Below are 238,496 nucleotides of genomic sequence, written 5' to 3'. Positions count from 1 at the left end.
GGCGCAGCGGCCAGGTGGAGCCCCCTCCCTGCGAGCGCCCGCAGACGGCGCCCGCCTGCGGCGCCCGGGGCTGAGCCTGCGCCCCGCGGCCTCCCCGCAGGTCCTCCGGCTCCTGGCCTCCCGCCGCGCCCGCGAGAGGGTCCGTTAGACCCGGTCCCGCCGGCTCTTCCACGGCGAAATTGCCGCTGTCATTCAGCATTTACTGATGGGCAAGATACTCTACGGAGCATCAAAGAAACTCCTCTCTGCCCTTTCCAAGAGTTTACATTCAAAGAACCCGGTCGTGGGGCACAAAGGATTAAACAGACCTCGAAGAAAAGCCTCTGGAAAATCTCCTCCCTCCCCCCACCCCCACCCCTGGTTCTGATGTGTATTTGGCAGGTTCTACAGCGCTGACTGTATCCTTCATAAATTTTCTCCCAAAGGCCCAACCGGGGAGTGTGATTCACCCCCGAGGAAACGGACGGACTCTAGCTCTTTTCACAGCATCGAGGCCCCCGTGCAGCTCCCAGAGCCGGCTTTGCCGGACCCTCCCGGGACACCAGTTGTTCAGCTCCTCCCAAACATCTGGCTTTCCCAGACCTCGGAAGGGGGGACGACGCCATCATTTCCACCTCGACTCTTTTGCGTAGAAAATGGTGAACTGTGATGAGTGTCCGGGTGTGCAGATGACACGTTTTGACAGGAGCGCAGATTTAATTTTTCAGTTGAAAGGAACTGAGCAATGCAGTGCAGCACAGGCTCTGGCGAGAAAAACACAGCAAGGCAATCAGAGAACTTTCTATTCCCTTAACACCTACCTAATCCCGAAAGATGTCTGTGAATCCTCAGAGCTGTAATGGGGAGCTGTTGTGTTCTTCCAAAAATTGAAGAAACTCTGAAGATGCTATTTAAGTTTTACAAAATGTTCACTGCAGTCCTTTCAAACCATGAACGTAGAAAGTGCAAGTAAAACTTGACATGGGAGGAACATAACAGCAGGGAGCCTCCTCTGTGCAGCCTTTCCTGGTTTCTCTTGGATGTGTTGCACAGCCCTGCACAAACCAGGCGTTTGAGAAATGTTTGCAGAATGAGTAATGCGTCATGGCCCTTTGGGTTCAGAGTTGGAGATTCAAGCTGTATTGTCGCCCCTCTCTGTGAATGTGGTTAGCGTGGAAGGGAGAGAGGGAATCCTATGGGTCAAGTGTCCTTAGAAGGCCCAGCCACGGAAAAAGGGGTTTTTCTCCTTGGTCTCAACCAAGCATCAAAGATTAGTTTACTTTTCCATTGGGATCATTAATTTTGCAAACCAACATGCAAGAGGAGTTTGTAAAGTATTGATTTAGAACTTTCTTTCCTGGAACAGCAAACCTGAGGAAGGGAAATTAGAAGCATTTAAGGAGACCTGAGTGTACTAAGTGGTACAGAGTAACTTTGGGCACATGTTGGGCCCCCTCTCTGCAGTCCCGCCAGGTGGATGAAATGAAGTAGGGTCGGCTATGTGCCCAAGAGTGAGGCAAGATGGAGGCGGAATGGAGGAATGAGGTTTCTCGGAGAATCAACCGACCTTTCAGGTCTGCCTTAGCCTCCTTCTTGCTTCCCAGGCCCATGTACTTTCCACAGGATACCCAACGGCATATTCCTGTGCACGCTACCCAGGCCTGCGAACTTTTATTTTCTTCTCCCTTCTGACTCCCAACCTCACCACAGCCCCTCACCCCAGCTAGTGCCCTGAGCTCCTCTGAGGGAGAGGGGGTGAATGTCGTTGCTGGGTCTGTTCCTGATCCCTTATAGCACACTTTTATTTTCCCAAGGGTCTTCTGGGAACAATATCCTAACCTCCTACTCCATCCCTACTCCCTGCACTTAGGGTGAAGTTAACAGAAAAAGTTGGGGGGAGGGAGAGAGAGGGGAGTTTCTGTTGCTCAAATCACAACATGTAGACATTCCTGATTTACAGCTAGGACCAGCCCTGCCGACTCCCTTCTCCCTGAGTGTTCCAGGGACCCAGCATTTGGGAGCAGCAATAAGAGAACAATTATCTTTCATTTACAGCTCCAAGCCTGTTCTCTAAATAATGACAGCAGCTGGCAGATGGAGGCTTTCACAGTTATAAGACTCAGCCTCATCCTCAGAGCCAGAAAAACGATTTTGCTCCACAACTGTCTCCAGTTGCTTCTCTTCAGGATGCTCTTGTTTGTGAAGTTTCTCTTTCAGTGTCTATATTTTATCAAATACTCATCTACAGGTTATGTTATGAAACACTACTCCTTTTTATAAATAATAGTGCCACTTTATGACATTCTGCCCTTCCTCTAAACTTTAAAGGTGGGACATGCCAGAATAAATTTAAAAGTGATCTAATATGAACATTGGAACTCTCATCATTGCTTGGTAGCCCACCTTTCTGAGAGATCATCATTTCTGAGACACCGCCCATCCATTTCCAACACCTGCTACAAATTCTTCATTCCGGGAACGGGAACATCATGATTGAAAATGGTGGGGAATCCTTCTCTTCAGGGTCCTTAATGGTCTGACTTTTCCTTTCCTTCAAGGTTACTCTAATGGGGTCATAATTTTACCACAGCCTAATATCTCCTAACTGTAACTCAATTTAAAGTCTGAATTTTGATTCTTTATTCTGGAGCATCCATCACTGGCTTTATGTATGTACTCCTTCGAATATAAACAAAAGCTTATATACTTTTTGTGCGTGAGTGAGGAAGATTCGCCCTGAGCTAACATCTGCTGCCAATCCTCCTCTTTTTTTCCTTTTGCTTGAGGAAGATTAGCCCTGAGCTAACATCTGTACCAGTCTTCCTCTATTTTGTATGTGGGATGCCTCCACAACATGGCTGATGAGTGGAGTAGGTCCACACCCAGGATCCGGACCTGCAAACCTGGGCCGCCGAAGCAGAGTGTGCACAACTTTAACCACTTGGCCACGGGGCTGGCCCCCATATACTTTTAACACAATTGTGTTTTCTTTTCTCTTGTGACCTGCTTTGCTGCTTCAGAAGTTGAAAATTTTGCTAATAGTTAAAGCCCCAAATTTTAGCAAAGCAAGTGCTATCTGCTAATTTTCTAATTAATCCATCATAATAAGAGTAATGATGCCCTTGGAATACAGCTTTATGAAAAATTGCAATTGACATGCATCACAATTCTAACCAAGCTTTCCTCTAGAATACTTCATTTAGCTTCACCCCTTTACCTCTGTTCACAAAGCTAGGTGAGACACCAACTTCCAGCGTCCGTGTAACCTTTCTAATTTGAGTCTCTCTTTTGCTTGCGACTTGCCCTACACTGAGAGCAGTGCTTCTCACTTTTGGCTGTTTATTGGAATCATCCAGAGAACTTAAAGAAAAACAAAACCCTGATGAGTGGGTCTCACCTCTAGATTGAATTGTTCTTAGCTGCAGCCTGGGCACCAGGGTTTTCCAAAGCTCTCCGGGTAATTCTAATATGCAGCCAGAGTTAAGAACTACTGAAATGAGTTGTCTTCCAAACAACACTTGTACCAAGTCTTCTCAGAACATTGGGGTGGCTCCAAATTACCTCAAGTAATCAAATTAAAATACCTAATCCTGTGCTTTAAAACGCTTTGCCAATTGACAAGAATAGACCCCTTTCAAAACAGCTTAAATTTATCTCCTTCCTAAAGCTTCTCTCAATTATTCTCACCTGACTGCCTAAAGATTGCTGTTCCCAATTCTCCGAGCATTCCAGCTGGCACTGGTTTACAAGCCCTTGGACCACAGTTGATTGTCTGTTATTGTTTTAATCTTGCTTTCGTAGATATCTGTCAGAGGCTTTTCTTGTCATCTAAATCTCTCTGAAGTCCCACTAGGTCAACAGACAATCTCAAAATAAACAGAAATGGTATTCTTAGCAGAAGTTTCTCTCAGCTATCTGAAAGAATATTCCCTGACACAATGGCAGTTCATTTTTTTATCACCACAATTAAAGCCAACAGTTGTAAGAATTCACGTGTTTGAGGTTGTTTTTTTCTTACAAAAGAAAAACTATATATTTCAGTCTATTTCCCTGCCTCTCCTTGCCACTGTTCATTTACTTCAGGTGTTAGAATTTGGTTTCCACATCCACCTCTCTACTGAAAATACTCTTCATGTCACAACTGACATTTTCACTCATGTGTTTATTCATTCATTCATTCATTCATTAGTGATAAATGCTGAGAATAAAATAATTAACTATCAAATTACCCCTACCTAATGGTGAACGATAATTTGGTTTTTACAACCACCTCTCTACTGAAAATACTTTTCATGTCACAACTGGCATTTTCACTCATGTGTTTATTTATTCATTCATCCATTCATTAGTGATAAATGCTGGGAATAAAATAATTAACAATATCAAATTACCCCTACCTAATGGTGAATGATAAGCAATTAAAATATCATGTGACGAGTGCTATGTCAGGAGTGTTAACCAGACACAGTGGAATCATAGTCTTTGCTTTGTGTTCAAACAATCCAGCTTCTTTGCAATGTTTGGGGAGGTTAACCCCCACACTGGAGACTTTTAAACTTCCTCTTTCCTTCCACTTCCATGATAGGAATTCCTTCTACTCTGATTATTCCTTCTCCGACCTCTTGTTGCATCATCTCCGCCCACTTGCTAAATAAAAATGTTCCACTAAGAATGGAAGAGATTTTTCAGAGAGAAAGTGTAGAATGAGAAGAGACTACTGTTTTTCTCAGGAATCTCACTGACCCCTAGGACTCTATCTCCAATGCTTCCCCACATCTGTATCTACAGTTCTACTCTCCCCTGAGGCTTGTTTTCAACTTCCTGTTGAATATCTCCATCTGGATAAGTCATTCACAGCTCAAATTAACATGTCTAAAATAAAATTCATTGCTTCCGACACCCGGCTGTATCCCCTCTTGCAGGTTTCCCCTGAGCCTCCCTTTCTTTACTCTCTTTGCCCTCTCCCTGAAAGATACAGTCTGCTTCCAGGTCCCTTGAAGTCCACCTTCTCAGTGTCATGGGAGTAGATTCTCTTGTCCATTTCCTCTGGCCCTACATGAAGTCTCCTTGCCCAATCCCATGTGCACCTGAGTGCCAGATGTCAGTCACATCACCCCTGCCTCCTTACTGCCCATGGGACTCCATTTACAAGGTCGTTCATAACGATCTTCAAGGCTCCTCCATGTGTGGATATTACACATCAGTCATATCTGACACCTTTGTATTTCCATCCCTCTGTTTTTGGAGGAATGCCTTCTCCCATGTCTACTGGTCAAAATCCAAGCTTTTATGCCCATCTCATATCCCCCTTTTCCGTTAAACCTTTCCTGCCCATCCCAAACAGAAGCAACTGCTTTTCTTTGAATTTTGTAACACTTTATCTCTTTTAGCCCTTTTCCTATTGTGCTTCATAATAGCATCATTTCTGTTTTTGAACATTTATCTTAACACTCTTCTCACTACCAGTCCCAGCCCCATCGCCTTCTTGCTTACAGATAAGAGTCCAGGGTGCTATGTACAGGAATGCCTGCAGAACTTGACACAATACTGCTCATCGTAGGGATTCCTTTAGTGAAACAGATGAAGTTGTTAGCTGGTGACTTCTAAAAGTAAAGAAAATTAAGTGGAAAAAAATGTCCCTAATTAGAATTGAACTCTTGTTCCCAAATATGCAAGTTACAGCTGAGAAGCTCTTACAAGGACAGTCAGATTTCAGGCAGGGACCCTAATGGAGCTACTTGAGTTTATCCCATCAGCAGCCAGCCTCTAGATCTAATTAACTCTTTGGGATTCTCATTTACAATGGGCTTCTAAATTCCACATCTCCTATTTATAGATGAGCTGAAAAAATACTAGGCCTTCTGCTCAGGTATCAAAAGAAGATTTTGAAAGATCTGAACACAAGAAACATTTTTTAAAAAGTGTGAATATATATGATGTCAGTACGGATCCTGGGCTCACTGGACAGGCAGAGAGGCATGAAGTGCTGGAGGGAGGAGGAGGTCTTTATGAGGAGTTTTATGGCATTATAGTAAAAGAGAGTGTCTGGATTGTGATTACGCACAAAAAGAAAGGGCAAAGCTCTCTGAGCTTGATGGTCCTCCAGAAAATGGAGAGCAGTCATGAGGGTCCAACCATGTCACCAGGGTGCACAGTAGGCACCTAAGACATTTTTGCTATACAAATGAATGAAAGATGTTCAGGATGGGGGGACTGAGAACAAAGATGGAAGTAGGGGTGTGTGTGTGTGTGTATGTCTGTGTCTGTGTAGGGGGTGACCAGGAAAAGCTGTTTTGGCTGTTAAAAAACCCAAGAACTCAATGGCCCATTCTAAAGTGATGCTATCTTCATGCTAGGAACTGATAAATGCTGGGAATAAAATAAAACACTTCATTCCTCCTTAAAGTATCAGCTGTTTATAAATATAAAAGACCAGGTCATTTAAAAATCCTGCTTTGGTAATAATAGTGAATAGTAACTATCTATTGTCTCATGCCTGTGTGGCAGACAGCACTTTACATCCTTTATATCCCAGCTGAGTCATTATTATCATCACCACTTTACAAACGAGGAAACAAGTAAAGAGGGGTTAAGTTAACCTGCCAAGGCTCCAGAACTGTGAAGTATTCAAGTCAGTTCAAGTGCAAAGCTCCTGCTCATTCCCACACTTCATACACAGAGTGCTTTGTAGCTCTCAGATCAATTCAACCAGAATGAATTATAGTACAAGTCACTACAATTAAGGGTTCTCTGTAACATGTTATTTAACTCAGATTCATCACCATGATCTTCAGACTTCTCGTGTGTGTATATTTTAACAATGTAGAATTTGTGGAGGGGCTATCTATTTTTGTTATTGTTACAGTAGAACTATAGAAAAGTACAGTTTTTTTCTGAATTATTCTTCTCAAGAAATAAAAGAGTAATATACAAAATAGTAAATAATAAACAACACATTAAAAACGAGTTTCTTTTACTCAGTTAGCAGTCCATGGCCATTGTTCAGCTGTCAACACATTGCACTGAAGATGGTTTGTAGTACTGGTACTTACCAAGTAAGCAAGAAATGGAGAGCATCAATTCAGTTTCACCACATGTAAATCCATTTCTTTACCAGGAAAGAATAACCTAGGATTAAATAAAATGCTTCTTAAATACCACTTATATAAATTATCTACAGCAGAGCTTTGCAAAAACTATTACTCTAGCTTTTTTTTTCCTTCTTGCCTGTTAACTTTAATTTCCTTAAAGAATGTGGTGGATGCAAAGATACACTCCCCAGATCTGCTTTCAAGGAAAGACTTGCTGCCCAGCTGTAGAAGAGCTGTCGGAAGAAAGCCTCCAGCTGTCAGCCCTTCGGGGATTGCCTCCAATGTAGAAAGCCCACATGCTCCGACTCGTGCCCCAAGCCCTTCCCAGGGTGGTCTGCACGAAATGACTGATGAAGGGGGCATAGAAAAGCCCAGGTGCTTCAGCCCAATGTGGCAAGTCTGAGAGGCCATTTTAGCTCCAGAGTTCCCTGCGAGGTTAGCTGATGCTGTTACTCAGGCCTGCATCCCGCATTGATTTTTCCCTCTTTCCAATCTTGCTTCAATTCATTCCACAGGTGTTCATCCAAGGGCACTTCCTGAACTGCACACTAAGCTGTCTCAGAGTCTCCTCGTGAAGAACCCACCAGGTGACACAGGAAAGGAACACATTTTGATTCATATACTACACACTTTTGTTCCTAGAGAGAAAACGTAATCAAGTCATATACACTAATTCAATTGTTTCAACAGAGGTTCATGGCTGACTCTGAATCTATTTAATTGTTTGTATGTATATATTGTTTGTCCATATTTATGCATTGTTTGAATGCCTTCTATCCACGTGGATAATCACTTTGCTACTTGCTGTGAGGGATACAATTAAGTGAAAGAAACTTTGTTGACTTAGAAGAGCTTACAATTTATGACAGATGTCTGTTATTTTTATCTAACCAATATTCCTTCCCTTATCTTCTGATAATTGCAGCCCCTCTCTTTCTTTGGGGAAATGTTTCTCTCACTACTCATTGCATTAGATTCTGGTGGGGCTGCTAATCATGGTACCTTCCTCATATTCTCAAAGTGTAGGAGTCATGTGGGATCATGTGGGGGCCATTGACCCAAGCCTGGCCAATCAGAGGACCCCATCCCCTCAGCCCCAGTGACTGGTCCAAGAAGTAAGCATATTACCTAAATCAAAAAAAATTTAGATTTTTATATCCTTCAGCAGGGAGAAAAATTTCTTTCTTTTTCTTTCCTCAAATAAACATTTGGAGAAACTTTGGAAAGGAAAATGTAGCTATGCCTGAAGCCAGCCCTGGACTTTTCTGATTATGTAAGTTCACAAGAACCCATTTCAACTTTAGCTAATTTGAATTGGGTTTTTATCACTTGTCACCAACAGACTTCTGACTTTTAGACAATCTATTTGGGGGAGCAGTTTATGTTTATGAGATGTTAACTCACAATACAATCAATATATGATTACATGGTACAGTTAGGTAAACAATTTTGAAGATGCTGACAGTGTGGGTATTTAACACTTGATTAACTCATTCCAATTTTTTTAAAATTAAGATGTAATGATTATAATTCATCTCATTCTAAGTCAAAATATAATTCTTACAAGTTGAATACTTACTTAAAATGTATTAAAGTATATCATTGCAACCTACACCAGTTGCCCAGAGGTATCATTTACATATATTAGAATTAAGTCATTATGGTGTTTATATAATATAGGTAATATGATGCAAAAGAAGAATTTAGGGGCTGCCTGGTGGCGGAGCGGTTAAGTTCGCATGTTCTGCTTTGGTGGCCCGGGGTTTGCTGGTTTGGATCCTGGGTGCAGACATATGCACCACTTGTTAAGCTATGCTGTGGCAGGCATCCCACATATGAAGTAGAGGAGGATGGCCACGGATGTTAGCTCAGGGCCAGTCTTCCTCAGCAAAAAAGAGGAGGATTGGGGGCTGGCCCCGTGGCCGAGTGGTTAAGTTCGCGCGCTCCGCTGCAGGCGGCCCAGTGTTTCGTTGGTTCGAATCCTGGGCGCGGACATGGCACTGCTCATCAACCACGCTGAGGCAGCGTCCCACATGCCACAACTAGAAGAACCCACAACGAAGAATACACAACTATGTACCGGGGGACATTGGGGAGAAAAAGGAAAAAGAGGAGGATTGGTGGTGAATGTTAGCTCAGGGCTAATCTTCCTTAAAAAAAAAAAAAGAGTTTAGAATCAGAGAATTCTAGATTCTGTTTCTAGCATCACCACTAACGAGCTGGGTAACCTTGGATAAGTTGTTCAATATTTAAGAACTTTCCTTTCCTCATCTTCAAAATGAGCATAATAGGCCTATCATGCAGGATGTTTTAGGGTTATAAATTAAACCTATAAAATACTTGCTCAGTAAAGAGAGAAATTATTGACTATTATTATTTTCATAGTAGTCATAGAACAGCAAATGCTTATTTGCTAATTATCTTATTGTCATTATCATAATATGATAATTATTGCTAATTATGAGCTAAATATGAGCTAAATATAAGCTAAGAATGCTCTTAATTAGATAATGTTTCCTCTCAAAGAAGACAAAGTTTGCATTATATCTACTATTGTTAAACATTGATCTGGAAGTTCTAGCCAGTGCAATAATAAAAGAAAGAGAAAAGACACGGTATTAATATTAGAAGAGAGAGACAAAGTTATCATTATTTATAGATGATGAAATTGTCTCTCTAGATGATCAAAGATAATCAACCAAAAGAGCTAATAGAATTAAAAAGATTGGAAAGATAGTCAGATCTGATGAAAACTTATAAAATGCAATTAGTTTTCCATAGACATAATAACAAGATAGAAAACTAAACTGAAAAAGAAAATATCCCATTCACAATAGGAGCAAAAATATGCCATACCAGGAACTGAAATATAAGGCCAAAGTAATTTAAGCATAGAGTATTGAATAAAGAATAGATAAATTAATAAAACAAAATAGCCAAGAAATAGATCCATGTATACATATATGGAAATTTGGGAATGCAAAAATTATTTATAATTGGTGGAGAATGTTTGGATCACTCAAAAAAATAGTGTGAAGATAATTGGCAAAACATTTTTAAAATACCCTCCCAAAACTGTAACTCCCTACAATTATTTGGAGAAAAAGATGGCTTAAACAAAGTTGAAAACCAAATGATAAATTTAGAAATAAAATTGAAAACCATGACAAAGTGTTGAGTTATCACATATGAAGAATATCTGAAAGTCAGTATAAGTATAAATAACCAGATCTAGTTTAAATTAACAAATGACAAGTGTAAGCTTGGTCGAATCAATGTTCTTTAGGATTCACCCTTTACACTTGATAATTTATGAAAGTAGCAATAGAACAGGATCCAGCTGCTCAAATCATCCTTTAAATTTAAAACAAAATATCATGAACTTTGTTTTTTTAAGACAGAATTACTTGAGTGAACTCGATTCCCAAAGCGTAGGGACTGTACTTGTTTTAATTAATGCCTTTTGCATGGTCTCTAGCAGGGCGCCTTACACAGATGGAAGTTTAATGATGATGGTGTAGTCTATAATAATGTCACACAATATGTGAAATATTTTGTAATCATGTGGACTTCTTTATGACAGCAAACATGACTGATTAGATCGATATCATTTGCATATAATTATGGGCTGGATTTTTTTATTCTCTTCTTACATCTTAATTATGTCTTAGTATGCTAAAAGAATATTAGTGGAATTATGGCAATTTTTCCCTATTATATCGCTTATATTCTATGGGTAGAAAAAGTGGTAAGGTCTTATGAGATGCTACTATATAGATAATTTGAGCACATCTTGTTTTGGAAATGTTGTCCTATGATTTTTTATCCCAACTAGAGTATAGGCTACTTTTTGGCAAAAGATAATTTCTGTTTGTTTCCTGGTACAGTTATTTGCACCAGGTAGGTGCTAACTAACCAGCCCTGGTGGTTTAGTGGTTAAGATTTGGTGCTCTCATCACCATGGCTCCAGTTCATTTCCCAGTCAGGGACCACACCACCTGTCTGTTGGTTGTCATACTGTGGTGGCTGTGTATTGCTATGATTCTGAAAGCTATTTCAAATACTAGAAGGGTCACTCATGGTGGACAGGTTTCAGCAGAGCTTCCAGACCAAGACAGACTAGGGAGAAGGACCTGGCCACTCACTTCTGAAAATACTCTGTCACTAGGAGTCGGAATTGACTCGATGGCACTAACAAAAACTGCTGACAAAATTAACCAATTCAACTAGTATTTATTTGAAGCATCTAATATATGTGTCAGATAGTATGCTGGGAACTTGAGAAAAGGTGACTAAGAAGGCATGGTTCTTGTCCTTATGAGCTCACAGTCTACACAGGGAGACAATTACACAAGCAAATGTATTAGATTCAATACAGGTGCTCCAACAGGGCAAGTCCAGCTGCTGTGGGAGCACATAATAGGAGAACCAAGCTCATCTCTTGTCTCAGCACAGGGAAATTGTTTTCAATCCCCAGCAAACTATTTAAATTATTTATTGAATACCAACTATGTTCCAAGTACTATGCTAGGAATTTTCATTTCATGCTCTCTCTCTCTCTGTATATATATCTCTAGTTTATGGATGAGGTAGCTGTGTCAGGTTGTTTAAGGAATTTACTAAAAATGATATGGTATAGTGGTTAAGACATGGCTGCAGAGTCAGATAGCCTGGTGAATCTTGGCTCTGCCATCCATCAACTGAGTGGACAAATTCCTTAACATCTTTGAGCATCAGGATTTTCTATCTGTAAAAAATGGAGATAATGGTGAGAATTAACTGAGTTAATGTATACATAAATAACAGCACAGTGCCAGGTACTCGGCAAAGACTAAATAAACAGTAGCAAAAAAAATAAATAAATATATGTATATATAGAAAGGCCCCATAGTTATTTATTAACCCACCAAAAGTTATTTATATAACACCTAATATGTATCAGCAGAAGCGTTGTGTCAATTATATGTCATAAGAACAGTCCTTATGGCCCACAAGCTTTTCATGGGTATGAAAATATCTGGGATCTGAAAAATTGCATTATTGGTTCCAAAAGAATAAAAAGAAAAACACAACGAAATTTAAAATAGTAAGTACCTTATTAAGTATTTGCAAAATATTATTGTTAATTTAGTATTTCATTATATTTAAAAGTAATTTCTAGACTAGGTTTCCTACTTCAGAGAATTGTGAATCTGCTTAATGCCTGCTTAGAAATCATAGCCATTTGAGAATTAAACCAGTTATTTATAGCTAAATAATTTTAAAAGCCAAGTTATAAAGTACTTTCAAAATATAATAGCAAGAAGTTATATTAATTATGGGATGTGAGTTTATTTTAATATATTCAATATAAAGTGTGATAAAACCTAGAGGAGTTAGAGTTAAAATTGTTCTATTTATTAGGTGGTGGCCATATAAAGCTATCTAGTATGTGATCTCAATCCTTAATGAACTCAGAGTCTGGTAGAGAAATGGATATACAAATAATTATCATACAGCATTGTAATAAAGGGTGTAATCATGTTTTATACAAAGTATAGTAGTGACAAAAGAGCAGGTAAGACCAATTATATAGATGATTTAGAGAAATTTTAGAATTGGAGGTGGTTAAGGTGAGACTTAAGGAATGAACAGCAAGGAATTAGGTGAACAAGGTTGGGGAAAGAGGATATTTGCCACACTGACCAGAATTGGGAAGTCAGGAAGGTATGCAGGTGTGTTCAGAGGAGAGTGCAACTTCAGGAAGCATCTGGAGGGCGAGACACAGAAGATGATCCTCTAAAAGCAGATGGAGGACAGTGAATGGAGCATCTTCTTGAGTGGCTTTGTCCTGTGAGTAAGACACTAATCACTTTTAAAAACATCAGATTTCTCATTTAGAAAAACTGTTCTGGTGGAAGTGTGAATATTCTTTTGGAGACCAGGGGACCTGTTAACAAACATTGATTGAAACTAAAGAACAGAAAAATGAGTAGGGGAAGGAAACCATTTGTTGCAGACCTACTCGGTGGAGCAATATGATGAGTCTCGCATACATGCCATCTCATTAACCCTTACAGCGTGCTTGTGAGATGGAGCTGACTCCCATTTTAAAGAGGAGGAGGCCTCAGAAATTTCAGGTTATTGTTCCAAGCTCAGGTCCTTAGTAAGCAGTCGATGTGAGTCAAGCACAGGTCTCTCTGATGCCCAATTGTCTGTGTGTTTATTTCGGTATGATGCTGCCATTCCATGGGACAGATCATGAGGGCTCAAATTAAGGCAATAGCAACAATGATCAAAAGAATGGACAGGTTTGAGAAATATTGAGATGGCACGGGCTTCCAGATTTGGTGCCTGGATGTGGGGAGTGAGGAAAGGGTCTGGGTGACTCCCAGGTGCAGGACAAACATGGAAGGAGAGCTTATTTGGAGTAGAACAAGGGATCTCAGAAAGCACGGTGGAAATGACTGGGAGGGGGACCAGCCCCAGCAAAGAGGTCTTTGGAGAGGAAGAACAGAGCAGTGCAGACTGAAGATGAAGCCCTCAGGGGCTTGCATTAGACAAGGATGATGGGGATGAGAGGCATAGTGGTATTAAGTGGCCTTGAGGTATGACTTGCCACCATTTCTTAGTTTCAAAACAAATATAAACCTCAGAAGTGGGAATTTCATGCCATTTATCACAGAGGTTATTGACAAAGTAGTTACTGAAGCAGGAAAGAATGGACCCTCTGCCAGTACTCAGTCAGAACCAAACCTGGACCAGCGACCTCGGGTGCGTCTCAGGTGTTTAGGGAGCCATAGAGGCCTACTGGAAATCCAGCATCTGGACACGGTCTTCATCAACTGGCCAGATCTTGAGTGGTCACTGCTGAGTGGGGGCAGGTGTACTATAGAAAATTTGCTTAGACTTTTAAGTTGATCTTAATGTGTTGGATTAGAAAAAGATGAACTAAGTTGATTCAAATTGGTTGCTATATCAAGAAATTCTGGTGTTCTCACCTAGTATGATAGACTAGGGCAGCCTCAAGCCTCACCTTGGAACTTGCTAGGAATGCAAATTCTGGGATGCTCCCCAAGACCACTGGGTGAGAGTCTAGTTGCTTTCTAGGAAGAAAAGGCAGTAACATGCATGCCTCAAAGCATTACCTACCCCTCCTCTGTTTCTCCGACCCTTCCCTCCTTCCAGTTCCTTCTTCTGAAAGTTGAAGGATCATATTACTTCTCTCAAATCTGGGAGATATTCAGAACGTGTCCAACAAATTTTGTGGTGTTATTCTTTGGAGTTAGAGAAAATCAAAAGGTAATAGATGTTGAGGTTGGAGAGGCCTTTCTAAGCTACAAATCGGAGCAGAAGTTATAAAATGATACTATTGATAAATATGACCACATAACACTTAAAAACTCCTCAAGGTCAAAACTCAGTAAATAAATTAAAATGTAAGTTACAAACAGTGAAAAATAGCTGTACCATATGTGGCAGACAGGAAGTCATTATATGCTTTATAAATAGGAGAGAAAAAGAAAACCACTAGAAAGACAGCCAATAGGAAAATGGCCAAAGAATTGACATGAAAAGGCAACTCACAAAAGATGAACTACAGAGGCCAATGAATGCTTGACCTCGTGAGAAATCAAAAAGCATATTAAAACAAGAAAGCAATTTTCACCTACAAATTGGTTTAAAAATTTTAATAATAAAGACAATGTTGAGGGTATGGGAAAACAGACATTATCATAAACTGCTTTTGGAAATATAAGCTGGTATAAGTTTTTCTGGGGAAAAATTTGGTAATGCAACAAAGGTCTTGAAAATATGCACGACCCTTTTTTTTCTTTTAAAAGATTGACCCTGAGCTAACATCAATTGCCAACCTTTTTTTTTTCTTCTTCTCTCCAAAGTCCCCCAATACATAGTTGTATAGTCTAGTTGTAGGTCCTTCTAATTCTGCTATGTGGGAGACCACCTCAGCATGGCTTGCTGAGCAGTGCTAGGTCTGCACCCAGGGTCCAAACCCGTGAAACCCTGGGCCGCTGAAGTGGAGTGTATGACCTTAAACACTCGGCCACAGCGCTTGTCCCCTATGCATTATCTTTGACCAGAAAGAGGATCATGTTGATCTGAAAAAGAATTCATCCAAAGGAAATAATCATAGATATGACCAAAAATTTGTCTATAAAAATATTCATCTTAGTATGTTTATAAGAATGAAAAATCGAAAACAACCTAAACTCTAACAAGTTGGAGGTTTATTAGATAATATAAATCAGACCCTAAAATAGATTACTGTGCAACTTTTAACAAGTATGGTGTAGATCAAAGTGTAATAAAATAAAATCATGTTTATAACATACTATTAAATAAAAAGTCACCTAATAAAAGAATATGCATAGTAGTATCCCAGTCTTATAAAAATGTAGGTGTGTATTTGTATATCTCTATTTCTATCTCTATCATCTTTATCTACAAGAATGAAGAAGTAGAATGTCTTTGAAGGAAATAATTTTGGCTATCTGATTCACAGGGTAGCCCCAAAGTTTAGAATAGTTGCTGGGCACATAGAAGAAATGCAAAAATATTTGTCAAAATGTTAACAGTCCTATTTCCTATTGGTGAGTTTAAGGAACTTAAAAAATTTTTTCTTTATGTTTCTCTAGGTTTTAAAACCTTTCTACAATAAATTTATTTTTCTTTTTCAGTCAGAGAAAGAGAATGTATTCTGATTTTGGAAAAATGTTAATGGATAAAATTAGCTATCTAGAGACAGAACCTAAGAGCTAATTGTCAATTTGGGGTTCATGAAAGTTAAAACACCCAATTCAATCAAGGTGAACCAGGCAGTGTTGTAGGAAGGTTGTCAAATACGTGATTATAATTCAGGAAACTTAGGCCTATTCAGCTGTTCTCTGTCGCCCTTGGACTATGATTTTAAAACTTTTCCACGAAGTACCCTAAAAGAGATCTCAAGACTTTTACTTTGAGGGTGAAATTTCTTCAAGGTTTATCCTTAACATTCATTCAAATTTTGCAGTGTGCTTCATAATATATCCAGTTTATTTTATATAAAAATATTTGAAATTGTTTACCATCAAGTAAAATTGATTCTTCAGAAAATTCATGTTATTCTGTGGCTGGTGTGCCCACTGGTGCTCCTCGGGTAGCATTAGGTGTATTCCTTAGGCAAGGGTGGGAACACAGTGTTAGCCAGCAGGATTAGCAGCGTCTGGTAAAGTGGAGTCAAAGAGATAATCAGGTGGCATATATTCAGAAGGAGGGTAGGTTGACTAATTGACATCTATATGCCATCTGCTTGGCAAGTACATGTCAGCGTGAAAAAATCTCATAGGGTGAGGATTAAATGAAATGTAAATTGTTGAGTACAGTGCCTGACACACAGTAAGCACTCAATCAGTGCTAGCTGTTGTTAATTATTATTACCAGAGTTTTCACACCCAGATGTCACTACCGCTTACATTATCCAACTAATTACTGTTACACTGATTCAATGAACTCCAAACCACATTCTCATGCAACCACCTAGCCAGATTTTTCCTGCAGGGAGGGAATGGTCAAAATAGCTTCATGCAGCCATATTTCTCTTTGGAAATTAGTAAATGAGTCAGTCCTAAGATACTGTCCATCTCTTCACAGGCAGCACAATCAAATTTCTTGACCCATGGAACAGTAAAATAGACCTTGGAACATGGTGACTTTATGAAGGTAAGGCTTCACCCTGAGGCATGTCCAGACCATGTGTCTTCCCTAATCAACAACTGTAGCTCATTTCTCTAACTACCCTTATAAGAGTATAATTTTCTAGTAGATCCCATACTACCTAAAGCAGAAAATTTCAAAATATTTTGGCCATGGCCTATAGTAAAAAATACATTTTGTAATGTGATCCAGCACATGCATTGAAAGTTTCAGGAAACAATACCTACCTTATTATGTTAATTACCTAAAACCAGAATTGTAGGCAAACAGCCATTGTCCTGGGATCTATAGATGTAAGCCAGTTTTGCCTCCCTGCTTAGTCTATGTTTTCTTCCCTCTCTGTTTATTCTGCTGTCCAGTCTGAACTGCACTGGTCCATACCGTACACATATTGTCCTCCTCCATCTATGACCCCTGGCCAGCCTTGAGCTATCAACATCAATTATGAGCCCAGCTATTGCTTATATTTATAGCAATTGTTAGTCTTGCCTGGATTTTTCAGGACAATTTTAATACTTTATTCTATGATCCCTGGCTTTGGTTTAGAATATATGTCCTTTGGCCTAAGTCCTCTTGTTTGCTCTGGCCCCCTAAATTCTGACCTCAAGTTCAGCCAGAGGACTTAGGGTGACTGAGGCCCCTTTTCTCTATATTATGTGTCCTCATTCACTCACTTACTGTGCCAGGCACTTACTGTTCTCCAGGCCACCAACTCCAACTTGCCCACACTTTGTCCATTCCAGTCCGCCTCCATCTTTCAAATAGAGCTGTCTCTGTCCATTCTAAGAGGGAGTAAGCCCTTTTGCTTAGTTCTTAGTATGTTGTGTGAGCTACTTAAGGAACGACTGATGAATGCTTTCTTGGCACTTACAGGCTATCCCCCTGATACGGTTCTTTTTTCATCCTGATGATTGCTTTCTTGTAGACACAGAAAAATAATTTCTGGAGTCAGAGAACTATGGGTTCAAATCCTTGTTCTGCGGCTTATCAGCTGTGTGACATTGAACATCAGTTCCTCATTTGTAACCTCATATAAGTTTTGTAAAGATGAAATAAAAGAAAAAAAATCTTATACTATTTAAATGCTTAGTGAAGCATCTAGCACATAATAGGTGGTGAAAAAAGGTTAATCCATTCCACTCACTTTTTTTCTAGTTAGTAATGCATGAAGATTAGATATAGTGTGGTGGCATGGTGATGCTAGCAGATCTTAAACACTTACACTCTGCTAAATACTTCATGTGCCTTATCTGATCTAATAGTAGAACAGCTCAACAGTATTCCTTATCGTTTCGCAGATGAGAAAAGTTGAAATCCAAGGAGATTAAGGAACATGGCCAAAGTCATAAAATTAGTTACAAGCAAAACTGGATTTGAACTTCCAAACTAGAAGGGTATTCAAACTTCTGACCCCATTTGTGGTATAAGATCCATTGGGCATGAGAATTCTCTATAGGTTAGATTCAGATCGTTCATTGTGTATACCTGTATAATTATGTTTCTTGCCTCAAGATGAGGATTCTAGGCTTCTTCCCATTATCCTCCACCCTCCCTTAGGTTAGGACAATTTGAGAAAATCTTAGGCGTGAAGCAGTTGGAAGAAGCAGCTAAAGTTCATGAAAAAAGACATTCATGAGCCAATTGACCATCTTTTTCACTCACCATTTTGCACAGTTCTGCAGTGCTTAGTACTGAATATTCTGATCAACTGACTCAGCCCGAGGCTAAGCGGGTGGGGGCTCTGTCTGGGCATTTAGCTTATTGCTTAGCTCACAGAGCCACCTGCCTTGATGTTACAGCTTCTCAAACACATTTTTGTCACTTCCAAAGGCCATTAGGTGAGTACATGCCGAACCGCAGTACATCTGTTTATTTTGGACAACAATGAGTGCTTTTCCAGCTGTTCATTTTCTACCTTCCTTCTTTGTTTCCCTACAGCTTGAGCTTTTAGCATTCATGAATTTTTTCAAGCTGTTAGACCAAATCTAGAATTATTGTTCTAGTGTGTCCGAGGACTTGGCTTTGTCCATTTTCAGACTCATGTTAAATGCTGAAAGAATAGCCTCCTATAGAGTACTCTTCAAAATACATATATATATATATTTTATACCTGCTATAGAGTATTCATAAAAAATATGTATCATATATATAAGATTACATATGATACATATATATAGGAATTTATTTAACACCTGGAAAAACATAGTTTTAACTGCCTCCATTTAATATATGCATCTATTCATTTTTCTTCTTTTCGTTGAATTTACTTTTTGAATACGTAAAACATGTACGTGATTCCAAAGTCAAAACTATATAACAAAGTAGATTCAGAAAAGTCTTGCCTTCCTTTCCATCTCCCCTACCCTGCTTCCTCCCTCTTTTCAGAAATAATTATCTGTGTGCTTTAAACTATTTAAAAAGTATAATATACACACAGTGAAGTACTCACTTCATAGGAGTACAGCTTGATGAATTCTCACAAACTGAATCTATCATGTGCCCACCTCCCGGATCTAGAAATGGAATATTTCTTGCACCCCAGAAATTGCCCTAGTGCCTCTCGCTCTCCTGTGTGTCTCTTTCCCCCAGAGACAACTGCTCCCCTGAACTCAGACACCACAGAGCCGTTTTGTCGGATTTAGAATTACGCATAAGTGAAATAAGGCAGTATGTATTCTTTTGTGATATGCTGCTTTCACTCAACAATATATTTATGAGATCCATCCACGCTGTTGTGTGTAGTAGAAGTGTTCACTGTTTTTTATTGCTGTTAGCGTATTCCATTGTATTGCATATATAGTACCATAATTTATCCACTTTGCTGTTGATGGAGATAAGGGTTTCTAGTTTTTGGTTTTAACCAATAGTGCTTCCTAGAACATCCTTGTCTGTGTCTTTTCATGCATATATGTATTTCTGGTGGGTATATTCCCAGGAGTAGAAAAGCTGGGTCATATGGTATATGTGTGTTCAGGCTTTAGTAGATATTGCCAAAGAGTTTCTAAAAGTGGATGTTCCAATTTACACTTCTCCCAGTAGTGTTTAAGAGTTCCATTTGTTCCTCATCTTTGCCAACACTTGATAATTTCTGTCTTTGTGATATTTGTTCTTGTAGGTATCTCACTGTGCTTTTATTTTGCTTTTCCCTGATGACTAATCATTTGTGCTAGTTTTTGGTTTATTCTTCCCCTGTTTATTTTTGCAAAAAAAAATATATGCACACATTCTTTTATCACACAAAGGGTAGCACTCTCTCTGTATACTGTTTTCTGTTTTGTACATTTTTTCACTTAAATTATATATCTTGGAGATCTCTACGTAATACAAAGTATTAAGACAACCTTAGTTCTTTTTACATCTGCATAGTATTTAATAGTGTGGATGTACCTTAGTTTATTCAATGAGTCTCCTGTTGATGGACAGTTGTTTCCAAACATTTCCTATTATAAATATGCTACAATTAATAGGCTTGCGCATATGTCTTTTCATATTTTTGCTACTGTACCTTTGACATAGATTCTTAGAACTGGTATTGCTGTGTCAAAGGTGAATGCATATGTAATTTTGTTAGATTTTGTCAAATTTCCCTCCATCAGAATGATGCCATTTTACATTCCCACAAGTGATCTGTGATAACTGCACCTATATTTTATGACCTTTTACTTTAGAATATTCAGTAGTCAGGGAGTTAAGATACTGGTACATTTTTTTTAAAGTAAAGAATCTTTAAAAGCAAAAGTTTTGATTATCTATACTGCTACAAACTCATAAGCATTTTAATGTTCCTTAAATGTGTATATATTTAAATTGACTTAATAATGTAATGTGTATTGTTACATATTGATATAAAATATGATTTTTAATGATAGCATATTAATCAAGAACCTTTTAGTGGTGAGTTTAAGAAAAAAGTGAGGTGTTTATTGATTCATATATTTGGAAGGTCCAAAGGCAGTTTGGTTAGCTTCAGGTACAGTGGGATCCAGGGACTCAAACAATATTGATAAGATCCATCTCACCTCTGCTTTCCTCAGTGCTGGCTTCTTTATTGGTACGCTTTGTACCAGTTTTTCATTGCTCTTGCAGTTTGCAATCTCACAAGGCAAGAGATCTTATCTTGTCAAGTACTTACATCTGTTCTCCCAAAAAGAGATCTGGCCCTGAATGAGTCTTGAACACTTCCCCTGTGTCAGAGAAGGTGGGTGGGTGGGTGAGCAGGGGGATCCCTTGATTGACAGTACTGTCAGAAACAAACAGAATAAAGGAAGCTGAGGTCCCCAAAGAAAAGGTTGCAGGGCAGTGCCAAAAGAACCGATATCTTCTGTCACTGCAAACTCGCTTGTCTGGATACACTGTAATTAATTTAGCCCCTCACTGATCTCCACCTTCACATTTAGGTTGTTTCTAGGTCTTGTTGGTAGATACTATGTTGTGATCAACATTCTTATATTATACACTTTCATTTCTTTAGACTATATCTCTACAAGTGGGATTACTGGGTGAAGGGATGTGGGTATTTGACATATGGTCAAATGTCTCCAGGGTGTGTGCTGTAGTGTACATTCTCAACGGCAGTTGATGGGACTGCTGTTCTCCCACCCCCAGGACGGATTATGAATTTTAGTTTCATAGGGATTATCACATTGCTCTTGCTTAATTTGCACAAAACAATAAATACCTGTTCTAGTTATAGCGGATGTTCAATATACAGCTCTTCGCTTGATTAATGTTTCGTATTTTCCTATATTCTTTTAAAAAATACCTATTGGCTCTTTTTCCAATTTAAAACTATCAAATAAAAGAAAGAAGCATGTAGGGGGCTGGCCCTGTGGCCAAGTGGTTAAGTTTGCACGCTCCGCTGCAGGCAGCCCAGTGTTTCGTCAGTTCGAATCCTGGGCACGGACATGGCACCGCTCATCAAACCACGCTGAGGCAGCGTCCCACATGCCACAACTAGAAGGACCCACAACGAAGAATATACAACTATGTACCAGGGGGCTTTGGGGAGAAAAAGGAAAAAAATAGAATCTTTAAAAAAAAAAAGAAGAAAGAAAGAAGTTCTTAAATTTTCCTCTTTATACTTAGGATTTATGAGATGACCTGAGCAATTAGCTGGGTACACATGTGTCATCAAGAGGTGGTTCAGGGTGTGGGCAGCTGGTCATCATTTCTTCAGCTCTCCCATTAAAGTTTCTCCAAATAACCATGCAATCTAAAGACAGTGTGCTTGCTATGGAAACAGGAAAGGCAGATCTCATCCTTTTCCCAACCGATTGTTTTCCATAAACCCTTTTTATATAGGAATTTGGGAGCTGTCACTAACTTGGTTCATTGCAGTGGTTCTCAGGATATAGACCCCGAACCAGCAGCATCAGAACCACCTGGGAACTCGTTAGAAATACAAATTCTCAGGCTCTACCTTGGACTTACTACATCAGTAACTCGGTGTAGAGTCTGGCAATTTGGGTATGTGTGTATTTTTAAATTGTGGTAAAGAACATATGACATCAAATTTACCATCTTAATCATTTTTAAGTGTACAGTTCAGTAGTATTTTAAGTGCATTCACATTGTTGTGCAACCAACACCACCATCCATTTCTAGAACTCTTTCCATCTCATAAAACTGAAACTCTATACTCATTAAACAACAACTCTCCATTTCACCTCCCCTCAGCCTCTGGCAACCACTAGTATACTTTCTGTGAATTTGACTAATCCAGATACAGTGGAATCATACAGTATTTGTCTTTTTGTGACTGGCTTATTTCACTTAGCATGATGTCCTCAAGCTTCATCCATGTTGTAGCCTGTGTCAGAATTTGCTTCCTTTTTATGGCTGAATAATATTCCATCATATGTATGTACCACATTTTGCTTATCCATTCATCCATCAACGGAAACTTGGCTTGCGTCCACTTGGCAATCCGTTTTAACAAGCCCTCAGGGTGATTCTCATTCATGCTAAAGTTTGAAAACCACTGGTTAACAGGAAGTAAAAGTATAGTGATTAATGCCATCTTGGCAGATCTAGAATTCTTTTTTAAAATGCTTTAAGCTATATTTGATATAGCAAGTTAATTTGTATGAAGCATATGACTCAGGGCAAAGAAGTATAATGCCTCTTTGCTTGCAGTAATCTCACAAGGATGCAGTATGGAATGCTACAATGCCAAATGAAAAGTATTTAGTAATGTTTGAAATAAAAATGTGTCACGTTAAGCAAGAATATATATGATGACAAAGTGCTAAATTAGGCTAATGTGATCTTTGAAAGGTGGAAACTGGATGGGGATGAAAACTTGCGAAATTAAAAAGGTAAGGTAGATTAAAAAAATAATGATGTCAAAGGGCACATGCCATAAATAACACAAAAGTAAACAGAAGTGTTCTATTTTATGCTGGCCATGGAATTTAGTGAGCTGTTCATGGAGTTACCATTATAGCAATTTTGAATGAGTTGAATTCTTTTGCAGGTACCAGGGAACATCTCTGGTTATGTAAACTACCATAACAAGGGTAGTCAAATCTTGGGAACAGAGTATTAACTGACAGCCCGAGGTGGTCAGCCAGTCAAAGACCTCACGGTTGTGTGAAGCACTGTATAATGGGCTAAATAAGCTTTGGGATGGGGAGCTTCAACTTTCCCACAAGATTCCCAGCTAGAGAATCCTGCTGGAGGCAGACTGTAGTGCTAGACTAATGATGCGACTTGATATAGGAATATTAATTCTTACTCAGGAAATGAACACACGTATTTGATTCTACTACGTTTTCTTTGAAGGAGAAAATGATCCAAATGATGAAATCCCTGATGCCTGGCACAGAGTAGGCATTCAGATTATCTGAATGAATGAATGAGTGAATAAATAAAATAGTGAACAGATTAATTTCAGAAATATTTATTGAGTACCTGTAATGTGCAGGCTAAAGGGAAGCCTTAGTGATGTAGAAAGATAAATAAAGTTAGCAGACTCCCTAGTGGGTGAGCAAATAAATGAATAATATCCTCTTATTTGTGTTGCATCTCTAGTTCTCACTATCAAATTAACTGCATGACCTTGGGCACATTATTTAACGTCCCTGGATCTCAGTTTACTCACTTCTGAAATTAAGTGTGTGGGGGTGCCATGGGATGCCAAGATAGGTGATCTTTAAGGCTTCTTACTGTTTTTAAATTCTGATTCTTATGCTTTATTTTGGGGGGAGGGGCACTCCTATTTATTAATTCATTCAGCAACGTGTGTTGAGTATACGTAAGGCACTGTGCTATTTTTCCATAACTTATTAAAATCGCTTTCCTTTTTCATCATTATAAAACAGTTCTGCTAAATGTCAGGGAGAAAAATCTTTATAGATTGATCATTAGAAAACTCCTACCAGAATAGTAAGCAGTCTTTGGATCCTGGCACAGCCCAGATCAGGAGTTAGTTTCTCCCCTACCTTCCCAGAGTTTCCAGGTTCCAAGAAAGGATCATGGGAAGATCTGTATGGGTGTAGCCTCATTCTGATGCCTTCACAAAACATTCTTTGCAACAGCTTTGTAAGGATCTCCAGGCCTTTCCACCGATCAGTAACACTGTGGGAAAAGTTAAAGAAAAAAAATTGTTTCAGAGGCATTTGGTTATTTAAAGATTTGGATCTTTATAAACACACCCATCCCAAGTGATAGAGAAATGGGACTAGCAGATGTTGCTTGATTTTTCTTTTTACCTAGGGATTTCATAGTGTCTGTTTTTCAATTTCCAACTAAGTATTAAATGCTTGTATAATTTAAGTGTTTCATTTAATTAAGCTTGAAAATGTATTTAAACTTTAGATCAGCCTAGATAACTTGAAAATAGAAACAATTGGAGCAATTCTGCCAGTTTGGGCTTGATCTGGAGTGCATTCCATTTTAAATGATTCGGGTGTTAATAAGCATAGTTCTAGAGGTTTCTGGGCAAATCAACTCTAAATTCTTGAGTCTTCCGGGACTATATTTATGTGAGTAAGTCTATCACATTCCATCTCTGCTTCTCACCATTTTAAAATTATCCAATTTGTTGGGCCTGAAATGGGTGAGGAATAAGTCTTTGCTTAAAATTACAAACTGATGCCAAGTCAGTAACCTGACATACCTAAACAACATTTTTTTTTTTTTAAGATATGCTTTTTGGTGAGGAAGATTGGCCCTGAGCTAACATCTATTGCCAATCTTCCTCTTCTTTTTCCTTTTCTCTCCCCAAAGCCCCAGCACATAGTCGTATATCCTAGTTGTAAGTCATTCTAGATCTTCTATGTGGGATACCACCACAGCATGGCTTATGAGCAGTATGTAGGTCCATACCCAGGATCCGAACTGACGAACCCTGGGCCGCTGAAGCAGAGCACCCTAACTTAACCACTCAGCCATGGGGCTGGCCCTGTAAACAACATTTTTATTATAGCAGAAGAGCATCTTGACATCCACAATAAATGTATTCTCAAAAAGTTGTGTTTACGTACCTAGTCTGAACATCTTGCTGCTTTGTGCATTTATGGGTTATCGCTCTGTCACTCAAAGTATAATGGAATCCAGTGGTTTTTATTCGGCACAAATGTATAAAATAGATTACTTATTGTTTGCTATGCTGAATGATGTCTACAAACCAGACTTAGGAGAGAAGAACAAAGTGTGCTTTACATGCAAATTTACATTGGTGATTTTCCTCAGACATACAAAGGGCAGTATTTGGCAGTCGCAGACAGATTGACTTTGTAAAGTATTATAATTTATTTTTAATGAATGTGTGTTCCAAACAACACCTTTCCTTTGGGGGTAGTGAACTGATATTCTATATCATATAAGTATTTATTTAAGACATTTAGGAATGTGTTCTAATGTGCGTTGCCTCCTGCAGAACCCAAGCAGGCTAGTTCTTTCTGCCTTTCTTCTGTTTCCGAGAGGCAGGCTCTGAGGGCCTTCACAGAGCTGGCCCTGAGGTGGTGAGAACTGGCCTGAATCCTCCGTCCTCTCTCCTCTATCCCCCATGTCTCCATGGGAGCTTTGATGAATGCCTTTGACATGACTAGTGCTTTATTCGCCTGGTGTTCTTCTTGCCTCAGGACTTGTCCAGGTCCAGTCCGTGCTCCACACGGAGGCCAGTTCTTCTGGAAGCGCAAATTCGACCATGTCACAGGCCTGCATGAAATGCAGAGTGGTTCCTACGGCCTTCAGGAGGTAGTTAAAATTTCTTAGCATGTCATTAAAGGCCCATCATCACCTGGCCCCTCTTGCCAGCCAGCCTCCTTTCCTACCACTGGGATACACCTGTTCTCTCCCTCCATCTTACCGGGATCACAGTTCCCAAGTTCACTCATGTCATTCTTTCTGCTTGGGGCACACTTTTCTAGCTTTTTCACTTGATGGATGCAAATGAATCCTTCGCTTCTGACGGGAAGCTTCGCTGATCTCCATGCTGAGTTAGGTGCCTTCTCTTTCTGCTCCCACAATGCCCTGTGCATGACATTATCATAATATCCCCCCTATTTATTCACCTATTCTTCTGTCTCTTCCATTAAACAGGAGCCTATTGTTTCTGTAACCCTAGCCATTAAACCTTTCCCCTTACCTGTTATGTCTCTAGAGATGACAGCAATGCCTGATGTGTAGTAGTTTCTCAGTAAAGACAGGCTGCAAGAATGAATTCATTCACTCATTCATTCACATTTTGGTCAACTTTGTTAAAGAAAAGCTCTGTTACAAGAGGATTTGTTATGTTAGTAGCAGTATATCTAGCCATCTGTTTTAAAATAATTCTGCGTTTAATTGGTGTCACTTATAGGATTTCATATTAGCATTAATAACATCACCCAGGCCACAATGCTTTATGCAGAACGGCAGCTTATGCCAAAATATAATGATGAGAACAGGTTCCGGAACCCCAAGAACATATTTCAGAAAGATCTCCTATATGGTTGCTTAGTTGTTTATAAAGAGTTTCCCAAGGTCTCTCTTTTCATAGATTGTCCCACAGAATAGGAGCCATTTGAACAGGACGTACATCTACACTGTGCTATTTATGGTTGAGTCAAATGCTTCTCCATGCATTGTTAAAAATATAGTTTTCTTTTCCAAACAAGTTGTACCTATAATTTGTTCACATGATCACTTTCTTCATTATCAGCTGGTGAGCAAAGTGAAAAAGCCGTTGGACCCAGGGCTGCAAGCATCAGCTTTGACTGCTAGGGGTGTGTGGTGAGAAAATAGATTTTCTAGTGTGGGAAGTAACTGTGCTCAAGACTCACCCTTCTCTCTTTTTTAAGATTTCCTGTTGGCTACACAGAACTTAGTGCTGCAGTAGCTCTAATACTGCAATAGTATTTCTCAAACAGAGCGATTTTACCCCTCGGGATACGTTTGGCAATTTTCGGTGACATTTTTGGTTGTAACTGGGGGAGAGTGGTGCGTGATAATAGCGCTTAGTTTGTAGATGTCAGAGATGCGGTTACACCTCCTGCAATACACAGGACAGCTCCCCATATGCAAAATGATCCAGCCTGAAATGCCAGTACTACTGAGACTGAGAAATCCTGTGCTCGGATGAAACCAGAAAAGGTGCAATTAGAAGACAGAAGCGAGAATTTGTGATGTCCGTGATGATTTTTCTTTCGTGGTATGCTGCTCCCTCAAGGCATGCTCTCTATAGGTGGTTCACAACATGGCTGTTCGCTTCTCAAGGCCAGCTGGAGAGTCTCTCTCACTCCAGTCTGCTAAGACCAAGTCTTACATGACAACATAATCACAGGTGTGACAGCTGTTACCATCGCTGTATTCTCTTGATTAGGAGCAAGTCACAGGTCCCACCTGTGCTCAGGTAGAGGCTATTATACAAAGGTGTGGACACTCAGAGGCAGGAGTCATGAGGACCACCCCTAGGATCTGTCTGTACCACATGTTGTCATCTTGATGGCAGGTGTGGTGTTTTGTCCTGTGTCAACCTGGTTAAGCTGCATGAGGTTGGAAGGCAGAAGTGATGGAGTGGCCATTTCTCTCTGCTGGTCATCACAGATCAGTGATGGGACAGATGCAGAGGTGCCTGGCCAGTTCCAGCTGGTCTCTGTCCAGCTTCTCTTCCCAACTGCTGACCAACAGCTGCCCCACGCCCACCTCTGGAGGCTGACTGAATCCTGCTGAGGCAGTAGCTGCACCAAGGTAACAGCTTCCGGTCACCCTCCCCCACAGCTTCCCTTCTGGGCCAGGAGCCTGGGTTTCTCAGAGCAACTGGTTAGTGACTCCAACTCTACCACAAGACCTTCATTTCCCCGGCTCCTCACACCTGTGTGAGGTCAATTCTAGAAGAAGTCCCTTCTTCCATAATACTCAAGGAATGGTGCTCCCCTCACCAAACCCTGACTGATACAGATAATGTTCCACATTATAATCAGAAGAAACAAGCATATCCTGTGTGCTTCTCACCGTGCTAGGTGCAGTGGTCAGTGAAATCTACTATAACATAGTACTCCCCCTAGAATATGAAACATAACCTGTTTGTTTACTGCTATTCCCCTGGGGTCGAGAATAGTGCCTGGCATATAGCGGACACTCATAAATATTATCTTCATGAATAAGGAATGAGATTTATATAATTTGGGTGATATATATATATGTGTATATGTGTGTATGTGTACATATACATGCATACATATGTGTGCGATTCTATCTACCTATCTATCTACCTAATCTGCTTTCTTATTGCTTATTAAATATCTTTGGTATCTAACCTAGTCCCAATTATTTTCCTATTCAGAACATATTTTGGGAAAGGCAGAGCACACTACTGTCTAAAGAGTACACTGTAATTTCCAATGCCCAATGAAAGGTCTCCATAGTTCTTACTGTCATCAATGTAATATAATATAATATAATATTAGTATAACATAATATAAATATTTGCCAATTTGCCTAGGAGATTATATCTACCTATCTCTCTCTCTCTCCTAGGCAAATTGGTTGAAGATCATCTTCAGGGTCCTCAGTATATATATTTTCATATTTCCTCTAAACCCCCCATCACACAGGTGCCCATTTTGTTTGCTTTGCTATTTGTCTTCACCACCCCTCATGTCAGATGCTCAGTGCCTCTATCTTTAATAGTTAAACATTATTATTATACTTTATTATAATTTTTTACACTTGAAAAACTGTTTTTATTATACTTTACAGTTTTAAAGGATTTCACATAAATGCGTTTTTCAAAAGTCAATTGATTTATTATAAATTTAAAGTCAAACATGTTTCCCATTTGTATTTAATGTTGTCTCAGTCCTTTATACAGAATTTTCTGGAATTGGTAAACAAGTAAAGGACATCAGGAACTACAGAGGCTATCTCCAGCTGCTAGAAATCACAGGGTACAACTCAGGCAGTAGTCAACCCTGCCTTCCCCAAGGACGTTCTGAATTGGAAAATAGTCAGGGGCCAAGTTAGACACCAAAGGTATTTAAATGCTAAAATGAGCAATAAGGAAGGGAATATAACATTTGTGCTCAAAATAAATACATAAAGTTTGTAGGAAATCTAGAGAAAAATCAGGAGAGAAGGCTAAAGTGTATTTATAGATTTTGACCATATGCATCATACGTAAAGGCACAGCATTAGCATACACCTTGAGATAGACAAAACCCTTTGTGCACAGTGCTTTCTTAGGAAGAGTCTGCCTATTTTGGGGGAGAAATTACCATTTGCCATTAAATGTTTTTGTCAATTAAATTTAATAAAGTAATAATAAGGGAACATTATTAGAAGGGACCTTAGGGATCACCCAGTCCAATCCTCTTATTTTGCAGATGAAATGACTGGGGTCCATGGAAATTAAATACTTGTTCAGGTCATGCTAATGAATAGGGTAGAATCTAGAAGTCAAAAAAGGCTTATTGTGTCTAAAATTCTCATTGAGTTATCATTCCTGAGGAAGTTCCTTCCATCTTTGAACAATTAATTCATGGCCTCTTTTAACATTTGGAAGCTAGTCATTAGAATTCTAGGATCTTATCCAATAATAAGAAAGACTGGTCTTTTGTGGTGGTGATGTCCCTCTCATTGAGTAACGTATTTAGTTTCAGTGGGTTTTATTTTTATTTTTTATGAGGGTATACATTTTTGGACACTAAAAGTTCATATAACATTTTATAAGAACTCTATAACATCATTCCACTCTTGGTTATACATCTCAGTTTTCTCCAATACAATAGTTGAAAGAAAACAAGAAAACCATACCCTTTACAATAGCATTGAAAAGAATAAAATACTTAGGAAAGATTTAACAAAAGAAGTATACAACTTAGATACTGAAAACTACAAAACGTTGTTGAAATAAATTAAAGAAGTCTTAAATAAGTGGAAAGACATTCTATGTTCTTAGAGCAAAAGACAACATTAACATGGCAATATTCCCAAATTGATCTACAGATTCTTTGTAATTCCTCTTGAAATTCAAAATGACCTTTTGCAGAAATTGAAAGCTGATCCTAAAATTCACATGAAACTGCAAGAGACCCAGAATATCCAAAACAATCTCAAAAAAGGAGAATAAAGTTGAAGAGCTCACACTCCCTGATTTCAAAACTTACTACAAAGCTACAGTAATCAAGACACTGTGGTCCTGGCATAAGGATAAACGTATAGATCAATGGAATGGAATTGAATGTACTGAAATAAACCCTCATATTTATGGTCAATTCATCTCCAATAAGGATACCAAGACAGCTCAATGGTGAAAAATAGTCTTTTCAACAAATGGATATCCATTTGGGAAAAGAACACAGTTGTACCCCTGTAACCAGAGAAAACTGGATATCTACATGTAAAAGAACCAAGTTGTATACCTTCCTTACACCATATGCAAAAGTTAACTAAAAATAGATCAAAGACCTAAATGTAAAGCTAAAAATAGAAAATCCTAGAAGAAAACCTAGGAGTAAAACTTTATGACTTTGGGTCAGGCAAAGTTTTTTAAAATATGGCACAAAAAGCACAAGTGACAAAGGAAAAAATAGATAAATTGGATGTTTAAAATTAAAACCTTTTGTGCTTCAATGAACATCATCAAGAAAGTGAAAAGAATGGGAGAAAATACTTGCAAATAATATAGCTGATAAGGGACTTTTGTCTAGAATATAGAAAGAACTCTTACATCTCAATAATGGAAAGACTTCCTAAATGAAAAATAGAAAATGGATCTGAACAGATATTTCTCCAAAAAGATATGCAAATAGCCAATAAACTAAAAGATGCTTAACATCATTAGCCATCAGGGAAAAAAAACAATCAAAACCACAATGAGACACCATTTCATCCTTTCCAGGATGGCTATGATCAAAAAGACAACCACTAACAAGTGTTGGTAAAGATGTGGAAAAATTGGAACCCTCATGCCCCACTGGTGGGAATGTAAAATGGTGTAGCTACTTTGAAAAAGCCTGGCAGTTGCTCAAAAAGTTAGGCATAGAGTTACCATATTACCCAGAATTCCACTCCTAGATGTATATCCAAGAGATACTAAAAACATATCTCTACACAAAAATGTGTACATGAGTGTTTAGAACAGCATTGTTCATCACAGCCAAAAAGTGTAACAATCCAAATGTTTGTAAACTGATGAATGGATAAATGTACTGTGGCATATCCATGCAATGGAATATTATTCAGCTGTAAAAAGAATGAAGTACTGATACATGCTACCACACAGCTGGATCTTGGAACATTGTGCTAAATGAAAGAAACTAGTCACAAAAGACCACATATTGTATGATCCCATCTATACGAAATGTCCAGAATAGGCAAATCATAGAGATAGAAAGTCAATTAATGGTTGCCTAGGGCTGGGGGATCGGAGGCTAGTGGGGAGGGACTGCTAATCTATATGGGGTTTCTTTATAGAGTGACGAAAATTGCTTGTGGTGATGATTGCACAACTCTATGAACATACTAAAAACCTTTGAATTGTATACTTTAAATAGATGAATTGTCTGGTTTGTGAATTATATCTCAACAAAGCTGTTAATTTATTTATATAAGGTATACATATATATACTTTATATATATTTAATTATACAAAGTATATATACTTTTTATATTAAAAAACTGATATACAGTAAAGTACAGTAACAATGTTTCCCAAACACTTACGGTATGCTTCCTGGAGAGTGATAAGGGTATAGAGACCAAAAGTCTCGACCCTTCCTGCCCTGGGAGCACACAGCTTAGTGGGCAGATTTATGGCTTTCTGTGGGAGCTGGGGTAAAGTTGGATCCAACAGGGAGACCTGTGGCTGCTGTGTCGCCAACAGACCTAGTGGTCTTTTGTTAAAAGTGAGTCAGACTCAACATTCACTTTGAGGTGTCTTCCTTCCTTCCTTCTCTCCTTCATCCTTAAAATGAAATATAAATAAATAAAATAAAAGTGCCTAAGTTCATCACAAACTTAAATAAAAACTAAAAAGCAATGCTGAAATCTATGGGTTCTCAGCAGGTAGACAATGGGTAAAATTTTTGAAAAAGGAGGATTTTATTCTTTTATTCTGGCTTGTTTTCTTTGCAGCTGAAAGCCTTTAGTTGCTTTTGGTCAATTGTGGCTTTAAGCATTGAGCCATGGGCAGATGAAAAAGGTTATTTTGTGTGTGTCCATCGTTAAGATCTAGATTAAAAAATTGATATATCATATTTGAACCCTGAGCATTTCTAGTATTTCATCTGCAATGATATTGTCTCATTCATTGTTACAGTACTGTGTGTTGAATGCTGTGCTTGAGTTAAAGATACACTAGTCTCCACTCTCAGAGAACATCCAATTCAGTGAGGAGGACAGACATTATAGAAATAATTGTGAAGGCAAAATGCTACATGCTGTGGGAACAGCTGACCTGTGGAAACAAAGCGTTTTAGGCGAGAAGATGACTTTTATGCTAAAACCTAAAGGTTGAGTAGTCAGACAGGTGAAGGTAAAGGTGGTTGTAGGTGGTGTTGGCTGGAGAGAAGAGTGTTGCAGGCTGGGGAAGAGTATGAGAGAAGGTTCTGGTGGAGGAAAATCTAACAGCAAGAAGTTTATATGGCTGGGTGCGAGGGCTGAGGAGAAAGGGCATAAAATGAGACGGATGAGTTAGATGGGGATGGCACAGGCAAGGCTTTAAAGGCTGGGGTGACAGCATCAGACTTTATTGAAGCGTCAATGGGAAACCATTGAAAAGTTTTAAGCAGTGGAGTTGTGATCAGATTTTTAAAGAGATCCCTGTGGCTGTTGTGTGAAAAACTTTTCAGATCTGCATATCATGACAAAAAATTTTTAAAAATTCAATTACACATCTTCACTTCAAAATTTTCTGAATTTCCAAAACTCAGAGGAAGCTTAAAATTTCTCTATAAGAAATGACAAGTAAAATACCACATTCAACTGATGCTATTTAAACACTGGGTTATTCAGGGACAAACCATAGAAAGTTTGTTTTCAGCAGTGTTTTTCCTCATTCCACACATTCGAATTTTGAAATCCATTAAAAACATGAACAAAGGCACTTTTTAATTTCTAGGACAAATGCCACAAAAGCAAACAAATGGAGTGCCCACAGTGAGTAGGCTGGGCAGTGGATGGCAGAGTTTGTGGGTATTGGTATGCTGAAAATCCCAGCACTCTGTTGGTTGGAAATAAATTGAGCAGGACCTAATGCATAAGTCCTGGTGGATGTGTCACACCACTCCAGAAAATCACCAACTCTAGGCAAGTGCAAAATTAGAGTAGTGTTAGAAGAAGAGAAGATTAACTTCTCTGACTAGCTTAAAGACATTTCTCCTTAATTCTAGTCTTTTAATGAATTCAATAAATGCTTATTGAAAGTCTGTTTTGTGTAAGGAACGGCGCTAAGTACCAAGGGAAAGATGTAGTGATGAGGAACAACAGTCATCTGCCGATGGTCCATCTGTTCAACATAGGCACTTTTTGTTACAGAAGAGTTCCATGGTTTATTTACAGGACTTAATAGAACATATCGAATCCTATCCTCCCAAACAAAGCAATATTTTTTGTAAGTTATTTAGATAACAATTAGTCTGTAACTCCAGTAAGCCATGATTTCAGAAATAAAAGTTGGGACACATGGTATGAAAGGTATGGTCATGGGGCAATAGGACAAAGTATTTGAAATCACAACTATCTGTGGGAATATTAGGATGCATTGTCATTTATCTGTATCACTGTGATATTAGCATTACAAAGGGACTCCATTGTGATTCACTAACGACAGAGTTGACTCTGAGACACACCGCTATGATCCGCATAACACATATTCATCAATCATCCTGATTCTTCCTCCACGCAGGAAACCAAGTGGCACCTGCCATATGTGGAAACTGACTGATTTCCACTTTCTGCTATGATTTACATCATCATTTCCATTCCACTGTAGTCTCATTGGGGAGGGTGGGTTAACACTCATGTTTGCTGCCAATCAAATTTTGCTCCCTCCTTACCCTTTCCTCCCGTCTGAACTACAGTAGAGAACAAGGCAAGAACAGAAGTTTCAACGTGAAAAAAAGGATCACAGAATATATGACCCTTAACCAAAGCTGTGATGAAATGTTTCTCTGTAAAATAAGCTCTATAATTAGAACTGACAAACGCCAATAAAATCCAGTCATTTGTATCTTTTTCTCATAAAAATAAAAGTTGAGAAATTAATTGAAATGGAAAATGATTCTTAAAATTTAATGCAGAATAATTTCTTTAAAGTAATAACTAAGTCTGAACATTTACTCAAGATATTCACTTAATTCAAAGTATCCATTTTGATGAAACCTTATTTAGAAAATATTGGGCCTTAATATCTTTCTGACTTGTAGGCTTTTTTTTTTTATTAAACAGGCATTTATTTTAAAAGAAATTCCAGATTTGTAAACAGATTAGGGTGCTGAGGCTAATTCCTTTTTTCTAGGAGGTTAGACTTTCATATTTAGAAAGGTCATTCCTTTTTTTTTTTAATAGCAAACATTTAGCAGGTGTTTATTAGGCGCCAGCCATGGCTTTAGATTCTGAAATACAAAGACATAAAGTCATAGTTTTCCTACTTTGAAAAGCTTGCCTTTTAGTGAGGGAAGTAGGCATGTTTAAAAAAAAAAAAGGACAGTAAAATGTGGAAAGTCCTAGCAGATAATGAAAGCAGACTAGGACCTCTGAAGACAGCATCTTGAGGAGGTAACGTTGAGGTGGAGCTATTACTGGAAGAAAAGGAGTTTGTGAGATGCAGGAGGAGAAAGCAGGCATTTCAGGTAGAAGACACAGCATGGGCAAGGGTTCATGAAGGGGCCTCGTGTCTTGGGGAATATTGGCCTGAGTACAGGGTTCATGGGGTGAATGCAAATGAGCTCACAGTATAAATAGCACAAGATGATAATGAAAAGTCATAGCACTCCACCGAATTCTTCCAGACATTTGCTATGCGTGTTAAAATGATCAATCCATCTATCATTTATCTATTATCTGTCATCTATCAATCTATCCATCCACCTATCTTTCTCCTCAAGTGATATCACGCTATATATAACTATTCTGCAACCTGCCTTTTCTTAATACATCTTGAGTACAATACAAATCAATAGATAGACATCTATTTCATTATTTGTAGCACCACATCCCTGATATGGATGTATCAAAACTTATTTAATCATTCCTCTGTTGATGAACATTTAGGATGTTGGCAGTTATTTATTATTGCAAATGATGCTGCCTTGAACATCCCTATGCGTCTATTTGTCCAGCTTTAAGGGAATAAATTTATCCCAGCTGCAGGATAAATTGACAGTTATAGGCCGTGGCAAAGATCTGACTGATATTGCCAAATGGCCTTCAAAGAAAATTCACTCCCTCCTCAGTTATATGAGAATGCTTGTTTCCCCAATACCCACCTCACTCTTTGTTTGTTGATCACGGTAATACTTATTTATTTGAAATTTCTTATGCAAGTTATTATGGTTTCTGAGAAAAAACTTAGAAAATGAAAATAAGAAACTGCAAAAAAATATCACCCTAATTCCCATTGCCCAGAGATGTCTTTCATTAACATTTGGTCTGTAGCCTTTATACCTGTCATTGTGCCCTGGTTGGGCCATAGCTGAGATACAGACACAGCTGGTGGATGGAACAAGGAGATTTCCCTCCACTCTGAATTTCCGGTACCTGTTTAGCTCTATCGAGGCAAGGGGACTAGGGAAACTGCTAGGGAAAGAATTCAAAGAATTCAGTGAGTGGCATTCAGATATATCCTAGGGGGTAGACTCTGGGATATCTAAAGCAAGCCAAATCAAAGTGAATGACTGAAGGCTCCCTGAGAGAGCCACCTGATGGAAGAAAGAATATGGCATCAACATCCACACTCCATAGCAGGTTCTAAGTATTAGATGGCAGCCACTTGTCCTGGGGACATAATGGTAGCTGTTACTTGAAACTTTTCTGACCTAAACACTGTGTGGTGGGAGTGTTTCCCAGGGACAGGTGGCTATGTATGCAAACAAAGCAGTCTTAATAGACTCTGGGACATCTTTACCCCGGCCACTGTGCTCTGGAGACAATCGACTTCCCCCTCCCCCCATAAAGCATGATACAGAGAGGAGAACTTCTCCCTCATTTCACAATGGACTGTCCAGCAAAAGAGATGTTATAACGCAGAATGCATCAGAGGTTAGCGTGATCAACAGGGATCTGTGCCCCAAAGTAGATGGTGATATTTACAGATCTTTGGCACAGTAACCAGCAACCATGGGGGAGTCTCAATAGGGCAGAGGCCAGTAATGGTGGCAAAAGCAAGTGATGACCTGTACCCACTTATAAGCCATGTTGCCCTACTCAATGGACTCTGAAAAATACTTGGGTGTCTGGAGGAGAGGAAGCTCTGCCTCTCAGAATCTGTAACTGCGTGGATATATGGATACTGAGTGCTAGCAAAAACCCTTTAACAGTTTCTAATCGCCACAGAAGAAAATCCCAATTCCTCACTGATTTTCAAGCTTTTTTGATCAGGCCCTTATATTCTCAAATGTTTGCTTGCAGTCCCCTGAGTGAGCCTCCTGGCCTTTGTGCCAATAGATCTCTTTCCGGAAAACAAGTTACTACAAGCTACCTGTCTAACTCTTCTCAATCTTCTCGACTCAGTTTACATATTTTCTGCTACAGGAAGACTTTCCTGACCATCCAAGGTGAGGTCAACTGTCTTTCATCTATACTCTTGTAGCACCTTGTTCATATCCCATTATGTAACACATGTTTTACTGTCCTATGCTGCATGATTGTCTATCCCCCTCACGATGCCAGAAGATTCTTGAAGGCAGAGTCCGTATTTTACTGGTTGTTGTTGACCCCCATTGCTTACTACAGTGCCCGTCACATAGTACACACTCAATATATGTTTGTGGAATAGATAAATTAACTAACTGGTGACCTTATTAAACAAGATGGAGAGTAACAAGAAGTACAAATTTGTGGGAAAAGATCATGAACTTTATAGTGGGCCTCTTTGATTTAAATATCTGTGGATATCTGAGAGGCTATGTCCGATTGTGAATATTGGAAGAGTCTGAGGAAAAAGTAAGACAAAAGATACAAACTTGAAGTCATTTAAATTTCTTTATTTTTCTTTTTCCACCCTCTGGTTATATTTGTTAAAATCTAGTACTATTAATTTTTCTGATTTTAAAGATAGGAAAATTTTGAAAATGCAGAAAAGTATATACAGAACAAATTACTAATAATATCATTCTTCCCCCCCCACCCCCAGCAGAGGTTAATCACTGTTAACTTAACTGAATATTTCCTTCTGGTTTTATTCTTTCACTTTCTCTCTCTCTCTCTGTGTTTAACACATTTGGATCATGTGCTTATATAGTCCTTTCTTCATTCAGCGTTATATCACAGGAAATTTTCTTTGTTTCTAAATATTCTTCAAGTACCTGACTTTTAATACCCTCAAAATGTTCTATTGAATGGATGCACCATAATCATTTTAATCACCCTTGCTATTGGTATTTAGGTTGTTTCACTCTTTCACCATTAAGTATGATATTTATCTATAGGTTTTCCGTAGATGTGTTTTATCAGGTTGAAGAAGTTCCCTTTCTACTCCTAATTTGCAGAGAGTTTTATCAGAAACGGGTATTGGATTTTGTCCATATGTTTGTTCCACATCTTTTGAGATAATCAAAACTTTTTTTTTAAGTTGGTTAATATGATGAGTTACCTTTAAATTTTTTGAATGTTAAACCAATCTTGCATGCCTGGGATAAACCCCACTTGGTCATGATGTATTAGCCCTTTTTTTATATACTCTCAGACTCAATTTGCTAAACTTTTGCTTCTATGTAGTTTTCTTTCCTTGTAATGTCTTTGATTTTGGTATTAATGTAACATTTTCTGGAAGAGTTTGTGTAGAATTAGTATTAGTTCTTCCTTAAATTTGTGGTAGATTTCATCAGAGAAGACATCTGGGCCTGAAGTTTTCTTTGTGGGAATGTTTTTTAACTATACATTCAATTTCTTTAACAGATGTAGAGCAATTCAGGTTATCTAGTTCTTCCTGAGTAAATTTTGATAGCTTGTGTCTATCAAGGAATTCGTCTGTTTAAACTAAGTTGTTGAATTTATTGGCATAAAATTGTTTACAATACTCTCCTATTATCTTTAATATTTGTAGTAATGCCAATATTCATTCTGGATTTTGGTAACTGTAACTTTTTCTTTTGCTGATTAATCTGGCTAGAGATTAATTAATTTTATTGATCTCAAAAAGTTAGCTTTTGGTTTTATTGATTTTCTCTAGTGTTTTTCTGCTTTCTATTTCTTCAATTTCTGCTCTAATATTTATTATTTTCTTTCTTCTGCTTACTTTGTGTTTAATTTGCTCTTTTTCTTGTTGCTAAAGGTTGAAGCTGAGGTCACTGATTGAGACATTTCTTCTTTTCTGGTGTAGGCATAAACTTTTCCCTAAACATGGCTATAAACGCTATAAATGCCCTCCTCAGCATGGCTGCCATGGCACCCCATGAATTCTGGTATGTTGTGTTTTTATTTTCTGTCAGTTGAAAATACTTTCAAAGTCTCCTTTTTACTTATTCTTTGATCCATTGGTTGTTTAGGATGTATTTTTGTTTACTAACTTAATTCCCTTGTGGTCAGAGAACATAGTATGACTTGAACCCTGATGAAGTTATTGAAATTTGTTTTATGGCCTAGAAAATGGTCTAATTTGGTAAATATTCCACGTACACTTGAGAAGAATTTGTATTCTCTCTTGTTACTTGGAGTATTGTATAAATGTCAATTAGTCAAGTTGGCTGACAAAGTTGTTCAAATCTTCCATATTCTTACTGATTTTCTTTATCCTATTACAGTCTACCTTCAAGTGATATTATATGACTTCAGATATAGGATAAAAAACAATATCATATTCCACTTCTCCCTTCCAACTTTTGTGCTATTGTTGTTATACATTTTGCTTGTACAAATGGTATAAAGCCCATACTCCATTGTTATCATTCCTGTTTAAACAGCCTATATCTTTTAAAGTGATTTAAGTAACGAAAAAAAAAAATCTTTTACGTTTACCCACATGGCTCCCATTTTTGATCTCCTCATTCCATTGTTTTTCAACCTGGTATCATTTTCCTTCTGTCTGAAGACTTTCTCAACTTTTCTTGTAGTGGAGGCCTGCCGCTGATGAATTCTTCTAGCTTTTGTATCTTTTGCGTGTCTAAAACAGTCTCTAATTTGCCTTTGTTTTTGAAACATTTTCTCTGGGTATAGAATTCTAGGTTCTTAGCATTTTTCTTTCAGTGTTTTGAAGGCGTTCCTCTACTCTCTTCTCACTTGCATTTTTTTCCCAGTCAAGTGTCTGCTGTTGTACTAATTTTTCTTCTTCTGCATGTATCTCATCTTCTTTCTCTGGCTGATATTAAGATATTTTTCTTCATCACTGATTTTGAACAATTTTATTATAATATGCCTCGCAGCTTTCTTTAGATTTTTGTGCTTTGGGTTAGTTGGTATTCTTAGATCTGTGGATTTATAGTTTTCATCACATTGGGAAAAATTCTGGTCATTATTCCAGCAAATATTTTTCTGCTCCTCCCCTCTCCTTAGGGGACTCCAATTTCATGTATATCCAGCCACTTGACGTTGTCCTATAGTTCCCCGATGTTCTGTTTATCTTTCTGATTCTCTTTTTTCTTGTTATTTTTGGGATTTTATCTATTGCCATGTCTTCAAGTTCACTAATGTTTTTCTTCTGCAATGTCTAATTTGCTATTAATCTCTCATCCAGTATATTTTTATTCCCACCAATTGTAGTTTTCATCTCTACAAGTGTGATATGGGTCTTTTGTATGTCTTCTATGTGTCTACGTAACTTTCTAGACATTGTAAATCTTAACTTGCTGGGTGCTGAATATTTTTGTATTTGTATAATGGCCTTGGGCTTTGTTTTAGGGTGCAGGTAAATTACTAAGAAACAGTTTGATCTTTTTGGGTCTTGCTTCTAAGGTTTTTTAGGTGAGACCAGAGCAGTAGTCATTCAAGGACTAATTCCCTACTAGTGAGGCAAGACCCTTCTAAGTTCTCCACCATGACCTGTGAATCTTGAGGTTTTTCCAGTCTGGCTGGTGGGATAGGCCCTGTGTGAGCACCAGGCACCATCTACTTCAATCCTTCTAGGGGGTTCATTGCCTGACCTCTGGTGATTTCCTCACTTGCATGTGCTGATCCATACTCAGCTAAAGACTGGACAGGGACCCTTCCTCTGCAGATTTCTGGGGTTCTCTCTCTGTGCAGCTTTCTCTTTCTCATTACTATCCTGCAAATTTTAGATGCCTTTGTCTCCCTGGACTCTCTGCTCCATCTTTCCAATTCTAGGAGCCTGCTAGGCTCTGTCTGAGTCCTCCTTCCTGTGGCCCCTCCCTGTGCCAGGGCCTGGAAACTCTCTCAAGGCAGAAGCTGGGCAATCATGTGGCTTGCCTCATTTTTCCCTCATCTCTCAGGAATCACTGTCCTCATTGACTGATGTTCACTGTCTTTCAAATCACTATTCCCTATAGTTTGTCCACTGTTCAGTTGTTTCAGGCATGAGGTTAAATCTGGTCATTGTTATTCCGTCTTGGTTGGAAGCAGAAGTCAAGCCCAGAGTGTGCTTTATGTTTTTACCTTTCGGTTCTTCATCGGGTTGAAAAATTTGCCCCCTACGTTTGTTAGTAACTTTAGTTTCTCCTCCTATGAATTGTCTATTATTGTTTATTTTTAATTAGAAATTTAATATTTTTTCTCATCAGTTTGTTAGAGCACTTTATAAATAGTTTCTTGCTCGGCCCACCTTATTCAGTCAAGGCAATGAGAAAATGACTTGCCCTTAGACATTTGTTTTGCTGGGAAAGCCTCAGATGAGGATTATATGAGTCAGTGTTTGGTTCTTACCCTTTTCTTGGCCTTAATACACTTGACAGGCACAGTACACTCTCATCAGTAAGAGTGGTTCCCTAGAGCAGTAGTAATACTCAAGAGAGAAGAGGAGAAACATCCCCACCCCCTGCCTCTACCCAGAGGATGTGCCAGTCTGTCTGCAGGCGTCAGGGAAACGTGCAGCTTGAAAAAGTCCCTGAGGTGATTTCGATAAACCTGATTAAGATGGTTGCCTCCTCTCTGTTAAGATACACTGATATAAACACTAATTATTAGAGTGGTGATTCCTTATTAGAGGCCCTGGAGGGGAGTGATGGAGGGGCCCAAGCTCTTTTCAGTATTTCTAAGACCCTAATGAGTTTTTAGTGTTTCAAAGATTCTAAAGGCGTTTGTAGATGAAAAAGCAGACAGATAAACCTAAAGGTCAATTCTTCGCTTTTACCTGGATTTATATCAACTGACTGTAGTAACACTGGCTACCTCATGCTAATCAGAGATACAATGGAGAAGTATGTATGTATTATATAACTGATAAGCAGAAAATAGAAAATGATTTTATTTAATAAAGGCAGTTTGTTTGATATTGTTTAATAGATACCACCTTTCAAAACATGCAATCCCTGAAGGAAAATAATAAATGTGTTTTTGTTGGTGACAAAGCTGAAAACTTCTGTATAGACCACATCCTTGGATTTCTTAAGCACAGAATTGCATTGGGAGTTCAAAATCTCTAAGAATTCAACTCTTGAGAAGCAAATAGAATTAGACGAGAGAGAATCAAGGACAGCCCTTTTCTTATATAGACCTGGGAAGTGATTGTTTTCTGTTATTACTTAGAGTCACTTTTTCTTACTATCAAAGTCATGTCACACACAACCTGAATTTCATTCCTTTCTCAGATGCTGGGCTCCAAATCTTCTTGCCAGAAAAAATCTCCACAGCATTGCACTGCTGTGCTTCTAGAAAGCATGTCACAAGCAGAGTGAAGCTTCTCACATTTCTAAAATACCAAAGTTGCATAAGGTGGTCAAACTCTTCTAATTCTGGGGAGCACATGTTTTGTGTTAAATTTTTTGTGTGTGGTAAAAGACACATAACATAAAATTCACCACTGTAACAATTTTAAAGTATATGATTCAGTGGCATTGAGTACATTTACAATGTTGTGCAACTATCACCACTATCCAGTTCCAGAACTTTCTCATCACCCCAAATAGAAGCCCTGTGGGTTACATTTTTGAAGTTAAAAGATGCATTACTGGTCACAGTAGAGAGATTTTTAAAGAATCTCTGTAATTCTTCCCTTCTAAGAGGAAGGAGATAATTTTCTGGAATTTTCGACCACAACATTCAGAAGCAGCCCATCCAAAGCTATGTCTTTTCTTTACCAGAAATTGAAATCAGTCAGATGAAATAATTCTAATGAAAATGTGGTTAAAATTTAAAGTATTAAAATACTAATATAAACACTAAATTGAATATAGCCCAATAATACTTCGCACACACACTCATGCTGTTTTCCTTTCTATTGATAGAATGTCGTTTTGAATACTCGTATAGTCGTTTCGAAAGCAGACAGCTGAGTAGTACTGTTAAAGCCCTGTTAGTAGTACAAGCAACTCTGCTCATGTTTTCCTTCTCTCAGGGAATGGAGCCACACACTAGACCAAGCCAGAAACCTGAGCTATGGCCTCCACTAGTCCAATCTCATTCATTTGACACAAATATTTGTTGAGTCTTCTACCACATAGCAGGCACCACTCAGGGTTCATCCAATATATTGGGGAACTACACATGCTAGGCCCTGCCCTTTCCTCTCATTTACAGTTAATTTCCAAGTCCAATCACTCTGAGCACTCAAGACTCAAATCCACACTTTCTTACTACATTCTCAGTTGAGACACAACTCTTAACTGTCTTCATTCATTCATTCAATATATAATGATTAAGTGGTGCACTGAGCCAATATTGTGCTAGGTGATGGGGGTACCACAACTAACAAGAGAGGTGGGAAGGAGAAGTTCAGGCTAGTGGGAAAGACTGGCATTCAATAAACATGTTCAATAAAGTGTAATGAAAGGAAAGGTACAAGGTGTAATGGGAGTGTCCAGTGTGTAGTGGGGCGCTTAATTTAGTCAAGGTGATAAAGCAACATATCCTTGAGAAAGTGAAGGCTAGGCTGAAGTCTGAATGAAGGACATAAATTAACCAGAGACATATGAGTCCAACGTTCTAGGAAGAGAAAACAACCCAATTGGAGTTCCAGAACAAATGGGAACAAGAGCTTGGTCCCTTGGAGGAACTGGAAGAAAACCCACCATGACTGGAATTGAAAGACCTAAGAAAGTAGAAATGGTCTTAAAACTGGATGGGAACCTTGGACCTGATTCAGCAAGGACTTGTGAACTCTATTAAGGATTTTGGTTTTTTTGTAAGGACAATGGGATCACAAACCATTGTTTCAGTGGAGAGTGACTGGTCTGATTTGCACTTTTAGTTGGCTAATGAGAATGGATTAGGAGACTTTTTGTGGGGACTGATGTGGTGGTACCAGAGAGAGATGATGGTGACTTGAGTGTTGTGGTAGGGTAAAGAGATGGTGGAAAGGTTGATTCCATTCCATGCCATCTCCTCAAGTCCATTCTCTGAACTGTGGTCAAAGTGATCTTTCCATACACCAAATTTCCTAGTGTTGCCTTGCTTGAAACTATTGAGTGATTCCTCATTGCTTCTGGATTAAACTACAAGCTCCTTGAAATTTTAGGCTTTTCCTGGGCTGGTACGAGCTAACGTCTCTAGATGTCTTTTTACTTTCCACCATCTACCTCAAGCTTCAACCATATTGAATCAGCTTGTGTGGTTCCCCACTGTATTGCATTTTATGTTCATTGAATGTCCCTTACACTCTCTTGCACCGGGTTCTCTCTTTCTTAGAACACCCTTGCACACATCTCTGTACTTAAAGTCTTGGCTTATTCATAACTTCCCTTCCTGGACTCTTCAAGACTGGGCAGGGGCCCTTATTATGTGTCCCCATAGTGCCCTGTCCTTACTCTAGAGTAGCGTCTTGTCTGTTTTCTCATCTGTCTTTCCCAATTCAGTGTAAGCTCCTTGAGGTCAAGAATTTATCTACGCTTGAGTCACCACCACAGAGCACAAGGCTTGAATATAACGTGAGGTCAATATGGAATGAATGAGTGAATAAAGGAATGAATGACAGCTCTTTCAAAGACCTGGTCTAATAATTAAACATGGATTCCCAGAATATTTGAGTAAGATTGCTTTGCAAATTTTCAGGGACCCCAAAACTCAGGACCTAAGAAAAGACATACTTCTTCAGAATGGATCAGTTGTCAAGCAATTAAGCTACAAATATGATCTGTAACTCTAACCTTGTTCTGCAGAGTGCTGATCTCTACAGTGACTTGGAATATTCAGCATAAAGATTCTGACAGCAGATCAAATAAACAATATTTTAATGCCTAGAAAATTAAAAGTTTTATATAAACATTGCTTTTATCATAAAGCAAAGGAGGATTACTTGAAATTGTGTAGTGGTTAAACATATTCTATTGCTGACAGGTTCTAGGAATGTTTCTGTCAATGTGGAATTAAAACAAAAAATGGAGAGTAATATTTTGTCATCTAAGAACAGCTAGGTAGCGGAGTTGGGGGAGAGAGATTATAATTAGCCTAGCCATAGTTTTGGGAACATCCACAAGTGCCTTAAAGTTTCTTAATGATTTGCAACAATTTTGGCTTTTATATTTCATTTGAAGTGATACCTGGATTGTTTTATGCAAAATGCTGGGATGTTGCACTAGTGCCATTGAGACAGACTTTGGGTAACATTCTGTCAATACCCTGGCAGCTCCTCCTCCTAATTCTGAGTTTCCATGGCAAGGGGTAGGCCTGGTGCCAGGATATAACAGAGGGCAAAATATGCGCAATCAAGTCAAGAGCCTTGGAGTCATCTTTGACTCTTCTTTTTTCACACCCACATTTAATCCATCAGGAATTCTGTTCGTTCTAGCTTCAAAGGATATCTAGAAGAATTTGACCACTTCTCACTACTTTTACCGCTGTCATCTGGGTCCAAGCCATCATAATCTCTCCCTTGAATTACTGAGATTGCCTCCTAACTGCTCTCCCTGCTTCCACCCTTGCTACCCATCTCCTCATAGTCTATTCTCAACACAGCACTCAGAGCAATTCTTTCAAAGCACAAGTCAGACCATATAACTCTTCCGCCCCAAACCTCTAATCACTCTCCATCTCACTCAGAGTAAAAGCTAAAGACCTTATAATGGTGGGCTAGCCAGCCTCCCAGACAGCTGTCATTGATCCTCACATTCTGATCTTCATGCCCTTGTGACGCCCTCCCATCAGAATCAGTGTGTGATGTACAAATTTAGAGCAGAAAAGGCATTGTAGCTTCTGCCTTCTGAAGTCTCTTGGATGGCTGTCTCTGATGGAAGCCAGCCGTGGTGCAGAACTCTCAAACAGCTCCATGGAGAGCCCACATGGAGAGGAACGGAGTGTTCCAGGCGACAGCCAACACCAACGTGCTAGCTGTGTGCTCAGCCATCTTGGAAGCGGATCCTCCAGCCCGCATCGAGTCTTCAGATGATTGCAGCCCCAGCTGACGTCTAACTGAACCTCATGAGGAAATCCAAGTCAGGACTGCCCAGCTGAGCCACTCCCAAATTCCTCATACACAGAAACTGTGAGAGGAAAGAAGTAGTCATTGTCGTTTTAAGCCACCAAGTTTTGGAGTGATTTATTATGCAGCAAAAGATAGCTAGTACAATTTTCCCCTGGTGTGGCCTCCTGCACCCTGCTAGCCTCACTGCAGCCCCTCTCTTTCTCACTCACTCACTGGGCTGCAGCCACACAGGCAGGCTCCCCCTTCAGGATGTTTGTTCACACTTATGTCCCTCTTCCTGGACTGTCTTTTCCCTCAGGTGTCCCGGTGGCTTGCTCCCTCATTTCCTCCAGGTCTCTGCTTGAATAGCCAGCTGCCCTGCATACTTTTCTTCTCCTCTTTGCCCCACCTCCTCTTTTTCAGAGTGCTTACCACCGTCTGACATAATATATATATTTACTTGTTTGTCCACCTCCTCTTTTTCAGAGTGCTTACCACCGTCTGACATAATATATATATTTACTTGTTTGTGTATTATCTGACTTCTAGAAGGTAAACTCCATGAGGACAGGAACTTTTTATATTTTATTCAGTATTGAATCCTCAGTACCTACATTGCCTAGTACTTAGAGGCACTCAATAAATATTTGTTGGAAATATTAAATGCAGGCAAGAACAATGGAATGAATGGGGGAAATATCACGTTTAAGGGCTGTAGAAAATTCTTATGGGTAACAAGGACTTTTTTGCTCCATCCCAGTCCTGCACCTGTGGCTTAGGTATACTGCAGCCACATGCTAATTTCTCTCAGTTGTATATTTAAGTCAAGAAACACTGGTTTATTACCATAATTGTAACAATATTATAAAAATTGTTATCCTCAAAATGCTACTTGCAAAAAAAGTTCTGTGACTAAATAACCCTTAGAAACGCTATGTATGATATCCTCTAGAGCATTTGTGGTGTGCACTGGCATATAAATGGCACCCAGAAGTCCTGTAACAAAGAAACATTTACTTTATTTAATTCAGTATTTCCCAAATTTACTTCCCTAAAGAATGCTTTCTTCTTAACATAGAACTGGAATTCTAATTGGTAACATGGCCAATATTCATTGAGTGCTTCCCACATGTCAGGTCCTCTACCTATCACATCCTTTCAATAACCCTATGAGCTAACTGTTGCTATGATCATCCTCATTTTATAGATGAGGAAACTGAGGCACAGGGAGATGAAATAAATTGCTCAAGGTTACACAGTCAGTTAAGTAGCAGGGTCAGAATTCCCACACAGATGTTGGTGTGACCACCACTGTAAATGAGAATTTTGAGCTCCTTAACTAATAATACTAATAATAAATGAGAAGTTTGAGCTCCTTTGAAAGTTTACCCTTTTATTGGCACTGATAGCAAACATTAACCATGGCGTTCATTTTCAGAAAACAAATCTCATAATAATAAATAAATAAATAAATAAAATAATTTAGTCATACATCCAGTCTATTTTCTTTAAGTGATTTTCTCAGGCGGCAAAATAAAAAGAGATGCTTTGAAATTTCCTTGGCTTTGCTGTAGCAAGGAATTTGTGCCACTCCCCAGTGAAACACATTTTCAAATGCTTTGATTAGTGCTAAGAACTCACTATATTTCTAAAATTACCTGTGCCTTAACAGGAGAAAGTCTCCAGCTAAAGGAATCTGATCTAGTGGTAGAAATTCACACAACACCGGAGCATGGCAGAAGAGTCTCTGGACTTTGGGCTCAGAGTTCATGTAGAATGGTGGTCCTCTGAGTGAGGTCTCCAGAGTAGCAGCATCAGCACCAACTGGGAACTTGATAGAAATTCACACTTTTGGCCCCACCCTGGGCCTATGGAATCAGAAACGGTGTGGGCGGGGCCCAGCACGCAGTGGCTTAACTCCAGGTGAGTCGGATGCAACCTCGAGTTGGAGGTAGTTCTTTTGTGCACCTGTGTGTAATTCAGCCGCGTTCACATGAGTGTTTCAAAGAGGAGGGGTCTGCATTCCCTCGTCCTGTGTGTGTTTGTGCCTGAATATACTAAGTGGTGAATTTAATTGGTCTTCTATTGAATCTTTAAAATAATTTAGTCATACATCCAGTCTATTTTCCTTAAGTGATTTTCTCAGGTGGCAAAATAAAAAGAGATGCTGTGAAATTTCCTTGGCTTTTAAACAGAATCTATTTAAGGTAACAGATAAAGGGCCTTCTTTAGAATCCAAAAGGAATGGATTTAATTCATGGTTCAACTGTATTACAGTTAATAAGCTAGTTGTGTTTCCCGTCTGGCAAAGTGATAATTGCCTTGTAATATCTTGCTTTCCTGTATTGTAAAACACTCAGAAGAATATGCACAATAAGGTTTACAGTGGTCTGCTGGAGCTGGCTGCACTGGCTAGCGAGAGCTACTCCTCTTCCTATCTCCGCCTTCAGTGGTTTCACATTGGTAGCTTGAAATCACCAAGAGTGAGAGTATTTACACCATGGAAATGGACAAATGTTACAAAGCAGGGCTGATTTAAAATTTTTTTTTTAATTTGGAGAGCCAACTGTTAAAACATTTACCAGCATACCACTGAAAATGCGTGAAAGAATGCTTGTTGAATGATTACTTGTGATAGAGGAAAACAGAAGGGATAAATGATTATCTAGAACAGACTGTTGAATTAAAAATAAATACTATGCAGCCATTAAAAAAGAATCAGGTGTATCATTGAAGGACATTATTGTCAAATGAGAAAAATTTGCAGGATACTATGTATAGTATGATGCTATCTTTTGTAAAAGTAAACACACATATATGTATATATGTGTACATACAAATATATTTCGTGTTATCTGTTAACATATTACTCTTATTGAGAATTAGGAAGGAAGAACAGCAGGGATATTTTACTATTTGTTTTACATACTTCTGTATTGTTAGGATTTTTAAAACTATATGCACTGTATGTATATATAACCATTGTGATGGATAATTTTTGTTTTTCTGTGGTTAATTTTTAAAAACCACTGTTTTTGATGGAGTGATTGTTTTCTATAAATGCTCATCTTTGGCTTTCCCACTAGATAGTGAATTGCTCAAGGACAGGACTCTGTTTTCTATTTCTTTCTACTTCCCACAGCATCAGGGTACACAGAAGGAATCCAATAAATGCAAGTTGCTAAGTGGAAAAATAAATCTTTAATATTTGCAATAAAGTTGTTTGGTTAGCCCTGCACAGCTCATTTGCAGAATAAGCAGTCTTTACACAGTGCAGTGCCAGCTTCCGTCTTGGGATGTAAGAATCAGAGAGACAGATCTGACTAGAGAAGGGAGATTGGTGGGACCTCATCAGAGAGGCCCCTGACAACAGCTGCAAGACTTTGGGCTTGCTACTGAGTGTGTTTTTGAGTAGGACATAAAGCAGCAGTAGACAACGTCATTAGGTAAGGAAGTGGTAAGGAGTGGGGAGACTGGAGGCAGGGAGACAGGCAGGGAGAAACACAGCACTTGTAGCAATACAAACATGAGGTGGTGAGGACCTGGACTAAGGTTGGCACAGTATCCACCTCCCTCCTTTTTTTTTTAAAGATTTTATTTTTTCCTTTTTCTCCCCAAAGCCCCCCGGTACATAGTTGTATATTCTTTGTTGTGGGTCCTTCTAGTTGTGGCATGTGGGATGCTGCCTCAGTGTGGTTTGATGAGCAGTGTCATGTCCGCACCCAGGATTTGAACCAACGAAACACTGGGCCACCTGCAGTGGAGCGGGTGAACTTAACCACTCGGCCACGGGGCCAGCCCCCCATCTCCCTCCTTTTATAACTGTAGGGAAAAAGGCACATTTTTGAGAAGTTTTGAAGGGAAGAAAAAGGCTGGTGACTGGATAAAAAGGGAGGAGAGAAAAAAAGCAAAAATGACCCTGAGGTTTTTGGCCTGGGCATCTACACGTTGTCAAAAAAGGGGGCAGTTGGAAAGAGAAACGGTTCTGGAAGATGAAACCATAAATTATGCTTGGATGCACTGAGTTGTAGATGAGGTGGGGGCATCTAGGTAGGCCAGTCCTGGAGGTAGTTGAAAATAAAAGTTGGAGATGCATTTTTAGGAATCAACATAGGTGTGAGATTGGAAACTAAAAATAGATGCATTTCCCCACGAAGCGAGTGACAGGGAGTGGATCAGGCGGTCGGCTTCTTTGGGAGAGAGAGAGGTGAGGAGGAGGAAACAGGCCAGACAGAAGAGGAGGCCAATGAGCAGCAAGAGAGATGGAAGAAAAACTAGGAAGCTGCACTGTCACAAAAATCAATTGGAGGCCAAATTTCAAAGTGGGTGGATTGTAGTGTCAAATGCTGCACACGGTTAAGGAAGATGAAGCACTAGAAAAGACTACACGGTTTGGGAAGAAAGAGGTCATTTTTAACTTCCTTGAGAGTTGTTTCATTGTGTGTGGGGATGTTAGTGGTGGGATGGGGTGGAAGATTTAAAATAAATCAGATATTGAGGGATAAATATAGGAATGGGTAGATAGAGTTTTGCAGCAAAGGTCAGAGGAGAGAACTAATGAGAACTAGAAGTTTCCAGGAGAATCAATCAGTATTTTGTTAGCTTTTTAAGATTCAGGAGAACTGAGAATATTTAAAGGTGTAATGGAAAGGGCCAGATGAACAAGAATTAAAGATGGTAGTAGGTAAAGAGGGGATCATTGCAGGAAGTGGGACGGGGTGGGGTTCAAAGAATAAGTAAGACAGCGTTACAGGGAAGATGGATCTTGACCTCTGAGATTGTCGATGAGGTTGGGAGGAAAGATGTGATGTGCTAAGGTGAAGACATGGATACATAAAGGAGCTGAGGGCAGATGAGCTCAGATTTCTCTGTGAGGTAGAGGCAGGGTCATCTCCCATATTCCATGGATAGGAAACATAGCCATCAGGGTCATGAGGAATGAAGGAAGGGCTCGAATAACAGCTTTGAATGGTGTGATAGGGAGTCAATCAAAGATGACTTAGAAGGACGGTAGAGCACCAGCAAGGGTCAAACCCAAGCTGGGTATCAGGATTCAATTGTAGACGAGGGCAGTGTGATTTTCTATGGTGTAGTGGAAAGCACGCAGGTTGGGAACAGACCAACCAGGGTTTGAATTCCTTCCTAGCAGCACGACTCTGGGCAAGTTATTTAACCTTCCCGGGCCACAGTTTCCTCATTTGTGAAATAAGGATTTTAATACCTTTTCCTTAAGGTTATTATGAGACTTAAATTAGAAAGCATTTTACCCAGTGCTAAGTAAGGTGACAGATAAATGTTGGTTTTTTTCTCTGGGGGTCCAGTAATAGCACCAAAGGAAGCAGGCAAGGGATGTAATCCTGAATTGATGACTTGTGCATAGAACATGACACAAGGCCAGGGGTCAGGGAGAAAGAGACACCCCGTGTGGTTAATTATGGATTGTAGCACTCAGAGGGTGCTAATAAGCTGGGTGAGTCACAGATCCAGGGAGTTTTAGGTGTGGGGTGGGCTACGGGAGGTGCAGGTAAGACCTCATAGAGTGACAGAGCCCAGGGAGCTCACCACGATTTAGGGTCTGGTCTTCAATTCCGCAGGTCCAGGAAGTTAATTTTGTCAAGGTACCCAGAGGCCATGAGATCTGAAGGATGAGTTCAATGGCTGCTGTAACAGTTAGCATAACTTTGGTGTAAATCACTAAAAATACAATTCAAAATAGCTTGAACAGGCAATTTGTTAGCTCATATACCTGAAATGCAGCAGTTGGACTCTGCAGTGGACATTATTGTTGCCTGCCTAACGTCCATTCCATCCCTCCTCATTGTGTAGCAGCAGTGCAAGGTGAGGGGCTGACAGGGCTTTGAGGGTTGGTCTAGATTAATTTAAGCCAATCACGGTAATCCTCCCTTCTTCCCGCCTTCTTGACAATCATTAGTTCATGGTCGGGCAAACCTATGCCAATCTGGACTAATGTGATGTGAAGGAAGCATCATTCTTACTTCTGAGAGACAGAACCATGGAAATTCAATCTCTTCCACTGGATGTGAAGGAGGAAGTGGGTAGCCATGATTGTTATCAATGTTTGCCAGTAAAGTATGAGGGTATCAGATTTGTGATGGGGCGCTATGGATAGCGGAGCAGAGAAAAGGAAAGAACTTGTTTTCTTGACGTCACTGAGCTTCCAAATCACTTCCCACTTCCATCACCCACTTCCCACTTCCATATCACTGAGCTGCTGGATCAACTGACCCTGAAGCTTGTTCTACAACTGGGATTTTGACTTTGTGAGTCATTCATTCCCATATTGTTTAGGACAGTTGGGTTTTCTGTTACTTGCAGCGGAAATCCTCCTGGTTGATACATGTGGGCTTCAGGCTAGATTTTATCCAGGCTCTGGCTTCTGTCCCCTGTAATTGCTCTGCTTTCTTCTGTGTGTCTGCTTTGTTCCCTGATGGTAGATGCGCTAGTTAGGTTCCCATAGAAACAGAACCAATGGGAGATCTCTCTATCTTCCTATCTCTATCTATCTATATAGATATGTCTACCTGTCTATCTATCTATCTACTGAGAGAATTTATTTTAAAAGTTTGGCTCACATGATTGTAGGGGTAGGTAAGTCCCAAATTTGCAGAGTGGGCCAGCAGGCTGGAGACCCAGGGAAGAATCGATGTTGCAGTCTTGCATCCAAAGGCAGTCTGGAGGCAGAATTCCTACCTTTTCGGGGTAGCACAGTCTTTTCTCTTAAGGCCTTCAACTGATTGGATGAGGCCTACCCACATTTGGAGGGTAATCTGCTTTACTCAAAGTCTACTGATTTAAATGCTAATCATATCTAAAAAAAATATCTTCACAGTAACATCTAGACTGGTGCTTGACCAAACAACTGGGCACTATAGCCTTACAATATTGACACATAAAATTAAAGAGCCCAGTAGCAAACTGGCTTCCAGCAGTGTCCAGGAGCTACGTGCTTCCTTCTTCATCCTTAGGAAGGAAACCATCTCTGTCCAATTTTTGTAAGAAAGACTCTTGAATTTTGCTTAGACAGGTTTAGGCCATGTGTCAACACTTAAACCAATCGCTGTGGTCTTGGTTAAATGTGATGATTGACTTAAGACAGTCAGGGTCCATCTGGAGATGGATGTGGGGTCATTTAGCTCAGAGGCCCATGGACTACCTGGTAGGGGGATAGGTAACTACATGGAAAAAAGGTTTATTGATGGGAGGGGGAAAGGGGAGATGGAAGCTGGATAAACAACCCCAAGTGTCAGCTATACTGAACAAACACAAAGGAGATGGATACGTCAATCATAATGCCAGCGTAATCATTTATGGCAAAAAAGGATTGTAAACCAGACTAGAAAGTTTGTGTCAGCTAATCAGGACATTATATGCTCATAGAAAAGACTCACAGGAAGCCAAATCATGATCAGAAAGTTGCTTGGTGAGCATGGAATCCAATTTAATCCAATTCACTGCAAACAGATATTTATTGAATGTCTACTGGGCAGGATGAAATTAACAGCTGGTGTCATCGAGTTACGATGGACTAATATACTTATTTATACCATTGGGCTGCACCTCCAAGTCTGGACGCTAGTGCTGAAGACAGACTGCTAAATGTTCACTCTTTCTGCTTGTGCTGTTTTAGCCCCCAAGTCTGGCATGCCCTTTTAGTAATGCAGCCTTCTTCAGACTGAGTGTGATACAATTGAAAAGATTTCAGCTTTGTGTGTTGCAGTCACCTTCCTTGATTAGGATTTAGAGGGCTGCTCAGTCATCCCTCATGTCTTTCAAAACCTTAACATCAAGTTGCAGGGGCACTTTGCTGCCCCAAGGAAATTCCTCCCTGTGACTGTCATAGCTGTTAACCTCCCAGCTCATTCTAGGCACAGTATCCAGAGTGATTCTTTTTCTTTTTTTTAATAGGTTTTATTTTTTAGAGTTTTATGGTCATAGCAAAATTGAGTGGAAGGTACAGAGATTTCCCATATTCCCTGTTCCCACACATGCATAGCCTTCCCCATTAACAACACCCCCCAACCAGAGTGATACATCAGTTACAGCTGATGAACCTCCATTGACACATTATTATCACCCAAAGTCCTCAGTTTATATTGGGTTCACTCTTTGTGTTGTGTATTCTGTGGGTTTGGACAAATGTATAATGACATGTATCCCCCATTAAAGTAGCACACAGAGTCATTTCATTGCTCTGGAATTCCTCTGTGCGGTCCCTATTCATCCCTCCATACCCCCGACCCATGTCAACTACTCATCTTTTTACTGTCTCTGTAGTTTTGCCTTTTCCAGATGTCACATAATTGTTATCACACAGTATGGAACATTTTCAGATTGGCTTCTTCCACTCAGCAACATGCATTTAAGTTTCTTCCAGGTTTTTTAATGGCTTGATAGCTCGTTTCTATTTAGTGCTGAATAATATTCCATTGTCTGGATGTACCCCAGTTTGTTTATCCATTCATCTACTGGAGGACATCTTGGTTGTTTTCAGGTTTGGCAATTATGAACAAAGCTAAGTGTCCATGTGCAAGTTTTTGTGTGGACATAAGTTTTCAACTCCTTTGGGTAAATACCAAGGAGAGGTACTGCTGGATCATATGGTAAGAGTATGTTTATTAGAGTTTTATAAGAGTTTATAGGAGTTTTATAAGAAACTGCCAAACTGTCTTCTAAGTGGCTGTACCAATTTACATTCCCACCAGCAACGAATAAGAGTTCCTGTTGCTCCATTTCCTTCCCAGCATTTGGTCTTGTCAGTGTTCCAGATTTTGGCCATTCCAATAGGTATGTAGTGGTATCTCATTGTTGTTTTAATTTGCATTTCTCTGATAACATATGATGTGGAGCCAGAGTGATTCTTTAAAAACAAAATCAGATCCTGTCACTCTTTTGCTTAAAGACTTTCATTGGCTTCCTGTTATCCTTGATACAAAATTTAAACATTTGTACATGGCTTTGAGGCCCTTAACTTCCTTGTGCTTGCCCCTTGCAGCCTGAGCGCCCACCTCCTGCTTGTGTTACTGTCTCATCTCTTGGCCTTTGTGCATGCTATTTCCCCCGTCTAGAATACTTCCTCCACTTCATTTGTTTAACTCCTACTCATCCTTCTGGTGTCTGTTTAATTGTCACGTCCTCCAGGAAGCCTTTCTCACCACCTGTCCCCTCTAGTTATTTGCTCCTGCTATGCCTTCCCTTGCCCGTGGCTCCTACACGTCTCCCATCCCAGCACTCAGCACCTGTTCTACGGTTTGAGTCTCCTCTAGACTATAAGCTTCTTGAAGGTAGGGGTGTGTCTATATCGCTTACATTTTACTCCCAGTGTCCAGCTGGAACTCACCACAAAAAGATAGTCAATAAATACCTGTGGAACAGTGAAGGAAGTGAGTGAAGAAAGAGATGATGACTCATCACTCCTGATATATGTATTAAGAGCCTGCTATTCTGGACAAGGCATTTGCTGGACACTGGGGACACAGAAGTATTGGATTAGTTCCTAGGGATAACCTAGTTAGTGAAATGGGATATCACAAACATAAAATTCACAAGAGAAGTGAGCCTATTTTAAACGACTGTATCATGTAGATCAGGATTTTCAACCTTAGAACTATTGACATTTTGGGTTGGAAAATTCTTTGCTGTGGGGACCTGTCCTGTGCATTGTTAGGATGTTCAGCAGCATCCTGGTCTTCACTCACTAGAAGCCAGTAGCACATCCCTGCTCCTGGTTGTGACAACTAGAAAAGTCTCCAGACAATGCCAAATGTCCCCAGGGTGGCATATCACCTCTGGTTGAGAACCACTCATATAGACAATGATGAACTATGGTCTGGAGTGAGTCAGGAGACTTCAGAGTTGGCAGAAGCTTGAGCTCACAAAGTCCAGGGCAGAGCTCTGCTGGTTGGTTCATGTGGAGAAAAGAGTGTAAATGAAGCAAATAAAACTGAAGCATGAAAGGCTGGAGAACATAATAGACAGGGAATGTGGAAGGAGGAGTGGGCCGGGGAGGAAGGAAATAAGCCAATGTTCAAATCCGGGATGGCCGCTCAGTGGCGCTATGATTTCTGGCAAGTTACTTAATTTCCCCAAATCTCAATTTCATCGCCTGTCAAAGTGGGATGGTAATCACACACACTTCCTAGGGGTGAAGTGAGGGTTAGATGAGGTGATGTATTAAAGTGCTTCATACGATTCTGGGCTCAGAGCAAGTGCAATGAACATTAGCTATGATAATTAGGCTTTGAAAAAAATTATAGGAGAGATATAGAGTTAAGTACGAAAACTTTAAAGTTCTAATTAAAAATTGGAACTCAGGTCAAAAATGAAATTAACTTAGTCGAAATACATCTAAATAAGTTTAATGAATCTTAGTGAATCACATAGCTATAAAAACTGACGTATGCAAAAAGGGTTTCCAAAGTGAATGGTGTGTTAGATACTTGACTTTTCCTTTCCCAGTTTTGATCTAGAATGTGCAGGCTCCTGAAATTCCAGGAAATAGGCTGTTTAGACTTGCTTTGATTTTCAAGATCCTTCAATGCCTAGTGAATTTCATAGGATCACTGAGCCAATTAGGAAGAAGGTTGTGCGATGCTGGTGCTGGGGATGCCAGTCTTTTGAGTTCTGAGTGGATGTGCTAACGTCTGAGCATCACTGTGGCTTCCACACCCCTCAGCACACACACCTCCTTGAACAAGGGAGCTCTGTGAATGTTGATGCAATTGAATTGAATTGCCTTCACGAACTTCAAACAAGACTTGAGGTGACTTTGAATTAAACCACACCAGTTCCCCCAACCTCTTGTGGCTCATCGCCCTTGGGAGAGAACACATTTCACACCTGCCCTGAAAGGAAAAAGGCTGCTGGTTCAGACCCAAGTCTTGTTTTGTGCTTCGGTAACAAGTTAAAAATCCATCTCCCAACAGGCCCGTGATTCATTTGCTCCACTGTTTGCTAAACGAATTTTGCAATTGTGATTTGCATTGTTGTCTGTTATTTCATGGTAGAACAAAGAACGCCACTAAATGATTAACTACAGGAGAAAAACCTAGATACGGGATTGCTAAAAGCAAAAAACAAACTCTCGAGTGATGGACTGTGTTTCAGGATTTGTTTTAAAGAGCTGCTGAAACCCTCTCCTCTATAGAAAGGCCAAAAATACCAAGCTGGGATTTTTATCACAGCATTTTCTGAATCAATTCAAGCTCTGTCGATGAGTCAGTAGGTTTCTATTACGGGCTTCATAAAAATTCAATGCAGTCATGTAAACAATGAAGTTTTTTTTATGAAAAGCAAATAAATATACTTTGATTGACTGCTAATTGCCTTGTAGAGGTTGGATAATTTCCTGTTCTAGGATTTCCCAAGGGTCTTTCATCCTTAAGAATGTTATTTTCAAGCAGAATAAATCCATCATATTTTTGAAATTCATAGCTGTAGAGAGAGAGGTTTTCAGAGGTTTCTAATTATGGCACTTGGAATATAGTCATGACAGAACTACCGTATAATTTTCTTTCTCAGGGTTCACCACCTTGACTTTCTCCCTAGTAGTGACTTTTACTTCCCTGTAGCCAAAATCAACATTAAAGTCAGAAGTCAACAGCCATTTACTAATCATATATATATTTCTTTTTAGTGAAAAGCCCTTGAATTATTTCTTAAGGAGTCTGCCTCTCACTAGGAATGTTGATTCCTTTCACTAACGGTGACCATCCCTGCTCATTTCTGTTCCATCTGCTTCCCAACAAGGACAGACAACATAGTTCACCTTTTAGGAAGGCTGATGACAAACAGCCAGAGACAGGTGACAATGAGCACCAGCCTCAGGATGCTTTATCACTGAGATGTTGAAATTATTAAGCTCTGATTTACTCAGGAGGGAAACAAAATCTGTAGAGGGTGATTTGGACTAAGATGAAAGGTCTTTAACTTCCACTGTGCTCTCCTGGAGGAAGCCTGTCATTTGGCTGGGATGCTGCCAAGAAAGAGAATTAAAAGCTAGAAGGCAGAAAACCCAAAGTTTTTAATAAAAATGCTATCATTCAATACACAGAGCATTCTTATTGGGCACAACATGTAAGGAACTCAATTTCTGACAAGCATGCCTCCAGAGGACAAACAGATCCTGACACATGGGAGGCACTCAGTAAATATTTGTTGAATGAATGAATAAATGAATGAATAGCTGAACTGGACTATGGCAAAATTCATCCAGCTCAGCTTATTCTTAACTGTAAAGTCGGGATAGACCAATGTGTTGTGACAAGTTATGAAATCTATAGCAACTAATTGGTTAATAATTATAAAATATTGGGGTTCTGGAATGATTTTTCTTTTCATTTTGTAAAAGAAATTGCAGCTAATTCAGGTTATATCTATAATGATGTTGCTTCACTCTTTTCCCTTCTAATATGATTTCTTTTTTGTTTTTTTTTAAGATTTTATTTTTCCTTTTTCTTTCCAAAGCCCCCTGGTACATAGTTGTGTATTTTGAGTTGTGGGTCCTTCTAGTTGTGGCATGTGGGATGCTGCCTCAGCATGGCTTGATGAGCGGTGCCATGTCCGTGCCCAGGATGTGAACTGGGGAAACCCAGGGCCACCGAAGCAGAGCGCGCGAACTTATCCACTTGGCCACGGGGCCGGTCCCTAATATGATTTCTTTTGATAGTTACTGATCTGCTGTTATAGTTGTGCTTACAAGTGACTGTGCAGCTTGTGATCATAGCTGCTTCTGTTTATTTTTAAATTTTGCCCACAAATAAATTTTTAACTAGCAAGAAGTCAAGGGTAGATGAAGGGCATATGTAAACGACGTCCATATCTGCGTTGCATGAGAGCAAGAATGATGCTGTGAACTTATCTGTTGATAATGACAAAAGACTTATGGTCACTAAGTCAAAGGCAGAGCAATGACGCAAGTAAAATTTGCAGTAACATTATTCATATTAATAACACTAAAATTATATGTTTTATTTTCTATGTTTAACAATAGAAACACAGTGCCTTTATATTTATTCTTTGTGGTATTCACTGACTTTATTAATATTAACATGGGAGGGGAGGTCTAGAGTAAAACTGAGTCTTTAAAAAATCAATTAAATAGTTAGATTAGGCATATTTATTATTGGAAGCCTTTAAACAACTGATTTCATTACTCATTTATAAGTACTTCAATGGATGCCATGTTAAAAACAAGAGCGTGTAGCTCTATGTGATTTCACTGTAAAATTGGGGGTGTGTGTCAGAAATTGGGGACACTCCAAAATGCTGTTTTGTATGCTTATCTCATCACATCTGGCATATCTGCCAGAGTGCAAAAAACAAGATTAAGGGCTCCTGAGAGGCAGCAAAGCCCAGAAGTTAAGAGCACAGGTTTTGGTGCCAGCTCACGTGGGTCTAAATTCTGGCTTTGCCACTTGCTAGCTGGGTGACCTGGGGCAAGTTGCACACCTCTCTGTTCCTCAGTTTCTGTATCTGTAAAGTGGGATTAAGAATATACCACTACGTGCAAAGCACTTAGAACACACATGGCACACTGCAGGCATTCGATAAATACAGACAATTATTGCCTAACTCAAATCTCTATCATTTGACATTCATTGTCATCTTTATTACAGACTTAAAAAAATTCTGAGGGCTTTATTAAAAACATGTAGCAACAAAATCATATTACAACTCAAAATCTTTTTGACTTACACTCTGTTACGTAGGATCTCTATGTCTACTTGGCCCCACAGAAATATTCCCTTTCACTAATTCAGCACTATGGGTGTGTGTTTTTGGTAGAAAGTACAACTTGTACACCTTCTCACTCCATGAATCTTTTTTGCTGTACGTCTGAATTAAGTATTACAATTCTTTAGTGAAAAGAAAATGGAATCGAGTTCTTTCCCCTTCAACTCCTTTTCCCTTAAAACAGCTCTGAATGCCTGACTTTCATCCCTGTGGGAACATCAAATTCCTGGCAAATTAAGAAAAAAGAGTTATGTTCGTGGCTCCTTATTATCTAGCCAAATTGGTTTTAATTTTCTGTTGGCAACAGTAGCGGTCCCAAGAGATTACACAACTTGCCATGTGCAAGCTGAATCCAGAAGAGGGGAATTTGGTTTCCTCTTGCAGTGTTTAGCACTCAGGATATCATTTGGAGAGAAAAATAATTCAGCATTTGTCTTGGCAAAGACAGCATAGCAACGTGAGAGAAATCTTCCACTCAAGACAACCTCAAGCTGAACACGCGGGATCAGCACATCTCACGCAGACAAATCTCCCACAGAGAGGCTGTCCACAGATGTTGATCCTGCCTGAGCCTGCTTCCTGCTAGGCGACAGTGCCTGGGCAGGCAGACATTTCTCCAGCTTTCCTGGGAGCCAGCATTTAGAAGGACAAAGAGGCAGAGCGGTGTGGAAACCCCTACAACATCAGAAGATCCAGTTTTGCTTGAGTCTGTCTCACAGCAATTTGCAAACCGAAACATCTTACCCAGAGAGGATTTTTGTGCTGCTTGGGTTTTTAGTTCCCTGAATGGCTTGGTATTAACTACCAAAAAATCAATACGTTCTGAGCCGAGTTGTGTAAACAGAAAGCCGTGAAGAATGCTGCCAACATTTTCCTTGCTGGAGGTGATGTCGAAGTCCAGCTCCGCCCAGCCCCTCCTCAGCCCCACATCTGTATTCTGTGTTCATCTTGCACAATACAGCCAAGTTGTGCTCTGCAAACTAGCTCCCGCTCACAGGCACATACGAATCCACCCTCCCTGGGGTGGTGCTTTTCAAAAACGTTAACTGCTTCTTATCTTGAGAGCCCTCCCTCAAGTTTGCTGATCTTTTAGCAAAAACAGGACAGGTTTGACCACAGCCACAAAATGTGAATGGAGACGTTCATTGTTAACTAGCTGATCCTTCTTCTTTGACAGAGCTGTCACCAGAGGGTCCATTTAGAGTTCATTCTTTAAAAGCCACGGCAGCCTCGGCAGCCCATCTTTGCTCTATTCTGCCTCTCGAGACTGCAGAAAAGCAATTTGGAGCTTGTCATGCAGTTTCCCCCTGTACCACAGCCCCCGGCAGGCTGTGGAACAGAAATTCTTCATTGAGCCAGGCTGCTTTACAAACATCATGTTATTCTCTGCCTGTGGTCTTGTTCTTATCGGAACTTTTAGGAACCTACATTGTTTGCATCCAGGGCTCCATGCACCTCTATACTAAGATGTCTTAATTTTTTCCTCATTAATATTAAATGTTGTTAATCTATTTCTAAAATAGAATAAGATCTAAGACTGCTCAGATGTGGTTATTTAGTTCTTGGACTCTGAGACACAAACACTGGCAGGAGCTTGACCCCAAAATTTCTCTGTTCAAAGAGGGGCTTGCAGCTGGGAAGTCAGGCTTCTGTGACCTAGGCTGCTTTCCTGGCAGAAATGCAAAGACATCAGCCCAGGCTTCAAAGTGCTGCTCTCGTCATTATACCACAGCATCAGTTTATCTGTCAGCGTACTCTGGCAGTTAAAGGAAGAAGGTATTTCTGGACAAGTTTAGTCCAAAGTCACTAAAATATTTTCATCCGAAAAAAGTATGCCCTTTTGAGACTTGGCATCATGGTTGGTGCCTGTACTTAAGTACTTAATAACACAGAAGACAGGTGCTTTTGGCTTGATCTTTTCGTAAAATTCCCGGACATTTTCCATGTCCTGGATCCCCAATAGGTTTCACAGAAGACTGTAGTTCAGACAATTGGGGCACAGTCTCCGGTGAAGAAGAACTGGTTCACTTCTATATGCACACGTCTATAACTTTCATATGGAGGTTATGTGTCTTTTGTTTTGGTATGAAATGGAATGACTCCCGTACAGTATTATAGATAGAAGCTTAAGAAGTGAATAACCTGTTTCCATACCAGCGTGTCTGAAATGACGAGGCAGGCAAAGGATGAACTTGGACCAACTGTAGACCAGTTTCCAAATAATAAGCGATGTGTTATGAATCGTCCTCCACAAGGAACCCGGCGCAAAGAGAATGTATTCAGAGTCTAGATGAGAAGGTAGGTCTTGAGTTTTGCACATTTTAAGACATAGGAATTTTTAAAGAGCAGATGGTTTTACTGAAAGATGATTTGGATCCTAGCTGGGCTGGAGAGAGAGCTGCAGGGGGAAAGCATCAAACATCCAGTCTTTTAGCACAAAAATATCTTTCAATAATTAAGCCATTTTGAGTTTCACTCAGAGTGTTTAAGAGACTAAGGGAAAAAAAAAAATCAACCAAGCGGCTTGTTGTTTCTTCTTTCCTTTTTCTCCCTTTATAATCTCTCTAAGGCCGAGGACAAGACAGAGACACACAGCAGCAGACAGTGAGAAAGTCACCTGTGTTTGTTCTCTTGCCTCAGGTGCTGTCTAAAGGAACATTATGGGGTTAGCCTGCTGATGCTAAGGTGGGCTCCAGCCTGATTCGGATGTCTTAGGTCGTATGGGCTGCCTGCTGGAAGGCTCGTGTGTAATAGATGCTTTCCTTTGAACAATGCCATTGCTCCCCCTCCCCTTACCCCTAAGCTGCACCCCCCAGGGGATTTCCCTGCAATTTTAAGACTCCTAAGAGATGAAGGACTGCATGAGAGAATAAAGTCCTCAACACAGACAGAGGCAACAGAATCCAGCGAGCCTCCAAATTCAGAATCTTAGATCACAATTCTGGCTCTGACGGTGACTTGCTGTGCAAACTAAGGAAAGGAACTTGATTTCTTTCTGTTACCTCTCTAACCTGAGTGCAAGGGCTAAGTTGGATCAGAGTTCTATCAAATGTTGTGTGACTGCTAATGAATGGCCCTTTGACATTTGGCATTACTTCCACAATATTAATCACAAGCCCAGATTTAATGGTGTGCAAGGGGATGAGATGGAGGTCATGTGCCCAGTGACAGTTTAGGAAAAGGCAATTTGTATGGAAAGCGAATCCAGAGTGTGTCTTCAGAACAGGATTGCCAGATAAAATAAGGGACACCCAGTTAAATTCAAATTTCACAAATGACAAATATTTTCTTAGCATAAGTATGTTCCAAATATTGCATGGAACATACTTATCCTAAAAAAAATTTAATTGTTGTTTTTCTGGAATTCAAATTTAACTGGGCATCTGTGTTTTTATTTGCTAAATCTGGCAAGACTAAGCTAGGACAGGGGTTTGACTGAAAGAGTAGGAGGAGGGAGAGGTTAGAGATCTGAGACTCTCCAAATAGAAGATTATTCTGGGCTGGGAAGTCTGAAGTCAGGGTTGGGGATAAGTTCCTAGAATAATTAGGGCAATTCAGGCCTTGGTATCTGTGTTGTGCTTTCAAAATGATGTCAGAGTCTACTATTCCATCAACCCAGCCCCTGCCCACGGCCTGCTTCCTCCCCACCCGACCCCCGTCCCTTGTAGCCATACCCAGAAAACAGATTAAAACGAATTCCTTCCCGGAGGAACTGTCAACTCATTTATCATTCCACAAATACTCACTGAGTTTCTATCATGTATTAAACACTGTGTTGGTTTCTGAGGAGTAGGAACAGAGAGCCTTCATGGAGTGCCCAGTCGGGGGGACCAAGATCAAGAGTCCCTTTTGCTGTTGGAACTCTAAATCTGTCTCTTGAGTTCAAAATGCCAATCCACCCCTTTTTTCCTTCCCGAAATTTGATCCCTGCTAGGTGCAGATCGGATTCTAAAGGTATAAGAGAAATAAAGATAAACAAAATGTAGTTCTTGAATGTAAGAATCTAAAGGTGAAACAAGACCCTTATGCCAACAACCCTATAAAAGATGGACTATGGTAAGAACAGTAAAAGGGAGAGAGTGGCGGGGAGGCGGGTTAGAGGAGCCGTTACAGCGGTTTAGGGGCGTAGGAAGGCTTCCTACGGGAATCTGAGAAGGGCTCACGGAATGCTGAGGTAGTCCCCCAGAACTCTGGGCTTTGAATCATATAATCACGGAAGCTTAGAATTAGAAGGGCCCTCAGAAGTCTACAGATCCAAAAATTCTTTCTATAGCCTCCTTTGCTGAGGTCACTTGTCTTCCTGAGAAGTCCATTCCATTGTTGGAAAACTAATTGTTGGAAATAACATTTCAAAAAAGCTGAGTTGAAACCTGCTGTTGGTGAGCTTCCCTCATTGATTCCGTATCTGCTGTTTGCCCTACTTACCACTTTAATCAAATAGCTGAATGGAGATGTGGAATATAAGCTTACCAATCTCCCCAGGATGGAAGTACAGGAGGGAAGGCAAACACTGCAAATGACTGAGAGGAAATTCAAAGCTAATGAGGTGAGATGTAATAGCAATACATGTAAAATCCTGCATTTAGATTCAAAAACATCAATTACAGAATAGGAGAGACTGGCTTGGTAGGAGCTCCTGTGAAAAAGACCTACGAGTTTAAATTAACTCTTAACTTAATGTGAGCCAACAGTGTGACGTGATTGCTAAAGAAGCTAATCATCTTGGACTGCACGGTGAGAACAGTGTCAAGATCGTGGGAAGTAATGGCCCCAATTTATTCTGCATTGGTCAGATTATATTTATCTGGTGTGTTCAGTTTTGCATGCTACAGTTTAAGAGGTTTATGCATACAAACACTATCACCATTACACTTGGCAAGAAGGGCCCACATGTCACAAACATCAATACAAAAAGACCCTTTTACCTCTTTACATCTCCTAAGAAAAAGCTTTGAATGTTTGGAATTGATTGGTCAAATGGGAATTTGGGGAAAGGGACACACGTGTGGAACTGGACCCTACCCCTGCCTCACCTGAGGATGGAGGATGCTGGGCTAAGAGCATGATGGGGTAGTGGGTGTGAGAATGGGTATTGGTTAGAAGAAAAGCACAGACTCCTTCTGGAAACCAGAGAAAGAGCTCGGCTGATCCGTTTAACGTGGGCCACTCCAAATCCCTCAAAGCATTGTCGAGGCCACTGGGCTTCCCAGCCGACCCCACCCCTTTAAGGAGTAATTTGGGGTAGTGCTTATAACTGCCTCAGTTGGAAAAGCTAGGCCATGGGATTCGGGAATTAGCCTGCTGGGCTCCCTGCATTGGCAGTGACCAGGGTGACCAGGCCCGTTCCTATCCTAATACCAGCCCCCAGCTCCTGGGCCCCAGGACCAGCTTCCTCCTTGCCCCTACCCCAGCACATCTGTACCACCATTTAAGGGAAAGCACAACTCTTTCAGCCTTTGGATTTCAAGGATGATTCCCCAGGATGGCTGTGGGGCTCTGGGTGGAAACATGGCCTAGGAATGAGTAAAGCTTGACTTATAACTTTTAAATATTAGACATCTGGTAAGTGGTCTCCATTTATATTCATTTACCCAGCCTAAAAGTGTCAGGATACAGACAAGACACTACAATGCCTCTAGTTTAAAGGAAGACAATTCTGTCTGTTAGGGTTACAGTAATTTCCTCAAACAATAGACTTGACCATTTCTATCCCTTTCCACTCTGTCCCCCCCCGCCTTTTTTTTTTTTTTAACAACAAATGAGTCAGTCTATGTAAAATACCCAGTACAGAGGCTGACACACAGGAGGTGCTCAATAAATGCTCATTTTTTTCCCCTTCACATTCACTTTTCCCATCTTCCAAGCACAACTACAAACATCAGCATTTTTCAAAAGCTTCACCTTGATCTGAGCCTTGAAATCCTATTTATGTAGGATCTTTTGCATTTTGGCCTTGATTCTAAGCCCTTTTTCCATTTTTGTACATGTCTTTTAAAAATAAGGACTCTGCCCAAAACTCTTTGATATTCACAAAGTTTTCTGTAGATGCTTCCTCCTTTCTTTCTCTTTTAGATTTCCTGTGTGTGTGTGTGTGTGTGTGTGTGTGTGTGTGAGAGAGAGAGAGAGAGAGAGAGAGAATTCTTTCAGAATTTTCTTTTCTTGAATCCTCACTCTTTGTGAGACCAATTATTCCCTTTTAGAGTCTCTAGTCTTGAGTTTCATTATAAAACTTTAACACCCATCTTTTCTTTAGCCATTTTGAAAATAATTTAAAAGATCAGTGCACTTATTTGAGTACGCTTCAATTTTCCTTTGTATCAGGGTTCTTTGATTTCGGGTTGCAGAAATAGACTCTGAAGCAAGAAGAAAGGGTTTATTGAAAGGATGCTGAGGATGCTCACAGACTTAAGGGAAGACGGGTACCCCCAGATGCTGGGAAGAGTAAGTCAGGCCAGCTCTAGGAGTCTGAGAAATGCTTGGGTTATTGAGTGACTCAGCTTCAACTCCCTGCCTGTGTGTCTCTGCTCTATATGCCGTAACCTAGGAGTGAGGCTGACTGGCCAATGAGAACAAGAGGTGTGAAGACCTGTGACTGGCAGCCCAACAGAACCTCAGCAGCTGGGACAGGGAAGATCCCTTAAGAAAGGAAAGCCAGGGAGAAAAATCCACACATATTCACCCTATTTTCTTAGCAAAGTTTGAGATTCTTATTGAGGTCTCCTTCATTTCCATATTGTCAATTTGTTCAGACTGAGGGCTAGAAAGTTACATTTCTTTCATGACTGGCTGTTATCTGCTCTAAACCCTGCCTGCTTGAATCTTCAAGACTTACTTGTGGAGAAGAAGAGGAAAAATGCGAGGAAGAACAGTCTTATGTGGTGTGGGGTGGGAAAGATGGCGAATTTGATTTTGGCTTTAATGTTTGAAGTGCCGTTGGGGCAGGCAGGTAGCCCTGTCCAAAACCCAGTTGGAAATATGGGTCTTGAGCTCACAATAAACATCAGGACTAAGAAGGTAGACTTGGAAGATATTATTCATTCGATATTTTAGTTAGATATTCAAGAAGCAATTATTAAACACCTACTACATACCAGACACTGTATCAAGGGCTAGAATCAAAAAGTTGAACAAGTTAAGGGGACAGTTCTCAAGAAGCTTACAGTCTTTAGGAGACAACGGATAGGTGAATCAATGATTGTGCTATATCGCCCATTAGGGCAGTGTTTGAGGTTTACCCAAGGTGCCAGGGGAATAGAAAGGAAGGACACCTAAAGTGGTTCCAGATCCTTGCCTGGATGTCGCTTGCATTAATAGGGTATATTCATACTCCTGACTCTGCTCTGATCATTAGAATTTGTCCCTGTGCCCCCTTCCTTAAGAGACCTACTCCTATGCAGTACTTTGGCCAGTCTGTCCCATTCTGTAGCCTCCTATAGTCCTGGCACTGAAAACAAAATACCGTAGGGGTAGAGATTTTGACTCATCATGAACAACTGATGATAACAAAGATATTCCCTTAAAATATATTAAAGATATGCGGATATCACCTCGAAAAACTTTTTAGGCAATGTCTCTTCTTTCTGTTCATTTCTCAATATTCCTGAGTCAACTCCTTTTTTCTGCCCCATTAAGTACTGTAGCAGAGAAGGTATACTTAAAAAACAAAACAAAACAAAACCTCTAGTCATCCAACGAAAATTGCTATTTTGGTTGCAGTGTTTAACTTCATTAGGGCCTTGGAAAAGATGATCTAGAACAGAAATAATTCAGAATCCGTTTACAATTTTCACAGCTACCAAATCTCTGAATGCATATTTGTTCATTAGTTTTAAAGACTTGTTCTGGACATAGACTCCACCAGGATGTTTTCGCAAGGAGTGCTGACACCCTTTTTAGTCCTAATGCTTAATCTGCATTATTTTTTCCTTTTAATTACATTGTAAAAATTTACTACACATCAGTCGTAAAAGATGTTAATGGGTGTTGTATAATAGTCTGCTTTTTCCAATTATATAAAGTACCCTTTTCTTAGCCTTAATACTTTATTATCTTTTAACAGAATGCTTGATGTCTTAAAAAAGTATTTAAGTATCTAAGTATAAAAGCTTTTTTACCAACTTTTGGGAAAAATTTTAGTCTTAAAGCTCATGTACCATCTCCAAGCTGTTAAAATTAAGCCAGCAACTTTAAAGGCAGTTTTTAATTCCCTCTAGTCTACCATTTCCAGGAAGTCTTGACCCTTGTGAGTGACAGCAAGAGGTTGGGAGAAGGATCAAGGTATTATGCTGGCTCAGTAGCCATCAGTCAGTATCAACCTACAAAAGGCCGCAGGAGAATGAGCTATGCCGACCCTCCGTTCAGGCATTGCAATGTCAGGACTGGTAAGGCAATATGGTTCCCAGAACACGTGGCTCATTTACTCTGGTTTCCAAACAGGCCAGTACAGTGTCTTTGGCATCCAAGGTGTTCTGGAGCTCAGAGGCTGCTTGTATGCCCCCTTTTCTCCATAGCTCAGCTGCTTTTCCATGGGCTTCCAATGTCTGTCCCCTTCTTCAACTCCCAAACTCCACTTAAATTTCTTTCTCAGTTTTAAGGTCCTAAGACTATCTTACTTGTATGATTTCTTCCCTTTTATCATGCCTTCTCTTCCAGAATCTTGCTGATCCAGAATCATTCTTTTTCAAAAACATTTTATTTTTATTGGTGGTAAACTATGCATAACATAAAATTTACCTTGTTAACCATTTTTGAGTATACTACAGTTCAGCAGTGTTAAGTACATTCACACTGTTGTTCAACCAATGTCCAGAACTTTTTTATCTTGCAAAATTGAAACTTTACACCCATTAAACAGCAGCTCCCCTTTTCTTCCTCCCCTCAGCCCCTGGCAACCATTTTACCTTCTGTCTCTATGAGTTTGACCCCTCCAGATACCTCATATAAGTGAAAGCATACAGTATTTGTGTACGATTTCTCTTTTTGTGACTGGCTTATTTCACTTAGTATAAGGTCCTCAAGATTCATCCATGTTGTAGCATGTGTCAGAATTTCCTTCTTTTTAAAGACTGAATAATATTCCATTGTATGTGTATACCACATTTTGTTTATCCATTCATCCATAGGTGGACATTTGGATTGCTTCCACCTTTTGGCTATTGTGAATAACGCTGGTATGAACATGGATGTACAAATATCTCTTTGAGAACAGACATTCTTTCTGATGACATATACTTATCTATTTCTTTAAAAAAACTTCTAGTCATGGAAAATTTCAAACAAGAAAAAGTAGATAGAATAGTATAATGAACTTACCCATCACTCAGCTTTAACAGTTATCAACTGTAGCTTGTTGTCATATTTCACCTACATCTCTACCCACAATACCTACTCTGGATTATTTTGAAGCAAACCCACACATCATATAATTTCATCTGTTAATATTTCAGAATATAGCACTAAAAAAAAGACTGTTTTTGAAGGTAAATCAATAATACCATTTTCACTTCAAAAAACTTAACAATAATTCCTCGTTATCATCAGTACCCCAGTTAATGTTCACATTATCCAAATTACCTTAAAAAATTTTAAATGGTTGACTTATTTAAATTAGACTCCAAACAAAGTCCGTACTTTGTGATTGGTTCATATGTCTCTTGGTTCTCCTTTCATCTACAAGTTCCCCCTATACCTCTTTTCTTTTTCTTGAAATTTCCTTGAAGAAACTGAATTTGTTAATTCTGTAGAGTTTTCCAAACTTCATATTTTGCTAATTGTATCCCTGTGGTTCATTTAACATTGTCCTCAGTGTCCTGAATTTCTTATAAATTGGTAGTTGGATTTAGATACTTGATCAGATTTAGATTTAATCTTTTTTTTTCTGGCAAGACTGGCTTATAGATGGTGTTGTGTTTTTCCATTGGGTGGTACTTTGTCTGGTTGTCTCTTTTTTTCCTAATTATTATTGACTGGATCCATCAATTCATTCAAAGTTGTAAAATGGAGATGTTCTATTATTCCTTCTTCATTTTATTAACTAAAATAGTTCCATACTAAGTAATGTCCTCTCATCAATTATTTAGTTTTCCTGTGGTACAGTTATTATTAAAAAGTAAGGATAAATGCTTAATTATTTTCCTATATTTATCAGTTTTCAAAGCAAAGAGTTGGCTCTCTAGTATCCTCTGAACATGACAAATAAGATTTTCCTTCTTTTAGAATAATTTTGAACTCATTGATTTAAAACATACTTGATGAGTTTGAATTCATTGCTATTATTTTCCTTACTGATGTTGGCTCCTGGTACTTTTTGTTATGACCCTGATAGCCGTTGATATATTCTGAGCTATCTGTTATGATAAGATATTCCAGGCTTATTTGTACTTTTCAATCCCAGGCCTGGAATCAGCCATTCCTCCAAAGAACCTTGGTTCCTCTATTGGGAAATGGTATTTAGAGACCATAATCTACTTAGCAGGGGTGCTCATTGCCACTGGATTAGTTGTTTTCAGTGGACAGAGCTAGGAAATATGTTTTTTATTTTAAAGATAAAATATATCATGAGTTTATATTGACTCTTGCAATTCCATTTTAGGACTATAGTGTTTTCATTTAATTTCATGACTGTTGTATCTGTATCCCCTCTTACTTAATGTCAAAAATAATTGGTTCTCAATTCTACCAGTATAATTTCTCACTTTTTTTACTGCATAATATACATACAACAGTCTCAGAATAGGAACACCAACACTACCACCAGTAATAAGACTACTGAAAACAGTTTAAGATTTTTTTCTGAAGTTATTTTTGTTATTAGGGTATATATCACTAGGGATGTGCATAATTACTGTGTTTAAAATCACTTGGTAAATTTCCTGTCTGTGTGGTTATGCCATTAGATTAATTAGATTCACAATTAAATTTCATTTTACTTTTATTTATGGGGATTGCTTTTTAAAATTTGTTTTATAATTTATAATAGGTGAAATATTTACATGGTCCAAAAATCAAATCTACAAAGCAAGATATATTTTGAAAAGTTTAGCTTCTATCCCCATTCTTTCTACCTGAGTGCCTTATAGGCACTTATAAATCTAGTACCTATTTATTTTACTGATTAAACAGATTCTATTTTTACCAAGAAAATATAATATAAAAAACACTCCCAAATGTAAAATATTTGATATTTATATCTTCGGGATTACTAAGTTCTAGGAGACGATTCTAACAGTGGATGTGTGCCAAAGGAGAGAGGCTTAATATGGCGGCAAAAGAGAGAGAAGGGGAGAGAATAGTTTGAGATGAGATTTGTGGGATCGTATGAGAGGAACTTGGTTTTTATGCAGAGTAAGACAGGAGCCATTGGATGTTCTGAACAAAGGAGTGCTGTGATCTGACTTAGATTTTAACAGGAACTCTGGGTGGGTGTGTTGAGAATAGACTGGAGGGAGAAAGGGTGAGTGCAGGGAGTTAGGACGTTAGTGATCTCATGAGAAAAGATGGTGACTTTCACTGGGGTGGTAGCAGTAAGAGTGGTGAGAAGTCAGATTCTGGATACTTTGAATATAGATCCTTTTGGGAGTGAATTTGTCTCAAGGTCAGAAGGCCCCAGGGCCATTTGTATGTGGGGAGGAGGAAGAACAGGGAAAACAAAATGAGTGATCTCACTAAAACCTCTCCAAGACATTGCAGCCCATGCAGCCCTGATTTGGGGCCCCTCTAACCATGTGACACTGAAAGAGGTCCCTGTGACACGGTCTCTGGTGCCTGTTTGCCTGGAGATGGTGGGGGCTGTGGTGTTAGTGAAGCAGGCCAGAACAGAGGGAGAGGAAAGACATGTGTGAGCGCTTTAGACCACCTCAATGACTCCAAATGCTACCTGGTGTAGGGGGACACACTTTGCAGTCTGTCAAAGTAAGTGTGAGAGTAAGTGTAAAATTTGGATCGTTTCCATTAATGGGATCCCATAGGAGTCCACAGACTTGTGAAGGTCGAAGAACTGTGGTCATAGACTGAACCTGCCTGGACTTAAGGAAGAACATTGGTTCTGCCCCCACAACCATAATGAGAATTTAGGCCTATCAGTGTTAAATCAGATTGCCATTGAGTGGATTCATAACTGATTGAAAGATTGGCTCAATGGCTAGATAAGGTCAGCCTTATGGAGCATGTCATGTGTCTGTGTGGCACAAGTGCCTTGAGGAGAGGGTCTCAGATCTAGGAAAGTGTCAGGCTAGGAACAGTGAGCATTGCCACTTCCAGTCACAGGTGGTCTGCTCACACCCTCTCCACCAGTTAGCACAGGATCCCTGCTATGTTCACATGAAGATTGGTGTGAAGACAACCGTACCCACTCCCTTTCCATTCTCCCACATCCCAGAATGCCAGTGCACATACATTTTTCAAAGTGTTCTGGCCCTTGAAGTAGAGATTAATAGTGAGGTTTAACCCAAATGGACATATAACAAATTCTCAACTTATGCCTGAATTATTCAATTAACTTAAACATGAATTGAAAGTTTATTAAATTCTGGACACTATATTAGGCTCTGATGATGTAGAAATGAGTAAGCCATGGCCTCTGTCTTTTTGGAGTTAATAGTTTAGTGACAGGAGGCTGGCACGGAAAATAATCATTTCTGTACAATGTGGTAAGTCCTAGGGTAAGTCATGCGTAAGCTGCTTTGGGGAGTACAGAGGTGGGACCCCAAACCCAGCTCAGGATTAAGGGGAGACTTCCTGAAGGTGATGCCTAAACTGTGTTGGAGGCTGACAGGGGGAGAGAGTGGGTCAATGGAGGGACAGAGGTACAGAAACGGGTCTCCCAGGGAGGAGCAGGATGAGCATAAGAATGAGGAGCAAGCAGTCCCCATAGTGCGAGACAGGAAGTGGCCAAGGCCTGGGCTGGACACATCGGCAGCCGCCCTCCCTAGAAAGCCTTAAATGCCATCCTAATAAGCTTGGATTTATTCTGAGGCTGCCAATAAGCCACTTAAGGGCTTTCAGGGCAGGAGTATTAGGAAGGAAGAGGACATAGTGGAAATGAGAAATATCTGCGTGATATAATTTTGTAACCAGAACCAAACAAAACATTTTCCTTAGGCAAAATTCAAACATTACTGAAACACATAATATGGAAAAGTGAAATTTCACCCCTGAAATCATTAATGGTTTGGTTACAATTCCTCCAATTAGTTTCATTCTATAAATGACTTATTATTAATGTTGGGGTGGGGTGAAAATCAGATAATGCCGTAATATCTTTTTGCAACTAGCTTTTTTCATTTTTCAGTGTATTTTGGATACTTGCATTTTCCCATAGATCTAATTTTTTTTTTTAAAAGACAGCATATATTATTTATACGAATGAAACATTTTCTATTTAACTATCTATTGGTGAATATTTAGATCCTTCCCAACTTTTCTTTCTTTTTTTAAATTTATCTTTGAAATCAAAATAATGTATATATCTAATTTAAGAAAGCAAATGACACTACTGGGCTTATGAGGAAAAACAGGAGTTTCCTGTCCCATTTCTCCCCATTCCTATTCCCACTTTTCTCAGGCAACTCCCATCAACTCTTTAAGTGCTGTTTCTTGATTTTTCAATTTTAGATGCTATATATTCATATTCTAAACTGGAAGATGAGCAATAGGTTCTCTGAGACTCCCTCCCAACACATACACTAAATACTTTCTTTTATTCCATCTTTCTAGTATAGTTATATCCATATTTTCAATTAAATCAATATTCAGTGTTGACAATATTGTGATTATGGAATTACTATTCAGAGTTGGGCCATGTAGGTTTGAATGATTACATTTCCTTTCACACACACACACACACATACACGTATACATACACACAAAAACACATATATTTTTTCTGTGAAGCCATCACTAATTCATCCCCAAACCTTTGCTGAACCATAACCACATCTCCCAGTGTGCTCAAACACATCGTATGTGGTGGCAGTGTCACTTGCTTCTTGGAGGTATCCCTCTCTGAGTCCTCTGTCATCCCACTGCCCCTTGGATGGGTTCTTGCTTGGCCTTGTTGAGCAGCCTTTGCCCTGGAATTTCTCATCCTCATCATCCTGGGAATCCTATTCTTCTCCCTCCCGTCTTGAGTCCCCTGTATCCTGGTCACCGTATCTTCCTTTATTTGGTTTACTCTCTTGTTTTGGTGCAGCATACCCTCCAGCAGCTTCCTGAGAAATATCTTAAGGCGTTTCATGAAATTTTTAGGAAGCCGAATTCACAGACTTGATAATTGATTGGATGGAGAGTGACGAGAAAGAAGAAGGAATAAGAAATGACCCCCAAGCTATTGTGTGAAGCATCTATAAGGCAGAGTATATAAGCATTGGGTGGCTTGAGGGTAGAGTGGAGACACTGGATGCACTGAGTTACTCGAGATGTCTGGGTGCAGCAGCTTGCAGATATCTATCTGAATTTCAGGAAAGACGTCAGGGATAGGCATCCTGAATTTGTAGTTGTCCATCAGGATGAGGTTGCAAAACTATGAGAATAAATGAGATTGGTTGGGAAAAGGATGGAGGACAAGAATGGGGGCAAGAGTGAGCCAAGGATAAAGGCCAGTTACACATGAGTACTTAAAGGCAAGTCAGGGAAAGAGCCCATGAAGATGGCTGAGAAGAAACCATCAGAGAGGTGGGAGAACCAAGAGGAATTAGAGACAATGGACAACAGAGATAGATCATAAGAACCCCCAATATACAATAGAGAATTTTAAGAAGGAGAGTGTCTATTAAAATAATGGCGAAATGGCTCAAAGATAAAAATGTGAACTGCAACATTATTTATGATACTAAAAACTGGAAACAAACTTTAACATTTGCAAACGTGTTATATAAATAATGGTACACATAGTCATCGGAGGACTATGCCCCTATCAAAAATTACACAGATTTATGCTTACTGACATTTATACTTATTGTTCAGGAAAAGCAATGCAAGTTACTGAAAAACGAGTATTATATGTTCCAATTTATGTAAATCTCTATACACACAGCCATCTGCTCGTGCGTGTAGGCATAGACTGGAGAGACGTTTGGGAGAATATTCACCAAAATGTTAATGGTGATTATCTCTGGAAGAGGAGATTTGGGGTAAGTTTTACTTTCTTCTTTGCATTTTAAGTATTGCTTAAATTTTTTATAATAATTATATAATTAAAAAAATAGAGCTGCGTGTGTGGGGACAGGGAGTATACAGAGAATGTCTGTACCTTCTGTCTGTGAACCTAAAATTGCTTTAAAAAATAAAGTTTAATAAAATTTTTTAAAAAATAAAGCTGTTTTTAAAAGACAAAATGTTAATGACGTTAAATACTGCAGAGAGATTGAGTAGTTAAATACTGTGAAGTGAGAACATAAGGTAGGTTAGAATAAGCTGAGGAGTGAATGGGGCTTGAAGGTAATGAGATGCCAAAGATCTTTCTAGAAGCTTGAATGAGATGGGAGGGCGAGAGATAGAGTGATAGGTAGAGTTAGACAATAACTCCTTTTTTCCTCCAACTCCCCCTCTCCCTTCTTTAATTCATTCTGCACGCTGTTGCCAGATAAATTCCCCTAAAACCACATTATCTTGTCTTTTCTGTCCTGGACTTCAGTGTCTCCCACCCAGTGAAGCTGAAATGGCCCTGTTGCCTTTCAGAGGCCTCCATAACATGAATTCAATCACCGTTCCCCATATTAGCCTGCTTTTTCACTCAAACCAATTTTTAAAAAAAATCTTAAATGTGTACATATTGATAGGCCAGGCGCTCTTAAAACCATTGCGTATACAAGGACAAATTCATTTCTATTCATTCATCCCTGCCGTCCTTGTAGTTGTAAACCTGTGAGGATGTCAGAATTCTATATACCTAATGATAGTGCAGAGTAATAGGGGCTGTAACTTATTTATGTACCAGCTGGGTAGCCCCCATAGCAATGGACCATTAATGCCCGAATTTGCATCTGCTGTTGCTTCTGTGGTCCATCTTGTCACCTCTTTATTCTTTTTAAACACCTAAATACTCCCAGCCTTTCATATCATAGATCAAGTCCAACCTTGACATCCGTCTTCTTATGACTTGCATGACACTTACTTTTTTATTATTCCTTTATCTTTTTGATCATATAGTACCTTCTATTCTTAGTTAACTACTTGTGCGGATGAACAACCTCTTCACAGTGGCCATGAACTTTGAGAGCTGTCATAGTATCTAGCACAGGGGTAAACATATAGCGAGCGTGCAATAAATGCCTGCTGAAACTTATCAGGACACCTCCCACCAAAGCTATTTAATACTTAAAAATAAAATAAAATAAATTTTGAAGGTGGCATATTTGGAAGCATCCTAATACAATTTGTACATAACACCAGTTCTGAGGGGTGAAGGGGTAGGGGATGACAGAATAGGGTGGTTGCTAAGACTTCAGATGGAATTTAAAGAGATGAGAAAAAATTAGAGAAAAAATGAAATGGTAGTCAGAACCCAATCAAGACAGCATATGCAATAAATAAACCCAAACTCAATTATTATGCAAGACAGACAATAAAAGCTCAATTATTATTCAAGACTATAAAAGCACAAAAATGCTCTAAGTATGAGGTGGCATTATGAGTCTGTGGTTAAAGAGACAATTGCAATAATGAATATGTAAACAGAAATGTGACATTGCCAGGTCTGGGAAGTCATCTTTATATTGTGTGACACAAATGATGCTCTTACAAGGATAGTACATCTAGCTTTAATCTTAATGTTTAAAAGGAATGTGCAAACATCACAGAGCCCTGTTTCCCAAATTTTATTCCAGTGTATGTTAGGTCAGCAGGATGTTAATGGTGTTCCATTTTTAATGTGGTCTAGTGAAACTGGGAAACATTGTTATAGAAAACCCTGGAATCTTTTGATTAAAATGATGTGAAGGACCTACAAATAGAGTTTAAAAGAGAAGGGATATTTTTCAGGAATAAAACAAAACTCAGGGGAGAACAAGTGGTTGTAAGTAGTAGGAGGGTTATTACAAAGCTGGGGACATCACAGCCGCTTTATCTCCATAAAGTCAGAAATTGACACACTACAGCAAGAGAGAGATGGGTTGGACATGGACTGCCTGGTGAGGAGGTGAGAGGAAAATATTAAATTGTTATTGTGAGAGAGCAGATCCTCTTCAACTTTGGATACATGAGAGGAAAGATAGAAAACCGTCTGAGGATGATTTATGTGTCTTGCTGCCTGGAGCTGCCAGGCAGGTGACCCTTTGAATTTCTTCCTTTCTCCAGAATTCCATGAATATTGTATGGTGGACCCAAGGATGAGGGAATGAGTGTAGGAAGATCTGGTTCCAGCTCCACTTCTGCCCACAACCTACTGAACCATCGATAGAATGACGATCGTAATTTCTCACACTATCCTACAGGGATCTCCCCAGGATTAATTACACAATGCACATAAGGTGCTTTCAGCTGTGTGGAGAAAGACAATGAAAATATTTTTGGTAAGAGATTGAACCATAAGAAATTGCTGGTATTTGACCATTTATAACCTTTAAAAATGGCAATTTCATATGGTTTAAATGAATAAAATTCATCATTTATTGAGTCTGCTGTGTGGCAGCATGGGCTGGTTCTGGGGATTTAAAGATGATTAAGACCTGGTCCCCACCTTCAGGGAGCTCTCAGACCAGGGAGGGAAACAGACACTTGAATAAAACATTGCAATACAGGTGGACAAGTGCTACACTGGAAGTTTACAAGATGCTGTGGATAAGAGAGAGGGAGCCAGAGATTCTGCTGAGCCAGGAGGGGACACTTGGAAAGAAGGCAGCGAATGTGGCTTTGTAGAGGACGTGACGTTAGTTTAGGCTGGATTTTGAAGGTTGAGGAATTCACTAACTGGGAAGGACCACTCTAGGCAGAGGAAACAGCTGTGCAAAAACACAAAGCTATGAAAAAGCCTTTTTGGAGGAAAAAAATCACTTAAATATTAAATAATATTAAGATAAGGGACATTAGTCAAATGCTTTGTAATTAGAATGCCCTCTTGTTGAATAGTAATTAATATTTATCGTATTTTGTTCTTGTTTAATAGGGATCTTGCAAGTTTTTCAGAATGGCTACTGCACAGGATGCCTTTCAGCAGAAAAAGAGATGAAGCTGGGAAGGCGGACAGATTACATGGAGCCCTGTGTACAGCAAGAGGAAGGGGCTTCACTGTGTGGGTGCTGGGGAGGCACTAGAGAATGTCAGGTAGGGTGATGACATGATCAGCTTTGGGAAAAGCGAGCCCACTGTGTGGCTTTATGGAGGAGAGATGAAAAGCAGGTGTTGCAGAAGCAAGGGCAGGAGCTGGGGAACAGTAAAGAGGAAAGAAAGCCAGCAAGGCGCGGCATTTAGGGGGCAAGAGCAGTGTGGGGGCAGAAGGAGAACTGAAGAGGGTGAGTTACCAAAGTCAAGGGAGATAAGGGCTTCGGAAAAGTGAAATAAGTTCAATGAGATAAAAACTAAACAATATACCTCAGATCTAGAGGTTTGTCACTGGTGATCTTGGCAAGAGCAATTCCAGTAGAGTGGACAGAAGCCACACTTCCATGGACCAAAGCTTGAATGGGAGGTAAGGACCTGGAAGCAATGAACATACTAATAATTTTAAAGCAGATGGACTAGAAAGGAAAAGAAGAGAGACAGGCTAACTAGAGGGGGCTGCAGAATTGAAGGAAAGGTGGTGGTGGTTTTGTTGTTGTTTTAAAAGAGTGCAGACTTTTGAGTAGGTGTGAAGTTGAGGGCATGAAACCAGGGGAAAGGGAGGGACAAGCTTGAGACCACTGAGGGGGAAGAAGCAATGGTTTCAAACATGCAGGAAGGTCCCTTCTTCCTTCCAGACCAGGGGGAAGTTGGAGAGGATGAATGCAGATGTAGATAAATTCGATGGTGAGACTGTGATGACAAGGAATTAACATCTTATGACTTCTTGTTCTCCGTGGAGTAGGAGCAAGGTTATCTGTGGACCCTGAAAGGAAGTAGAGCCCCAGATAACTGATGAGCCTGCAACAATGGGTGGATTCAGCATACATACACTGAGGTCTTAGAAGGTGTCAACAGGCAAGTACAGTGAAAGCAAAGAGAGAGGGAGTTAGCCGCATAAGGGATATGGCCAGGGAGTGGCTGATCAGAGTTCAAGGTCTCAGTGGTGGAATAGCTCAGAGTCATAAACAGATCCTGGTGTGGCTGCAAGAGTCACATGCTCAACTGGGGCATAGGTGAAGGTGGATGGAGCTGAGTAGATTAAGAAACTTTCAGGCGAGAGTGAGAGATGGGTACTCCCCAAAGATGTTTCCTTGCTCAGGATATCAGGAAAGTTAGAGAAAGCGAAAATTGTGGATCAGGTTCCAAATTGTTGTTTAGGAAAATACACTCAATAAAGTTCAGTATCTCTTTGAGAATGCTCTTTGGCCAACTGGTTTTGTGTGCCATAATCTCCTACTGTAATACTTGTTTCCTTTTCTTTTCTTGTAATAGGATTGGGAATGATCCCTCTTCTTTGATAAGTGGGATATGGCTTGCTGTCTTCTCTTTCCCAGCCTCCCTCTGATTTCCCCATCATTTGCAGCCATACGAGGCTGGGGGGAGGGGTTCATCAACAATTACCTTCTGTTCTTGCCAGTCATCATTTACCCACCTGAGGAGCTGATGTCAACATTTTAGGGGCCATAGAGATTTACTTTCATATAGGAGCAGACATGTCAAAGCCCAGCTCCTGTTTCTCTTTTCCCAGCATCCTTCTCCTCTCTGGGCTCACAGGTTTCTAAATGGTTCTACCCACACACATGAGGAAGTTGTCTGTCTGCCAACCCATTCTGCTCCTGCCAAAGCTGCTTGACACGTTCAACATGAACAGTTTGAAATAGATTTTTCATCAATATTAAACTCTTAACCCACAGAGGAACAGTGCAGTTACCATATATTTTTTTGTTCTTTTTAGAGAGCATAGTATCCCAAACATTAAACTTTAGGATTTTCCTGTGGACAGATGCTCACTAACTCCACTTAAACTCTGCTATCTGTCCCAGTCCTTCCTGCAGCAGGAACCACAGAGCTGTATCAAGTTAAAAGTTCTGGGGATTCTAGTCTGGGATCATGAAAACCCAGGTTAGCTTCCTTTTGTGTTCCTGACACAGGGCCTCTTTAGGAGTCTTTCTCAGCTGTCCAATGCCCCCTCTGAAGTGAGTCAGCATTTCTGTGTTTGTTTAACTTCTAGGGTTACTGAAGCGCTGAGGGGGACGGAGTTTGTCCAAAGTCACGCTGCAGGCTCGTGGCAGGCTCACATCACACGGAGGACCGTTTCCCACCAGGCAGGACTCCTTGAACCTTTTCGCGTATCCCGGACGCGGTGCTGCTGCTGCCAGTGCTGCCCTTCTGGCTGTACATAGTCCACGGGCAGTCGTGACTGTAAGTCCCTTTGTGGAAGGGGTGAGGCCCTGTGTGAGTCCAGACTGCGGCTTGGAGAGATTCTGACCGTTTCTGCCAAATACAATTCTCAGATCTAGGAGTGAGAACAATGATGCAAGATGGCAGGGATAGCAAGTACAGCCTGCAACGGGGCAGCTCTTCCTCTGCTTTTCAACTGGTGATCAGACCCCACTTTCTTTTTTTCCCTCTGGAAAATTCTTCTAAATCCCAAATCATTTTTCCCTTGAAATAATTAGATTGGATGTTCAGGATGCGAGTATATCCATGTGCACTGTTATTATTAGTCTCTAGAAACACTCTTCACACAGTGTGCCAGGACACAGGGCCAGGGAAGAAAGGCAGTTTCAGATTAATAGCATTCTAAATTTATCATGCATTTTCTTTGCTTCTTTTCCTTGAATGTAATTTTGAAGAGACAGGAATCCAATATAGAGGATGTGGTCTTTCGTTGTTTACAGCTTGTTACTTTCCTCACGTTAAAACCTGCAGCCCTCTTTCACTAATAATTTTTTTATTGAGTTCACAGTAGTTTACATCATTGCGAAATTCCAGTTGTACATTATTCCTTGTCTGTCATGACATACGTGCTCCCCTTCACCCCCTGTTTCCACCCCCTACCCGCTTCCTCTGGTAACCACTGAACTGTTTTCTTTGTCCATGTCTCTTTCACTAATAATTGATGATAAAATTATCAGCAGCCTTCATAAACCACACACACAGAGTGAAGGGCCTTAGGTAGTAAATGAAGATCTTAGACTGAAAGGGGTGTTGGAGATAATCTGGACCAACCAACCACTTGGAGCAAGAATCTGTTCTCCAGCATCCCTGACACCCTCAGTGGCTCCCAAACTTTGCTGCACATTAGAATCACCCGGGGAGTTTTTAAAGACCCCCAAGCCGGGCTCTGCCCCAAATCAATTAAATTAGAATTTTTGGGAATAGGGCCAAGGATCAGCATTTTAAAAATCTTTCCTGAGGACTGTGATATGCAACCAAGTTTTGACCAATGACTGAGCTTCTGCTTAGTTGCCCCGTGACAAAGAGTCCCCGATTTGTGGGGTGGCCCTTCACTGATAGACAGCCTTTTCCTGTTAGAATCAAGGAATTAATGCCTTTCTGGAAGCCACGTAGAATGAGTCAGCTCCCTGCTGCACTCGTTAGCCCTTCAAACATTTGAAGACAGTACAGTTTGCAACATATTAAACTACATTAGTTATAACTTTTTCCTTACTATGGTCCAAAACACCAATTTAAATTAAACTCTTAGATGTACTATTTTGTAATGTGGATTTTGATTCACTATTTGGCTATTCTCCTGTCCCAGTTTCATTATTTTGACTTCTTGATGAGACAATTGGACAACTGTAGAGAAAAAGTTTAGATTTCTCTCCAAGTTACAGCAAACAGCTTTCTGAAGAGCCAATACGGAGCGGGAGTCCTGCCCTGATTCCTTTTTCTACCTGCTCTCTTTGCTTTTGCTCTCCCATCATCAGTGTTTGAGCCTGTTTCACGACCAGGCCTGCAGAAGTGTGGCAGAAGGAAGAAGAAGAGGAGGGGAGGATGTCACTGTCACAGCCCAATCTAGGAACTCAGCTGCTGTGTCCTAGAGGCCTGATCTAGCACCATATGATAAGAGGCCAAATTCTGGAGTCGTATCTTTTGGATTTAAGTCCTGGCTCCCCCAATCACAGCAGGACAGCCTTGGGCAAGGCTCTTAACCTATTTGAGCCTCCGTTTCTTCATCTTTAAACCAGGAGTAATAATAGTAACTAACCTCTATGAAAGAAAAAGATAATCCGTGTAATGTGCTTGGTACAACACCTGGTGTACACCTGGTGCCTAATAAGAATTAGCTGTTATTGTCTGACTACAACCCCTTGCCTCCCAAGCTAGCGCTGGTCCACAGGCCAGTCCCCTACTGTCTTCTAAGCTGAGTTCCAATTTAGGCTGCCCAACAACATTGTCGGCCCTAACTTCTGCCAGCCTCATCTCTGAGCACCGGTCTATTGCCTAGCTTAGACTTTCAAGTCCAGCACCTTGCCTTCAACACTTCACCGGGGTTCCTAATGCCTCCCACAGGCACCGAGAAAAACAAGTTCAAATTTGCTCTTGTTCCACCGGCTCACAGGGGTTGGATGGGAGAGCCAGCAACAAAATTCTTGCTCCCGATCAGAATTTTTCTTTTCTGCCTTCAGTTTTCTTTCTCAAGGGGCCATATGAAATTGAACTTGGAACAATGATCTGCCCTTTCTTTAAAGCCTGCCAGGACAATCATTAAGTTTTGAGTAGGCACTAGAGGATAGACTCTTATTTCCCTTCCATTTAACAAACATTACGTTTTTGACCAGAGTTTCTTGAACTCCTCAGACTAGCATACTTTTATTTTACTGGCTTCTTGATTTCGTTTCATCAGTACTGCCAGCAAAACTCTGGGACTGCGATCTGTTAGGCCACATCTTCAGCCGAGATTTGAAGGGTGCAACAGATTGAAGGTTTTCAAACTATAAACAGTGCTTCCCATATGTGCTCAGTGAGCTCCGAAGTGCTTCCTTGCGGGAGTCCTTGCTCCCTCTGTTGGGTAAATGGATGACTTTCCAGGGATGCTGCCTAAAAGAGTGATTTTTAAAAAATGGCTGTAGGCAGCTGCAAGATGGATTTTTCAGCCCAGTACACACTGCTTGCTGTTTAAAAACAGGTTTAGATTAGGTCCTATAACCATTCAACCACATCCTCTAAAGTGTGTACATTAGTCACTCATTAGTGAAGGAAAGGAGGTTGGTACATGAAGTGCTGCTGAACAGTTCCCAGGTACCTGGCCCCCAAATGTCAGACTAGTTTTATATGGGTCATAGTTAAACCCTCCATTTGATTTTACTATTGGTTTGTCCAGAGTGGTTTCAAAGCAAGCTGCAAAAAAGAAAGCAAATGGGAAAAAAATCCCAAAATGGCACTAGGAGATGAGAAAAAAATGTTTGACTCCAAGAACTCAGAATCACTACAAATAAAACAAACCCCCAAACTGTTCTCACTTCAAGTTACAGTTCCTTGCTTTTTCCACTCTAAAAATCTTTTTTCTTTCTCTCTCTTTTTTTTAAAGATTTTATTTTTTCCTTTTTCTCCCCAAAGCTCCCTGGTACATAGTTGTATATTTTAGTTGGAGGGCCTTCTAGTTGTGGCATGTGGGATGCCACCTCAGCATGGCTTGATGAATGGTTGCGTGTCCGCGCCCAGGATCCATACCCGTGAAACCCTGGGTTGCTGAAGCGGAGTGCGCGAACCCAAACACTCGGCCATGGGGCCAGACCCAGCCCCTCTAATTTTCATTCACTTGACCCTAAGTGGGTAAATCTTTCCTGGTATCAAGGTCCTAAAACATGAATTGACCTTGCCTGCACAGACAGGTAGACACATCCACAAATACACCTGTAGCATGAAGAGGTCTCAGAAGCTAATCCTGGTCTTAATATATAACGAGGATGTACATCCTATACTCACTCTCCAGAAGGTAGAGTGCACTCTCTAACTTCACTCTCTAAGGTAGAGTTCATCTTCCGTGAGTTGAGCTTTTGTTGTTTCCTATAGTGGTGATGGGCTCACCACTGATCTGTTGCTGGGTGGGCAGTAGTTTGGTGTGCAGTATTAGAGCAAGTAGTCTTCAATATTGACTTCATAACACCATTATGGAGCCAGCTATGTCAACCACCTTAAGATAATTAACACACACATTCACTCACAAACATCTTAATGCTGTCCTGGAATAGACATTATGTCATTTCCTTTCACATGATCCATACGTTCATTTATTTGTCAGAGTGTTAATTCATTACTAATACAGACTTGAAAATATGAGCAGCACATTTACTGTTTCTAAAATTCATGTACTGAGTCTCCCTTGTCCTTGAATTATATGGATACCAGAATTTAAAAAATCAATATTTGTTCTACTTATTCTGCATAAATATTTTCCCAGACGACTGGCTATTTACCATATTGAATCAACATACACTGCTGGAATATAAGAAGGTTTCCTGGAATGTTCTCTCCTCCCTTGGGTCTGGTAACATGGCTAGAGGGCTACCCAAAAAGGAGGGGAACAGACATTGATTGTGTGCCTATCATGAGTCAATATCCCGGTCATTTATGTACGTTATAACGTTTCATCCCCGTAAACACCCTAGGAGATAGCGATTCTCATTCACTTCATTTTATAGATGAGAAAACTGGGACTCTGAAAGGTTAAGTAACTTTCTTCTTAAATGTTCTGTTCTTATGTTTCAATGACACATTTTTCTGATTTTTTTCCTTTCTTCTTCTTAGCCTTTTTGCTAACTCTTTCTTCTTCCCACCTTCATCCCTGGCTCAGTCTTGGACGTTTTCTGTCTACATTCCCTGGTGATCTCATCCAGTACAATGGCCGTAAGCACCAGCCATGCCATATGCTCATGGCTCTCTGATGTCTATCTCCAGCCCCAAACTCTCCCCTTATTCCTTGACTTGTATATCTAACTGCCTACTTGACATCTGCACTTAGATGAGGGGCAAGCATCTCCAGATTTGTATGTCCAAATTGGAGACTTTGATTTTTTTTCCTCTCTGGGTCTCTTTCTCCCTGATTTTTAACCACTTAAGTAAATGGTTCCACAATTCACACAATTTCTCATTAAAAACAAAACGAAACAAAACAAAAAACAACTCTTTTCTTTACCACCTCCCCAATCCATAACAAAAATATATATATTTTTTGTTTTCATTTCTTTTTTTCTCTTTTCATTTCTCCATCTCCACTTTTGCCTAAACTTTGCTGATTGCTGGCAACACCTCATCTACCTTTTTCCTTCTCCTGCCTAGAATGTAGATTTGATGGCTGGAGCTGCTGCAGCCATTTGTGAGTATGAGAGAAAAGGCATCAGAATCATAGCAACGTTAGCTCTAATATACTAATTAAAAAGGCCACATCTTCACCCATCATTTTCTGAGAGAAAAATAACTCTTGGTTCTTTAATCCAAAGTAGTCATATTATTTTCCTATAATATGAAAACTTTCCTGATATACCTTCTCTCCCCACCCCCATCAATCCATATCCACACAACATCCAGAAAAATCTTCTTTTTTGTTTTTAAACAGAAGCAAGATTTGTTCAGTAATCAAATATTTACTGAGCACATACTATGCGCTGTGAATGCTTCTAAGTGCTCAGAGATATGATACATACCGGTAAGCAAATCAAGAAAAGTTGGGACACATCAGAAACAAAGCAGACCCTCTCCTTTGTGGAGGGAAGAAAGGTAATCAGCACAATACATAAGTGAATTACATAGTATTTTAGAGGATGATGTGTGCTATATAGGGGAGAAGAATAAATAAAGCAGGGTACGGGTGATCAGAAGTGAGGGATGCAGTTTTAAACAGTGTGATCAGGATAGGCTTCAACGAGAAGGTGACATCCGAGAAAAGATGTGAAGGACCCAGGTGGTAGTGGAGACAGGATGGAGTTGCCATCAGCTGAGATGAGGAAGGCTGCGTGCAGAGCAGATCTGCGGTACGAGATGGACATCTCAGTTTTAGACACGTTGAATTTAAGATATCTAGCAAACGTTTGAGAAGACATGATGTTGAAGAAGCAGCAGAACGTGTGCATCAGGAATTCAGTTGACAGGTCTGCACAGCAGATAACGGTTTGTGAGTCATGGCCTCTAGACGGTATTTAAAGCCATGGGATTGGATGAGATCTCTTATGGGCGTGAGTGCAGTTAGAGAAAAAAGGGGACCAAGGTCCTAGAACTGACCTGTTCCAGCTGTAATAAGTTGGAGAGAAGAGGAATCAGTGCAGGGGATGAGAAGATGTAGCCAATGAGGTAGGAGGGAAACCAAGAGGTTGAGGTGACCTGGAAGCCAACTGAGGAAAGTGTCTTAAGGAGCAGAGAATGAGCGCCGCTACTGATTGACAAATAGGCGAGAACTTAGAACTGGTCATTGGATTTAGCAACAGTGAGGTCACTGGTGACTGGACAAGAACGGTTTTCATGAATTGTTAGGGAAAGAAGCCTGATTGGAGCGAGTTTGGGAGTAGGAAGAGACTAATGGCAGCTCCTTTGAGGATTTTTGTGCAAGAGTGGGAAAACAATTAGAGTGTATCGGGGCGGGGGGGGGGCGGTCTTCTTTTTTAAGGTGGGAAAATAACAATACATTTGTATAATGATGGAGATGGTCAAGTAGAGAAATAAAAGTGGATAATGTAGGAGAAAGGACACAATTGCTGGAATGATGTCCTTGAGTATAAATGGAGGGATTCATTTTATAGTGTGTGCTTTTAGAACACGTCCATAAATATTTTGACACACCTCCCTTAAAAGCAGGAGTCTAATTTTTCCTCCCCTTGAATGTGGGCTGGACTTAATGACTTGCTTTTAACAAAGAGAATGATGGTGCGTGACTTCCGAGACGAGGTCATAAAAGGCATTGTAGCTTCCCTCTTGCTCTCTCTTGGAACACTCCTCCTTGGGGAAACTAGCTGCCATGCTGTAAGGACTCTCAAGCAACCCCATGGAGAGGCCCATGCGGAGAAGAACTGAGGTCTCCAACCAACAGTGGCGTGAGTGAGCCATCTTGGAGGCAGATCCTCCAGGACCAGCCAATCCTCCAAGGACTGCAGCCCAAGCCGACACCTTGACCATGACCTCACGAGCTAGAACTACCTAACTAAGTGGCTCCTTAATTTCTGACCCACAGAAACTGCAAGATAATAAATGCTTATTGTTTTAAGCCATTAAGTTTTAGGGGTAATTTGTTATGCAGCAAGAAATGGCTAATACAGATGGACAGTTCTTTTCTAGCAACAGGCAAGAAGGCAGAGTATATGAGTACAGAGGCTGTGGTAGGTGAGTTGATGTGGAGTAAGAAATTTGTGGAGCTTCTCCTCAAATTGCTTTAATTTTCTCAGTGACACAGGAAGCAGGTGCAACAACCATGTGAGTGAGCAGGCTCGACAACTGAGTAAGGACAGGAGAGGAGGAGGTGTTGGAGGCTTGAGGGGAGAGGAAAAGTTGTGAAATTGTTGTATTGGGCAAGCGAGAGGGCAGATGGAATGGACCAGAGAAATGTGGTAGGATTGTAGGCAGTGTTACGGATGCAGAGGGAGTCCTGCGTGCAGTCATGAAATAAAATGAGACCAGCCAGCATGGTTATGTGTTCTGCTTCAGCCAGATTCAACTGCATTCATGCAGAAACACAGAGCAAGGGGAGAACTGAGTTGAACCAGTGATGCAGTTTTGCCAAGCGAGTACTATGAATAACGCGAAATAGGGTGAGGTGTTTGCAAGGGAGTGATTATAAAAATCAGGCTAGTTGCCTTCTTAAAAATCATTTTCAATCTTCTGCTTCTGGAAAGATGCAATAGATATACTTTGTCCCCTTCCTCTTGCCAAGTTGTTTCATGCTTGGGTCTTAATTTATAAAGGCGACTGAATGACAACATGGAGAGGTCAATGCCATTGAAAACAAAGTTTACTGTTACTCACAGTTTCCCTAGAAACAGGAGAGACAGCTTGTTACACAGGGTCACAGGAAGAATACCAGGTTTTGGTCAGAAAGTAGAAGCAGAAGTGAGGGGAGAGCCTAGGCCAGAAGTCTTTATTGGGGTTTCTGAGGGAAAGGCAAGGTGGGACAGTGTAAACACTTTAGGGCTGGCCAGTTTGAAAAACTGCAGGGGTCTTTGGGCTATAGTGGTGATCTCCAGTTGTCTGGCACTAGTCTGGGATGATTAGGGGAGAGAAATACTGCCTCCTGCGTACCAGGAGAGAGAAGGTATAGCTCTGGATTGGTTAGTTTGCATTTCAAAGGCATGCTCCTGGTTGAGTCCTTTGCTGTGTCTAAGAATTGGCTAGCCCAAGGAAGGACAGTCTCTCTCCAGCCAGAAAGGTGTTTTTAAGATGTCAAAATATTATAATATAAAGGAAATTAAGAAACATGCCTAATACACAAGTACAACTAAAATGCCAGAACATTATATGTAACACAAACACAAAAAGACTCTGAAAAGTGGAGAGAAGAAAGCAGGTGGGCAAGGGATCTCAGGACCCAAGGAATGAACTTGTGGTGAGTTTTCTGGGTTTTCCTTTCACCTCATACATCTCAGACTTGGAGCCAGCATCTGGAAATGCCAAAAACAGGAGCAGACGAAACAAGTCCCAACAAAACCCTGCTCTTTCTAGTAAAAGGATCAGGAAAAAGACAAAAGCCTTTAGACAGTACCTACTCTTCTTTAGCAAAACACCACAGAAACAAAACTGTGACTTCCATCCCACCCACACCAGCAAAGGCCAAGTGGGAGCCTAGACTTCCACCCTCATGAAGCCGTAACAAGGCAGCTCACCATCCCTGCTGGGGTGGGGTCAGAGGAGGCCAAGTAGAGACTTAGGACTTTCATCGCCCCCAGCCAGCAATGAGGCCCACTCTTTTTGCAACATTTGTGGAGACCACTTAGGGGGCCTACACTTCCACCTCTGCCCAGCAGTAATGAGATGGCTCTCCCTGTCCCCACTGGAGTGACCTCAGAGAGGCCTAGTGGAGAGTAAGGACTTTTACCATCATCCAATGGTAGGAACGCTCTCCCCACTGCAGTGTCAGTGGAGACCACATGGGGAACCAGAATTCCCATTCCCACCCAGCAGGAGTAGTAAACACCCCCTCTTCCTTTAGGGTAGCCCACTTAAGCACTCATATATTAATAATTACATTGAATGTAAACAGTCTAAATACACCAATTAAAAGATAGAGATAGGCAAAGTGGATTAAAAAACACAACCCAACAAATGCTGTCTGTAAGAAACTCACTTCAAATATAAAAATATAGGCAAGTAAAAGGATGGAAAAAGACATACCATGCAAACATTAATCAAAGGAAAGCAGGTGTGGCTATATTAATATCAGATAAAGTAGAATCCAGAGTAAAGAAAATTACCAGAGAAAGAGAGTGATATTATATAATGATAAAAGGGTTAATCCTCCAAGAAAACATAGTAATCATAAGTATGTATGCACCAAACAACAGATCTGCAAAATAAATCAAGTAAAAACTCATAGGACTGAAAAGAGAACTAGACAAATCCATAATTATAGTTGGAGGCTTCACTACACCTCTCAACAATTGACAGAATAACTAGATGGAAAATCAGTAAGGATATAGAACTCTGACAATAACATCAAGCAACAGGATTGAAGCAACATTTATAGAACACCCTGCTCAACAATAGCAGTGTCCGTGGGACACATACAAAGATAGAGCACATCTTGGACCATAAAACAAATCTTAACAAATTTAAAATAATTAAAATCACATAGAATGTGTTTATTTGTTGGAATAAAAATAGAAATCAATCAGAAAAATAACAGGAAAATCTCTAAATACTTGAAAACTAAACAAAATACTTCTAAATAATCCATGGATCAAAGAGAAAGTCTCAAGGGAAATTTAAAAAATACATTGAACTGGGGGCTGGCCTGGTGGTATAGTGGTTAAGTTCATGTGCTCTGCTTTGGTGGCCCAGGGTTTGCAGGTTTGAATCCTGGGCAGAGACCCACACATCGCTCATCAAACCATGCTGTGGTAGCATCCTACATACCAAAAAAATTAAAAAATAGAGGAATATTGGCACGGATGTTAGCTCAGGGACAATCCTCCTCAAGCAAGAAGAGGAAGATTGGCAACAGATGTTAGCTCAGGGCCAATCTTCCTCACCAAAAAACCGTGCCCCACCGCCCCACAAAAAAACATTGAACTGAATGAAAATGAAAATACAATACAACATAAAAAAATATGTGGGACACAGCTAAAGCAGTACTGAGAGGGAAATTTATAATACTAAATGCATGCATTTAAAAAAAAAAGAAGTCTAAAATCCATAATCTAAGTCCCACCTCAAGAACCTAGAAAAAGAAGAGCAAAATAAATTCAAACCAGCATAAGGAATAAATGATAAAGATTAGAGTAGAAATTAATGAAATTGAAAATAAAAAATAGTAAAAAATCAATGAAACAACTGGTTCTTTGAAAATATCAATAAAATTGGCAAATCTCTTGCAAAAATTGACCAAAAAAGAGAGAAGACACAATTACCAATATCAGTAAGGAAACAGGGCACATCACTATAGAGCTTGCACACACCGAAAAGATAACAGGGGAATATCACGAACAACTTTACACACATAAATTTTACAACTTAGACAAAATAAACCATTTCTCAAAAACCACAAACTAACACAACTTACCCAATGTGAAGTAGGTAATTTGCATAGCCCCATAAGTATTATGGAAATTGAATTGTAATTTAAAAACTCTCCAAGACAAAATCTCTAGACCCAGATGGTTTTACTGGAGAATTCTACCATAGATTTAAAGAATAATTAACAGCAAATTCTACATAATCTCTTTCCAAAAATAGAGACGGAAAAACTTCCCAATTCATTTTTTGAAGCTAGCATTAATTTGCTATCAAAACCAAAGATAATACAAAAAGGAAAAGTTACAGACCAATATCCCTCATGAATATAGATGTAAAAATCTTTAAACATTAGCAAATAGAATTTAATAACATATAAAAGAATTATACACCATAACCAAGTGAGATTTATTCTAGGGCACAAGACTGATTCGATATTTGAAAATAAATCAGTGTGATCCACCATATTAACAGGCTAAAGAAGAAAAATCACATGATCATATCGCTTAATGTAGAAAATGTATTCAACAAAATTCAACACCATTCGTGATAAAATCTCTCAGAAAAATTGGAATAGAGGAGACTTTCATCAACACGACAAAGAGCACTTCGAAAAAAATCTACAGCCAATATCATACTTAGTGTTAAAAGACTAATTGCTTTCTCCCTATGATCAGGAACTAAGCAAGGATGTTCTCACTCACCACTCTTATTCACCATAGTGCTGGAAGTTCTGGCTGGTGCAAAAGGCAAGAAAAAGAAATAAAATCTTATAAACTGGAAAGAAAAAATAAAACTTTCCCTATTTGCAAAGAACATGATAGTCTACATAGAAAAATCCCAAGGAATCTATTGAATTTCCTAAAACTAATAAGTGAGTTCAGCAATGTTGCAGAATATAAGATAAACACTTAAAAATTCCACTAAATTTCAATATACTACCAATGAATCTGTAGACACTGAAATTAAAACTCCAATACCGTTCACAATTGCTCAAAAGCAAAAATGAAATACTTAGATGTAAATCTAAGATAACATATATAGAACTTTGATGAAAACTACAAAATGCTGATGAAAGAAATAAAAAAAATAAATGGAGAGACATATGTTGTTTATGGATTGAAAAACTCAACATAATAAAGATATCAATTCTCCCCACATTAACATACAGTTAAACCCAATTTCTACCAAAATTCCAGCAAGATTTTTTGAAGATATCAACTAGATTGTTCAAAAATTAAATAAAAAACAAAAGGAAATAGAACAGTTCAAATAATCTTGAAAAAGAATAATGAAGTGGGAGGAACCAATCTATCCAATTTCAAGACTTATTAGATAGCCACATTAATCAAGACTATGTGGTCTGGGTGAAGGGACAGGCACGTAAATCAATGGAACAGATAGGGCACCCAGGAGAAGACAAATACGCCCAATGATTTTTGATAAAAGTACAAAAGCAATTAAATGGAGGAAAGATGCTTTTTTCAACAAATGGAGCAATTGGAGATCCATAAGCAAAACAATATGCCTCACCATAAATCTCACCCCTTACACAAAAAAATTAACTCAAAATGGATAACAGACTTAAATGCACAACTTAAAATTATCATGCTTTAAGAAAATGTAGGAGAAAATCTTCAGGATCTTGGGCTGGACAAAGAGTCGTAAACTTGACACCAACATCACAATCCATGAAAGGAAAAATTGATAATTGAATTTCATAAAAATTAGAAGTTTTACTTTGTGAAAGGCCCTGTTAAGAAATGAAAAGAAAAGCTCCAGAGTGGGGAACATATTTGTGAACCACATATCCGACAAAGGATTAGAATCTAAAATATATAAAGTATTCTCAAAACTCAAGAGTAAAAGAGCCAACAAACCAATTAGAACATGAGCAAAAGACATGAAGAGATATTTCTCTGAAGAGGATGTACAGGTGGCCAATAAGCATATGAAAAAGTGCTTAACATCATTAGCCATTCAGAATTGTAAATTAAAACCATATTGAGATATTACTACATACCTATCAGAATGGCTAACTTAAAAAAATTAGTGACAACGCTAAATCTGGTGAGGATGCAGAGAAATTGAACTGCTCATACATTGCTGGTGGGAAAGTAAAATGGAGCCCCGACTCTGGAAAACAGTGTGACAGTTTCTTGAAAAACTAAAAGTGCATCTACCTTTGACCCATCAATTGTACTCCTGTGTATTTATCCCAGCAAAATAAGGACACACGAAGCCTGTACACGAATGTTTATAGAAGCTTTGTTTGTAATAGACCAAAATTGGAAACAACCCAGATGTCCTTCAATGGGTGATAGGCTAAACTGTGGTACCTCCTACCACGGAATATTGCTCAGCAATAAAAAGGAATAAGCTATCAATACATACAACATACTGGATGACTCTCCAGAGAATTATCCTGAGTGAAAAAAGCCAACCCCAAAAGGCTACATACTATGTGAGTCCATTTATATAACCCCTTGAAATCATAAACTCATAAAAGTCGATTACAGATTAGTAGTTGCCAGGAGTTAAGTATGGAGGGTTGGGGGAGAATGTGAGTGGAGAGTGGGTGTGGCTATAAAAGGGCAACATGAGGAATCCTTGTGGTGATGGAAATGTTCTGGATCTTGACCCTATCCATGACAATATCCTGGTTGTGATATTGCTCAATAGATTTGCAAGATGTCACCATTTGGGAGAAAACTGGGTAAAGTGTGTACATTATCTCTCTATTATTTCTTACAACTGCATGTGAATTTATATTTACCCCTCAAAATAAAACATTTATTAAAACAGTTATTTCTTTACTTCCTGTTGCTTTTAAAATGAAATGCAAATTTATTACTGTGGCCCACAGGGGTCCGTGTGATCCTGTCCTTTGCCTAACTTTCCAACTTTTTGTCACACTACTTTTCTCTTTCTTACTTGAGCCATGTGACTGCTTTACTCTCCTTTACTTACATCAAGCTATTTCCTACCCCTGCTCCTTGAATTTACTATTTCCTCTGCCTGGAAATGCTCTCTCTCCAGCTGTTTGCATGGCTCCTCTTTCTGATCCTGCAGGGCTCAGTTCAAATACCATCTGCTTAAAGCAGCCATCCCTTACCTGCAAAGCACACGCACAGTCAGGGACAGCAGGTAAGCCCTGCAGCCAGGCTGCTTGGGGCTGAATCACAGCACTTACACCCAATAGCTGTTAGACCTTGGACGCCATACTTGACATCTCTGTGTCTGTTTTCCCATCTCTAAAATGGGCACATCCGATTTGTTCCTCCTTCCCAAAGGTGCTCTAAGGATTAAATGGGTCAACATTGGCAAATCATTTAAACTAGTACCTGGAATGTGCTAAAGCCCACACAGGTGTTATTTATTACTATCTAAATGACCCCCCCCTCCCCAGTTACTCTCTATCTCACTGGTTCTTAAAAGGCATCCCTGTACCAGCAGCATCCCCATTGCCTGGGACCTTGTGAGAAATGAGAATTTTCAGGCTGCACCACAGACCCCTGAAACTCTGGGGGCGGCGGCAGCAACCTGTGTTTCCACAAATCCTCCGGGTGGTTCTGATCCACGCTCGCTCGAGTGTGAGTGCCTCTGGCTTATCTCATCTTCCTATTTACTTCCTTCATAGACCGCAGTTAGACATTATCTTGTTTATTTATTTACATAATTAACGCCAGTGTCTCCTGCCACGCAAGCATTCCATGAGGCTGAGCTCGTCAACCTTGTTCACTCCTGCATCCTCAACTGCTAGCATAGTATCTAGCACAAAGTAAGCACTGAGAAAGTAGTAAGGAATAAATGAATGAATGAATAAATGAAACTGGCCATGGTCATGTATTTAAATAACTGAACTGATTGATGCTGACTCCAGGCTGGGCTTGGCCCCCCAGGGACACCCTAATTCCTTGTCTTAACTCAGCAGCCTCAAGTTTCCCATATAGTGCAGCAAGACGGAAGTCCCCAGCATGTGAAAAGCCTGACTTCCAAACCGCACTCTAGATACAAATATGGCCCTGGCAGAACAAAGGATTCTTTGTGCATGGAAGTGGGTGCACCCCCTTCCCATCGTACCGTGTGGGCCACCTCATTAGTTTTCTTGTGATGGTCAGCGGACTGCTTTCCAGAATGACAGCAGCTCACCCTCTCTCTGTGGCTTTTAGTGGCTATGGCTGGTGAAGAGGCCCCTTCTCTCCAGTTTGGAGGGAGCCTTTTTTCACCTTGGGTTGAATGGAGGGAAGATTCAGGGCATTCGTGTGCACACTCCTTCTGGTGATACTAGCCTCCCAGCTTTTCTTCCACCCTTCTGACCAGTCCACCTCTGTCTCCTCTGGGGGCTTCACGTCCTCCGTTTCTCTCTGCCTCAGCGCTAGTGGTTTTCAGGACTGTCACTTCCCTTTACAGGTGCATTCCTTGCATGGCCCTCCTCTCTCCACAGTAGGCTTTCCAATTCAGTTCCCAAAGGAACCTCAGGGCAGCGTGTCCAAGACTAAATGATTTATCTTTCCTTTCCCTCTTCCTTGTCATTCTAAGTCTTATATTGGTTAGTGGCATTACCATCTACCTTGTTACTCAAGGTAGAAATTGTGGGGCCACTCTTTGTTCCTCCCTTTATCTCACTTCCTGTATCTTATCAGTGTCCTAGTCCTTAAATTGTACTCCTTTGTCATGCCACATGTCACCCCCTTTCCTCTCCTCCAGTGCTGCTCGGGGTTGCAGTGTTGCACCACGTAACAGCCCTGCTTCAAAGCTTCAAGCATCTCACCTAGACTGTTTTAGTCCTCTGATATCTTTGTTACTGGCCTTAGATCTCTATACATCCTCCACACAACCACACTACAATTAAATAATTTTTTGGAATGCAAATTTGGCCCCTTTTGCTGTATTGCTTAATATTATTTCAAAGCTCTCGTGTTAGAGAATATGTACAAATCCCTCAGCATGCTATACTAGGTCCTTCATTACCAATACAGATACCTCCACCTCTGTACCTTGCTTCGAAACCTGGACAACCTCCATACCAACCCCTACCATCCTTAGTTTTCCAGTCTTTTTCTGATCATACTCTCTTCTCAGATACCAAGGTAGAAATGAACATGCTCTCCTTTAAGTCCATCAGTATCAGTCACGTTTTGCTGCAGGACCAACTCCAAATCAGAACAACCAACACCCATCTCTTGCTCTTTTACAGGAGTGCCGAGGGTGGGCTGCGGCTCTGCTCCAGGCTCCAGGTTGCCTTCAGGTTTCCTCCACATGACTGTCTTCCTTCAGGACCCAGGCGGAAGGAGCAGCAATCCTGGGACGTGCTCCTCTTGTCGCAGGGGTCAGAAGTGCAAGTGAGAGGCCTCGCAGAACCGGGGTTGGCTTTGAAGCTTCTGCTCACATTTCAGAACATCTACGCAGTAAATGATTCACATTCCATTCTTCATGAAACCCTTGTGACCATGGGATCTGATGGTGGATTCGGCTTTAGAGATAAAGATGCTGGGACAAACTTCAGAACCATTAGATCAACCCATATCGGCTTATTGCATCAATTACAATGGACACATATTTGCATATGCTTCCAGTTACGACTTATTGAAGGGACATGAATTTTATAATCCCCAAAAGAAAAATTATGCTTTCTTGCATGATACAGCTGAAAAACCAAAACTCAGGAACAAGAAGTAGTGGCTGGAGATGTCTGGGTTATGTGGAGTTGTTTTCTCTCCATTCTGCCTGTCTCTGTATGAATTTGGATTCTAGTTTTGGTGGGTTGTCAGCCATGCACATAGATTTCAACCCCTGGAGGAAACGATGTGATTGTTCAGCAGTCAAGAGCCCAGCCAGCTGCAGTGACTGCCCACCTCCATTCCACTGCCTGCTACAGATTTCTTCTGTAACTCTAAGGGGATTGAAATTGTTATAGAAGTTAGATGCATGTGGGTGACTGCCAGGTATTTTGCAGTGCTTCATTCAGCAATGTATGTATTAGAAAACATTGAGAAACAGTCCATGAGCCCTGTACTGTAATTTGTAATGAAATATTTTGAAGACTGAAACAAAGGAAAAACTTGGCTAAAGCAAGTTGTGTGGCCAAGCCAACATCAGTGATGTAGGAAGTTTACTGGTTCTAGAGAAGGACAGATTGAATATCTGGGAAAAATCATACAATTTACCCCACTTCCCAACACCTGGTACATATTTTCATTATAGCCCCCAGACGCCTTTGTTTAGCTATCTTTCTGCTCTAGACTTTACATTTCTGAGAGTAGGGTCTGATTTGTTCTTTTACACCTTGCCAGGCCTTAGTATAGTTGCTGAATGGGTGAATTAAAGAATGAATTAATGAATCAACCCAAGAATTTAAGATGGAAAAGGCAGGAAGAAGATTGAGGTGGTTGAACCAATGAGTTCAGCATCAAGCTCACAGGCTAAATATATCCTCAGTACTGTCCTGGTAATGGAACTGTCATTTTTAATATGGTGACTGAGAGCTAATGTGTTCTGCGTTCTATACCATCAACGTAGAATCACTCTTTTGGAAAAGGGACAGATTTTACTTTTTAGAGCAGTTTTAGGTTCACAGCAAAACTGAGGGGAAGGTACAGAAATTTCCCATTTACTCCCTACCCCTACTCATGCATAGCTTCCCATTATCAACATCCCCCACCAGAGTGGCACATTGATTACAATTGATGAACCTACATGAACACATCCAAAGTCCAAAGTTTACATCAGGGTTTACTCTTGGTGTTGTACAGCCTACGGTTTTGGATAAACGAATAATATGTATCCATCAGTATAATATCATGTGAAATAGTTTCACTGCCCTAAAAGTCCTCTGCACTCCACCTATTCATCTCACTTTCCCCGAACCCCTGGCAACCACTGATCTTTTTTCTTTTAAAGATTGGCACCTGAGCTAACAACTGTTGCCAATCTTTCTTTTTTTCCTTTTTCTTCCCCAAACCCCCCAGTAGATAATAGTTGTATACTTCAGTTGTGAGTCACTGATCTTTTTATTGGCTCCATAGTTTTGCCTTTTCCAGATGTCATATAGTTGGAACCATACAGTATGTAGCCTTTTCAGATTGGCTTCTTTCACTTAATAATATGCATTTAATTTTTTTCCATGTCTTTTCATGCTCATTTCTTTCTAGCACTGAACAATATTCCACTGTCTGGCTGTACCACAGTTTATTTACCCATTCACCTACTGAAGAACATCTTAATTGCTTCCAGGGTTTGGCAATTATGAATAAAGCTGCTATAAACATCCATGTGCAGGTTTATGTGTGGACATAAGTTTTCAGCTCATTTGGGTAAATACCAATGAGTGTGATTGCTGGATCGTATGGTAAGAGTATGTTTACCTTTGTAAGAAACTACCAAACTGTCTTCCACAGTAACTGTACCATCTTGCATTCCCACCAGCAGTGAATGAGCGTTCCTGTTGCTCCACATCCCTGCTAACATTTTGTATTGTCAGTGTCCTGGATTTTGGTCATTTTAATAAATGTGTAGTGGTATCTTTTAGTTGTTTTTTTGCATTTCCCTGATGACATATGATGTGGAGAATCTTTCCATGTGCTTATTTGCCATCTGTATATCTTCTTTGGTAAGGTGTCTGTTAAGGTCTTTGGTCCATTTTTTAACTAGGTTATTTATTTTCTTATTATTAGCCCCATGTAAATTTTTGATTGACTGATTACTTTGATCTTAAATTTTCTCAAATATTAAATATAAATACTGAAAGATTCAGAGTTGGCTTTCTTACTTCCAGAAGCTGTCATTAAGGAAGACTAAGTAGTTGTAAAATATAGATAGCCACAGAACTTAAAAATAACAGGAAGAATGGAAAGATAGATGAGGGCAGAGCTTTTTAGACTCAAAAATGTTCTTGAACCTCTGAAGCTGCAAAATTTTTGTTTTGTTTTTGAGGGAGATTGGCCCTGAGCTAACATCTGTTGCCAATCTTCCTTTTTTTTTTCCTCCCCAAAGCCCCAGTAAATAGCTGTATATCCTAGTTGGAGGTCATTCTAGTTCTTCTATGTGGGATGCGGCCACAGCATGGCTTGATGAGGAGTACACGGGTCTGTGTCCAGGATGCAAACCAGCGAACCCAGGGCCACTGAAGCAGAGTATGCAAACTTAACCACTTGGCCATGGGGCTGGCCCCCTGAAGTTGCAAAATTTTCAGTGTGTATACATGTCTAGAGAAATAGATTATAGTTTTGCATCAGAGTCTTAAAGGAATTTTTTAAATCACAAAAGGTTAAATAACCCATCGTTGCTGAGAGAAGGTAGAAGAAACGCCATTTTTATTTACTCCCAGGTGATAGCATTAACAACAATTCATTGAACACATTTTGTGGTTGGCACTGTTCAAAGCACTTTCAAAGATATTCTCATTTAATTTTCCAAACAACTATGTCATTATCTTTAATTTACAAATTAGGAGACTCAGATTTAGAAAGTCCTATTAACTGTTCCAGGTCATGTGCGTAGGAGGTGCCCGAGAGAGATGCCCAAAGCTGCCCTCTTAACCATTATCCCTTTAGTCCTCAGCTTAATTTTACTTTACTCCTCTCTGTCTTTATTAACAATTTTGGTTAAAAAATAGCTTTTAAATTTAGCTCTCTGGCAGTCACAAACTGGCCAGGTCTCAGATTTCTGGCAGGACAACCCAGTTTGCATGTCATAAATATAACTGAAGACATATCTAGACACTTAGATTCATTTTCATCATTGTGCAATCTTACTAATGGATTGGCCTCAGATTCCAAGTGGAAAAGTTGTGGTGCCTCACCTAATTGGCAGGCTTTTTCCAAGTCCTGCTCAACTATTGAATTCAGCTCATCAGGTTAATGAAAAGCAAATTTGCAGCACCCCTGCTAATGTAAAGCACTCTAGCAGCAATAAATTTGTATGAAATTTATCAGTTCTTATTTACATTGTTGCAAACCTCTAGAAAGGGTCCCCCATATTATGGGAATTCACTTGCTGAGGGTAACACTGACAATCTGTTCCATTTCCAGAGCTCCTCTTTCAGTGAGATATTTCAATGAAGACATTAAATTGATTGTACCAAACGTGATGAGTGACAGGTCATATTGTGTGTGCACTGGAGCGGGTGTTGGGTTTAGGGTCTTCCCGAACCTAACGGTAAATCAGTGTTGGGCACTTTCGCTGGATAATTCAGCTTCTCCACCCACTTTTCACCTCAGAGTGGTCACTGTGCACATTTGGCATTTACATTTGCAAAGTGCCTCTGACCTCCAAATGTCACTGTGGATGCGGGCACATTTTACGATTGCTAGTTCAAAAGTGGAGAGATTGACAGAGCTGTAGAGGGCAGAGTGGCTATCCAGGGGGCGGGGGGCACCTTCAAAGCAGTCATTGTGGTCATTCCTCTGACATTAGTGTCTTCAGATGTCTCTCATTTGTTCCCTTTCCCCTTTTCCTTTTCTGTTTTTCGCCTTTTATGCTTCCCAATAATACCCCACAAATGTGACTTAAATTACAGGAAGCAGCACATGGCATAGTGCTTAAGAGAAGGGGCTCTGGAGTCAGACAGACCCAGCCCTGCTGAAGTGACCTTGGACAAAAAACTCACCTGTAAAATGGGGCTAATAGGGCATCCCTTACAGAACTGGTGTGAGGATTTTAATTTACTTAGATCGTATGTGTATAATGCCTGTTATAGTTTTTGTTACCATCATCAGAAACAAAACTATATAAGGCAGAATACAATTCAGGGGTTACCTCTGTGGTATAGCCCATAGGCCGTGCGATTTTTATTAAAGGAGAAATGAGTGAGGTCTGGAGCAACCTGGGGTGTCTTCAGGGCCTGGGGGAACTTAACCTAGTTGCAAAGGGTGACAGGATTTGGATAAGCAGATAGGAAGGGGAAGGAACTGTGTGACTGTGGTGGTTTTAAACACGTCTGTGAATTGTTGTACTTGTCTTCCATAAAAGTCGGGTTTAATTCCCCTCACCTTGAAAGTGGGCTGGCCTTGATGCCTTGCTTCTAATGAGTAGAATGTGGTGGAAATGAGCCTGTGTGACTTCTGATACTAAATTAGAAAAAGTGATACCATTTGTCTGTTGCCCTATCTATCTATCACCTTTAGAGCACTGAGCTTCCTTGTCAGAAGTCAGGCTACCCTGAAGCTCTCATGTGGGGAGAGCACAGAGAGTGAGAGACGCATGCCCAAGGAGCCCCAGCTGTTCCAGCCTTTCCAGCTCTAGCATCAGATAGGTGAGCGAGCCTTCAGCTAATTCCAGTCCTAGCCTCCATCTGACAGTAACTGTGTGAGAGATCCTGAGCAAGCACTGCCTAGCTGACCCCAGTCAACTGGTAGAACTCTGAGAGATAATAATAAAATGCTATTTGAAGCCACTAAATTTGGGAGTAATTTTTTACTCACCCATAGTAACTGGAACAATAATCAAAGGCGTTAGAACACTTATAAACCAAAGCAAATTTACAAAGTAAACGACAAAACTACAAAGCCAGTGATGGTCGGTTTAAATAGGTTAATTTATTTTGATGTGTTGCAGTAGCCAAATTGTTGCTTACGTCTTTAAAAGGTGAATGCTACAGTGCAAGCTTTTGGCAGACTGATACATGCGCATCATGTGGGGACCACTCTCCCACCACACTGCTCCATGCCAGCTCCCGGGAAACCTTGCTGATATGGAGCACTGTGACATCTGGCCTTCATGCGGTGCTGGCATATCATCGTGTCCTTTTCCTGCCTCTGTTCTTTTCACATCAGCCTAACACAATTAAAGATGGTTCTCCTTGATGCCAATATGATCCTAAGTATAGACAAGAAACCAGGCACCAACACTGAGTGTCAGCACTCAATTATAAGGGGTCATCCAAAGAACCCAGATTTTTAAAAATATTTTTCTTTTTAGATTAACACGAAAATGAAAATACAAAATTTAAGAATTGTTGTAGGGGATTACCCACCACATGGAAGGTTTTAGGGAGCTTGGCTGGACCAGAAGCCAGAAGGGATATATACTCAGGTAGCTTTAAGCAAAATCTTTAGCTGGAGTGGAGTGGAGTTATGGATGGCTCTGGAAACCAGCCTCTAGAATCCAACTATTAATTTGTAGTCATTTTTGGTTCTTGACCCGAGGAGTGACATGATATACGCTCTATTTCAAGATTCATCTCACAGTTGTATGTGTATGATGAATTAGACAAAGGTGAGGCTGGAGTCAGGAAGACTGGCGAACAGTCTCTTATACTATACTAATCCTAGCACTTAAAAAAACCAGTGTTCACCAAGTTCCCACAGAGGATGTGGTACTCTACTGGGCTCTCTGAAAAATACGGTCGAGACTGTGAACTGGATTTAGTTTCAGCGCTCGGGGATTTACAGTGTTCTTCCTTCTGTTCCTGCTTGTCACTGATAAATGATACAACCTTGGTCGAACCAGGCATGTCTCAGCACCTCTGAGTCTTCATCTATCAAACAAGGGGTAATAATATATATGTTCTACCCGTGTTATAAATATTAAATATTATACATCTACGAAATCTTCAAGAAGCTTCAAGCCTTCTCAGGATAGAATGAGTTTATACTTTTTGGAGTACGCTTAAGCATTAGATCAATCTTATAAGAGAGCATTTAAGCTATTATAAAAAAGAGATATTGTTACTTTCTTTATTGTACAACCCATATTGTAACACCAGTAATAGAAATTTTGAAAATGAATAAAAGACCTCATTATTCCACAGCTACCAGATATCAACTTTTTATTTTCCATATTTCTTGCTAGTTCTTATTCTTATACATACATACATTTACAATGTAGAGTGTGGATGTATTGTTACATTTTGCTTTTTTCACACAAACATAGCATATTCATGTTATTCTATACTCTTCATAATTATAATTTTATAATAGTCATAATACTATAATTATACAATTTATAATATATCAGATTGATATACCACAATTTACTTAACTAGCATCTCTCGTTTGAAGCACATCTATTGACGTAACATGCTTTCTTCTTCCTTTCTTTCTTTCCTCCCATCCTTCCTCTCTTCTTTCCTTCTAGCATGGAAGAGGAAAAAAAGGCAGACTATAAAGCACCGGCAATGGAATTATTGAGACAAAAAGAATAATGTTTTTATTTCTTTTAAAATCATTTATTGAGCTCTTTCAAAGTGGGGAGATATTATGTGTTTTAGAAAAGGCAAACTGTGGAGTCTGATTGAAAACCCTGCACAGACAGGATTCAATTAGTAGACCCCATTCACTGAAATTCTTCATTTCTGACGCTTGGTTTTCTTGGTCTTAGAGGCAGGGAAGAAAGCAGGAGATGCTTTCCGAGTCCACTCTGAAGCTCTTTTGAGGAGTACTACTTGGAAATATGAGTTTGTTGACCGAGTTAAGCAAATGGGTGATTGAATCACCGTGACAGAGGTATGATTTAGAGTAAGGGCAGCTTCAGCCCCTCCACGACGTCAAACGGACATCAGTTTGAGAAAATCTTCAATCCTAGTCAGACGAGGTTAAGCTGGTGTATTAATTTTCAGGTAGTTCTCCGATTTAGAAATGACCCGAGGTTTATCTGCCTGCTTGCATTAATCACTTAGGGACAGCTGCTGGCAGCACAGGGCTGGAACCGGGGATGCCAGTCGTCTCAGAGAACAAGTAAACAAGGTTACGGTGCCAGGCAATAAGCTTCAGCAGGAGCAATATTATCCTGCTCACCCAAACTTTTTTTATATATATAGTCACATTATTGAAGATCAGGAGCTATTATCTGGCACTTGCAAAGTCTGAGGCTTTGATAGTCCGAAGTCCCTGAACTCTCTGCCACACAGACTACTGAATGGCCAACAGAGAGTTCCAACATGATCATGATGCAGCAAATTGGCTTCTGCGGGCCGTGGTTCCAGTACTTACGGAACTGTTTCGTAAACAGTATAAATATTAACTTTGTCTATTGCATGCCAAGCCAGGGTTGGGTAATAGTGAAACAATAATGACAGTCGCTGAAAGCTAGATTTACTCAGGTAAATGATAAAAGGATTTCAGTTTTGTTACTTGCTTTTGATGGGCATATGGAAATGTCTGCCTGGAGGAAGCAGCAGACAGGCCCATCAGCTCTCTAAATACATTGATTCTCAACCTTGGCTGACTTCAGAATTCCCCAAATACAGAAAATTAAGCCCTACCCACATCAATTGGGTTTGGAATTTCTGTGTATACATGGGGTGGATATGAGGGGACTTCTGGAATGTGGAATCCCCAACCAGAATCGAGGATCACCATTCTCACACGATAGCAAAAAGTATCTGAGGTGTAGATTTAAATACAATTAATGCTGATTGTTACCTATATATGCACATTGGTTGTTTATTGTCATCAACGTTATTATTGTTCACAGAAATCCTGCCCCTTGCATTCTGAACACTAGCTCATTATCTGTGGCTTCCAATGTTTGTTTTTCCTAGTTTCTCCCGAACCACAATGCAAATTTGGACAGGCACAACCTATCATCTCATCTACAGCACTAGATACAGTATCATTTAGTTACCTCGAAAATTCTGACTCCTCATTGGATAAGGGAAAAGTACAACCTTCGCCGAAGATGGAAGCCACAAGTGGAGCTCCCATAGCTCAGAGAGACTGGAGGGGCTCCAGAAAAAGCTGGTAGGAAGACTTTGAAAATCATAGCTATTAGAATGGAAGGGACCGTGGGATCTCTTCATCTTATGGGTGAGAGAATTAAGAACAGAGAGGCTGGAACTTGTTCAAGATCACACACAGTCAGTGGGATAGTTCAGTCTGGAACTCAGGTCTCCCAGTTCCCCGTACCCACAAGGAGGGGGGCAGGCACTTTAAGGAAAAGCAGGGCGGGCATCCTCTCCCTCTTCCACCAGAGCAGCTTTGCTGAAATCGCTTTTACATAAGAGCCTTTGAGAACCACAGCATAGCAGAGCATACTGACGGTTCTGGTTTCAGTCGCCATATTTTTTGCAGGTTCTGCTAATCCAACAGAATTATTTACAGAGCATTTAGCAGAGAAGTTTCCAGTTTTTTATAAAACACACACACACACACCCCTTTAGAGACTCTAGCAAACCCTGCCTCTAGAGATCAATTGCTCCAATTCACTCTATCCCTTTAACCTGAAAAAGGGCCAAAGATCACTGGGTCTTGGACAATCTGAAATGTAAGAAGTTAACCTTTTTATGCCTCTGTGCAAGGACGTTTTTCTGGGTTTTACAACAAACACTTGCTTTTTCAGTGCACGACCTCTGCAAAACTCTTTTTTCAGATTATGTATAGATATGCAAATTTCTAGCCATAACCTTCCTGAAAACAAAAACAATCATAGCAATTTTCCATGTATTTATGCAGTCTGCAAGGATCATATCATTTAATTCTCACAAGAACCCAGTTATACTGGCTCCGTTTTACAGATGAAGTAACTGAGAGGCTGGATTCTTTGCCTACATCGAATATCTAATGAGAAAGAGACTTGGACCCAGATTGCTCTGATTCCAAAGCTGAGGCCTCAACTACTAAGACCAAAGCATGCCTCATCCCATAAACAAATTATTATAAATTCATTTTTTTTGGCTGAGGCATATAAAAATCACCGTTTTCTTTTTAGGTCATTTTCAAATAGGAGGCATTTCTGCCCCACCTCTTATTTATCTGAAGAAACAAGGACAGAGAACTACTTCAAGAGGAGCTAGAATTGCCATGAGCCAGCAGATGGAAGTCAAACCCAGAGCACAGGAAAGAGGTAAGGCCCCAGAGATATGGATGCGGGGACCACTAGCATCTGCTATATTATTTATTCAATATTATATGCACTGTGTTAGGCAGTATAGCTACAAAGTTAAATAAGAATGGGCTTTCTGTCTTGGAGGAACTCACAGTCTTGTGGGGAAGCCAGATTTATAAATGGAAAATTTCAATATAATATGAGAAATACCCAATTAGCATGATGCACAGGGCACGTTTTGAGCACAGAGATGAGTCAATGAATACAGCCTGGGAGGAAGGGATGGCCAGAGAAGCCTACTTCGAGGGCAGGACCCATACGTTAAGCATGGAAGGAGGGGGAGCTAGCCGGACAGAGAAGATGGCTGAGGAGCAGGTGGGGAAAGGTACTGCAGACAGAAGAAATTGCACAAAGGATTGTGGAAAGTCTAGAACACCACAGAGTGCAAGGGAATTGTGAGCAGATCCCAAGGGAATATGTGAGCAGAGCGTGAGATAGGAGGGAGGATGGTGAGTTCACGCCCAGCCTTATATGTTATGCTGAGTTTGGAATTCTTTGTAGACACTGCGAAGTCATTTAAGAGTCTTAAATTCATGAGTGACATGATCAGATTTGCATTTTAGGTCAATCACCCTGACTGGCTATCAGCTGTTTCCTGCTATTACCAGTGACTCTGAAACATGTGACATTCTCCCATGAGTTTATCCAGTGGTTATGAGCAATTACTGGCCAGGTTTTTTCCTACTCAAGAAAGCACATTAGACAAAGTAAGGGAGAAGACATTGTTACAGGGATGTGTAGATTGAAAAACTGGCCAAAGTCCTCCACCCCTCCCTTAATCCACATTCTTTATAAACTGACTTTGCTGCTTCTCATGGAGTCTTTTCCCCCATGCTTTGAATCTGGATGGACTTTGACCCTTCCTTTGGCCATTAGAATGAAGTAAAATTGACTGTGTGCCAAAGCCACACCTAGACCTCAAGAGGCCATGCACATTTCTGCTCTCTCTCCTGGATCCTGACTCCCATATGTGAACAGACCTCGCTAGCTTCCTGCAGGATGAGAGACCATGTATACCAGTCCTGAGTCAGCCCTGCTGTCCAGCTGGAGCCCCAGATATGAGGAGCCCAGCCTAGGGGTGACTTTAGCTGACTCATGAAGCTGACTCACAAACACATGAAGGAGCCCAGTCAAGAACAGAAGTACCTAGGAACCCAGCCCAAATTTCTGACCCTCCATGAGCTATTTAGCTTATTTATTAACGGTTATTGTTTCAAGCTACGAAGTTTTGGGGTGGTTGGTTATCCTACAAAAACTAATAGGAAGGTGAGATAACTTTGTATCTGCTCTAATCTATCAAAGAGTAAGTCATTTATAAGCCTTGGCATTTTATAAGTAACAAAGTACATTGAACATATTGGGATGTTGCAACACAATGGCAAAGCATGATAAAGAGCTGTATTTCTCCAAGTGTGCCCTTGAAAGGCTTCTGTTTCAGGGAAGATAGAGCAGATATAATTTTCCCCGCTCCTCTGACAAGTACAACTAAAAATCCTGGAAGCTATATATAAAACAAACACAACTTGGAAAGGTGGAGAGAAAAGGCAGACCAGCTAGGGAGTATGGGACCTCAGGAACGACGCAACGGTGAATTTCCTAGAGCTCCTTTTGCCTCGTGTATCTCAGGTTTGCAGCTGAAGAAGCCAGCCATCTGGAAATGCCAACAGACATGGATCAAAAGATCCCAACAAAACTTGCCCTCTCTAGTCAAAGCTCCAGGAAAAGGGCAACCTAGCACAACAGAAAACTTCTAGACAATAACCACTCTCTTCCAGCCAATAGCATAGGAAAAACTGTGGCCCTACTCCCACCCCCACCAGTAAAGGCTGTGGGGGAACCTAGACTTTGATTCTTTAGAGGCTGTAATGAGGCAACTTAACATCCCTTCCGGGGTGGTGTCAGAGAAGGACAAGCAGGGAGCTGGAACTGCCATCTCCACCCAGCAGAAATGAGGAGCTCCCTCCCTGGGTGTCGATGCAAGCTGAGTGGGAAACACAGACTTCTATCTGCACCTGGCAAATGAGGCAGCATCCCCTACTGCCCAAGCTGGACCAGGGCCAGAAAGAGCCTGTAACAGAAGGTTAAATAAGATCCAGAGTCTCATAACATAATACCAAAATATCCAAGTTTCAAAAGAAAATCAGTCATCATATCAAGAATCAGGAAGATTGCAAGTGAAACGAAAAAAGAAACACCAGGATGACAGAAATGGTAGATTCACCAGACAAAGATTTTAAATCAGCCTGAACTAAAGAAGCCTGACTTACAGCTTGTCAAACATACACTGTACATCTGCATTAACCATTAAAGAATGCATTAAACATTATCTCAAAGCAAGAGAATGCACTCTTTGAAGATAAGAATCCCTAAGTCCTCTTCTACGATGCCATGCCGCTCTTGGGTAACGTATCAAGTAACGCCCATATCAGTACTCCCGAAGATAAGTTTCCTTTTCCGGACATCAGGTCACATTGACCTGCTAATTTGCAACAGAATGTCTCTTTGAAACTTTGATGAACATGTATCCTGGGCATGTTTGATGTATGTTCTTTGTTCTAAAAAGGTATAAAACTGTACCAAAAACAATTCTTCTCCAGAACATTCTTCTTTTGTGGAGACTGCCTTCCTGGATTATAGTCCTCATCCTGGCTCAAGTAAAATTCACTTTCTCTCTCTTACATATAGAATGGTTATTTGTTATTTGCTTCAACAAGAGTAAAGGGATATCAGATTGGAAAACAATGAGCAGAACCTCAGGGACCTATAGGGCTATAACAAATGATAAAACATTTGTATCATCACCTGTGCTTCCAACAGACTGGCTATAGATTGAAGATTCCCAAGACCCTCTCCTCAGGTTTGATTAATTTGCTAGAGTGGTCCATAGAAGTCAGAGAAACAGCTTTGTTACAGATCACTGGTTTCATATAAAAGGATATAACTCAGTAACAGCCAGATGGAAGAGATGCATGGGGCAAGGTATGTGGTAAGGGGTGCAGAGCTTCCATGGTTTCTGAGCATGCCACTCTCCTAGCATCTCCACCTGTTCCCTGACCTGGAAGTTCTCTGAACCCTGTCCTTTTGGGTTTTTACAGAGGCTTCATTACATAGGCATGATTGATTAAATCACTGGCCATTGGCAGTTGATTCAACCTCCAGCCCCCTCTCCTCCCTAGGGGTCAGGGAGTGGAGCTGAAAGTTCCAATCCTCTAACGAAATGGGTGGCTCCACTGGCAAGCAGCCCCCATCCTTAGGTGACCAAGGGGCATTCCCAAAGTCACCTCATTAACATAACAAAAGACACCTTTATTGGGTCTCACACTTAGGGTTTCAGGAGCTCTGTGCCAGGAAGGGGAGGAAGACCAAATATATATTTCTTATTATAAATCACAATATCACAGTGAGGCTGAAAAAGTACCCAAAAAATAATGATTGAAAACTTTCCAAATTTCGCAAGAGACATAAACCTATAGACCTGAAAAGCTGAGCAAGCCCTGAAAAAGATAAAACCAAAAGAAATCCATGCCAAAGACACATCATAATTACACTGCTGACAGCTAAATACAAAGATGAAAATCTTGAAATCAGAGGAAAATGACACCTTATCTATAGGGAGAAAACAATTAGAATATAGTGAATTTCTTATCAGAAATCATGGAGGCCAGGAAAAAAGTGGCACTTTGTTTTTCAAATGCTGAAAGAACTGTCATCTGGAATCCTAAACCCAGGGAAAACATCATTGGGAAGTCGGACTTTATCAAAGTTAAAAACTTTTGGTCTATGAAAGACCCTGTTGAAAGTATGAAAAGACAAGAAACAGAGTGGGAGAACATGTCTGAAACCATATATACAACAAAGAACTAGCATCTAGAATAACTAAATAACTTGAGATTTGAGCTTAAAAAATCCAATTAAGATGTGGGCAAAAGACATGGAGAGAGATTTCACTGAAGAAGATATTCAGATGGTACATAAGCACAAGAAAAGACGTTCAGCATCATTAGCCATTGGGAAATGTCAATTAAAACCAAAGTGAAATGCCTGTACACGTCCATCAGAATGTCTAAACCAAAAAATAGTGACAACACCAAATGCTGGGAAGGCTGTGGAGAGCCTAGATCACTCATATGTAGCTAATGAGAAGGGAAAATGTGCAGCCACTTGGGAAAAGTTTGGCTTAAAGAGAGGGTGGGTGGAAGAGAAGTGGGTGTGGCTGTAGAAATTCAGCAGGATGGATTCTTGAGGTGAGGTACATGTATCTTGGCTGTGTCAATGCCCTGTCCTGGATGCCATATTGTCCTATAGTTTTGCAAGAGGTTATCATTGGGGAAAACTGGCTAAAGGACCTGTGGCATCTCTCTGTATTATTTCTTACAACTGCATCTGAATCTGCAATTATCTCAAAACAAAATTCAATTAAAAATAAGTTTGTCCTTGAAATGTCAGTACTGAGTAACGTTAATGAGTTTCTACCTGAAAAATAATTTCTGTGATTAAATAAGTTTGGCAAACGCTGGGATCAATAAAGCTTACCAGGTTCCTTTACGACGGGCCTCCCCAGAGCCTGGCATTTGCATTTTCCATCATGAGTAATCTGCCCTAATGTCAGAAGATTCCTAATAAGGCTGCTGTGAGGATGAAACGAGATGATCCACATAAAAGAGCATATAGTACCTGAAACAAATGGTAAAATTATCATTATTATTATTTTATTCACATTTTACCATAAACTTGCCACATTGGTCTTATTACAGTAACTTTAAAAAATAGTGAGATTGAGGTTTAGAGAAGTTAAATAATTTGAAAGGACACAGCCGGTAAGAGGCAGAGCCAGGATTCGATCTCAGGTCTGACTCCCAAATATCTGCTATTAATTTTGCAATATTCCGTCAAAAAGTATGATTCAAGAATGAAACAAAAGTAAAAATTAAAAAGTAAGGGATAAACTAGGAAAATGTTTACAATGATGTCACTTTCACTTTCAACAGTTTTCATTTATTACTATGTAAAGGGCTTCCTAAATCAATAATAAACTTTCTTAATAGAATAATGGGCAAATTATCAATACACTCACTCATGATTGTGGCCAAAAGACATCTAAAAGTGTTCAGACTCAAACTGTAATAAAAAAAAAAATCCTCTTAAATAGACAAAATGCCATTTCTCTTTATTTTTTTCCAAATTGAGAAAATCTTACAGCCACACTTAACGGCTGTGGTGAAATAGGCAATTTCAAACAGCTGTTGTCATCATTACTAGCATAATTCTGGTGGCAGACAATTTGCCTTAAAATTCTTATTTTTTGACCCGGTTATTTAATTTCTAGGAAAGAATAAAATTAATTACAAATTTAAAAAATGCATCAGATACATATACAAAGATTTATCTTCAAGAATCTTAATATCTGTCAGTATGGGATAGTTAAAAGAATGGGATATTCATATGATTGTAGTCATTCACGACCATGTTTTAGAAAAGTAATGACATGGGGAAATGTATATATTTTTAAGTGAAAAAAGCAGAAAACCAATTTTATAAAAGCAAAATATGCATGTGTGTATATATATGCATATTTGAAGAAAATACATCAAAAGGTGAAGGGTGTCTCTCTCTGGGCTGAGGATATCATGAATGATGCTTATTTTCTTTACTATAATTTCCAAAGTCTCTACAATAATAATTCAGAAAAAAGTAGCAATCAACTACTTCCTAGAGTTGTTGAAATTCAAAACTTTGATGTGAGCGCTATCAAGTCCATGTTTGAATCAATACCTTAGAGCTGGAGCCTGGAATCCTCGAAGGAGAGTTGGGAGAGCTCCTGGTCAGGGTGCTGTACTCCCAGGGTCATGGCGGAGCTAAGGGTGGAAAAAGAAAGCAGGACCTCAGCAGAAATTCCCTCCCATACTCGGATGTTAGTCAGCAGCCAGGATGAAATGTGAGAGGACTTGCATTTGGCTCCCTCCACATATCCCTCCCCAGCTCCGTCTGTTCGCTCTACCACTGACACACTCTGCAATTCCATGGGCACCAGGTTAGAAGTGTGTGTTGAATACCAGATGACTGTCAAAAGTATTTTTTGGCCAATTTGTTGAAAGCACTAATAATAAAATAGAATAGTATTGACGACATTATTTGATAGCCAGAGTGTGCCATTGTCCCGTACTGAACGTTATTTAGATCTTTTAAAGTGTAGGGATGCTATGCTTTCTTATTTTCTGTGTAAATTGCCCAGTTCATTGAGTGTGCAACAGATTATTTAGTGATTGGTGCTGAACAGGCATCTTAAACTTAACTTGTTTACAGATCTCTTGGTTTCTTCTACCAAATCTGTTCTTCTCCCAGTTTTCACCATCTCAGTAAAATACGCCACAATTAGCCATTTGTTTAACTTCCAATCTACAAGTTGTTCTTGCTTCTTTACTTTCCTACACCTCTGACCCCTTGTGGTATCAACTCTGCTCCCGAAATATATTCAGAGACCACCCACTTCTTTCTATCTATATTATAACCGGTTAATCCAAGCAGACCAAGTGTGTCTGAACTGATGCACTTTTCCTTTTGAACAGGTCTCTCTGCTTCCACTCCTGCCCCTTATAACATCTGCCTGGCAACCCAAGTGATGTTTTACAAACGGAAATCGGACCACCTCAGGTCTTTATTTAAAACCTGTCGGTGGCTTTCCAAGACACTTAGAATAAAATCCAAACGTTGGCGTTAGATTCTCTGTCTTTGATTTCATCAGGTGCCACTCTCCCCAGTAAACCCACTTCCACTTCTTACTGGTCCCCATCGATGCCAAACTTGTTCCTACCTGGGACCTTTGTCCTAGCTCATCTCTCTACAACACTTTCCCCCCCAGACCTTTCTGTCATTCACTCCTTAGTTCAAATATCACCTCTTCATTAACTACCCAATTAAAAGTCACTCTCTATCACTTCACCCTGTTCTACTTGCTTCATAGCACCTACCATTCTTCAATAATATTTTCTTTAGTTGCTTAATATGTCTCCTCTAACTACACGTAAGCCCCATGGAGCAGGAATCTAGTCTGTCTTGTATCCTACACACCTGGAATTGTGACTGGCAGGTTAAATATTTATTGAATGAATGAAAATGTATTTAATCATATAAACTATAGATATTCTTTTATTAATCTGTTGGGTAATAAGCATTGTAAATTGTATGTATATTCTACAAAGCATTTTAAACACCACTAGACAGCTTTGGGGATGAGATGTATTAATATCTAAAATGGACTGATGCTTACTTAAGTAAGCGCTCCTGCGTGGTCATGAGAGGATGCCACTAAGTGCAGTGGGGTGACAGAGAGGAGCTAACAGTGTGGGACAGAGCTGGGGGCAGAGGCAAACCCAGTGGTGGGGACTAGGAAGACTCTGGGACAAGGAGGATAATGATCCAGTTTGGCAACTAATGGCCACCAGCAGGAGGGTGTGTCCGTGTGCAAAGCGCAGCCGAAGGTGATGCAGGAATCGGTGATGGCTTCAGGAACGACTGTCCACAAATTGCAGGCTTAAAGCAATTTGATACGTTGCAGTTAGAACTCTGGTTCAGGAAGAAATAACAAGAGAGGTGAAGCCCCAAAGCAGTAGGAATTGGAGTTGAGGCAGGTAATTAAAACAGGAACTCAGCCTCAAGGAACCAGGAGAGTCTCTGTAATTAGATCTGATGCACCCGATGGAGACTGGGCTTGTGGATAAAGGCGGAAGTCCAGCGTTCTGCCCGGGGCCCCTGCTGAGCTAGATGGCAGCCAGCTGTGTGACTTTGTGCGTTTGTGCGTGTGTGGGTATTTCAGCAATTTTAATATATTCAAGAATATTTAATAGAACGAATAAAAAGTACCACGAGTTAGCAGAAGCCTGTGGTGGAGAGAAATAGAAATGTAACCGGCCCTTTTGCAGTAAAGCTTATGTTTGAAGGGAGAAGGCAAAATGACATCTGAAGTCTTCACATCAAGTGCCACTAGACTAAAGGCCCCTCAGAATATCACTTAGATAAATATAGCCGTCTATCGTCATCCCATAACGCCAGCAGTGTTATAAGGATCCTGTTAGAAAAAGCAATCCTCTCACCTGTGGATCCACATGCCAGCGTGGAGCTGGGCCAGGCACCCCTGCACAGCCTGTTGTCAGGGAGGCAGAGGTGGCCCCCCAGACACCCTCTGCCCTGTCACTGACCCAGGGCACAATGCTGGGCGAGGCTTCCTTTCAGCCCATCTTCCTGAGGCCTGCACAGGTCCCGGAGCAGTGTTCTCAGCTGTGGCTGCCGAGTGGAGGCACCTGGAGAGCTGTAAAAACCGAAGCCTGAGTCCTACACGTGCGGTTCTGATGTAACTGGCCTGAGGTGCAGGCAGAGCTTCTGGGATTTTTAAAAACTCCCAGGTGGGTCTAATGTGCAGCCAAGGCTGAGAGCCCAGGCCCTGGAGCCTGGGGCTGGACTGACCACAGAAGGAGGGGTCAGTTGTGTCAGCTCTGGTGTGGGGGGACACTGAGGGGTACCTGAAAACCAGGTAGTGGGGTCAATACTGTCAATTCCCAGCACAAACGGCTGTGAACCTGTTCGATCTATCTGCTGTTCTGGTCCTATCAGATCAATTCCCAGCATAAATAGCTTTCGTGTGTCTTGACATTATCAGTAAATAATTTTTAAAATTTCACCCAGATTTTATTTCGTTATTTAAAAGCTGAATTTTTACTCCTCGTTCTTTCATTTGGTAGAATAAGAGACTCCCAAGTTCAGGGTTATGACTTGCGGCCAGCATGGGGCACCAATTATTTCGCTGGAAGCAGTATTGCTTAGTGATGAATAAAGCAGGCTCTAGAATCAGACAGGCCTAGGTTAGAACCTCAGCTTTGCCGCTTCTGAAATCCGCGAATAGAAGTGAGATTTCCAGGAGCACCGAGCCCATGCAGTCTTTGTGAAGATTAAATGTGCTTCCGTATGTACAGCGTATGGCCTGGTAACTAGCATATAGTAAAATCTCTGTTGTCACCTCCACATCTTAGTACTGATTTTCTTAACAGAAACCTTTCTTTAAAGATTGCAGCTTTCATTTTTTAGACTCACTTGATCATTTCGGCAACTTACTATATACTTTCACAATAGTTACATTCTATACTTTTGTATTAGTTAAGGTTCTTATGGTTGCAAAAGGCAGAAACCAACTCTGGTTTCCTTATGGGGAAAATAAGAGCAAATTGTAGGGGAAGACCCCAGGTACACAATAAAAACGAAGTCACGATGAAGCCAGGAATCATTCAGAGCAGCTCTAAATGGGACAAGTCTAACTTGGACGCAAGCTGTCTGGCCTTACTGTCTCTCGTCCAAATTTCCCATTTCTGAGGAAGTCCCCTGTAACTTGATTCATCTGGAGGCCAATTTACAGGGAACAAGGCCACTGAGATGATGCATTAATTTCTATTGCATATAAAAAATTACCTCAAATGTAGCATCTTAAAACAATTCACATTGATTAACTCAGTTTATGTGTGTGTGGAGTCTGGGTATGGCTTGACTGGGTTCCCTGCTCAGGGTCTCACCAGGCTGAAATCGAGGTGTCAGCCAGTCTGAGTTCCTGTCTGCAGGCTCTCAGGGAAAATCCATTTCCAGCTCATTCAGGTTGTTGGCAGAGTTCAGCTCCTTGTGGTTGTAGGACTGAGGTCCCATTTTCTTGCTGGCCATCAGCTGGGGGTTGCTCTCATCTCCTTAAGACCTCCCTCAGGCACTTGCTCAAAGCCAGCAGGAGAATCTCTCTCCAGTCTGCTGCGATGGAGTCTTCTATAACATAACGTAATCACAGGCATGACTCTCTCATCGCATTTGCGGGTGCTGCCCAAGCTCAAGGGGAGGGCTTTATTCTGAGCATGTACACCAGGAGGTGGAGCTCCTGGGAGCTCTGAGCTGAAGAGTGTCACCCTAAATTCATGGCCACCTGGAATCTGTGAATGTGAACCTACGTGGAAATAGGGTCTTTGCAGACGTCCTCAAGTTGAGATGAGGTCATAATGAATGAGTGGGCCCTAAATCCAGTGACTGGTATCCTTATAGGAAGAGGGAAATTTGGACCCAGAAGCATAGGAGGCACAGGGAAGAAGATGTGAAGATGGAGGCAGAGATTGGAGGTGTACTGACATAAGCCAAGGAATGCCAAGGATGCTGCCAAGGAAGCAAGGAAGAGCCTTCAGAGGGAGTATGGCCCTGCTGACACCTTGATTTTGGATTTCTAGCTTCCAGAACTATGAGAGAATAAATTTCTGTCCCAATTTTAAGCCTCCCAATTTGTGATACTTTGTTATGGGAGCCCTAGGAGACTAACAGAGGGACCACTTAGAATTCTACCTGTCGCAGGCGATTGTGAGAGTGAAGTTCGGGAAGGGGAGGAGCAGTTCCTAGAAAACGGATGCCAGGCGGACAGTCTCTTGGTGAGCACTGCAGATCATAAATTAGATTCCCTCCACTTTCCAAATTTTGGTTTTGTGTAATTTTTATTTAAGAAAAATTTATACTTACATAAGAATCGTAAAACAGTACAATGAATTTCCACATACCCTTCAGCTAGATTTGTCAATTGCTATTATTTTGCTGCTTTTAGGGGGCATGGTTTTCTCTCAGAAACCATGGAAAGGATAAAGGTTTTGAGCGAGAAAGATGTGAATTGAAGTTAAAGTTTTCACCATTACTTGCTTTGTGATTTTAGAAACATTATTTTAAAATACCTTGAGTTTTGTTTAATCCTGTGCAAAATGGGACTAGCAATGTCCATTCACAGGGCTGGTTGATACTGGGGGAAAAGTGTTCCAGAGGGATGAGCTAGGACCAAGGCCCCAGGTGGTTGAGACTGGGTATGGTAGCCCTGGCAAGCCCCCAGCAGAGAGACTGGCATACTTGGGTGTCTAATAAGTGTGTGTTTTTCAATTCTTTACATTGGTTTTCCTAATTTTTTAGACAAAATTTTCCTTGACCTACTTCATTTGATAAGCACATCTCCTTCACGATCCCTTTTTCTCTGTCTCAAGTGTCTCTTGGCCTCAGACGCCTCTGGGGGACAAATGAGGCCATATTCATACCTATACCTACATTTTGCTGGCCTAGTGCCTCCACCTGCTTCTGTGGCACCTCTAATCCCTTGAGAAGCCATTCTCCCACTCTCCACTACAATTAGGTGTCCCCAGAAGGTGTCCTTCATGTGCACTATGGCCCTGGTGACCATGGGACTCTGCTGGACCTCACCACTCCTCCTCCCATCCACAGGAGCAGCCACCCTCTCTGCCTGCGGCCACTGCACTTGGCTCGTCACTCCGCACTCTCCCCTAGGCTGACGTGCCACTGCTCTGGGCTGCTTGCTGGATCCAAGTGTCCACTCTTACAGTGGTCAAATGCCAGGGTCACACCATGATTTATAGGAAGGTGGGGAGACTGGGACCCTCCTTGTTAGAGCATCCTAAAGCAGTACGGCCTGTGCCCAGTTGCCCTTCACAGTTTAGAGAAACAACTCTTCATGTTTTCACTCACAGCTTTTTTATCCCAGACTCAGACATAGATCCGAAAGTGAGGCTGGGTATGGATTCAAGCCACAGTTAGGAGTCCACATCTGTCTTAGTCTGTCACGCTGCTGTATAAAAATACCATAGACTTGGTGGCTTATAAACAACAGAAATTTACTTTTCAGTTTTGGAGATTCTGGCATTCCGGAGAGGGCCCTCTTTCTGGTTCGTAAGCAGCAGTGGAGCCCTATGAGGCCTCTTTTACAAGGGCAAATCTCAACCATGAGAGGCTCTGTTCTCAGGACCAAATCACCTCCCAAAGGCCCCACCTCCTAATACCATAATCTTGGGCTTAGGATCTCAATATACAAATTTTTATACAAGGGGGACACACACATTCAGACCATAGCACCATTCCACTTAAAGGTCTGTTCCCTTAGGGTAAGCTCTCTCTAAATGAGCTCTTCAAACCTCCCCTCCCCCTGGGATTCCATGATCCCCCTCAACTGGTAAGTATCTCATGTCTCTGAATCCTAGCAATGGACAGAACTAGCACTGTTTCTCAGGAGGCTTCTTAACAACCATGTCAAAGGCCTCAGTGAGGCCTACATGTCACGTTAGTTCAAGAGATGTGCCCAGAAGGGTCTGGACCCTACAGTGAACAGTAGAAGGCTCCAGATCAAGATCTCCCCTATGTCTATATCAAAGCATCTTTTACTTCCTCTCCTTCGCTTCATTTTCTATTTCTCTCCTTTTCTTTCTTGTCATATGTCTTTATCAAAATTTTAATTCAAAGGGTACATCCTTTTGAGTTTTTCTCCTTTTAACAACAGAAGAATTTCAGAATGGTCATAAGAAAAATAAAGGCAGAAACACACACAAAAAAACAACTGAGTAATTTATTTACTTCAGTTGAATTTATTGTCTCAGCACAGATAAAAAAATATTATAGCTCAACAGAAATGAGTAAGAGGAACAAATTTTTCTTTCACATAGTTTAGAATTTTCAGTGGCATAGGAGTTCCATCTACCATTTGAAATGTCCCACATGGGGCATATTCAAAGTCTAAAACTCCAACAGCAATGTAATTTAGTACTTAAAAAAAAAGAACTGTGTCAGAATACAGTAGTATTGCCAGAGGAACATTCCAAAGAGATAAAAGTCAGGCTGAAGATAAAACAGACATTTCAATCCAACAAACATTCGAAGATTTTAGTTCAATAGATGTGTGTTGAGTGGCCAGCTCTGTACTAGCTACCAGGTTCTTGAACTCAATAGTCAGAGAACCGTAAAAATAAAGTCAGTCTTGCTATCCTTGCTGGGCTTCTAAATTTTTCTTTTTTTAATTTTAACACTGAGCAATTGCAATGCTTCCAATTCATTAGTGAAATATTTTGTGCCAATTACAGCATAATCAGAAAACAGAGTTTCTTCTCCAATAAGGAACTTGTGAGTTATGTACATGGAAGAAAGGTTCTCATCTGGCACTATTTTAAAAATAGAATCTTATTGTATTTTGTAGTATTATCAACACCAGACTAGCCACATCTGTCACGTTTAGTCTGTAAATCAAGGAGATAGTAGAATCTCATTACTGTTCAGTGAAGCCCACTGTTTTGTCTTTTAAATCCAGTCTAAAATCTAAAGTAGCTTGCTTTCTGGCATACGGCATTTGACAGCGTTAACAGGGAGCATGTGCGTGGTCTGGTGCGCATGCTCAGTGGAAGGCCCGTGGGAGCCTGATTAAAGCTGGGAAGAGAGCGGAAACAATGATTTACTTTCACAGACGGAGAATTAATTATCTCTATCCGACACACTCAGTATGAAAGCGAGAGGATCTCGCTCGGTGTCAGACACTGCGGAGCTGGAAAACAGATCATGGTTCCATGGCAAACATCCTTTTGCTGAATATTCTGTGTATGGTTAGTGAAATGATTGAAAGATGAGTTCCAGTACTGAGGCATTTATAGCTTCCAGCTGTTGTGGCTCCTCTGATTCTTTTTGGGCTCAGCAGACACCTCTGCTTTCAAAAAAAATCCCTTTTAACATTGTACAACAGACAAATGTAATCTGAAATTCTACTGAACCACCTTCCTACCTGGCCCCAAACGCCATCCAACTAACACACAGCACCTTGAAAACGCCCCAGTTGTGACTTTTTAATTATCTAGCAACGTGTTGTTTGGTAGCAGATGAAAAACCAAAAAGCATTGGAAGGAGAAATGTTTCAGGACTATGAAGCTAAGTTGGGAACGCAAATTTGTTATGAGTATAATAAGTATCACTGCTGGGACTTTTTTTTTTTTTTAAATCAACCTCACCTTTCCTCTGTCAAATAGTCTCTCTCTTTATCCAGGTATCTATTTATTTATTTAGTGAGAAATAAAGCTAAGCATCACTTACCAATTACTTATTTTTCCATTTTAAATAACCACATTCATTCCAGCTTGTACACAATGTTAGGCTGAAACCCGTAGATTCATAATCTTCTGATCCATCTTGCTTGGCATCTATGCAAGAGAATGAACAACATAACAGCAAAAATACTATGACATTGAAATTTTATATCTACCGTGAGGATGTTTGTGGGGGTTGCCTAATTTTCGTAGTCACCTCTGAATTCCTGGAGTATTAGGGGAGGCAAAGAGAGATCTTCTTTGCAGGAGTCTCCAAAGAATCTTCTATGAGGAAAAAGGAACAAGATGCTGGAGCTACCCTGTAGCCTCAGGACTGAGATTTGTGAAGGAGGAGCAGAGGGAGAAAGACATCTCTTGCCCTTCTTGCAGTCTCCAGTATGGGCAGGGAATTTGTACTTGGGGGCAGAGTGGAGATATCAGAACTCAGTCCTGGGGAGGTGGAACATTGAGTGAGGCACTATGATGTCATTTTTGTGTTTCATCTATCCATCCTCAGTGCCTAGTACAATATCTCTCAAATGGTAGGCATTTTGAGTTAGTTTATATTTTCTTTCCACCCAAATTCTAGGGAACTTGCTCAGCTTTAAAGATGCAAAGGATCTGTGAGAAACAATGAAGCAAATTGTAGCTATTATGCTATGAGCAGTTTAAGAGACAAAAAAAACAGGAGTACAAAATTTGGGAGTCGTATTGGTCAAGATATGTTAGGCTGTACTGTGGTAACAAATAATCCCCCAAATCTTAGAGACTTAACAAAATAAAACTTTATTTCTAACTCATGCAAAGTCCAATGCAGATGTTCCTGGTCAGGTCATTCTCTTAGGTGGCTCTCTTCCAGATGGTGACACAGGGATCTAGGCTCTTTCCGTCTAGTATTTTTGTCATCCCGTATGCCACCATTGTTCTCTGAGCTGTCCTTTCCAACCAGCTAACCACAGAGTGAAAAGAGAGCATGGAGAAGGTGCACTCACTTATAATGGTTTCATCTTGGAAGTTATACATCAGTTCTGCAAAAAATTTCCATTATTGAGAACTCGTCACATGGCCCCAATAGATATAAGGGACTGGAAAATGTAGATTGACTATATACACGGAGAGAGAAAGGGGTTTGGTATCTAGCCAGTCTTTGCCAGGAGAACCTGATAAACGTACTGTGAAAGAGAGTAACAGCATAGAGCTAACGGCTGGAGAAGCCAAGCCACAGTGATGATGTCAACATGTCAGCAGTTATGAAGACCAGAGGAGGCGCAATCAAACAATAGCCATAAACCAGGGAGGCAGACGGAGGTCTGTACAGTCTCACTGGACCGTAGCAGGAGCCCAACAGAAGTGACTGCCAGGGGCTGGGGAGTGAAGGTCTGGTCTCTAAGGAGAACTAACTAGGAGAAGAAAGTTACTTAGAGGGGCTGGGGTTTAGGCAGCCCTCCTTGTGAGGGCCAGATACACAGAGCACTCTCATAGTTAGCCATTCATTACCTGTAACCTGTGGGCTCCGGGAAGGGGACACTTACTAGTTACAAGTCACATAACATCAAACATATACATATATGTACTACCAACCTGCGTCTGTTGAGCGCCTATTTTCCAGGCACTTTATCTATATCATCTTGAATCCTTACAATAGCCCTTCAATGTGCTAATTCTCCTTAGTTTCCACGAGGAAACTGAAGTTTAGAGGTATTATTTCATCACACATTTTGTGAGTGATAAAAGCTGGGGCTTGAACAAGGTGAAACTGACACTAAATTCCAAACTACAACGTAGCAGCACCTGCATCTGTGTTCACATTCTCTGTGATATATGTGCACATATCCTAAAAGGCCTGTTTTATGAGGAAGTGTGTCAAATAGCTATTGCTGCACAACAAACCACCCCAAAATATAGTGGCTTAAGAAGAACTCTTCATTATTTTTCACGAGTCTATGGGCTGGCTGGGCAGTTCTGCTGATGTGGGCTGGGCTTGGCTGGCGTCTCTCATGCAACTATGGCCAGCTGGCAGGTTAGCTGGGGGCTGCCTGATCTGGAATGGCCTCAGCTGGGGTGACTTGGTTCCGTTCCATGTGTTCTCTCGTCCTTCCGCGACCTAGCCCAGCCTTGCTCTTGGGCAGCGGCAAGGTTCCCAGAGAGAATGGAAGCACGAGGCTTCTTGAGCGCTAGGCTTGGAGCTGGCATGCGGCCACTTCTGCCACATTGGCCAAAGAGAGTCACGAGACTAGCCAGGTTCCAGAGGGGGGAAACAGAATCTACTCCTTGATGGGTAGAGCTAAAGAGTCGATTTGCAAAGAGCTTGGATATGAGGAGGGGTAGAGAATTGGGGCCGTTTTTGCAATTAATCTACTACGTCTAATATCTTAGATATTTTTACCCCTAAAAAAAGTAGATAAGAGAACAAGATGTTTGCTTAAAATGTAGTTTTATTAATTGGTGAAACAGCACATGAGTCTTCCAAATGTAAGCATTGTCTAGTTCCTCTGGTCTAAAAAGTGCTGAGATAGGTGACGTTAAACGGATAAATACCTTTTATATTTAGGGAGACAGGGCACAAAAATACCCACTTCCAGGCACCAGATCTATCTAAACAGAAAATAGCCTTGCAGTGGAAGATTTAAAAAAAAGCAAAATAAAACTGAAAATTTGACTTCCTGTATGCCCTGCACACAAGGGAGAGGTGGGGGGAGGGGGGGAAGCTGTGAATGTGTGATGAGCAGCTGGCTTTTATTTTTAAACACATATTATTGCTACCCAGATATTTTTTCTAGAAAAATGGAAGGAGATTTACTAAGGGATTCTAACACAGGAATATCATTTCAAGTAGATGCTAATGTGACTGACATGGTCTTTTCAGAATAAAGTCTTCTCTTTGTAATCTATTTAGTCAATAGAATGGGAAAAAGAAATACACAATGAACGCTGACAGGTAAAAAATGCTATAGATTCTTAGTAAGCCCTCAAGAAATGTTTGAAATGCCTGCACCAGGCTTTATTCACCATTGAAATAGACTTTTCTTTCAGGGAGTTCAGTTCTGATGTTCATGAGCATGAGAACCTGCATCTCATTCTGCTGTAACATGAAAGGCCTTTGTTCAGAGGGAATAGTCCAATACCGTCATGGTAACTAGGTGCCACAATATTGTATTTAGGTCCACAGTTATGAGTAAACTGAAAGCATAATATTAAGAAAGCCACATAGAGAGCCAACTAAATGCTCCCTCTTTTCTTCTGAGGCCACTGGGTCATAAATCTGGAAATGATAGAGCAACTTGGGGCTGGCCTGGTGGCAGAGTGGTTAAGTTCACGGGCGCGGCTTCGGCCCCGGGGTTTCACGGGTTTGGATCCTGGCCACGGACACGGCATGGCTCGAGGTGGCATCCCACATAGCACAACCAGAAGGACCTACAACCAGAATATACAACTATGTACTGGGGGGCTTTGGGGAGAAGAGGAAGAAGAAGAGGAAAAAAAGAAGATTGGCAACAGATGTTGGCTCAGGTGCCAATCTTTAAAAAAAAGCAACTGACACACAACCGAATTGATTGTAGGTTTTATGGTCAACTTATGGAACTAATTTCTATAAACTCTCATCAAGGATTGCAAAACAAAATGTCTACAGAGACCAGTAAGTTAACATAAATGACTAAAGCAAGCAGGTTAGGGAGTAGTGGTGATGCTGGTGAAACCCATCTAAAGGGGACTGATTAAAAGTAAAAACAAACAGAAAACACTGTGCAGCCAAACAAAGCAAGTCCGTGGGTCAGATCTGACCTACATGGCGCCAATTCACGACTTCTACCCCCAACCGAGGCCACATCAGGAGAAGACTAGATACTTATAATCATCACTTCTCTTGTTCCAAATCAACACAAGGACTAAAGAAACTTTTGTTCTAGTTCCTTTTGTACTCTCTCCTTTGCCAAGTTAAAGTAATACTACGAAATTATGTGCTGAGCTCAAAACACATTTACGTGTGATTATCAACTCTGAGATTTCACCTTGAGTTTTCTCTGAAATTGCCTTCACATGTGAAGAAATGTCAGAACAAATATTTGGGGGTAACATAGATTCTAAATGCCATATTTTCTCTTGAAACATAAATGAAATTTAGACAAAAGGGTTATTTTTGCTTGTTTTATTTAGGTAGGCTTTAAAGACTATATTGTGAAAGCTGAATTTAGCTGGGACCCAATGTGACTCAGTGTATGTGCAGAGTCAATTGAAAGAAACAGCAGAAAAGCTCAAAACAAATACACATTTGTCTATTATGTCCCCAAGTAAAATAAATCTAAATATAAAGAAATCTCCTATTTTCCCCAGTAAGAAAAGTAACTAACGTGACTTGAGTCACTTTTGAATCCCTCTCCACAGCATTCCGGGGACATCATCTTTGTTTCCATCTAAGCTGTCAGAGAATCAGCGCCTCTTAATTCCATGTATGATTCTGTCACTCGAAGTGTTACCTCAAGAAGCCAGTGCCCGTCTGTGTAATATTAGATCTCTCGTTTTTATTTTTATTCATCTTGTCGGTGTTTATGTTTGATCTCCATGACATAAACACGTACTGTTTTGCTTTTTAAAGACCTATAAAGATCTATTTAAAGATTTATAAAGATCTATAAAAGACGTTCTATAGACAACACCACCAATTGCAATTGTGAGCTGATACCCCAGAAATAAACAACTAAATTTGTATTAAATATTTTTGCTTTTTTCTCGGATTCCACCAGGTGATTTTCAGAATCACTCAAACATGGCATCGATTGAGATCTTTTAGGCCAATGTACCTTCCCCAAACAGCACTTCACTGTTCAAAATACAGTAAATGAAAGAGAGCCCCAAACATGAGAAACTTTGTAGGGACTTCGCTATGATTCCTCTTCTCTAAGGGATACTTTTGAAAAAAAGAAAACATCTCAGTTTACAATAGGCACACAGAGAACCACTGCTAGTCTTTTAGAGAAGACCAAAGAGACGGGAGACGGGAGAAGAGAGGTGGGGATAGTGTTTTTAATGCTCATCAAAACCTCTTAACAATCCTCTCTTCTGCTGTCACTACTTTCCACAGAGGCAGCAGCTGCCACTCCATAAATCTGCTCCCCACTCCCAATTGCCCACTATGAAATTTTTCCCTCACATGCACCCGGCACGGTGTCTCCCACTCACAGAGGGGGCACAGGGACTCAATCTGTTTCCTCCTCTCCCATCCGTGCTTCTCTCTTACCTCCACATGGCTCCTCTCGTCTCTCTTCACCCCCACCCCCAGGGCCTCCATTTATGCTCCCCACAAAAACATTCTGTGAAGTGCAGTCTGGTCTCTTACTCCAATTATTTTTCTTGGGAAAAATCCGTGGATTACCCAGATTCTGCACCAAAAAGGAAAGTCCAGGTGCTGACATATGCACAGATCAAGAGCCCTTCCTTCTGGAAAAGCAGAGAGAGAGAGAAAGGAGAAAGGCCTTACAGTCATTCATCCTTTTTATTCCTGTGATGCTTGAGTAGACGCTCCTGCCCGTGTGCACCTTGTGGAATTGTGCAACTGTGCCAAGGAAGTCGCAAGCCCCTCCGTGGCAGGAAAAATGTGATCCTTCTCAAACACAGTGCTGAAGTCCTCACTTTTCCCAAACCGCTTATTGTTTCATCTGATTTGTTTGTGTTTCTGTCCAGAATTTTTGACTGGAATTTTGTGGTAGGAAAAATTAATCTTTTCACGCTCTAATAGGTAAGATGAGAAGTCAGTTGCTCGAAGCTTTACCTTGTATTTACCAAGGGGAGGAAACAATGAGAATCAGTGACTCTGTTAGATTTTTTAAGTGGAATGAGAATAATATTTTGAATTAACCCCGTGACTTTTCATTCATCGTTTGTTCAGGCAACTCGTCTAACTTTAGTAACTTTAAGGAGCAGCCGCCCCTGGGCGTCATGAACCTGGCCAGGGCTTAGCTTCCTAGGGCTTGGGCTGGGAGTGGTCAGTGGAATTCAGCTGGCAGCTGGGCTTCTCTAATGGATCCATGACAATCTCACTCATGAGCCTGGTGTCCTGGTGGTGACTGCTGGAAGCCTGGGTTCCGCTGCCCACCTCTCATCGCCATGTAATCTCAGAGCCTCTCCATATAGTCTTTCCAGGATAATTGGACTTTTTACATGGCAGCTCAGGATTTCAAGAGTGAGTGTTCCAAGAGATAGAAAGAGGGATCCGCCAGCCTCTTAAGGACTGAGCCAGAAATGGGCACATTGCCACTTCTACCATATTCCATTGGTCAAAGCCGTTATGATCTTTTAAAGTGAAGATTCATAGAGCTGACATTTGATGGCAAGAGTGTCAAACAAACAAACAAACAAAACAAAAACCTGTGGCTACCTCTAACCCACCACACTTCCTTGTCAGGATCCATGCCTGGAAGACTCAGCTCCACTGGTTTCTTCCATTGCAAGGCTGGCAAACTATGGCCCGCAGACAAAATCTGGCACTCCTCCCATTTTCGCAACAAAGCTTTGTTAGAACCCCGTCACACTCCTTCATTTGTATACTATCTATGGCTGTTTTCACACTGCAACGGCAGAGTTGCATAGTTGTGACAGAGACCATATGGCCCACAAAGCCTAAAATATTTACTATCTGGCCCTTTACAGGAGAAGATTGCCAACTTCTGTTCTATAGCATATAGAGAACCCAGTCATGACAGAGATAATAGAACACATACTCCTTTCAGCCCTGGTCAATTGTGACGCAGAGAGAAGGGCGCGAGAGGCTCAGACATGCGTGTCTCGTTGTGTCCTGTATGAGTGGGTCCTCCAGGGGGTCTGTAGGAAAAACATCCAGATGTAAGGGAATCTGAGGTCACCAAGGGTGGAGGGCTAGAGACATTCTTCTCTGGGGAGGAGAGGTAGGGGCGGCAAGCCTCTAGGAGAAGACCTGCACCCAGGCACTGCCAACATGGCAGGGCACGATACTACAGCGCTGCTAGCAAGACCGCTACATAGATGAGCTGGGGCGGCTCCTTCAGTGGGGCCTGCGGGGGCTCAGAAGGTCCTGTACACTTTGGTAAACAGGAGCACAGAGGTGGGCATGTCCAGGACAGCAGCTTGGAGAGTTTACTACCAGGGAAAATGTCTGGAACTAGACACACCCTTGTGGCCATCATTCTAGACACTGGGCCAGAGGCCTCAGTCCTGAGTAGAACAATGAGAATCTGAAGCTCCCTAGGTGAATACAGGCCCCCAGGTCATGCAAGCTGCAAACTCCCCCTCTCTCCCCAAGAAAAGCAGGAGAGGAGAGTTGAGTCATCTAAGGGAGTAAAAGAGATGGCTTAAACTAAGTGAGACTGTGTTGCCATCAACTGCAGCAAGTTAAGACTTTGTATCTGAACCCTCCCCCGGCTCCCTCCCCCACAACTAATCAACAAGGTAGGTCTGAGGAATGTCAGACTATTTATAGGAAATAAACTACACTTTTTTGCATACTTGAATGTAGAGCATGAATTTTAGACCCTGTTACAGTGAGATTCTCTGAATTTCTTAGATTCTTTTAAGTTAAATCCATGTTGTAAAGGTCTTAACATCACTGCCAGGTCTTAACATCAAACTTCTAATAGGACTAGAATGAACCTCCTTCTTGAGAGATGGAGGGCATTCCTGTGGTGGGTCATAAAGTGAAGTTTATGAGCAGTTTGGGTAGTGGTTTGGATTGATAATGACCTTGGGCAATGCAGTGTAATATAATGTCGAAAGGAAGCTGTTAAGGCCAGGTTCCTCCCAAGGAAATAACAGTGGAGTTAATTCAGATGACTCCCTAGCAAAGTTTCTGCCTCTATCCTGACAACACTACCACTCTGTTCTACGTGTTGAAGAATGCAGGGCCGCTTTCCCTATTTGCTGATGAACGAAGCATTGGATCTTGGAAAACAGAGCTGAAGGAGTAGTTTTTAGCTGGTGGGTTCAAGTGCAGGAGGTGTGCTAGTGTGATTTTTCTCTAGTTTGGGCCCTGACATGGTTAGCTGTAACTGCCTGAAGACCTTGGGCAGGGGGATCCTAGGTTTGCAAACAAAGGCACCCTTTCTCTGGGAGCCCTAATGGGTTCATGTGGGGTGTGGACAACACCATCCAGAAAGACTGAGCTATTAGTAGACAAAGTGTCTACCTTAGACCAAATTTTAAGGTGGGTTATCTATTTCTGTGTAACAAACCAACCCAAAATTTAGTGTCTTAAAACAGCATCAATTTTATTCTCTCTCTTGATGCCATGGGTTGACTGAGCTCAGTTGGGCAGTTCTTCTGCTCCATGTGATGTCATCTAGAGTCACCGTCATCTGAGGGCTCATCTGGTTTTAGAAAACCCAAGATGGTGCTGAATCCTCAGTGGGGGCTGTCGACCAGAGCACCTACGTTCTCTTCCACATAGTCTGTCGATGTGGCTGAGATCTTTCACGGCCTGGAGGCTGGGTTCCAAGTGGGAGCATTCCAAGGGCAAGCATTCCAAGGAGAAGGAAGTGGGCGTTCCAAGTCTCTTAAGCCCCAGATTTAGGATTCTAGAATTTCACATCTGTCACATTTCATTGCTCAAAGCAACACAGGGCCAACCCAGATTCAAGGGGAGGAGAAATAAGCCATACCTTTTGACATGAGGAGTGGCATGGATATCCACGGAGGAGGGGTTTTGTTGGAGGCTGTATTAGTTAGGATTCTCCAGAGAAACAGAACCAATAGGATGCAGAGAAAGAGAGAGAGAGAGATTTATTTTAAGGAACTGACTCATGCAATTGTGGAGGCTGACAAGTCTAAAATCTCTGCGGGAGGCCAGTAGACAGGAGACCTAGGGAAGAATTGCAGTTAGAATCTGAAGGCAGTCTGTTGGTAGAATTTCTCCTTGCTCCGGTTTCCCATGCAAAATGTCAGTCTTTTTCTATTAAGGCCTTCAACTGATTAGAAGAGTCCCACCCATATTATGGAGAACAGTCTGCTTCACTCAGCGTTTACTCATTTAAACGTTAATCTCAGCCAAAAAATACTTTCACTGCAGCATCTAGAATAACGTTTGACTAAATATCTAGATACCACGGCCTACCAGTTGACACATAAAATTAAGCAGCACAAGGACTAACCTTAGAACCCAGGTACCACAATAGGCCAATGTTCTTTCTGTTCACACCTCTTCTGATCACCCCCTCCTCCCATCCTTCCACCCCTGCTGCTTCTCTGTATCTTCCTTTCTCTACTTTTATTCCTTTTTGACTCCAGGCACCTCTTCTCTGGCTCAACCTCCTGTTGTGTGTCCTGTCTCTCTTCTACTGCTTTATTTTCCATTGGCAGCAAAGTTAATGAAATATTTCCAACCTCGGCTATTATGCAGAGATGCCTCATTTGTTTGGCACTCAGGGAATGAAGTATTCGAAGGACAGTGGTGAGTGAGGTGGAAAGAACACCAGGCGCGGGAGCAGGGCAGGCCCCCCGGTGCTGCAGGACATGAGCGGCGACTTCACTTCTCAGACTTTAAGCTTCCCCTCCTGTTTTAGGTTGAGGATTCTAGACCCCTTGTCCATGTCTCCACTGGAAAATACCAGAGGAGCCCAAGGTTCTCCCTCTCCTCTCAGGCACCATATGTGCTCTGCAACAATGGCCATCTGGGGATACTGTTGTCTTTTTTGTTTTGCTTTGTTTGAAAAAGCAGAAATTTCTGAGTTGATAGAAGGAGAAAGTGGCACCTTGTCCAGACAGTGGGAAAAGCTATATTTTTAACAGGTGGCACTTGGAGGGTGCCGGTCAAATCTTTGTAGGTAAACAACTGCCACCTGCGTTTATGTGGGAACGTGGGTTATCCTCTGAGCTGTGTGGAAAATCTCTCACAAAACTAGTTTCACGTCCTTCACCCAGTGCCTGGCTGGGATGAATGCAGAGCAGGAATACCCATTTTTGCGATTTCTAAAAGCTTTTCCAACGTGTATATTTTGACTCAGGGCACTCCTTTTGTTTGAATTTTTCTCTCTTCCTGGGAATGACTGTTAAAATGTGCACACACACACACAACTGCAGTGGGTTGTTGAAGAGCTAGAACACTTCTGACCAACAACTAGTGGAAGAGTAAACATTACCTCAGGTATCTGACAGAAAGATAACAGGTGGAGAAAACTCAAAGTCAGAAAAACTGGGTTTAAAAAAACATATGGGAGGGCCAGCCCCATGGCCTAGTGGTTAAGTTCAGCGTACTCTGCTTTGGTCGCCTGGGTTTAGTTCCTGGGCACAGACTACTTGTCAGCAGCCGTGCTGTGGCAGTGACCCACATACAAATAGAGGAAGATTGGCAAGGGATGTTAGCTCAGGGCAAATCTTCTTCAGCCAAAAAAAAAAAAAAAACCCCATATAGGAGTCTCTACAAATATGTATGTAAAGGCCCAGAAAAAATTCTAGAGGGATAACCACCCCATATACCCATGTTACACTGGGAGAGGGATGTATTGGCATGGTGAAGGGGGCATTTCACACTTCATTCTACATATTTCTGTGTTGTTTTAGTATCTTATACCAACCAAAAGTTCATGTTTTTCTTTAATTTTTAAAATTGCAGAATATATATTAGTTTGCTAGGGCTGCTGTAACAAAGTACCACAAACTGTGTGGCTTAAACAACAGAAACTTATTGGCTCACAGTTCTGGAGGCAAGGTGTTGGCACAGCTGGTTCCTGCTGAAGGCTTTGAAAGAGAATCTGTTCCCTGCCTTTCACCTAGCTTCTGGCAGTTTTGACCGTCCTTGGCTCGTAGAAGGATCACTCTGATCTCTACCTTCATCTTTACGTGGCATTCACCCCATGGGTGTGTCTGTGTCCAAGTATCCCCTTCTTAGAAGGACACCAGTCATATTGGATGAGGGACCCTCCCTACTCCAGTATGATCTCATCTTAACTAGCTACATCTGTAAGGACCCTATTTCCAATAAGGTTACATTCTGAGGCACCTTGGAGGGGGATGAGAGCACTTCAACATGCGAATTTTGGGGGGGAGAGACAATTCAATCCTTAACAGAGCATAAAAACAAAATGAGTGTCTTGTAACTACTTTTTAATTAAAAACAATTTTTGAAAGAATTGTGGTCATCACCCTGCTGTGCACAAGCTCCAGCAGGACCGTAGACCAGAGATCATCTTCTCTACGCTTCCCTTCTGCATCTATAAAATGGAGCCAAGAATATCTGCCTTGGAGTTGTGGTCACAGTCAACCAATACAATACACTTCCTACTCTGCAGAGGTCTATGTTGAGGTAAGTTGATGGATGCCCAAGCAGGGGAGCACAGCCGCTCACGTGCTGTGACTGAAGATGAGATGCCCAGCCTCAAAAAGCATGCACCTTGAAGAGTGAAGAGAACCATGTGTCTAGCCCTTGTGACCAAGAGATGTCAGTTGTCACATTAGCTTTCCCTCAAAACTGTAAGGTGCCATTGTGGGTTGAACCTGTGGGAAGGGACATTAGGCATAAAATTTGGGTTTCTAAGACTTTAATTCAGTTCACAGAATCTCCCTTTTCATTTGAACACATCTGTATTTTCTGAACTTCAAAATGTGGTCAAGAGGATGCACGAAAGTTATGGGGAAATAGATTTGTGACCTTGGCTTAAAGCAACCGTTCTTAATCTTATCTGGGTCACAAATTCTTTGTGGAGAATCTGATTAAAGAAAAAAAAACAATCCATGGATGCTCACCTCAGAAAAAGGCACCAAGAAAATTCTGCATGTAATTTCAAAGAGTTCAAGAACCTTATGTTCAGAATCTCTGATTTGAATAAAAGTTATTAAGACAGAAGACACTTGAATACGCAAAGAAGCCTTAAGAAAGGAAATACTTTAGGATTCAGATTCTTTCTGGTTCAATTAAAAAAGAATTCATCCTCGTTCTCAGTAAAAGAGGATGAATTGCAAATACTTTCCACACATTCCTCATTGGCTTGTGGTGTCCTGCGAGCCCCGACTTTTGTGATCTTGAACTGAAGTGTTCTGAGAGGCACCCTGACAGATGACTCTCAGTTAACTCCCAGTGATGCGTACCGATAGTCAAAACAGTGACACTGTCACTTGGGCCTTTGTCTCAGGGAAGAGGTGCCTAACAGTGCAAAAACAGGCTCTTTGAGTCTCAGTTTAGGCCTGCAGGTCTGGAGAGTAGCTGATAATGTACGAGCATGGCTTCCTGAGAGGCACCCTGGAGAGCAGCTGGTGCACAGAGTTGCACCATTGGAAGGGAAGAGAGGAGTCTTAGAAGTTGGGAGTCCCTGAGATAGGAGACTCAGGGCCTTGCCTCTTCCCCCACTGGGGTGGGGAAATAAAACCTCCAGATGGGTTGAGGGAACTGATGTCCGGGCAGGTCTGCAGCCTCATTTCCAGCTGTGTCTACTCTGAGAGGTAGGCCTGCGCTCCCTGTGCCTTAGCATGATTCAGGAGTGGTGGGATGTTTTGCATGCACCAAAGAGTGACTCACAGGTGGTCATGGGTCTTAGGCAGATCCATAGGGCTTTCTTCCCATCAGGGTGTTCCAGAAGTAGCAGATGATTCCTGAGAACCTGTGAGAACATAGGAAGGGCTCGAGGCAAGCTGGACCTGGAAGGGCTTTTTGGTTGGGAATGCAGCACAATTCTACCCAACTCACCGATGACGAAAGACACTTGGGTGTCTCTCCAAGAGCAGAAGGTAGAATGACCTCAGTGGGACCTTGGCAGTATATACACCTTTCCCTTCTCAGCCACTATCTCCCAGCTCAGATGCAACCCCATATATACCGAATGACTGAGATGAATGGGAACTCCAAATAGAAACAGAAATTGAGTTTTGCTATATATATAAGTTTCATTTCTTTCTTTTGATGGGGTTCAGGACACGCTATCCCAAAATATGGTACCTTGGCATATGAAATATCTTAAGCTGAAGGAATTTTAAAAAATAGCAGCAGCAGGAAATTTCCTCTGACTTCCCTCCTTTTGCCTTTCTTCCCTGCAACAAGTCATAAAACACCCAAGTGAAAGTTACTCTGCCTGTGCCAGGAAGAGGGAAGACATTCTTATCACCAGAGACAGGGAATTTGGGGCCCCAAAATCTATACAAACAAACATTGTTAAACTCACCTTTATCTTCCTAGTTACTTCTTCACCATTGACTACTTTTGGCCTAGACCCATTTGTCTTGTCAATTCTTCACAAATTTATTGTTTCTTTGTCTAAAAAGTATAAAAGCTTCCTGCTTTGGTCATTTCTTCAGGTCTTCATTCTCTTGTGAAGGCTTCCGTGTATAGGTAAAAATTCAACAAATTGTGTATGCTTTTCTCCCATCAATCCATCTTTGTCAGTTTAATTTATAGACTCACCCAGAGATTCTAAGAGGATTGAGAAAACTTTCCCCTCCCCTACAGTTACCAAAGACCATGGCACTCTGAGCCCGCTGTGTTTTCTTGTAGACCTACGCAAAGGAGAAATCTGTATTACTTTGGTCCAAGGACATCTCATTGTTCTTTTCTTAGAAAATTTGTATAAATTAACCTCAATAATACTTGTCAGTAGCCTGGGTTTTCTCATTCTTCCAGAGTTATGGGGTTACCCTTTTTTGTAATATTGAACGAAAGTGACCTGAGCCGTCAGCCTACGTAGAGTGAGAAACCCAGAGTCCCTTCAGACATCTCTGGGAATCCCCAGAGGGCTGATGCCCCTCCAGCTCTATCGCCTCCTTCCTCAGCCTCAGGTCTGTCTTTCCACTGCTGTGTGTGGAGCTTCCGTTCTGTATCCCGTCACCTCATATCACAGATCACCCCGTTGTGCCCTCCCAGAGGACTATTGCCATAAGGCTGCGTTTGTAGCAGATTTTACAGAAGGTTTAGGAGGGAGAACAGGAGGAGTTACAGCACAGACAACAACTCGTAACTGGATATTGGACATTCCTCGGCCATTTCTGCTGCCGCGACACCTTGCTGGCCTTTGCTCTCTCTTCCTTCCCCAGCCTCTGCCAGGATCTCCCCTGGGTGACTTTCTCTTCTCTTTGTAAAGGAACGTAGCCCTTTGCTCTGCTTCCTTCTTCAGCATTCTGCCCTGGAGCCTCATTTCTCATATCTAAATGGGCAATCAGGAGCAACAAAAGGCCCTTCTTAGGGGGGTTTCCATCATCAGGCTTTGAAATAACAATTGGTTTTCTTTGCTGCATGCAGTCCTTCAGTCTTTCTCCAGTGAGAACAAACGGGCACAAAAGCCACCCTGAATTTGGGGAGGCAGATATTCCTGGCAGTTTACAACCTTCAGACTGTCCTCCTGCCCTGGCCATCATCTACTTCCCAGCCACTTCTGAACGGGGCGAGAGAGCAGCAATACAGCATGGCCACTTTGTTCGTTTCGGCCATCGCTCATATCGACCCAGAGGCTGCAGACCAATTGGTTTTGTAGCAATCCACAATCCCGGTTGAGACAACCAAAACAAATGGGCAGCCAGCATCATCTAGTCTTTTCACATGCAGGAGCACAGCCACATCCTTCCACAGGAAGAATTACATACCTGAGCTCCTTAACTGTGGGAACGAAAAAAAAGAAGTGTTGAGAGAGGAGAAACCCTATAAAAAATGGCTGAAGACAGCAGTCACACAAAGCTGTGGAGCTGCCTGGAATACTAAAAGCCAAAAACAAGGCAACAGTAATTACCAACATAAAAATGTTAGCTTTATTCTCTTCTCAGGTTTCACATCTTACGTGCTGCACTCTAGCATTTCGGCTAGAAGGAATTTACTTAGGGAAAATTGAATATGCTATTACCTTTAAAATCGTCTGGTTTAATTTTAAGAATGCTTTTAGTTAAGGGAGAAAATAATGTGAGGGAATATTGGTACAGCTCTTATTACAATCTGGAGCAACTCGGGTAGACTGGACCAGAAGGTACCCACTCTCTACCCTCACACTAGCCAGGGTCGTGTATGTGGGCAGAGTGTCTGACTGCTGAGAAGGTGTGCAGGGGGCCGAGCTCACATAGATCCCTCATCCACAGCCTGTGGAACCTGGGACAACCGCCACTGGAATCAATTCTCCTCCGCCATATTGAGCTGAGCTCCTGCCATGTCTCCAGCATGGGAAGAGACCCTTTTAAGAATCTGAATGACCTGGAGACAGTCCCTGTGACAGGATGCTTCACAGCTTACTTCCTTTGGGAGGTGACTCCTCTGCAATAGGACGTTTGCTCTAAAGGCCTATTTTACAAAGTATACCCATAAATAAATTTCCATCTTCTGAAAGCACTGGTGTAACTGGCTTATTAAATTAGCCCGCCAAGTTGGCTTACTAAATTAAAGGACACTAGTGTTTTGGGGGCAAGTTTTGAGGCAGAGGTGGGGTAGGAGGAGGGCCTACTTCAACATCAGTGCTTAAAATGCCCTTTCAGTTAAGGTGCAGCTACACAGCAGAGTACTATGCAGCTGCAAAGAGGAATGAGGTCATGCTCAATGTACTGGCAGGGTGAGATCTCCGGGATATATTTCTGAGTAAAAAAAGCAGAACAATTTTTATAGTATACCACCATTTGTGAGGAGCGGGGAAAAACAAGAATATATGTGTATCTGTATATGATTTTATTTGCGTGAGGTGCTTTGGAATAATCTATAAAAACCAAAAAACCCAGACAACTCCCAGTAGGCAGGAACGGAGTATGATGGGGTAGGGAAAGGGTTAGATGGAGATGGGGTGAAAGTGAGATTTCTTAATGTCTTTCCTGTTATATTGATTTGATTTTTGAACATGTGTATATACTAGCTATTCAAATACATAAATAATTTTAATAAAGCAAAATAATTAATAAACCATTTGTCTCTGCCACTAACTGAACTCCTTTGTGTCTTTTGAGGCCCAACTCAAAAGTCACCACATTGATTTCTTCATTAACAAACATGAAAACCTGCTATGTGCTAAGCACTGTGCAAAGTGCCAGCCAGACCCCGGGGATGTCGTGGTGAGCTGGGCACACACAGCTCTGCCTGCAGGACACTGGCAGCTTGTCTGGCAGCTGGGCAACCAAGCAGAGAGCTTGCTGCGGCGGGAGAAGACTCCCGGAGTTTCCTTGAACCCTTGCACCCTTCGTCTCCCAATCCCACAACTCTGTCCTCTGGGCTCCCAGACATGGTGGCTCCCTCCTTGATAAGGATTTCCACCTGTTTCCTGTGTCTGTCACTTCTGGCCTGAGAGTTCCTATAAGGTGGGAGCCCTTATGGATACATCTCTAGGTCCTCATACACCAGTTCATGATACTCAGTGGGCACCCAGGGAATGCTGTTTGAATGAAGGGATTAACGAGATGCCTCCCAGAGTGGGCAGCCTAGAGAGCAGCAAGAGGAGAGTGGGTCCCGGGAGGGAAGAGGGACGGCTCCTAGTGATGGACAGTGATGCTAAAGGCTCTGGAGGAGTGTGGGTGTGGGGAGGTACGGCAAAGTTCAAGGCTTGTGCCTTCTTAATGAGGTCTAGATAGGAATGGTTACCCTCATCAACCTCTGCCCTGGAGCTGGGTCGCTCTCTGAAACCCAAACAAACATATCAGCCCAGGACTGATCAGACTCTGAATCTAGAATACTGGGCTGGTGGAGTACGTGCAAAACTACCTGTGTATCTTCCAGTTCAGCAGGTTCTTCTGGGTCACCACTGCTTACTATCTGGGGACATTAAGATCATTAAACATAGTAAATACACATGATGTCAAGTTCAAGTTGAACGGCCTGAAATACCAAGAAATAGAGGTTCAGACCAAGAGATAGGCCATTACTTGTCTTAGAGATTTACCTACTATACTGCCTGAACTGATTCTTAACTTGAAGAGTTTCAAACCCAAGCCCCTGTTTTTCAAATGTGGCACCTTGACTCATTTACTGAAAAGAAAAACATTTCTTTAAGCTTCGTGTCTTTCTTAGTTATGGATTGCCTTCTGGGGTCAATTTTAAAAGCAATTTGCCATGATTTAGCCTCTGGACTCCTATTCACAGCAGCACATGTCAGGGAGATAATTCTCCCAGCTTGGTCATCAAAGCAACCTCTATACTTACCAGGTGGTTCCTGCACGGTAAGCATTTATTTATGCCTGTCATGCCAATTCACAGAGAGAGGCTAGCCAACGAAGGCACTCTCCCCTCTTGCTTTTAATTACTGTAGGCTCAGGGATGAATGAAAGTCCTTGGTGAGTGGACACAAAGGGCCAGAGTCACCAAGGGAAGGTTGCCTGAACTGTCAGCTTCATCTTTGGACCTGATAAGCCACAGGCCAAGTTGAAAAGAAAGTCACCGAGCTTGGTCAGCAGCCTGGGGGCTGCTAGCATCAGCATTACGCTAATGAGACAGAGACAAATTAAAATCGTTTTCAGGATCAACAGCTGTCCTTGGGCCTCCTGCTCATAACTGGCTCTGTGTTTTCCAGGGGCTGCTGCAGGTGCAGCTCTGGCAGGAGGGAGAAAAGGAGGTTTGACATGAGAGGGAGCCCGGACGGGGTGGGTCTCTCCAAAGCTACCTCTCTTACCCTAGTTCTACATGAGAGCCGAGGGCCAGTCACAGAGTCGAGACAATAGGAGGGAGAATTGATCCCAAACAGAAAAGAATAAATCAGGAAGCTGGGAAACACAGCTGCACAATGAACAGAAAACTCAGACAAGGTAACAAGTAAGGGTGATCTAATGGAAAGAAATGAATAAAGAAAGAAGTGGGAAAAGTTGGAAAAGGACACACATGGGTGGTTTAGGATGGTTGGAGGGTGTGGAACCGGACAAAAGAGGAGACATATAAAAGACATAGAAAACAGAAAGTGAGGTGAGGAATTTATATATGTATATACCACACATAAGTATATGTATGTATATGTATACATGTATATATTCGTACATATATAAATATACAAAAATAAATAATATATGCTCATTATAATAAAAGAACATGTAAAATGTAGAACATTAATATCCTCTATAATTTCCACCTACACACCTTCCCTCAAAATAACCACTGTTAACAGTTTGGTGCCTGTGCTGCCGGGTTTTTCCTTTTTCCCATGTGCCTGTCAGTGTGGGTGTTACTATGTGGAAGATAGATTAGGGTAAGCGAGAACAGAGGGAGCACTGTGGGGAGGTGGTTTTGATGGGCAGACATGGCCGACGCTGCCAAGGCCTTGCCAGCTCCTCTGGAGGCCGTGTACTGACCAGTCCCATACAAGTGACAGCTCTGGAACATGGGCTGGGGGACGATCTCTTGCTTCGAGAGCCTGTGCGCAGCTTGTGGAGCAGGACAGGATGCTAGAGAGCCAATGCCCCAGGGGTGACCTTCGCCAGTGCAGGTGGGCCCTGGGGGATAACTCTCCAGCTTTCTCCCCACTCAGGGGCCCATTCTGAGGTGTGCTCCATGGAGTTTCTCAAAGGGTCCTGGTGGGATTCAGCTCTGGTGCCCCCATGGTAACCTGCTCATTAAGGCACATTTACTACATTTCCTTTCTTCCCTATCTCACTTTCCCACTTCCAAAAAAGTAAATAAAGCAAAAACCCCCAAATTATTTGTACCCATATCCTTGCCTCAGAGCCTGCTTTGGAGAAAACTGAAGCTGGGATGGGACAGAAGGCAACAGTAGTGGGAACAGGGAAGGGGGACAGGTCTGTGACATACTGAGGAGGCGGAGTGGTGGCCATTTGCCCATGCAAAGGGCAAGGAGTGGGGTGAGGAAGAAGGGTATGCCATGGTGGACTGACAAATAAATTCCCACCTGGTTTTTAAAAAGAGCACCTTATGATGTTGCTTTAGAGTTACACTCCATTCACTCCAGATGGGGTGAATGAAAAGCTAAAAATATGCATAATAGAATGGAAAATCTAGATGTAGAAGGAATTTAGGCGAAGATTATGAGAAAAGAAAGTCTAAAATGAGAAAACAGCAAAAAGTCCATGAGAAGTAATTACACAAACTACATGAGAATTAATTGCAGGGATAAGAAAATGGGAGAAAAGTGACATAGGATGAATGAGGTAATGGGTAAAACGAGATGAAGAATGGACAAGGAGTGAGGAAATATAACAAATGAGATGGGGAATAACGTAGTGAATGAGAGAAAAGATTACACAGTAAATTAGGGATGTTCATTTTACGGGCAAGGAAGTGAGGAAATGGAAGGGAATATTAATAAAATTAATCACGGCAACCAAAGCTGTGGGAAAATGGATAATGAATGAATAAGTGAGCAGAAAGAATGGGTGAAGGAATGCGAAAATGAAAACAAAAAAAGAAGGCCCCAAATGATGGAGTGATTGAGACCATGAAAATGGCAGTAGAGAAAGAACGGGCAGCACTAAAGATGGAAATAAAATTAAATTAAGGAATATTGGATGAGAAATTAGCAGAACGAGAGAAAAAAGATCTGCTGTAAAGAAATGAAGAGAAGGAATGGATACTTCTTTCCAAACTCTAATCAAAACCTTTTGGGAAGTTCTGAAGTTCCCTCCTGGAGCTGCCTGCTGCGTCCCCTCCAGCTGGATCCAGATGGCTGGCCAGCCCTGGGGGAGAAGAGCCAGGAACGGGGAGGCAGTGAGGAATCGCAGCCAGGAAAGCACAAAAATCACTGAACTGCGGAGATGAAGCCAAAGATAATCTCCACTTAAAGGTCCGCCGAAAAAGATAAAAACCCTAAACTTTATACTGCGCCATGTCATTTTCCACCTGTCTGAACTTTAAAATCAATCGGTTTACTTCCCTAATATTAATTTATCATAAAAGGAATTAAATACAGAAATGAGCCTTGCTGTTATTATTAGCAGACCATTAAATGAAATAATAATTGTACTGCAGTAGGTTACTGAGTGTCTCTCCAAATCTTTTTAGTTTGGCACATGTTTATCGATCCAACTAGAGACATTTCCCAGCCTCCCTTGCTACTAGGTGTAGCCGTGGGACTATTTGGACCAATAGACTGTGAACAGAATTGAAGTACATCACTACTGCGTCTTGCCTTTAAAAGAACTGGCTAGGATTCCACTTTCTTTCTTCATTGCTGCTGGCTGAGAGAGGGCGAAGGTGGGAGCAATAGTCACTTCAACCCAGCAATGGAAGCCACATGAGAGCGTGGCAGGCAGAGCAGAGCGTTCCTCCAGATCTGCACCACACACGTATGGACTTTATGTGAGAGGGGCGTTCTCTCTTAAGTGACTGTACTTTGATGTTTCATTGTTGTATCAGCTTAGCCAGTACTCTAACTAATACGTTAACTGATCTCAGAGTTTGAAGATACTACTGTCTGCTTATTAACACAACATACACACACCCACACACACGCCCACACACACACGGTACTAGTCCAGAAGTAGGAAGGGACATATTCACATTCTTGTGGGATCTTCCTCATGGCCACTAACACATGTTTAAACTTTTAACTAATTTTCTCACTTTCTGTATTTCAGGAAGACTGCCCCAGTTAAGGGCAAGGTGTGTGTCTCCAAAAAAGCACACCTTGACTATGTGCTCTAATCCTTGAGGGAAGTTACCTCATATTGTGAAGTGACTTGAGGGTCAAAGAGAGGAGTTTAAGACTTAAGAGCACGGATTCCAGAACCAAACAGCCAGCGTTCTCATCTCAGTTCCACCACTTACTAACTTTGTGACCTTGGGAAATTACGTACTTCTCTGTGCCTCAGTTTCATCATCTGTAAAAGGGGGTAATAGTGCCAACCTCACAGCTGTGGTGGGAATGATTTCAAGTAAAGCACTTAGGAGAGTGGCTGGAACATAGTAAGCACAAAAGAAGTGCTTGCTATGATTGCTTTTGTTATGATTACTAGCATTTTGTGATCTCTAGAGTTGTTTGTAGAGCGGCCTTGGTGGGCAATATCCTCATTTGGCAGATGAAGAAAATGACTTGTTAAAACCCATATTCCTTTCTTAGAAGAGGATCCAAGGACTGCTAGAGCCATGGATGGAAAATCTCATTTATTAGAAGTTGAAGTTTTCCCCAAGTTTTATCTTAAAAGGTGTCTTTGAATCACCAAGATGGAGAACTTTACCATAAACCCTGAAGTGCTAACTATAAGCCTCATTATCAACAAGCACTTGTTAAGAGACTGGAACACAAATACAATTAAGTTAGCTCAAATCACGTGAGAGAGAGTTAATGCAACTTCCCCAAGTCACATAGTTAGTGTGTGAAGCCGAGATGAGAACCCTGGCATTTTCGTTCTGGAATCTCTGCTCTTAACTCTTAAAGAACCCCTGAGTGTCACCTCACAATTTATCCATAATTTAAGCCAAATTTTGCCTTTTATAGCACTAAACCCAGGAGAGGAATTTGATTAGCTGGTATTAGGTCTGATGTCTGCCCTTGGGCCAATCAGCTGTGGCCACAGGACTGGGTCACTTGATACAGTTTGACTTCCCAGACCTAACCTATCAGAGGAGGCTATGGGTGGGAGTAGTTCCAAGAAGAGAGAGCTTTAAGCACACAACCACCCAAAAACCTATTTTCTAGAGCTAAAACGTGCAAAGGAAACTTAGATTGATGATTAGATAAGAAAGTAAATTGGCCTGTTCATGGGGATAGTTTAGGGAGAGAGAGAAAGAATTGGCTGCCACCACCTTATAGGTAGGTCATGGAGCCCATGAAAGGAGATGACAACACCCAGAGAGAGAATATAAAGAACATAATGTCTACAAAACTGCAGTGAACGGGAGAAGAGAGTCCCATTAAAGAGACTGAGCGTCATGGTATCAAATGTTCCAGAGAGTCAAAACATAATGGGACTCAGAACTGTCCTCAGGATCTGTCAATTAGAAGGTCTGGCAATGTTCATGGGAGCAAATTATTGGAAAAGCAGCCTGAGATAGACAGTAAGTGTTGATCAGAGGATTATGAAGGCTAGAAAGTAGAGGCAGCTAGTACAATTACCTTTCACACTCAGCTTGGAAAGAAAAGAGTCATAGGACAGTAGGTAGAAGGAGACGGATGCAGGGAGAGGGTTATTAAAATTTTGTTCTTTAAGAATAGAGTCTTGAGCAAGTTTTACAAGCTGAGGAGAGGAGAGTCCATAGAAAAGAATTGGTTGAAGATGAGACAGAGTGGTTAATTGATGGAGATGTTACCAGAGTAGAGGATTATGGGGTTGATTTTGGTTAGGAAGAGGGTGACATCTTTTAATTACCAACAAGTTTCATAGAATAGATGACCAAAGTCAAACTAGTGTGGAAAGGTACTTGAGGAGCCCCCGAATATTGTGGTTATATTTGTTTCTAAATTTTATTTTAACTCAGGATAACACATGCATGTAGTTAGAGAAAAAAGAACATGGATGGGTTTGTAATAAAATCAATAATCCCCCGCTCCACCTTTCAACATCCTCATCCTCCATCCAAAGGCAGTCACTTTTAACACTTATAAATTTTCTTGTTTTAGTTCTTTCTGCATTTACATACAAGTTTTTTCAGAATAATATGCCTGTATTACTATTTTTAGGTTATCAAATATCGATACTGTTTGGCGCCCTCCCAAAGGCCCCTCCCAATAAAGTTCTATCACTATTTTTATTCCTTCCACTGATTACTTTCGTAAATCTAAATACTATTTCCAAGACTTTATTGTTTCATCCCTCCACCCATCATTCCAAAAATATCTGTTGAGCGTCTGATATGTGCCTGGTCCTCTTGTAGGGACTGGCAATCTAGCAGCGAATGCTAGTCGAGGCCACTTACCTTAGAGTTTCGGGGAGACCAATGCATTATAGATGGTATCTCTCAACTCCCCATTTTGTTGGATGAGGATACCAGCACCTCTACCTTCTTCCTCACCTCTTCTACCCTCCTTTTCCATTTTCCAACTTCGCCACTTGTGCTTTAACTTTACATTGCCAGAACATTATGTTCTGCAAACATAACGATTTCTTGGGTTATGTTTATAGTTGATAGTAAAAGATGAAAATCAATAAACAGTGCTTTCATTGTTGTGTTTAAGTAAATATTGTTCACAGCACAGCAGGTAGAACATGGTGATTGTGCCTCCCGTCTCAGGCAATATTTCATAGCGCTAAGATGCTGGAGCCAGACTGCCAGGGTTTGAGGCTGGCTCTGCTACTTACTAACTGTGCACTCTGGGCAAGTTCTTTTATATTCTCTGTGCCTCAGTTTCATCGTCTATAAAATGGAAATAATAATAGTACCTATCTCTGAATTGTTATGAAGATTAGAGAGCTAATAAAAATAAAGTGTTTAGAATAGCGCCTGGTCTAAAGTAAGTGCTCCATAAATGTTACCCATTATACGCACCATTTGTAATTTTTTCCTCACTCCTCTTTGTTTTTCAAGGTGTCTTCTTTATCACCTTCTTAAGTAATTCCACGTTCTCATGGACAGTATTAAATTCCTGGGATGTGCATTTTCCCCAGGTCCCCCACTCTCCTGGAGTTCTTTATCCTCCTGTTAGAAGCTGGACTGCTGGTTCTTTAGGCCTGCTGCACGGTTGTCATGCTAACATCTCCCATCCTTCCTCCCCTGGCTTGCATCCACTGTTGCCTGGGTCTCATGGAAGGTAGGACAGACCACAAAGACCAGCCCAGGTTCAAGGACCGGAAAGATGACAACCTAGAATGGGCAAGATTACTTTGCTTCAGTTTAGGATCCTTTCAAAGGATGCCCATGAGATTAAGGATACACCACGGTGTGCGTGAACTCCCTCCTCTCTCCCCGCTTCAGCGTGTCCTCGCTTTTCATAGAAGTTCAAAGTTCAGTGGTTCCAGTACCCGGGAGAATAAGGAATCTGCTTGGTCAGAGGACACTAAAACTTCAGGCCTTCTGCTTTTTAGCCTCTTAGAGGAGGGGAGCAGTCGATGTCATCTGGACTTAATATTGGGTTCCAGGATCAATATTTCCTACTATTCCATAGTAACAATCCTTACTCCTGTGTTTCGTTTCTTGCTGTGCAGCTAAGCCCACTTGAAGTTTCAGTGCAGCCTCCTCCTTCTTGGTTTTCCTTTTTTTCATTTTTGTTCCCGAGCACATCCTTAAGTAATTTCCTAAGACAAGCACTATGGGATACAAATTTCCAAGGCTTTGTATGTTTAATACTTTATTTTATCCTTCCACTGATAGTTGGATTGAAAGTTTGGCTAGGTATATAATTCTAGGTGGAAATTATTTTCTGTCAGAAATTTACAGGCCCTTCCTCATTGTCTTCTAACTTGGGAAATTCTGAGGCCAGTGTGATTTTTGTACATGACCTGTGGAAGCTTCTCTCTGGGAACTTCTTCAGGTCTTTTCTTTAAACTCAATATTCTGAGATTTCACAATTTGCATGAATGTTTTTTATTTTATCGTGCTGGACATTTGGTAGATCCTAAAAATATGAGCACCCTATCCTTCAGATCTGAGAAATTCTCTCATGTTACTCATTTGATAATTTGTTCCCCTCTGTTTTCTCTCTTCTCTTTTTGATCTCCTCTGAGCCTGATGTCAGACCTCCTAGACTGAGACCCTGCAGCTTTTATCTATTGTCTTATATTTTCCATCTCTTTTTTTATACTTCTTTCTAAGAAAACACTCCAATTTATTTTTGAGCTGCTTTACTTAACTCTTTATTCAACAATTTTATCTAAGAGCTTTTTTTTTTTTTTTTGCATTCTGTTTGGTGTTTATGATGCAATATCTTCTCAAATGTCTCTGAGGATAATAACTAATTTTTTTTCCTTTAGGATCTCTTTTGTTTCTTGAAGTATATGTTCCTTCTGGTGTTATACTTTGTTCCCTCTGTTTGTCTTGGTCCCTTTCTTTCACGTTGATGGCTTTCCTTAGATGTCTCAAAATTCTTGGTTATCCACGTATTTTTAAGGATGAAGCCTTGACATGAGAATCTGAGATGAGTCAGGTTCTTAACCTGATGAGTTATTGATTGGCAGGCTTCACTTTAGGGTATCAGGCCTGAAGTTGGCACTTCCTCGGGGGTTCCATAAATGCCAGAATTCAGAAGGCTTTGCTGTGTATTTATTTCTGTAAAGGACAATCCTCCAATTAGCCTGAGATGAGAAGAGTGTATAAAAGCTCTGTAGTCCTGAGTTTGAATTGAAAATATCGCTGCAAACTCTTCGATCTTACATCTGCAATTCCTTTTTAAAATACAGAGAATCCTGGTTTTCAAGGCCATAGGAGATATTAGAATCTGCTTCTACTCTTGTGCCCAGAGTCCAGTTTGCATGGACTGGCCTCCAGAGTACTCTTTAAAAAAAAAAAACACAAAAATCTTTTCATTTTAGAACAGTTTTAGAGTACAGAAATGTTGTGAAAGTAGTACAGTTTCCATATAGCTCACATTTAATTTCCCCTATTGCTCACATCTTAGATTAGTAGGTACATTTGTTATAATTAATGAACCGATACTGCTACAACATTTTTCCTAAAGCCCATACTTTATTCAAACTTCCCTAGTTCTTCCCTAACGGCCATTTCCATTCCAGGATCCCGTCCAGGGTACCACATTACATTTAGTCATCATGTCTCCTTAGGCTCCCTGGCTGCATTGTTTCTCAGACTTCCTTTGTTTTTGATGACTTTGAGGAGTACTGGTCAGGCATTTTGTAGAATGTCCCTCTTTAGGGATTTGTCTGATGTTTCTCTCATGATTAGACTGAGTTATGGCCTTGTGGGATGAAGACCATGGACGTAAACTGCCACTCTCATTACATGTGTCAAGGGAACACACTGGCAACATGACTTACCACTGCTGATGTTGACCTCGATCACCTGGCTGAGGTTGTGTTTGCCAGACTTCTCCACTGAAAAGTGACTTTTCCTCTCCTTTTCATGCTGTGCTTTTTGGAAGGGAGTAATTATGCTCAGTCCACACTTAAGGAGTGGGAAGTTATGCTCCACTTCCTTGAGGGTGATGTGTCTACATAAGTTATTTGGGATTCTTCTGCACAGAATCCTCTTTGAAAAGCATAAATCAGATTATGTCAAGCCCTTGATTAAAATGCTCTGGAGAGTTCCCAGCTTTCCTAGACTAAAATCTAAACTCCTTACCATGACCACGACCCTATGTCATCTGGTCCCCACTTTCTGTGGTCTCCACGGACCATCGCCCTGTGCGATGTGACCCTGCTCCTGACTCTGGGCTGCCTACCAGGCTCAGCATGATCTGCTCCCTTCTTCTCTCTGACCCCATCCCATTCCATTCTTCCCTTTTCACAGTCACACTGGTGTACTTTCTATTCCTTAAAAATGTCAAGTGCATTTTCATCTTAATGGTTTCACCCTAGCTGTTTCCTCCTATTTTTGCAGGGCTGGTTCTTTCTTGTCATTGACGTCTTAGCCTAAATGTCCCTGACCATATAGGTTAAACCAGACCCCAGCTCACTCTCTCCCAAAGCATCCTGTTTCGTTTTCATCATATTACTTACCATACTCTTAGTGATTTCATGTTCATATTTTATTGTCTACTTTCACCCATCTAGAATGTTCAACTGCTGTGAGAATAGTCTTTATCTGTCTTGCCCCTGGCTATGATACCTATACCCAGAACTGGTTCTGATACAGTGTCAGTGAATAAATAAATGAATTCATTTACCTTCCTCTGGAGGCAGTTAGAGGGAGAGGGTATAAAAATATGAAGTCAGTCTGTCCTCTTGAATCAGAAGTTGCTGTAATTGCTTGAGTAGTTGGAAAAAGGGTTAAAGCTAACGATTAACTGAGAAATTACTAAATAAAGGCAACATGGAGTGCACTTTTTAAAAGGAAATTCATTATGTCATTCTCCCAATAAAGCACAGAGCTCTCCACTGCCTAGCATTTCAGTTTACTTTAGGTTAAGTGAACCATAACTAAGTTGGGAGTTTCATTATATTTGCATGGTTAAAAGCACTGTCACCTCCAATGATGTGTTTTAAATAAAAAGTAGGCTTTCTGGACTTAAAATCTGCACCAATTATATTCCATGGTCAGGGATCGAGTTGAGTTGGAAAGGAGCCAAATGCATCTCCCCTTCCTCCTCCAGCAGAAAGACTCTCAGTAGCCAGAACCAAACTTTCCAGGCAGGAACTGTTCTTTCCACTGCAGAGCTCCATTGACCAGCACCCATGGGCTCTCTCTTGCCTTTCAAGAATGTAGCCCGTTGGACTAATCAAAGAAAGGAATGTCTCTTACAAGTAGATATGCAGGTAGATTATAGTTAGTCAGCAGAAAAGGGAGAGTAAAGGACACTTTGCAATTTGTTCCTTAAATATATAGCATAGATTGGGTATGACCCAAGTTTAATTTTCATACGTAAATTATATATTCAGAAGGGCTATTGTTTGTGTTCTGTACACAGTGTCAAGCACTGCACTCTAAGCTTTGCCTGCCCATCTGATGGAACACAGGGGCTCCAGTCCCCATCAATATCCCCTTCACAGTCAGCTTCTAGTGCCAACTTCCCTTCAGCCCCAAGGAGTGACCACCTACCCCGTAAGTCACTGATGCTACATGTAGAGCTTAGGGAGCCTTTGGGTCCAGAAATTCCATCACCTTGAGATCTTGTAATTTTTCATCAGCACCTGAGAATGGGAACTCTTTTATAGTTGCTTATGCTTAATTATTTCATTTTATTTATTTATGTTACATTATTGTTATTTTATTGCTTATTGTTACCTATTGTGTATTTTATTGTTGCTACACGTTTCAATCCTGCACAACTCTTTTATACTTTTGTTACTTACGTGTGGTCCAGGGCCACATTTTGGCCTTGCTTGGGACTTGTTAGAAATGCAGACTCTCAGGTCCTACCCTTGACCTACTGAATCAGAATCTGCCTTTTACCAAGATCCCTGGGTGATTCTGGTGCTTCTTTAAGTTTGAGAAGCACTGCTTTAATCCATCAGGCCTGCCCAGCATCGTGTAGCTGGCACTGCAGAATAACAGGCCTCAGGGCGCCAATATATTCACAGGCTTGGCTCGGAAGCCTTCCTTCATACTCTTTGTGTCTTCCTATGGCTTGCCTTTCTTTATGTGTCTTCACTGCTTATACGTGGGATCTGACACTATTCTGTGGCTTTGGCCTTTTCTTCCCTCCTTAAACAGAAGGGGGATTCTTCCTGTGGTTCTACCATCAAGTAGAGTAGGGGCAGATGTGAGAAAGCAAGGGGGCTGAGAGAGCACCAGAAAGGTGAGGAACGGAAACCATTTTAAAGTACCTCAGCAAAAGTGTTTTATTAGAAAGCTGAAACTTTCCTGGAAACCAAAAGAAAGTTGTGTTCCCAGGACTCGGGAACCAGGGCTGCCCCAGAGGCCTCAGCAACAGTGATTTGTGGACATTTGCACCATTGTCAATGCAGTTTAGCTAGCATCTGACACAGCTGCTTTGTGTCTTAGATCAAACAGAGTGAGAAAGAGGGAATTTGATGGCTCAGTCCCACCCATGGAGTGCTTCTCTGTGCATCTGGGGTATGCTCCGCATGGACTGGTCCAGTCAGCTGTGGTTCAGGCTGAGTTTGCAACATACAAATCCAGCAGCTGGGGTTGGGGGTGAGACGGGTTCTCTTAGATGGGAAGGTGGTTGGGGGAAATCAGCATCTCTAATACAATACCTTAAACAACAATGAGGAAGGTATATGCTGAGCTTTGGGGTAGCCCTTATTTCTCTAGATCGGCTGACCTACAATATAGCCTTAGACTTATAGGCTCGCTAGAACACAATAGCTAGTTTAACTTGGATTCAGATGTGTTTATAATTGTCCTATGTATTTATAAAACAGATTTTATTTTTAGCCATGCTAAGTGTATAATTTCTTTAGGCCGGCTAAAAACATCATCCATAAGTAATCTGTAAGTGATCCAAGAGAGTTTCACGTACATTTAAATATTAATTCAGTTTTGGTTTAACTCAGAAGATGTTGATATTCCAGTTCGAAAGTTTTAAATGAGTACAATTCTGGATCAGTCTGTTTCAGTAGACATTTTATTTAAAACTTGGTTTAGCCAAGAAAAAATTATATATGGTTTTGGTTCAGTGTTCTGCAAATTAGGATGGTTCATTCCTGTTTTTGTAAACAGGATATTCCATGCAAGTTCCAGACGTGTATATAGCAACACTAACAGGCCTTAATTATAATTCTCTAAAAGGAAGGGGAGAAAACTTAAAGCCTCTCTTGTCCGCTCTGTTGCCAGACTGGTTTCTAACTAAACCACCTTGATTAATGGGTTTTTGTGATATTTTAAAACTCTTTCTAGTAATGGAGATGCCAAACTGTCCTTGGTTAGACCATTCCAGTGTGTTTTTCCCATGGGACATTCTTCTACATAATTACCTACAATTCCTCACATGGCAATTTACATTCTTAGCCTTGTTTTCAACAGCTTGGGAGAATAGCTGGTTGCTGTCTTCTGTCCATTGAGTAAATGAAGAAAGCCAGCCTTCTTAAGCAAAAGATAAATAACCACACTTTTAATTGAGTCCATACTCCTAAGTGACAACAGAAGGTATAATTAACTTGCCCTTAGCCTGACACACAGATGGCCTTAAAAACTGCAGCTGTGAGGTTTAAGTAAACCTGATAGCCACACCTTAATATAATGTTGAATAGTCTCAAGGAGGATGCCCAATACACATTGAGCAAGCTGAAGACACAGGAAACTTTTGTCTGAATTGAAAGGATATGGCTCTGCCTGAATGAGTTCATGAGGAACTGGAGACAACTGAGAATGAGAAATCTAAGATGATGCAAAACTTCGTTAGCAATGGTATACATTTTCCATGTCTAAGTGGATTGGGGGGTAAGCACATTTATAAAATGGAGGAGTAAAGACTTACAGTGAAAGAGAACTGACTTAAAATTCATGAGAATTTGGACAGAGAGGATTACATTTACCTGCGATTACTTATAAAGAAAGGAGAGACATTTCAAAGCACTTTAATAGGACATAGAGAATTTTAGGGGCTATGCTTAGCTTGCTTAAGAAAATAAGCAGCTCTGGTTCTTCACATTTGATATGCAAATCTTAAATGATCCTTCCTTATTTCTTGAAGCAACTTTGCCAGGAATTTTATATGGGGAAACAATTGTTAATGATGTACTTACAATAATTCTATGCTTAAAAGTAATAGAATATTGTAATTCACATTCTAATTTAATGTAGTCTTTTCCAACTACTTCATTCATTTTGACTTTACTGTATTGATGTTCCAGAAAGAGATGCTTGGGACAGTGGAGTAAAAAGAAAATATAATCTCACTAATAGGGAAGATCTTCCCAGCCTGGCTGTCAAGTAGAATGGTGTAAGTGAACATAAGCAGCAGGCTGGGAATTTTTTACATAGAGGCAGTTTGGACTCAGGGGAACTAAAGCCACCTTCCTTAAGTATTTACCATATGGTCTCCACTCTTTGGAAAAGGGACAATGTCTAGTCTTTTAAAGACTAGCTGGATTTCTTGAGACAGGATGGCAAAAGATTACATGATGAGACAGGTTTATTCAGAGGGATGTGCCATGAAGCTAACAGAAGCGACATTTGCTGTCAAGGTCTTCAGATGCTCCTCTAAACTCACTCACCCTGCCCTCATTCCCCTGGGAGGCAGCTGTGTGGGCCTGGGTAGTGGCTCAGTGTGGTCAAGCCTGGCCCAGGCCGTAGCACTGGCTCTATTCTGGTCTGAGAGAAGGGCCTTGTGATCCTTCTGGTCATAGTGGAAGAGCCTTGGTGAAAAGATGTCACAACACAGAATCACAAGCAGAATCCTGGCTCTCCAGAACCGCACTGGGCTGCTGATCTCTGACTCCGGGGCCTCATCTGTTTAGCCATTCTGTAACCCTTACTTTAAAAGGCTGACAGCAAGATTTCAGTCCAGCCTGCCTTGAGAGAGTCTCTTTAAAATGCTATTTATAGTGCATAATCAACATAATCCTATTTGCAAGTACAGTATCATATGTAATGAGCCATTTGATTTGCAAATTTCCTAATGCCATTAATGTGACAACTTTTGTGCCAGGTCAGGCTGCTGGAGAGGGCTGCCTGCACTAATAAAATCTTCAGGCTGATGCCTTGGTGGTTTATTTCAATGTGCTGGTGTGGGTTATAGGAAGGGGATATTCTGGAAAGGGGGATGTTCTCTGTTCCCTTGTGTCAGAACTTCCGTTCCAGCTTGTCACAGTCATCAGATAGTATAGTGTTAGGTGTTGGATAACAAGGTTCTCTTTCTGTTTTAGCCCCTATGTGGCTGTGTGCTTTGGGACCAGTCACTTAACTTCTGAGGGGATTGGGCTAACTGGATACTACATGAGCCTCTCCTCCAGGGAGACCTCCCCAGACTCCCCGAGTGAGTGTCTCTCACCATCCCCCTCAGTTCTCCATGTGTGCGCTTCTATCATATAATCAACAGTATTATATTGAAGTTACGGATTTACAGTCTGCTTCCCTCACTAGGGAGCAAGCTCTGTAAGGACAGGGACTGGGTCTTATTCCTCTTCAACCCCCAGCACCTAGCAAGTGACTGACTCATAGTAGGAAGTCAATGCATTTGTTGATCTGGATGGAGATAAGGTTATAAAAACCCATCATTTAAAACCAGGCACTGTTCAAGAATTTCAGGGAGAAGTCAAAATGGGAATGTACTCAGGTAGTTATTTACCAGTGAATCTGGTCATAAACAGTGACCAATAAAGTTGAACTAATAATTCTCATGCTTGACTACACATGAGAATCATCCAGGGAACTTAACAACAAATAAACAAAAACAATGCCACCACCTCCAATAAGCTTCTGATTTAATTGGGTATTGTTTCCACCCTTTTCTGCAAGGAGAGGGTCACCATCCACAGACCCTTCCCCCAAGGCAATTCTGTGTGCAGCCAATGTTGAGTACATCTTACTCACTATTCTAAACCGTACTCAAAGAGGGCATCAAACTATTACTATCCATTGGCGTTTTTAAACTTCGTATATGAAACATCAAACAAGTAACACATGCTCATTGTATGAAAAACTTAGAAAAGGGGCTGGCCCTGTGGCTGAATGGTTAAAGTTCCATGAGCTCTGCTTCTGCGGCCCAGGGTTCATGGCTTCCATCCCGGTGCAGACCTACTCTCCTCATCAGCCATCCTGTAGAGGCATCCCACATACAAAGTAGAGGAAGATTGGCAAAGGTGTTAGCTCGGGGCAAATCTTCCTCATACACACACACACACACACACACACACACACAAAATAGAAAAATAGAAGTAAGTAGGAAGATAAAAATACCTGTAATTTTATTATTCAGAGATGTCTACTTTTTTACATTTGCTATGTCTTCTTCCCAATGTACATCTTTCTCTCTAAGGAAAACACAGATTCTGTTGTGTAGCATGCTTTTTTCACTTGGTGGTATATTGTAAACATCTTTCTATGTCAATAAAAGTACTTCTTCACCACTCTTGATTAATTTTTCATGGGCAGAACAACTGAGTTGTGCTTCTTTCAATCCCTTTCTTTACAGACCTAGGAAAGGCACAATCTCGGATCCATTTAAAATTTAGATTTGTTTTAAAAATGGTGTTTTCCTTAACATCTCAAACAAACATTTCCCACGGAATGCATTTAGTAGGGAATATTTTCTACTTTTTGGGTATCTAGTCCATTGTCTAGGTAGCTTTTTGGAAACAACAGGAGATCTGAGGATAAATGATGATGCCAGATTGGATTTCTGTGGTCGCATTAACAGTAACCAGCCTGTGCTGAGATACAAAATTTCCTTGGGAGATTTTCCATAAATGGCTGGAATCTTCTACATAGGATATACAAAACAATGGTACTCAGGTCTCAAATGGTAGAAATTTTTATACATAAAAATTACACAAGTAAACTTAGTGTTTAACCTAAATTGTAGTCTAGAAAAAGAATGCACCAATAAAGTTGCAACCTAATCTCTGTAAACAGTAAAAAGCAAAAGAAAATCATTTTTAAGCAGAGGTCTTTGTGGGGATTGTCAGGTTATCCAAGGGTCTCCTGAGCCTCTGAGAGATTCTGAATTGAGACATTTTCCTTCCTCCATGCAACAATCCACCTCCAAGAGCAAAAGTTCCAGAAACTCTGGAAGCAAACTGCCGAATTGAGCCATTCTTACTCAAACTATTCCAACACTGACACAGAGTGGATTTAATCTGACCTCTCCCAGGGTCATCCCTTGCTCCCCTGGGGAATGTGGGAAAGTCCATGACTTACCCGACTTACCCGATGCTGGTCTTGTATTGTGCTTCCATATACATCTATCCTTGCTTACCATCTTTAACAGATTCCTGAAAACCCTGTCACTCAGGGAAAAGCTGTTAAAGAAAAATGTATTTTTCATTCATCTTAATGGAGAAATTATGATTAATTTCACCCCCATCCAAGATACCTAACTACATTTCACTGACATGCAAACATTTCAGTTGAATGACAAGACAAACTTTATCTAAGTAATATACAACAATGTGAAAATAAATCAATGCAATCTGTAGATAAGAAGTGAGAAAAGTTTATCAAGGGAGGGAGAGAGCCTGATACTAAGCAGTGGTGGGTGGAGGAGGGGTGCAGAGCGTGGAAGGTGAGGTGTCAGGTGATGGACTCAGGCAACGTTTCTGAGGCTCGAGTGCACTCAAACTGCGTTTAACAATAGAAGTAAAAGACAGAAAAACACCTTTATGGCAACAGAAGCGAGAGACTTTGGAAATGTGTGGAAATGGCGCATGCGCACTACAGACCAGGGCGCCATAGAAGCTGCTGCCTGGTCAGCCCTGCCTCTGGGTGTCGGCACCAAAGTGAAATATTTCGGGTTCGTCCAAACGTGGGGCACAATTCAAATTTGTTCCACATGATATTTGCTAGCTAGAAACTGTTGTACTGAGTAAATGGATATGCGTTTTTGACCGAAACCGTAATGTCAAAATAGCATTTCTCATGGTGTGTTTATCGTGTTTTTGAATGAGAAATAGTTAGACACACAAAATAAAAAATATAAAAAGGAGTCCTTGCCTGAAAACTGGTTTAACTTTTCAAAAGCCATTATGATGAAATGTCATTGACCGAAAGTCTGTCAGGTAGGTCTGGACAAATATGCGCTAGTCGGAGATGTGTTTCGATGCTTTAGAAGTGAGTGATGTAGTTCTGGATGTTTCTTTTGTATGGGTCATTTCACCCATCTGGATCAAGTTCAGGATTTCTCATAATGAGCCTGCTTTTTAATTTTTCTAATTTTAATTTCCATTAAAGAGACAGTTTACTGGTAGCTCAAAGATTTATGTGAGCACAAGATGGAGTTAAGGTAATTGTGGAATGTATAATGAATACACAAAAAGGTTATAGAAAAGCGCACAGCATTTACCACATTTTTCAAGAATAGCCAACTCTTACCGAATGGCAGCAATCATTCACTTGCTCAGCCAGTCCTTTGTCGCCATGTTAATAGCTCAGTCATATTTGCAGTCGTTTCCATGTTTTCAGGCATTAGGTATTCCATTTTGTTAGAACACGGGAAACTTTTGACATTAGGAAATAAAAATTCCTTAAATATGATTTGCTAATTCTTTGACATTAGCCGTTAAATAACCAGAGCGGCACCTTTAGTAAAGGAATGAAGGATGAAGCTGAATGCTGAAAAAAGATGCCTTCCCTGACTTTCAGAAGACTACACTACATTTTCTAAGCAAAGAATAAACCTCTCGTCTTTTCATTTAAAAAATGTGATTACTACATGTTACCCAAGTCAGAAACAGAATGAAGCAACAAGGAATAATTTTAATTTTGCCATTCAGTGTGTGGGAAGTAGAAAATAATATCTTACTTTTTTTTCTTTATGAAAAGAAAACGTTAGTAAGACTCTAAAATAAAGTGTTCTTTCCACACTTCTACAGACTACTTACCAACCTCCTACAAATTCAAAATATAGTTACGAGGGGGAACGAGGCCTCCAGTGATTTTTTTTTTCTTTTGGAGAGGGAAAAGGGGGATGGGACTCAGCGGGCAGAATATAATGAAGGTCTTGTCTTGCTGCTCTGCATTTTTACGTTGAATTTATTAGGTGTGTGCTTTTCCTCTCTGTGATACATTATGCACTCCCTCTAGTGTCAGAATTTGTATATGATCCGAAACCCAGTTTGACAAAGTGCTGCTATAAACATTAGAGTAAGGTTCAGCCTCCTAATTATGCCATATTTCAAAGATATTAAAGGCCACCTAATAACAGGAAGAGCGGCCCTGTGTGAAGTCGCTCTGGCTCAGAAAAGAACGCATATTTCAACTGCGTTATGAAGAGACCTCTTCCCAGCCTTCTCCTCCTCCCCAAAGTGACCTATAAATACGCTTAGAGCTTTATTAAAGCTTTAAATTCCTTTAATAATCTGAAGTATTTATTAAATTCTAAATTCTGTAACTAAACATAAAACCCCACATAAAGACAAAAAAACCGACCAGGAATGAAAGTAAACCTCAGCGAGAAAGTAAAGCCTAGGGAACATCATGAAATGTGATATCATCAAGAGTTTCAGAAGTTTATTAGCTATTTTCTTTCTATGTCTCTTTCAGGAACTGAAACTTATAATGGCTGTTGTTTGTTTCAGTCGCATCACACAAACTCTGCGGCTGGGGCCTACCCAGCATAGTTGCCACCTTTCTTCTCCCTAACACACCTCTATGCCCATCTCTTTCCCAACCTGCCCAGAGGCCTTGAGGGAAGCTGATGCTGCCTCTTGACTGCAAGGGTGTTCCTGAGTGACTTGCAGGTAATCCCAACTTCCTTCCCAGTGATGGCTCAGGAATAGGCATGTGACTCTGTTCTGGCCAATGAGTTGCATGCAGGAACAGTGTTCTTCAGTTTTCTGGGCCAGCTTCCAGAAGTGACACTTTTCTTTTGGATCCTGGCATGTGCTGATGTGAAGCCTGGAGCTGCTGCAGCCATCCTGTTACTTCGCAGGAGGATGAGGCTGACAATAGGGGAGGTTAGGGGCAAGAGAATCACAGGGTGGTGTAGTAGGCACCCCTGGATAGATCAGCTCTGGAGCCCACTTATGGATGGACTTCTAAGTATGGGAGCCAATATGTGCTTGATTGTTTAAGCCAGTTTAATTTAGGATTTTTGTAACTTGTAGCCAACATGATCTCCAAACTTACAACTATTGTCATATTTAATTACATAATCTTATATTGAAAACCCAATTACATATAAACCCAGTTTTACATTCACTTTCATGTCAATTCATGCAGAAAAATACAATACAATACAATACAATGATGAGTTAATGAGGACTGTATTCACTATCTAGTGTTGCATAACAAACCACCCTAAAACTTAGTGACTTGAAATAATAATAAACATTTCTTATCTGTCAGTGCTTCTGTGGGTCAGGAATTTGAGAGCAGCCTCGCTGGGTGGTTGCAGTCAAGATGTCAGCTGGGGCTGCACTCATCTGAAGGCTTGACTGGGGTTGGAAAATCTACTTCAAGATGGCTGACTGACATGGCTGGGAAGTTGGTGTTAGGTGTTGGTGAGAGGCCTCAGTTTTTCCCCATATGAGCTGCCCCACAGGCTGATTGACATGTCCTTAGGACAAGATTTCTGGCTTCCCCAAGAGTGAGTGATCCATCCAGGAAAGTGAGAGTCAGGTGGAAGCTATTCTTTCTATAGCGTAGCCTCAGACGTCACATAGCATCATTTCTACCACGTTCACCCTACATTCAACAGGAGGGAAATGAACTCCACCTTTTGAAGAGAAGAATGTCAAAGAATTTTAAAACCACAATGAGAATACTCATCTACAGAGAAGCCGGGGATACTCATGGAGCTGTGTCTTCCTTAGATCTCTAGGAATACAACAACTCTAATAATACAAACAACCACCACTTTTTATTATCTGCCAGATACCCTTCAGAGAGCTTTACATATATTGCGCCATTTAATTTTCACATCAACTCTGTGAGTTAGGTGCTGTTATTATTCCATTTTACAGTTATGGAAACTGAGTCACAGAGCATTATTTAACTTTTCCAAGGTCATACAGACAGCCAATAAGTTTCAGATAGTGGATTTGAATCCAGGCAATCTGGTCCTGTAGTTTGTGTTCTTCAACATCTCATAATCTCTCCTTGCTAGTCTATACCTGTAGATATAGCCCAGGCACATTATTGATAATTACCTATATTTCACTGGCTCTCTGCCTTCTTAAGCAGACCTTAGACTCCTGCATAGTCTTCCAAAACGTTCCTGGTAGTTGCCAAGGGCTGTATCTTATGTGCTTATGAGAGGCTATTATGTAGCATCAGGCATGCCTTTCCTCTCTCCTCTTCTGGCTTTGTTCTTCAGATTACCATTAGGTATCAGCATCTCCTCTCCATGGTCACCATACAGAGGGGCATCAAGCCGAGCTGTTCATTGCCAGTATCTCAGAGAGTTTGGAATGAAATAGCCCTTTCCATTTTTACTTTCATGGTCCCCCACATATACACACCTCCTTTCCTTGTATTCAAAGGCCATTTTTCTCATGCCCCTCTCTGCATAGAACCTGCTTCTTCCTGTTCTCAGGAAGAGTTCTCTCCTTGGAGGCTCTGCAGTCCTCATGCAGACCGACTCTGCACACCTTCCTCGCTGGTTCACCGCGCATGTCTGGATGGTCTGAACCCCAGTGGCGGACGGAGCTTAGACCCAGTGTGGGATTCCTACCACATCAAAAAAGGAAAAAAAGTGCTGCAAGATAAAATAGAATTTCAAGAAAATGGCTGTATTGCTAAACAATTCTCAACTATAAATAACTCATTTCCATATATTCAAATAAAATTTCTTACTGGATACTTTAGACGTTTTAGATATGTCAGTTAGTTGCAAATCTTCCCACATCTGACACACGCTCCTGAGGTTTCTTCAGTCATTCTTTCCAGAAATACTCATTGAGCAGCTACTGTCTTCCAGGCAAATGCCACTCACGGGGATGCCAGCACTGAGCAGACACATATGGTCCTGATTTCACAGAGAGTTAGCCATGTGGGGTGTAATCAAATGCGGACGACCCTTTTCAGACCCTATGACCGAGGTAGGGACCCGGGGCTTTGAAGATGTGGTTGAAACCTTTTAACTTCTAGATCTGACACATTTCACTGAAAGTAAACCAGGAGGCTTTGGAGCTAGGTCCACTGTGGTTTTGCCATTGCAATTCTGCCACGAAAGCCCTGTACGCCACCCAAGCACATCGATGCAGAAATTACAGGTAGATTAAAAAAAAAAATAGAAAAACTGGGGAGGAGGCATATATTTGTCTTCAACTGAGTAGGGAACAGGCTCCGACCCACATCAATTTCTCCCTGTCTAATTTATAGTGTTAATAATCTGTACCACACTATTTAGCACTTGATTACTGCTCATGCACTGTCTGGTACAATTTAAATGTCTTCAAGTCCATCCACGAATTGGCTGCCAACAAGCTGGTTAGCTCCTTGAAGGCAGAGAGTTCCCTTTCTCCTTGGGGCTGAGCTCAGGCTGGCTCTGTGGTGCACCCTTAGTGAACGGAAATGTCAGCTGACACCCCGCAGGCCCCACTGGGTCTCAGGCTTCCTCAGGCTTCTCTTCTTCAAACTCATCACTCTGGACTTGGCCTCTTTTCCCCAACATCCTCACCTTGCCTCCATCCCTTTGGGATCTGTCTCTGTTACCTTCTTTTCTCAATCCCCTCCCCAGTTTGTAAGTGACCTGCTTTCTATGCATTCACATAATACACCTTTACTGGGCATTTCTGTGCACCAGGCACTGTGCTAGGTACTCAGGACATGAAGGCAACTAGGACGTGGCCCCTTGTCTTAAAGGGGTTTGTAGTCTCTTGATGAGGGAGACTCAGTGAATCTAGCATTATGGAACCATGTGAAAAGCACTAAGAAAGAGGTGAGTGCAGGATAATGTGAGAGCCCCAGGGAATGGCAAGTATATCAAGAGGGGGCATTAAATCAGAATTCCCATGGGTGAGGGGCGGGGGAACATTTTAAAGGATCGGTATGTGATAAACAGATGACCCTAAAATATTCAAGCTGCAAGAAGCCTAAGTAGCCTAATCCAACTATCATATTACAGATGAGGAGAGATACTCAGTGAGGGGAAGGTCACTATCAAAGCTTACACTCCCTACTGCTGGCAAAGCCAAGACTAGAGCTATGACTATGGTATAGCCAGATTTGGTGGTGAGGGGGGGGTAATGGAAGAGTGGAGGTGCTATAATTCAGATGTACAGTAAAAATGGAAACAATAAAGCAGTTAGTGTAATAACTCAGGTGAGAAATAAGAGATGAAGACATGATGGTGGCATGCATCAGGCAGAGGAGGTAAAAAGTGGTCAGATTCCACCTACATTGAAAAGGGAAAGCTGACAGAATTTGCTCAGGAGCTGGATATGGTATGTGGAAGAAAGAGGAATCCAGGATGGTTCCAAAGTTTGGGCCTGAACAATTGGAAGCTTGGAGTTTTCAACAGTTAAGATGTAGGAGATGGTAGAAGAAATAGAGGAAAATAAAGATTTTTTTTGGAGCATGTTAACTTTGAGATGCCTATTAAATATCCAAGTAGAGATGTCTAATTGTCAGTTGGATATACAAGTCTGAAGTTGGGCTGGACAAACGTATTTTGCATACATCAGCATGTAGATGGAATTTAAAGCCATGAGAGGGTGAGGGCACCTGGAGAAAAACTGAAGACAAGGTCTAAGGACTCAGCTTTGGATACTCCAGTGTTCAGAGTGGGAAAGATGAGAAGGAATCAGCAAAGGGGGCGTCAGAATAAATGGCTCATAAGGTAGGAAGAGAGCCAAGAGAGAATGGCCTCCTGAAGGCTAAGAGTGTATCTCTGGGAGGATGGAATGACCTACCTTCAAATAATGTTGATATGTTTAATTAAATGGTTAGTGAGAAATTACCATTGGCGTTGGCAAAATGGAGGTCATGAAAACCTCAACGAAAGCACTTTTGGTGGAGTGAAGGGAATCCACAGTCTGAGCAGATTCAAGGAAGAATGGAAGCAGAGAAAGTAGAGACAGAAAACTCTTTAGAAGAGTTTACTGTAAAGGGCAGCAGAGGAATGAGGCAGTATCTGGAGAAAAATGTAGAGTCAAGAGAGCTTTTTCTTTCTCAGGTGGGAGTGTACAATCTCTTTGTGTGTGATGAGAATGATCCAGAAGAGAGGGTGCAATTGTGGAAGCAGGAGAGAGAGGCTACACCTGAAAGAACTACATTCAGAACAGGAGAGAGGGCTGGAGTGAGTGCTGGAGCAGAGGGTCACCCCAGATGGGGCCGGGGGTGGCTCACCATTTCAACAGGAGAGAAGCTCAAGTATGTGGGTACAGGGGGGTGGTGGGTGGTTCTGGTGTTGGGAGTGTGTGGAAATTTATCTCTGATTGTTTCTATTTTCTCAGTAAAAGAAGAAGCAAAGAGAGAAAGTGGGGAAGAAGCTGTTGGATGTGTGAGAAGAGGGGAAGAGTTTTAAAAGACTCATCTAGGAGACTGGGACTATGAGCTGACTAGGTCCGTAGAGGGGGGCAACAGGACCCCATCAGAGTTTTGTGCTCACGTACTTATGATGAGGCCAACCAGCGCAGTTGTATGTCTTCCTTCAGTCACATTCAGCTGCCTGGGTGATGGTGAGAAGTAAGCAGGGGGCTGGATCTAACCAGTGTAGTAACCATGTGTTCCTGATAATTTGACATCTGGGGCCTTGCTGACCCTGGAGGGACTGCCCTTCCCAGGGCTGCCAATTCCTAGAGATGGAACATGTAACAAAGGACATGACTGTGAGCATGTCCTTCATATGAAAACCAACCACCAGAGCCCACACCCCAACCACTTCCTTTATGTGGATCACACTCAGAGCCACTATTCCCAGGCCCTAATCACCCCAGGGCCAGACACCAGACAACTAGGAATGGCCCTGTACCCAAAAGCTTGTTCCTTCCTGTGGAAACCACAATGAAGCCTCTTGCTCACGTTTTCCCCTCGCTCCTTCTGCCTCCTGACCCACTCTGCTGCCTCCCTATGTGATGTCTCCGGTGGCATGGCTGCCCCCTCCTCTTGGGATCCGTGAAACCAATGATCTTTTCAATAGCAGTCATCTCCTGATCTGTTGGTCTCACCATACTGAATAATAATAAAATCTACATTTAAAATATTAGGATTGTGCTTAGCCAGGGGTGAGGGAGTGTGTACAAAGATGGACCAAGGAATCTGAGCTGGGGAAGGAGGAATTTCAGGACACAAGGGGTGGAATGACTGTAAAAAGTAGTGGGGTCCGTAGATTAGGGGTCTCATGGGTTGGAGAACTATTGGAATCTGTGTACTGGGAGTGAGAGAGAAAAACAAGGGATTGGTAGTCAGACAGTGAGATGACTGAAACTGAGAGTGTGGAGGGAATGCGCTTACCAACAATGACTCAGTCTAGGGGATGACCACAGGAGTGGATGGCTGACGGTGGGGGCGGGAGTGTGGAAGATCAGAGGAGCAGAGGTCAAGGGTGAGAAGTCAGGGTTTTAGAAGAACCCTCTACGTGGATACTGAAATCGCCAAGAATTATACCAGGGATAGAGTTGAGGGGGAGAGAATGAATCAGATGCTAAAATCCTAAAGGGATGAGGAGGAGAGACCTGCAGGTGAGTAGATGACTATGACAATTTTATTACAGTCTTTAAAGGCAATAGTACATCAAACAGGAATCTGGGCACAGAACTGCAGCCCACATAACTTCTTCCTAGGAATCATGTAGAAGGAAGCCATTTATCTTTGCTGGCAGATAAGCATAACACTTCTTTTAGAGATACCAGTTAGTGCAGCTGCATTCAAGCAGCTGTTCCACATCGCCCCAGAATTTCCCAGAGGTGCCCCAGGGACTGCCAATTGTGTGTGGGGGTGTGTGTGTGTAGGCGGGGCAGGTGGTAGGGGATTAATTGTCTAGTGAAAAGGAGAATGAAGAGATGGGGCTCTGTGTTCTCTGCTCTATGTCCGCTCAACCCGAGTAGCTCTATTTTTCATTGTTTCTATTTCGGGTTTTCATTCGTGGTGTGAGATGTACACAGAACACATGCAACTCTTTCAGACTTTTCCGTGCTTATGAAATTAGGATTCGAAGAGGATTCTAAACACATTCCTTACCAATGCCATCATTTTACTATATAAGTTTTCATTACATAGAACCGTTATGATGAGGGTTTAAGTCACGGCCCATATAAACCTATGACACAATGGATTGGGTTATAAAGATGGTCTAGTTTATTTGAAATAAACTTTTCAGGAATTCCTCTTTTATTGGAAGCAATTTATTTCTCCCATTTTATTTGGGAAGAGTTGTCATTCCAGTAAGGGGAAGTGAAGTTTAGGCGGAGGTGTATAACACATACAGACAAATATAACCATTGATTTTTGTTTTTGCACTGATATAATTTTATTGTGGCATATGTTTTGTCAAGATGTTGTGACATTACCTCAGGGAAGGCTGAAACATTCTCCTGACTTTACAATATAAATGTTTTGACTCAGCCAGTGTTTCCTTTAGGACAAACATTGAAAGCTGGCAAATCCGTTTTGCTTAAAAGCCTTCTCGTTTAAATACTGTTCATCCCCAAAGATGAGAACTTGATGTTTGTTTGTTTTAAATCACAGAGAAAAGCTTAGAGTCTTATGGTGAATCCTCTATGTGCAAGTCAAGAAATTGATCTTGTCCCCACTTACCTTCTCCCAGAAGGTGATCTTGCCTCTTCTTTTAAAAGTAAACTCCAAAAAGTGTCCCACCAACCAGATGAAATAAATAAGCAATAGCTCTCTTGCCTTTGTGCACCATGTACTGAATCAAAATTGGCTTTGCTTATCTGGTATTTGGGTAAATTTGCTTGGGAAAATGAAATTGGCTCCCGCAGTTTTCCTCTGAAGTTCAGACGTGCCTAGAGCAGGACTTGCTCAGGGGATCTCTGTGCAGGTTAGACTTGAGCTCCAGGGCTGACCATGCAGAGTGGCACCTGCAGAGGCCACGGACGATTCATCTGTGCTGTGTGGAAGCTTGGATTTGATGTGCACTGTTGTTCCTTAATTATGACTCCCTGAGGAGGTTCAAAAGACTCTTTGTAAATCTGTGCGGGGTTTTTCTTCATTGCTAAGAAGCCAGGCAGTGGACGTCCCTCTCAGCTGGTAATAATGAGGCTTAGATGCCAGCTGCCATCATTGTCGCAGATAGTTTGGGTCACTGGGTCACTCTCTGAACCTCGGTGGGAGTGCCATGATTAAAAAGAGCTGTTGGATGGAGCAATATAAATTTAGACCTGAATCCAAGCCACTTAAACCCAATCCTCTTGGACAGCCCATTCTCTTCTACTTTGGTGGGGATGGTTTTTGATTTAAATAGGATACATTTGGTTTTGAACATTTACCCTTTTACCACATATGTGATAGATTCAAGCATGACAGGCAATGCATCAAGGCAGTTAGAGCACTCTATTTGGAGTCGGAAGACCTCAAAACCTGGCTCTCATACTAGCAGCGCAGTTGTAGGGCAAGTATCCAACTTCTCTGAGTTTTGATCTTTCATCTACCTCACAGAGCCGTTGTGAGGGTCAAGTGAAACTTTATAATGGCTCATTCAGATACAAAGTACATATATTATGAAAGTTATTGTGTGTACTTGAAACACACTCAAAGATCCTTGTTTAGCCTCTCCTTGTAGATAAATAAATGTTAAGTTGTTCTTATGGGGCTGGCTAGATGCATATCCAGTGCCCAGCATAGTTTCTGCAACATAATTCCTGCCACATTTGCTACTTGTTGAATGAATGAATAAAGGGAATGAAATTTTCAAAGACATAAGTGTGTAAGTTTGGAATTCCTGTGTCCTATGGGTAGGATAGCTGGGCTTTCACTGCAGTGACCACCAAATGCTAGCATGTGCTCACATCTCTCATTGGTACAGGAGGGGTTGGGGTATCCCCAGGTACTGTGAACGGAGTAGATGGTCCCAGCTGGTGAGTGTCATGTCACGCAGACCTGAGACATGGGGCTTCTTGGAGGGTGCCTTGAGCAAGTGAGGGATGAGGGAGGGATACTGGGAGAGGGAGAGACTCTGGAGCATTTGCTTGGAGTTGGCCCTGATCATTCTTTCTTGGAATGACTCAAATCATTCCCAGGGCAGTCATGGGCCTTGGTGTGCCAGGGAGTATCTACCAATGGTTGGCCTAATTGGGAGTCACAAAGTCAAGGATGTTTTCTGATGCTCCCACTGATGAGAAGCCTTTAAATCTCACTTTCTACTTGGAGATAGGATTTCTTTTCATATTCAGTACATTGAGTTCTGCTTCCAGATGTATGATATAGGATATTGAAAACTGAACAGAATGTTACTCTTTTAAACCCCAATAAACAACAAAATCATAATTCTTGAAACCATTAGAGATCTGAGGTCGTGGGCAACCAAACAGCCTGAAATCCAAGAAAAGCCAGGGCCTTCCAGGGAGACATGGGAGGGCAGCACTGGCTCAGCAGCGCAGCACAGAGCGTGGGTGGAAGAGATGCCAGGGCCACCAAGAGAGTTAGAAGAATTCACCTAAAACTTTAAACAGTTGCAAAGGCCAAGTGTGGACTAGGGTGAGAGTATAGAATCCTGAGGAGTTGCAGTCACAATGAGAGCTCACAGGTACCTGCAGACTCTTCTCCATGGACCTTACCAGGTACTCACTGAGAAAGACTAGGCACCAAGAGGAGACTGGCCTGGAGGGGACAGTGGGCAAATAATGTCTGTAGATATTCCCCCATCGAGGAGGCGGAGTCACCCATCCCCTTGACTGTGAGCTGTCACTTTATAGTGGAGAAAACTGGTCACAATCAACGTCACTATCACCAATAAGTCATAAGGACACCATGTCCCCCTGATGTAATGGTATGAGAAGGGCACTTCACCTCTGTGGTATTTATCTCCCAAATCCATAATCCCAGTCTAATCATAGAGAACATAAGACAAACCCAAATTGAAGGACACACCACAAAATACCTGACCAGTACTCTTAAAAAGTATCAAGGTCAGGAAAAACAAGGAAATACGTGGAAACTGTCACAGCTGACACTAAGGACGCGTGTAGACTAAATGCAAGGTGGACTCCTGGGGGGAATCTGGAATAGAAAAATTAATGAAAAAGCTGGTGAAATAGGAATAAAGCCCCTAGTTTAGTTAATAGTAATTTAGCAGTGTTATTTTTTAGTTTTGATACATATAGCGTAGTTATGTAAGATGTTAACATTAGGAGAAGCTGGTGAAGGCTATGAGAACTCTCTTGGCAAACTTTCTGTGAGTGTGAAATTGTTCCCAAATGAGGGGATGGGGGAAGGGTTGACTATAAGAGGAAGGAGGGAACTTTTAGATGTGATGGAAGTGTTCTATGTGTGTTTGTCAAACTTGTTGAGCTATACCCTCAAGAAGGTGAATTTTACTGTATGTAAGTTATACCTCAATAAACCTGACTTTAACAAAATAAGTAGCACACCACTGCTGGGGACTTTACGGATGTGAGGCTCAGTAGAGAACGAAAGCGAAAGCCTCGCTCTGTAGTCACCTCATCCTGCCCTTGTCCTTGCTCTGTTAAGAATCTCACTTTCAATACAGGGGAAAAATCATATTTACCTCAAATTGCTTTTTTTTTTTTTCAAAGTACAAACTATGGGAGATGGGCCAAGTTTTCATTCTCTTAATACAGAAGGAATATTTTTAGACATCAGCAGCTCTGGCAGAGGAAACAGGCCCAGCGAGTCCACATGGCAGCAGAAACTCTGTGGGCGAGGCGAGGTCAATTTTTCCTCTGAACACACCTTTTCCTCTTGGTAAAACAGCTGCAACCACAGAGTGGTGCCCGCAGCAACTGGGGCGCTCTTTAGAGCAAAGGGGAGGAAGACTTTAAGAAATGTTAAACACAAACAACCAGATGTTTATGGCATAAAGTTGAAATATAAAATCAAATCAGCTAGTTGTTAATTAGATTCCATTCACCTCTGTCCCCTAGCCCCTTCAGGCAACGGAGTAACTATCTTCCCAGAGATATTCTGTGCATATCTGAGCGTATGCATGTATTCTTTTGAATGCAAATGGTAGCATATTATACACTCCTTTGTTCACTTTGCTTTCTTTTTATTTTTATAATTAAAAAAATGCCTATCTCATTACAAGATGAATTTGAAGCAGTTTATTACAGTACATGAAAAATAATGGTTTAGGAAGTTAAGATTAGAAAAAATAGAACAAAGCCAGGGGTTAGTTTGGTACAAAATATTCATTCCTGAGGATGCTGTGCACCCAAAGAGATGGGCTGCTGATGTGGCTCTGAGCTTTCTTGCAGCTAGTACAGAGGAAAACACAAGCAGTCACAAGACTATGTGAGGTCTATAACAGAAAAACAGTTTGTTCTTATATCATGTCTATGTATTCCTTCTACGATAATTATAAACTATTGAATTTAAAATAAAGCAAAACAACATCAACACCAAAAACATAAAAAATTCACTAGCTGGTTCTAAGACCTGGGAAAAATTTCTCCCCCGGATCCTCATTTTTAAAAAAATGGAGTGTCATGGAAAATACTCAACATCCTCACTTCCCCTTGATTTTTCACTTTGTGTGTCTAGAAGATCAATATACTGAGCTGACTCATTCTTGAGAACATGGAGTCCATGGCTGCACAGGATTCTATGGTACGGATGTATCACAATTTATGTCACCAGTCTGCTACCGATGGGCATTTAAAGTGTTTCCAGGATTTTGCTCTTTTAAACCATGCAGCCATGAATATCCTTATGCATGCATCATTTCACACATCTGCCGGCATGCCTGTAAGGTAAATTCCTACAAGTGGATTTGCTGGGTCGTTTTGACAGCTTCGCTCTTCATGTACGGTTTATACTCTCCACCCCCACATATGACTGAGCCTGCTTCCCCAGGCCTGCCCTTCTTAACGTGTGACCCTTCTCTCCGATCTTGAAAAGCAACTGTTATACATGAGATTGAGCATCATCGAGTATGTTTAAGTGAATAATTTTTCTTTTGTTTTCTGTGACCTGTCTGTTCATATGCCTTGTCCGTTGTTTTCTATTGGAATGTTGGTCTTTTGCTTATGGATTATAGGAACACCTTATATATTAAGGAAATTATCGTTTTGTGCTCTCTGTTACAATTTTCCCCTCGTGTGCTATTTATCTTCTAAATATGTTCATGGCACTTTTTCTGCAATGCAGAAATTTTTTAGTTTTATCTCATGACATTTATCAATTGTTTCTTTTCTTCCTTTATGGATTTGAGGTTGCATTTGGCAAGGCATTCACCGTTCTAATATAATCTCCACTGCTTTCTCCTACTTCTTTTGTTTTACTTTGGAATTTATTTAGTGTAAAAAAGTAGGTAGGGCTCCAAATTCATCCTCTTCCTGATAGCCATCCAGTTATCCCAGTAAAGGATGATCCATCTCTGTCCGGCCTGATTCGAAATGGGGATGGGCAGCTTCTTGAACTGGAGGAACCCCATGGTACTGCTGCAAAAATCTTCCTTTGCAGCAGCTGTACCCTCCAAACATTGTTTTTGTCCACCTTTGCCAGCAGGGGAACTAAGGCCTCCATGTTGAGAAAGGCCAGTCCAGCCCACGTCCTCTCCTCACAGAGCCAAATCTGACAGCCGCTTGAGTCAGGCCAAGCCCTGGGACCCCGCCATGACTATGAAGTTGCTGCAGACCTGTGGTCTCACTTCTTGTGATGCCCCTGTCAGATAAGATTTCAAAATACCCTGTTCTTTTTCTTGAGGGTGAGTTTCTCCAGACAATGCAGTCTTCTCTAGGCGTTCCACTAGAGGGTGCTTCAACTATACGTATTTACATATGCGTAACACAACCCGTGTTGTTGGTGTGGGCTGCACACATACGTGCTAAGCAGCTGCTTTTTCATGAACAAGTTATGACATGGGAGGACAACTGGATTTTTAATTCCCTCCCACTTCTTCCACACGTGATCAGATGGCCTTCCCAAAGATTCACCATCCTTCCAGCGAGCTGCCAGGACCCAAGGGTGGGAAATGGTGATCCACCAGAATGGAAACTGTTAGCAGTGATAGGAAGAGGGGCTCATGAGATGAGTTTCCCCCCTTGCTCTCTTTCCCTGGAAGACATTTTCGGGGAAGACTTGGCATTTTGGGGGATTCCTCTGAAATACAGGGAAAGAGGGAGCTAGAACTCAGTTAAAAGTCACAGGTGGGGCCAGCCTGTTGGCATAGTGGTTAAGTTCACTCGATTGACTTCGGTGGCCCGGAGTTTGTGGGTTTGGATCTGGGGCACGGACGTACATACTGCTCATGAAGCCATGCTGCAGTGGCATCCCACATACAAAATAGAAGAAGATTGGTACAGATGTTAGCTCAGGGACAGTCTTCCTCAAGCAAAAAGGAAGACTGACAATAGGTGTTAGCTCAGAGCCAATCTTCCTCAGCAAAAAAACAAAACAAACAAAAACCACAAGTACATGTCCAAAGCCCTGGAGTTATGTGTGCAGTGGAGGGAGTCCTATGTGGGTTGATAATCCCAGGCAAGTAGGGGTCCTTGGGGGCTGTGGGAGGTGGGGTGAAGGGATGAGCATTGCTGAGTTGATCAGCAGTTTGGGACTGGCAATCACGGGAGCGGAGCTAAAAGAGGTGGATTTTTAAGAGATTTCTCTTTTAGGAAAGGAATTGCAGAGGTGGATTTGAAAGATTCCTTTGTCTAAATACTCAAAGTAGAATAAATAAGAAGAAACCTGGAAATGGGGAGTTTGGTGAGAAGAGCCTAAAATATTGCAGGCAGATGATGATAAGGGCCCAGGAACTGACTTTGAATCTAAAGATAAAGGAGGCATCTATGAGAAACAGCGAGCAGCAGTCTTTAAACTCTGCTGCATTATGAGAATCATCTGGAAGGCTTCAAAAAAAAAAATCTTGATTTCTGGGACTGGGACTCATTCATAAACATCTTTTCTTAGTTTTCCAGGTGATTCCAATGTGCAGCCAAGTTCAAGAAACAACAGTCTAGATAGGTGGCATTCAAAGTTGAGTGAGCCTCAGAATCCCCTGGAAAGCTGGTAGGAACAAAAATTGCCGGGCTTGCCCCCAGAGTTTATGATTCACTATATTTGGGGTAGGTGACCAAAACTGAGTGCTTGCAATGTGGTCAGTCTGAATTGAGATGTGTGGTAAGTTAAAAATACATATCAGATTTCTGATTTAGTACCCCCCCGAAAATATAAAATATCGATTACATGTTAAAATAATACTCTGTATGTAGTGGGTTAAATAAAATATATTTTAAAGTTAATTTCACCTATTTCTTAAAAGTTGGCCTCTAGCAAGTTTAAAATTACATAGGGGCTTGCATTCTATTTCTATTCCACTGTGCTGGTTTAGATTAGCATTTCACAAAGGATAATCCTTAACCCACCTGTATAAGAATTACCTGGAGTGCTTATTAAAAAGACAGATTTCCTAGTCCTAACCTAGAGATTCAGACTTTCAGGAGTGGGTCAGGGAATCTGCATCTTAAACAGCTCCTCAGGTGAGCCTGATGCCCGCTAAATTTGGGGAACTGCTGGCTTAGGTGAACAAAGAAAAGGATGGAGAAAAATCAAAAGTTTGCATTTAGGATTTGATGTAATCGTGACATGGTTCAGTGCAAATGAGGAATCAAGAAAGAGAATGTTGAGGATGCTCCATCTTCATAAACAAAGCCTAAGTAAGGGTGTAATCTGTCCAGGGCTGGTTGAATTGGAGACGCAGGAATTTGGACATCTGTCTCTGTGCTACTCCAAATGTGGACCTTGGACCAACAGCATTGGCATCACGTGGGAGTTTATCAGAAATGCAAATCTTAGGCTTCACTGCTAACCTGCTGACTGGGAGTCTGCATTTTAACAAGATCCCATGATGATTCAATTGCACATTAAAAAAGTTTTTAAACCTTATCAAGACATATTTTACGTATCACATAATTCACCCATTTCAAGTATACAATTCAATAATTTTTAGTGAAATTAGCAAGTTGTGCAGCCATCACCATAAATCAGTTTTAAAACATTTCTATTATCCCAGTGAGATCCCTCACACCCATTTACTGTTAATCCCGGTTCCCTCCCCCACCCCAGCCCCCCACTGATCTGCCTCTGTAGATTTGCCTTTTCTGGATATTTCATATAAATAGAATCACACAATATACGGTCTCCTGTGTCTTTCTTCTTTCATTTAGCATAATGTTTTTTGAGGTCCATCCATGTTGTACATGTATCGGCACTTCTTTTCCTTTTATTGCCAAATGACATTCCATTGTATGAGTAGGCCCCATTTTGTTTGTTCTTTAGTTGATTGACATTTGTTTTTTTCCCAATTTTCTGACTATCGTGAATAATGCTGCTAAGAACATTTGTGTGCAAATCTTTGTGTGGACATAATGTTTTCATTTCTCTTGGGTAGACATTTAGGAGAGGAATCACTGGGTAAATGATAACGCACATTAATATTTGAGAGGCACTGTTTTGGGGCATTTTCTGTGTGTGCCATGATGTGATAACTTGCTGTGTGATGGAATGTGCACGGGCTTGCGAGTTGTTGGGGTCTGAGTGAGGCTTGGTTTTGTTACTAGCTATTGTGTGATGTTGAGAAAGTAACTTTGTTTGGCCCACGAAATAGGCTTATAGACCCTGCGGCATAAGGTTACTGTGAGGATTCAAGAGAGACGGGGGCCATGTACAGACATTAAAGCCAGGGCAAGCCAGGTTGAAGGCTGACTTTGTAACCTTTTAATGATCTTAGGCAAGTTACCAAGCCTCTCAAAGATTCAGTTTCTTTAACCATAAGTGGCAGATAATTATACACTCCTTGTGAAGTCATTATGAGACAGAAATAAAGTAATGCATATAATGATCTTCACATAATACTCAATAAAGTTTGGCTTCTATTATGTAAAGCAGCGAGCCCAGAGTGGGTGCTCAGGAAATGTTGGGTCACTAAACGATGGTTTCTACATCTTGTATCTTTCCTGGGAAAGAAATGAATTAAGAGGATACACACCCACGCACCCAAATACTCACACACCTACGTGAGTTTGCGTTGCGTGGTAGAATCAGGAGTTTCTCGTCAACAAAATTAAACATTCTTGATGAGCTCACATGTGATTAATAGACATTCAACTCCAAGTCCAGGCCGTGTTCCTACGCTGCTGAGGTTTAGTTCTGGGACACACAAATGCACTCTGCCTGGTTATAGGCTCAGATTAGCTCAGGAGCACCTTGAGCATCATTAGCTTGAAGAAAGAGTCACCAGGTGGCCCTGGGCTGGATAGACTCTGATTAGCAGAGCAGAGACACCACCTGCAACAGCCAGAGGGGTCATGGGTCAGTGTGCTTGACTGACCATTTTTTCAAATAATTCTAGGATCAGTTTTCAAGGGGAAAGTGAATCCTGTCACTGCTTCAGTTAACCTCTGTTAGCTAGACATACACCTATGATGACATGCCTTCCTGCTCATTCTGATTTAAAGAACTCTCAGAAAAAGTCCGACAGCTACACACAGGCACAGCAATGCCTAATAACAAGAGCTTCTGCATGTGACCCCTTCCTTAGATGAGGTCCGGTGCCCTTGAACAGCCTCACCCGTTCCCTCTGCTCCAGTGGCAGAAGGCTAACATGATTGCCTCTCTCTCTGCAGGAAGAAAACCTCAGTGAAATTGTCCTACATCTCTGCCAGGCAAACTGTGTCCACGGTCCATTCTGGCCACGAGGGCCCGCTCAGTGGAGAAGCGAGTGAATCTCTTTCTTCCCCTTTTCCAGAAGGCCACTGTGCTACTCTGCTCAGGCTGCCATAACAAGATACCTCAGTCTGCGTGGCTTAAACAACAGATTTATTTTCTCACAGTTCTGGAGGCTGGGAAGTCCAAGATCAAGGTCCAGCAGGGTTTGGTCTCTGGTGAGGACTTTCTTCCTGGCTTGCAGATGGCCACCGTAGTGGTCCATCTCCAAATACAGCCACATTGTGGGAGGTGGAGTTAGGGGGTAATGCTTCAACATATAAATTTAGGGGGGCACGATTCAGTCCATAGCGGCCAGTTGCCAGAAGGATGGTTTAGAAAGATCCCATTGTTTAATGAATACAACTGTTCTTGCCTGTTGGCGGGGGTGGGGAGATGTGCGAGCTGGGATGAGAAATATCTACTACAAAGGCAGTGCAGAGCATCAGTTAGGAACTAAGCCCCTAATCAATTGTGTTCACAGGGATAAAATGATTATCATTGCAGAAAGGTAGGCTCAAGGTTGAGACGTGGCTATCATTTCATCTTACGCATAAAAAAAGGCAACAAAACCAAAAGTCTTCTGACTCAGGGACCAATTGCTTAGCTTTCATTGTCTGTGTGACTGCAATCGTAGCGTTGTCTCTTGGCATCTAGCAGAAGTATTAAAGCATATTAGATCTCTGCTGGGGCTTAATGACAACAGGAATCATCCCAATTCAGAAGGCAATTATTTATCTCACAACCTTTTACAAAGTGTTGAGTTTTCCTTCAGGATTTTTTGCAGTGACTGATATTTCCAATAAACTTAGGTCTCTCCCCTCCCCCCAATCAATTGTTGGTATTTGAATGTCATGAAACTAAAAGCTGTGAAATTAAACCTGCTGTGCGAGCTATGAAAATGGGGAGCTGAGACGAGACTGCAGGTCCCTCTCATATAATATCAGTGCACCATTATGATACAAATTATGGGAAACATTATGAAACCCGAGCCCTAATGGACCACTGCAATGATGGGGATATGTGCCGTTGAGCACAGAGGGTTTGTTTGGAAGGGTTAATGTCAGTTTCGTTAACGCAACACTGCCGTGGTTGCTGGGTCGTGGTGGAGGACTTCTTTGCATTCACTTCCCCATCTCAATCAGCTGTGACACCGTGGACAGTTTCCTTGGCCATCTGTACAGATCTGCGAATGAGGGAAGGGGTGCCTGGAGCAGCCCGTCACAACATGTGGGCTCCTCAGGCGCTTTTATGTATTGCTATGAAATGTCACTGTAACTTCTAAGCACACTGGCTTTGATGAACTGCGCTTGCGTCCCTGTGATCAGCGGTTTCTCTCAGAAACACTGAGAGGGAGGTTACCACTCTTACACGTGACTTACAAGTGAGAATGCTGTGGTCAGAGTGTTTTCAAATGTAGGTTTTATTATTAGTGAAGTGTGGCAAGGCCAACAGATCAGGCCATTGAAAAGAGGGCTTGTTATACTCACAGATCCCAAGAGGAGGGGGCACATGAGGAAGCACCAGGGTGGGTCAGGAGGCAGAGGGAACCAGGGGAAAATGTGGGCAAGAGCCTTTACTGTGGTTTCCATGGGAAGGAATGGGCAAGGCAGGGAAAACAGGCTTAGGATCGGCTAGTCTGAATAATTGCAGGAGGCTCTGGGGGAGCTGTCCCTAGTTGTCTGGTGCCTGGCCCTGGGGTGATTAGGGCAGGTGGACAGTGCCCCCCCACCCCACTCCCCCAGTGTGAGAACCTGATGGAGGGGGTAGGTGTGTGGGATCTGGATTGGTTGCTTTGCATATGAAAGGCATGCTGGCAGGCGAGTCTTTTCTTATCTCTAGGAATTAACTACCCTGGGAAGAGCAGTCTCTCCAGGGTCATCAAGGCCCCAGATATCAAAGCATCAGAAATACGTGGTTAATACACAGAAGAATGAGCTGCTATGCACCAGGACTCGTGGCTAGTCTGGGGCAGAATGATAATTACAAAGCAAAATACAGAGCTTTCTGGTAACCTAACTATAGAATCCTAGTTTCAAGCTGGGGAAGAGACCTCAGGATCATCTTACCTTCTTACGTGATGAGGAAATTGGGGCCCGGAGAGGGCAGGTGGGCTGCTCAAGTTCAGCAAGCATTCCTGACTCCATTCTCCTCTGTCCAGTCCCTTTCTACACCATCCTGCCTGGTCCACTACTTTTCAATATTATGACCCTAGACCTGCACACACGTGCCCCCTCACCTCTATATATATGCACGCAAGGGGAGGTTATCTCATTCTTTTATCTGGCTTCTAGGACATGTGCTATGACTGTGTAACTGGTCCATTTTGGTTTGTGCCAGTGTCAGACAAAAGTAAAGAGTTTGTTGGAAGAGACGCTTCATCAAACCATGCTTGGAAGCTCTGTTTTAGAGAAAGGAGCTCTTGTGATAAGAGAGCCTCAGTGTTCCCTCTTTCATAAATTCACCCTCAGGACCTCATATCTTTTTCACAATGTGGCCTCAGGTCTGTAACTTCTCCTTTGGTTCTGTTATAGTAACCAGCACCTAGTATCTAGAAACTTCTTTTTCTACCAAGGTGAGAGAGTATAACAAATTTTGCAATTTGTAATTTTAGTTCTCAGCTGAGTTTCAAATTTATAGCATGAGCCACTTTCCCTGAGCTCAGGCTGCAGGGTCGGGGAACAGCTCGCTCACTGGTTCTCAGCCTTGGCTGCACATTAGAATCACCTGGGGACACTTTTAAAATACCAGTGTTGGAGCTCCACTTTTCCACATACTATCATTTAATTGATCCGGGGTGTGGCCCAGGAAATGGGATATTTTTTAATGCTCCCAGGTGACCCTAATGTGCAGGCAGGAATGAGAATCACTGAACTAGAGGAGATGTGTGACTGACAAAGTCAACCAACAGTGACAGTAAAAGGTGACAACCCAGATTCACCTCAGAAGAACGAGTCATAGGCTTGAGAAACAGAAACCACTAACGGCTGATCTTCTCTTTCACACAAGCTCTCCCTGGTCCTGTCACTCAACACAAAACCTGATGACATCACACTCCCTCTTAAAATCCTCCAGCGGTTCTCTGCTGCCTGGGAATAAAGTAAAAAGTCTATAGCATGGCTGTTCTAGTTACTTTTGATCTGTAACAAACTACCCCCAAATTTCAACCATTTTATTATGCTCCTGGGTTCTGTGAGTCAGAATTTGGATAGTACATACAAGGATAGCTTGTCTGGCTGCATAATGTCTGGGGTCTCTGCTGGGAAGAATCAAGAGCTGGGAGTGGCTTGACTGTTTGGGGCTGGAATCATCTGGAAATGTTTTCACTCACACATCTGGAAGCTGATGCTGGCTGCTGGCTGGAACCTCAGCTGGGGCCGTTGACCTGAACAATTATCTGTTACCTGTTCATGGAGCCTGGTGGCCTCAGACTTGTTGGACTTCTTACCTGGGGGCTCAGCACTCCAAAAGCAAGTGTCCCAGTGGACAAGGCAGAAGTGGATTGCCTTCTCTGACCTAGCCTCGGAAGTCACATAGCATCCTTCCACTGTATGCCATCTGTCAAGGCAGTCACGAGCCCACTTAGATTCAAGGGGAGGGGACACAGCCCCACCTCTAGATGGCAGAGGGTGGTAAGGTCACATTGTAGAAGAACAAGTGAGGTGGGACATATCATTAGAGCTATCTTTGGAAAACATGGCCTGCTGTAATGGCACACAAGGCCTCTGCAATTATTTCTCTAGCATCATTCACATTGTCTTCCTCTTAGACAGGCAACCTTCACTCCCGTCCGGCTGTAGTAGTCACAGTTTCCAGAGGTGACAGCGCTACCTTTTCCCATGGTTTTCCCTTTCTCTACAATGGCTGTCTCCTCTTCTTAAATCCCCAACCCTGATTCTCATCTGCCCTGTAGGCCTGGACTCAAGCATCTGCTTCTCATTCTCCATTCATGATGTGCTGGGCGCTCCTCCTCCGCGTGGCCGCCCCTCTCTCCGCAGAGCTCAGGTATGGCCCTCATCCCACTGAGTGCTGTTGGATTATTCACATCTCCCCCTCCTTCACTAATCTTTCAGCTTCTCAGGGCAGAGGCTCTTTTCTTTTAATATCCCCAACACTTAGCATTGTTTGGCACACAGTAGGTGTTCAAAATATAGCAGCTTTTATTACGCAGTTCTTATTATTATGGGGAACATACTCTTTGTAAAACTAAGATTGGAAAATTAGATTTGCCTCCTTGGCTTGCCATATTTCTCCAGTACTTAAGGAGGTGAGAAATCCAGCGGGGACCAGGACTCACTGGAGGTTATTCTGGTGGCACCGACTTGTTCCTTAGCCCCAGGCAACCATTTACATCTCTCTTAGCCTCTCGTTCCCATTACAAAAATGCTTCCCTTGAGTGTTAGCGAATAAATTTGTTAATGTTGGCAAAGTGCTTAGAAGATGGAAGGAGCTATATGTGAGCTAAATATTATTAATAATAATGGTAGCAAGATTGATTATTCATTTCCACAGCACTTCTCCTATTCAGTCTGTGCAAAATTGGAAATTGGTTGTGTTAAATTGGCTTACCTGCTCCATTTGGCCCTGTCAGGAAAATCAATGAGACACACATGAATATTCTCCTATGTACATAGCCATTTTCAAAGTTAGACAATCATCAATATTTATTGTAAGTGGTTATGGAGAAAATGGATGAATATTTAACACATGAGAGTATTTAGGTATTATTAAAGGTACTTGGCCAAGCAAATTTTGAAGCTATATTTTGGCTTTAACTCACAACAGAAAATCCATATTTTTAATTAGATACATGGGCATGTTTGAGAGGCTGTCAGTGGAAAGGTCTCTGCAATCTAAAGGCAGAGACCAGCTTTTGAATGGCAAAAGCTACTCGAGCCCTTTTGCCTGCACAGAAGTTCCAGGGAATTGGAATCATTGCTTCTAGAGATTTCCTGGTTTTATTGATGGACAGCCTAATGTCAGAAATATGAAATTCCCAACCTAAGGCCACATGTGGGCTCCAGATGCCCCCATATTAAGACTCATGGCAAACTTTGCAAGAAGGGACATCGGTCACAGGATAGTTTCAGGGAATAGAGTCTGATCCCAAAAGCATTAGGAAGACCATGGAGCAGTAGGCTGTGGAAAGAGGACTGAAGTGGGAAGTGAAAACAAGCGAGTTCTAGTCTGGTCTCAGCTACTAACCAGCTGTGCAGCCTTGGGACATGACTTCATCTCCGGGGGCCTCAGTTTTCCTCATTTATAAAATGAACTAGAAGATCTTTAAAGCCCTTCCCAGAGCTCACTTTCAATAAGCTTATAGATGTATTGTACTTGATGTATGAAGCATCCATATTTGCTTGTCCCCACCCAGTACCCCCTCACAACCTGCTCAGTGACGAACCCCAGCCATTGGGCTCTTAGGACATTTTGACAAGAGCCAAAGTGGCTGTAGCTCCCTGGTCTGACCCAACAGGGCCCAGAGGCTTTAGCTCCTCCTAGCATTTCTGGGCTCAGATGAAGCACCATGTCTAGGACAGAGGTTGGAAAACTTTTTCTGTAAAGGGCCTGATAGTAAATATTTGCAATGGTCCCTGTTGCAACTACTCAACTCTTCCCATGAGAGCAACCAAAGAAAAGACCTCAACAAATGGGTTTGGCTGTTTGCCAATAAACCTTTACTTATGGATACAAATTTGAATGTTGTATAATTTTCATGTGTCACAAAATATTATTCTTCTTTGGATTTTTTCCCAATCATTAAAAAACGTAAAAGCCATTTGTAATTTAAGGGCATAGACAATCAGGGGGGCTGCCCGTGGTATGGCTGGGAGGAGCGGCTGTCCTGGGCCTGCCCTTCCCTTTGGGGAGGTCCCACCTGTGTGTGAGGGAAGTGAGATGGGACGTCGTGTCCTGCAGGAGCACCCTTTATCTGCTTCCCCAGAGGGGCACACTGAGGTAACAGTGAAGGTGAGACGACATGGCCGTGCCATCCAGAGCTGACGTAACTGGACCCCAGAGACTTTGGCTCCTACCAGCTCTTCTGAGCTTGGGCCAGCGGGCCCTCAGGAACTAGCTGCTCTTGCCCCAGTTCTGTTTGGTCAGAGAAAGGCAGCACTCACAGCCTGGAACTCTTAGCCAAACTACAGGTAAGCCACGGGGCTGGAAGATGGAGAGCAAAATGGTGCAAATGGGAGGAAAGAGAAGGTGGGAAACCACCGTTAAGTCCAGAACCATGGGGCGTAATCCACAAAGTAGAAAGAACCCCCTCCCCCCCTCTCAGTCGTTCCTGAGTATGGGCAGTAGCTCAGAGGAAACAGCACTCCCGTGCCCTGAGTCCCCTTCCCTGCCCCTCAGGGGTCCTCCTGCAGGGTGCTCCCCCAACCCCAGAAGACAGCAGAACCAGGATGAGCTGTGTGAGGGCCTTCTGTATTAGTTTAGTCAGGGTTCCCCAGAGAAACAGAACCAACAGGATTCGGCTCATGCAACGGAGGCTGAGAAATCCTAAGACCTGCAGTTGGTGAGCTGGAGATCAGGAGAACTGAGGTAAAAGTTCCAGTTCGAGGGCAGGAGAAGACTGGTGTCCCAGCTTCAACAGTCAGGCAGGCAGAGTTCCCTCTTACTCAGCCTTTTTGTTGTATTCAGATCTTCAGTTGAATGAATGAGGCCTGCCCACCCTGGGGAGGGCAATCTGCTTTGTTCAGTCTACCAATTCAAATGTCAGTCTCACCCAGAAACACCCTCACGGACACACCCAGAATAACGTTTGACCAAATGTCTGAGCACCCCGTGGCTCCATACCACATTCTCCTAGAGCAGTCACTCTGTCCCTCCTAAATGACAACCGCACATCTCTCCCTCTCTTCTCAAACCTCCAGCGCTTCCTCCTGACTCCTGTCTCTCAGCTGATAACGTGGCTTCCTATTTCACTGAGAAAATGGAAACACTATGAGGAGAACTTGCAAAAGTTCCCAACACGACATCTATCCACCCACCAGCATCTGCCCCCATGTTTCTGCTGTCCTTCCTGTTCCTTAGAGGAACCCCCTATGCTCCCAACCATGGCCAGCACTCCCCTTTGCCCTGGTTCCCAAACCCTCCCTCTCACTTATTGGAGTACATCACTCTAGCAATTCTTCCTTCTTTTACTTCCATCATGGATTTTCCCCTCTTGTCTGGATTATTTCCATCAGCATGTAAACATGGGGTTATTTCGCCCATCTTATACACGTGCACATGCACACACACGCATACATATTCTTTGTCAACACACTTTTATTTCTAGCTATTGCTCAATTTCTCTGTTTCCTTTTATAGGAAAGAGTTGTCTCCAATTCCTTGTCTCTTGATCTATTAGTCTATCCAGTCAGGCTTTCATTACCACCGCTCCACGAAAATCACTAAATCATCACAAGACTTCCTAACTCTATTCTCAGTTATCCTCTTATCCACCAGGATTATTCGATACAGTCTCTCTCTCCACCATCCTTAAAACTCTTCCTTCGGCTTCTGGCACACCATAGGCTCCTCATTGCCCACCTATTGCACAGGTGGCTCCTTCTTGGTCTCCTTTGCAGGTCCTTCCTTATTTCTCAACCTTAGCGGTGGACTCCTCCTTGGACCTCTTTTTATCTGTTTACTCTCACTCTCTAGATCTCTAGGTCTCACTCATCTCATGGCTTTAAACACCATGAATGTGCTAACAATTTGCAAAGTAAGTCTCCAGTCTGGGGCTCTCTGTTGAACCTCTGACTTTAATATTGAGCTGCGTACTTGAATCTAGTCTTAGATGTCTAATAGGCATCTTGTATCTAATGGGCCTCACACCAAACCCCTGATCCTCCTTTCCCTCCAAACCTCTCTGTATTAGTTCCCTAGGGCTGCTGTAACAAAGTGCCACAAACTGCATGGCCTAAATGACAGAAACTTAACATCTCAGAGTTCTGGAGGCTGGAAGTCTGAAATCAAGGTGTCATCAGGGTTCTGAGGGCTGTGAGGGAGAATCTGTTCCGCGCCTCTCTGCTAGCTTCTGGCTGGCAATCTTGGGTGCTCCTTGGCTGGTAGATCCCTGCCTTCATCTACACCTGATGTTCTCCCCATGCATGTTTGTGTCCAAATTTCCCTCTTTTCGAAGGGCACTAGTCATATTGGGTGAAGGGCCCGCCCTTCTTCAGTATGATCTCAGCTTAGTTACATCTCCAACAGTCCTAATTCCAAATAAGGTCACGTTCTGAGGTACCAGGAGTTAGTATTTCACCATATGAATTTGTGGGGTCAATCTCATCCAGACACAGTTCAACCCCAAACACTCTCCAGCCAGAGTCTTTCCCATCCCAGTTGATGGCAACTCCATCCTTCTAGTCGTTTAGGCCAAATACACTGGAGTCATCCTTGAATCCTCTCTCTTTAATCTCCACGCCTAATATATGAACAAGTCCTATTGGCTCTGCCTTTAAAATACATCCAGAATCTGACCGTTTTTCACCGCTGCCACCTGACTCGGGCAGCCCTCACCTCTCGTCTTGATAGCTGCAGGAGTTTTCTAACTGGTTCCCTTGTTTCCACCCTTGCCACCCACAGTCTAGTTAGTAATTCTCACTACCACAGTAGGAAAATGATCCACTTCAAACATTATTTGGATTATGTCATTTCTCTGTTCAAAACCCTTTAAACGGGGTTGCACCCACTTAAAGTAAGAGCCTAGGTCCTCACAGGTCCCTACAAGGCCAGCATTGTCTGGCGCCCAGTGGCCGCTCGCCCTCAATCTTGCCCCAGCACACGGACCAACCTGCTATTCCCCGAATGCAGAAATTCTGGTGCCTGGAATGCTTTTTCCCAGGGTTCACTACTTCACCTCCTTCAAGTGTTTGCCACAATGTCCCCTTTCAGGAAAGCTTTCCCCAAACACCCTAATTAAAATCGCAGCCCTCCCCTTTTTGTGAAGCTGATGACGAAAATGAGGCAGGGAACATCTGTGCCAAGATATCCTGCTTTCTGGTGAAATTCACATCCTATATGCAAATTATTTTAAATAATTTGTTCTCAAAACTACCTTGTTTATCCACAAACAACAGATGCAAGTGAATGCTCAGATCAGATACATTTTTTAACATCATAATTTTTCTTCTTTCTGGAGTGAGCCAGCTCAAAACTGCCAGACCCTGTGGCCATGGGTTGGCAGTAGCCAATGTCCCGTGATATCATAAATCTTGCTCGAGGGCATCGTAGATGGCTCTGCAAGCTCATACAACATTCATGGAATCCAGGCCATTTTCAGCCTGGAGAGCCTTGTAGCCCCGGAACTTGAGACTTGGTCTCAAATGAAATTAAATTAATGTTTTTACACCCCGATCTCATAAACACCCAAACCTTTGGTAGGAGTTTGAGAATTTGGAATGCTTCTTGCAGGTTGCATTTTGTATGGCCTTTGGCATTGTTCGGTCCCCCCAAACTCTAAATGCTATGCCAGCCAAGGAGAGGAAGGGAATTCACTGCTGCACCCCCTGCAGAACCTCCTGCCACAAGCACCTTCCTCTCCCCCGTGTCGGGGTCAGCAAAACCCCTCCCCGGTGCAACTGCGTTCTCCAGTGGCTTGCTGTGCTTTCTAGTGAGTACTTTTGCTTCTTCCTGGGTTTCTCCAGTTCTCAGGCCTGTCAGAGACCCTGGCCCTTCCTTCTTTCACTCCTCCTGTAAGCCCCTCCAAAACTCTGATGCCCTGCAGGGTCTATGAATGATGGCGGTTTGTCTTCAATTACTTGTATTTTGGGGTTTGTGGGATAACCTTCTCACTGGCTTTGTTGTAAATGTTGTCCATACCCCAGGTAACCATCCTCTAGCCCCAACCTCCCTCTTTCATATCCTACTGTAGGATTTATTATCCAAAGGATGATTCAAACTCAGAGACAGTAAGGATTGCCCAGGGTCTCACGGCTTATAAGCAGTGGATCTGGGGTTTGAATTCGATCTATTTGACTCTAAACTTTTTCTCTTTACGTTATTAGAAACTGCATCTCTTATTTAGTTATTAACATTGCCATTGGATAGGTCATTTTCTCTCTCTGGAAAAATTATCGTTATTCCTATTTATCCCCTTAATCCTTAACTCGATTCATTGCCTTCTGCTGTTTTCCATCTCCACTTGCTTTTTGGAGAAACATATTTAATTTGGTGATTTCATCAATCACTTCTGTAAAACATTTCTAATTGTTCTCTCATTCTCCAAACTTCTTTCCTTTAACCCTGTATCCCAGATCTTGTATTGCCTTTGGGACAGAGGCATAGGGACTTGAGTATGACCTGTCTTAGATTCAAATCTTTAAAAAAAAAAAAAAAGTAGCAGCATTGACCAGCACCTCCCTCCCGGGTTCTGTCACTACATTTCCACTTGCCTGCTTGATTTCACACCATCTGCTCCATTAAGAGGGGGTTCTCAGTAGAGTTGTCACAAGCATTACAAAGCGTTAGCAGCAGCTGGTTAGGCATATTTATGCTACAGTAGAAATATGAGGGCTGGATACAATAGCACAATATTGGCTTTTTTTGGCACCAAAGAGTAATGGACAGCAGATGTGGTACACGATGTTTCAGCACTGGAGACTAGCATGACCTGGGCATGTCTCAAAGGCAGTATAAACCCACTCCAGTCATGTGGAAAAAAAATCAGAGCCTGGACAGCAGCACCTCCGGAAACCCTGGCAGGATAATAAACTCTAGGGATTAAGCAATATGATTAGCTGTGAGACACTCAGAAAGACACTCTACTTCTCTGTGCCTGTTTCCTTATCTACAAGGCCGGTAATAATAGCAGATACCTCATAGGGTTGTAATAAGGATTAAATGAGATAATGACTGTAAGGCTCTTAGCTCAGTGCCTAGCACATAGTAATAACAACTCAATAAATGTTAGAAGTTATCATCATCATCTTCCTCTTCATCATCTGTATGTTATGTGAGATTGAATATGTCCACTGAAATTTGTGGTAATTTAGGAGGAAAGTATAAAGCAGTGAAGAAGATGGGTTTTATTCATCTATCCATTCACCTAAGAAATACATATCCAGTGCTTCCCATGTGCTAGGGACAATTCCAGCATCAAAGATACAGCAGTAAACAAGACAGAAAGTAAGCCAAGAAAGAAAGAAATGAGATATACAAACAAAAATATCAGAATGTGATATCCATTCTCCAAATAATGAAAACAAGCTGCTCTGACAATGACTGGGTGGCTGCTTTAATTTGGGCGGACTTGCATGATGAGCAGGAGACTGTCAAGTGTCATCTGTCAGAGGGCAGAGCGTCCCAGACAGAAGAGACAGCAGTGCAAAGGCCCTGAGGTGAGAAGGAGCTGGTGTGTCTGAGGAGTGGAAAGGAGGCCAGTATGGAATATGGGTGGGTAAAGAGGAGAGTGGTCCTTGATGAAGTCAGGGAAGTTGGCAAGGGCCTGGTTATATGGGGCTTTATCAACCAGGGCAAGGAGTTTGGATTTTATTGTAAAGGAGATGGGGCAACTAGAGTAGTTGGTACTGGGTTAATCCTCTTGTAGTGAACAACTACAAGATATAACCAGAAACAACTATAATATAGCTGGAAAAATATATGAAACAATGACTTTGAGACATTGGATAAAACGCAGAGCAAAACTGTGATCCCTGAGAGAAGAGACACACATGAAGCGAATCTCCTGATCCCCTCGGCTTCTGGGGGGATGCACTTTCTGGAACACAGCATTGGGAATTAGAGCAAGCACAGCAATCTCACTGAGCCGAGCAGGCAGAGAGCAGAGTTTGAGATGATAAGTTTGCTGGAGTTTTACAGGGCAGAGTACCAGAAAGGAAGGAGCTATGCAAAGAAGGAATTCCAGAAATGTGCTTAGGAGTCTTCTTAAGTCTTTGACCAAATGTTAAGACACACGTGCAAAGGTAAAGCTCTGCAAGGCCTGGCTGATAACAGCTAAGGAGCAGCTATGAGCAGCACAGAGATTTCAAAGGGCAAACAGTGCCCTGAAGGGCAGATTGGACACTGTGTACGGAAAAACAATAGAAACTAGCTAAACTGAGGCATAAAGAGAAAGAAATCTGAAAAAACAGAAGAGAGCATTGGAGACGTGGAATATTATCAAGCAGTCTTACGTGTGTGTAACTGAAGTGGCAGGAAGAGAAGAGAGAGATTTGAAGAATCAATGCTCCAAAAGTTTCCAAATTTGATGAAAAATATTAACTCACAGAGGCAAGCAGTTCAAAAAACCACAAGCAGGATAAACACAAAGAAAATCATACCCAAGCACCTAACAATTGAATTGCCATAAAACAAAAATAGAGGAAACATTAAAAGCAGCCAAAAAGAAAAAAAAAAAGAGAGAGAGACGTAATACCTATGAAGGAACAGCCCCACTGCAATTTAATGGATATTTATTGAACATTTTTGTGTGAGTTGGGCCCCTGTGTGTGCTCGGCTATGGTGATAGAGTGGCGAAAGGCCAGAACATTTCCCTGTTCTCACGAAGTCTATTGTTGAATGAGAGGAAAGAGACACTAAGAAGATAATCAAGCAAATACTAAGTGATGACAGTTGTGCTAGTGACGGAGAGGTGCTTGAGAGCGTCTAGCGCTGTGTGGGCCTTAGGGCAGGTGGCCCTGAGGAAGTGACCTGTAATCAGAAGCCTGAAGGCTGGAGAGAAGAAACTGGGGGAGGATGGGGGAAAGGTCACTTCAGCAGAGAAAATGCAAAGATCCATGGCAGGAAAGAGCGGGGTTGCAAATCAGCCAATGAGGCTGGAGTGGGGAAAGAGAGGGACAGAGAAAAAAAAATTGAGATTAAAAGAGGCTGCAGGACTGGGTAGAGCCAGATTATGAAGGGATTTTATTTCCTGTGAGCAGTAGAACAGTGGGAAGCTAACATAAAGCTTTACGCTTTAATACCCTGTATATAATACACTATATTAATACATCGTATTAATACATTGTATTAAAGACACTTTAATAAAGTATATTTAATACAGTGTAAGAAAGTCTCAAAGACTAATTTCTGGGAGCTTAATATTGTTGCAGACCAAAGTTTGAAATGAATTCATCCTGGGCGATAAGATTCACGGAGAATCACCACAGAATACCAAAGTCCTGGGGTTACCCTTGCCGAGGCCAAAGTCCCGTTGCGGACTGCGTTTGAAGCTTCAAGCTAGGAGTGATCTGGGGGAGGGTCAGACTCCCTGTTTCAGGAGCCGAAGGAGCCACCTGGAAAACAGACTGCACTGCCCATTACCACAATATCCTCTCTCTTTGATCCAATTACTGAATTAGAAAGGGGAGTGTTCAAGGCAAATGGAAGTTTTTAACATTAATCACTATCTAATGATGGCAAAGCCTGGGAGATGTCAGGTTTTATTTGATAGATTTATCCTGAAAGTGATATGTACACTGACAGTTGAGGAAATTAATGGTTTGACTTTATGGAGGACTGACAAGACAAACTCACTCTGACAGGCTAAATTAAGAAGAGGCTGTTACAGAATGTAAAATGCCAGCTTCATATATTGAGTGCGATGCTTGGAGGTTTTTGGTACTGATTTCTAAGCTTTGCACATACGTTTAAATAAATGAAAATTCAGGAGAGGACATTGCATTGAAGGGGTGACATTATAGCTAAGCAATGAATAAATAATTTACAAGTGGCATCTTCAACTATATGCATTTTTTCAAAAATGCACAGATTTATAAATAGAATCAAATAAGGTAAAGCAAAATAAACCAATTTTAGGCTTATATTTTCAATTTTAGTGTACATGTAAATTCCTTGAGGCAGAAATCTGTCTCATGCATCTTTGTATTCCTAGTGCCTAGCACATTGAGGAGTATACAACTGGCACTCAATAAATGTTAGTTGCAAAAATGTGGCATATCAATCAGTAATAGTGATTGATACAAGTAATTAATAAACATTTGCCATTTTCTAATTTACAAAATACTGAGTAATAAACATAAGTTATTTTTATGTACAAGGATGAATTGCAGGATTCATGGAAAACACTTCAATAAATTACTAATCTCTAGGATAATTTGGATAAAATGTCATAATCAAAATGATATGGTATTTTTCAAAGTCAACTGTATGGAACTAATTTAATTATTTGTCAGTTTTTCTATATAAAATAGATATACTGTTTCAATTTTCCCTTTTTATTTTTTTCAATACTATTTTCAACGTGATCAATTTCTTTCTAAAGAGAAACTTTTGTAGCAAAGACGTGATTCATTGATCTAGTTTGTGTTCCTATCAAATTTTACTCTTTATAGTTTTTATCGTATGTTTCCTTTTGATGTCATTACTTGTACCAAATCCAATTCACCCAACTTAAAATTTACAGATCTGGATTTTGAAAACATGTGATTTTCCACTGACTTTTAGTCATAAATTTTACCATGTGCAGTTTTAACTACTGTCAATTTTATTTTGTGTTGATGTTTTCTTCCAATAATATTTACTAAGAATTGGATAAAAATCCACCAAAAAATTGCAAACAATATTGTAAAATGTAGAGATGTAGCTAGATCAGAGTTGGGGAGCGACGGGGGTGGTTTGAGTGAATACGAGATGAGAAAGGAGATGGGAGACAGACGGAGGCACAGCACAGGGAGATAATGCCTTCGTCAGATTGTTGTCAAAAATGTCTACCTTCATTAAAGGAAATGCTTATTATTTGAGATCTTATGCTTGGCACCCTCAAATTTCATTGAAGATAAAGTTAGCTACATATTTTCACTAAGTAAAAATCACATTCATCTGCTAGGGAATTTCATAAATGCTGAATCACTATCTTCTTGCAAAATTTTATAATAGCTCCTTAACTTGAGAAGGCTCTCTCTTCTGAAGTTCATCTCCCAAGTATAATACCCCAAGTACATTTCAGCGGAGAGAACCTGGCCTTGAAATGCAGGAACCACTTCCCTAAGCCTGCAGACAGACCCCGAGGGTCCTCATACACCATCTTCTATTCTTATCCATTAAAATACTCATTCTCTGGGAGACTGCTATGAGGTAGAACCTTTTCCATATATTCTTGACCACAGACTTCTTCTTTGTGAAATGTTTATTCAAATCACTTGCCATTTTTATAATGGGTTAGCTGTCTTTTTCATTCATTTGTAGGTGTTCTTTATATTTTTGGATATTAGTCTTTTGTTGACTACATGTGTTGCAAACATCGCCTCCCAAGCTGTGGCCTGTCCTTCCACTCTCTTCACAGTACCTGTTGATGAGCAGAACTTCTTTTAACAGAACAGTAATTTTAGTGTACTCACATTTAGTCATTTTCCTTTATAGATTCTTCTTTAAAAAGTACTTTCCTACTCTGAAGTCATGAAATTATGTTTCCATAATATACTATAAAAGCTTTATTGTTTTGCTTTTCACATTTAGGATTTTAATCTACTTAGAACCAATTTTGCATGTAAGTTATTTGGGAGAAGTCCGATTTCATTTTTTTCCATAACCCAATTTCCCCAGAACCATTTATTGAAAAGGCCATATTTTCCTTGCTGATTCTCACCGATTTGTAATGCTGCCTCTCTCATACATCATGTCCATATAAATATAAAAATATATAAATCCCACTTTTGTGCTCTTCTCTCCTCTTGCATCTCTGACATATCTGCTGCTTCCATCTTTCTGCCTGAAGTCAATTCTTCAGAATGTTTGCTGAATACGTCAGCTTTTGTTTGTCTAAAAATGTCTTTATTTTGCCCTCATTCTTGGAAGATGTTCTTACTGGATATGGAGTCCTAAGATGGCAATTATTTTATCTCAGTACATTGGTCCAATGTATTTGGCTTCCACACTTGCTGCTGAGAAGGAAGGTATCAGTCTAACCATTGCGCCTTTGTAGGCAACCTGCTTTTCTCTCCCTGGCTGCTTTTAAGATCTTTTCTTTGGCTCTGGTGTTATGAGGTTTCACTATATGTCTAGGTGTACTTGTGGTTGTTGTTAGTTATCTTGCTTGAGATTCATGGAGATTCTTCAACCCAAAGTACACTTTATTAGAAAGAAGTAAAGTGTTTTTATCCCTTCTTCGCCTCTCTTTGTTTTAGAATGGGAAGGACTTGAGTGCATGTGCATATATACAGGAGAAAGCTTCAGAGAAGGAGCAGCTGAGGATACAGAAAAGAGGTTAATAATTGGTGGAGTGAGGTCCCCGAGGAAGAGGCAAAGCACGGGCACATTGCACAGGTAGGCAACGGTGCCTCAGTTGGAGGATGAAGGACAGGTGGGGATGTTGCTGAGGAGCGAGCAGAAAGTTAATGGAGTTTTGCTTGATGGATTCTATTTTGTCTGTGAAAGAGATATATCATTTACTAACTGTGTTAGGTGCTAGGAACATGGTGGTGAACAAAATATGGACACTCCTTGTCTACATGGCAGCTTACACCCCAAAGGGAGAAACAGACAATACATAGGTAACAAATGACAAACAAAATAATTACCAATTATGAAAGTGCTATGAAGGAAATTTACAGTATGCTGTAATAAAGACTGGAGTGGTTAAGGTTGGCAGCTCTATGTGGTGACTTTTCAGCTGAGATCTAGAGGACAAGAAGCCAGGCATCCTGGAAGAGCTTTCTAGGAAAAGGGAAGGGCAGGTAAAAAGGTTCCAGGTGGGAAAGGGTTTTGCATGTTGAAGGAAATTTTAGAAGAAGGCCAGAGTGGTTAGAGTACAGTGAGTGAGAAGAAAGAACGGGCAAGTCAAGGTCAAAGAGCTCCCCAGGGATAAAGTCATCTGGGACTTTGTACATATATGTACACATATATGTTTGTGTAAATACGTATATGCATATCTGTACATATTTATGTATAGATATATTTATATATATTATATACACATACGATATTTTTTCATTGTTTTCAACATGTGGTATCATTAAATTCATGTGGTCTTTTACATATACCGTGTGCTGCATCTTGATTTTCTATTTTCAATAAATACCTCTTGGAAACTTCCCTGTCTTGGCTAATATAGCTATCATTCTTTCTCTCTTTTTTTATCACTTTTTAAAAAAATTTTTTTGCAGGGAAGGATTTGCCCTGAGCTAACATCTGTTGCCAGTCTCCCTCTTTTTTTTTTTTCTCTCCAAAGCCCCAGTATGTGGTTGATATCCTAGTTGTAAGTCCTTCTAGTTCTTCTCTGTGAGCCACCACCACAGCATGGCAACTGGTAGACAGGTGGTGTGGTTCAGTGACCGGGAAGTGAATCCAGGCTGCCAAAGTGGTGAGAGTGTGGAACTTGAAACACTAGGCCATCAGGGCTAGCTCTATCATTCTTTCTTTTGAACATCTGCAATATATTAAGCATTCCCCTGTGTTGTGATGACTTGGTTTCCTATTTTTGGCCACTACAGACCATGCTGAAGCAAACAATCTTGTATTATAGCCTTACATATTCATGCTGATATTTCTACAGGATATGTTCTTAGGAGCAGAATCACTTGATCAAATGATATATGTACTTTTTACTTTAAGATGTTTCCAGATTCTTTTTGAAAGTTCTTATGAGTTAACATTTCTACCAGCAATATATGAGGGTACCCTGTCCCCATGTCCCTATTATGTTGCTCTCTCTTTTTTTTCTGTCTGATGAATGTAAATACATATTATATATATTTTTTAATTATATACACATACATGTGCGTATGAAAATATATAAAATTTGGTATGTTATAGTGAGTTGAGCATCTTTTCATTCATCTGCTTACTACTTGGACTTTCTCTTCTTTGAATTGTTTGTTCCTTTGCCCATTTTACTAATATGTTATTTGTCTCCTTCTTGTTATTTTGAAAGATCTCTTTATAAAGTAAGGATATTAACTGTCTGATCTCTACATTGTAAATATTTTTCAAAATTTTTTATTTTTAATGACTTTATGTCTTTCACCATAGCAAAATATTATTTTGTATATAGTCAAACATACTTGTTTTTAGCTTCTATATTTAGCATTAGTTAAGAAGTTCCCTCTCAATCCCTCATCTGTATACAAAGTATTATTTATTTTTTGTAACACTATTATTGGTTTAAAAAAAAAGCATGTAAATTTTAAGCTATTTGTAACTTATTTTTGTATTCTTAATAAGCTTCTTCCAGAGCAATGATCAGTTGTGCCAATGCCAGTTATTAAGTAACCCACCCTTTCCCCCTTTAGTGGACACATCGTCTTTGTCATATGTTAACTTTTCAAATATGCTGACATCTATTTCTGGGATCCTTATTGTGTTCCACTGATTTTTTTTCCCATCATTATGTTCCATTGATCCATTTGTGTATTGATTTAATCACAGTGGCTTTACATTCTAATACGTCTTGTTGTATTTTTTTTTAACTTTTTATTAAGATTATGGTAGTTTGCAACCTTGTGAAATTTCAGTTGTACATTATTGTCAGTCATGCTGTAGGTGCACCACTTCACCCTTTGTGCCCTCCCCCCAGCTCCCCCATTCCCCTGGTAACCACCTATCAGTTCTCTTTGTCTCTATGTTTAACTGCCACCTATGAGTGGAATCATACAGAGTTCGTCTTTCTCTATCTGGCTTATTTCTCTTGACATAATACCCTCAAGGTCCATCCATGTTGTTGTGAATGGGCCGATTTTATCCTTTTTTATGGCTGAGTAGTCTTGTTCTATTTTAAAGTATGTTCTAATATCCAGTGAGGTAAGTTCCCCTCAGTCCTCTTGTATTCATACTTTCCGTAACCATTCTTGGGCGTTTATTCTTCCATTCAAACTTTGAAATCTTTTCCTAAAGTCGCAGTCCATCTCCCTCAAAAAAAAAAACAAACTAACTAATGGTATTCTAAGCGGAATATTAAATTTATAAATTAATTTGAAAAAAATGACATTTTTTAAACAATTTTTTTTAATCCAAGAACATAGTATGTTTTTCTCTTTACTCAGATCTTATTTTTAATTCTTCAATAAGATTTTATAGTTTTAAGCATGTGATTCCTGGGTCTTTTTGGTTGAATTTGTTTTTAAATATTTTATTTTTAAATATTTAATAAGTTTTGTTACTTTTGTGAAATTATCCCCTCATTTCCATTTCTAGGTGCTTATTGCTATAATTGAGGCAATTTTAGAATGTGTATCTTATTTCAGGCACGTTAACAAATGATGCTATTAACTCTATTAAATTTTTCTTAAAGTTCCTCAGCAATATGTTTAAACTAAGCGGTGTTACCCTGGGGAAGCGGGAGAACAATGGATAAGAAGTTTGTCAGGCCTGATTATACGGTGCGCTGTACTCTAGCAATTATTTTGTGACACATAAAGCCCTGAGATGAATGAAAGGTCCTGGCCCAGGTCTGATGGTTTCCCCTCTATGCCCAGGCCCAGCCTCAGGCTGGTGGGCTCCGGGCTCACGTATAGAAGATGGAGCCTGGAGGGGGATGATTACACTCCCCAAAAGTCTTCGGTGTCCTCACCCACTCTGGTGCTGCCATTTGCAGGCAAACACCTGTTGGAGAGGGTTTGTGAAGGTCAGGAAGCCTGCGGCAACATTGGAGGATGTTGCTGCCGCCGCTGCTGCTGCTGCTGCTGCGCATCCTGGCTGTCCTGACTTTGTTCCGCTTCCTTCAGAAATCTTGATTGAATTACCCAAGTGTTGCTGGTCTCTGGTGATGCACGCCTGCTCCAGTATTTGTCAGCTGATTGCTGTACTAGATCACATAAGATTTTCTTAAATACCGACTTTTACGTTACTCACGTCCCTCTTAGCTCATTTAGTACCTTTAACCTTAAATTCCTCACGGTCTGGTATTAATATTGCCACTCCTGCTTTCTTTCTCTTTGCATCTGCCTAGCCTCTCTATACCTGATACTTTATTTTCAATCATTCCTTATACATTTGCTAAGCATCTGTTACATGTGATTTTCTCCAATTCGTGACCAGATCTGGTCATTTTGTCACCTAAATTAATTTGGAATCCATCATTTCTCTCCACCTCCACCTCTGCCACCCTAGCCCAAGCGATCACTCACGTTCCTGGGCTCCTGCAATACAGAAGCCTCTTAACCAGGTCACCATGTCCCTTTGTCCCCACTCCTTCAAAAACTATCTTTTCCACACTGCAGGCAAAATGACTCTTCAAATCTGATCCCATCTTACCTCCTCTTCCTCACGTCTTGATATTTCCCAAAGACTTCCCACTGGTTTTAGGACACATACAACACTCCTTCACCTGGCCTTGCACGTTCCAGGCCCCATCCACCCCGGCAGCCTCACTGCGCCCACTCTGCTCTTTCTCTCTCTGCTCCAAACACATCACACTCCTCTGAGCTCTTGTCTGTTCCATGTCCACTCCTACCCAGGGCATTTGCAAGGTTATTCATTCTGTCTGGAAGCCCTTCCTTCCTCCTCTCCCCTCTTCTGCTAATTAAGGCTCCAACTCATCCTGCCAATCTCTACTCTAGAGCTGTGCCTTCAGGGAAGTCTCCCCTGACCTCCCTGGCTCCATCCGATCCCCACTGTAGACCCTCAGTGCACTGGGCCCCTCTCCCTGTAGCACTGCGCACAGCTGCTGTGTTCTAATTCCTTGGGTGGCTATTGAGTGAGGTCTGTTTTCCCCCCTGGACTCTGAGTCCCATGAGGACAGGGGGCATACCTGCTTTGGCTCACCCTGTAGCCCCTTCTTGGAGCATATTGCCCAGCAGAGAATAGGCATTCCAAAGATACTTGTTGGATGGGTACAGGAATGATCAGCAGTCACAGTGAACTCTGAGAAACACAGAGAAGGCTGAGGACCCTGGGACAAGGGCCACCTGCACACAGCCAGCTGGTGCTTCCCCCCCAGCACCACCACACCCGCCTTCCCTAAGCCAGGCGGCTGTGGGGGTTGCTGAATACAGGCGTGTTTGAGTCGGCAGACTATGTGGGACCCTGAGGAGGAGAATCAGTGCAGGGCTTTCCCCTCGGTGGGCTGGTCGAGAGCCTGGAGACCAGCATTGGAAGCCCCAGGAGAAGAGCTGGAGAGGCGTGATTTCTGGAAAGAGCTTGACACTCAGAATTCCAGGAATTCACGGCTCCGTGTGAGTGTGCCTGCCTTCCCTGGCTGCCAATCTACCAAGGAGGAGCTGAAGGCGTGGGCACAATTCTTCTGTCATTCCCTTACACTTCTTCACAGTTGTATCCTGGATGTATGAATCCCTAAATAATAGGAGGTTGATTTTCTTTTTCTAAACTTTATAAAGAGTATCAAACTCTAAATATTCTGCAACTTCCTGTATTTCTTTGCTAGGGCTGCCATAGCAAATACCACACACTGGGTGGTTTAAATAAAGTCACTGTGTCACGGTTCTGGAGACTGGGAGTCCCAGATCAAGATGCCAACAGGTCTGTTTCTTCTGAGGCCTCTCTCCTTGTCTTGCAAATGGATGCCTCTTGCTGTGTTCTCACATGGTCACCTCTTGATCTCTGTGTTATCTGTGTCCTAATCTTCTCTTCTTATAAAGACATCAGTCATGTTGCATTAGGGTCCACCCGTAGGAGCTCATTTACATTAATCGCTGCTTTAAAGTCCTTTATCTCCAAGTACAGTCACATTCTCAGGTACTGGAGATTCGAACTTCATAAGAATTGTGGTGGAACACAATTTAATTCAGCCCATGACACCCGCACTTTTCATTTTGTTATGTCTATGATAGCTGTCCTTATGAATGCACGTTTGTTGTTAGTGCCATTGAGTCAATTCTGTCTCCCAGTGACCCTGTACAGCAGAGGGAACCCTGCCTGGTCTTTCTGCACTACCCTCTCACCTTCTGACGCTACATCAGACAACTCTCCGCTGCCATTCATAGGGTTTTCAGTGCCAATTTTTTCAGATGTGTGTGGCCAGGTCCTTCTTCCTAGTCTGTCTTAGTCGGGAAGCTCCTCTGAAACCTGTCCACCATGGGTGACTCTGCTGGTACTTGAAATACCGGGGGGTGGGGTAACTTTCAGCATCACAGTATGACAACTGACACACGGATGGTGTGGGTCCCTGAGTGGAAAATGAACTGGGGCCTGAGGGCTGGCCATTAATGCACATAGTATATTTATTTTTCACTGCTGAGTAATATTTTGCCATATGACTGTACCAAAATTTATTTATTTATTCTCTGGATGAACATTTGAATTGTTTCCAGCTTTTTGTTTTAAAGACAATGCTGCATTAACCATTCTTGTACATACTCCTGGCATATATACCTAAAAGTGGAATTTCTGGATGTTATGGTGAATGCATCTTCCATTTTACTAAATAATGTCAAATGGAAAACAAATTTCCAATAGATACCCTATATAATGTTAGGGAAATTTCCTTCAGTCCTAGTTGTAAAGGTTTTTAAAAATCATCAATCTTTTTGAATCTTATTGAATGCTTTTTCTACGTCTATTAATTTTATTTAACAAACACCAAGCAGATGCCGTGAGTGAAGCGCAGTGCTTACCAGTTACTAATTCATCTATTGGCATAGTCATAGTTTTTCTTGATTCTGTTAATGTGATGAAGAGCATTAATAGGCTTTATAATGTAAAATTACCCTTGCATTTCTAGAATAAACTCTACCAGGTAATGATGGATTATTTTTTCATACCTTGCTGGGTTTGCTTGGCTAATATTTTACTAAGGATTATTGCATCTATGCTCAGAAGGGAGATTGAACTTTGACTTTCTTACTTTGTCCTTGTCTGGTTTTCAGTATGGAAGTTGTGTGAGCCTCTCAGAATGAGACAGGTGGGAGAGACTCCATTTTTTTTAATCAGGAAGGGTTTGTATAAGATTACAAATTATCTGTTCCTATAAACTTTGGTAAAACGAATGTGTAAAAATCGTCAGAACTGGTGTTTTCTTAATTGTTTGATAGCTTCTATATATGTGGTTTTCCTTTTTAATTTTGTTTCTTTAAACATTCCTTATGTCTTTAAATGTATTACACATGCTTATTGTATAGTTTAGATTTCCTTTTTTAAAACTCTAGATACAGTATCAAACTATAGCCATTCTGTAAGTTGCTCTTTTCATTTTATGTTATGCCTGTGAGAGTCGTCCATGTTAATTTTCCAGCACTTCCAATATTTTCCTTCTCTGAGGTCTGATTTCATTTTTTATTGCTTCTCCTGATTCAGCTCCTAGAATCCCATTTCCTTGAATTTTTAGTGTGACTTCTTTCCACTGGAATGGAATTTGGGGGAATTCTTTGAGGAGTTCAGGGTGCATTTCTCCTGAAAGCATTTCTGTTTGTTTCTGTCAGACACCAGGGGATACAAGTCCATTTGAAGTTCTTACTTTGCAGTTTTTTCAACCATTAAAGTAACATGAATTTGGAGCTGGAAACAGCATACTGGTCCACCTATAGCCACACATTCTCGAAGGAGCTTTTCATTCTTCCGTCACCCAGAGCCAAGGCTGAGACAGAGATTTTTCTCTCTCTGCCTTTGTGCAGTGGAATTTCTCTAGTTCACCCTTTGCTTAGTCTTGGAGACCTTTGCGGTCAGGGCTTCACATGGGGGTCTCTGCTCACATTCTCCACCTTGCACAGGCCTGGGCTTGGTCTCCTGTCTCCACTGCAGGATAAATGAGGTGGATGGTGGATAAACGAGACACTCTAGGCCATCAGGGTTTGGCAGATGTCCTTAGAGAGTAGCCAATGGCTTCAGAGTCCACCAAACTCTGACTTGTGAACTCACTTCATCCTAGCCATTGAAGGAGTTCCTGTACTTTATTACAGCTTAGACCACATTTACACAGGTGTTTGTAGGGGCCGGTCCCCATGGCCTAGTGGTTAAGTTTGTCATGCTCTCCTTCAGCGCCCCGGGTTTGCAGGTTTGGATTCAGGGTGTGGATCTAGACCACTCGTCAGCCATGCTAGTGGTGGCGACCCACATATAAAATGGAGGAAGATTGGCACAGATGTTAGGTTGGGCTAATCTTCCTCAGCAAAAAAAACCAGGGGAGGGGTGTTTTTAACATTTTATCTAATATTTTCAAGTGTTTTGTTATAAGAAGGTTTCAGGATATCTAGTCCACCATATTGTGTGAAACAGAAATTAGACTCTTCTTTTTTTTAACTCATATTTAATCCAGTTGTCAGCATCTGTGGCTAACCACTGCTTCCTCTCCTTTTCATCATCCTCTGTCTTAAGATTTCTTCTTGTTCATTTGTTTTGGGCTAAAGACATTTCTTGAATTTTTGTTACATGAGGGTGTGGGTGATACATCTTCTGAATTTTGCCCATTTTCAAATAATTTTATTTTACCCTGAAAGGAGATGCTATCTTGGGTAGGAATATATTTCCTGAGTTTTAGTCCTTTTTTAAGTCTATATAATGTTGATATTGTTTCACCATCTTCTAACTTCCTATGTTGCAAATGCCAGTCTGATAATTTTTCTCTTGTTATTTATTTATTACCTTTGCCCAGAAGCTTGCTGATTTTTATTCTAGTCATGCAGCTCTGGAATTTTGCAAATCCAAACTTATATCCGTGGCATCTCTCTCTGATCCTGCTTGTAACATGCTAAGTGATTTCAATGGGCAGGTTCTTCTTTAGCTACGGGAACCTTCCTTTGTTATAGTACAAGCCCATGATAACGCAAATCCACATCGCTGCTTGATATACTGCCCTATCTCCCAGCTCCATCTCAAACAGGACTGGCCTAAAATGAGTCTGCTTTGTGTGGTGGAAAGGAGGAGAGATGAGGAGGGGTGATGACAGTACAGCCGGGTGGAGGAGCCACAGGCAGTCTCACCTCAGGTAGTAGGAGCAGTTTTCTCCTGCTCCAATCTCCCCACACCAGGTTGATGACATGGGCACCAACTAACTGGATGGTTCCTGGAACTACTGCTATAGAACTAGAGGTCCCAGCCCGCCCCAGCACCCACAGTTATTCCCACTGATATTTGAGTGGGAACAGAAAGTGGTCGGCAGGTAGCACCAAACCACGCCCGGGCCCTGGATGACTTCCGGGTACACAGCTGGACATCCAGGGGATTCCAGGCGGGCAGATCCCCCAGGCTCCCCCTGGTCATCCTTGAGCTCATGATAATGCTCACCTCCCATTTTATACAACTGACTTTTTGGAGCCCACTTATCCCATTGCAGAGAGTTGAACTGTATTTGTTACCTTTGTTCTGTCTCTTTCTTTCTCTCCTTTCATTACCTACACATAGATTTTACGGATCAATTTTCCAATTCTCTTACCTTTACCCAGAAGGTTCTACCTGTTTGTATTTTTCACTCCTGAAATATTTTGCTGAAATATTACTTCCATGTGTCTTTAGACATTAATTTCCATCTCAAGACAGATTCCTCTCTCATTTAATTCATCTACTCAACCGTTTATTTGGGAAATCATCATCTTTTAGCTCCAGGAAGTCTTTTGTGTACTGCAGGCTAATCTTCTTTGGTGCTCGCGTTGTTACTTTTCCTCACATGAGTCTTTTCCTCCTTCAGCTCTGTTTGCTGAGCATGGTTCTATTTGCTCTGATCAATATTCCCTTTTTGGCTGCTGGGCCCCTAGAAGGATTCTTTTTCTTTGTCAGCTCACTGGGGTTCATAAACAGCTGTTAAAAGTCTCCAAGTCATGGCAGTTCTGCAGTGGTGGAAGGATAGTGTCTCTTCCTTGTGGGCTGTCAGTGCAGCCCGCAGACGGGCCACCAGGCCCCTGACAAGGCATGGAGTGGAAGCCATTCCAATTGAAGGGCTCCTCTTGCTCCCAGGCTCCAGCATGGGAAGGATTGTGCCCACGCCTTCAGCTCCTCCTTGACAGATTGGCGGCCAGGGAGGGCAGACACACTCACACAGAGCCATGAATTCCTGGAATTCTGAGTGTCAAGCTCTTTCCAGAAATCACGCCTCTCCAGCTCTTCGCCTGGGGCTTCCAATGCTGGTCTCCAGGCTCTCGACCAGCCCACCGAGGGGAAAGCCCTGCACTGATTCTCCTCCTCAGGGTCCCACAGAGTCTGCCGACTCAAACACACCTGTATTCAGCAACCCCCACAGCCGCCTGGCTTAGGGAAGGCAGGTATGGTGGTGCTGGGAGGGAAGCACCAGCTGGCTGTGTGCAGGTGGCCCTTGTCCCAGGGTCCTCAGCCTTCTCTGTGTTTCTCAGAGTTCACTGTGACTGCTGATCATTCCTGTACCCATCCAACAAGTATCTTTGGAATGCCTACTCTCTGCTGGGCAATATGCTCCAAGAAGGGGCTACAGGGTGAGCCAAAGAAGGTATGCCCCCCATCCTCATGGGACTCAGAGTCCAGGGGAGGAAACAGATCTCGCTTAATAGCCACCCAAGGAATTAGAACACAGCAGCTGTGCGCAGTGCTACAGGGAGAGGGGCCCAGTGCACTGAGGGTCTACAGTGGGGATCGGATGGAGCCAGGGAGGTCAGGGGAGACTTCCCTGAAGGCACAGCTCTAGAGTAGAGATTGGCAGGATGAGTTGGAGCCTTAATGCAGAAGAGGGGATGGGTGGGGTAAGGGCTCCCAGGCAGAATGAATGACCTGTGCAAATGCCCTGAGTCGGAGTGGACATGGAACAGACAAGAGCTCAGAGGATTTTGATGTGTTTGGAGCAGAGAGAGAAAGAGCAGAGTGGGCGCAGTGAGGCTGCCGGGGTGGATGGGGCCTGGAACGTGCAAGGCCAGGTGAAGGAGTGTCGTATGTGTCCTAAAACCAGTGGGAAGTCATTGTGAAATATCAAGGCATGAGGAAGAGGAGGTAAGATGGGATCAGATTTGAAGGGTCATTTTGCTTGCAGTGTGGAAAAGATAGCTTTTGGAGGGGTGGGGACAAAGGGACATGGTGACCTGGTTAAGAGGCTTCTGCATTGCAGGAGTCCAGGAGAGTGAGTGATGGCTTGGGCTAGGGTGGCAGAGGTGGAGGTGGAGAGAAACGATGGATTCCAAATTAATTTAGGAGACAAAATTGACAGGCCTTGCTTCCGAATTGGATAAAATCATAGCTAACAGTGGTGGAATGTTGTTGTTTTAATGTGTCAGGGACCATTATAGACACTTTACATACATTGTGTTCTTTAGTACTCCCAACAGCCCTATGAGGAGGTTCTATTACAAGACCAATTTCACAGGTGAGGAAACTGAGGCACAGAGAGCTTAAGTCTTAAGTTAAGTCTTAAGTCCTAGTATGCCCAGACTAGGAGGTGGTTTCCTCATTTTCAGTTGAATTGGATACAGGGACAAGGGAGAGGATGAGAGAGAGAGTGGTGTTATAGGCGACTCCTGGGTTCCGGCTTGTGCAGCTGGCTGGATTATGGGGCCATTCACTGGGCTTAGAAGAGGGTCTTGGAAGAGGCCAGGTTTGGGGAAGGAATTTAATTTTAGTTTAGGTTTGCACATGATAAATTTAAGATGCTCGTGAGTCATCTAAGATGTTAAGGAGCCAGCTGAATATACAGGTCTCGAGCTCAAAGGAGATTTCCAGGCTTTGGATGTAAATATGTTTGTTGTTGGCATAGTTGAGTGTGGGCACTAATGAAATCATGGGGAACAGAGTGCAGAGGAAGAGGAGGGGAGGGTTTAGGATAGAGCCTTGAAGATCTTTAATATTTAACGGCCAGGGAGAGAGGATGAGCCAAAAATCAGACAAGCAAGAAGTATCCCAAACAGTTGGAGGAAAACCAGGAAATTGTTATGTCTTGGAAATTGAGGGAAAAAAATTTAAAAGCAGGAAATGGCTAATAGTGTTGAATGCTTAAGAGGTGCTTAAGGTGAAGATGAATAAGTGGAGAAGTCTGGATTGTGGGAAGTGGAGGGAAGATGGTGGATAGCAGAGGGTTGACAAAGAGACCAGTTAGAAGACTGTGGGTGTGGCCTAGGGATTGAATGATAGTGGCCTGGATAAGGTGGTGAGTGTGGCCATGGAAAGGATGGATTTGAGAGATTCGTACTTTCAGGTAGAATAGGTAAGACTTGCTGATGACCTGCAATCAAGCATGGTTTCTAGGTTTCAAGTTAGCGCATCTGTGTGAATGGTGTTGTCATTTACTATGATGGGAAAAGAGATGAGGAGGGACAGATTTGAGGGTAGAAATCAAGTTCTATTCAGGCCATGCCAAGTTGGAGATGCTTATGGAATTTTCAATGGATATAGGAGTAAGTAGTTTGGGGCATAGAAAAGAGTTACATTAAGACATATAGATTCTGGAATCTTTACAATCCAGATGTCATTTAAAACACTGGGCTGGAGGGGCTGGCCCTGTGGCATGGCGGTTAAGTCCTGCATGCTCTGCTTCAGTGCCCTAGGTTTGTGGGTTTGGATCCTGGGCGTGGACCTACACCACTCATCAAGCTGTGCTGTGGTAGTGACCCACATACAAAACAGAGGAAGACTGGCACAGATGTTAGCTCGGGCCGATCTTCCTCAAGCAAAAAGAGGAGGGTTGGTGGCAGATGTTAGTGCAGAGTGAATCTTCCTCACTGAAAAAAACAAAAATAAAACCCTGGGCTGGAATATGTCAGCCCCAGGGAGAACGAACATGGCCACCTACTGAAAATGAGTGGAGCAGGCACTCAAAGAGTACTGATAGTCTGTCAAGGGAGTGGGAGAATAAATTGATGAGGGACCCCTGGGGGACTTCATGGCTTCAACAAGGTAGAATTCCCTTCAGAGGCAGCTGTACACAGAGCTGTGGGATTTTCTCCCACTGGGCTCAGCAGTCTGAGTATGGGAGCTAAGCCAGGGCTTTAGTTTTCTGGGCTTCAACATTTTCCAGAGCTCTTGCCTTTGTTTTTGCGATTTCCCACACCCCAAATCACAGGCTTGGATCTGACAGAGAGCTAACTGACTGGGAAGAAGCAGGTGAACATCTCCCTGACCTGCAGCATTGCTGGTGGCTCATATCTTCCCACCTCAGGGACGTCGGCACAGATGTAAGTCAAGCCTGAGCTCGTGGTGCCCATTTGGACACCTACCAGCTGAGTTAATTTCTCCAACCCTACCACCCAGTCCTCCTTTGCTCCCTGTAGTCAACTTTCCACGTTGCCAGGGTCCTAATTCGTGAGTTAGTGATTCATAGTCAGGCCTGCCTAAGTTATGACTTTCATTACCTCTCATTTAGACGGTGGCAAGAGGCTCGTAATTGGTTTTCCTGCTACTAGTCCCTTCCCTCGCCAATATGTCTCTTGCTTGCCAGATTCATCTTTTTGAAACATCACTCTAATCCAGCCTCTTCCCAGCCCAAACACCTCTAATAGCTCCCTATTTATAGAAGAGTGATTTTCGGACTCTGAACAGCAGTGCCTTAGGGGTGCACAGAGGTGGGAGTGGGCGTGTGGGCTGGGATGCCTGCCCCCTTGTCCCACGTGACTGGTTCTTTGTCTGCACCTATTTTACACATCAGCCTCTGGTGTATCATTATAGGCTTTATGGAATTGGAATTCATTATTTTCTATAGAGAATAGAGCAACCAGAAAGCAAGGACCTCCAAATCTAAGATCAATTCCATTTCAGGCCATCTTTTCCACTGCTCTCTTTTTTATACTCCTTTGCTCTAGCTAAAAGGAGTTGTTCCTTTTTTTTCTGCTTTCAGTCTATTTTGTTGCATTGAAAATTAATTCATTTGACTTATGATACAAGGATGGGCTCCAGAATCACACAGACATGTGCTGAAATATTTGGATTCACCATGTACTAGCCATAGGAAACTGCACAAGTTACGTAATACTTCCCACGCCTCAGTTTTCTAATCTGTGAAAGGGAAATAAATTTAGTGATCGCCTCGTAGGACTGTTGAAGGGGTTAAGTTAGACACTCCATACGAAGTGATTAGCACAGTGCCCAGTTTGTAGTAAGCAATAAATGACTGCTATAAATGTTATTATGCAAAGCATCTTCATTAATTTGGAGTAGATCCAAGTGCATCAATAAAATAAGCAACCATAACTTTACTCAGTAGTAAATTCCAGGGAAAGGCTGCTTTAGATTTGAATCAAAAGTTGGGTTATGTCATCTATGTCATCCAGTTGATTTTGATTTTTTTTCATGACAAGAAGCACTGAAAACATTGACTTATATAAGGAAGTCAAAGAGCAAACTTAAAAGGAGCCATTCTTCATCCTTTTATGCATTTGCTCATGTTATGTCCTTCACTTCAACTTTCTTCCATCCCCAAGTGTCCAGATCCCACCCATCTTTTAAGGATCAAATGGTCCCTTCTCCAGGAATCATTCCCTGATTTCCCTCAGTTGGAATCATCTCTCCTTCTAGATTCTGAGGGCACGTGACCTGGCTCACTCCTATGGTGTTTAACTCCTTCTATCTCGTGTTGGTATTTCTTCATAACATGTAGGAACGCACTCCCCAACTTGGGACATCAATAGATTCACGGCTCCTGCAACAACAGATGTTTGTTAAGCACCTGTTATGGGCCAAACAGAACTCTAGATGCCAGGGAAACAGCAGGAAACAAAGCAAAGCCCCTGCTTTTGCAGAACTTACATTCCAATGGGGTGGGGGTGGGGCAAACTGGTAAATATATAATGTCAGCTAGTGATTAGTTCTATGGATAAACGAAAAGGAGAGTGGGAAGACAGAGAGTACTGGGAAGGGAGTTGCTGTAGGCTATGAAGGAAAGACCCTAGGAGAAGAACGTTTCAGGCATAGGGATCAGCAAGCACAAAGGTCCTGAGGTGAGAGCATGTTTGAGGAACAGCAAAGATGCCAGCTTGCCTGGTGCTGAGTGGGCAGGGTTAGGCTGACAAGAAATAGGTCAGAGAGAGGGAGGGGTGAGAGGGATCCCATAGACCAGTACAAGGATTTTGGCTTTTACTCTTTTATTTATCCAATTAATTGCTTTTGCACCCACATGTTTATATTAGCAGAAAGCCTATTACCTCACCTTTGAGGCCTCTCCCACTCCGAATTGTCCAACAGTGGAGGACTTTGTTCGAAGAGGTTAATCCTGCTTGCAAGTCCCAGGAGGAAGAGGTCACATTGGTTAATCCATTACCACTGTTCTTTGATTGTTCCCACATGGGATCCTCATGGGACACTTGTCCCAGGCAGCCTGATGGATGCTTTTCCACTGTTGTGGCTGTGCTCCAGCTGGTCCAAATCCATGCCTGGGCCACAGTGGGGCCCTAAGCTTGAACTAAAATGTCACAGGTCTCCTATGTCTCAAACACATGCTCAGCCACTGTTAGAAAAGCTCAACGGCCTTGCCAAGGGGCTGGACTTGGAGTGGCCTCCTGCTACGACAACACACTGGACTGACCCCCGCCCCACCCCTCACTGATCCCTAGACCCTGGCGTAAACTCAGCAGAATTTTCCTCCAGTGGAGAGGCGCCATATACCTTTATGAGCTAAATTTTCAACTATACACGTTCAACACAAATGCACAAGCTGTGGAAACTGAGCCTCCTCTCAGGGTGACTTCATGTCTCAACACAGAGGCGGGGACTGGCGTACTGCTTAGATTCCGCTTCACCAGGCATCGTAGGCTTATTTCTCCCATGTGAGGGAGGCTGATCGACAGGAGAAATCTGTCTGATTTACCTAAGTAACCTCCACAGCACCCAATTCAGGAAATGGCACTCATAAAACATTTGTGGAATGAAATCTGATACATTTGAAATGACCAAATCAATCCTTCATTTGCTGTGAAGTGTTTTGAAATGGGCGACCAGTGAGAAGATGATTTCCTGTTCCCCTCCAAGCATCTGGTATGTGTGGACTTGACTGGCACACCATGGTGTTTTCAAATTTTATTCAAATGGACTCTGCCATACCAGACGCTCTGCATTTTTGTTAGCTGGTCAAGAGATGACCTTGAAAGTGGGCCAGGAAGCAAGGAAGGGAGGATGGAAGCCAAAGTTAGGCACCGCATTTGTATTTTGTGAGAGTGGAAGAGTGAGGGGAGAGAGAGCCCGGGGGACCCTGCCGCCCAAAAATGGCTCCTTCCAACAACCTGAACACAAACAACACAGGGGCAGGGGTGAGACAGGGGCTGGGAAAGCCATCAGCATCTTTTGAGGTCTTAGTTGTGCCATTTCCCATCCCGAATTCAATAGGCAGAGAAGTTCAGACAGCTGCTCCCTTTCCACCTCGCTCCAGAGTCAGGGCAAACTGGCCTCTGAGGGCCCCAAATGGGACAGATCACAGAAGAGAAAACATTCACTTCCACAGCCCTCTTGGGACTGCCATCATCCCTTTTGAGAGCCCTGAAAACCTGGATTTATCTACTGTGCGATTCTCTCTTGAAGCAGTCCCCTGGCGCTCCATTAATTAGCAAGTCTCTTATTTAAACCCACTGGCTCTTCATCCCCCTGCTTGTGATCCTGCAGTGAAATCATAAGGCTGAATTGGGTGCCTCCTCGTAGTTTCCATGACAACCAGCTATAATCACTCAGGTAAAAGTTTGTGCCTTCACTCTAGGCTTGCGGGAGAGAGAAGCAGAGTGATGAGAGAGACAAGCTTTTATTCAAATACAAATGCCCTCAACAATAGCTCCACAAATTACTCTGTGAAATAAATTGATTTGCACGACTGCTCCTTTAGTTGGGTCAGACACAATTGCCTGCTCTACCCCCTCTGGGGCTCATGTTTCCAGAAATCACTTAAAAGAGCATTTTATATTTATCTGTTTATATTAACTCTCCTTTTAGACATCTGCTTCTGGTAAAGAAATCAGAATTATGATATGCAAATCTTGACATTCTACTTAATTTAAAATTAATCCTCTTTCATAATTTCTGTTATTTTTTCACTATAAGTCCCTTCCTTCTCTGAAGTAAAAATCACACCCACCAGACACACTCACACATGCACACACACGCACGTGTGCATGCGGCTCAAAGAATGGCCCAGATAGGCTCTCATGAAACCCCTGCTCCTTTCTCTGACCACATCAAATATTTGGTTCCTCAGGCAGTAGGCAAGCAGAGCTCACATTAAGGCCTGCGAGCATGCAATTCTCCTCTAACTTCCAAAGTTAGGGCCAGCCTGGAATCTGAGGATGATTCTTGTTGTCCCAGACTACTGCAAGGAAGCTTCCCCTCTGCCATTTTCTGCAGTGCTGCCGCTGAAGTCAAAGCCCCCACAACACGGACTTTGTAACGCGCATGAGTGACTGTGCACACCTCACCACTGCACTCATCTCCCTCGCTCTCAGCAATCACATTGTGACTCATGCCAGTTACCGCGGGGCTTTCTGGGAAGTGGGCACCTGCTCGGAAAAACAAACCCAAGCTGGCCAGTCACTCGTATCACATTCAGATTGCTGCCACCCACGGCTGAGTCATTGTGTGAGAAGGAGTTGTCCCTGTGGGTATTTGGGATACAGTTTCAGGGTCATACTCCTCAGTCGTCAGCTCCAACCTGTCCATGGAGAGTGGAAAACCCAGCTCCCAGGCGGCAAGGCGCAGACACTCCATACTCTCTACGTTTATCAGCCTCATCTTCAGTCCACTTCTCTCTCGACGCTGTTTCTGGATGGATGTACATGAGTGACAGGGAGATGGTGTGAGGGGTAGGAAAATTACTATGTCACAGTTATCAATATAACGCTCACCCAGACAGGAAGACATCATATTTGGCTAATGTCACCGTTAGCCACCACTGATGCTTTGGGAATCATTATCAGACTTGAATGAACAGAGTTGCAAAATGTAGTCTAAGCGGCTTCTACTTAGTCTCATTGGAGGTGCTTGCTGCCTCCTGAGGTGATGTGATACGCTGCCTTCGTACATGTGTGTCTAGGACTAACTTATCCACTAGGAGCAACACGCATAGTGCCTAGGGAGCATGATGCTTTTAGCAGCCTATGGAAATGTTTTAATTTCTTTTAAAGTGAGAAGAAGAAAATAAATATAATTCATCTTAGATTACATTTGTCTTTAAACGAATGTAATCATAAATTATTATTTTTAATATTTTTTATGGAAGAAGGACCCTACAAGGGCAAAAGTAGTGAGGGCCCAAAAAAGTCATAATGCAGCCCTTGAGTCTGTCACTTCTAGTTATAAGCCGCTTTGAACAACGAATCCCACACGTGGAGACAAAGGCCCACGATGCTAACGACACAGCACGCAACAGTGGTGTAGAGAACCGGCGGGCAAGGCTGAGTACAAAGCTATTCGTCTTTCTGAACTGTATATACAGAGAGAGTGTGTGTGTGTGGTTTGCTGAAGGCCGTCTACAAATCTGCATCCGCGTCTCTGCCCTTGGTCACGAAGCTTTCTTCTAAACTCTTTCTGAAAAGTTAAGAATTGTCCCTTATTTCTTGAGACGCTCGGGAAACTAAATTGGTCATCTCTCATTATGAAACAGTTCATGTTCCCAGCTCCTTGGAGAGGCTGGAAGGATGCTTTTGAGAGCTGGCTATTTTAGCTAAGAACGTTAATCATGCTGGTTCTGCTGTCAACTGAGGTTATACCATCCGATCTTCCATTTCCCTTGTCATAATCATTTATGGTCTACCACTTGACATGACACGTAAGTCCTTTTTATTATATTATATATTAAATAGTCCAGAACACACTAAAAACTCTTCGTCATGCAGTAACATATAATATAAAGTGGGTCCATCTTGATCTCCTCTTAAAAGCATCTAGTTACTGAAATGCTTACAGGCCCTGCTTAAGATAGTTTTACCTGCAGGGCAATGAGAAGGCGTGAACTCCATGAAAGCTAGAAGCGCACAAGAAATTGAAAGGATTCAGTCTTTTGCAGAGGGGAGATTCTAGGAGATTGGGTTCATTCAGTACACAGAAGAAAGGAAAACACCTTCACTGAAAATTTCCGTGTGCTAGGTCCTGTGCTGGCTTCTTTACCAGATTATCTTCTTTGAGCTTCATAATCTACCCGTTATTTTTATTTTACAGGTGGAGAAACCATCTTTCAGAGAGTTAGGTGACTTGCCCTAAGTCACACAGCTATTATTTGGTAGAAATAGGATTTAGATCCAAGTTTGGGTGATATCAGGTCAGTGAACTTTTTCTGGGCCGGATAACAACTACTCAACACTGTCATTACAGCATGAAAGCAGCCACAGACAATAAGTAAACAAATGGGCGTGGCTGTGCACCTGTAAAACTGTATTTACAAAATAGGCAGTGGCTGGATTTAGCCCGTGGGCTATAGTTTATCAACCTCTGCTTTACACTCTGGGTCTCAACCCCGGCTGCCGCTGGAATCACTGGGAGGACCTCAAAACTCTGATGTACAGGACTCATCCCACATCAATTAAACGAGGATCACATTTAAAGCAGCCCTCCCAGGTGATTCCTACAAGCTGCCTCAGTTGAGAACCCCTGCTCTAGAACTTGTTCACGAATAAAGCCAGGCAGCCAAGTTAGAGACACACACAAAAATAAAATTTACACAGAATCCTTTCCATCTATTCAAATTCAATTTTTCCTTCAGGAGCCAAACAAAATCCTATCCCTCAATTACACCATCCTTGTCCTACTCAGAAAAATTGAGCCCTCCCTCATCTGAATCCCTACAAGATGGTGTTGCAGAATTAGTCCTATTGCAACCTATTTTGTGTCATTGTCTCAATGGTTCTTCAAATCTACTATTACTTAAACTTCCCTGTGGGTAAACATTGACTTTTCAAAGAGCCTGTAAACTGTGGGCTTATGCCTTTCCTCATATCTAGCACAGGACTAGCTACCAAGCAGGTGCTGGTAAAGACAAGGAGCTTTCTTGAGGGGGACGGAAAGGAAAATGTTGGGGGTTTGAAAATGGATTTGGTTTGAATGTAGTTTGATAGAATTCAGTGATTTTCCTTATCTTCCCCCTTTTCCCCCAATCTGCTCCTTATTCAATCTTCCCGCCTTAGTTAATACCAACTTCATCCTTAAAGATCTTGGAATTGAGCTTGACTTTACTCCTTTCTCTTATACCCACATAAAGGTAGTTCTATCCTTAACATATACACAAAATCTGGTCATCACTTAGCACCTGCACTGCTACTGTCCTGGTCCAAGTCTCCATCCATCCCTTGGATTATTGCCAAATCCTCTTAACTCTTCTCTTTGCTTCTGCCCTGGCCCCCGAATTTGCCTATTCTCAACACAGTATCCAGAGTGATCCTGTTCAAAAAATTTAACTCTGCCTAATATGCTCCAATGGCTTTTCATTTCACTCAAAGTAAAAACCAAAGTCTCAACAAGGCATGCCATTATTTCTCTGACCTCATCTCCTAATAGTCTCCCCATTGCTCACTCAATTTCAGCTACTCTGGTCTTCTTCCTAAACCTTGAATGAGCCAGGCATGTTCCCACCTCAGGGTCTTTGCACATGCTGTTTCTTTTGATATCTATATGGTTACCTCTCACTGACTTCAAGTCTTGTTCAGAGTCACTCAGTGAAGCCTTCATGACCATGCTAATGTTGACTCTCCCTTTCTCCTCTGACACACTCTATACCTTTCTCTTGCTTTGTATCTCTCCATAATGCTTCTCACCTTCCGACTTACTACATAATTTACTTATTTGCATTGTTTATTGACCATCTCTCCTAACTAGAATGAAAGCTCCATAAGGTAGGATCTTTGCCTGTTTTGTTTACCTGTATCCCTAGTGTCTAAAAAATTGCCAAGCACATTGTAAAGGACATTTGTTATTGAGTAAAGGACAGGCTATCAACCTGATAGGCAGTTTCCTGAGAACACACATGGTGGTGTGATGGGCATCTGTGGTTTTGGCCTATCAAGCACCATTCACCTCCCTCATAGTAACAGGAGCCTTCTATTCTATAAGATACCATGTTATTTGAGGGGAGCAATTTCCTCCCCCACCCCATCTCCAAGAGACGGCACATGATTCTGGCCTAGGGTGCTTCTTGGCTATAGTCACTGGAGTTACTGGCTTACTGTTGAGTGTGTCTAACCCAGGCCAATCCAAATACTGCTTGTGACCTCTCTGCTGAGAGATTGGGGAAGATTATTTTTCTGCTGAGGTTGCTAAATTGGCAGAATAAGGGTCTGGGGCTATTTCCCACCACACGGCAAGAGACTTGAAAAGATGAAAAGAGAAATGAACCTTGATGCTATTGTTTGAACTCTGGACTCACACATTCCTAAAACGAATCTGTCCTGGTGTTTTAGCTGTGTGACTAAAGACATTCCTGCTATTATTTAAGCTTGGGTTTCTGTCACTTAACACTAAAAACGTCCTGACACATAAACCTGGTATGAAAAGACTCATTCTCATTGCTAAAAACATCTTTTTTTTTTTTTTTTTACTTTTTCAAAAACTGATAAGTTTGAGAAGACTAGGGCAATATAATGACTACTGAATATTTATGTAATTTATGAAAAGATAACATAGAGGCTTCTTTTCATTGTTTAGTATGGAATGGTGTCTCCAGTTTCCTTATAATTAACTAGTGAACATATTTAGTATTATCAATTTTTTTATTGAGCTTTAAATTAGTAAATCAGTGCATGATATGTTTGATTCTGGAGCCTTAACTGAGGAAAGATATGACGTGCCTCCTAATGCTAGGCTGATTGCAAAACAAACGGCAGGAAAGGCTAAAACCTTAATGCATCCCTCATCTTACCATCCTCCTTGCATCGTGCCTGCCATATGCTTGATATTTAGGACATTTCTCTGAGTAAATCAAAGAACAATTGAATTATTGAGAAAGTAAGTTGTTTTTAGCATTTTCTTGGGTCACAGACTTCTATGAAAGCTCTTCCTCCAGAAAATGCTCACGCATGCGCATAACACACACACATACACCCCACACCCCCCCCACATACACATGCACATGTACACACACACAAACTTTGCATGCAATGTCTGGGTTTTGCAGTGTCCTTGAAGTGCTTGCGTGCTTGCAAGGTGTCCATGGATCCTAGGTCAAGAGCTGCTCTGAATGATCCCACTTCGATATATGGCCTAGCCAGCATTTCCACCTAGAATTTTGATACTGCAAAGGTGATACACATGATTAAACATGGACTGTTGGGGCAGGTTATTGGATTGGCAGTTTAGTGGCTAAGTGGCTTTGGAGTGAGAAGCAGATTGCCTTTGCCAATAAATACATGTGTGACCTCAGGTAACTTAGTTAATCTCTTGAGCTTGCCTCAGTTTCCAAATACGTAAGATGAAAATAATAATCCAACCTCCCTCATATGTAGCGATGGCTAAATTAAATACTGCGTGTAGAGCAATTAGCACAGTTCCTGCTATACAGTAAGCATTCAGTAAATGTTAGCTGCTAATGGTATTAAAACTGTTTACGAAAGGTAATATTTGAAATAGAGTGACCTCATTTTGTCTAACACAGCTCAGGTGAGAATATTGCCAGCCACTAGAGAGGTAACTACGGGATCTTTCACAGTTTCTTTGGGTTCTATTATCGGTGATATAAAGTTATATTTCTACATATTATAAAAAGTTGATTCCTATTGCCTACAGGATAATAATGGTGATCCCTCAATAGTCAAGATCTTTATATAAGTAGGAACGCTGAGATCAGCCAAGGGTTAAAAGTTAAAAGTCAAGTTAGTTAAAAGTTGATCGAGTAGCCTTGTGGAAGACCCAGCCAGAGTTGCCATCTATCCAATTCCTAGGCTTCCTTTTAGTGGCTGTTGAAGAGATTCATGTATTGATAATAAAATTGGTGATATTAACTGTTCAAACCACCGACATCTTCATTTGCTTGGGCAAATTTCCTGATCAAAAAAATACCTTTACCATTAAATGGAGTATTTAGAAATTTATGGAAAATACAATGAGGTAACTTCAACTTCTTCATTGGCCAATTAAAAAGCATTGTTAATTATTTGCTTTGTTCTGCCCTTTTTCTCCACCACAGATTCGTACAACAATATTTATAGAGGATCTCACGTGCCGGGAGCTGTTCCAGATTCAGGGCCAATAAATACTTGCAACTGGGGTCAAAAGAGTGTTCTAATAGACTCTCCACTCCTTCTCTTCTATAACCCCATCAGCACCTGAAGCTTTTGTTATGGGACTGTCACTGCTGGTAAAGAAGAATGTCCTTGGGTCAAGGCTCAGCACGGAAGCTGAGTGAAGATGAGCCAGTCTTCGTTCTCTCCATCTTAAGTGGTCTTACTCTGAATCAAGGCTCTCACACTCAAATACCTGAAGAAGCAATGGAGGTCACCTAGACGTGAAGGTGGCTGGGTTAGGAAAATAGGAGAGTTAGGAGCCTCCTCGAGAGACGTTCAGATTCTGCTGTTTAAAACACGGTGCTTGCCAAAGAGAACTCATCTATCAGCCACTAGCTTCTAACTGATGCTCTTAATGGAACTCCAAAGGGAGAAGGATTAAATCAGGTGTCAGCAAAGTTTTTCTGTCAAGGGCCAGATTGTAAATATTTTCAGCTTTGCAGGCCATAGTCTCTGTCACAACTAGTCAACTCTGCCATTGAGCCATGAAAGCAGCCATGGACATACATAAACAAATGAGCATGGCTGTGTTCCAATCGGAGTTAGCCCGCTGGCCATAGATTGCCAACGCCTGGGCTGAATCATTCCTAACCACCTCCTTTCTCAGAGAAAGAGAGGAAGTGGGTCCTACTCATCTTCACCTCCCTGGAACTAAGGAGCATGTAGTATGTGGCAAATGCTCAGGAAGTGCTAGGAGATCCAGTGACTCCAGGAGAAAGTGTGCTCCTGAGGATCAAGCTGGTGTTCAGAGCTCAAACCGCCTGTCCCAGAAAAGGGCTGAAGATGAAAGTCTCTGACTTGGAGGAACTCTTCTCTCTGAGCAAAGTCCAGGGTTGGACTAAATGAGCCTTGAAGTTCCATCTAAGCTGGAAAACACTTGAAGACAAGACAGAGGGCAGAAAATATAGTCTCTTGAATGTGTCTTCTATCCCAGCTCCCAGCTGCAAGATTAAGCAGATTTGGAGACTCCAAGTATCTAACCATGTTTTGCACAACGTAGAAGCCTGAGTTCTTCCTCTGACTTGGAATGGCCTTTCCAAGGCTGGAACATGATTTTGCCTCCTACGGAAACCATCATCAAGCCTCCTTGGCTAAAAAGGGCTGTGCCAGGACCATTGCAATCGTTTAAACAGCTTCAGCTATGAGCTGCTCTCCAAGTAGAATGCAAAATGATTCCCTGAGCAAACCACCCCTCGCTGTTCCCAAATTCTGTCAAGTGAAGTGAGCAGCTGCTCTCCCACCCAGGTGAGTTCCTATAGCCCGAAACCCACAGCACAGCCTCAGCATGGCTTGTTTAGAGAGCTTAGATTTGTACAGAATCAGGAGAAAATGTCTCATCATATCCTTTTTAGAGAGGAAAAAGAGGGGAGAACAAAGTCAAATGGAGAGGCCCCAGAATCCTCTGATTACTGATGCCAAAATACCAAAAGGTCATTTATACCAGCTGTCACTACAAATAAGAGAGTCTGGGTCTGTTTTAGAAAGACATTAAAGGCAGGGAAGGTAGCCTAAATGCTTTTTGCACTTTATGCTTCCTTTTTTACGTCCCTACGTGTAGCACTCATGAGAAAAAAATCTCCTCTAAACAGGAGCAGCCCAGCCTATTGGCCTGGCCAAGGTCTCTTCAAAACCTGTATAAGGAACAGGAACAGATTCGAGAGGGGAAGGCAACATAGAGATTTGAAAATACACTATTTTCACCCAGCCCATTCTCTGAGTTTTACGGTCTCTGGGTCAAAGGGTTGGGTGAGGATCTTCCTATTCTCCAGATGAATTGTTCCAGAAAAATATGGGAGAACACAAATGCTGCAGCCATACTGCCTGGCATCAAACCAGCTCTGCACCCACCTCCTTGGGCAAGTTACTTATTTGCTCTATGCCTCAGTTTCCTCATCTGTGGAAATGGAGGCAATAATCAAATATGCTTTATAGAGTAACTGTGGGTTAAGTGACAATATAATTTGGCATTAACAGAGCCTGGGATGTGAGGTGAGTGCTCAGTAAACATGGCCATGATTCTTTGGCTGGAGTTCTATTGGTGAATAAGATGCATAATGGTATCAAGAGTTTGTTTGGTTTTTTTTTTTTTTGGTGAGGAAGATTCACCCTAAGCTAACATCTGTTGCAAATCTTCCTCTTTTTATTTCATGAGGAAGATTAGCCCTGAGCTAACATCTGTGCCAATCTTCCTCTATTTTGTATGTGGGATGCCTCAACAGCATGGCTGATGAGTGGAGTAGGTCCGTGCCTGGATCCGAACCCACGAACCCCAGGCTGCTGAAGCAGAGTGTGCAGAACTTTAACCACTCAGCCATGGGACCGGCCCCTCAAGAGATTTTTATTAATTTATATTTGCTCTCCTACTTCTGGGGCCAAAGATCCTTAAAAGTTTAATATTTTAATCCGTGAATACGTACAAAGTTAATTTTTCTTTTTAGTCAACCAATAAGGAAACCCAGAAAAAATAGATTTATATTCTCTTCCAAATTCCCATGATGCTACCAGGGTCAGAAACGTCATGTTCCAATAAGATGGCTTGGACAGGAGATGACAGTTTGATTAAAAACTTCCACCAGAAAAATTGCCCTATAGCTCCGGGTCCTGACAGCACAAGCAGAATAAGCCAGGTATGACCGCCCCTTAACAAATATAAATGACACGATTGTTTACTCGGTGCAATTTTAATTCAGCCTTAAAGATCTCTACAGTCAATTTTGGTAACTGAGCCCCTCTAATGCAAGATTAAGTGCCTTGAGGCAAAGAAAAAAAAAGAAACCTGTTTTGACATTATGAGATCAATAGGTCCTGGAAGCCACTAAACTACACAGGGACAAGGCTCTGAGCATATTTTAAAATGCAGCTTTAGATTTCAATACAAAGTCTATCACCACAGTCTAAAGTAGATGAAATAAGTTAATATTAGCATGTGAGAAATCACAAGTGTGATTTTATTTTATTCCTCTGTCTGGTTTTAAGACAAAATTTATCTAACTAAAGAAACTCTTGCAAACAGGTCAAATTGAATTAAGAGTAAGATTTTTAAAGTGCTTTGCTGAAACGTTGGTCATTTAATTGTACCGTTTCTACTCAAAGCTCTTGACTATGAGCACTCATTTAATTCTGTAAATTGCTGAACCTAAGTGTTCTCACCATGCAGCCAAAGCCCACGTGAGTCCAAGTTTACCCTTAGAGACGGGCATTGGTTTCTCAGTAGCAGGTGTCTTTCTGAGAATGTTGCCTGTGCAGAAATCTGAAGGCTGAGTTATTATTCAGACATCTATATTTGGCTTAGGCCCTGACCCAAAGGGACCCCTGGATTAAAAAAAAAAAAAGTTATTCTCTTCCTGTGGGGATGAGGATGTTGAAAGGCCAACAATCTCTCCATCTCTGGGGTAATGATAATGATGAGGTCTGTGAACCTCCCAGAAATTAGGTGATTAAGTTCACATGCTCATGGGTGCTACCGTTGCCCACATCTCTTTCAAAAAAGTTTACTAAGTGCATTAGACAAGCACAGCCGAATGGCACTGTCACACACTTCAACACCTCCTGGTTTTCTTTTTGCAGTTCCCTGTTATGGGAGACAAGCCACCGACCCTCCTTTCCTGAGGTGAGTTCTCCTCCTGCCTAAGGGCTGCTAGCCAGAGAGGCAATGGAGGGGCAACAGCTTCCCCTTGGCATTTTTTACCTTAGGGGCTCTAAAATCCCAGCTTCCTGTGTGTCTTTTGGACCCTATGAGGCACAGGGACCATGATGGATAGTAACTACAAAGAACAGATCTAGGCACCCAGTAATGCCCAAGGCAGACATGCGATAACCTGTAACACTCTGGATTATAAGGGACACTTACACTGCTGCTGAGTGGGCAGCCCTGAATCCCCCAAGATAACACACTATAAGGTAACTGACCCTATTTTGAGGAACTGTCCCCTTCTAAACACCCTAACTTTCCGACATCAAGTTTCAGAATCTGCACAGTCTTGACTCTTTTGTCTAATGCGGTGCTACTTAACAGCCAGCACACCCATGTTTAATATGAGCAAATTCTACTCTAGGGAATCAGAAAGAGAGAGAGAAACTGAGACAGAGTGACTGTAATATTTCCATCCGTTCTACTCATTGAGTGTGTGCCCTGGGGTCAGGATGAGATGGAGGCCTGCTATTCACTCAATGTTTTCACTTCCCTCTCTAAGAGTGGGAGCATCTTGCCACTCTGAGTGTGATTCTGGTATTTAAAAGATGCATACTTTTCTTTTAATGTGGGCACTAAAATCGAACCCACTACTTCAGTGATGCTCAACTAAAGAGACAGCGATGTGCTCCACGCAGAGAGGAAAGCTGTGTTGGTGATCTTACTGAGAAACTGAGGTGGTTTCCAATGTGGCTCTTTCCTAAGGGGTTTTTAAGGTTAATAGTGGCTAGAGGCAATGTTTGCTTTAGATTTTCTTTAGAACACAGCTACTCTATGAGATGCTTCTCTCCTGTATTTTTCTCTGTATCCAGTTTTCATGAACTGAGGCTGAGAGAATGTATCTACTGCTCACCTTATTCAAAGGATTTATTTATTTGTTTGGGCTTAAAATTGCACACTTTTCATGAGCTGGATTGGGGCAGAGAAACCAGATACCTTGTATTAATGGCATTATAGCATTTTTGTGTGCAGATCTGGTTCTATCTTCAGGAGCATCTCTCATGAGAGTTCGAGAAATTCATCACTGGCAGGATAGCTGTTGGCAATGATTGATGAACTCCTGGATGATGCAGCCCTGGTTTGTTTGGCATTTGTGTCCATGCCTTGGCTGAAAGTTTAGAGAGCATATTGATTTAATTTGTGGATGACAGGAGTCTGGAAAGGACAGCAAGTGCACTGGTGATAAAATGAGGATCCAAGAAGATCGTGACAAGCTGGAGCAATGGGACAAATCTAACAAGATGGATTTTAACAGTAGTAGATAGAAGATCCTGTACTTAGATAAAACCGGCCAGGACTCCTGGTACATTCCAGGCAACTTCTTGCTATGAAGCTCCAAGAGTGGGATCATTAAGTGCAGATTTCCGGTGGGCACGTGCTGTGGGGGGAGTATGTTTAGCGGTAGCAGGTGTGCAGAAGATTTGAGGATTCGGGTTGAAAGCCAGTTCTGGGCATATGATGTTGTGGCCCAAATCCAGTGGGATCTTCCATTGCAGAAATGGAAATAAAAACAACTCCATTGGCCATGGTGATGGTGGGGGTCAGGGTAGTGGGAAGGTGGAGGTGCAGGAGGAGGTCAAGGATGTCTTCTGTTTTATCTGCTGAGTTTTGGCTATTCATATTTAAGAGTGGTATGTTCAGAAGCTAATTCAAAGCCCTCTGCACATGAACTTCTCATTTATGGTCTTCTTAGTGGGATGAGGTGGCAGAGCTATTCCATTTGGGGAACAATTGGGATCAGTATCTTTAGATCTTGTCTTCAGCCTGATTACATTCCCCTACAAAGGATATATCTCTCTTGACTGATTAGAATACCTCTGGTTTCCAGGCATTATCAGAGCGAAGTGGAAGAACAGGGCCATTTAGTATGTAACTTTTTACTTAATTCTCTTGTTTTCAATATAACCTCTGCCCTCAACGACGTTTAGTGTCTCTCAGTCTAGAGTCCTTCTGTTTCACCCACTCCAGAGGGTAAACGTCAAGTCCTCATCCAGAGTTGGGGACTGGCATTCACTTAGCTACATGAAGTTGGGGAGAGAATCTAAAAGTCTAATTGCTTCTCAAACAGACACCAAACCAGTTCTACTCTTTTAGGTTCCATCTTCCCTCCCACTTCCACAGGTGCCTGACGCCACCGGCTCCCGAGCCTTTGGAGGTTCCACAGCACGTGCCAGACGGCCGCTTGGCTTCCTTCACCTTCTGAGGGCTGCTGAGGTGGACCCATGTGTCCATTTGTTGCTGATGTCCCTGCTCGTGTTCTTTGTGTCCTTGTGGGTTTACACATTTAAAACAATCCATTTACTGTGATTTTAGTGGGTTTAGCAAGGACACAGAAATGTCTAACAAGAAATTCTGTGTAGAGTTTTATTGCAGCATTTTGTAGAGGCCAAAAACTGACTCCAAAAGAAGACCCTCCGGTTATGGGAATTATGTAATTCACTGTCATCCATCCATGCCTTGGGGTACTAGGCAATCATTGGAATGAACGAGTTGTAGCTACACCAGGCTTTCCATGACGCATGCTTAAATGAAAAGCAAGGCCCAGAGAAATGTATAAAATGTGATTCCATTTTCGCAAAACAAATGGCAAAACCCTTATAATGTAAATATATATTTATAATAATTTTATGTTAAAATTGATTTCCCAATTTGGGACAGGTGAGGGTGGGGAGAGGCTGAGGGGAGTAAGCACAGAAGAAAAAGTGAAAGACTAGAAGGAAATAAATGTGTTTATAATAAAAATAGTATGTATAATATCCTATTAACGTAGCTTTACCTATATATTTGCATATACACATAGAGAGATGTACAAACACATGGTTACTGAAATGTTAGCAGTGATTTGCTCTGAATAATGAGATTATTTTTACATTTTTCCTACATGCTTTTGTAGTAATTTTTTTTACAGTGAATATGTATTATGAAAATAACACGGAAAAATATTTAAAAATAAAAGTTGAGAGCTACGCAAAGATGAAAAGATCTACACGTGGAAGTAGCAGAGTTTATTCCTGGCATGGTGGATAAAGGCACAGGCAATGCAGTCAGAGAGATTTGATTTCAAATTCTGACCCTAACATTAATGAGGTCATTTAGCATAAGGCTTAAAAGCAAAGATTGCCTGGGGTTTGAATCCCAGCTCTACCATTTACTGGCTGTGTGACTTTGGGCAAGTGATTTAACCTCTCTGTGCCTTAGTTTCCTCACCTGGAGAAAAAGGATAATAATACTACTTGCCTTGATACTACTTCCAGCAGGGTTGAAATGAAGATTAAAAGAGTTTATTAAGTGCTCAGAACATTGTCTGGCACACAGTAAGTGTTATATACATGCTTGATTTCCCCCTTTTTCTGCTTTCTCTGGTTTTGATTTACACATGTTTTGTACGTCTCCATTTTTATCTCCTCTCTTAGCATATCAATTATACTTCTTTATTTAACTTTTCCAGTGGTTGTTGTAGTGTTTACAATATACATTTTGATATAATCTAAGTCCACTTTCAAATAACAGTGTACCTTTTCATGTACAGAAAAAGTACCTTATAACAGAATATTTCCAGTTGCTTCCACCCATCCCTTGTGGCATTGCTGTGATTCATGTCACTTATCCATCCCTCTAATCACCTGATACATTGTTACAATTATTGCTTTAAACAAAAATATATCTTTTATAGCAATCAATTCTCTGATCTTCTTCCTTTCTTTATGTAGATACACGTTTCTGACCTATAATATAATTTTTGTTCTCCCTGAGGAACTTATAATATTTATTGCAGAACAAGCCTGCTTGTGAGGAAGTCCCCAGTTTTTGTTTTTCTGAGAAAGTCTTTATTTCTCCTTCTCTTTCAAAGGATAATTTCACTGGGTACAGAATTCTAGTTTGGCAGGTTTTTTCTGTCAACACTTTAAAGCTTTCACTCTGCTCTCATCTTTCTCGCATGGCTCTGACAAGAAGTCTGTTGTAATTCCCATCCTTGTTCCTCTGCAGGGAAGGTGTTCTCATTCCTATGGCCATTATTTCAGTATTTTCTTTCTGTCTGTCTTTGATTTTCTTTCATTTACATATGATGTTCTTAGGTGGTTGTTTTCTGTTGTGTTTCGTGTTTATCCTGTTTGGTTTTTCTGACCTTCCTTGGTTTGTGAGTTGGTGTCTGTCACTAACTTTGGGAAATTCTCAGCCATTATTATTTCAACATTTTTTCTCTCTTTTCTCTTTCTTCTCCTTCTAGTATTCCAGTGACGTGTATGTTACCCTTTTTGTTACTGTCCCACATTTCTTGGATGTTCTGTTCTTTTTTTTTTTCCATTATTTTTCTCTCTTCACTTCAGTTTGGCAAGTTTCTGTTGACCATGTTCGAGCTCACTGCTTCTTTCCTTGACTCTGTCCAGCCTACTGATGAGCCAATCAAAGGCATTATTTCTGTTACAGTGTTTTTTGATTTCTAGCATTTCCTTTTGATTCTTTCTTAGCCTTTCCATCTCTCTGCTTATGTTACCCATCTGTTCTTGCACATTGTCTACTTTTTCCATTAGTGCTGTTAATCATATTAATCATATGATATTAATCATAGTTATTTTAAGCTCCCTCTCTGATAATTCTCACATGTGTGTCATATTTGAGTCTGGTTCTGATGACTGATTTTTCTCTTCAGACTTTTTTCTTGCCTTTTTTGTGCCTTGTAATTTTTTGTTGAAGTCAGACATGTTTTATTGGGTGATAGAAACTGAGGTAAATAGTCACAGTGTAAGGATTTATGTTAATCTGGCTAGAAGTTGGGCTGTGTTTAATGTTTGCTATGGGTATAGCTATAGGTATAGGTATATAGCTATAGGTATCAGAGGCTTTGAAATTCTCTGGTTCCTTGCTTTTGAGTCTGTGTCCTGAAGCTCTTTTAGCTTTAAGCTACTATTATTATACCAGAACCCTGCTGGTGTGGCAGCAAGGTCTGGGGAAGAGGGAGTATTCTAAAATCTTCAGATTCAATCTTATTCCTTTATTGGGCCCGTGTTTCTGGGCTGTGACCTTCACAAGTGTTTCTCCCTGTCGCCTACTCCCTTCCTTGTCTATAGCATTCCCAGTCTATTTCCTTGAGGCCCTGATCTCTGTTGACTGTGGTTGCTGGGATTCTTGTTTTCTCTTAGGCAACACAGGAAGGCTAGAGGAGCTGGAGTGGGAGGAATGCCCTTCCCCTAGCTGGGATAAGGCCCAGGCAAAGTGTTTTCCCCGGAGTGTGTTACGGAGAATGCTCTGCGTGTATTTCACAATGATTATACTTATCCCACAAACTGATCCTGGTGACATTTCTCACCAGGTTCTTGAGGTAAAGCCTATGAAAGAATGGGACCCCCACATGGACCTACTCACTGCTTATCAAGCCATGCTGTGGTGGCATCCCCTATAAAAAGTAGAGGAAGATAGGCATGGATGTTAGCTCAGGGCCAATCTTCCTCACCAAAAAAAAAAGAAAAGAAAAAAAGAATGGGACCCCCACTAAAACTGTGGCCCCAAGCAGTTTCTCACCCTCAAGCTAGTCTGACTTTAACTTCTAGAAATTTCTCAAAATTACCATTCAAGTGTTCTTACCAGTTTATGGCTACAGCGGCTTCTGCTCCAGGCAGGCAAATTTCAGCTGTCTTCTCTGTATTCACCTGTCTCTCCTGATTTGGGGGTGGCAGTTTGCCTTGTGACCTCATTTATTTGATGAATGCAAAAAAAGTCACTGACTTTTAGTTTCTCCAGCTTTTTCTTGTTCTTAGGATGGGAGTGATGACTTCTAAGCTCTTTATATGCTTGAGCTGAAATTGGAAGTCTACATGTTTTTAGGAACAAGCTTCTTAAACTTTCTGCACCTCAATTTCAACATTTATAAAGTGGGAATAACAATACCTATCTTCTAGGATGATTATGGGGAATAAAGGAGAAAATACATAGCACATAGTACCCAGCAAATAGTTGGGTACTGGTACTCATCCTCTCCCTACCCCTCACCCAGTGAAATGACTAGGGGTCTGCAGGCGGAAGCAGAAAGACTCCCTGGTCGGGACAAGGTGGAGGAGGGAGGTGGGGGAGTGGAAAAACCTTTAAAATCTTTTTTTATCTCTGAGGTTCCATAGTTCTCTCACTCCTATTTACCAAATCTGGTCACTTCCGAGGAGAAAGTTAATTAACAGAATATGCAAATTAACGAGCAGTTACAACACTAATTAACATTTTCATATCACGAGCCAGTTCAGTTCCGTACATGTGTAAATCAAGACAGTGTCCCTGCAGCCATGGAACCTCACACTGGAAACTTGCAATTATTTTGCTATCTAAACAGCACTGAGATGCATAGAAATGCTGGCTTCTGAAAGTTTCTTTATCTGAGGCAGGGTCCTACAAGGTCAATACCACGCTCCCTGGTGGAGGGAGAATGAATTTGAGCTTCTTCACACCCTTGGTTGGCAGGTACTGAATGGGGTGGTGAAAAATAGCCTCCTTCACAGGCAGGCAAGCCCGTAGGGCAGAGACGTCAGCCCCAAAGCTGGAGCGGGGGATTCCTCACCTCACCCCCGCCCCTTGCAATCACTGGAAACTAGGTCTATACTTTCTCAAAACGTGAACATGCTGGATTTTGCTGTGCTTTGCTGGTTGATAGTCACGACTTGTTAAACAGCTCCCCAGAGGGCAAAGCAATTGGGTGGTTGTAATGCTGAGGGAAAGGAGTCTCGTCAGTAAAGAAATTGCTGCACCCCCATCTCCTCCGCCCCCACCCCCTGTAAGGAGTTTCTAGGCAGCAAAAACTGCTTCTTCCCAAATAGGCTTTGCACAGCATTAACTGAACGCATGCACCTGAACTTCTGGGCATAACAATGGCTCTTAGTCCCTTTATCATAGAGTAGACCCTGCAGAGTTGGGAAAGATAGAGCCAGAGACTCTCAAAAACCCTGAATTTGCCATTTTGATGATTTTTGCACAGGCCCCCATATACTTGCTTCACAAAGACTTCTTCCATCCACTCTTTCCAACTTTAGTCACTAAAGCTTTTGCTCTTGTTTATTTAAATGGAACACAACTCTCGATTTTTTCAATTAAACTACGAAATTGCGCAAATGCATGGCCTTTAAGTTCTTTTCTGATCTGACAGAGTCAAATTTTAATTATTGATGTTACTTAAGAGTACTCAACTGCCAATCACACTGTTATTACCAGAGCAACAAATTACCAAGGAAGAGGAACAACCAGAATTACTTTTTATTTTTGTCAAAGTTGACTTAGCCAGTGTCCTCGTAGAAACAACTTCCAACTCAGATGGTTCAAGAGAGTTTAACGAAGGAACTCCTTAGAAAGGTGTGAGTAAGGTTAAGGAAACCATTGAGGGAATTTGGGGCACCCAGAGACCAGCCACAGTGGGAAACCGGTTCCCTCCCCAGGGCTGGAGGGGCAGGTGAGCCTGGGGAGGCCGGGAGCCCTGGAGGAGCCCCCTTTGTAGCAAGGCTGCAGCCACAACTAGAAACACAGCCCAGAGGAGGGAGCAAGTGGGAATGAATACCCTGCCCCTTATCTCCTCGGTGAGGTGGGCCAGGGCTCACTCTGAGTCTTGGCAGGGTCACACCCAAGAGTGAAGCCCTCCTTAGATTTGGGGGCTTTGCCTGCCTCACCCAAGCTCCTGCTCTCCCATTGGCCAAAGCCAACAAGGCCATCCATAAGGGGTTTGGGGGTGGGGGTTATGCATTCCAGAGGCTCAGCCTCCTTGGGCACACGACAGAGCTCAGAAAGGAAGAGGATGGCTCTTGGGAGCAAGGGAAAGTCACAGAGAATGGCCATTATTTTCACAGGTCATGGACAATTTCTAAGTCTGAGGGCTCTTAAAAGACCCTTTTGTTCATATTATTTTTCAAGGACAGATTTTTGATAAAGGAAGAAAATAAGCTGGTACCAGTAATTCACACACAAAAGCAAGATTGATATTCTTGTGATTACTCTCAATTTAGTATTTTGTCAAATTAGATTATTGGAACTATTTTATGGGAAAAAGACTTCTCTGTCCCTCTGTAGAAGGGGAGAGGGAGCTCTCTTTCCTCTCTTCCTAGGACTCCTCTTGTTAATCATGAAGACTTTCATTTTTAAGGCTAGGCTGTGAAATTTCATTAGTCAGCATTATAAGCAAAAACAGTGGGCCAGCAGGGCTCCATTTTACTGACAGAAATGGACAAAGGAGTGAATGATATTTTACTAACACTAGTGAAATGAGGAGCGTATAGTTTTATTCTTCCACACACTTGACACAATTTTTTTTTTTTTTTTTTTTTTACAAAGAAACTGCATTTTTAACATTTCACAGGAGTAACTCTATGTGCAATGATGAGGAAAGGGCAACCCGAGCAGGCTCAGGGCGGAAACTCTGTGGTCAGCTCAGTGCCCCCTCCAGCTAGGCACTCAGCCCACAGACCCTCCCAGCTGTCCAGGGAGCTCGTCCTCAAGTGGCCGGTCAACATGGACCCAATAGTCTCCCGTACACACTATTAGTTCCACTCGTTCCACTGATAACAATTGTGAAATACAGAGAGAACTCAAAAGGAAATGCTTTATGTGCAAAGCTCTTTTGTGTAAATTCAGCCTCAGTGCAGAAAATGCCTCAGGGAATTTCAGTTTCTTCAGCAGTAGTAGCAACAGCTAAGAAAAAAGTGTCTGGTAGGTATGGTGTAGCTATCTGTGTCAGGCGCTGTTAGGTCTATTGCAAGCAGTAGCTCACTTCATCCTACCACAGGCCAAGTAGGAGGCCTTATTTTTAGTTGGTTTTTTTTTTTAAAGATGTGGAAAGGTGGATCACAGCACTCATGAGGGTGAAGCTGGAAGGTCAGCTCAGCGTCTTACCTTCAGTGCCCAAGCTCTCAGCCACGGCCACGGGCCCCAGGGAGCGGCCAAGGGCGAATGAAAAAATTATTTAGGAAAAGGTATCTTTTTAGAGTAAATTTAAGCACCATTTTTTTAAAGACTTTAGAACAACAGAAAACTTTGAAGAAACTGTAAAGTCTCCCGCTGCTAAGAGAAGTAAAATATACCATCTTCCCATTTTGTTTTTGAAGCATTTGTAAAGAAAAAGATCAGAGAGAAGGACGCTTGACCGGTGTAAGTCCTCGCAGGTGCTGGGGATTCAGGAATGAGTGAGACAGACACGGTTCTAGCCACGTGCAGCTTCTAGTGTAGTAGAAAGATGTTTACAGAATACTAACTGAAAACGGCAGGTCACAAAATGCTATGTAGAGTCTGAACACGTTTTGATTTAAAAAAGAAAGAGCCGTGTGTTTGTCTCAGTCCATTCGGGCTGCTATAACAAAATACCACAGACCGGGTGGCTTACACACAACAGAAATTTTTTTCTCACAGTTCTGGGGGTCAGGAGGCCCAAGATCAAGGTGCTGGCAGATTCACTGTCTGGTGTCCCACTTCCTGGTTCATAGGTGGCTGTCTTCTCTCTGTGTCCTCTGGCAGAAGGGGAAAGGCGCTCTCTGGGGTCTCTTTTATAAGGGCTCTCTTCTCATTCATCAGGGCTCTCCCATCATGACCTAATCAGCTCTCAAAGGCCCCACCTCCTCATACCATCATGTTGGGGGTTAGGATTTCATCACACGAATTTTGGGGTGTACACAAACATTCAGTCTATAGTAGTGTGTGCCTGAAAGTGAAAGAATATTTATTTATAAAAATATTCTCATCAGGTGGTAAAATGGAGCTGATTTCAGCTTTATTCAATTTGCTTTTATGTAATTTCTAAATTCTGTAGAATAAATGAGTGACCAGGAACTCTGGAGGCAGGAACTGAGTCTTCTTCTTTGTACCGGCAGCATGGAGCCTGGTGCTGGATAAAGTGGGCACTCAGGAAGTGGTTGTTGACCCAGAGCATGACCTGCACTTTTCAATGCCCACCGTTTCAGATGGCCCGTTCCCCAGTGTCCACGCAGCTGGAGCCGAGTTGTATACAATATCTTCCTTTCTTTTCCTGGCTGGTTTGTTTGAATGTGCTGGGTGGATTAGTTGTCTGACCCAGGCAAAAGCAGAAGAGAAAATTCTTACCACTGCATGAGGCTCTGACTGGGTTGAATCTTGCTATGACTCTGGTTGGTTTCCGGAGTTTTGGACTCTTTGCCCTTCACACTGTGGTGACTGTTAAATTCTGCTGAGATATGGTAGGTGTCCTGAAGAAAGGGAGATTGCATTGGACTAATAGCAATGTTAATGGATTTTGTCGCTCTGTTGAGTTCCTCAAATTATACTATTAGGTATAGAACATTATTTAGAAATGGTTAAAACATATAATTTTGGTCCATTGATTTTATATTATCCATACCCGTAATTTGTATTACGGATTTGTTTTGTTCTTGTGCAGGCTCTTTAGAGCCTGGGAACAGCAAAGAACAAAGTGTTATATATGCACTTGCTGGTATGTGAAGGGCTGTGAAACGTAGTCTGGCTTCGACAGATAAGCCAGTCAATTTAAGTCAAATAAAATGAATTCACTTTTTAATAGAGCTTTAATTTCACCCTGGTTGGAAAGGGGCAGGGATGATAGAGTGAAATTTTAAGTCTGTAACAGTTTCTTTTTAGGACATGCTTTTCCAGATTTGGGTCAGGAGGCAGCACACGATGATCTATCACCGTCAGTGCTGTGGGGGTTAAAATAGAATCTCAGTCGTTTACATCAATCCCAGACTTTCTCCTTCCCAAATCAGGTTTTACCTGGTGTCTTCTTCTCTCTTTTAATTCCTATGAGTTTTTATAAAGCCTTTTATTTTTAAATTTTATTATTGACTGGTGATCCACAAACAGAAAAAGAAGTGTGCGAGTAATAAGTGTGCAGCTCAGTTAATTAACCCAAAATGAGCACACTCATGCAATCATTACCCAAGTCAAAAAGTAGAATATTACCAGCAGCACATCAGCCCCCTTCATGCCCCTCCCAATCACTCACCCCTCTCTTTCCCCCAAAGATAACTGCTATCCTGACTTGTAACATCATAGAATAATGTTGCCTGATTTTGAATATCAATCTATTCATCCATGTGGTTGTGTGCGGCTGTAGGTCATTCATTTAATTGCTGAGCAGTATTCTCCTATTGCTTGGCATTAGGTCTATTTCCAGCTTGTGGCATTATGAATCTTCCTGCTCTGCACAATTCTGTTCGTGTCTTTTGAGTCTACATGCACACCTCTCTGTTGGGTACATATCTAGTAGCGGAATTACTGAGTCATATAATATGTTTTCATTCAACATTACTACGTGATACCAAACAGTTTTCCAAAGTGGATACAGTCCCATATACTTTCCAGTAGTGTATGAGTTCCCATAGTGCCTCATTCTTGCTCATACTTGGTCTTGTCCATCTTTTTAATTTTAGCTATTCTGGTGACTTTGTTCTACTACTTTGTTGTGTAATTTGTATTTTCTGGATTACTAAGGAGGCTGAACACAGTAGGATATGTTTATTGGTCACTTGGAGTCACTTCTCTATTTTTCTATTGGGTTAATAGATCCATTGTTTTATAGGATTTTTTATGTTCTACACATAAGTTATATGTGTTGCATGTTACTTCTCTCACTCTGTGGTTTTCCTTTCTACTCTCTTAATAGTCCTTTTCTGATAAACGAAAGTTCTTAATTTTAGTGTAGTCCAGTTAATATTTTCATTTATTGTTATTTTTGTGAGTCCTGTTAAAGAAATCTTGGGGGCTGGTCCAGTGGCATAGTGGTTAAATTCTCACACTCCTCTTTGGAGGCCCAGGGTTCATGGGTTCGAATCCTGGTTATGGACCATGCACCACTCATCAAGCCATGCTGTGGCAGCATCCCACATACAAAATAGAGGAAGATTGGCACAGATATTACCTCAGGGACAATCTTCCTTAAACAAAAAGAGGAGGATTGGCAACAGATGTTAGCGCAGGGCGAATCTTCCTCACCAAAAATAAAAGGAACGTAGAAAAATATTTTAGAAAATATTTTCCCATGTTAGCTTCTAAAAGCTATATGGTTTTACCTTTTACATTTAAATCTATGATCTTCCTGGAATTGATTTGAGAGTGTGATATGAGAGAGAATTTTGCAAGCTATATCAGGCTTTGGAGGTCCCACAGCTAAATAGAAGCTTGCTTTCTATCACTTAGAATTGTTATTTTATACCTGCTGAAAGAGATCTTTTGGATATACTTAGAGAGATTTTAAAATTGTGTATCACTCTCATGTATTCATAAAAACAAAAATGTAAGTAATATATAGGTTAGTGTATAGGTATCTACTGCTCGACCCTCCAATTCACCTTTTACGCTTTTCATTACTGCTCTATGCTCTAGGAGGCTGAACTGTGTGGATTTTATGAAAGGGCTGCTTGCCATTTGGATTCTGCTCAGGTCAAACAATAGGCAGCACCAGAGGGAGCTCAGAAAGTGGAAGGTCCATAAGGGTGGAGTATTTATTGTCCCAGATCCCTCCCTTCTAGGTCCCTTTCTTCTACCAAAGGCCACAGCCTGCCAGCCACCCTCTCCATACTACCTTCTCAGGGTCTAATAACCACTTCCTCTCCTTGCTGCTTCAAGCAAAGGGGTTGTAACTGCCCTCCGCTCTTCTGGTCCAGAGGTACTCCGCTATCCTTTGCTGTTGTCCTAAACCCTGCCCACACGTTTGTAAACTGCCCCCTTATTAAACTCTCCTCAATTCCCCAATTTGAGTGTACTATCTGGGCCCTGCTGGGACCTTGGATGATACAGTAATGGTGTTCCCCAAACTTCTTCACCCACTGAGAATTCGACCCTTCTGAATCACTTTTCAACTTGTAGTCATCAATATCCATGCTTTTCACTGTAATATCATCATCAAGTGCGGGCCACCAAAGGGATTCGGGGTGCTGCATTTCTTAAATGAGAGCTCCACTACAGTTTCTGGGATTTTCTTACAAGCTGCTGACACCCATTTTGCAAGTTTTGATGCAGAAACTATGACAATCACATCACAACAACTGTCTGGCCAACAGCAGCTGTTAGATGCTTCCTGATTACAGAGATGTTAGAGTTTTTTAAGTGTGTATCTTATTATCAATGAAATACTATAATGATGATGATGATGACCACAAAACCTACTAGGATCTTTACATATACCATTATCTCCTTTAATGCCAATACCAATCCTTTGCGGCAGATATTATTATCTTCTTTTTACAGGTAGGGAAACAGACTCAGGAAGGTTAAGCAGTTTGCTCAGGATCACACACCTGGACATGGCAGAGCTGGGATTCAAAGTCAGGTTGATCTAACGTCAAAGCCTGTAGTCTGAACCACTTGCCTCTGTGGCTATTCAGCCACCTAGAGGTGATGAGGGAGCATGGTGCATGTAATGAACTCCTAATGAACTGGCTGATCCCTTGAGTTCCTTCCTGAAACTCCCAATAGCCCCCACCCCCAATTCTAGCTCTTCTACTTTAGTGGCTTTGTCATCAGCTCTACCAAACAAGCCATCTATGAGAATAAAAACTGGCTGTGACAGCATTTGCTCCCATCATGTGGCAGCTCCCACAGACCCTTCACTCAGTGGTTGATATCCCTCAGGCCAGATGGACCCAGGCACGCTGCTGCCTTCCAGTGTGCCCGCAGTATTTCCAACTTCCATAAAGGCAAAGCATCGTTTCAAGCAGCCAGCTGGGAAGCAACTGCCCACCATGAGAATGTGGAAAAGAAAGGCTGTGGAAAGACATGGCACAGCTCTGAACTTGGATAACCAACGTCAGCCCCACTCATAATGTCTTTGAGCAACATGTAGAAGGGCTTCTGCTCTGGGAGTCACAGTGCAGGTTCTGAGGAGGTGGTTAAGTACCACTGAACAGAATGAGTACATGTTCCCATCACCGATGGTTCTCAAGCATCACACTTGAAAACTGTTCTAGTCTCAGCCCTTCTCAGGTACCCTTGAAGCCCTTGACATCTCTTTCTTCAGGAAAGTTGGGTATACAGCAGTGCTACTCAAAGTCAGGACAATGGACCAGCAGCAGCAGCATCTCCTGGGAATTTGTTAAAAATACATATTCTCAGGCCTGATCCCAGATCTGCAGAATCAGAAACTCGGAGGGTGGGGGTCTGGCAATCTGTTTTAATAAATCCCCAGGTGATCCTTGTGCACACTAAGTTTGTGAAGAATGGATATACAGTAATTTGTGAAAATTTGGGGGTCTGTATGACTTTAGTATACTTGCAACTGGAATTTAATTATTAGATTAAAAAAAGAAAATAAATATTTATTTTTGCACATTAGATGTTACAAAGATGTGTAAAATTCATCATTTTCTCCTCTCCAGTTCTGATCTTCAGAGGTAACCAAGGTTTAACAGTAGGCAAGAATCCATTCACACCAATTTGTGTTTATTCTCACATATACGAACACATATACTCCTATATGGTTTTTTTCTCCCTTTCTTTCCACTTTTTTGTTTGTTACAAAAATGAGTTCATATGCCAATACACACACTACTTTGCAATCTTCCCTTTTGCTTGGTATAACATGGACATCCCTCTGGGGCAGTACATGTAGTTCTAATTTTTTTTTTAGGAGTTGTAGTATATTCCAAGGCATGAATGCTCCATATTTTAATCCAATCATTTTTCATTGATAGACGTTCAGTATATTTTCAATTTTTCGTGGGTTAAAGTAGGGGGCTGTCACTGTGAAAGTAATCAGCCTTGGATCCAGTCATAGGCTGAATCTGAAGCTGAGAAGGCAGATATGTAAGAGTATGCTTGTGCATAAAGAAGGGCCTATAAAGACCACCCCAGCTACTCAAGCCGGGTACCTCTGTCTTCCAGCTTTCAGCAAGCACTTGTCACTGTCTTTTCTGTGCCAGGCATTTGAGCTAGTTGCTGGAGATGCAATGGTGGATCTTGATCCTCACAGAACTCACTCTCCAGTGGGGTGATATATAGGCACAAAAGGCAATTATTGCAGTGTGATAAATGTCAAAAGAGGTGCCACATTCTTGGAGGAGATGCCAGGTAAGCTGAACAGGAGTTAGTTGGAAGAAGGAGGGGTAGTCTTCAAAATAGAGGGAGCAGAATGGTGAATTTGGAGGAAACTCCACTAGCGTGAGGGGAGGAGAGACAAAGCTAGAAGTACAAGGAGGATCCTAGTCGTGAAGCCACTTGAAAGTTTCAACATTTCCCCCCCAAAAAACAAGGAACTCTTTTTACTATAACAAAATGGTAGCTGTCCCTTCTATTATATAAGTACCTCCATTAGAAATTGGAAGAACCGTGTTAGGCAGAAAACTGAGGCAGGAAAGAGACTTGGACACATGAAGTTGAGTGTGATGCCAGACCTGAATACATAAGATAAGGGACATTCAATAAACCCTCATCATGATCGTGGGTTTAGCCTAGAGTCTAGTGAAATCTGTGCTGACGTGCCTGTTGATTGTCTCTCACTGAAAGTACAACGTCTAAAATGTGGGAAAAGTACTTCCGAACAATATTTACTGACTATCTACTGGGTGTTAGAGTCCAGGGATGAGGTGTAGACTTTTATTTGTCGTATTCCGTGGGGACATAATTCTCCTAAGAAGGACAGATCACATGTCTTGTGGACCCACGCCATGTGTAAGCTGAAGTATTAGGTGAAGAATGAAGAACATGTGAGACCACGTGTCTGTGAAGGAGCTACACGAATGAGACAGAAGAGATGACGTTTAGCGGCTGCCGTGAATGAGACAAGAAGGTAAAATGGATTTCCAGGAAGTCTTTTTTGTAAAACTCTTATACCATCACTTTATGGACAACCACAGTAAAAGATCTCTGGTATTTCTCAAGATTTTTAATTTGACCTCTGTTCATTTACGTGAGAAACTGCACTGAGCATGGGCCAGAAGGTGAGAGTTATATTTGGGTTACAGATCTGTTTTCTTATTTAAGCCCAGCCAGACATGTTTTGAATAGCCTGAAGTCTAAGTGCCCCATCCCAGGGCAAGAAGTCATGCGATGAAGAGGACTACACTTATAGACCAAGGTGTGCTCTGCCCATTGCATCCTACTGTCTCCCGCCTATGTGAGAGCATCCCCATCTATCTACCCCCCACAGAGGTCTGTGACATGGCCTGAAGCTTGGCAGGCAGTGTGCCTGTTTCCGCAACAACCCATAGGACAGTTACACTCCCTCCCTACTCTCGTCTCTGTCTCCAGAAAAGAGGCCACAGAGTTCCCTAATTGCATGCTGCACTTCTCAGTTCTGAGCACAGCCTCTTAGAAGAGGTTTCTTTCTCATGTTTAGCTAATATGTGCCGACTATAAAGCATTCAAACAACATAGCAGGATATAAGTTCACCGTGGGAAGTCAGGGCTCACACCACCCCCGCCCTACTCTCAGAGGTAACCAATTTGATGCCTATCTTTCTACAATTGTTTCTACACATATATATTGTTGTTTTAGTGCCATCCAAAACATTGCAACTCCGAGTGACCCTGTGTACAGCAGAGCAAACCCTGCCTGGTCTGTTTGCTCCATCCTCTCGCCTTCTGGCGCTGTATCAGACAATACTCTGCCGCTGTTCATAGGGTTTTCATGGCCAATATTTTCAGAAGTGGGTGGTCAGATCCTTCTTCCTAGAAGGCTGGAAGCTCTGCTGAAACCAGTCCACCATGGTGCTGTTTGAAATACCAGTGTCATAGCTTTCAGCATCACAGCAACATGCAGCCACCATAGTACGACACCCGACAGATAGTGGTGCGGTTCCCTGACGGAGAACGAACTGGGGCTGTGGCAGTAAGGGCGTGAATCTCAACCATCAGACACCACAGCTGCCTACACATATATAGACAATATACATTATTTATAACAAAAATAAGATTTTACTATACATTCCATGAGGTAACTGCTTTTTTTGAAACTTAATGTATCAAAGATATCTTTCCACATCAGTATGGGTAAAACTACCTTATTCTTTTTAACTGTTAGACATAGTATAAATGTACCAGAATTTAATGAATCCTCTGTTAACGAAATGTAGCTTATTTTCCACTTTTTCTATGCAAAGGTCTACGGAGGTGTGGCTATAGCATCGTGAATGAATGCAATCTATTCTACAGGATAAGTTCCTTATAATGGAATTAATGGCCCCAAAGGAAAGCATTTAAAAACCTTTCCCCACACTGTTGCTCAAAGTGGACATTTCTAGTTAATCCTTTTCATCTGTGTCTTGCTTAGAGAAAGGCCTTTCTCACACCAATGTTATAACAATTTTCTCTATATTATCTATTATTATTATTATTTTTTTAACGCTAATGGTTTTCTAATCCAGAGGTCAGCAAATTACTACCAAATCCAGCCAGCTGCCTGTTTTTGTGAATAAAGTTTTATTGGAACACAGCTACCCCTACTGCTTTCGTGTTGTTGACGACTACTTTTGCATTACAATGGCAAAGTTGAGTATTTGCAGCAGAAATTGTATGACCCATAAAGCTGGAAATATTTACCATCTGGCCCTTTCTAGAAAATGTGCAAACAATGCCTGGAATTTACTTTATTGTTTGTTTGTTTCTGTGAGTCAGGAACTTACCTTTGTTGTATCAATTGATCTTAAACCATTCAATGAACGGTCCATCTTTACTGATAGGAAATGTCATCTTTGTCACATAACAAATTTTCATATCTCCATGGATGGGTTTCCTCCAGGCTCTATTCTGTGTCATTGATCAATTGGTCTTTTCCTGCAGAAATACCACACTCTTCATTTCTTTAGTTTTATAAATTTTTCCCCATAGTTTTATATTTTGTTTTTATGTTTAGTAGGGCAAGTCCTTACTTGTCCTGTGTCAAAGAGATTTTTAATGTTCTTTTTTATTTTCTCTTTCAGATAAATTTCAGAATCTGCTTGTGAAGATCCCAGTGGGTTTGTTATCAGTATTTCATTGACTTTAATTGAGAGAGAATTAAAATCTTTACAATATACTGTGACAGTGACTCCTTCCTCATGGCCTCACCCACATCAAATATTATCATTTTTTCACCTTTGCCAATTGATGGATAATAATAGTGTTTTATTCTAATAATTTATAACGGATAAAAGCAGTTATTTTTAGCTTATTGTTAATTTTCCTCAGCTTTTTTTTTTTTTTTTTTTTACCATTGATGTTAATATGAGGCATTGCTCTTCAACTGATAGAAGCAAAAGACAGGAATTTCACTACTTGGCCAGGGGTGCAGATAACTGTGCTGTAAAAATATTTTTAACGATTGGTCAACTGAAAGACATTGATCCATAAAAATCAGATCTTTAGCAATCATCCTCCCTCTTGACTCAACATTGCTGCTCCAAACGGCTCCACCATTTCCTGTTGCCTAAATAAATTTTTAATCAGCTACATGCTGAGTGAACAAGTACAAATAATCCTCCTCCTTATGAAGGCCAGGCCCACAAAGGGCGGCAGAGAGCAGCCGCGCTCCAGCTCCTCCATCTCACGCACGAGGATGGCCCTGCTTCCCCGCGCTCTGGTGCTCACCAGTCAGCCTGGCAGGGCTGGCAGGCGTGTCTCGGGTTAGAATCCCTGACAGCCTCTGGGATGGAGATTTTCAGGCAGGAAGTTCACTGGGCAGTGTTCTTGTGACTGGACAGAGGGAGAAACTAAATTACCAGACAGTCACCGAAAAGGCCTCCACCAGCCTGCCGAGAGTTCTGGAGCTGGAACGGCCATTTAGAGTTGTCCCAAATTAAGGCAAGGGGGCCAGGTCTTTATACCTCTGCATTGAATAGCTGTGGATGGGGGCTGCCCCCAGAGAAGGGACATGACCATGTGGAAAACAATTCTCCTCAGCTAAAGATAATGCCCTTTGAGAGACTCAGCTGAGGGCCATCATCCGCCAAGACGCCCAGCACCTAGAGAAATAAGCACCTCAGTCCTGCAGTTGGGGGATGGGCAGCACAGCACAGCATCCTTACAGGGTGTTCTTGACCTTTCCTCAGACCTCCCAGCTTTCTTTTGAGCTGAGAACTCAAAATACTTTCAAGTGCATTGCTCAGCTTTGGTATCTAACCTTTCAGGCAAAACTCTCATGACACATGTCGGTGAAATTTCATTTCTTCCAAGTGCATCACCAGGATTCAGAAGACAAACCTCAGGGACCAATGGCTGCAGGATTATGTTTTTACCAAAACCCCAAGATATATTATTCAAATAAATAAGAAAAAAGTATTCAAATTTTTTTAAAAAGAAAACCTTATACAGTCGATGAACTAGCATTATGTCATGTTGCCTTGGCACTTTTTTACATATAATATATGAAAAAAGTTTACAAATTACAAGGACATTTTGCAATGAGTCAAAAAATAGATCGTAAAATCACTCATGTGGTCTTCGATAACAACAACATTAATAATAGTTGTGACTATCATTTGTATAGGGCTTTAGTGTTTACAAAGTGCTTTCATACCATCAACCTGCTGAGTCCCATGAGAGGCAGGAATTATGATGAAGAATCTGAGGCTTAGAGAGGTGCGGTAACCCCAGCCTCGTGCAGAGTCTGCAGTAGGCCATGGATGCTGCAAGTCTGGTTCATCTCTAGAGCTCTCCTCCTGCCCCCTCCTCAATCCTCTCCTCCCCACCTCCACCCCACGCTCACCTGGTCCAGGTTCCAGGCTCATTCTCCGTTGAAACACTCTAAGCACCCATACTCCCCAACCAAGATCTTCCCTCCTTGGGAAGGACCTGTGTCCTGCTTTATCTTTTTCTACTTGTCTTATTAAACCTGCTCTCAGCTGGCTGTCCCTAGAAAAGGGACTCAGAAGTGATTTCACACAAAGCTATTAATGCCCAACAATGATGAGTAAACTGCTTGTTGTACCCTCTCCAGGTATATATTACCCCCAGGTGTATATATGTCCCTAGGGATATATTATCTGCATTTTAGCAGAATCATATTATGTTGGCATAAGGAACAGGCTACTGAGGGAGACATTTTGGAGAGAGGATCTTTCCAACTGCCTGCCCCCCTCCCACCCCCGTTCGTGTCATTTTACTGCTCTAATGATGAGGCATTAATCGTGTAGCCCACTGGACTTTGAGTCAAAAGAATTGGATTTGAGCCCCTGCTCTTGGGGAGATACTTAACTTTGCCTTGACCTCCTCACCTCCTATGTGAGAAGGTTGGATTGATGTTTTACTTTGCAAGGTGACTAGAGAGACCAATGGGCACAAAACTCTCAATAGTATAGCAGTTTTGTCAAAACTCTGTGGCTAGAGGAACTTGGAGTTGGAGTTGGTCTAGGGGTAATGCCAAGGATTCACTGCCCCATGGGCCTCACCTCACTGGCCACTAGGGTCCCAGGAGGTTCCCCTGGCACATGTGAAGCGCACATGTGGACTGTGCTCTGCGCTGCATCAGCTGATACTGGTGACCAGCTCTCCCCTGTACACACAGCTGTCATTCTATGTTTTCCTTTGCCTTGTCCTTGAATGTGTGTCAGGGGCAATATCACTGAGATACCTCCTGAAGCATTTCTCCTCTCAGCTGTCCTTTGTCTTAAGGTAGCCCCTTCTGCCAGGAATGCTGTTTTACGGCTCTAGGGGAAGGGGAAGGTGGGTACTTCCCAGAACAAACAAAGTAGAAAAAAAGTGGGGGGGCATAGGGGCAACAGATAGGAAGGGTAAGTAGAGGTCTTTTGCCATTCAGATGACTCGGGTTCAGACGCTGCTGCTCTTTGGGGTTAACTCAGTGAGTATGGGAGGGTCTGGGGCGGGTGGTGAGAAATACAGAAAACTCAGAAAGACTGAAGGAGTTTGCAGGATGTCCTTCTCAAAACAGGTGTCCAGAAGTAGAAGACAAGCGGTAATATAGAATATTTAGGGGACAGGGGGATAAGACAATCCCCTCTGCTTCCCTGTGTTCTGAGTATGGCAGGGAAGGGATCTAGAAGTTCTTAAGCCACAGGCAAAGCAGCTGAGTACACTGGCTGGGACTCATGTGCTAAGGTGAAGGGCAAAGTGTCCCTCTAGCAGAGGATTGAGAGTAGGCTGTTCAAGCTGCCAGTTGAATGGGATTCACAGCCAGGCCCCAGTGGGTTAGCAGCACAGGAACAGGCAAGTGAAGGCTCGGTCAGAGGGGACCCACCACGCTTGGACCACCCTGAGAGAGATCACGAGTTACTCTAGCCAAGAACACTTCAACAGCGGATGGAGTGAGGGCAGAGGCCACTGCTGCCCAGACACCAGTGGAAATAAATTGCAGCTTTTTGGGGGGCAAGGAAAAGGAGAAGGATGGCTCTTGGGCGAAGAGTCCTTACTCCAGCACCAAGCTTCTCGTTGCACTTAGATCATATCTTGGAAGGAGGAAGAGAAACCTTTGAAGGAGAAAAACAGTCCAGATATGGAGTTCAAAATTCAAATTGATTATCTACCTAAAGCAAGGCAGAGGAGATTGAATTACCTTTAACTGGAAAGTTTAACTCTCCTCGCCATCGTGGGAAGGATGCATGGTGAGGAGACCTGGTTCCAGTAGGGTGGAATAAAGAAATCCCCACCCCTCCCCCTGCCCCCCTATTTTTTTTAAATCTGGGACACAGTATGTGTCACAAATAAATTTCTTTACTAGAAGAGAAAAGCAGCCCACTTTTAACATTCTGGCAAATCTCAATCTTAAAAAATACAATGTTAACAATGTAGAAGACCATTTTTAGTTCTCTAGTATTAGCAGTTTCTCTATAGCAGCTTCATTGTGCTCCTCCAGCATGTAATTACTATTCGTCCTATTGTTAGGAAAACCCACCAACCAGGTCTGCTAGGAACAGATACCAGGAGCAAGATTTGACAATTCCCAACAAGTTAATGATTTCTAAAGTCCCTTCTAACTCTTGATCCTTGTGGAATTCTGACATAGATTTTGTCAGCATGAAGGAATAGCCAGGGAAGTGTCTGTCTTTTCCACTACTGCCTCCCTTCATCCATTAACAGCTGAGATGTGCGAGAATAAAGGCCACATCAAGGAGAACAGCTCTACAGTTAAGCAAGGGCTTCTACACAGAACTCATTATTCCTTGATAAGATCAGATTCAACAGGAGTTTAAAGCAATGACCCCATTCAGATCTTCCAAACACAGTGATGACCAATTGTGTTAGAGATATCTCATAATCTGAGACTCAGCACTTGTGAATCAGCAATGTGCTGGGTACTGTAAGTGAGGGACCAGTCAGGGTTTGCATCTTTATTGATCTTTTCTTTCCAATTGAATCCTTAAGTACTCCAGATTTCTAAAGGCCAGATTGGTTCTGCATCTAAATTAGCTGCTGAAATCCCTTGTCAAACCGTCTCTAATTGATGATATGACAACACGCTCACCTATTCTCTCTGTCTTGGTGGAGAGAGGGAACTACAATTTATTGAGCACTCACTATCTGCCAGGTATTTTGCCAAGTATGCGCTCCTTCATTTTATGTACTCCTTCATTTAATTCTAACAGTTAGGCCAGGTTGATATTATTATTGACTTTTTCAGAAGCTGAAAGTAAGAGAGAGGTTGTGGCCCGCTCAAGGTCATCCAGAAGGTTAGGGAAGGAGCAGGAATATAACTGCAAAGTACCTCTTTTGTCCTCTATTTCATATTTCTTCTGTAGGAGCTGATTTTCTCACTACTCTGTGGTTTCCTCAAATATTTGAAGTGTAAATTTATGTGCATCTTCCTTTCTCTTTGATGGTAGTCTTGCTGATGAACTAGTCTAAATATATCTGTATAACTCTCTCACATGCATGCCAAGGGATGGCTGCTGTCTTGGGCACACAGAGAACACAGCAGTGAGTAGAGTATTAGCATCTGCAAGATCCAATTCAGTCAAAACCAAGTACCAAGATGATGCAAACAAACAAGAAATGCTGAATAAAATGTATAATTTAAAACATGCAAAACAGAGCTCACAGAAAAAGGAGAAGAATTATCTAGGTACCAGAAGTGAAAAAGAAACTAAAAAGCAAAAATTTAAGCAACTGTTCTTATGCTTCATCCTCTTTGAGATTGTATTGGGAGTAAGTTCAAGTAAACTAGCAGATTTGGTTTCAATGCCTAATGAAGGCAGTTGAATAGGCTTTCAGCCCAGGTGAAGTGGGAGGTGGAACTGAGAGTTTGGCATAAATACAGGACCCTCAAATAGCTGTTTATTGCAGATATAAGAAATAATGAAAAAATGGCATAGGAAAAACTGTGCCCACTGGCTTAGCTTGCTTACCGATGTCTAGGCTCTGGATGGGAAAAAAACGTCTCCACAGAAGTCTAAAACCCCAAGTTGTACATCATGTGGGTTGGAGAGTTAGATTTATTTTAACCCTATAATCCCGGAGCTACTAAGATAAGAAAGTCACATACACTGGGTGGTAATGCCCTTTGGGGCACCTGGCAGGTGCAAACACAAATCTACTCTGAAGGAACACTCCCTCCCATCCAAGATCTATGGGGTTTCCATAGGGAAGAGTGACCGAAAAACAGGAGTGAGAGTGAGAAAATCCAACACACTCGGGCCGTAGAGCCTCAAGTACTTAAAATACAAAACAACATCTGGAAGCGTACATATATAGGATATTTAAAGTAATCAGAGACATAAAAGTGAATCAAAGTCCTAAGAAAAGAATGCAGCAATATGAATAAATAGAAAAGATTCATAGAAACAAAATAGAATTTCTGAAAATCATAATTAAAAAGCTACAGTCATTAAAATTAAAACCCAATGGATAGATTAAGCAGCAGATTAGACTTGCTGAAGAGAAAATTAGAAATTAGAAGGCAGATTTGAAGAATTACAGTGTAGATAAATGACGGGAACTAGGAAAGAGATTTAAAAATTTGGAACATAGAATGAGAAGGTTTATTCAGCAGAATTTCAAGAATAGAGAAAATAAGAGAGAGGCAATATTTAAAGAAATAATGTCTGTGAGCTCATAAAAGACATAAATTCTTAGATTTAAAAGCACAATAAATCCGTAAAAGTATAAATAAAAAGAAAGTTTTACATCTGAACACACCATGGTGAAATTTTAGACCACCATGACAAAGACAAATTCTTAAAAGCAACCACAGAGGAAAAGATAGATTATCTACAGAAGGAAACCAATGTGAATAACTACAGACTTATGAAGATCAACAATGGAGGCTGAGAGTCAGTGGAACACTAGCTTCAGAGGTTTGAGAAAAAATAACTGGAGATGCATAATACTACATCCACCTAGAGGGCCGTTCAAGAGTCAAGGTGAAATAAAGATATTTTCAGAAAAAAATTCAAAGAGTTTACCACATTAAGACCCTGCGTGAAAGAACTACTGAAGGATGTATTTTAGGAAGAAGGAAATTGAACCCAGTAAGAAGAAATACATTGAAAATAGCAACAGTGAACAAAAAATTGGAAAACATAGGTAAATATAAATGATCATTGACTAGATAAAAGGACAGAAATAATAATGGCTAGCTTGGGAGGACAAAAACAAAATGGCTAGAGAGGGTTATTGGACTTGAACTCATCTAATGTCCTTATTTTGTTCAGAAGGATAGAAAATATCACCTGCAAACTAGTAGAGGAAAAAAGAGGAGTAAGAAAACTTGATTTATTTTATAGAAGGCAAGAAACAGGAAAAAAGATGTGACAAAAACATGGTAAACAGAACAAAATAAGATGGTAGAAATAAATCTAAAGGCATCAGTAATCACAGTAAATGTAAATAGTCTAAACTTGCTAGTTCAAAGAGCTTACTACAGGCATACCTCATTTTATCATGCTTCACAGATATGCGTTTTTTAAAAAACCCTCTACTAGCAAAAAGATGACAACTAGCTGAAGGCTCAGAGGATGGTTAGTATTTTTTAGCCAGAAAGTATTTTTTAATTAAGGTATGTACATTTTATTTAGACATAAGGCTATTGCACACTTTTAATAGACTGCAGTATAGTGTAAACATAACTTTTATATGCACTGGGAAACCAAATATTTGTGTGACCCACTTTATTATGATATTCACTTTATTGTGGAGGTCTGGAACCAAACCTACAATGTCTCTGAGCTATGCCTGTATTTACTTTTTAAAAATAACTATTTTGTTATAAGAGATACAACTAGAATTTAATGGCTCAGAAAGGTTGAAGGTAAATGGATAAAAGAAGATAGTCAAATACC

At 41.5% G+C, this 238,496-nt stretch overlaps 3 long non-coding RNA genes across 5 annotated transcripts; 1 reads left to right on the top strand and 2 right to left on the bottom strand.

Annotated features, from left to right (window-relative positions):
• Nucleotides 1-27,574: 27,574 nt before the first annotated feature.
• Nucleotides 27,575-98,044, top strand: LOC111773087 (uncharacterized). Of its 2 annotated transcripts, none has more exons than XR_011437882.1 (6): nucleotides 27,575-27,938; nucleotides 74,636-74,732; nucleotides 76,897-77,111; nucleotides 77,705-77,862; nucleotides 79,871-80,061; nucleotides 95,501-98,044. It is a non-coding gene; the product is annotated as an uncharacterized lncRNA (long non-coding RNA). The 2 variants fall into 2 exon arrangements; XR_002807285.2 differs by lacking the exon at nucleotides 27,575-27,938 and adding an exon at nucleotides 63,921-64,150.
• A 4,012-nt stretch (nucleotides 98,045-102,056) lies between these two features.
• Nucleotides 102,057-110,986, bottom strand: LOC138923771 (uncharacterized). The gene is made up of 3 exons (XR_011437881.1): nucleotides 110,899-110,986; nucleotides 109,660-109,800; nucleotides 102,057-102,374 (listed from the first exon to the last, which is right to left on the bottom strand). It is a non-coding gene; the product is annotated as an uncharacterized lncRNA (long non-coding RNA).
• Nucleotides 110,987-127,129: 16,143 nt separating this feature from the next.
• LOC138923770 (uncharacterized) lies at nucleotides 127,130-141,843 on the bottom strand. 2 transcript variants are annotated; one of them, XR_011437880.1, is made up of 4 exons: nucleotides 141,718-141,843; nucleotides 132,137-133,560; nucleotides 131,497-131,578; nucleotides 127,130-127,719 (listed from the first exon to the last, which is right to left on the bottom strand). It is a non-coding gene; the product is annotated as an uncharacterized lncRNA (long non-coding RNA). The 2 variants fall into 2 exon arrangements; XR_011437879.1 differs by lacking the exon at nucleotides 127,130-127,719 and having other exon boundaries at nucleotides 130,469-131,578.
• Between the last annotated feature and the right edge of the window lie 96,653 nt (nucleotides 141,844-238,496).

The sequence above is a fragment of the Equus caballus genome, chromosome 4 (assembly GCF_041296265.1).
Source record: "Equus caballus isolate H_3958 breed thoroughbred chromosome 4, TB-T2T, whole genome shotgun sequence".
Taxonomy (NCBI): Eukaryota; Metazoa; Chordata; class Mammalia; order Perissodactyla; family Equidae; genus Equus; species Equus caballus.
This window is presented reverse-complemented; position numbering and strand designations above follow the sequence as displayed.